The 288,358-nt window shown below is 44.0% G+C and overlaps 1 protein-coding gene and 1 pseudogene across 1 annotated transcript; one reads left to right on the top strand and one right to left on the bottom strand.

Annotated features, from left to right (window-relative positions):
* Positions 1-41,022: 41,022 nt before the first annotated feature.
* On the bottom strand, positions 41,023-41,141 carry LOC148512100 (5S ribosomal RNA; annotated as a pseudogene).
* Positions 41,142-99,585: 58,444 nt separating this feature from the next.
* On the top strand, positions 99,586-272,008 carry MMP17 (matrix metallopeptidase 17). The gene is made up of 10 exons (XM_088482089.1): positions 99,586-100,071; positions 210,125-210,257; positions 218,729-218,858; positions 224,062-224,345; positions 227,052-227,228; positions 237,356-237,455; positions 243,927-244,009; positions 263,003-263,155; positions 266,025-266,282; positions 270,310-272,008. Exons 1-10 carry the CDS (start codon positions 99,946-99,948, stop codon positions 270,624-270,626), a joined length of 1,761 nt encoding a protein of 586 aa, XP_088338215.1. The 5' UTR covers positions 99,586-99,945; the 3' UTR covers positions 270,627-272,008.
* Positions 272,009-288,358: the final 16,350 nt, after the last annotated feature.

Here is a 288,358-nt window from a genome sequence, read left to right as displayed (position 1 = left end):
CAAACTCTTCAGCATGGACTCCAAGCCGCACCATCGGCTCTCAAAGCCAAATCAATTGTCAAACTCTTCAGCATCGGCTCCAAGCCGCACGAACGGGTCTGAAAGCCAACTCAAATATCTTCAGTACGAACTTCAGGCTGCCTTTTCTACTCTTATAACCATCCCACATTTACTACCAACAGCATCTTGAACCAGCATCTTGCCGCATCGATAGTGTACCACCTCCTGTTCTGGATCTATAATCATATCTACTATCCACAATTTAGTCTCCATTCCCACTGTTGCTCTCACCATTGAATCCTTTTGCTCTTCCATGTAAATTACTACTACCTCAAGCTATAAGTCCAGGCGGCTGCCTAAGGGTCTGATTCAGAGCCGGACGCTATTTGCGCTCGCTCGTTCAGAAAAAAGGGATGGCTATTCAAATGAACCGTTCGCTCGTTGCGGTCTGTTCACGCCTCTAGGTCTGAACGAGCGAACCAAACATGCGGTCGTTTTTTAGCAAGCTACGCCCCCTGGCCGCTCGCATCCTACGTCATGTCCGCTATTTATTAGGGATGTGCAGGCTCGGATAGGTTCGAGTTTGCACGTTGAGTTCGGATTTTTCCCTCCAAAAACATGGAACTCAGAAAGAGGCAAAACGTCATCTTACATGGACGAACATCATCATTCCTGGATTTTTGGCCGCACTGACTGGTTCGCGCATGTGTATTACGATCCGTACGCATGCACAGTTGTGCAAACATCGCTCGGAACGAACGAGCGGCCACTTACGAGCGGCTCTGAATCAGGCCCTAAGTACCGATGAACGTATCCCAGTTCTAAGGGAACAACGGGTGGTTGTTATTGGTAGAAGATCTCGCTAGCTTGGTTATAGACTTTTTCACATGGAGTAGGCATTGGATATCATAACAAAGATATTATAAAAGGTACGGTATTATTATTTTATCACACACATTCTTCCATTCTGTACTATTTAGGGCTGGCTTTACTATTAGACAGCTTCAGGCAGATGTCTAGGGCGCCAGGATCCGGAGTCCATCTATCACTAAAATTAAGGATGTCGCTGCAGGTGGAAACTGTGGAACTTATAAGATGTTGCCGCTTTGTTTTACCTGAGGAGCTGGGAAATGGGTATTTGTGGTGGCAGTGGGACAGAATGCTGAAGCTTTGCCATAGGCGCACGAGTAACATTGCACCGTCCCTGGCACTAGCATGCCTGTTGTAACTTGGTTATTACTATGTGATTATTATACACATACGTAGCAGTCCCTGTTAATTACCGACTGTATTGCAGGGAAGAAGACTGAGTGACGTGTGTGTTGATCTCCACAGATAAGTACCACTTACCCCACTCCACAGATGGATAAGCGACTACACTAAAGAAAGACTATACCTTTTACTCTTCTCTATAGCATATGCGATATTAGTAAAGCTCTGATTATCCTCATTGAAATTATATATTTTTCACTGAAACACTGAATGTCTGACAGCTGCCAGGCTAATATATCTGTTTCACTTAAACTTGCCAATCTTGTGGGTATCACAAAAGAAAGATATATAAAGAAAGTATTGTAATATTTATTGTTCCCAGTACTTGCTAAAGTTGAATTATGTCATTCACACCTACACTTATTACACTGCAGGTATGCTTTGAGTCTGCAAAAATGTTTTGGATACATAACAACAGCTGTACTGCGACGCTGCAATACACAATAAAAAACAATGATTATTTTAAAATGCATAGGAAGACAATATAATATGTGTACGATAAGGATACAATAATAAACATGGATGAGCAGGGGTGAATTTAACATTTATTCTGCACCAGGCAAATTATGTCAGATGTGTGCAAATACAACAATATTACACTGGCATCATTGTCCCCATATTAAACTAAAAACAAAATAGCAGCACTTGGAGATAATCAATAAAAACACTTGAGCCTTGCATATATAACCATATAGATCACAAAATGTATTAAAACTCTGGTCCTAATGTGTAAAAGCACTCATAATATATATTGATAATAATGCGTCTACACGGGATATAAAAATATGTCTACAAAACTCAATAGAAAGACAATGATGTTACAATATAATTATAACTTAGCAAAAGTCAGTAGAAAACTTCTCTGTATAGCTACCTACACACTATACAATTATTGGGCCGATTTGCAAATAATCGGGTGATCGGCCTGATTTATTGTATAATGTGTATGAACGATCATTTCAGCGTTTCACCGATAAAACGGTTAGAAAACACCCACAAACGCATTCCTTCCATTATCTGATCTGTCACTCAAGAATGAAAATCTCGGCCTCAGTCTCCCGATATTGAGCAGTGTCTGCGCATTCTCAGTAATCTGCCCATATTTCCTATGGTCCCCTGTCACTATATCACCATCCTTGTGGGTGGACATATGCAAAATCAGTGTGGTGTGGTGGAAAATCGCTAGCTTCTATGGATAATGTGCAGCCAGTGCTGGTGCTAGGGTATTCCACGCCCCCCTGCAAACTATACAAATTAAGCCCCCTCTCCAAGCCATCAGCGTGCACTACAAAAAAGGCGTGTGGTCTCACAAGGAAGGGGCGTAGCAACACAATAGCACCCCCAATTCAAGTTACTCCACACAGTACCACAATCTTATTCACAATACACTACACTGTCATTTCATGTACTGCCTTTTCATGGGCGTGCATAAATTAGCCACTGCTATGGTATACGCAGCTTGAGTACAGGGTTTTAGAAAAGATTGACACAGTTCATTGCTGATTACTTGCAACCAACTTTATGCATCTAGTCCGCTGTCACAGTGCCGTTCATACCAGCTGTTACTCATTGCCACTTTGTACACCATCCAGCCACCCAGAGGGAAGGTGCTGGACTGATTTCACATATGAGACCTTCACGTGTGTTTCATTGCTGGCACCAAGCTTTCAGCCCGGCTTTTCATTGCCGCACTTTCCCCACACTGAAGGACAAAGACGGGACTGTGTTCTGCTGCCAGTGCCGAGTTCGACAGCCTGATATTTCTCTGCCGCAGGCTTTTCCCGCAGAGGGACGAGGACAGAGGTTGCACCCCATTATCGGCGCCGAGTCATCCAGTCCGGTGCTCACCTGGTATATGCTCTCCTATAGAGGGTTAAGGACGAGGATCGAGCACAGTACCCCGATAGCACACTAACTCGGCGGTACCTTCACCAGGCTAACGGAGGCTGGATTTACCGGGTACTTTATTTTACTCAGTACCACATTTCACTTACTGTAGCAGTTAACAACTGGTGTTTATAGAAAGACCAACACCCCCATTAAGACACTGCAGTCCAGCAGTTTCAATTGGCAAGTACCACAAACAACTTTATATCAGTATATGTTGGATTACTGTATCTATTTTAAGCAACAAAGCTACTCTGTGGGTTTACTCTGTAACTTTTACACAGAAGAACGGATCACTGTTTTCATTCTTAAGTGCATATAATATAACACTAAGGGCACAATTTACTAAGAGGCGGGTTCTAAACCCCAGCGGTTTGGTGGCGGTTTGACGGTGGGTTCTAAACCCCGGGGATTTGTTGGCGGTTTTGCAGTGGTTTCTAAATTACAGCCCTGTTCTATTCTATTCTAAAATGTCTTTAGACAGCAGATTTGCGGCGGTTTTGCAGTGGATTTGGCCTTAGTAAATCTGCGGAGAGCAAAACCACAGCCAAACCGCCACCAAAGCGCCGTGGTTTAGAACCTGCCATTTAGTAAATTTTGCCCAAAATATCAGATTCTTAATGGTGTTATCTTGATTGACAGGGTGTGATTGATTATATTATTTGTCTGGCTGCTGGAACAACAATCGAGTAACATCTTATATCTCAGCATTTTATTTTATACAGTCGCTGAGGACATTTTCTATAGGAAGGACAGAATGGGAAGAATAGGAGGAGTAGCAATGTATGTCAAGGAAAGCATAAATACTACATTAATACACAGTATTGAAGAAAAAAACGAGCCCCTTTGAGTGACTATAGAAACAGGGGAGAAAGTGATTCATCGTATTGGGGTGATCTACAGACCACCAGGGCAGGAAGAGGAACTGGACAATAAACTATTGCAGGACATCACTAAAATGGCATTAAAAGGAGAGGTTATAATCATGGGAGATTTTAATCTACCTGATATAAACTGGGAGGTGTCTGTGGCAAGTTCCACTATAAGTAGGGATATCCTGAATTCATTGCAGGCAGCCTCCCTCCAGCAATTGGTGAGGGAGCCCACTCAGAAAGATGCAATATTAGACTTAATACTTACAAATGGAGACAGAATATCTGATGCAAAAGTGGGTGAAAACCTGGGATCCAGTGATCATCAAGCAGTATGGTTCAGAATAAAGACAGATACTGACTCACCCCTTACAAAAACAAAGGTGTTAGATTTTAGGAAGGCTGATTTTGATGGGATGGGAAGATGTGTAAGCGAATCTTTGGCAGCGTGGAGGAACTTGAAAGGAGTGCAGGAGAGGTGGGAAAATTTAAAAAGTGCAACATTAAAGGCACCAGACCTTTGTATCAAAAGGGTTAGAGAAAACACATGGAAAAGGAAGCCAGTGTGGTTTGGGAAAGAGGTAGCAATTATTATACTTTTATACTTATGGACATATTTCCAGGTCATTTATGATTCTTACTTTTTATATCCTCACCAGTGCTGTTCAGTGAATGCAAAAAAGATGGCCTTTAGGAAATACAAGCAGACGCAAAGTAATGAAGACAAAGAGGAGTATCTTGTAAAACAGAAGGAGGCTAAGAAAGTAATCAGATGTGCAAAGGCAAAAACTGAGGAGAAAATGGCACAGTCGGTGGGTAAAGGGGGCAAAACTTTTTTAAGTATATAAGCGAAAGGAGAAAAACAAAAGGTGGAATAAAAAGACTAAAGACAGAAAGAGGGAGTCTTGTTGAGGGAGACAATGTAATAGCTGATCATCTTAATAATTATTTTTGTTCAGTATTCACTACTCTGAGAGAGGGAAAGGGGCCATAGTTAAGTTGCAGGTGTGATCAGAAAAATGAGGTAGGAACAAACACATTTACAGATGAGAAGATCCTAACAGAACTCTCAAAACTGAAAGTGGATAAATCAATGGGGCCTGATGGGATACATCCAAGGATACTAAATGAGCTTAAAGGGGTGCTGGTAACACCATTAACAGAATTATTCTACCAGTCACTAGCTACTGGAGGAATTCCAGAGGACTGGAAAAAAGCAAACGTCCCACTGCACAAAAGTGGAAGCAAGGAAGAGGCAAGCAACTACCGACCAGTGAGCCTTACATCAGTAGTAGGGAAATTGATGGAAACACTCTTAAAAGAAAGAATCGTAGATTATCTCAAATCCATCCAGATTTCAGGATCCTAAACAGCACGGATTTACTGGGGGGAGATCATGTCAAACAAATCTTATTGACTTTTTTGACTGGGTGACTAAGGAAATAGATAAAGGGGGGCCATAGATATGGCTTATCTAGACTTTAGTAAGACTTTTGACACTGTTCCACATTGCAGACTGTTAAATAAACTGGAAAGCATGGGATTGGATACAAAGATAGTTGAATGGATAAGATGATGGCTGCAGGATAGGAAACAGAGAGTTGTAGTAAATGGAGTGCAGTTTCAAGAGGGAAATGTTACCAGTGGAGTACCTCAGGGATCTGTACTTGGACTAGGAGTGTGCACTGGCCACTTTTCGTGTTTTGGTTTTGGATCTGGATCTTTCTTCGTGTTTTGGATCTGGATTGGTTTTGCCAAAACCACCCTTCCGTGTTTTGGGTTCTGGGTTTTGTGTTTTGGATCTGTATTTTTTGGAAAAAAGCATAAAAACAGCTATACTCACAGAACTTGTGGGTTGTTCTGTTCCAATGCTATTATTAACCTCAATAACATTAATTTTCATTCATTTCCAGTCTATTCTGAACACCTCAATATTGTTTTTAGGTCAAAAGGTTGCACCGAGGTAGCTGGATGACTATGCTAAGCGACACAAGTGGGCGTCACAAACACGTGGCCCATCTAGGAGTAAAACTGCAGTGGCAGACAGGATGGCGGTTTGAATACCTAGGCCCCAAACAGTACATAATGCAAAGAAAATAAAGAGGTGCAAGATGGAATTGTCCTTGGGCCCTCCCACCCTCCCTTATGTTGTATAAACAGGACATGCACACTTTAACAAACCAATCATTTCAGTGCCAGGGTCTGCCACATGACTGTGACTGAAATGATTGGTTCGTTTGGGCCCCCACAAAACAAGCTGGCAATTAATCTGTCTCTGCGCAAACTGGCTCTACGGAGGCAAGATGTCATCCTCATCTTCCTCATCCACCGATTCCTCACCCTCTTCAGTGTTGTGTACATCCTCATCCTCACAGAGTATTAATTCGTCCCGCTGGAATCCACCACCACAGGTCCCTCTGTATTTTCTGGAGGCTGGTCTCCCTTGAAGAATTGATAATTAATTTTGATGAACATCATCTTCTCCACATTTTGTGGAAGCAATCTTCTACGCCATTCGCTGACAAGGTTCCCGGCTGCACAAAACACTCTTTCAGAGTACACACTGGAGGGGGGGCAACTTAGGTAAAATAGAGCCAGTTTGTACAGGGGCCTCCAACATGCCTCTTTCTCCTGCCAGTACAGGTACAGACTGTCTGACATGCCTACTTGGATGCTGTCACTGATGTAATCCTCCACCATTCTGTCAATGGCGACAGTATCATATGCAGTGACAGTAGACATGTCAGAAATTGTTGCCAGGTCCTTCAGTCCGGACCAGATGTCCAAACTTGGTCCTGTCTGCCCTGCATCACCACCAGCGGTTGCTTAGGATACCTAAGTTTTTTCCTGGCAGCCCCAGTTGCAGGAGAAAATGAAGAAGGAGCTGCTGACGTGTCACGTTCCACTTCAGCTGACAGTGTTTTCACCAGCAGGTCTTTGCACCTCTGCAGGCTTGTGTCAGCCGGAAAGAGACACCACATAGGCTTTAAACCTAGGATCGAGCATGGTGGCCAAAATGTAGTGGTCTGATTTCAACAGATTGACCACCCTCGAATCCTGGCAAACCGAATGAAGGGCTTCATCCACAAGTCGCACATACCGAGCGGAGTCGCTCCTCCTTCACTTTCTCCAGCTGCTTCTGCAAAAGCCTGATGAGGGGAATGACCTAACTCAAGCTGGCAGTGTCTGAACTGACATCATGTGTGGCAAGTTTGAAAGGCTGGAGAACCTTGCACAACACGGAAATCATTCTCCACTGCACTTGAGTCAAGTGCATACCCCCTCCTTTGCCTATGTCATAGGTGGATGTATAGGTTTGAATGGCGTTTTGCTGCTCCTCCATCCTCTGAAGCATATAGAGGGTTGAGTTCCACCGCGTCACAACCTCTTGCTTCAGGTGATGGCAGGGAGGTTCAAGACTGTTTGCTGGTGCTCCAGTCTTTGGCAAGCAGTCGCTGAATGGCGATAGTGGGCAGAAATTTTTTGGGCCACCCAAAGCGTCTCCTGCACGCCCCTGTCATTTTTCAGAAAATTCTGCACCACCAAATTTATTGTGTGAGCAAAACATGGGACGTGCTGGAATTTGCCTAGATGTAATGCCTGCACACTATTGGTGGCGATGTCAGATATCCCAAAGCCCCAGGAGAGTCTAAGTGGGGTAAGCCATTTTCCTCAGTTTCTCTAAGAGGTTTTTGGCGGTGTGCCTCTTATTGAAACCAGTGATACACAGTGTAGCCTGCCTTGGAACAAGCTGGCATTTCTGATATGCTGCTACTGGTGATGCTGCTATTGTTGCTGCAAATGGTGGAAGGAGCCACCTCTTCCCGTCCAGTGTTGGGAAGGTCAGGCATCGCAACCGTCACCACAATTGGACTCTCCATGGGGATTTGTGATATCTTCTTAGAATTAGAAAGCACAGTTCTTTGCTGTGCTTTTGCCAGCTTAACTCATTTGATTTTTGTAGCAGGAGGAGGGCTTCCATCATCATGTGAAGCTGAACCACTAGTCATGAACATAGGGGAGGACATTAGCCGTTCCATGCCACTCTGTGTCGTAAATGGCATATTGGCAAGTTTACGTTTTTCCTCAGATGATTTAAATTAATTTTTTAAGGTCATTTTCCTGAACTTTGCCATTTGGGATTTTATATGCCCTCTACTATGACATTGGGCATCGGCCTTGGCAGACGTTGATGGCATTTCATCATCTATGTCATGACTAGTGGCAGCAGCTTCAGCACTAGGAGGAAGTGGTTCTTGAGCTTTCCCTATTTTATTTTTATCGGACAAATTGTTGTCCTCCATTTATGCACGTGCGGCTGAGGTGCACACAAACACAGAAAAAGATTTTTTATTTTTTTTCCGGCACTTTGGGGGTTATACCACCCTTCAACAGATGAGCCAGCCGGCCCTTTACTTATGACACAGGCGCACGCTTGGCGCTACTTTGTTGATGCACGTGCGGCTTCAGCGCACACAAGTCACAAACACAGAAAAAGATTTTTTTATTTTTTTTTGGAGCGCACTTTGGGGGTTACACCACTCTTCAACAGATGAGCCAGCCGGCCCTTTACTTATGACACAGGTGCACGCTTGGCGCAACTTTGTTGATGCACGTGCGGCTACAGCGCACACAAGTCACAAACACAGAAAAATATTGTTTTCTTTTTTTTCAGGCACTTTGGGGTTACACCACCCTTCAACAGACGAGCCAGTCGGCCCTTGACTTATGACACAGGCGCACGCTTGGCGCTGCTACTTTGTTGACGCACGTGCGGCTACAGTGCACACAAGTTACAAACAGAAAAGGATTTTTTGATTTTTTTTGGAGCGCACTTTGGGGGTTACACCACTCTTCAACAGATGAGCCAGCCGGCCCTTTACTTATGTCACAGGCACACGCTTGGCGCAACTTTGCAGATGCACGTGCGGCTACAGCGCATACAAACAGAAAAATATTTTTTTTGCACTTGGGGGGAGCACCCCTGATGGAAAGAGCACCCACTGGACAACACTACAGCACCCCTTTAGGACTACAGCCTTTATGGGACACTTCACAACACAGCCCAGCCAGCCCCTATGGACTTTGGAGTGGACACAGCCCCTATGGACAACAGACTGCACAACACAACCCAGCCAGTCCATATGGACTTTGGAGTGGACACAGCCCCTATGGACGACAACAGCAGCACAACTCCCACCCTCCTGTTTCACTGTCCACAGCCGGAGTGAAAAATGGCACCGATTTATTGAATCCAAAACCCTCGAGAATCCGACAGCGGGATGATGATGTTTTTCCTCGATTTCAGATCTGAGTCAGGCGGGAAAACTCGAAGCTGACTCGGATCCAGCTCGGATCGGGGGGGGGCTCGGATTTCAGAAATCCGAACCCGCTCATCCCTAACTTGGACCAATGCTTTTTAATATCTTTATTTGTGACATTGCAAATGGCATTGAAAGGAAACTATGCCTTTTTGCAGATAACACAAAAGTATGCAACAGGGTAGACCCACCAGGAGGGGTAAAACAAATGATTGATGATCTAGGTAGACTAGAGGAATGGTCAAGAATGTGGCAACTACAGTTTAATGCCAAAAAATGCAAGATCATGCACTTGGGTCTCAAAAATCCAAAGGCTAAATACAGTATTAATGGCAATATACTGGAAACTACTGAAGAGGAAAGGGATCTAGGAGTCACTATTTCAGGTGACTTAACCACTTGCCTGGCATGGTCGTATCAAATACAACCATACCAGACTGGGCTTTCCCTGACATGGTCGTATCTGATACGATCAGTTAGGAAAGCTCTGTGGGCGGCTGCTGGAAACTAATTTTCTATCAGCTGCCAATCACAGAGGGACCTCCTGGTCCCTCCGCACACTGTCCCTCCCCATGGGCCGGCCGATCACTGCTAGCAGCGATCGGACAGGCCAGCGCCGACGCACCCATCCCCGACAGCAGCCCGGCGGCTGCTGACAGGGCAGAGAAGACAGCACTGATAGCGCTGTCCTTCTCTCCCTCCACCTCCGGAGATCACCCGCTGACAGGGCAGTGAAGGCAGCGCTGATATCGCTGTCCTTCTCTCCCTCCTCAGGAGCTAGCAGCAGCCCGGCGGCTGATGGCAGAGCAGAGCAGCCGCCGGGCTGAGAAGGACAGCGCTATCATCGCTGTCCTTCTCTTTCTCTACACCCCCACTAGCAACAGCCTGGTGGCTGCAAACTAGACAGAGCAGCCGCCGGGTAAATAGAAGGTAGCGCTATCAGTGATGACCTTTTCTCTGCCCCCCCAATGCCCTGTTAACGGCTCCCCAGTGGTTGCAAATAGTAGAGGGAGCAGCCGCTGGCCAAAGAGCCAACCCCTCCTCTCCCTCCTCCATTTTTGCAAGCCCCACCCCATATATAAACAGCAAAGCCTTATATGTATTAGGGGTGTGCACCGGCCACTTTTCGTGTTTTGTGTTTTGGTTTTGGATCTGGATCTTTCTTCGTGTTTTGGATCTGGATTGGTTTTGCCAAAACCACCCTTCCGTGTTTTGGGTTCTGGGTTTTGTGTTTTGGATCTGTATTTTTTTGAAAAAAAGCATAAAAACAGCTAAAATCACAGAATTTGTAGGTTTTTCTGCTCCTATGCTATTATTAACCTCAATAACCTTAATTTCCACTCATTTCCAGTCTATTCTGAATACCTCACACCTCACAATAGTGTTTTTATGTCCAAAAGGTTGCACCGAGGTAGCTGGATGACTATGCTAAGCGACACGAGTGGGCGGCACAAACACGTGACCCATCTAGGCGTGAAACTGCAGTGGCAGACAGGATGGCATTGAAAAACTAGGCCCCAAACTGTACATAATGCAAAGAAAAAAAAGAGGTGCAAGATGGAATTGTCCTTGGGCCCTCCCACCCACCCTTATGTTGTATAAACAGGACATGCACACTTTAACAAACCAATCATTTCAGCGCCAGGGTCTGCCACACAACTGTGGCTGAAATGATTGGTTCGTTTGGGCCCCCACAAAACAAGCTGGCAATTAATCTGTCCCTGCACAAACTGGCTCTACGGAGGCAAGAAGTCGTCCTCATCCTCCTCATCCACAGATTCCTCACCCTCTTCAGTGTTATGTACATCCTCATCCTCACAGAGTATTAATTCATCCCTGCTGGAACCACAGGTCCCTCTGTACGTTCTGGAGGCTGGTCTCCCTGGAAGAGTTGATCATTCATTTTATGAACATCATCTTCTCCACATTTTGTGGAAGCAACCTCCTACGCCTTTCGCTAACAAGGTTCCCGGCTGCACTAAACACTCTTTCGGAGTACACACTGGAGGGGGGTCAACTCAGGTAAAATAGAGCCAGTTTGTACAGGGACCTCCAAATTGCTTCTTTTTCCTGCCAGTACAGGTACGGACTGTCTGACATGCCTACTTGGATGCTGTCACCGATGTAATCCTTTAACAGACAGACGCACGCTTGTCGCTGCTGCATTGAGGATTCAAGTGCGGCTACAGCCCACACAATTCACAAAGACAGAAAAAAAAAAAGAATATTTTTATTGTTTGTGGAGCACACTTTGAGGGTTACACCACCCTCTAACAGACAGACGCACGCTTGTCGCTGCTGCTTTGAGGATGCAAGTGCGGCTACAGCCCACACAATTCACAAAGACAGAAAAAAGAAGAAGAATATTTTTATTCTTTGTGTAGCACACTTTGAGGGTGTCACCACCCTTTAACAGACAGACGCACGCTTGTCGCTGCTGCTTTAAGGATGCAGGTGCGGCTACAGCCCACACATTTCACAAAGACAGAAAAAAAAGAACAATATTTTAATTGTTTGTGTAGCACACTTTGAGGGTGTCACCACCCTTTAACAGACAGATGCACGCTTGTCGCTGCTGCTTTAAGGATGCAGGTGCGGCTACAGCCCACACAATTCACAAAGACAGAAAAAAGAAGAATATTTTTATTGTTTGTGTAGCACACTTTGAGGGTGTCACCACCCTTTAACAGACAGACGCACGCTTGTCGCTGCTGCTTTGAGGATGCAAGTGCGGCTACATCGCACACAAGTCACAAACACATTAAAAAAATAGTTTTTTATTTTTTGGAGCACTTCGTGAGTTACACCACCCTTTAACAGACAGACGCACGCTTGTCGCTGCTGCTTTAAGGATGCAGGTGCGGCTACAGCCCACACAATTCACAAAGACAGAAAAAAGAAGAAGAATATTTTTATTGTTTGTGGAGCACACTTTGAGGGTGTCACCACCCTTTAACAGACAGACGCACGCTTGTCGCTGCTGCTTTGAGGATGCAAGTGTGGCTACATCGCACACAAGTCACAAACACATTAAAAAAAAAGTTTTTATTTTTTGGAGCACTTTAAGAGTTACACCACCCTTTAACAGACAGACGCACGCTTGTCGCTGCTGCTTTAAGGATGCAGGTGCGGCTACAGCCCACACATTTCACAAAGACCGAAAAAAAAAGAAGAATATTTTTATTGTTTGTGTAGCACACTTTGAGGGTGTCACCACCCTTTAACAGACAGACGCACGCTTGTCGCTGCTGCTTTGAGGATGCAGGTGGAATCTAGACGGGATTTGGAACCGAGGACACACTACCTCCATCAATTGTCTAAATCCCACTGCACTAATGTCGGATACCGGACGCACGTCTAACACCAACATAGCAGTCAAGGCCTCAGTTATACGTTTTGCTTCAGGATGACTGCTGTCGTACTTCATCCTCATCGCTAGGGACTGTTGGAGGGTCAATTGTTTAGTAAAAGTAGTGGTGTTCCTACTTCCTCTCTGGGATGATGAACAACTCCCAGCAGCAGCAACAGCACTAGTAGGAAGTGGTTCTTGATCTTTCCCTATTTTATTTTTATCAGAGAAAGTTTGGTCCTCCATTTATGTTATATTGATATATATACGTGCGGCTAAAGCGCACACAAACACAGAAAATATTTTTTTATTTTTGCTGGAGAGTAGTGCACTTTGTGGGTTACACCACCCTTTAAGAAATGAGCCAGCCGGCTCTTTACTTATGGGACACAGGCGCACGCTTGGCGCTGCTCCTTTGTTGATGCACGTGCAGCCACAGTGCACACAAGTCACAAACACAGAAAATATATTTTTTTTGGGTTTGGAGTGTACTTTGGGGGTTACAGAACCCTTTAACGGTCAAGCCAGCCGGCCCTTTACTTATGACACAGGCGCACGCTTGGCACTACTTTGTTGATGCACGTGCGGCTACTGCGCACACAATTCACAAACACAGAAAATAATTTTTTTTTTGGTTTGGACTGGAGTGTACTTTCGGGGGTTACAGCACCCTTTAACGGTCAAGCCAGCCGGCCCTTTACTTATGACACAGGCGCACACTTGGCACTACTTTGTTGATGCACGTGCGGCTACTGCGCACACAATTCACAAACACAGAAAATAATTTTTTTTCGGTTTGGACTGGAGTGTACTTTGGGGGTTACAGCACCCTTTAACGGTCAAGCCAGCCGGCCCTTTACTTATGACACAGGCGCACGCTTGGCACTACTTTGTTGATGCACGTGCGGCTACTGCGCACACAATTCACAAACACAGAAAATAATTTTTTTTTTTGGTTTGGACTGGAGTGTACTTTCGGGGGTTACAGCACCCTTTAACGGTCAAGCCAGCCGGCCCTTTACTTATGACACAGGCGCACGCTTGGCACTACTTTGTTGATGCACGTGCGGCTACTGCGCACACAATTCACAAACACAGAAAATAATTTTTTTTTTGGTTTGGACTGGAGTGTACTTTCGGGGGTTACAGCACCCTTTAACGGTCAAGCCAGCCGGCCCTTTACTTATGACACAGGCGCACGCTTGGCACTACTTTGTTGATGCACATGCCGCTACTGCGCACACAATTCACAAACACAGAAAATAATTTTTTTTTTGGTTTGGACTGGAGTGTACTTTGGGGGTTACAGCACCCTTTAACGGTCAAGCCAGCCGGCCCTTTACTTATGACACAGGCGCACGCTTGGCACTACTTTGTTGATGCACGTGCGGCTACTGCGCACACAATTCACAAACACAGAAAATAATTTTTTTTTTGGTTTGGACTGGAGTGTACTTTCGGGGGTTACAGCACCCTTAACGGTCAAGCCAGCTGGCCCTTTACTTATGACACAGGCGCACGCTTGGCACTACTTTGTTGATGCACGTGCGGCTACTGCGCACACAATTCACAAACACAGAAAATAATTTTTTTTTTGGTTTGGACTGGAGTGTACTTTCGGGGGTTACAGCACCCTTTAACGGTCAAGCCAGCCGGCCCTTTACTTATGACACAGGCGCACGCTTGGCACTACTTTGTTGATGCACATGCCGCTACTGCGCACACAATTCACAAACACAGAAAATAATTTTTTTTTTGGTTTGGACTGGAGTGTACTTTGGGGGTTACAGCACCCTTTAACGGTCAAGCCAGCCGGCCCTTTACTTATGACACAGGCGCACGCTTGGCACTACTTTGTTGATGCACGTGCGGCTACTGCGCACACAATTCACAAACACAGAAAATAATTTTTTTTTTGGTTTGGACTGGAGTGTACTTTCGGGGGTTACAGCACCCTTAACGGTCAAGCCAGCCGGCCCTTTACTTATGACACAGGCGCACGCTTGGCACTACTTTGTTGATGCACGTGCGGCTACTGCGCACACAATTCACAAACACAGAAAATAATTTTTTTTTTGGTTTGGACTGGAGTGTACTTTCGGGGGTTACAGCACCCTTAACGGTCAAGCCAGCCGGCCCTTTACTTATGACACAGGCGCACGCTTGGCACTACTTTGTTGATGCACGTGCGGCTACTGCGCACACAATTCACAAACACAGAAAATAATTTTTTTTTTGGTTTGGACTGGAGTGTACTTTCGGGGGTTACAGCACCCTTAACGGTCAAGCCAGCCGGCCCTTTACTTATGACACAGGCGCACGCTTGGCACTACTTTGTTGATGCACGTGCGGCTACTGCGCACACAATTCACAAACACAGAAAATAATTTTTTTTTGGTTTGGACTGGAGTGTACTTTCGGGGGTTACAGCACCCTTTAACGGTCAAGCCAGCCGGCCCTTTACTTATGACACAGGCGCACGCTTGGCACTACTTTGTTGATGCACGTGCGGCTACTGCGCACACAATTCACAAACACAGAAAATATATTATTTTTTTAGCACTTGGGGGGAGCACCCCTGATGGACAGAGCACCCCCTGGACAACACTACAGCACCTCTTTAGGACTGGGACACTGCACAGGACTTTGGAGTGGACACAGCCCCTATGGAGAACTGACTGCACAACACAGTCCAGCCAGCCCCTATGGACTTTGAAGTAGTGGACACAGCCCCTATTAACAACAGCAGCACAGCACAACACAGCCAGCCCCTATGGACTTTGAAGTAGTGGACAACAGCAGCACTACACTACACTACACTACACTACACAGCCCTAACTCCCACCCTCCCTCTTCACTGTCCACAGCCGAGTGAGAAAATGGCGCTGACGTGGGTACCTTATATAGGATCCAAAACCCGCGAGACTCGGAAGGCGGGATGATGACGTTTTGCCTCGATTTCAGATCCGAGTCAGGCGGGAAAAGTCGAGCTTGATTCGGATCGGACTCGGATCGGGGGGGCTCGGGGGGGTTCGGATTTCAGAAATCCGAACCCGCTCACCCCTAATATGTATATGTGTATATTTGTATATATATATACACTGCATATATATATATATATATTAGGGATGTGCAGGCTCGGTTCTACTCGGTTCCGTTCGGTTCTTTTATATATATATATATACACACACTATATATATATAGTCTCGCGCATGCACGACAGAGGTGTGGGAAACATCGACCTGCTTGCGAGCTTACTGCCGCTTGTGAGCGGGTCTGAATGACCCCCTTAGTACGAAAGCAGATTGCAGCACGGTTTAGCTTCGGTGGAGTTAATTTTAAAGTAAAGGTGACTGCTAGATAATGCAGATAGTGTTCTAGTGACCCCCAGGTAATGCAGAGAGCGTTGCAGTGACCACCAGATAATGCAGATAGTTAATGCAGTTAACGCCAGATAATGTAGGGAACATCGAAGTGACCTCCAGATAATGCAGAGAGCGTCGCAGTGACCGCCAGATAATGTAGGGAACATCACAGTGACCATCAGATAATGCAGAGCATTGCAATGACCAGCCAGATAATGCAGAGCGCGTCGCAGTGACCGCCAGATAATGCAGAGAGCATCGCAATGAACGCCAGATAATGCAGGGAACATCGCAGTGACCACCAGATAATGCAGGGAACATTGCAGTGACCGCCAGATAATGAAGAGCGTTGCAGTGACCACCAGACAAAGAGAGTTGTAGTGACCGTCAGATATTGCAGAGAGTGCCGCAGTGACCACCAGATAATACAAAGACCATCATTGACCCACATATAACACGTAATATGAATACACCTCTCACACAGACACAATAATAAAACCCATGCACACATACACCAGCCCCAGCATAGACAGTATTAACCCCCCAAGTAAAACACAAATACACCCCTCCCCATTACATAAGTATACCACCCCCTATATAACATTTAAACATTTTCACCCCTCCATTAACACTTACTGTACCTGTTCTGGAGGAGGAAGTGTCTGGTACAGGCTCCAGGGTACAGGAAAATAATTCAGAGACAGAATAGACTGGGAAAGGGGGCGGTGTAGATTAGAAAAGTCAGAGAGGATATATGAGTGGGCGGGGTATCGGGTAAGGGGCGTGTTATTGGGTGGTGTACGGGGGTCTTAGCCAGGAGGGAGTAGATTAGAATAGTCACACAGGGTAGAAGAGGGGGCGGAGACTCTGTGTGAAAGGCCGGGTCTTGGCTAGGGACAGGAGTTGAGTAGATTACGTGGAATAGAGTCAGAGTAGTGACAGTCAGGTGGGGGCAGAGACTTGCGGTTACTGTGGGGACAGTCAGGGACAGTAACAGGAGATTCAATAAGATATAATACAGTCAGGGTAGAAGATAGGAGGGGGTGGAGACCTCTCAGGCAGGAGGGAGGGATCCCTGGGGCATCCACACTGAGCAGGCACAGGCAGCCGTACAGAGGACTCCCAATCAGCAAGGAGTGGGACTGTGTTAAGAGCCACTCAGGCTCCGCCGCGCTTCTCTGTAGCAGGCTGCCACTGCCTGTCATACAGTTTGACAGGAGCAGTGGCAGCTGCTAGCAGCAACAACTGACTCAGCAGCAGCTGCAGGGAGAGCGCCTCCCTGCAGTGCAGGATAAGCTGAGTGGGTTGCGCCGGCCTTGTGTGTAGTACAGATATTGAGGCTTTCAATTTTCCGAAACATTGTCCCGTTGCTCGTCCTGATAAAAAAAAAAAAAATAACAGCTAGTGCTGCCACCCAATACCAAAAGTTCCAAAATACAAGACAGCACAGGTCATGTGATACCCCCCTTTCATGTCACCACTACCAACTGTAATAAAGTGCCGAATATCTTGTTGCACCCAACTCCTGCTGACACCCTTTTTAAAAGTGTTGCTAGTGGCTATTACTGGTTGTAGGTTACATGAAAGAGGCAAGAGGTGCTGACACGCTGCCAGGTACATGAGCAAATGTTTCTTCACCTAGAACACTACAGTGAGCTAGAACTTATTTTAAGACAAGTAGCCACATGATATTACCAGTAATAGCGCCTCTGACTCCTGCCATAGCAGTCATAGAACAGGGTGACTCTTCTAAGACTCCTCTCTTTACTCTGTGATGTTAGAATCGCTGGGAAACATGTGACCCTTACACATGCAGACTAGTACATGTGTCCCACTATCAGAATCATACTGCTTGCCATCAGAAAAGGGGGAAGTGGGACAAAATATAGGGACAAAAGATAATAAATTGAAAAAAAAATAAAATAATTGCAGTGTGCTGCCCGCCAGCAGCAGCCATAGACACATGTTTCCATTTGTCTATAGCGACTACTGCCCTTTATATGACTGGCAGTCTATGTGACTGGTCATAGTGGGCCCTTCACAGATCTGTACAGAATTACAAAACAGAAAACATTTTTAAACATTGGATAATGATGATGAGAATATTGTAAATGGCAGAAATTCTGCTAGATAAACATCTGGACTAGAGAAGAATTTACATTCAGTAATTTGCCATCTGTCTGTATGCTTTGTTTTCCTCTGGATTTTCTTGCAAAGATTAGTGATTTTTTTTTGCCTTCTGTTTGTTCTAGCTGTATTGAATGATTTAATTCACACACATTTCATAGCTAAAAGGCACATACTTTTTCAGAGGTACTGCTACATGGTAAAATGATAGGAGCCGATCCCCACCTTATGAACTGGATGCTTGGAACAAATTCTAATAGATCAGTGAGCAATTAGATCATCATGTTAGGGAGGGAGAGGTTGTTTGCACTTTTTGGTGAAATGCTGCCCTACATACATTACAATGGGAGCGATCATTGTATCCTGGATCATTGGACCTCATTCAGAGTTGGTCGTAAGCGGCCGCTCGGTCGTACACATCCGATGTTTCCAAACCACGCATGCGCACGGTTAGTTGTGCGCATGTGCGTAATGCGTATGAGACCTTACGATCCAAAATGCTGTCGAGCGTACGTCTTACGAACAGGAAGTGGCTTCCGAGAGTTGATTGACATGAAAGGCCGTTTGTGGGTGTTGACGGGGGTGGTGGTCTTAAAACGCAGGCGTTCTTCACCGTTTTAGGGGCGTACATAAATAACCTGCTACGACCGACATAGAAGGCCGGAAGTAGTAAAACGTCACTCTGCGAGCAGGTTAGAGGCCTGGCTGATCGTACAGCTTGAAGTTGGGCATGTGCTCTCTCAAGCCCCAGAGTACAATCGATACTATTGAATGTTACTGATGTTAGGAGTCATGTTTCTATTTTGAGCCACACAATGCAAGCAGCTAATAATCGTTTGTTGTAGCTAATAACACTGCTAATTGGCATGTAATTGATTCAGCTGCGTTTGCATTAGCAAAGCATAAGAATAAATATAATTCATGGGGATGGCTTATTCTATGCGGTTTTTGTTAATTTTTGGTTGTAATTTGCACACAACACAAGCGGCCGCAACCATCAGAAGAAAATTAACATACAGCGACTGACAATGACTGACAACGATTGACTCGATCGCTAGCTGCTATCACTCGCTAGCTAGAGGAGGTGCATTGTTCATGTATTGTTTTTTTTTTCTGATTCTCAATCGTTAGACGTACGACCGAGCGGCCGCTTACGACCGACTCTGAATGAGGTCCATTGTTCTAAGCAAACAAATCTCATCCAGGCTCGGATTCTGATTGTGCATAGAGCAATAAAAATTACAATGTGAGGGTCAGTTATGAAGCACAAATGTCTGCTTCACACAAGAGCACATAGTCATATGGCTTTACAGAACAATATGTACAGGTGTAGGGGAGGAGGTGGAGAGAATGAGGGCATCCTAGTTGGTGTACTGTGCCCATAGATTTATAAAGCAGTGTTGAATAAATTGATGATGCATGTTGTAAATCCCCTCTGATGAGGACAGTATATTTTCTATACAACACTTTACCAGAAATTGAGGATGTCTCTCACTAGGGTCTGAGCACATTTCTGTTGTTTTTGTTATCTTACACATCTGTGTCTATCCTGTTCTGAGGTGGGTAATGATAAGATAACCTTTAACCACTCACCTAAAAGCTCAAAACAGCACAGAATATTTCAGATGAGTATATTGATTATGTAGAACAGGGTTTCCCAAACTCAGGGCCTGATTCAGCAGCGACTACAACTATGTAGGCAGATGGAGCGATTGTTTGCCATTGCGCATGCCAATAAGCCGGACTGCACATGCGCTGTGATCACGCACGCACAGATGAATCCATCGCAGAGCGAGTGACAGGCCGTGAGCGTTTGGGGGTGGTAACGGGGGAGTGGTCAGAGAAATGCAGGCGTGTCTTGTCCTTTTGAACGCCGTTGCAGGGGCGTGCATAAATTAGCCACTGCGATTGCATATGCAGCTTGAGTACTCATTGCATGCAACAAGACTTGCAGTGTCTGCGGCTGGTCACACCTGCTGTAAATGTGGGTGACGGGCTGATGGTACCGATGTTTACGCAGGAGTGCGAGGTTGGACGGATATGAGAAAGCAGCAGTGGGCGTCTCTATGCCGGCAGAGCTATGGCAGACAGTAGCATATTTTCACTGCTGCGTTACGTGTGATTTCATGGCTGTGATCGCAATTTCGATCTGTACTGAATCATGCCCTCAGGGGGTCATTCAGTACGCTCGCAAGCGGGTCGATGTTCCCCCACTGCGCATGCGCACGACGGAGGGAGCTCCGTCGTGCGCATGCGCGAGACCCGGCGAGCGACGGGCTCTCCATCACTCCGGGTCTCGCACCAAAGGGGGCGTGCTGTCGATGTTGATTGACAGCACGCCCCCTTTGGTGGGCGTGCCTGCCAGATGGAGGCGTTCCCATGGGAACGCCTACCGTCTCAAGCCGGCCCCACTGACATCACTAGTGATGTCAGTGGGAGTGATTTTGGCTCTGATAGAGCCAAAATCACTCCAGGGCTTGCGGCAGCGAGACCCTACCGCAGGGTCTCCGTCGCAAGCCCGATGGTCGCGATGGTCAAGACCATCGCGACCATCATCATGGACGCTCCAAAAAAAAGTAGGAGGGCCCTGATTCAGAGCGAGCGCTCTGGTCAGAGCGTTCAGCTCTGTATCAGGCCCTCAGTCCTTAAGGCATCCAAACAGTCCAGGTTTTAAGGTACTACATGCTTGAACACAGATGGTTATATCAAATTGACTGAAGTACTAATTAAAACACCTGAGCTCAAACATGGATACCTTGAGAATCTTGACTGTTATGCAACACTTGTACATCTACAGTATGTGCAAATAAGTCTCAGGGGTCTATTTACTAAACAGTGTTAGGAGACAGAGTGAAAAGTGATAAGGTGCCAGCCAATCAGCTCCTAACTGTCATTTTTCAAACACAGCCTGTGAGATGACAGTTGGGAGCTGATTGGCTGGCACCTTATCACTTTTCACTCTGTCTCCTAACACTGCTTAGTAAATAAACCCCTCAATCTGTATACGAAGTGCTACAATGCAGCGGCCACTGCTTTTTTCATGCCAAGATCTGTCGTGCTTCATCTGCAACACATTTTGTACATATTTACATCTAATCCTGTGTGTTAAAGTCACAGCCCAGCATCTCTGGTACAATTGAGTGGTGTCTGCTGTGCAAATAAGGAGCAAATTTATAGAAAAAGCCCCTACGCTGCTCTGCTAGGTGCAGCTCACTCGCGCCGCATGTCTCACTCCGCATGGTGTATTGAGGGTAGGTGTATGATGACACATCTGTATACTGCATACCTCCCAACATGACCCTCTCCAGGAGGGACACAATTCTCTGGTAAGAGGCGGGGCTACAGCGCAGTTCAAAACTCAAATAGGGGAACTTCACCAACTGTCATTTCACACACTGCCATACATCACTGGCTGGGACTCACTGGCAGTTGGTGTGACTCCCCTGTTTGAATTTTGGACTGTACTGCAGCCCCGCCCCTGGAGCCGCCACCAATCATAAATTACCAGGGAAGTCCAGGATCAGAGCATCGTGTCCCTCCTGGAGAGGGTCATATTGGGAGGTATGATACTGTATCACAACCGCTATTTTAGAGGGGTTATCACGCTGTACAATTCCGCTACTGTACTCCGCTAATACTCAGAACTCCATCAATGTGCCGCTACTCCAGAGTTTCTTCAACCGCTGTCTGGCTCCTGCCATCCGCTATCTTTCTCCTCCCTTTAACGTGCCTCAGGAGGTTTTTACAGTCAGCAATAATCTCTGCCAGTCTCTAAAGGCATTTCTCCAGGTACGACATGTTGTCCTTCTGCGTGCTTCCACACTCTCTGCCTCCCTGTTGAGTCATCCAACCTGAAAACATCCTTGTATTTTTTAGAAAGACAGTGGCCCTCATTCAGAGCCACTCGCTAGCGGCAGTACGCTCGTTCCGAGCGATGTTCGCACTTCTGCACATGCGTACGGATCGTTATACGCATGCGCGAACCAGTCAGTGCGGCCGAAATTCATGTGCTCGCAATATAGCGAATGCCTGCTATTTTGAGTGACAGAATGAGGCATATGTGGGTGGTAACGGGGGAAGGTGCTTGAAAATGGGGAGTGGAGATCCGAACGCAGGCGTGCTTAAAGGTCAAAACGGGCGTTTTATGGGTGTGCATAATTAATACAGCAGCGTCATTGACCACGTCACTGGGTTATTTTATAGCCAGAACTGCTCGCAAGATTGTGGTAGCAAAAACCAACCACAAGAATAGCGAGCAGTTCATACGCTGGTCGATGTACTCGATTAATCTAATAAATAGCGGACATGACGTATGGTGCGAGCGGCCAGGGGGCGTTTTTAACAAATAAACGAGCGTATGTTTTGCTCGCTCATTCAGACTTAGAGGTGTGAACAGACTGCAATTTGCGAACGGATCATTTGAATAGCCACCCCTTGTTTTTGAACGAACGACCGCAAATAGCGAACGGCTCTGAATCAGGCCCCGTGTTTCTCAAAATGGAGGAGTCTCTTTTCCATAGTGACCGCTGAATGAATGTAATAAGCTCTGCTCCAAAGATACCCTGCAAGAGTGGGGTATCACACATACATCATAAGTGTATAAAACTGGAAGAGAGCAGGATGGCTTAACATCATTAGAAAAGGGATAGGCGTATTAGGGCCTGATTCAGAGCCGTTCGCTATTTGCGGTCGTTCGTTCAAAAACAAGGGGTGATCCGTACGCATGCGCAGAAGTGCGAACATCGCTCGGAACGAGCGTACTGCCGCTAGCGAGTGGCTCTGAATGAGGGCCTTAGTCTTTATTTATTGGGTGTCACAAGGGGTCCGCAGGACACTATGAAGTGCATACAAAAGTACTGTAAAATACACACATAATAGGACGTAGATACAGTAGTACAGTATAAACATAACATGACAAATACAATAATTACATGGCAATCACTGGAAAATCAGTGCTGGCTGAACCATCAGTAAGTAAAGGAAGAGTATATCAGGGGAAGGGCCGCATAGGCATAGATGTATACATAAGTCAGTTTGACTGTCTTGCAGATCTGTGCTAGTGTTGCCAGCAGCTCCACAGTGTAACGGAGAGCAAAGCTGGGTGCACATCTATACAATCATCAGGCTATTCTTTTCATTCCTGACCTGTTCCTGCGATATCTTACGAGCATGAATGCATCTTCGGTCATGTTTTCTCGAAAAAGAAAACTGGTGACATCGAAAGATCAGGTTTTATGTGCAGTTTAATTTTCATCCGATTCGATGGTACAATATCGGACTAGGGGTGTGCACCGGCCACTTTTCGTGTTTTGTGTTTTGGTTTTGGATCTGGATCTTTCTTCGTGTTTTGGATCTGGATTGGTTTTGCCAAAACCACCCTTCCGTGTTTTGGGTTCTGGGTTTTGTGTTTTGGATCTGTATTTTTTTGAAAAAAAGCATAAAAACAGCTAAAATCACAGAATTTGTAGGTTTTTCTGCTCCTATGCTATTATTAACCTCAATAACCTTAATTTCCACTCATTTCCAGTCTATTCTGAACACCTCACACCTCACAATAGTGTTTTTATGTCCAAAAGGTTGCACCGAGGTAGCTGGATGACTATGCTAAGCGACACGAGTGGGCGGCACAAACACGTGACCCATCTAGGAGTGACACTGCAGTGGCAGACAGGATGGCAGTTAGAAAAACTAGGCCCCAAACTGTACATAACGCAAAGAAAAAAAAGAGGTGCAAGATGGAATTGTCCTTGGACCCTCCCACCCACCCTTATGTTGTATAAACAGGACATGCACACTTTAACAAATCAATCATTTCAGTGCCAGGGTCTGCCACACAACTGTGGCTGAAATGATTGGTTCGTTTGGGCCCCCACAAAACAAGCTGGCAATTAATGTGTCCCTGCACAAACTGGCTCTACGGAGGCAAGATGTCGTCCTCATCCTCCTCATCCACCGATTCCTCACCCTCTTCAGTGTGTACATCCTCATCCTCACAAAGTATTAACTCGTCCCCACTTGAATCCACCACCACAGGTCCCTCTGTACCTTCTGGAGGCTGGTCTCCCTGGAAGAGTTGATAATTCATTTTATGAACATCATCTTCTCCACATTCTGTGGAAGCAACCTCCTACGCCTTTCGCTGACAAGGTTCCCGGCTGCACTAAACACTCTTTCGGAGTACACACTGGAGGGGGGGCAACTCAGGTAAAATAGAGCCAGTTTGTACAGGGGCCTCCAAATTGCCTCTTTTTCCTGCCAGTACAGGTATGGACTGTCTGACATGCCTACTTGGATGCTGTCACCGATGTAATCCTCCACCATTCTGTCAATGGTGACAGTATCATATGCAGTGACAGTAGACATGTCAGAAATTGTTGCCAGGTCCTTCAGTCCGGACCAGATGTCCAAACTTGGTCCTGCCTGCCCTGCATCACCGCCAGCGGGTTGCTTAGGATACCTAAGTTTCTTCCTAGCAGCCCCAGTTGCGGGAGAAAATGAAGAAGGAGCCGTTGACGTGTCACGTTCCGCTTCAGCTGACAGTGTGTTCACCAGCAGGTCTTTGCACCTCTGCAGGCTTGTGTCGGCCGGAAAGAGAGACACCACATAGGCTTTAAACCTAGGATCGAGCACGGTGGCCAAAATGTAGTGGTCTGATTTCAACAGATTGACCACCCTGGAATCCTGGCAAAGCGAATGAAGGGCTTCATCCACAAGTCCCACATGCCGAGCGGAATCGCTCCGTCTTAGCTCCTCCTTCACTTTCTCCAGCTGCTTCTGCAAAAGCCTGATGAGGGGAATGACCTGACTCAAGCTGGCAGTGTCTGAACTGACTTCACGTGTGGCAAGTTCGAAGGGCTGGAGAACCTTGCACAACACGGAAATCATTCTCCACTGCGCTTGAGTCAGGTGCATACCCCCTCCTTTGCCTATGTCATAGGTGGATGTATAGGCTTGTATGGCCTTTTGTTGCTCCTCCATCCTCTGAAGCATATAGAGGGTTGAGTTCCACTGCGTCACAACCTCTTGCTTCAGGTGATGGCGGGGCAGGTTCAAGAGTGTTTGCTGGTGCTCCAGTCTTCGGCACGCAGTCGCTGAATGGCGAAAGTGGCCAGAAATTTTTTGGGCCACCCAAAGCGTCTCCTGCACGCCCCTGTCGCTTTTCAGAAAATTCTGCACCACCAAGTTTATTGTGTGAGCAAAACATGGGACGTGCTGGAATTTGCCCAGATGTAATGCCCGCACAATATTGGTGGCGTTGTCAGATATCACAAATCCCCAGGAGAGTCTAAGTGGGGTAAGCCACTGGGCGATGATTTCCCTCAGTTTCTCTAAGAGGTTGTCGGCGGTGTGCCTCTTACTGAAACCGGTGATACACAGCGTAGCCTGCCTTGTAACGAGCTGGCGTTTCTGAGATGCTGCTACTGGTGACGCTGCTGCTGTTGCTGCGTAAGGTGATACATCTACCCAGTGGGCTGTCACAGTCATATAGTCCTTAGTCTGCCCTGTTCCACTTGTCCACATGTCCGTGGTTAAGTGGACATTGTGTACAACGGCATTTTTCAGGACACTGAGGACACTTTTTCTGACGTTTCTGTACAGTCTCGGTATCGCCTGCCTAGTGAAGTGGAATCTAGACGGGATTTGGAACCGGGGACACACTACCTCCATCAATTGTCTAAATCCCACTGCACTAATGGCAGATACCGGACGCACGTCTAACACCAACATAGCAGTCAAGGCCTCAGTTATACATTTTGCTTCAGGATGACTGCTGTCGTACTTCATCCTCCTCGCTAAGGACTGTTGGAGGGTCAATTGTTTAGTAAAAGTAGTGGTGTTCCTACTTCCTCTCTGGGATGATGAACGACTCTCAGCAGCAGCAACAGCAGCAGCGGCAGCAGTAGGCGTAGCAATGCAGGATCCTCCGGAGGAATCCCGGATAGGAGAGTCAGTCATGCCAGTGACATGGCCTGCAGAACTACTTCCGATCCTGACTAAGGAGGAAATTGACGAGGAGGGAGTTGACGGTGTGGTTTGCAGGCGCTTGGATACAACAGGACAACGGGATTTAGGTGTCCCTGGACTGCTTACGGTCTTAGCCAAAGTTTCTGAACTTGACAGTAACTTTTTATGAACGCGCTGCAGGTGCCGTATAAGGGAGGATGTTCCTAGGTGGTTGACGTCCCTACCCCTACTTATTTCACCTTTACATATGGTACATATGGCAAGACAGTTGTTGTCCGGATTTGGATAGAAATATTGCCAGACCAAAGAGGTGGAATGTTTGGTCTTCTGCCCAGGCATGACCGTGATGGGCTTTTTCATCCCACGGACAACAACTGTCTCCCCCGGAGCCTGATTTAAACAAACCACATCATCATCAGAATCCTCCTCACCAACTTCCTCCTCAGCGCCAGCTACACCAGTATCCTCATCCTGTTGTACTTCAACAGTGACATCTTCAATTTGCATATCAGCAAGTGGACTGTGGGTGCTCCTTTCAGCACTTGCAGGGGGCGTGCAAATGGTGGAAAGAGCCACCTCTTCCCGTCCAGTGCTGGGAAGGTCAGGCATCGCAACCACCACCACACTTGGACTCTCCTTGGGGATTTGTGATATCTTCTTAGAAAGCACAGTTCTTCGCTGTGCTTTTGCCAGCTTAACTCTTTTGATTTTTTTAGTGGGAGGAGGGCTTCCATCGTCATGTGAAGCTGAACCACTAGTCATGAACATACTAGGGATTGACCTTAGCCGTTCCTTGCCACTCCGTGTCGTAAATGGCATATTGGCAAGTTTACGTTTCTCTTCAGCTGATTTAAATGTCTTTTTCAAGGTCATTTTCCTGAACTTTGCCATTTGGGATTGTATGTGCCCTCTACTATGACATTGGGCATCGGCCTTGGCAGACGACGTTGATGGCATGTTATTGTCTATGTCATGACTAGTGGCAGCAGCTTCAGCACTAGGAGGAAGTGGTTCTTGATCTTTCTCTATTTTATTTTTATCGGAGAAAGTTTGGTCCTCCATTTATGTTATATCAATTTGAAATATACGTGCGGCTAAACACAGAAAATAAAAAAAATTTTTGGTTTGGACTGGAGTGTACTTTCGGGGGTTACAGCACCCTTAACGGTCAAGCCAGCCGGCCCTTTACTTATGACACAGGCGCACGCTTGGCACTACTTTGTTGATGCACGTGCGGCTACTGCGCATACAATTCACAAACACAGAAAATAATTTTTTTTTTGGTTTGGACTGGAGTGTACTTTTGGGGGTTACAGCACCCTTTAACGGTCAAGCCAGCCGGCCCTTTACTTATGACACAGGCGCAGGCTTGGCACTACTTTGTTGATGCACGTGCGGCTACTGCGCACACAATTCACAAACACAGAAAATAATTTTTTTTTTGGTTTGGACTGGAGTGTACTTTGGGGGTTACAGCACCCTTTAACGGTCAAGCCAGCCGGCCCTTTACGTATGACACAGGTGCACGCTTGGCACTACTTTGTTGATGCTCGTGCGGCTAATGCACACACAATTCACAAACACAGAAAATAATTTTTTTTTTGGTTTGGACTGGAGTGTACTTTCGGGGGTTACAGCACCCTTTAACGGTCAAGCCAGCCGGCCCTTTACTTATGACACAGGCGCACGCTTGGCACTACTTTGTTGATGCACGTGCGGCTACAGCGCACACAATTCACAAACACAGAAAATAATTTTTTTTTTGGTTTGGACTGGAGTGTACTTTGGGGGTTACAGCACCCTTTAACGGTCAAGCCAGCCAGCCCTTTACTTATGACACAGGCGCACGCTTGGCACTACTTTGTTGATGCACGTGCGGCTACTGCGCACACAATTCACAAACACAGAAAATTATTTTTTTTTTGGTTTGGACTGGAGTGTACTTTCGGGGGTTACAGCACCCTTAACGGTCAAGCCAGCCGGCCCTTTACTTATGACACAGGCGCACGCTTGGCACTACTTTGTTGATGCACGTGCGGCTACTGCGCACACAATTCACAAACACAGAAAATAATTTTTTTTTTGGTTTGGACTGGAGTGTACTTTCGGGGGTTACAGCACCCTTAACGGTCAAGCCAGCCGGCCCTTTACTTATGACACAGGCGCACGCTTGGCACTACTTTGTTGATGCACGTGCGGCTACTGCGCACACAATTCACAAACACAGAAAATTATTTTTTTTTTGGTTTGGACTGGAGTGTACTTTAGGGGGTTACAGCACCCTTTAACGGTCAAGCCAGCCGGCCCTTTACTTATGACACAGGCGCACGCTTGGCACTACTTGGTTGATGCACGTGCGGCTACTGCGCACACAATTCACAAACACAGAAAATAATTATTTTTTTGGTTTGGACTGGAGTGTACTTTGGGGGTTACAGCACCCTTTAACGGTCAAGCCAGCCGGCCCTTTACTTATGACACAGGCGCACGCTTGTCACTACTTTGTTGATGCACGTGCGGCTACTGCGCACACAATTCACAAACACAGAAAATATATTATTTTTTTAGCACTTGGGGGGAGCACCCCTGATGGACAGTGCACCCCCTGGACAACACTACAGCACCCCTTTAGGACTGGGACACTGCACAGGACTTTGGAGTGGACACAGCCCCTATGGACAACTGACTGCACAACACAGTCCAGCCAGCCCCTATGGACTTTGAAGTAGTGGACACAGCCCCTATTAACAACAGCAGCACAGCACAACACAGCCAGCCCCTATGGACTTTGAAGTAGTGGACAACAGCAGCACTACACTACACTACACAGCCCTAACTCCCACCCTCCCTCTTCACTGTCCACAGCCGAGTGAGAAAATGGCGCCGACGCGGGTACCTTATATAGGATCCAAAACCCGCGAGACTCGGAAGGCGGGATGATGACGTTTTGCCTCGATTTCAGATCCGAGTCAGGCGGGAAAAGTCGAGCCTGACTCGGATCGGACTCGGATCGGGGGGGCTCAGGGGGGTTCGGATTTCAGAAATCCGAACCCGCTCACCCCTATATCGGACACCAAGAAAGGTGTGAACGCACTTTTGCCGATTATGTCTGCTGTTTGGGCCCTTACTCCTCCAAAAGCTGCTCCGACTTTTTGTCTCTTCAGCAGATATTTTAGATAGATGAGTTTCCTGTATGGCAAGTTAGATTGTAGAGGGCTGTACACATGATTCAGCACTTTGAACGAGACTTCCAAACATAAGTGTAATCAAAAGTAACATTGCGTCGAAAGTATAATTGTAAAAGTGTGTACATAGCTTAAGCTCAATTTCATGGATTTAGGTGTTCTAAACTAGGAGGTGAAATAACCAGACACTTTTATATTGTAGAGCAAGGATCCCGTAATTTGGCATAAAGTCCATTAAAGCCACCGTATAATTTTGCTTGGATGCCAAGTATAGTACAACATCAATGGAAGCCTGTGATCTTTGAAACAGAAAAAATGAGTGTGTGAAATATTGATCTTGGAATCACTATACGTGGGTCTTGTTTCTGTAGAGTAGGGACAAAGGGAGTTATTTTCAAGGCTCTGATGATCAAAAGGAGTTCATTTCTAACTGTGAACAATCTTGTTGCTTAATCAGAGGGAGTCCAATTCCAAACCACTTACTGGTGAGACACACAGTTATTGTTTATGAGTGTATAAAAAACCAATTCTGATAAACACTTTGTTACTCAAGAGGCTCAAAGCTTTTTACACTGGAAAGAACTTAGGATATTCTGTAACGGAACATATGAGTTGCTGTCTATCATCACATACTGTACAATGGGACTGCTGGACATACACTTGTTTACATAACATAAAATATGATTGTATATATATATATATATATATATATATATATTGTGACACAGTTAAGTTAGGGGGTCCCTCTCCTGGGTAGAGGACTCCTTCCTTACACACACACACAGCAGCAGGGAAGCAGCACACCAGTCTGGATGCAAGTATAAGCTGGTCGGCGCCAGTCTTTATTGTACAATCACAGAAATATAAAGAAAACATAAATATAATTCCTAGCCCTGTCGGGGCACTAACTTCACAGGTAGTTCCCTCACTACCAGAACCTGGCAGGGCCTAATGCCCTCGCCAGCAACAAAGCACAGCACAGTACTCACAAATAGGTTTTTCAAGTGTCTCTGAGCAAACTCCCTGCCTGCTCTCCCACGTGAGACAATCAGCCCTCAACACACTAGGCTTATATTGGCCACTCTCAGGTGGAAAACTAACAAGCCTGTTACCAGGCTGCGAGAACCAAAACCTGGAGTGGCCGTGGGTGGAGCCCTCCCTCTCCTCTCACCCACAACCCCCAGGTCCCAAACCGGCTTTTCAAAAAGCCGAAACTCAAGCCTGCTACACTGCAGACTTTCTCCTGGGGGTTTAAAACACAAAAGACAGGAATCTGGGACAATTGTACCTGCCACAGACCACTTTACCAGTGATCCTATCACATATCCCCCCCCTTTGTTTCGACCTGTGGGGCGGAACAACTGAAGCCCCCAAACAATGAACGCGTGACAACGCGTCAGCATTGGCCAGCTGGCTTCCTGGCCTGTGTTCCACTGAAAATTGAAAAGTTTGTAACGCCAAGAACCATCTTGTAATTCTCACATTACTGTCCTTATTTTCAGACATCCACTTCAGAGGGGCATGGTCAGTGATCAATTTGAACTTTCTTCCGACCAAGTAGTACCTGAGAGCCTCTAATGCCCACTTTATGGCCAACGCCTCCTTCTCCACTGTGGCATAGTTTCTCTCATGTACATTCAACTTTCTGCTAAGATAGAAAATAGGGTGTTCCTCACCCTCCTTGTTCTGGGACAGGACCGCTCCTATACCTACTTCTGATGCATCGGTTTGTACTATGAATTCCCTTTCCAAATTAGGAGTCATCAGGACTGGTTGGGAACACAACGCTACTTTCAACTCCTGAAAAGCTTTCTCTGCCTCAGGACTCCATTCTACCATGACTTTTTGTTTGCCTTTGGTCAGGTCAGTCAGTGGGACTGCCATGGTGGCAAAGTTGGGTATAAACCTCCTGTAGTACCCCGTAATTCCCAAGAAGGCTCTCACCTGCTTCTTATTCAGAGGCCGTGGCCAGTTTTGTATGGCATCAACTTTATTGAGCTGAGGCTTTATCTGGCCTCTGCCAATGGTGTATCCCAGATATTTTACTTCCTCCATGCCTAGACAACACTTTTTTGGGTTGGCTGTCAAACCTGCCTTATAGATGGAGTCCAACACTGCTTGTACCCTGGGTAAGTGAGACTGCCAATCAGGACAATGAACGACCACGTCATCCAGATAAGCAGCCGCATACTGTCTATGGGGCCTTAGAATCCTGTCCATCATTCTTTGGAAGGTAGCAGGTGCCCCATGTAGCCCGAAGGGCAACATCTTGTACTGAAACAAGCCCTCTGGCGCTGAAAAAGCTGTCTTTTGTTTGGCGCTCTCGGTTAACGGTACTTGCCAATACCCTTTGGTTAGGTCAAGAGTGGTTAAATACCTTGCCGTCCCTAGTCTCTCAATCAGTTCATCCACTCTTGGCATCGGGTAGGCATCGAATTTTGAAACACTGTTCAACTTTCGGAAGTCATTGCAGAAACGCACACTCCCATCGGGCTTTGGAATCAACACAATGGGACTTGACCATTCACTATGTGATTCTTCAATAACCCCTAACTCTAGCATATTTTTTATTTCTTTCGACACCGATTCTCTTTGTGCTTCTGGTAACCTATAGGGCTTTAGATTAACTTTAACCCCTGGGTCAGTGATGATGTCATGTTTAATGACCGAGGTTTTCCCAGGTACGTCAGAGAACAGCACCCTATTTCTAATCAGAAACTCCTTGACCTCTTGTTGTTGAATTGCCGACAGGGTTTTTGCCACTGTCACTTCGGGAACTAAGGGCACTGGACTTACTGGAGGGTCTCGGATGGCCGACAGTACCGTTCTATCTTTCCAGGGCTTTAACAGATTTATATGGTATATCTGTTCCGGCTTTCTTTTCCCTGGCTGGTAAACTTTGTAATTGACCTGCCCCACTCTTTCTAAGATTTCAAAGGGCCCTTGCCATTTAGCCAAAAGTTTATTTTCCACAGTGGGAACCAATACTAACACTCTGTCCCCAGGAGCAAAGCTGCATAATCGAGCATTGCGGTTGTATACCCTCTGCTGTGCCTGTTGAGCCTGTTCCAGGTGCTCTCTCACTATCGGCACTACCGCAGCAATTCTCTCCTGCATTTGAGAAACATACTCAATCACCGTTTTGTAAGGACTAGACTGCCCCTCCCATGTCTCTTTGGCAATGTCTAGTAACCCCCTTGGGTGTCTCCCATACAACAAGTCGAAGGGTGAAAACCCGGTGGAGGACTGGGGAACTTCTCTTATGGCCAACAATAAATACGGCAATAAGTAGTCCCAATCCCTACCATCCTTGTCGACCACTTTTCCTAAGCATGTGTTTTAACGTCTTGTTAAACCTCTCGACCAGCCCATCGGTTTGGGGGTGATAAACCGAAGTTCTTAACTGTTCGATTTTGAACAGGCGGCATAACTCTTTCATGACTTTGGACATAAACGGTGTACCCTGGTCAGTTAGTATCTCCTTAGGTATACCCAGCCTGCTAAAGATATGAACTAGCTCTCTGGCAATGGTCTTGGTTGACGTATTGCGCAACGGGATCGCTTCCGGGTACCTGGTAGCGTAATCCATTATGACCAGAATATACTGGTGTCCCCTGGCAGACTTCATTAAGGGTCCAACCAAATCCATCGCTATTCTTTCAAACGGCACCTCTATGATAGGCAATGGAACTAGTGGACCCTTAAAATGTGGCCTGGGAGCATGATACTGACACTCAGGGCAGGATGCGCAAAAGTCAGATACCTCTTTATGAAGCCCGGGCCAGAAAAACCTCTGCATTATTCGCTCAGTGGTTTTCTCTACCCCTAGATGGCCTGCCATTATATGACCATGGGCCAGATCCAACACTGTTCTTCTGTAGGCTTTGGGAACTATTAGTTGTTCCACAACATCTTCCCCCTTCTTAGTCACCTGATATAACAAATCCTGACACATTGCCATGTGGGGATAGGACAAAGGACTATCAGGATCTCCAGGTTTACCATCAACTACTTTTACATTCTCCCTGGCTTTTACCAAAGTAGGGTCATTCAACTGCTCCATGGCAAAGACCTCTCTTCTGACCTCTAAAGCAGGCAGACGATCACCTGGCCCAACAACACTTCCCACCTCAATGGGAGGAACATCAGTTGGCGGGCCACCGTCACATTCCGCATTCTCTAGTTCGCCAACCATAGTAGAAAAAGGAAATAACTCTGACTCAGTGATGGGAAGAGAAGAGTATGGACAAGGAAAGGAACTGCTCATGATCCAAAACATACCACAAAACATATGCCCAGGGGCCTCATGATTTGATATTCAATTTGTCACAAACTCCCCTGACACCAGATGAACTGCAGGTGTTAAGTAGAGGATTGAATTTTGTTCCAACGACGGCACATGAGTTTCAATGGAAATTAGATAATTACAAATTATAGAGAAAACTTCGTTTATGTGAATACTTTGGTAAAAATTAGTCACAAAAAGGGTACTTTCATTGATAAAGCATTACCAGCACAGGTGAAAAAATTGGGTCCACCTTCGACATTTGATCCGCAGTCTACTATTTCTTCTAGTAGGACATTTTCCAGGATTGTGGAACAATCAAATAAGGAATGCACCCCGTTGAAATATCATAATTTATCTAGGAATGAGCATTTAGCTCTTAAAGATCTTGGCTCCCGGAAAGACATTATCATCAGAGGGGCTGATAAAGGGGGTGCTATTGTAGTTGTTGATCTTGATGATTATAAGAAGGAATGTGAAAGGCTATAATCTGATGTGACGACATACTCAATGTTAAGTAAAGATCCCACTATGGGTTTTCAGCATGAGCTTGCATGTATTCTTGATAAGGCAGTGGGGGAAGATATTATTGATAATGAGATCAGGGGCGTGTTGTTTAGAGAATGCCCTGTGGTCCCAATTTTTTACACAATTCCCAAGATACACAAGGACACACAGAACCCCCCTGGTAGGCCAATTATCTCGGCCAGGGGGTCTCTGTGTGAGCCGATTGCTGCCTACCTTGATGCTTTTTTAAAGCCATGCATTCAAGGCACATTCACTCATTTCAAGGATACATCATCTTTAATAAGGGCATGTGAAACGTGGCATGAGATTCCTGATGATGTGTCCTTAGCAAGCATTGATGTCACCAGCCTCTATATGTGCATTCCGCACGATAGGGGTTTGGTGGCAATCAAGAGGCTCATTATGGGTAATCCAAAATATGCTGGCCCTGATACTGAATTCTTTATGAAGTTGTTAGAATTCACGCTTACTCGTAATTACTTCAGTTATGATGGTCGCTTTTGGATCCAATTAGCTGTTTGTGCTATGGGATCACATGTAGCTCCATCCTATGCAAATGCGTACATGCATATAGTAGAGCAGGATTTATTTTTTTCTGAATCCAAAGTCAACAGTTGTGTGTTTAAATATTTTAGATCCATAGATGATATCTTGCTGTTAAGGCGGGGGTCAGAGTCTGAGTTACATCAGTTGATTATGAGGCATAATGCCTCTGAATGTCCAGCTAAATTAGTGATGGTGGTAAACAAATCTGTGATTAACTTCTAAGATGTGCAGATCTCGATCAGAGCAGGTAAAATATATACTAAAATGTTCTCTAAATTGACAGACCGGAACACAGTTCTTAAATTTGATAGCATTCATCCCAGAGCGGCAATAGATAGCTTGTCTTATTCGCAATTTATTCGAGTGTGCAGAATAACGAGTGATCCAAAGGATAGATACAGTTACAGGTGATGTTGGAGAAATTTATTGCAAGAGGGTATCCTATGAAAACACTAGTTGAGGCCAAGAAGAAGGCCCTAGCAAAAGAACGTAGTGAGCTTTTATGTGAGGGTTGCCCTAAGCTGGATAGGGATTTGATACCCTGGGTCCAGCAGTTCGATAACAAGAGTTATGCGACTTGCAAAAAAGCTAAATGCTTATGGCCGTTTGTTACCTCCGACCCAGAGTTGGGTTGTCTTACGAATAGTAAATTGATGCTTAGCTACACCAGGGGTCCTAATATTAAGGACCTCGTGATGAAGACTGATATCACTGATTGGAGTGGGGATCGGAGAGTGGCCAAGAAACAGGGTGGTCGCTATAGATGCACAGGTTGTGCGACCTGTTCATACTTGGTGCCATGTAAAAAATGTTCTCATCTGTATTCGGGCAAGTTGTTCTCTATCAGATTTCCATTGACCTGCACCACAAAATTTGTGGTTTACCTTCTGTCTTGCCCATGTGGGTTACACTACGTGGGCAAGACAGATAGGCAGTTCAAGGAGCGAATGGCGCAGCACAGGTCAGAGATCCATGCAGCACTGATGTCTGGTATTAGTGAACAGACAGTGGCCAGGCATTTTTCTGAGGCCAGGCACAATATGGTCATGCTGCGCTACCGTATTATTGATCATGTACCACCGATGCTGCGCAGAGGGGATAGGTCATGTAAACTGCTCCAGTTGGAATGTAAATGAATTTTCTGGTTAGACACAGTTAGTCCTAAGGGTTTAAATGAGGCATTAAATTTGGGCTGTTTTCTGTAAGGTCATCCAATTTTTTTTTATTTTTTTACGTGTTTTAGTGGTTAGGTGGGTGTTATCCATTGGATGTAGAGATGCATTAAATGGACATATGCCACTTTAAATAATTAAGTAGTAGGGGTATATATTTTTGCCTGTAGTATTTAATTAGTTTTTACTGCAGTACTGTTGAGATAATTTGGTATATATCTAGTCTGCAGATTATTGTTGCACTCTTTGGATCAGAGTGGTCCAGGAGTGTTTTTTTGAGTATATGGTAAATCCATCGTAGTTTTTGCGATTGTTAAATTTATGGTATTTGCCTAATCAAATTTTTTGGATGAGGGGTATATGATTAGGGGTCACTCATGTGTATTTGCATGTATATATTTTTATTAATTATTTTTGTCACTAGTGAGGTTTTTTTTTTTATATATATATATATATATTCTGTTGTCCTGAGGAAGGGGCGGAAGACCCCGAAACGTCGACCTATTAAAGTCCCTCTGCCGAGGGGGTGACATTGTTTACCAGTCTCCGAGTGCCGCCTATGTTTTTTGGTGCAGTGTGCGTTGGGGGTGCTGTCCTCCTAAGGAGGGCACCGGAGCAAGAATTGACTACGTGTCTGGAGACACAGTGTGGAGGAGTGCCGGAGGATTGTTTTCTTTTTATATATATATATATATATATATATATATATATATATGTTTCAGATCGATGTATGACATAGCTGATCACAAACATTGTTCATGTGATGATTATTTAGTTTGATTGTATACTAGATTTGTGGGCATTGTATGTCCTTTTTATGATTATGTGCACTCCAGCCTTATTTAATATACACTGTTGTTTTAATGATATGAATACTGTTTTTGGTTTCATATGTTTTTAGAAGTGTGAATAGATAAGGAGGGTTTTTTATAGTATCCACATTCAGGAGCTGGCAGTGTGGTCATGTGACTGGTTTCCTAGGTTACGTGTACACACGTCGTGCTCTGTGCTGTGGCTATCCTCTTCCGTTCTCTCGTCTGAGGCTTAGGTGGATGTTACTTCCTGTGTGAGGTCAGCACTGAGACCGGATGTGAGGCGCAGGATGCCACTGATCAGCGGGAGACAGGACAGGTGAGTTTTGTAAAATGGGTATTTAAGTTTGCACTGAGTTGTATTCACTGTGTGTGTCCTGATGAAGGGGTGCTGGACCCCGAAACGTTGCAATAAAGCACCATTTTTTTTCACAAGGATACAAGTCTTGGAGTGCCACCTTATTCCTGGTATATATATATATATATATATATATATATATATAATGTGATAGAAGCACTGGATAAATCTGGGATGGCATATATGTGTTGCATCTGCAAGTGGTTCATATAGCTGTGTTAAGGTTTTGGTTGAGTGTCTTACATACCCTGGGAGAACAGACACTGAGGTTTGTTCAGAGACACTGTGAAATTTGAAAGTGCTGTGTTTGTGGTAAGGCGGTAGGCCTTGCCACTTGTAGAGAGGGAATAACCAGTTTAGTTAGAGCCCAGACAGGCTAGGATTTATTTTTATGTTTTGTTTATTTTGTTGTTTATATTGCACAATAAAACTGGTTCCGACCAGCTTGCACTAAAACCCTGGACTGGTGTGCTGTTTCCTGGCTGCTGTGTATAAGGAGGTGTCCATCTATCCCAGGAGAGGGTCCCCCTACCCCGACTATATCACAAGTGGTGGAGAATGCGGGCAGCCACACGGAAAACTGCAGCAAGAGGAAACGTTTTGCATTGAAAATTTAAAGAGACAGACACCAATTTGTTGTTTGGATGTCAACCTGTGTTGTATGGAATCCATGAAGGTGGCATCAGTAGATGCTTAGAGAAGCCAGATTCTGCTTCCAATCTACACCTAAAGACAACATGGAGGACATTGTTAAGGCCTTGCTCCAAGCTAACAAAACTCTGCAGGAAACTAACAAAATTCAGCAAGAAGCTACCAGGGCTCAGCAGGAAGCTACCAGAACTAAGCAAGTCGCCATAGAGGAAACCTGACAGGCCTTAAGAAAGGTACTACAACAGCTAGTAGTCCGATCAGGAGATGCTTCCCCTGCTCTTCCAACTAACACTCACACCATACGGGTCAGTCACGGGTCTAAAGATGATCCAGAATGATGATGTGGAAGCCTATCTTATGGCCTTTGAAAGAACCGCAGAAAGAGAGAATTGGCCTAAAGAGCAGTGGGCAAGTCTTGTGGCACCCTTCCTGTCTGGAGAACCACAGAAAGCCTAATATGACTTGTGCCTGACTGATGCGAAAGACTATGTTAAATTGAAACAGGAAATCTTAACTCGATTGGGAGTCACAGTATTTGTTCGCGCCCAACGAGTCCACCGCTGAGAGTTCCAAACAGAAAAGCTTCCACGCTCGTAAATGCATGACCTCGTCGATCTTACCACAAAATGGCTGCAGTCGGAGACTCTAACAGGAGCCCAGATCGTGGAAAGGGTCATTATGGATTGATATCTGTGGTCTCTACCTGCAACTCTGCGCACGTGGGTGAGCCATGCAGACCCTAAAACAGCAGACCAATTGGTTGAACTGGTGGAGAGGTATGTGGCTGCTGAGGAACTTTTGAGTGTGCCACACCGAGCCATGATTCCGCAACGGCGATCTCCCATGATCACTGGTAAGATTGTTCCAGGGGAGAAGGGTGCTGGGCAATGGAATGTACTTAAGACTGTGGGTTTGAAACCTGCAGATAGGCCAGCCAGGCCAGGAAGGTTCCTACCCTGTAATAAACTTGATAATAGTAGGATTCAATGTTTCCGATGTGGTGGTTTGGGCCATATTGCTGCTAATTGTTCACTCACCTCTGAACCTATGCAATGTGATACTGCTTATGTCAATCGCAGAATGTCTTTCTTTGCACAGCCAGCCTGTACTGCTGACCGACAGGCTGAAACATATAAGCAAATATGTATAGTTACTGTAGAAGGCAACCGAGTAGAGGCTCTGTTAGATTCTGGTAGCCTGGTTACACTTGTGAAAGCTGAACTGGTGAACCCCTTGAAGCGTAAGGGAAAAACTGTTGGTGTGACCTGCATACATGGGGATACTTGCTATTGTTACTGCAGAGGTGAACATATAAACACAATGTGGTTCCGCGATAGTCTCTGTGGGTTTGGTGCATGGCTTGATGTATGATGCAATATTGGGGAGAGACTTTGCTCACTTCTGGAAGTTGTGGGAAAGCCAATTTGTTATAGAAGTAAATAACCCCAACCCATTTGAGGAGGTTACTGATGCAGTAGCAGAGGGAGTTTCTTCAGAGTGTGAGGTGTTCCCCTTTTCTAGCATGATTGGTGAACCAGAGAATGCTCAGAATGATGGTGGCTCACCAAGTGATGTGCCTCCTACTGAGATGGGAAGTGTTATGGAGCCAGTTGATCGTCTGCCTGATCTTGAAGTCAGAAAAGAGATCTTTGCTGTGGAGCAGTTAAATGACCCTACTCTGGTAAAAGCCAGGGAAAATTTAAAAGTGATTGATCGTAAATCCGTAGACCCTGATAGTCCGTTGTCATATCCTCACATGGCAGTACACCAGGACTTTTTGTATCAGGTGACTAAGAAAGGGGAAGATATTGTGAAACAATTAATAGTTCCAAAGGCATATAGAAGACCCGTGTTAGACCTGGCTCATGGTCACATAACTGCAGGTCACCTAGGGGTAGAAAAAACCACTGAGCAAATTTTACAGAGGTTTTTCTGGCCTGGCATCCATAAAGAGGTTTCTGACTACTGTGCATTCTGCCCTGAATGTCAATATCATGCTCCAAGGCCGCATTTTAAAAGTCCACTTGTCCTATTACCCATTATTGAGGTTCCATTTGAAAGAATAGCTATGGATTTGGTTGGACCATTAATGAAGTCTGCCCGGGGCCATCAATATATTCTGGTGATAATGGATTACGCTACCAGGTACCCGGAAGCGATACCATTGCACAATACATCAACAAAGACCATTGCTAGAGAATTAGTCCATGTCTTTAGCAGGTTGGGAATACCTAATGAAATCCTGACTGACCAAGGTACCCCATTTATGTCAAAAATCATGAAAGAGTTATAACCTGTCTAGTTAGTGCCCAGACAGGCTAGGATTTATTTTTATGTTTTGTTTATTTTGTTGTTTATATTGGACAACCAGCTTGCACGAAAATCCTGGACTGGTGTGCTGTTTCCTGGCTTCTGTGTGTAAGGAGGTGTCCATCTACCCCAGGAGAGGGACCCCCTACCACGACTATATCACAATATATATATATATATATATATATATAGAAATGAGATACAGCGGCACTCACGGGACCTCCTAAAAAGATTCATAACAAAGCAGTGGAAGTTGATTCGACGTTTCACTCGGTGAAGACTTTTATCAAGAACACAGAGGTAATCAAGTGTACATACCTTTATAGGACTACATCGGAATAGTGATGTGCTGTGACCACCCCTCCTGCCTGTCTCCGGGTGGAAGACATCAGCATGCAGCCAGAGCATCACTGTGCATGTCATGACGCCCGGCGCGTGACGTTGTCTCCATGACGCACGCTTTCCAGTGTCAGCCGCAGGGTAGTGGCCGGTGGTGTGTGGTGGGTAACCTAGGTAAAGGTGCATGACATAGGTTCGTGTATTCCATATCGTGGATTGAATATGGCTGTGAACAGAAAGTGTGTAACAAAGTGTATTACATCAAAGCAATGCAAGTAACAATGATGCTGATAGTTAATAATCAGTATAGAAAAAACATGTTAGTGCTGAACAAACAACAATAAAAAAAGACATATAACACAGATCTAAAATCAGGGTACTTGATGATGGTAGTGAGACTATCCTCAGTGCCTAGTCAGGTATCTAGTGAAAAAAATTAGTCTATATATTTCTATGTTTATAAGTAAGAGTAGCAAACGTAGCAACTGTATATGGACAAAACCCAACCAGGGACAGTTGCGTTGAGGATGGGAAGGTATAAATAAAAGGCAAGGGCAGTGCAATAAGGAAACAAGTTGAATAACGATGAGCAAAGGATCAATCCTACATCTGATGTAGATCATGGTGGCTCCGTGAGTTCAAATGTGATGGTAGATCGTAAGTGTCCGATAAGGAATTATCTTACAACACCTGGTATTCCTAGGGGTCTCCCACCCCAGTACTAACCAGGCCAAACACTGATTAGCTTTCAAGATCGGACAAGATCGGGCTTATCCAGTGTATGTATGGTTGTAAAAAACTTTTTATAGAAAGGAGTTACAGGAATCTCTTCCAACACTCTGAACTTCTCCGGCAAGTACCAGATCACTACCAGGTAGTGGAAGTTAGTCAAAAGACCAAGAGGTATCAAATAGAATAGTCCCTTACCCATGTCAGGAAATAGACTGGAGGGGTGAGAGGCAATCTGATGGTCCAACACAAGTGCGGTGGAAGACAAACTAGACAACATGTAGTGCAGTCATATAGAATCATAAAGAAAAAGTTCAAATAAGGGCATGAATCACATAAGCCAAGTAAAGAAAGAACACATACTACAAGGAGAAAAATGGGGTTGAGTGAGAGGAACAGAGTTCATATGCTCCTGAAACCTGCCTGTTAGTTCTCACCTGTGCTCTTGCTGGATCCCAGCTTCCAAGCAGCCTGCATCACCCTGCCTGCTCCCAGTCTCCTGCTGGAATGATCCTGCACCTTCTATCTACCCTTTCCCTGCCAAAGGACCCGAGTGTGCAGTTAACCCTGTACCTACACTGCCTCCATTTACCTAGCTCTCTGTTGGCTCATATCACAGCTGATCCTGTTTCTACACTAACCCTCAGAGTACAACTTTCCACTTAACTCATTAGCTGCTACTAATCAAATTACTCCATAACCTCTCTGAATTTCATCTCACCAGTATCAATCAGTAAACTGTTATCCTGTCTGAAGCCTAGCAGTGACCATTTGGATTAGTTCTGCCACTACTTGGACATTACCCATCCATACTTCACTACACTTTCTAGTCATCACTTCCCTCTCTATATTTTGGACTTCATATTATCCGTGTACATGTCTACAAGTTCACCCATTAAAAAACCCACTTTTCAGTTTAATAGGGGTATTCAATATGGGAGCGAAAACATCGTTTTTGCGTTAATATCGCACTTTTGACGTCATTATCGCAGGTTTGACTTTTACACCGTATTCAATTTCAAAGACTTATCGCAGTTTTGAAAAGTCTTTGATAAAAAACGGGGATAACTTTTCACCATTGAATAGGTGTCGAAAAAAAGTGCAGAATTGGGGTTTAGGGGTGCAGGCTTAAAAAAAATAACCTGCACCCCTGGGAATGACATTTAAAAAAGAACTGTGTCAAAAAAAGTTTTAAAAAAAAATAGGGACAGCCCAAAAAATTAATTTAAAAATTGGGGTGAAAAAAAAAATGGGAAAAAATTGTTTAAAAATAGGGAAATAGGTTCAGGGCTATTCTGCAAGTATGCGGCAGGTGTTTTCTAGAATAGATTTATAGCAGCAGAATTTTTAAAAACTTACTTTAGGGACATCAAAATATGCTAGTACCCATTTTCATGTACCCCAAATTTGATGGGACCACTTAAAAAAATGAAAAAAAAAACCTAAGTGCTCTTCTACATCACTTCTTCAGTGTCGGGAAAAAACACCTGCTGCGGCTATTTAAATCCCCGACTTTCATTTAAAGGCTAAAACGGGGGTACCCATAGTGAACCCCCATGTTTTTAAATCTTTAGGGGGGGTCTTACAATTTTTTAAGGAAAAATTCGTAACTTTACGCAACTCCAACTTCGGAGGCTCCCGTTTTCGTTAATTTTATATTGAATACGGGGATAAGCGGGCGCGCGCCCGATACTTTAACGCAGGTAAAAACTCCGATATGAAACATTAACTTCGACAGTGAAGTTAATGTTTCATATTGAATACCCCTCTATGTCTGTTCAAGTGTCTGCTCCTATTTCCACCCCGGGTCCACAACAAACCCAGATCCTAACAGTTTGCACTGGCCCAATGGACTCGGCCATGGGACAGGAGTCCAGAATTGATTTAATTCAGAGCAAAGCAACCCATTTGGAAAACCTGGAAACTATGCAGCACCAAATGGTCCAGTTTTTTCAAGAAATGGTAAAACGTCAAGATATCATGCAAACTACTTTGACTACTTCAAATGTAACAGTGGTTACACCTGCTCCTCCCCCGGTTGCACCTAACTATGCCAAGCAAATTTGACGGCAGTCCCAAGCTATGCCGTGGATTTCTTAATCAGTGTGATGTGCGTTTTACTTTGCAACCAGATAATTTTCCTTCTGTCAAAACTAAAGTGGTCTATATCGTGTCCTTATTGACCGGTTCAGCTTTGGATTGGTCTTCTCCACTCTGGGAGCATTGAGACCCCTTCTGGACAATTATACTGAATTCCTAACATCATTCAGGAGGATTTTTGATGAGCTAGGAAGAACCATTTCGGCCTCATCCAGTATTATGACTCTAAAACAGGGAACCCGTCCTATCAGTCAGTACGTTGTACAGTTTCAGATTTTGGCATCAGAGCTCAAGTGGAATGAGGAAGCCCTTAGCTCAGCTTTTTGGCATGGACTTTCTGATCGGTTAAAGGATGATCTGGTCACCCTCAAGCTTCCAACTAATCTTAATTATATGATTTCTCTCTGCAATAAAATAGACCTACGCTTTAGAGAACGCCAGGCTGAGAAGCATAGAACTGACCGTTACAAGCCACCCCCACTACCCACTCCTACCCGCCTACCTTCTTCTCCTACAGATGAAGAGCCCATGCAGGTGAATCACACCCGTCTCTCTAAAGAGGAACAACAGAGACGAATATTAAAAAACCTCTGCCTATATTGTGAAGATTCAGGGCATCTGGTGGCCTCCTGTTCCCATAAGCCGGGAAATGCCCATTTCTAACTGATCCTGGGGACATCAAGTTAGGAGTAATAAGTCCATCCCCAAAATCTAAAGATTCTGTCTTGACCTTAGCCTTAGACCTTAAGTCTAAACCAGTTTTTGTCACTGCTCTGTTTGATTCTGGAGCAGCAGGAAACTTTGTGATCTCTAGTTTTGTAAACAAGTTACAAATTCCTTGTACAACTCTTGATCACTCTATCTACCTGACGTCTGTAGATGGACAACCTCTTTTAAATGGAACTGTCTCTAAGGAGACTCAGCCAGTCTTGGTTCATTTTGGAGCACTCCATTCTGAGCATATTAGGTTCCTAGTTATACCCAAAGCTCCCCATGAAGTTATTCTAGGATTTCCATGGTTACGTCAGCATAACCCCAGGATTGGCTGGTTCACTATGCAGATTCTCTTGTGGAGTACAAGTTGTCAGGAATCTTGTCTCCCCAAAGTACGACCTGTGAGGGAAATAGCATTCAGCAATACCTAAAGAATATCAATCCTTTGCTGATGTCTTTTCTGAAAAACAAGCTAATGTCTTACCTCCTCACAGATAATGGGGTTGCCCAGTCGATCTATTGCCTGACAAGATACCTCCTCGTGGTCATACTTATCTTTTGTCCCTACCAGAGACCAAAGCCATGATAGAGTATATCCAGGAAAATCTGGAGAGAGGCTTCATTTGACCTTCCACTTCTCCTGCTGGAGCAGGTGTCTTTTTTGTTGCAAAGAAGGATGGTGGGCTAAGACCAAGTATAGACTACAGAGGCCTTAATGAAATTGTGGTTAAGAACAGATATCCACTCCCATTGATTACATAATTATTTGATAGAGTCAGAGGATCTACCATAATATATATATATATATATATATATATATATATAATTAACATACTAACTCGAGGGGAGTGCCTGGAGCAAATCATCATTACTCTCCATCTGATACAGATACAGATTATTGTTCAGCGATGTAGTTGTTTGGACACATGACGAGTAGGTGGGGGAGTAGTAGGGAAACATGACAGGTAGGAGTAGGGACAAATGATAAGTGGGATGGGGTAGCAGCAATAGAAAGTACACAGGTCAGGCGGATGGTAGTAGCAGGGATACAGGTGACAGCTGGATGTTAGTAATAGGGACACAGATGACAGCTGTGGGTTAGTAATAGGGACACAGATGACAGCTGTGGGTTAGTAATAGGGACACAGATGACAGCTGGGGATTAGTAATAGGGACACAGATGACAGCTGGAGGTTAGTAATAGGGACACAGATGACACCTGGGGGTTAGTAATAGGGACACAGATAACACCTGGGGGTTAGTAATAGGGACACAGATGACACCTGGGGGTTAGTAATAGGGACACAGATGATGCTGGGTGTAGTAGTAGCAGGGACAGAGATAACAGCTGGGGTGGTGGAAGTAGTAGTAGGGACTGTATTGGGATAATTGGAACACATGACAAGTGGAAATAGTAGTAGGGGCTTGGTGAGGGTAGTAAAAGTAGTAGGGACACACAGGGTGACAGGGGAATGTATTGGGGGCAGTCAGTACCTGCAGGTCTCCTGTAGCAGGGATACGCTGGTAGGTTAGATAATCTCAGAGCAGAAGTGTGAGGACATATGCAGGGGGTGAGTCTGGTCCTGACAGCCTCCCAGGACCCCTCTGCAGTTTCTCACCTTGAACATGCTGCGGGGTTTCAATGGAGTCTGGTGCTGCAGTCAGTCCAACTCCCGGGTAACCCAACCCCCGTGTCCCAGTGCCGGGTGCCTATTTTGAGAGGACAGAACAATGTCTGTCACTCTCTGAGTCCCCACCCTTTAGCACAGCAGGCTCCACTTCCTCCAGGCTATGGGAGCCTATAGACTCATTTTTAACTAGTCTTCAGGAAGCATCTAATGACACGCCGCACAGGCTGCTCATAGACAGCTGAGCTGGCCCTAAATAACACACAGTGATCCGGCCGCCTATTTCCCCTGCCACCTGGCCCAATCTGACCCTGACCACAGCACTGATATAGTGCTGCCCAGCTGCTGCCCGCACACAGAGCATAGAAACTGCCGCCCTCCACACGTGACGTACCTACACAGTAAAATCTTACCGCTGGTGACCAGCGCTAGGCCACGCCCGCCCATTTTAGTGGGCGTGGTTTTGAAGCAGTGGGGCCCACCGGGGAAACCCCGAATCCCTGGCGGCCCAGTCCAAGCCTGCTGTCCAGCATTTTTTATGCACATAGAATATTTTTTTAATAATTTTATTTAACTATGCACTTTTTACACTTTAAACTAGGTGCACTGATTTTTAGGTCTATCTGACCCCTATATTTATTTTTATAACACTTTTGCCATACCTCCCAACTTTCCCACATTCAGCGGGACAGTCCCTTTTTTTATGGGACTGTTCCGGCGTCCCGCGGTGGGGGGGGAAGTTGGGGGGAAGCATACACTGCTGCTCTGCATAGCAGAGCAGCGTGTATGCAGAGCAAGAATAGATGCTGTGCGCATGTGCACAGCATCTATTCACAGCACGGGGGGGCAAACGGGGCATGCCGCTAGGCCATGCCCCCTTTACGTATAGGCCACGCCCCTTTTCTGGAGCGTGCGCGCGGATATCCCGAATTTATATTAGCAAATGTTGGGAGGTATGCTTTTGCACACTTTTTGTATAGGTTAACTGATTAGCCTTCCATCCCTCCGGCATTAGCTATACATCACTGCTGCAGACCCCGTGGAATACTTTTGTTGCAGTATTTTAGCTGTCTCTTTACTCTTACTATGCAGGGTTACTTTGTTTACTTGGCAACCACCCCACAATGCATTGCAATCCTAGGACACACACACCCATGATGTCATCTTCTGGCGACTCCCTGCAGGGATGGTGGCTTTCAGCCTTAATCAGCCTCTGTATTGGACACTCTCTCTTATTTAGGTAAGCACTTGTTTCTTACTCTGTTTTAATTGTACAGGTTGAGACTCCCATATCGAAAATGCTTGGGACCAGGAGTATGTTGGATAACGGAATATTCCGTATTTTGGAATAATTGCATATCATAATGAAATATCTTGGGAATGGGACCCCAATATACACACAGAATGCATTTATGTGTTACATACACTTTATACACACAGCCTGCAGGTAATTTTATACACCATTTTCAATAATTCTGTGGCTCAAGCAAAGTTTGTGTACAGAAATGAAATTCATTTGTGTTTCATAAACACCTTATACACACAGCCTGAATTTAATTTTATACAATATTTTAAAATAATTTGTGCCTTAGACATAGTTTGTGTACATTGAACCATCAAAATTCAAAGGTTTCATTATCTCAGTCATGCCAAAATAATGTCGTATTTCGGAATATTCCGTATTTCTGAATATTTGGATATGGGAGACTCAACCTGTATATTGCATCAGAGCCGTAACTATACTTTTTGGTGCCCTGTCCTAGAGAGAGCATTGGCATGCCCCTATTTTTCAAATAGGGTCATAAATAGTGCATCTGAAACAAGGGCCATGGCTTCATAGGGAAGGGCAAGGGAAGAGATAGGGCAGGCCAGGAGATGCTGGGGATAAAAGATGAAGAAGCTACAAGCGAGAATGATAATAAACAGGAAAATTTAAAGGCCCAAACAGCGCCCCCTGTCCTGCGGTGCCTAGTTACGGCCCTGTATTGCACATCCTGATGAAAGTATAGCTGGGGTCTTGAAACATTGATGCCTTTGGATTAAATATTGCACGTTAACTTAAGACCAGTGATTTTTTTTAGCAAGACCTTTGAAGTTGTTTGGAATTAGCTGGACTGGAATATCTGTATTTGCTCCTCAAAACTTATTTGAAGGCAAACAATCTCCATATCTTTTGCATCCCTGTCCCTGCCACTAAAATATTCTGCAGCATATAGAGCTATTCCACTTTTTCCCTAGAACATTCATGGAGCTTCTCTGTTAGACGATATCTCTCGAAGTCACACTTGTGTGGACACAATTAAAGAGTTTTTTTTATGTGAACACCAGAGCTAGATCTGCCACTTGTTCTTATGTGCACATTGTGCCAGTGGTGTGACTTAAGTTGATGTCACCCAATGCGCTACTGTGAGCGCCAAAGGGACATGGCCTTGTATCCATGATGATACACCTCCTGGTGTATGATGTCTTGGGGGCACAATTCTCAACATGATGGGGGTTTGTCCAGTGCTCCTGTCCTGTCCCGACTCCTGGCACATGTACGCGTAATCCATCATCGCTTCTCCGTGGCACCATCCATGGGTGTGACATAAAAATAGCAGAGCAGCTCTGCTATTTTGGTGTCACCCACTCAGATGGTGTCACCTGGTGTGGTCCGCATACCCTTAGTGATGCCACTGCGATGCATCACTCTAGGATATGCCCTTACATATTCTTTTAATGCTTCCACTTCCTGCTGAACTACCACACACTTTTGGAGCAATTCATCAATGTCTTGCTCTTTCTCTGCCAGAAGCACATCATTTCCATTCTCTTTTTCAGTATAGATTCTTTCAACATTTCAGCCTCCTCAAGGGGTTTAGACAAAACTGCTAATTTGAGGACTGTTCCTTTAAAAACTTTAATTCCCAGCTCTCTTTTTTTCTTCCTCTTGTCAAAATGATAGTTTTAAAGAGGATAATTCATTCTAACTTTTCAACAATTTGCTCATGCAACAGTTTCTCTTCAGTAGGCTTTTTATTAATCTATTTAAGTATCTTATCTGCTCCACAAGATACAAAAGTCTTTCATGCAAAACTTAATTCATATGGTCAAGTTCTTCCATGCTGACATAGGAGCTCATTTAGACCCGGTCGCTAAGTTGCGCTCGCTCTGAGCGATTTTCGCCCGTCTGCGCATGTGTATAATTCGCAGTGTGCATGCGCAAGCCAGTCAGGTCGCTATTTTTAGTGACAGATAGTGCCGTTTGTGGGTGGTAACAGGGGAAGGTGCTTGTAAACAGGGGAGTGGTGTTTCGGACGCAGGCGTGTCATGCCGACAAAACGCTGTTTGAAGGGCATGCATAACTAGCAAAGTAGCATCATTGTACACGTCACCTGAATGTATTTCAGCCAGCACTGATCGCAGTGTTTACGGCGGGGTAGGGCTACCTCAAGGGCTGTGAGCAGCTCCGATGGCTCTCGATGTTACAGATTAATCCAACAATTCCAGGATATGAAGTGTGCTGCGAGGGGAAAGGGGGCATCTTTATACACTAGCGAGCGCTCAGTGCCGTAGCTCACTGACATAGAGGGCATCTTTACGGCATGCAGTGCGAGCGTAGAATTTGAATAACCGGCCCCTTTTGGCAGCAAGCAGGTCTGAATGAGCACCATAGTCCTCTCCTAGTAGACCTGGCACCATACACTGACCAAGCACATTGTTAGTTTTACTCTGCTTTTACATTTTAGAGGACTTTTTCTCTAGAAAATCACTTTGCAACACAGCATCTCAAAAAGAGTTCTTCTCCATCATATAACAGAGGAGTTCAAAAAAACTTTAAATAACCTCCTTCCAACATATTTATTTTACTTCCAGACTGTATGCTCCAGTCCTGGATTTTCAAGTCTCCAGCTTGAGAATGAACACCTGCTGCAGAAAACATGCCTTTTCTAGGAGCATGCTTTTATTTTATTCCCCATATTTATTTGCATAGTGTATATACAGGAACTACTTTTCTTGGTTTACTGTATCACACTTCAAAAGTATTCTCAACACAGCAAACCGCTTTACTTGACACTGCAGGTGTTGCGCCACAACTACCATCATGTATCACAGTGAATTTCCCTTTAAATGTCTTTGCAAAGGTATCTTGCTCTGCACCACACTCAACTCTGATGAGGTAGATTAAAACATTTGTTTTCTTCAGGAGAAATACACTTGTATTTTCTTTTATTAACCACTTTGCTGATTGCACACTGCTGCATCACTTCACAAACACTTACTTTTATTTGCAGCAATAGCTTTGTAGACACCTTTTATTTTTATTTCTCTCCAAAGAAAAAAATGTAGATTTAACATTTGTGATTTAACACACTTGCTTTCTAGCAAATGTTGCATCACTGTTTTGCATCTTCACATATGCAGACAAATTTTTGTTTTAAACAACACTTCACATCAGACATTTTGTCACTCACCACCTCCCTTGGCTTCATGTAGGTGAGTCCTGTTATCTCTTTTTTTTTTTAATTGAGTATATTTTATTGGAATTTACATAATACCAACTGTCACAAACTCACGGGTGGATAGTGGATGCTACCTGTATTCGGGGAATTGGCTAGACCTATTCCTGAGGCGTGGAGTCTAATGTGCCAGCGGTTTTCACCAAGGACCCTCGCAAGAGATATGGACTTGGCTGCGTCCGACACACAGGTCGCGGCCCTCAGTTTAGTTTTCCCTTTACAGGTGCTGGCACTTGGTTGATATACAGGAGACTTTGAGTGTAGTCGACTTAGCCAGGTCAGAACCAAATGGACGAAGCGGTACCAGGGAGCAGACCTAAAGGGGTCACAGGGAATAGCCGAGGTCAGAACCAGATATCAACGTAGAACCAGGGGTCAGGCAGAATCAGAGTCACAAAACATGCCAAGGGTCAGAACCAATAATCAGGATATGCACAGGAATGCTGGAGAATGGTAATGGAGCCTATACTCTGGCCGTGGAGTGCTCCCAGGAACTTCCTTTTATAGGTCAGGGTTCAAACTAGCCCCAATCAGCGCTTCCATTTACAGGTGCTTGTCCCTTTAAATGTTAAACAGACCGGCGTGCATGCTTCTAAGGAAGCCACGGCCGCCTGCACACAGTCACCGGGGGAGAAGAGGAGCAGCTGACAGCGGGTGCCGGGGATCTCCAGCCCGCTGTCACACACCAGCCCGGACTCCAGCGTCGTCCTACCAGGTAAGGGCAACCTGGATTCAGCGGCGCTGTAACACCAACACTCAGTACAAACAATAACAATAATAATTGCATGATACAATATAAAACATACAAATCATCATGTCAAGTAAGGGGATAGTTGCAAAATAATGTGGGACAGAGTTATCCAGTGTTTAAATATCCTTAACATATCTTAAAAATTATGAACATCATCTCAACTTTGTAAAAGTGTTGCATATATTACAAACATATCCATTTGGTGCAACTCAGTCCTAAACACAGAATATTCTGATAATATATCCCAATTAGGACATCTATTCCACCATATTGTTAAACATATCCTACAATAAACAAAACCTTCTTTTATTATTAAATAACGATACCTTATATATATAAAAAGGAAAAAAGAAAAGAAAAAAAAACAAAAGGAAAAATAAAAGAGAAGAGGAGCTTCTCCCATGCCTGCCTGCACTTAAACCATACAATCATTTAAACAACAATTATACATTACACTTCAGGGAGAGTATAACTGGACCAACTACCCCAAATGTGGTCATATTTAAACTCAGCCTTTTGAGTTAAATAAAGGCATTTCTCTTGTCTGGCAGTGGTACGAACCAGTGCAAGCCAAGCACGGAAGTCCGGACCCTGAGAGGCCAACCAGTTACGAGCAATACTGACCTTAGCCAAAGTACACATATTAATAACAAACTGCCTATTGTACTTATCTAGAGTGGTAGCCTCCAGGACACCCAAACAGCATACTTTCGGGGTGAGAAGAGGGGCTTGAATCCCAGTATTGGAAAGAACCTGTATAACCTTGCACCAAAATGTCTGAACTGTGGGGCAATCCCAAAGTAAGTGCCAGAAAGTACCAACAGCCATCCGACACCTCGGGCATACATTAGAGGCAAGCCCCCCAAATTTCACCAGCCTAATTGGGGTTAAATAGACTCTATGCAAAATATATAGCTGGATTTGCTGGAATCTCACATAGGCAGGGGAGATGCAGGGAATGCTCAGAGCCATATCCCAGTCACTATCATCTATTAACCCCACATCTGCCTCCCATTTTCCTATAAGATCAAGTAACCTGGATTCATGTTGAAAAGACAAAAGGTATGAATAAATAAAGGACAAAGACCTACGGGGACCCAGTGAGAGAAGTACTGTCTTGATAGAAAAAGGCTGAATGTCAGGTGGGCTGAGCACCAAGCTGAGCACTGAGGGCATGCCTCAGTTGCAGATATCTGTAAAAATGAGCTCTAGGTAAGGAAAACTCCTCCTGCAATTGAGTAAAGGATTCAAGTGTAGAGCCGTCATATAACTGACCCTAAGAGTTAATACCTTTGGTGCCCCACACTTGTCTAACCTCAAGTGAACTCAATTCAGATAATGTCCTAGAGTTCCATAAGGGTATATCAGGATCCAGACCAGAAGAGTGCGTGATATTAATGGTAGCCCGCCAGATTTTAACAGCCTGTATTAGTATTTGGGGAAGAGGTTTGTAAACCCTGTCGCTCAACAAGACCTGTAGGGGCGTGTGACCAGGGGAAGCCTGAGACACCAACATTGAGTGTAATGCATTGGGGAGTTATCCTGAAGCCATTCTCTCAGATACGTTAGTTGTGCCGCGTAGTAGTATAGTCGAAAATTAAGGAGCGCTAACCCTCCGGCAGATTTAGGTCTCATCAATATTTTAAGTCTGACTCAAGGTTGCCTATTCACCCATATCAAGGAAGATAGCATGTTGTCCAGTTTACGGAATACTGAGGCAGCGATAAACACTGGGGACTGTTGAAGTATTAATAACGAGTCCTGTTATCTCTATTAAAAAATCTCCATATTTCTGCAAGTCAGTTCTCCACCATAATGTGACATTCTGGGGTATTTTTGTCAGTAGAGTTGTCCATGGTGCAGTATTTGGGTGCTCAAATAAGGGTCACCATACAGCTTGTCTGGGTTAAAACAAACAGAATGATGTTTTAATATTGTCAGCATACAGTAACAGAAAATAAGAAACAACCTAGCCCCCATTCAGGGCACTACCACACTTCCTCAGCTCTAATTATCAAGGGCAGCTAGTCTGCATTTAACTTCACACAAAGTCTCAGTTCTGCCTGCTTCTCCAAGATATGGCCACTAGCCTCCTGGCCTCCACTGGCTTGCTGGCCTGGCTTGGCTGCCACATCTTCTGGGCAGCAGATAGGTGTGGTCCAGTGGCATATCAAGGGTAGGGCAAGCAGAGAACATGCTCTGGGCACCAGGGATGCGGTGGTGCTGGGGGATTTTTTTGCAAATAACAAATAAAATTACCCAGCGCACTGCAGATTGGGGGCTGTCTGACATTGATTGTTTGCTTCAGAGTGGCTGGCCCCTCCTCAGGGACTAGCCACCCTATCACTGTGCTCTGTGTGGGCTGCACATATCAGCCCTCCTCTTATTGCTTCTCGTCTGGGTCACTGTCTGACCACCCACCACACATTCCCAGCTTCCTGCTCTTTCACAGACTCTGGCAGAATGAAGAAGGAAGAAAGCCGGCCAGTGGGGATCAGGTAATTTGCTCCATCCAAATCAGTAGGAGGGTAGATATCCATCTATGGCTGTCAGCCAGCTGCATTTTACTCCATGCAACGCAATGGATCTGGTCTGAACTTGCAACTCATCAGGTGCCTTCTTGGTGGGCTACATGCCCATTTAGTCTGTGGAGGGTGTGAAGGAAGGGGGGGCAATTACCTCCCAAAATTAGGAGAGCGGGATCTGTATCTGAAAAGGGGTGCGACCTTGTTGTTGGAAAAGGTATGGCCTTGTATCAAGTCTCCATTATCCGCTATACAGAGCTGCAGGTGAGAGGGAGGATCCGTGCACAAAAAGTGGGTTTGTCCCACCAAAGTCAGGATGGTTGGGGGACTGATTTCACTAAGATCCACATGTCATCAGCTCTGCATTTTCCAGATAATGATCTAACAGCTCAGCCTTTTGAGTTTCATTTTACATATAAATGTGCACTGTTTGGGAAACTCAGGACCTCATTCAGAGCCGGACGCTATCAGCCGTTCGCTCGTACGCATTCGATTGTTTTAAACCACGCATGCGTCCGGTTCTCATTGCGCATGTGTGGCAGGATCATTGCAGTCATTTTTCATTCGCTCGTATATACAGCGAACAGGAAGTGACCTATGTCATTTGATTGACAGAATGTTCCGTTTATGGATGGTAACGGGGGTGGAGATGAGAAAACGCAGGCGTGGCAAGGCGTGGGCGTACATGTATTATCTTGTGCGAACGTCCAATGTGGACGCTATTTTGTACACGTCACTGTGTGATCCACTTTCCATTAAGACTATTCGCTCAGCTTGTGGTTTGGTATAGTCTACCGCAGTGATGATGGTCTCTTCGTACTTCCCTGGACTCATCGATGGTGTTGCGATTAATCAAGTGAGGCAACAAAAACAATTAACTTTTAATTGCTAAACAGCTTCTAAGGTGTTTAGCAAATAGACCTTTTTTAGTAGCTAAAAACCGAACGCAGGTGAACTACTCAGCTGCTAATTTCTGGGGCATACAATCAATTAGCTATCAAATGTTTGTGTTTTTTGTGTGCTTTTTACATATTTGTAAGTGTTTATTTTTTAGGCAAACAATATTGTACGCATGTTTGGTTTTTAGCATTTTTATTTTTTGACAGAGAAACCAATCGTCCTTTTGTTTTTGGATAATTGTTAATTAAAACTCATAAATTGTTTTTAACCCTTGTTTTTTTAACAAAATATTAAATGTTTCTATTTCCGTTGTATTGTTTGTAAGTTTGTTAGAGGGATTACCTTTTAACCAGTTTGTGAATAAATCAACAATAGAATTTTGCAAATTTGGTTCCAAAGTTTACTTATTTTTTTTTTTTTAAGTTTTTTTTAAAGTAAACATTTTTTTTCAGGGAACAAAATGTAGAAATCATTTTGGCCAACACCAACAAAATAAGTGGCATTTGAACACAAATAAAACAAATAAAAACAATTCACAAGAAAGGAGAGGGAGGTTTTTGGCATGCAGGAATATGGGGCAAACACAGAGATGGATTGTGGGGAAATTAGCCAGTGCTGTCATCGCCTTTTAGGCCGTTTGGCCGGGGGTTGGAGGGAGCCTGAATGGGTCTGGGAAGTCCTTTGGCTGGCCTGGCCAGAGGCAGATGTTGTGGCCTCTGGACTAGGGCTAGGCACATTTGGAGGGATGGCTGTTGTTGTGCCAGAGGTGGGGGGTCCTGATGTTCCGGCAGGAAGGGAGGCCAGCTCCAACATGTGCTGGCGAACGAGCTGCTCCAGGGCATTTGCTATTCGCACATTGGCCCCAGTATTTTCCACCAGGGCCTTAGCAATGGTCACGTTGGCCGCAGCACTTTGCTCCAGGGCGTCCTCCACCCGTAGCAGATTGGCGTCCATCCTCAGTAGAATCTCGGTGTGCTGATCCGATTTAAAATTGAGATCAGTGAGGAGGGCCACTGCCTGCGAGGGGGAATGCCCTGGACTGTCTGCCACAGGGTCCCCAGCTGGATCTACTGCTTCCTCCCCCGCAGAGCCAGAAGAAATTCTGCCGCCAAAGCTCACCTCTGGAGCAGACTCATCCACCTGTGTCTCTGTGAGAAAAAAGAGAAAAGAGTAAAATTATAATCTAGATATTTTACTAAACACATTTCTGAGTTGTTAACATTACAACATTTACCTGGGGCAACATGAGGAGCCGCAAAGTCTGGCATGTCGGTATCCATGTTCGACACGCCAAACACCTCCTCATCCTGCACACACCCCTGGGCCAGCTCCTCCAAATCTGTGAGCTCAAGTGACACAGGGGTGGGACCCCCACCTGTTCCCCCTGCATGCCTAGCCCTATCAGCCATTTTTTGTTTTAGCCGATATTTGAAGTCGCTCCATCTGTTGGTTAAAAAGTAGGCATTATTACTGCAGTATTTGGACGTGTAACCATTTTTTAATCAAATGTAGTTTTGACGTACCGGCGTTTGACCTCCCGGGTTGAACGTTCATACTCACACCATTGACAGCACTGGCTATGTCATCCCACAGTTTCCATCTCTGGGTTGCACCCATATTCCTTGGTGCCTGTGCCAGGTTGTCATTGCACATTTGGACGAAAACCTCCATCTCCTTCCTTGTGAATTGTGGCTGTCTTTTCTTTTTGGCCCTAGTTCGCCTACTAGGCCCAGCAGCCTCTTCCATGGCATCCTCCACACCTTTTTTTAAAATGGCAGAAAATATTAAAAAGTTAAATGTTTCCAAATGTAATGTTAAACATAGGCATTTTCACATAATTTTGTAAATACTTACATGGCGCCTCTTGGCTAGTACTTTGCTGCTCTGTACTCATTGTGTTTTCGCAATGTAGCAGACCGATTTAGGTCGTCAGTGACGTTTTTAGACATGCGTCAGCATTATTCGGCCGCTTCATTCCTTGTGCGCTCCTATTGTCCGTCCTTAATTTGAGCGGGAAAATAAAGCCTATTTATGGCTTGGTGTGACTCCATTCGAGGTGGCATTTTTGGATTGTTGGAGGTTTTTCGGTGTAGTGGTTTGTTAGTACTTTGCTGGTTTCTGGAAGGAGTAGTTTGTATTTTTTTGACGTTTGTTTTTTTTCTTACTTTGTTTCTTTACGTTAGCATTTTTGTGGGGTTTTTTTACTCTTTTTAGTTATATTTTTGAGTATTTCCACAATTCCCCTAAAAATGTAATAAGAAATAGTTTACATTTCATTTTTTAAATGTTTTTTTTTTCAGTTATTTTGGCAGTGACCAAGTGACCTTTTCTAACTTTGGGATATTTGTCTGTTTTTGGTAAGTGTTTTTGGTTTTAAGAATTAACAAATTCGATGTGTTGGTCTTAGCATATGTTTCATTAAGTAATGTGTGTTCTTTTCAGTGTAAAATCATGTCTTAACTTTATATGTAAAGTACTATTTTGCGAACTAATGTGTGTTCTTTTCAGTGTAAAATCATGTCTTAACTCTATATGTAGCGTACTATTTTGCGAACTAATGTGTGTTCCCTTCTCTAAATTTTCCACAACTAGATTTGGCTTAATTCCTATTTTTTTAAATGAATCTAAAAAATATTTTCGTGTTTGTAATGTAGGTTTCTTATCACATGACACGACCCAGGCCTGTAAGAATCTTTGGTTTGCTTTGAAAAGATAAGTATATTTTTCTGAACACATTTGTCTAAAACAATAACTACCTGGCTTAACATTTCAGGTTGATGTTGGTCGTATTATATTGGCCATGGTTCCAGAACCCGAGCAACCTCAACTTCGTCCCAGGCATAGGCCTCGTAGGCGTGCAAGGCCCCAGATATATAGAACACGTGTCACCCTTTTTGGAATGCCAGATGATGAGGTGTTAAGGCGATACCGTCTTCCACCACAAATCATCATAGACACTCTCTCATTAATAGAGAGTGATCTTGGGCGGCAAATTGACAGTCCTACAGCAATACCACCGCTTACGCAATTAATGTCGGTGTTACATTTTTGTGCCTCAGGATCCTTTCAAACCACCGTCGGAATAGTGGCAGGAATATCCCAATCCTCCTTTTCAAGGATCCTGAGGGCAGTGATGGAGGCACTTTTTAAACACCTCCATCATTTTATTAAACTGCCATTGGATATGGGTACCCTTAATGTGGCGAAGGTGAATTTTTACCAAATAGCTGGCTTCCCACACATCATAGGGGTTGTGGATGGCTATATTTAGGACCCGAAAGCACTTTCACTCGATGAATCTAATGGTGGTATGTGATGCCTCCCTCCAGATCCTGTCCCTGAATGCCAAATTCCCAGGCAGTGCACATGATTCCTTCGTCATCCGGCAATCAGGGATTTGGCACAAATTAAACAACCTACAAGCTGGTGATGCGTGGCTTCTGGGTAAGTTGACACCTTCTGTTGAAACCAATGCAAAGCTTGGTACACAATGGTCCTGATGTTTTTATATATTTTTTCACAGGAGACAGTGGTTACACTTACACGCCCTGGATGCTCACTCCTTATTTGGTTCCCACACCAGGGCCACAAAGTCAGTATAATTCCGCACTTACAGCCACCAGGCAGGTGGTGGAGCGCTGTATCGGCCTTTTAAAAGGCCGATTCAGATGCCTCCACCGTTCTGGTGGTGACCTCATGTATTTGCCGGCTATGGTTTCCAAAATTGTGGTCCTTTGTGGGATTTTTCACAACATCACCATAAGGAGTGGTGTCCCAATGCAGCCAGAGGATGCCTTGCCTGAGGACGGCCCCCCTGAGGTTGGACAGAGGTCAGTATGTGGGGGGGCCATACGCGATCAAGTTTTTGCAAGATTTTTTAGGTAATTATTGCAACAAATTTATTTAATTTACACAATGTAGTAATATTTTAATGTACACTTTTAACTTGTTTTTTTTGTTGTTTGTTTTATTCCCTAAAATGACCATACAAATCCATGCATACTACCTGATCCACAAAAATTACTTTATGTGGACACATTGGATATAACTTCGGGAACACTGATTTCTTCTCCTCATTTGTGGATTCATGTTGGCATGCTACTTCTTCAAACAGTTCCTGATTTATTTATTTTTTGTGGTTTTGGGTGATTTTTGGACTTTTGTGTGTGTGTTTGCAATGTTTGAATTTATTGTATCAATTCACTTGGTGTTTATTATTTGCGTGCATTAAAAAATTTTTTAACGTTACCCAACCATTTCCATCGTCAATTACAACCAAGTGTAACCTGTTTCAAAAAATGCAAAGTTGCTTAATGCCTAATACTGTAATTTCTTAATTTGTAATCTTTAGTACCCTGCTTTGTTGCTCAAAACAAACCCCAAAGGTATTATGCTGAATCAGTATGTTGTACATTCTAGGCCTAAGCAGGTAGCTTTAATTTTTACATTACCCACCCCAAAAAATAATCTCTTTTGAAGGTTAATTCTACAAATCTATTGGTATTGTTATGTGTTTAATGTGCAAGCTTACAAACTTACTTGAGCTTTCTTCAAACAAATGTACATTACTTAAAAACTCAGGGACAAATAGTAGACTTATGTAAGGTTCAACAATCTAAGATTTACAGACAAGGAATGAGGGGCCTATTCATCAACACTAAAATAACGTTTTTAAGGACATTTTCCTTAAATAACGTTATTTTGGTACTCATGTAGCCACTTAGCACAGGAGATATCACAGATATCTCCTTGCTAAGGGCCTGATTCAGACCCACTCGCGAGCGGCTGTCCGCTCACAAGTGGGTCGATGTTCTGGACTGAGCATGCGCACGACGGAGGGAGCTCCGTCGTGCGCATGCGCCAGACGCGACGAGCGAAGGAAAGTCCTTCGCTCGTTGTGTCTGATCAAAGGGGGCGTGCTGTCGATGTTGTTTGACAGCACGCCCCCTTTGGTAGGCGTGCCAGGGGCGTGCCACCCTGATGGGGGCGTTCCCACGGGAACGCCTCCCGTCAGAAGCCGGCCCACTGACATCACTAGTGATGTCAGTGGGAGTGATTTTGGCTCTGATAGAGCCAAAATCACTCCGGAGCTTGCGGTTGAAAACCTCAACCGCAGGCTCCGGCTCGCAGTTTCGATGGTCGCGATGGTCACAACCATCGCGGCCATCAAATTGCACGCTCGTATAGCCTGTGGGTGGTGACCCACAGCTATACGAGCATCCAGGAGGACGCTCCATTTTCATGGAGGCCGGCCCTCATTCAGAGCGTGCGCTCTGCTCAGGTCGGACATGTGTGCTCCCCAGCAGAGCACAAGAAAGTTTAGAAAAAGAAAAAAAAAATTTATTTTTTTTTCTAATCTGTCATGTGATCTGCTGGGAAACTACATGACAGACCAGCAGGACGGAGGGGGTCGGGGTGGGTCGGGGGGGGGTACACAACTTAACGCATCTGTAGGCAGTGCTGCGCATGCGCTGGTTTTACAGATATAACAGCGCATGCGCAGCACTGTTTCCAGATGCGATAAGGTAGTGTAGGCAGGGAAAAGTATCTATTTCCCGAAAAGCTGTCATCGCAAAAATGACAGCTTTTCGGAATAGATACTTATGGAGAGGTGGAATGATGAATTCCACCTATAATTAGCTAGAACTCCATGAGAGTTCTAAAGCTAATTATCTCCAGAGAATTTTTAGGTTTAATGAATAGGCCCCTGAGACTTAAATAAATCAAAATAAACTTTATTTTTAGGGGGTTTTTTGGGTAAAGTGAAAAAAATTTGTGGCGCAGGATGGCCAAAAGATGGTCCATTGCCATCAGCATGGCAATGACATGTCCCCGTATCTCGATTAATCCTGCAGCAATGGCCTCGTTTCACCTCTGTTCCTCTGTGGGTTTAAAAAATGTGCGGATTACTAAAATGACACCTTCATTTAGATTATAACAACCTACCAAAATTTCAGACTATACCAAAAAAATAAAACAGTTACCAAAACATGTCCAAAACAAAATAAATGCAAAAAGAAAAGCTTTAAAACAAATAAGGTCCCAAAAAGACTAAAGAAAATCATAAAAAAATGAAAAAAAAAAAAAAAAGACATTTGTTGGTAGCGTAAACAAGATCAAGAAATACACAAGTGTGAGTGTTTGGACATGTGTCATATGTGTAAGGGGAAAACATCCTTGACATTGTTTCACAAAGATATATTTATAAAACTTTGGAACTACTTTACTATTTTGAACTGCACAGGCAAAAGGACAACATCAACCAAAATAACAGAAACATAACCAAAAAACATAGTTTAAAAGGGAAACATACCGGGAACATTGCTGACTGGGCCTGGAGCCCCGAATTCCGCCTAATCAGAGTGGCTGAGGGAAGGAGGAGGGGTAATGTGGGATAAAGTGGAGGGTGAGGAAAATAGAGGGGGGGTTGGAGTGGAGGGGGAAGTTGGAGGGATGTTAATGTGAGGAGAGGGAGGGGACTGACAGGCGGCAAGGTCTGGGGTGGAGGGGGAATTTGGGGCAGAGTGGGCAGAGGATGTTTGGGTGGGAGTGGGGGATAGGGGTCGAGACACACGTCTGCGCCGTGTGAGTCTCCGCTCTGCCTCTAAATGATGGCGAAAAACATGAGTAATTACAATTTGCCTTTTAGTCTTTTTATTTTAACCCAAAAATTTGTACACAAACAGGGCTATACTGTAAACAAGCACACGCAAGTATGTCCAAATAAAACAAACAGGGCTATACTGTAAACATGCACACGCAAGTATGAGAATCCAAAAACAAACAGGGCTATGCTGTAAACATGCACACGCAAGTATGAGAATCCAAAAACAAACACGGCTATACTGTAAACAGGCACACGCAGGTATGAGAATACAAAACAAACAGGGTTATACTGTAAACATGCACACGCAGGTATGAGAATACAAAAACAAACAGGGCTATACTGTAAACATGCACATGCAAGTATGAGAATCCAAAAACAAACAGGGCTATACTGTAAACATGCACACGCAAGTATGAGAATCCAAAAACAAACAGGGCTATACTGTAAACATGCACACGCAGGTATGAGAATACAAAAACACAAATAAAAAAAGAACCATAACAGAAACACTTACTATGAACTATTTGGAGATGCAAACGGGCCAGCAGGCGTGGGGATCTGCGCCTCAGATCGGACCACCTTCTTTCAAGTTGGCCGATTTTTCTGTGGTAGCCGATCGAACGCAGGCGGCGCCGCACCTCCGCTTGTGGAGGTTAGTGATGGGGCGCGTGTAATTTGTGATTCTCTGGTCCATCACTTCAGTGAGGACCAGGAGTTCACGGCGACAAAAAGCGGCGGCTCTCATGATGGCAATGATTTTTTTTACACAAACCAGTTTTAATAAAGGTCCTAGAAAAAATTTGATTGGCTAATGTACTTTGTAAATTAACAGGAACTTTAACAGAATTTTATTGGTTATTGTATAAGTCATGTGACCTACACCCTCACAAATATAATGTGAGTTATGATAGGCTTGATGCAGTGACATGCGTAAGCTAATTTAAATATCAAACTTAAAGTATTTAAATATGCCTATAAAAAAAAAACGCAAAACAATACCAGCATTCTAACAAACTATTAATTTCAAAAAACCATCCCCTTGGTCAAACCGTATGTATTCTGCGGAAGAAATTACACACACTAACAAGAATAAAGTTTATTGACAGTGAAAAAAAAAACACGATTGCAAACATGTGAATAACAATTAAGGTAATTAATATAGTGATTGCCAGTAATCGATTCAAGTATGTTTGCAGAATGAAATAGCAGGCAATCGAAAACTGACAGGGCCACTTCCGGAATTGACTTGTGTGAGCGCTCAATGCAACCAAAGAGGAGACGGACGTTTGCTATTTTGAACGCTCGCTAGCTAGAGGAGGGGTTGGGAGAATATGGGGCGGAAGATTAGCTACGAGCGAACATACGAGCGAGCGCTTAAATTTAAATTTTTTCGCTCGTACGGCGGACGAGCGAATGGCCACTTGCATCCGGGTCTGAATCAGGCCATCAGTGTTCTATTTGTAAAGTCTTACTTTGAACAAAATCTTTTCAGCTAGTAACCATATACTTTTACTCCATATGTATTCTGTTGCCATTATTATTAGTAGTTTCTATTACATAATGGGCTATTGTGTCCGTCATGCGCAGTGAGAGCCAGAGGAAGGTGCACAATCCCACTCCCTTCTTCTTCCTGACTCTTACTGGTGGCAGTCACATTACCTCCCCCATATATAACTGTAGCACCAAACTAAGGGCCTGATTCATTAAGGACCGCTATTGCTATTGCAGCTCCATAATCACACTCAGATCTGCTGCAAAAATATGCTAATGAATGCAATCGCAATGCCTTTACACTGCCAGCATAAAGATGCTCACTGCCTCCCACTACCACTATCTCACATCCGTAATACCTTGCAGACTTCCATAAACATCGGTACCATCGCCCCCTCATGCAGAATTACAGCAGCCTTGACCTTACTTAGAAATTGCTAACCTCGTTGCACGCAATGAACCCTCAAGCTGCGTATGCAATTGAAGTGGCTAATTTATGCACGCCCAGGCAACTGCGTTCAAACGAACAGACACACCTGCGTTTCTCCATCCACATCCCCATCACCACCCCCAAATGCTTGCTGCCTATCAAACACTCTGCGATGGCTCTGCGTGGTCTGCTTGATCGCAGTGCGATCACAGTGTAGCCTTCGTGCACTGTGATGCATGCGCAGTACGCAACAATTGGCCAACTGTGAGCGATGTTACAGTTGTGATACTTAATGAATCAGGCCCTAAGTCCTCATCTGTAGAAACCTCTGTCCAAAAGCTTTTATCTGTACACATTGCCGAATGAGCCTGTGTGGTTGTGGAACATATCCCTAATTACATAAATGCACATCACCATTGCACACAATGGTTGGACACATGGGGGAATAGCTAACCAAGAGAGGAGGACGGGGCGAGTGGACACAGACTAGGTGAAGTGAGAGTGGCGGCCTGTGACTGGTACAGTGTTGTTTCTAGTTTTGGCTTCTGATCTTTGATATTATGGACTGTATTTCAGTAGGATTCTCAATATTATATGGCATTCACTGTAAAGTTTTCTGTATAATATGGCGGTCACTAGTATGCCTTTTGTATTATATGACAGTCACTAGAATGCTCTCTGTATTATATGGCGGTCACTAGGATGCTCTCTGTATAAAATAGTGGTCACTGGTATGTCTTTTGGATTATATTAAATGAAAAATATATAAGAATGCGCTGGTGATTGAAATAGCTAGACTGCAAAATCCATAAATCATTATTTATTTGATAAAATATTAAGCACCAACAATATATAAACAACACTTATAGTATATAAAAATGTATTTAAAAAAAGCATTTGACACATATCTTAGAATGCTGATATCTGTTGATTGAACCTAGGTTACCAAAAGCTCTGAATATTTATAATTAAAACTGCTACAATGTTCTAAAAAAATTTAGTAGCAAAGCAAAACTTGTTGGATGTAGCAATATATTTAAATGGTTTTGAATCCGGTCTACCAGCGAGTGAATATGGTGTTGAAACTGTGACAAGCTGTCTTAATGTTGGAGATGACGTGATTCCACAACCAGTTTTGTGATAATTAAAATAGTTGACACTCACAAACAAGTGCTAAGTAGTAAAATATAATCACAGATAATGGCTCAAACAAAAACGGGTATTTCCAACGCTTAAACAAATGGTGTAAGCGCATCCACTTCAGTATCTGATATTAGAAATGTGTTAAACAAACTCCATGTATCAGCAATATTGGCTTAATAGTAGTGGCAGCACCAATAATGCTGTCGGCTCTGATCAATATCACAGGACTACAGCCGGCAGCGTTTACAAGAGTTCACAACAAGATCCTGGCAACAGGGTGCAGTGGGTAATCCTAGCAGTATTGTGTCACTAACAGCATATATATCCATGTTGTAACTCAGGTCCTGATTCAGCAAGGAACGCAACTGTAAATGCAATAGCGATTACACACGCAGTTCAATTGCGATCGCTATGCTGCATACATAAGGACGCGCACATCCGTAATGTTTAGCAAGACTGCGAAACCATCGGTACAATCGAGTACCATCGCAGCCTCACACACACTTGCACAAGTCCTGACCTTACACAGAAATTGCTAACTTCCATGCTCGCTATCAGGCCTGAGGCTGCGTAGTGCATCGCAGTGGATAATTTATGCAAGCCCCTGCTACGGCGTTGAAACGCACTGGCACACCTGCTTCACCCGACCACCACCCTGTCACCACCCACAAACGGCACTTCCTGTCAATCACTCTGTGATTGATCTGCGTAGTCATTGAGAACACAGTCCCGATCGCAATGGCTGGTTCGCACATGCGCACTGCAATTCATATGCAGTACGCAACAATCGTCCGATTGTGTGCATATTAGCAACTGCGTTCCTCGCCCTTAGTTACTAATAGCAGTACCTGTTGTCAAATACCGCACCAATATGACATCCCTCTCTCCTAACTGATCAGAGCTCGGAGGGTGTGTGCTGCCGCCGACTCCTGTGTCCAGCACAATAACGGGTCTGAGATGTGCAGTGGTTTTAGGTTCCTGCTAGCATTGTCATTACCATTTTTAACTTGTTTTGGAGGATCCAACCATCACAGCACATATTCAATGGCTCACCAATGCCATCTAGCTTCATTCTAAAACAATATGCATACAATTACCTGTTTAGTGAACACATTTTACATCTGCACTTATTTATGCAAATGCCTTCATAATCCATATGAGCTCCACTGTGTCAAATTTCTAGGACGCCTAACACTTTCCATGTAATAATGCTTAACAATTAAGTTCAGGTCCGGGTAAGTTCCCGCCCCCCCACCCCCCTCCTCTCGGTGCCCCTGATGGTTAATGCAATTAATTCAGGAGAGGCAGCTGCACAAGACGTGTAAACGAAGAGTGAATCCCACCAGTCTACTTGTCAGGATGAAAGTCCTCTGTAAATATTCCACCAACGACCGACAGACCCTTTAACAACAGTTGAAAAAGAATAACTGGGTTCACTCCATCCACTCAACATGTTCTTAGCAGCACAGGACTGCAGTTGCTAAGTAGAAATGAAACTTGGATGTCATGGCTTTGCTAATACAGGAGTGGCAGACATCTAAGGTTAACCTTGTCATTATCTAGAGTCCAAATTCAATGAGTGCATATTTAATTTTTATGTTTAGGTGGAGAACCTCTTTAACTTTTTAATTCTATAACATTAACAGCAGTGAGCAACAGTACAACATAGGTCAAATTTTACGATTGCCTGTCTTTCCGTATAGGTGGCTTATATCCAGAGGCGATTTTCAATGGACTCATGTATGGTTGATAACCCTCCTTTTAGCCCTGTTCATGACTTATATGTTATCAAGTGGGAATGCCCTTGCAATAGGGCATATAATATGTCATAGAAAAGTGCAACTGAAAGCTATAAAAAAAGAAAACATTTTTGTGTGGCAGAGGCCCTATATGCTGATTAATCTTGATATATTGCATCAGAGCATCTCGGTCTGAAAGTGCTGCATTCAGAATTAAATATTCGAGTGAACAGGGGCGCTTTCAGAGAGGAGGTGGTTGGTGTGCAACCTCTGTTTGGGCCCCCTCCTCTCTGGCAGCGCAGTAAATTCTGGCTTAATGCCTGAATCTACTGCGTATGCGCAGGTCTCCGGGAAAATGGCGTCAGCGCCTTATCCCCAGGGACAACTTTTCTGCTCATGCACGAGTCACCGGTAAAATGGCCGCCGCCATTTTCCCTGTGATTTTTGCTGCCCTGCCGTACCGGCCCGGCGCTGCAGAACAGCACTTTGAAGACTGTGGATAGGTAAGTATAACTATATATGGGTACAGGGAGTGCTGTGCTGGACCCAGGGGCCCGTGTGCACCGCACACCCTGCACCTATTATAAATACGACCCTGGGAGTGGATGAAGGTGTTATGTAACAATTTTCTGATTTTTTTTTAAATGAATGAAGGTGTTGTAACTTGGGGATCACAGTAACAATGTTATTTTACATTTTGTCTATTTACTGATATCTTTTGATACTACGTCCAATTCTTAACTTTTAGTCTAATAATTTTCTGTCAGTTTTTTCTAAATGTAACATAACACCTTCATTCGCTCGCTTTTTCAATTGTGCTCAGTACAATAATACAGAATTACTGTTTTTTAGAGACAATATATAAGTAATATATTTTTGTATCAATATAACTGTAGCATATAATTAATTGATCCATTGGTTTTTGTCAGCAGATAAGTGGGTGTGTTAACATTAACAACTTCCTGACCACCAAATAACAGCAGCTTAGGCATTAAATGAAAAGGATAGAGAATATTTCGAAGCACACAGTGAAAACGAAATGTAGAGAAAAATAATTTATTCTCTAATAGTACAGTACTACGCTAAAATATCAGGCTTCTATCAGTCTCAATGCAATAGGTTATTTAAATATAGATGGAGTACTTAGAAAATCATTAAATATGGATTAAAAAGGCTAAAGTAATTACCTATGGGTTTCCTTCATCTAGTTATAGTTGTTCAGTGATCGCTCTGAGCGAAAAAAATTGAGGGTCCCAGGGACCTCTCACTTTGAAAAATTGGGGTCCTACTCCACTGTTTTTGGGTCCAATCACATATTATGGGGGTGAGGGCAGGAAGCAGTTGGGACAGTGCTGGGAGCAGATAGAAGTTGGGGTACAGGGGGTTAAGGACAGACAGCAGTTGGGATAGAGCTGGGGCAAGAGGGGAGTTAGGGCAGGCAGAACTGGGGGTAGGGAGGGGTAAGTACAACCAGCAGTTGCGACAGTGATGGGGGCAAGGAGGGGGCTAGGGTCAGGTAGTGCTGGGGTTAGGAAGGGGTAAAGGGTGGATAGCAGCTGGGGCAGTACTGGGGGCAAAGAAGAGGTTAGGGGCAGGCAATACTAAGGGTAGAGAGGGGACAAGAGTAGGAGTTAGGGACAGGCAGTGCTGGGGGTAAGGTGTTTATGCTGTGGAACTGCAAAGTAATTTTCAGTATCAGTCCTGACAGCTGCACACTACCACTAAGGTAGTTTACAGTAAGGTAAATCCAGTATCCCTGCCTATAGTGATGTGTATTTATTATGGAAATAAACACAGTATGGGGGTAACCTATGATCTGTGGGGCGATTTAAAAGATTGTCTGGGGTTTTGATTAGTATTAGATGGTCACTATGGACCAGGACAGCTGTGTAGTGAGCACTGACTAAGGACACTAAATTCTGTGGCAGCTGGAGAATGGAGTGCTAGCTCTGTAGCTCACAGCTGGTATAGGTGTCTCAGAGGAATGATAGCATCATATTTATTGCTCTGAAAAAAATGCTTTATATGAATAATATAGATGCCCTATGGTGGGATTATTACCCTGTGATAAATATATCCCATATAATCTTTAATATTCTTCCCAGAATAAGTGCCAAGGGCACGGGACTAATGCCCCCTACTGCAGTAACCAGAAAGAACCCCCAGGGGTCAGCACTGCACACACTCAGCAATCACTGAGCGCTGTCCCCTACATACACACGTGGGGGGGGAGAGAACACGGGTTGTAACCCCCTCCATCTTACCCACCCTGCCCGGAGCCCCTATCACCCCTCTTCCATACCCTCAGGGGCACCAGTGCATGATCCCCCCGCAATGTACAGACTCACTTCCTGCACACAGATACACAGGACATGTACATACTGTGCAGACACTGATCACAAGAGCTGGAAATCTACCTCTCTTTGACAGGGAGGTAGATTGCCAGCTCTTGTGATCAGTGGCGTAACTAGAGTATTTGGAACCAAGGGCAAATTTAAAAATGGAGGCCCCCCCTTTGTGCAGCGCCGAAGGCGCATGGTGAAAAATGGGCGTGGTCACGTAAAATTGGGCGTGTCAACATGACACACACCCCTTTATCGTCACTCGGAACATTCCTATCCATATGCACCTTAACCCCAGTAGTGCCCCTTATACAGTACCCCCAGTATGCAATGTCCCCAGTTGTGGTCCCTCTTATGCAGGCCCATAGTAGTGGTCCCCCTTATACAGCCCCCCATTAGTTCCTCTTATTCAGCATCCCTTATGCAGTGCCCCTTATATAGTGCCCCCAGTAGCAGTCCCCACAATGCAGTGACCCCAGTAGTAGTCCCCCCTATGCAGTGCCCCCAGTAGTGGTCCCCCTTATGCAGGCCCCCAGTAGTGATCCCCCCTATCCAGTGCCCCCTGTAGTGGTTCTCCCTATTTAGAGCCCCCAGTAGTGGTCCCCCCAGTGCAGTGCCCCTAGCAGTAAGCCCCTTATATATTGGTGCCCCCAGCAGTAGTCCCCCACCATGCAGTGCCCCCAGTAGTGGTCCCCCTTATGCAGACCCACAGTAGTGATCCCCCCTATCCAGTGCCCCTTATACAGTGCCCCACTGTAGTGGTCCTTCCTATTATTGCCCCCAGTAGTGGTCCCCCCCAGTGCAGTGTCCCTATTAGTAAGCCCCTTATATAAAGCCCCCAGTAGTAGTCCTCAGTAGAGGTTCCCCCTCCCGATGAAGTGCCCCAGTAGTAGCCCCCCCAGTAGTAGACACCAGTAGTGCCCCACCCCCAGTAGAGGTCCCCCCCAGTAATGGTTCCCCCAGTAGTAGCCACCCTCTCCCCCCTTGTGCCCCCAGTAGTGCAGACACATTTTTTTTAAAAGATACACTTACCTGAATCCACACTCCGGCTCCGGACACCGCTCCCGCAGCCGCCGCACGTCAGTCCTCCCGGGCTGGCGCGCGCAGCATTATGGGAGAGACATCATGACGTCTCTCCCATTACCAACTGCATGAGCCAGAAGGCGGAGCTCATGAGTGAGCTCCAGCCCAGATCTTGCAGTGGGCGCTGCAGCAGTCAATGAGAGTTTGTCTGACTCTCATTGGTTGCTGATTCACACACACATCGTTGCCGCTCGGCGGTGATTTGTGTGCAGCAGCAGCAGCCAATGAGAGTCTGTCTGACTATCATTGACTGCTGTTAAACACACACATCGCTGCCGCGCTGGCGGCGATATGTGTGTGAGTCCACTTCCCACCCTCCTCCTGGCGCTATTGGGCAAGCGCTCAGGGGGAGGGAAGGGGCTCGGCTGTGCAGCACAGGACCGGCGCAGGGAAGCCTAGCGTCGGTCCTGTGTAAATGTGTAATGCTGACCACACAAACTGCGGTTGGCGCTACAGTGCCTAACTAGGGCGGGCCGGACCGTGGCCGGTGGCGCCCCCCCGCGCCACCTGTCGTGAGGCGCCCAGAGGATGTACCCACTCATCCTGCCCTAGTTACACCACTGCTGAACAGGATGTACGTGTCCTGTCCCCTAGCTCTCCTCACATGCGCAGCAGCACTTTACTACCAGCATACATGCTGTTACACATGTAACACAATGCATCATTACTCACCTGCACCTACAGGATGTGCTGCCAGTCTGCAAGAGGTGGTAGCCCACGGGGAGGAGGGGGAGCCACGATGCAGAGGTGGGAGGTTCAATAGAGAAGAGGCACAGGGAGAGGCCGAGGGAGCGGGGAGTGGCTCCTGCAGAAGGCGCCGGCAGACGAGGGGATTCTGGGAGCTGTAGTTATCACATCTCCAGCCAGCCGGTCTGTGTCCAGCGGGGGAGGAGATGCTAACAGTAGCAATAGGCTGATGAGAATCTGCTGGCGGCGATTGGTTGAGACGCCGCCGGCTGGTGATTGGCTGCTGCGGTACTGTACACTGCACACACAGCGCGTCCTACAGGACCCACTGAGTTTTAAAAATTGGGTCCCCAATTTCCTGTAGCGCGTAAAATGCGCTATAGCGCGTATTTAGCTAACCCTGGTTGTTTACCTTATTTTTTCTTTTAAGCATATTTTTATTGATTCCGAAGCATATACAAATCAAAATAATAATATTAAGTAGATTAAAAGAGTATCAATCTTATTTTATATATCTCATATGGTTCATATAGTAATGCAGATTTGTGTGATGGTGGAATGGGGCACTCTACAGTATTCAGGTTACAGTAAGGGCATTCTAGCGCAACTGTGACCAGATGCAGAGAGGGAGATAGATGCGGGTGTGCCAGCGAAAGCAGTATTACTGTTAGGGGAAGCTGTAAATAGCACAAGATGATGATAGTTTCTCTTTAATGCAAGAGATTGGGAGTTATTTCTGCTGTATAGAAGTTTTATCAGTCTTACTGATATCTAATATTGAATGCGTTTCTTGCAAATAAAAAAAATGATTAAAAACATGGGACATTACTGTATGTAAGGTACGTCTGACTTAAACCTGATGCATATATGCAGCAGCTATCGTAAGATAGCTGCTGCATATTCTGTACACTCAATTACAGCTTTTTCATAGAACGTAAATTGCACCTGCAATTCGGGTGCAGTTGTAGCCAATTCTGCATTAGGCCCTATGGCCCTCATTCAGAGCCGCTCATTAACAGCAGTACGCTCGTTGCGTTCTGATGTTGGGAAACCGCGCATGCGTCGGTGTAACACTGCGCATGTGCATACGGCAGATTGCGAGCTTTTTTTGTCTCGTTCGTCAAATTGCGAAGAGGAAGTGACATGTCAAATGTGATTGACAGAACAGGCCATTTTTGGGCGTTGACGGGGGTGGAGATGGAAAAACGCAGGCGTGGCGAGGTGTTTTTGGGGCGTACATACATTATCTGATGTGAACGTGAAATGTGTTCGTTCCAAGTCATACGTACTGGATGATCCTCTTTCCGTTCAAACTGCTCGCACAGCTTGGGGTCTGGATTACTCGACCTCATTGGCAATGGCCTTCTCCTCCGTCCCGGGCCTCCACGATGTTTCATCGATTAATCATGGCTTGTCAGAAAAACAATCAATTTTGAATTGAAAACCAGCTTGTAATGTGTTTTGAAAAGGGTTTTTTTGGTTAGCACAAAACCGTACGCAGGTGGAAATCATAGCTGCTAATTTCAGGATTACACAATCAATTAGCGTACATTTGTAGGTATGTTTTTTTTGGATGTTATTTTGTATTTGTTCTATTGTAACAATAATGTCATCATGTTTGTGTGTATTTTACCATTTTGCTTTGGTCAGGAGAATTTGCATCCTTATGTAATTTTTAAAGTGTTCCTTAAAGAGCCGTTTATTTTTCAATTTTGTTTTGTTTTTTTGTGAGGTCGTTTTTGCCTTGTGGGCCAGGATTAACTGTAAACCATTTATAAAATAATGTCAGAATACAATGACGATCATTTTTTCAAAATTTATTAGAAAATCAAAACATTTTCTGGCCCATTTTTGTCCCAAACTTTTTTGCCAGTGTTATTCCAAAAAAATATATAATTTTGCCAAACATAAAAGGTATGGAAACAAAACAAAAATTTAAAAACAATTCAAGAAAGGAGAGGGAAGTTTTGGCCAGAAAGGAATATGGGGCAAGCACAGAAGGAGTGTGGGAAAAGTAGCCAGTGCTGTCATCGTTTTTTCCCCCGTTTGGCTGGGGGAGGGTGGGCGCCAGACCGGCTCCGGGATGTCATCGGGCTGGCCTGTTCAGAGGCAGATGTTGTGGCCTCTGGACTAGGCACAGGGCTAGGCACATTTGGAGGATTGGCTGATGTTGTGCCAGAGGTGGAGGATCCTGATGTTCCGGCAGGAAGGGAGGTCGGCTCCACCATGTGCTGGCGAACGAGCTGCTCCAGGGCATTGGCGATGCGGATGTTGGCCCTGGTATTTTCCGCCAGGGCCTGACCAATGGTCACGTTGGCCGCAGCATTTTGCTCCAGGGCCTCAGCCACCCGTAGCAGACTGGCGTCCATCCTCTGCAGAATCTCCGTATGGAAATCCGATTTAAAATTGAGTTCTGTGAGGAGTGCCACTGCCTGCGAGGGGGATTGCCCTGGACTGGCTTCTGCAGGGTCCTCAGCCGGATGTACTGGTTCCTCCCCTGCAGAGACAGCAGAAATTCTGCGGCCAAGGCTCCCCTCTGGAGCAGACTCATCCGCCTGTGTCTCTGTGTGAAAAATGAGAAAAGAGTCACATTAGAATCTACATATTGGCACAATAACATTTCAGAGTTGTTTACATCACAATATTTACCTGGGACAACATGAGGAGCCGCAAAGTCTGGCATGTCCGTATCCATGTTGGACACGCCAAACACCTCCACAGCCTGCACACACCCCTGTGCCAGCTCTTCCAAATCATTCAACTCCAATGACACAGGTGTGGGACCCCCACCTGTCCCCCTTGAATGCCTAGCCCTGTCCGCCATTTTTTGTTTCAAGCGATATTTGAAGTCTTGCCATCTGTGGGTGAATAAGTAACCATTATTCCGGTTGTTGTTGTTTTTTTTGTTTTAGGGGGGTCAAGTTTTTACTTACAGCCGTTTGACATCCCGGGCTAGACGGACATAATCACCCACCCTATTGACAGCACTGGCTATCTCCTCCCACATTCTCCACTTCTGGCTTGCACCCATATTCCTGTCTGCCTGTGGCAGGATGTCCACACACTTCTGAACCAAAACCTCCATCTCCTTTCTTGTGAATTGTGGCTGCCTTTTCTTTTACCCTGCTTTGGCCGGAATACTGGGCCCAGCAGCCTCTTCCATGTCATCCTCCTCACCTATTTGTTTAAACGTTGAGAAATTTAAGCTTGCAAACTTTCACTATATTATGTTTCAAAATAATCCTTGTTTGGAAATGCATGAAAAACTTACCGGCACACTCTTGGCCATTGTTTCCCTGGTCTGTAGCCATTTCTTACCTCCAAACAAGAAATACACCAGAACGTTTTTTTTGGGTCGTGATGTATTTATACATGCGTCCTTATTTTTCTTCCGCATCATTGATTGTGCGTTCCTATGATCCCTCCTTAATTTGTGCTGGAAAATAAACACTATTTATGGCTTGGGGCGTCTCGAGTCAAGGTGGCGGGTGTTGGTTGTTGGAGGTTACGTTGGTCGGAGTGGATTGTTGGCGGGATTTGTATTTGGCGTTGTTTGGAGTTGTTTTTGGTTTGTCTTTTTGGAGTTTTTATTTCCGTTCGCTTTTTTTGGTGCGGTTGTTTTATTTGTCGTGTCATTTTTTGGTAAGTTTTTGGCTGTCTTACTTTTGTTCACTTTGTGTCTCCTTCTTTGTGTAAAATTTGGAGCGTTAAATTTTAACAAATTCTCCTTTGGTAGGTTTCTTTTGGCTCTGCCCCAACGACCTTTTTATCCGGTGACTTATATATCCTCTATTGGTAAGTTTTTATTTTCACTTGTTTATTAAATGTTCATGTTTTGTTTAACGCAACTTTGTTTGACCTTACACTTTTAACCTTTGGTTTTGTGATTCCTAAATGTATGAACTAATTAGCGCATTTTTATTTGCTTATTTTTTTACTTGTATTTGCAAACTAATTAGCGCATTTTTATCTGCTTATTTTTTGACTTGTATTTGCGAACTAATTAGCGCATTTTTATCTGCTTATTTTTTGTCTTGTATTTGCAAACTAATTAGCGCATTTTTATCTGCTTATTTTTTTACTTGTATTTGCGAACTAATTAGCGCATTTTTATCTGCTTATTTTTTTACTTGTATTTGCGAACTAATTAGCGCATTTTTATCTGCTTATTTTTTTACTTGTATTTGCGAACTAATTAGCGCATTTTTATCTGCTTATTTTTTTACTTGTATTTGCGAACTAATTGGCGCATTTTTATCTGCTTATTTTTTGTCTTGTATTTGCGAACTAATTAGCGCATTTTTATCTGCTTATTTTTTTACTTGTATTTGCGAACTAATTAGCGCATTTTTATCTGCTTATTTTTTTACTTGAAATTGGTTGTGATTTCCCGTTAGCAATTTTTTTATAATTTGGGGCCCAAATTGTGGTAGTCTGCGCACTGTCGTTTTGCTCTTTGCCCAAATGTGTGTTTATCCCCTTTTATGTTTTGACTTGCACCCAATTTAGATTCCTAAATGGCCACCCTAAATTGTTGCATTGTTTGTTTGTTTTTATTTTTAGGTTGAGAAAATCATGACAATACCTCGGCATGTAAGCATCATTGGATTGTATCGTCAAGCTAAGTAATTTTTCAATTTTTGAGGGGCAAAAAAACAATACATTCAATTCTTGCCATTTCAGGTTGATCTTGGTCGGATTGTTCTGGCCATGCTCCCGGAAGCCGACCAACCTCAATCTCGTCCCAGGCATAGGCATCGTAGGCGTGCAAGGCCCCAGATATATCGAACATGTGTCACCCTTTTTGGAATGCCCGATGATGAGGTGTTAAGACGCTACCGTCTTTCGCCCCAAATCATCATAGACACTCTCTCATTAATAGAGAGTGATCTTGAGCGGCAAATTGACAGTCCTACAGCAATAACACCACTTACGCAATTTATGGCGGTGTTACATTTCTGTGCCTCAGGATCGTTTCAAACAACGGTGGGAATAGTGGCGGGAATCTCCCAATCCTCCTTTTCCCGGATCCTGAGGGCAGTGATGGAGGCCCTTTTCAAGCACCTCCATCATTTTATTCAAATGCCTTTGGATATGGGTGCCCTTAGTGTGACCAAGGCAAATTTTTACCAAATAGCTGGCTTCCCACACATCATAGGGGTTGTGGATGGTACTCACATACCACTTCAGCCTCCAGCACGGCTGGAGGCCATATTTCACAACCGCAAACACTATCACTCCCTGAATGTAATGGTGGTATGTGATGCCTCCCTCCAGATCCTGTCCCTGAATGCAAAATTACCCGGAAGTGCACATGACTCATTCGTCATCTGGCAATCAGTGATATGGCACAAATTAAACAACCTACAAGCTGGTGATGCGTGGCTTCTGGGTAAGTGGAGACCTTTAGTACATAACAATGTTAAGCTTGATACACAGTGATCCTGATGTTGTCACTTCTTTTTCACAGGAGACAATGGCTACCCTTGCACGCCCTGGCTGCTCACTCCTTATTTGGCTCCCACACCAGGGCCACAAAGTAATTTTAATTCCGCACTTACAGCCACCAGGCAAGTGGTGGAGCGCTGTATCGGCCTTTTAAAAGGCCGATTCAGATGCCTCCACCGCTCTGGAGGCGAGCTCATGTATTTGCCGGATATGGTTTTGAAAATTGTGGTCCTGTGTGGGATATTTCACAACATCACCATAAGGAGTGGTGTCCCAATGCAGCCAGAGGATGCCTTGCCAAGGTTGGTCGGAGGTCAGTATGTGGGGGGGCCATACGCAATGATGTGGTGGCCAGATATTTTAGGTAATTTTTTGCACAAAAGAAGTTCTTTGACACAATGTGGTAAGGATTTTTGTAGACCATCTAATTAATTTGTTTATTTTTTCCCATCTTCTGTTTGATTTCATAATCTTTGGGACTGAAACGATGACTACTTCCTGCTACCCAAAACAAACCTTCATGTGGACACATTGGATATATATTCTGGACCCAATATTGCAACGCAACATTTGTGGAATCATGTTGGCATGCTCATTCGTCAACCAGTTCTTGATTTTTCTTTACTTTTTTCATATGGTGTTTGATGGGTTGTATTTTTTATTATCACTGTGTGTATTGTTTGTGAGCCAACACTTTGGTTTTTTAGTTGTTTTGAATAAATTTTTTGAGAGTGTAATTTTGCACATTTTCTTGAACATTGCAAGCAAGTGTAACCAGGTTCACCCACGTTAAAATTGCTTAAGGGTTAATCCTGTAATGTCGCAATTTGATCAAAAATTAAATATGCTTTCTGGGTCAAAACAACACCAAAAGGTATTATGTACAATCAGTAGGCTTTGGAATCTCGGGCTAAGCAGGTTGCCCCCCAAATTGGAACATGTAAAATGTACTAATATAAAAATTGTAACACACAAAAAAAACCCAAACAGATTGTTACTGTTAGCTGTTTCATGTGCCTGTTTTCTAAAAATCTACAACACACAATCTTAGTGACATTAATTGCAAATACTTGCTGGAAGAGTCTACTTATGTCAGTGTAAACAATCTAAGATTTGGAGACAAGGAATGAGACTGAACTCTAACTTTTAAATTTTTATTAGGAAAAATATTTTTTTTGGAAAATAAAAAATTATGGACGCAGGATCCCAGCCATACGGTCAAGGACCACCAGCAGGCCGATCACGTGGCCCCGCATGACTTGGTCGCACCCGGCTAGGTCCGCCAAACGCCTCTGGTCCTCTGTGGGTTAGAAAAGTGTGGGGCTTAATACATAATTAATGAAACCCCCAGAAAAAACAAGCAAAACAAAGCTATCCAAAAATGACAATATTGTGACCAAAAGCACATTTAACCCAAAAAACCAAAGGACACAAAAATGGACACCCCAAAAATTAAAAAAAAACAAAACACAGTTTTGCCATGTGGGATATGTGTATGGGGAAATCAGCAGTAAAAGGTAAAGACAAACAGACTTGGGAGAAACCAAAAAAAGGAAAAGGCACAGACACAGGATTAGATCCAAACATTTTAAAACACAAAAAAGGATAAAAGGGAAACATACCGTTCAAAATGACGCCTGGCCCAGAAACAACTCCCTCGTCCTCCTCGGAGGTGGCAACATTCCCCAACGAGGTGGGAGGGGTGATTATGGATTCAGGGGAGGGGGTAGTCAAGAGAGGGGTGGTTGGAGGGGAGGGGGAATTGGGATGGAGGGGAAGTAGCACAGACGGATGTGTGACAGGGTCTGTGCAGGCTGGGGAGGAGGGGGAATTTCGGGTATTTTGGGGTGAGGATGTTTGGCTGGGGGTTGGGGAGAGGGGCCGAGAGCGCCGTCTTTGACGGCGATGATGCCGTAGTCTTCGCTCTGCCCCTAAATGATGGAAAACAAATTGAGGTTAGTTTAGAACATCACCTTGTTAAACGCTAATTGTTAAACCCCAAAAAATGTAAACATGCCCATGCAGATATGAGTACAAATAATAAATAGGCCATACATGAAAACATGCACATGCAGATATGAGTACAAATAATAAATAGGCCATACATGAAAACATGCACATGCAGATATGAGTACAAATAATAAATAGGCCATACATGAAAACATGCACATGCAGATATGAGTACAAATAATAAATAGGCCATACATGAAAACATGCACATGCAGTTAGGGCCACAAAGATAAACATGAAAACCACAGACAAAAAAAACTTACTTTCCGCTATCTGCATGCGAAAGCATGCCAGCAAGCGGGGCGTCCGCCGTTGCAGGTCGGACCACCTGCACTGCAGCTGGCCGATCTGGCGGCGTGAGCCGAAGGAACGCATGCGGCCACGTACCTCCGCATATGCGGAACGCTTTTCCCTATTGGTGATGGGGGGAGGCTGGCTGGTGATCCGCCTGTCCATCACCTCGGTTAAGACCATCAGCTCGCGCCTGGTGAATGCCGAGGCTCTCATGATGGCAATGGTGTATTTTAAATAAAACAATTTTAAAAATTTGATTGGCTAATGTATTTGGGTAATTAACAGGACAAATTCTATTGGTTAGTGTATGAGTCATGTGTTGGGCCACAAATCTATTGAGAGTTATGATTGATGCTTGATGCAGTGACATGCGTAAGCTAATTTAAATAAAGAAATGAACCCAGTAAAATATGCGTGGGTAAAAACAAAGAAAACAAATGGATAATTGCCTCAAACATGTATTTTGACAAATAAAAGCGAATGTTTAAGCCGTACGTATTCTGCGGGTAAACACAAACACGGACAAGGGTAAAGTTTATTGCATTTCACAAAAAAAATAATAATAATTGACGAGCAATTAAGATAATTGATATATTGATTGGCATGATACGATTGAGGGAGGTAGGCAGAATAAATGAGCAGGTAATCGGAATCTGACAGGCCCACTTCCGGGTTGGACTTGTGCGTGCGTTCCCTGCAAGCCACATTGGGGATGTACGCTCGCTATTTGGCACGCTCGTTAGTTAAAGGGGTCGGTAGAGTTTGGGGAGGAAGTTTAGCTGCGTTCGAAATTACGAGCGAGCGTTTAAATTAACATATTTCTGTACGTACGCCGAACGTACGAACGGCCACTTGCGTCTGGGTCTGAATGAGGGCCTATGTCTTTTATTTTTAAGTATCCTTATCAGTATTGACAGTACTTTCCATATGCTATATAACTATTAAACCGGGGAGAAGTCTGATTTTCTATATAATAATATTATGATCTGCTATTTGTTTTAATTGATTATTCTGTGATCCTTACATTAAATTAGGGATGTGCAGGCTCGGATAGGTTCGAGTTTGCACGTGGAGTTCGGATTTTTCCCTCCAAAAAAACGGAACTCAGAACGAGGCAAAACGTCATCTTACATGGACGAACATCATCATTCCTGGTCTTTTGTCCAGGAATGATGATGTTCGTCCATGTAAGATGACGTTTTGCCTCGTTCTGAGTTCCGTTTTTTTGGAGGGAAAAATCCGAACTCCACGTGCAAACTCGAACCTATCCGAGCCTGCACATCCCTACATTAAATTGAAGATAATCTTTATTAAATTACATTTTGTTTATTAAGATCTATTCTCAAACGGAAAATGTAAATACTGTAGAATTATGTACAGTATATGCAGTGTATAAAAACAAATGTCCTGACTGACTCACTGACTCATCAACACCCAGCCCAAACCCCCTGACCTAGAATCATGTAATTTGTGGAGTATATGACTTCCATGATGTAGGCACTCACTAAGCAGGGATTTTTCCAAATTTGACTCCTAAGGGGGTGAAAAGGGCTAAAATGTATCCTTCCCCGTGCAATGTCCTGACTGTCTCATTGTGGCTGCAGCACATTTCAAAATTCAAATTGGGGAGCCACACCAACCGTCACCCCAACTGCTGCCAAACATCACTGGCAATTGGTATGGCTCCCCTATTTCAATATTGGACTGTGCCCACCTCTGGACCCGCCACTAGCCGTATGATCCTGATGTGGCATATGAGGGAGACCGTACTGCAAGGGGGTAAAATGTGTTTTCACAAATTCCTCAATAGCTCTTAGGCCACAGGTGAGGGAGGGTAATATGTTAGTACAGTGTGAGGGAAGGAATTTGTTACTATAGAGGTGAGAGAGCAAAATGTGTTACTTACACAGGTGAGGGAGGAAAATGTGTTACAACAGCAGTGAGGGAGGGGAATGTGTTACTACACAGATGAGGGAGGGGAATCTGTTACTATGGAGTTGAAGGAAGGGAATGTGTTACTACATATGTATGGGAGGGGAATATGTTATTACACAGGTGTGGGAGGGGAATATGTTACTACACAGGTGAGGGAGGAAAATGTCTTACTATAGCAGTGAGGGAGGGGAATGTGTTACTACACAGATGAGGGAGGGGAATGTGTTACTATGGAGTTGAAGGAAGGGAATGTATTACTACACAGGTGAGGGAGGGGAATATTTAAACTTATTACACAGGTATGGGAGGGGAATATATTACTACACAGCTATGGGAGGGTAATATGTTACTGGAGTGGTGAGATGGAAATGGAAACTCTAAATATCTATGGTCTACCCGGGTGAAACCGGGTACATTCGCTAGTTAAGAATATGATCTTTTCATTACTGAGCAGTTACAATGTTAGTGAAACCATATGCATACCTGTTTGTTAGTTATCAGTAAACAAAATATGTTAATTTCAAAGACTAGGAAATCAATGCAAATCTGCCAGTAACTGCTGGACAGTTATTGGTGCTTTACTATTGGCTAGCTAAACCCATATGCGCTTTTGACATCTCATGAGCCTTATAAAAACGTAGCCACTTTCTCATTTACTTAGCAAGAGTAGTGACGTGGCTTGCTAGTAGTGGGGGGCGTTTTCTGGAGAGTTTATAGTCTTTTTGAAACTTGTATTGTTTTATTATGTTTTTGGTCCATTTCAGTTTCAGTCTGGTGTGTTTTTATTTCAGTCTTGTGTGTGATTATTTGTGTGTGAACATGGTGTGCTTGGGCTTAGTGTTAAGTTGGGTACACACCTAACAGGTGGTTGTTCATACACACTGAACAACCATAATCTGTCTTCCGGCCGCGGGTCCCACTGGCCAGGGGTGCATCATGCCCCCCTTCCCACGGCCTCTGCTGCAAGTGTACAGGTGGTCGTCTGACCGCCCGTACACACAGCACGATGGGTGGTCATATTGGGCATTGGCTGTGCAGCACAGCCGACGCAATATGTCTGTGAACGGTGTCGTTCACAGACATATCGTCTGTATAAACTGGCCGGCAAGCACAAGATATATATTGGCCGAACAACTGATCGGCCAATATATCTGCCAGTGTGTACCCAGCATTAGAGTAGGTTGTATGTTTGTTTGTTGTTCTGTTTGTTTTTTTCTGTGTTTCATTTGTGAAATTTGTAGAGAGAAAGAAGAGCCAGTGTTGTGGGAGGACAGAAAGCAGGAAGGGGCAGAGGAGGCTGTGCCGTTATTCTCCTCTGTAGTATCATGCTATGAATTCATTTTGGGGGCCAGATGGCCAAAAATTCTGTAAATCATAAAGACAAATTATAATCCACTAATGAAGACTTGGTAAATGCAGATGGGCCATTAAAAAGATCTGAAGCCCACTGTCGAAAACAGTTCTCAGATATAAAAAGAAGTTTTAAAGAGAAGATAGTGGAGGAGAGATAGTCTGCAGGACCACATGTGATTTCCCCCTATTAGGGTAGAATACAGGGGGTCATTCAGACCCGCTCGTGAGCGCAGGACGCTCGCAAGCGGGTCGATGTTACCCCAATGCGCATGCGCACGACGGAGGGAGCCAAGCTGTCGCTCCGGGTCTCGCACCAAAGGGGGCATGCTGTCGATGGTGACTGACAGCACGCCCCCTTTGGTGGGCGTGCCAGGGGCGTGGCTGCCAGACGGAGGCGTTCCCATGGGAACGCCTACCGTCTGGGTCCGGCCCCACTGACATCACTAGTGATGTCAGTGGGAGTGATTTTGGCTCTGATAGAGCCAAAATAACTCCAGGGCTTGCGGTCACCGAGACCCTACTGCAGGGTCTCGTCACAAGCCCGATGGTCGCGATGGTCTTGACCATCGCGACCATCTTTTTGGCCGCTCGCATATGCTGTGGGTGGTCACCCACAGCTATGCGAGCGGCCAGGAGGCCGCTCCAATTTTAGGTAGGAGGGCACTGATTCAGAGTGAGCGCTCTGGTCAGAGCGTCCGGCTCTGAATCAGGCCCACAGTTCCTATGAAGAGGAAGTGCAACAGATTATGCCCCCTGAAATTGTTGAAATTATAAATGCGCACAATTAAGATTCCCCAGGATGGGTATGGCACACGGGATCCCAGCGGTCATAATACCGATGCTGACATCCCGACCAGGTTACAATCCCGAAGCCTCAAGGTAAGTAAGCCTAACCAAACCCCTAACCCTCACTCCCCGCAGCAAAAACCTAACCTCCACTCTAGTGCCTAAACCTAACCCTCTCTGCCCCGCAGCCTAAACCTAACCTCCCTCCCCGCAGCCTAAACCTAACCCTCCAACTAGTGCCTAACCCTTCCCTCACCCCAGTAACTTCGGGATCCTGACGGTTGGGATGTCGGTGCCGGTATTATGATAAGTGTTGGGATTCCGGCAATGGAATTCTTAATGCCGGAAATCCCAGTGGTCGGGATACCTCACCTCCACATCCTCAGGCTGGTGAGTTTTCATTTTATTGCTTGTGTGTTTATATATATTTTTAAATAATGTTTGTTTTTTAAAGAGACCTGAAAGTATTAATGATACCTTATCTGATACGGTATGTAGTCATCAAGGTCGGCATTTCGACCGCCGGCTTCCCGACTGTGAAATCCCGGCATGGGACTAATGATAGGCGTCTAAATACCAACGCCCGGCATACCGAACGTAGGTAAGCTGGGAATTGGGACCTGTTAGCCGCAGGGGGGTTAGGTTTAGGGACTCCTGGGGGGGATTTAGGGTTAGGCACCCCCGGGGGTTCTAGGATTAGGCTAGGGGAAGGGGGTGTTAGGATCAGGCACCCCTAGGGGGATGGTTAGGGTTAGGCACCCCCCCTGGGAGGGTTCAGTTTAGGATGTGGAGAGGGGGGTAGGTTTAGGCACCCCAGGGGGGAGGTTAGGGTTAGGCACAAGGGGGAGGTTAGGGTTAGGCACCCATAAGAGAGGGTTAAGGGGGGAGAGGGGAGGGTTAGGATACTTACCAGGCACCATCGGGATCTTCATCTGGCGGACTTCGAGCGTCGGTATTTCATCTTAGGTCCGGCAGTATGTCATACCGATTCCATCTGATACATGTGGAAAAAGAGCTGGTGAGTGCAATCAATACATGTGCTGCAGACACAGGAATCACATGTTATCGAGTTAAAATAAATATACCTTCTAATTATAATTTTATCTGAATTGTGTATCTTATTCACAAATGGTGCAAATTTCTTATTATCAAAACTCTGTCATTTGCTTTTTTTTCCAGATTAGTGAGTCGCACACATAACACATGAATTCCAGAGTCAATGAAAATGACACTACACCTCTCAGAGTGCCTTAGTTGCTCTGGGTATCTTGCGCCATATGACTCAATTCATTTTTGTTTTACATTAATATTAATGTAGCACAATCAGCATATGTATTGGCCAGATGGCCACATTAAGAGCACACTAAACTGACACAAAACACTGTGCATATACCGAAGAAAAAATGAATTGAATTATAAAAAAATAATTACACCAAAAGTAGTTAACAAGTTTCTGCCTAGTCTGCCTCCCCCCTCTGTACTGTACAACTCACCAGATGGTAAAAAGATCCATTACAGGTTAATTGTCTACTACTAAATCTAATCTAATGGGCAGTGTGATCTGCGGTAGTACAGTACACACTAAAACAAACACGCCGCCGCCGGGTAGATCTTTCACTGACAGTGAGTGTACTACTCGGAGGTGTTGTGTTTGTTTTAGCAGCCAATAAGAGTCAGATAGACTCTTATTGGCTGATGCACCCAGGCCCGACACCAGACTGGAGCTCACTCCTCAGCTCCACCTTCCGGCTCCTGCAGTGGGTGAAGGAAGAGACGTTTATTCCCAGATTCAAGGTGGGATATACTAATGCAAAAATGCGGTCAAAACTGCAGTTTTCGGAGGTTTGATTGCATTTCCGATATGTACAAAGCTCTGGAAAGCAAAACTTTACAAAGCTTGTACCCGATAGGCAATGCCATCTTTAGCGTTGCCTAATAGAAGCTTATAGGCTTCTTACTGCAGACTTCACCGAGAGGGATCCAATCCCTGTCCCTGTCATTAACCTGGAAGAGCTGTCTTCTGTGATTTTTAATCGCAACTGTACACAGGGAAGTGTCGACTTCACAATGTGATGCGTGACACATCCCGCCCTCAGTATACTTTATTTATTACAGGATTGAATATATGTCATTTAACATATATGTTGTGTGTAACATGTGTGCCAGGGGCAAATGCATGATTTTTAGGGGGAGGGCTTTCCATATATATATTTATGTCCAGTATATATACACACGAACACATATATATCAGCTCCAGATGGGTCAGCCCCACCCCCAAACCAGTCCCAGCCAGCCCTTGCCCCAGACAGACAGCCCCTGCACCAGATAGCCACCACAGCCAGCCAGCCCCAGATAGCCAGCCCCAACCCGATTGCCAGCCCTTGCCCCAGACAGCTAGCCCCAACCCACACTTACCTGATGCTTGTAGCTCCTCAGTCAAATGCCGCAGCTCCGAGACCTCTGCTCTCAGTGGTGCGGCCATGCGCGTGGGCCGCCGTGTCTCACTCTCTCTCCAAATGTAAAAAAAAGATCTTGCAGACTTTGCACTGCGGCATAGCGGGCACGGGCAGCGTGGTCGGCGGCAGCAGTGCCGGGTGAGCGGGCCCCCATCTCAGTCCAGGCCTCCAGTCTAGTCCCTGATGGCCTCCTGTCCAGTCCCTGGTGGCGGCCCTGGTGATCGCTCTGTGCTGCCCGGCCACTGACAGAAGCGCTGACAGCTGAACAGGCAGCGGCTGGGCAGTTCCAAGGGTGGGCCGCTGATTGTGCAGAGTTGGAGACAAGGCTGTCTGTCTCTGAAAAAAAAAATTAGTTGGTCAGGGTGGTTCTGGGTACTCAGAAACCCCCCCTGCGTGCGCTAGTGTGTGCAGTCACGTATGTCATAAATTTAAATACTTAAACATTTACAAATAACCTTGCAGCATAGTCTTAAGAATTTCAGAGAGTATCACAAATGTTTGGTTATTAGATTGTAGTTGTAAAATATTTATAGTAACATAGTTCTGGCTCAAATTATAACTTTTGCTCTTACAGGTTATTATTCACAAACAATCATCAGCCATAACTTTAAACCACAATCCTAATATTGTGTAGGTCCCCCTTTTGCGGCAAAACAGCTCTGACCCATCGAGACATGGACTTCACAAAGCCTCTGAGCAGTGGCGTTTTAAGAGAGGAGGGGTCCCGTGTTGCGCCTCCGCTTGGGCTCCCTCCTCTCTGACTGCAGCTCAGCGGCAGGGAGCGCTGTAGATTCTGGCTTCATGCCAGAATCTACAGTGCATGCACGGGTCTCCGGGAAATTGGCGTCCGCGCCTACTTTCCTGGAGACATCTTTTCTGCGCATGCGCAGATCACTGGGAAAATGTCCGCCACTATTTTCCCAGTGAGTGTTTGTTGCTCTGCAGTGCTGATCCGGCGCTGCGGAGCAGCACTTCGGGAATCGGCGGAGAAGTAAGTATAATTACCTTTGGGTACAGGGTGTGCGATGTGGGCCCCCTGGACCCGGGGGCTCATGTGCCCCACACACCCTGCAACCATTATAGATACACCCCTGCCTCTGAAGGTGTCTTGTGGTATCTGGCACCAAAACATTAGCATACACAGAAACACACATAGGTGTGACAAGTGCTTCTAAAGTGGGGCACACACAACATCACAGCATATTACATGGTCTATAACATTACATTTTATTAAGTAATTGTTTTGACCTACAGTACACTTATAATAACACAAACATAGAGAAGAAAGGACAAAGTCCTAGGTGGTTATCACACTGAGTAACATCAATTAATCTAGATATTGACAGTAATCTCATAACCCTGGGCTGGTTTCCCTATTAGTAAAATCTTAAAACTAAATACCAGAGAAATCTGACAATATGAGAGATGTAATCAGAAAGAAGAGACAAGTATTCGTAAAAAGAGGCACTCGTGGATTGATATAAAGATATTTTAAAATCAAAAGATTACCTCCACTAATTCTAAAACATAACTTTTATTAAACTATATATTAAAACCAACTATTGTTTATAAATGTTATATTTTTATAAAATTGTGTAATAGTGATTTAAAACCTGTGTTCTCTCGCAAATATGATATAGAATATTATAAATGTCACATCTATTGCTTAATTTATGAATCCTGTGTGATAAAGTCAGAATGTCTAATTATCTCTTTATTTACAGTGAGCCCATTCGAAATTATCTGTCCTTTTATCAGAATCAGATTTGTCCTATTGTGATCTATATACATATGTATAATTTTATAGTATTCCTAATTACCAGTAATATATACATGCAAAAAAATAGTTTTATCACCAAGAAGTAGTAGGATATTAAATATTCATTACTGGATCCCTAATGGATTAAATCCATAATATTATCTTATCATTAAAATAGTAAATCCTGTACCTAGCCATAGATTGATACAATTGAAACTAAGGGCTCTATTTATTAACCTTATTTTAACTAAAATAAAGTGAAAAAGGGTGTTTTCGCACCCTTTTCACATTAGTTAGTTTCACCTAAAGTTACTAATGGGCAATTGGAGTAGAATTCGTAAAATTCTACTCCAAGCCCTATTTATCACTTATTTTTAGTAAGCAGATCGCATTTCCCATAATTGTAATGGGAAATGTGATCTGGCCAAAGTTACTAAAAATAAATTGGGAAGAAATATCGGGGAAATCCCTGTGATAATAACGCCACCTGGAGGTGGCATTATCCAGGTTCTCCCCCAGTTACCGGACTCCTGCTCTGCTCTAACGGGCAGAGCAGAGCCCGGAGCCGTCCCCAGTGATCAGCTGTATGGTCTAATCAGACCACACGCTGATCACTGCCAAAAAAAAATAAAAAAAATTAGTAAAAAAACTTACCTGAGTCCAGGGACCAATGATCGGGGCTCCGGTGATGTCCTGTCTCTGGTCAGCTGGTCTCCTATCTTGCACTGGGGCCCGGTCATCACCTGGCCGGGTCCCAGTATAGGATGGGATGTCAGCTGACCAGAGCCATGGAGGGCATCACCGGAGCACTGATCACTGCAGGTAAGTGTAATTAAGAGAGGGGGGGTCATGGGTGGTAGGGGGTTTGCGGGGGCGGGGCTTAGTGGCAGGGCTTAGCGACTGCCGGTCGGCACATGTACGGGCACTTGTCATGGTATTTTTTGCGAAAATACCACATCAAGGTGTGCGGAGGGGATTTGCAGGGACAGAGCTTTATTGCAAGCTCTGTCCCTGCAAGGGATTTTTAATAAATCCCTGTGATATTGGCTGAATCGCAATGCGAATTCAGTCGGTAATATCACACTACAATCTGCATTCCCTATGCGGATTGTAGTAAATAGCACCCTAAATGTGTTCTTGTATTAGTTACAATTTTTAAATGTAACACATTAGTAAGTTTAATATATTATACTGGTAGATGCAGTTATCACTGAAGTACGGCTTTAATACCATAGCTCTCTGTTGCCGTTCATCAGAATAAGCAGTCATGTGTATTGTGTCTTTTATAGATTAGTTTAATTACACTGCTAAACTGCAGTTCAAGCTGGTAATACGTACGGCTTGTAACAAAGACTGTACATCAATTCCTGAAGGTGGGGGACCCAGTGGTAACAACATTCTATATGTTACCTAAGATTCATAAGAATGAGGTCCTACCACCGGGATGCCCCATAGTATCGGGCATTAAGAGCTTGACTGAACAAGCAAGCAAGTTTCTTGATACTCATCTTAGGAAATTTGTGACAAATTTTCCCTCTTATACTCAGGACACCTTGGACGTGTTAAGAAACCTAGATGAAGTCCATATTGAAAAAGGTGTACTACTGGTGACATGCGAAGTAGAGTCACTGTATACAAGTGTTCAACATCAAAGGGGCATTCAATCAGTTCAGTATTTCTTAGAGAAAGAAGGAAAATCAGAATTTGGTCGCTTCTTGGTAACATTACTAACTTTTGTATTGACAAGAAACTTCTTTGTCTTAAATGACAGATCTCTATTTGCAGGTGAGGGGCATGGCTATGAGGGCAGCTTGTGCCCCTACCTACGCTAATATCTACTTAGGCTGGTTGGAGGAGACAGTGGTTTTTAATTAAGAACATGAAGATTATACCAAACATGTACTCATATGGATGAGATACATTGACGATTTGTTAATACTATGGGACGGTCCTCTAGAAATGTTTGTGAAATTCATCAACCTTCTCAATGAAAACGGTATGAATTTGAAGCTTACGTATGAGGTTAGAGACTCTAAGTCACATTCCTGGATTTAAAAATTAGTAGAATGGATGATGGTTGGATATCAACGGACCTACATAGGAAACACACTGCAACTAACAGTGTGTTACATAGGTCAAGTGCACACTTCCCATCAGTTGTAAGAGGAATTCCCAAAAGTGAATTCTTGCGCTTGAGAAGAAATTGCTCTGACCCCGCACAATTTGTGAAGAACTGTCTGAACGCCTACTGAAAAGAGGGTATAGCAAGAGAGCTATAAAGAGGGCATGATACGAGGCTAGCCAGACAGACATAAATTCACTCCTCTATTCTAACAAAACTAAAACTAAGAAGTCAGAAACTATAAGATTTATAGGAGATTTCTGTTCGGAATGGCAACATATACAGAGTACAATACAAAAACACTGGTCGGTATTGACATTAGATGAAGATCTGGCTAAGATCTTAGGATCAAGGGCCTCAATCACATGGAGACGTTAAACTAATTTGAAGGACAGACTGGTTCATAGCCACTTCACGAATAATAGAAAACGACAACCTGTAGTGAAGGGATCATTTAAGTATGGAGGTTGTAAGGCCTGTAATTATATGGTGCGCACTACAGAGTTCCAGGATAAATATAACAATAAATGTGAGAAACGTGATTACATCAGTGGTAACACATCTGGTGTAATCTACTGTATCATATGTCCATGTGAACAGAGATACATCGGCATGACGACACGACCTCTCAAACAAAGGGTGTTAGAAGAGTATAATCTTTTGATTTAAAAATATCTTTATATCAATCCACGAGTGCCTCTTTTTGGGAATACTTGTCTCTTCTTTCTGATTATATGTATATGTATATTCCCGGGAGCACCTCCTCTGTATAATAACATTTAATTACAATGTTGAATAATTGGGGAAGGATGATGGCTATTTAAGCTCTGTGCGGACTTTCCTTTGCTCTATATAACATGAGAGATGTGAAAGACAGTGAAAATATATGTGAAGGAAATAAGAAGATAAAGAAAGTCTAATGCCACATACACACTAGAATATTTTTATGAACAATATTGTTCAGTTTGTATGCAGTGAACGACCAATGATGAGCACTCCCGAGCGTTGTTAACAATGTCTTTTGTCGTCCGTACATGCGGACCAATCTGACGACATCGTCAGAGATGTGGCAGGATGACTTCACTGAAAGATATCTTCAAAGATATCTTTCTGTGTGTACTCCCAATATCGTTTGTCCTGCACTACAGAAAGTTCAAGGGAAATCGTTCACCATTATCGTTCATACAGCGTCTAGTGTGTATGAGCCTTTTGGACACTCAAAGTAAAAACGCCTACTCACGATAATTGAACAATATATATATCAAAATGATCAAATGATCTGTCTCTCAAGGTCAATGACTGTGCAATAAAATTAAAAATTAATGATACTTGTCTAATTCTATCCCTAAGCCTAATGCTTACCCTAATATATGTCTTATACATATATGTATTAGGGTATATATCTTACCCTTAGACATATGTATTAGGGTATATATTAGACCTTATTCACTATGGGGCCTATTCATCATACCTAAAAACATCGATATAGGTAATTAGGATTAGAACTCGCATGGAGTTCTATCTAATTACCGGAGGAATTCATAATTCCTCCTCTCCATAAGTATCTATTTCGAAAAGCTGTCATTTTTGCGGTGACAGCTTCTCAGGAAATAGATAGTTTTCCCTCTCTACACTAACTTACCGCAGCTGGAATCCATGCTGCGCATGCGCCGTTACATCTGTAAAACCAGCACATGCGCAGCACTGCCTACAAATGCGGTAATTTTGTATGCCCCTCACCCCCCCCTCTCCCCCCTCCACATACCTCCCCCCCTGTCCCGCACTTACCTGCACGCTGCAGCCGCCTCCTGCTTTGGTGGCTTCTCTGACACGTGTTCTCCCAGCAGACCACAGTACAGTTTAGAAAAAAAAGAAACTTTTTCTTTTTTCTAAACTTTATTGTGTTCTGCTGTTAGAACACGTGTCAGAGCAGCCACAGGAGCCAGAGCGCCGAAGGGAGACGCCGGTGGACCTGCACACGCTGACACAGGTAAGTGTCACCTGTTATTCGCCACCTCACAGTGGCGGATAGTAACTTCATCAAATTCCGAAAATACATAATTTTCTGAATTTGATGAATAGCATAATTTCTATATCCCCATACTAATGTATGGGGAGTGTGGAAGTTAACGCAGGGGGACTTAACCAGGAGATATCAGTAATATCTCCTGTGTTAAGTCTCTTCATGAATACTAAAATAACGTTAATTAAGGAAAATGTCCTTAAAAACATTATTTTAGTGTTGATGAATAAGCATATCATATTCCATCTTGTGAATCATAAGAGAATCACATGAAACCAGATGTTACAGATAGAGCATGTATTCAGTTTATCCCAGGTTTAATTATACCAAAGCACAGCCTGTAATGAGGGTCTATTTCTAAAGAGAGGGCTTATTAGGTGCTAGTGAACCACATGTATACAAATAAAGTATTTGATTAATACAGTATATCCCAGGTTTGTGCATACCATAATTAATTTGTGAGTCACAGGTAAATCACAAACATATAGTCAGTATCTCCCAGCTATGAGCATGACATTTAGGGCCTGATTCAGCAAGGATCGCAGTAGCAAAGACGCACGCAATCGGTCGATTAATTCGCATTGCGCATGCGTATGCATCGCAGTGGACGTGCGCGATCTAGCAATTGCAATTGGAAATGCGTTTGCAGAGGCTATGCAGACCCCGAACACAGTGATTGACAGGAAGTGCCATTTGTGGGTGGTGACGGGGGTGGTCGGACGAACGCAGACGTGCCAGTGAGTTGCAACGCCATTGCAGGGGAGTGCATAAATTATCCACTGAAATACCATGTGCAGCCTGAGGTCTCAGAGCGTGTGCTGAAGTTAGCAATTCCTGAGTGAGGTCTGACCTGCCTTAACTGTGCGTATGGGTCCGATGTACGTGCAGCACTCAGCTCCTAGAACAGTAAGGGAGCCAGCACTTCACACATGCTAGTAACCGGGGGCAGCCTGCACCTCTGGCACCCTCAGGGTTACAAAAAAATGGGGGTTCAGGCCGCGAGGCCAATCCCCACCCATGAGGCCATGCCCCCTTATTTGCCAGCGCACAGCTGGGCCGCGCTCAGTACAGACTCCCTTCATCGGGTGAAGACAGAGGTAGAGACACTACTGCATAACTACCATAGGTGCAGGGGGTGCGGCTGCTATGGGGCCAGGACTGACCCTGCGCCCGGCTCTCTCCCTGCACCTACAGTGCCAGGCTTCGGTCTGCACCCCCCTCTCTGCACTCCCACCCCCCCTCCCCCCCGCACCCGCCTCACTCCCCTCTCCTCGTCTTTCCTGCTGCGTGGTCGCATCCTCCTGGTTAGCTCCATCTCCAGCTCTCCTCATTGACTGTTATTGGGAGGAGGCGTGGCAGCCTCTTCCCAGCATGAGTCAGTGAGGAGGAGAGATTGAGTTGACCGGGAGAGGAGCTGTGCCTGCCCCAGAGCCATAACTAGACTTTTTGGTGCACTGTGCCAGAGAGAGCATCGGCACCCCCCCATTTTTTAAATAGGGATATAGGTGCACCTGAAAAATGTCCATAGCCTCATGGGGAAGGGCCAGAGAAGAGATAGGGGAGCCAGGAGATGCTGAGGATAAAATAAGAGGAAGCTACAAGTGAGAATGATATGTGGTGCCCTGTGCCAAGGCACTGGTCGCACTACTCTAGGTACAGCCCTGGCCTGCCCTGTGCAACACGACTACGGAGCAGGTAAGTCGAGAAGAGGGGAGTTTGGAGGGGGGGGAGTGTGAAAGTGGGCCGTGGACCGAGGCCTGGCACCATTGGTGCACGGGTAGACCTGGGCCCCGGGTTGGTCCAGGTCCTATAGCAGCCGCATCCCCTGCACCTACAGTAGTTACGCCACTGCAGGAGCAGATGCAAATGGAGGGGGGGCCTGTGAAAATTTAGCTCCCCTAGGTCTAGTTAACCCCCTGGGCACATGTACAGTTGGTGTAAGTGCAAGTTGCATATCTTTCTACTGCACCTGCACAACAAGAATTTCCATGTTTTGCACCTGCGTTGCAAATGCGTCCAAATGAGCATGATCCTCAAAATGAGCCTGACACTTGTTTACCCAGCTGTTTTACAAAATAGAACACTGTGAACATATGATAAATATTTCCATGTATCCCAATTGTTCAGTGATAGCTGCTCAGCTGTTTGCATACTATTCTGATCTGCCCTTTTGTTAACCAGTTATTACTCAGTTCAAGTTCTGGACTTTATTGTAATAGCAGTCAGTACCTTGTCTATTATGAACATTGTATGAGTGGTGTATTATAGGTTACACTGAGCACTAGATCAATTCATAGAACCAGATGTATATTGGTCTTCATCTACAGTATATTAAGCCACCTTTCCCACAGAAGTTTTAATGCTCACCTGTACTTAAATGCTCTGAGGACTTCATACTCAGAGTAATAGGGATTCATTTAAATGCCAGCTACCAAAAGGTATAGCAGATGGCTAATAAGTGCAACACAGGAAACATAGGCAGGGATCAGGACAGGCAGCAGACATCAGATATCCAGTAACTTGGCCAAGGTCAGGAAATGCAGCAGACCGAAAATTTTCCAATAATTTAGCCAGGTCAAGACAGGCAAGAGACAGAATTACAGTAATGCACTAGGATCAATTCAGGCCACATCCAATTATTTCCAATAAAGTAACTGGGGTCAGAACAAGCAGCAGACACAGCAAATGTATTTAAGTAGGGCACCTAGAAGGCTATCACTAGTAGGGAGTCTATGTCTTCAAATGTGGATGCACCAATCACAATGTTTCTATGAAGTGAGTACCCAGATATTGCAAGACATCTGTCATCATGTACAGAAAAACACAGTAGTTACACTGCAGGAGTGCTGAAATGGGTATAATAATGACAAATAAACAGATAAAATAAAAGCAGCTGTATAGGAAGAGGGTAGTCAGTCCTCAAAGGTATTAAACAAAAATAGAGAAAACAACAGCGCTCAACTAGAATGAGTACATTTAATCATTTAATAAGGCATACAAAATACCAATATGCATATAATCTAAAATGTGCAAAAAAAGAGCATAAAAACAGTCCAATCCACCAGTCACATTGGCCTCATATAGATGCTAGGAGGCTTAGATGATAATCCAATAATGATTGATCCAATGGTACTGAGCATGTGCAGTTCTAAAAGTCAGTCCAGACTTATAATTACCAAATCCAGTGTCCGCTTGAATTTAGGGGTCCTAATTAGCAGTGCTGTCAGGCTTCCGCAAGAAATGGTCCCCCGGGCAGAGGTTTCGGCAGTCCGTTTGTGTGGCTTTGACCATGTGTCGGCACTCCTGTAGTGGATGGATGATATGAAGAAGCAGCAAATACTGACGCGTTTCGCTATGTTGTACCCACAGCTTTTTCAAAGGTGGTGACATGGCTGCTGAAGGGGCTTTTTATATAGTATATCCAAGATGGCTCCAAATTGCCATCTGTTGTTAATTAACAAGCAATTTATAAAAGGAGACCTTCCTGTAATCAAGCATTCACATAAATAATGTAATAAAAAGGAGACAGACTTACCTAAATCATACAATCTCTATGTGAAATCAGACAAGCGGTCCGATCATAGCTGGTAGTGCCGCTTGTCTCTCCCGTTCTCCTTCCGCCGCGTGGTGTAAACAAACCTCACGTGGAGGATGGGGGAGTAACTAAGGTAACCCATAAACATAGCTGGTAATAGGTCCAATAGCGCTCACGTGACACAACTGTCATCTGTCATCATGTGACTAACAGTGATCCAGTAAGTTGTGCCACATGCAATCGGGATGAAGTGGTAGAAGATTGTGGCAGTTCCCAACATGAGAGGAGCCTTCAAATTGTGTTGTAGGTATCAACATTAACTAACCATTAAGGAGAGGCTCATAATCTCTAGAACTTCGTTTAACCAGAAATTGCTTATGGAAAGTACTCCTCAATTTGTCAGCATGAAGATTCTTGCTGGAATCCAGGATCTCTCCTATGGTCCATAGCCTTTCCATTGGACTAAAACAATGGTTCTCAAACTCGGTCCTCAGGACCCCACACAGGTCACGTTTTCCAGGTTACCCAGCAGGTCTACAGGTGTGTTCATTGCTCACTGACACATTTTAAAAGAGCCACAGGTGGAGCTAATTATTTCACTTGTGATTCTGAGAGGAGACCTGCAAAACATGCACTGTTTGGGGTCCTGAGGACCGAGTTTGAGAACCTGTGGACGAAATAATGTGTCCGTAATTAGACCTCTTTGAAGTCCAAAATCAAATCCACCGCAAACTCCTGAAACCCATCACTGAATCCTGGAAAAGCTATATTAGCAGACCAGAGCCGTAACTGGAGTATTTGCTGCCCTGTGCCAGAAAGAGCATTGGCGCCCCCCTCATTTTTCAAAGGGACATAATGCACCCAAAAAAGGGGAATGGCCTCATGGGGAAGGGCCAGGGAAGAGATAGGGGAGGCCAGGAGATGCTGGGGATGAAATAAGGGGAAGCTACAAGTGAGAATGATTAACAAATGGCCCAAACAGTGCCCCCTGATCTGTGGTGCCCTGTGCGATGGCACCGGCCGCACTATCCTAGCTACGGCCCTGTAGCAGACCAAGGCTCACATTTTCAAGAAGCAAAGACTGGCTTAAATAAAAAAACAATGGAAAGTTCTAGTAATTCTCGATTTAGGTAAATCTTTACTCAAAGATAACAGGATTCTCTCTCTCGATAATCTTGAATGGGTCAATGAATTTAGGTCTAAATTTATGTGAAGGCTGTAGGAGTCGGAAGTTATGTATGACTAACCCGACACTGGGGCTGAATCTGAGTCAGATGGATCTTTGTTCATGGATGCAAACAGCAAGTTTTTGTAAATGTGAATTTATGCATTTTGCATATCTCTGCCCTATTCTGAGTCTAACGAAACTTGGACGGATCTGTCTTTCATGAAATTGGGTGTTACAGGGTGGCATCAATGCGAACACATAGAGCTGTTCTGAATTGTGGAAGTGTCATGGAGGTGTATCAAGAGCTCTGTGCGATTCTAGACTGTGCATAGGGAAAACTGTTTCAGTTGGGTCTCTTGCACTTAGCATAGGGCTGGTGTATTAGCCCTACAGAGTCTTACATTAGCATAAGGTAGTAAGTCAGGTATAGATCAATCACATAGAAGAATGGAGAAGTATTCAAGAAAGAATAACAAGAGTTATTGTAGACAAATTGCTAGGCAACATGTAACCAGAATGAGGTGGAAGAAGATAGTAGTGATTCCATTAATGAGAGCAGCAGCTGAACAGAACTGCAAGTATTAGCACAAAGTATTAATTCAAATCATTCAATGATTTAATTCAATATTCAAACATATACCAGTAGGCTAGCAGTATGTATTTCAATATTCAAATGCATTATTATAAAGAAACATTTTCTAGTTGTCAAATGTTGATTGTAACTTTTACTCTTATAATTAATGACCACATACACTGCCCCATTGAGAGCAACTAAGCTTGCACACAGGAAATACTGAAAAGATTTCTGGACTGCACAACCTGACTATATATGTAATGGGAGGTGCTACCTGATGAGACTAATTGCAGGCACAGAAACAGGCTGCACTACATAAGTACCTCAGAAGCATTGATCATCTCACACCTCCTTGAAGAAGGCACCTGTGCCGAACGCGTTGGAGAGCCCCAGACACCTACTCATCTTGAACCCACCTGCATCTACATCCACCCCAATCTGGGTACTTGAACGGCAGCAGCGGCGCTTAACCGGACACTGGTCCCCACTCACACCAGCCCCAGCCTCTGCCAAACGACAGCGCTGCACGCGCTCATCACACCACCGCACGCAGCACAGGTTTCACCTGCACTGCATCCACGGACGTGAGCCACTGAAAAAGTGCACGTCCCCCACCGCGGCATCATACTGGACTTTGAGAAGAACTGATCCCACATCAACGGATCTGGGCACCTACCGGTAGGTCAGCACCCATTCTCCTCACCAGTGCGGGACGCCGCAAAGTGGGAGCACCCCCAATCACCTCCAACAGAGCATCCCAGTTCAGAAGTCTGTCGACCATAGGTCCAGCAGGGAAGCATGCAGTAGTCAGGACCGCATGTCAAGGAGCCCCCTGAAAGGGTTGACCCTACTCCCCACACTGTGGATACGCCCTGTCACCCCAAATCACCAACAACTGGGTAGTGTGTGCTGCCACGAACCATCTAAGAGACATTTATCTTACAGGAGCACTGTGCCTCCTACTGAGCAACTACCACCCTCTATGTGCACACACAGATACAAATAAACGTATTTGTTTCTTCCACCACCCATCCAGCCTCCAGCATTTCTGTTCTACAACAACACATCCACCACAACACACAGCCATCTGCTCCCCCCAACCTCCCCCCGTTTTTTCCCTCCTCCCTCTCCCCACCAATACACACACACAACCAAGGAGCGCACGTACCCTCCAATCTTACCATATATATCCAATAGTAGGATGAGGTACCCCTACTGTACGGTGCAGCACATCCACACCTGGACCCCCCCCTCTCTCTCTCTCTCCCCCCCTCCCTTTTTTTGTCCTCACACCTTCCCCCCTCCATCATCCAACCCCCGTATATCCCACAACACCACCACCACCCCAAAGCGCATCCCAAACCCAGTATTACCGACTTAGTTATTCATGTAACAGACTAAAAGTAACACAGTCTAAAGGCCCCTATCCACTAGATGATTTAAATGAACGATAACGATATCGTTATCGTTCACAAATCATTTGCAAAAATGTATAAAACTACCAGCGATGCGCGTGCCCGCTGGTCATTTAGACATCTATCATCGTGCAAACATGCTGGTCAACCTGACGATAACGTCAGGTTGAGCATGTTTGCAGATGATGGATGAGCCTGTACTGAACGACTACTCGTTCAGTACAGGCTCATCACAGACTGACAAAACGACTGCACGATTACAATGTCGTAATCGTGCAGTCGTTTTTATGTCTGCTAGTGGATAGGCCCCTTAACTGTAGTGTTACCACCACATATGTCAATTGCAAAGAGATGACTGCTCAGCTCTCTTTCTGTTATTGTGATCTCGACCCTTATCTATTATTTCTTGCTCTTGTCAAATTACTAACTTTTGTCATAATAATGTATAACAGGAATAGATACATCTTGTTCTTGTTTTATATATGATTATAGTAGCATCCAGTATAGTGGTAGCAGTGGCGTAACTTGATTTTTCGGAGCCTAGGGCAAGATGAAGATTGGCGCCCCCCCTACACACACACACACACAAACACACACACACAACAAACTACTTGTGCATGGGAAAAAAATAACGTGGCAACAAAACCAGAAGGGGCATGGTCACTGGAAATGCGGCGTGCCAACATGACACACCACCTTTTTTTTCTGGGATCACTCCTTTCCACATACACCTTACCTTATGGTGATTTCTCACAATGTGGAACCTCTGAAGAAATGTATCCTCCCTGGGAAAACGGCGTCTTCAGTCAGTATTCACTATTTATGATAGTCACCTCTTCCGAAAGATGCCTGTTTGTGTAGGAATATTAACAAGGTCATCATCATACAACAGCGGTTCAACCAGACTCCTACCCTTTGTGTAACTTCCTGCTCCCTGCATCTCTCAGCCACACCATCATCTCCCCCCTGCATCTCTCAGCCACACCATCATTTCCCCCTGCATCTCTCAGCCACACCATCTCCCCCTGCATCTCTCAGCCACACCATCATTTCCCCCCTGCATCTCTCAGCCACATCATCACCTCCCCCCTGCATCTCTCAGCCACACCATCTCCCCCCTGCTTCTCTCAGCCACACCATAATTTCCCCACTGCATCTCTCAGCCACACCATCATTTCCCCCCTGCATCTCTCAGCCACACCATCTCCCCCCTGCATCTCTCTGCCACATGATCATTTCCCCCCTGCATCTCTCAGCCACACCATATCCCCCCTGCCACTTTCAGTCACACCATCTCCACCCTGCATCTCTCAGCCACACTATCATCCAAAGGTGAAGCTTGGATCATTAACGAATGCAGCTGGCATAACGCCTTCTGCTGCATTACGATAATAGTAAGGACAGAATGTGTGTGAGGCTTTGCAATTCTGCCCTTTTCTGAATCAGGCCCAGAGTGTATGTACAAAGGTGCTGTTGTGATTAGGTCACATGGTATCAGAAATTTTGTGAAAAAGTTATGGGCGTTCATGTGCGGTGACTAGGAGGTGGCTAGTAGTGCATGCAAAAATGGTCCATTCAGTGAGCATGTTATGGGAGTGTCACATGCATGTCAATGCAAGCAGCTACGTTCCCAGATGCACAGCCACAGGCATAGGAGGCTATAGTCAGATGGAGAAACCACATCTGCCTAGAGCTGGTGCAAGTTTTGATGGTGTGACAACATAAAGCAGCTTCAGCGCTCCTCCCCAGAGAAGAAAATTGCTCAACTGCTCTATTGTGAACACATGGCAATATGGTCTGCATTCCACCCTGTTATGCAAGTAGGAGGTTTTAACTAAACAATGCGTACCATGACATTACTGCACTGGACATTTGATAGGTGATACAGGCAATAAAGCAATGCCTAACAATTAATGGCACTGTGGAATCACAATATAGCAGATACAAGGGGCATTACTACTGGGGGCACTACTACAAAGAGCATTACTATTGGGGCACGACTATTTTTCAACGCGCCTAAGCTGTCCTTTTATTGAAAAAGCGCAGAGGGGGGGTAAGTTCCACCACTTCTCTAGGACCACTTTATGCACTGCACAGTGCCGGGCACATGTCCCGCTCGACCCCCCTTGGTTACGCCACTGAGTGGTAGGAACCTTTTTATCATATTGAATAAAATGTTTAGATTTAAATAACTTTCTCACAGGGAGATGTATCAAGACTTGGAGGTCTACTCATAAAGATTGTGAAGTGAGTCACGATAACTTTCAAGACAGATTGCATCAAATTGATGCAATATATCTTGAAGTTACCAAGTGATACACTAATACTTCCCCACCTTTCGATGTCCCACGATGTTCAGTCTCCTCAGCGAAGCATCTGAAAGCTAGAATCACTCCCCCCCATCCTCAGCGCTATCTGAATAATGGGACAGCATGTGCCACTAAAAGGGCGTGATCTCAAAAGAAAGGGGCGTGGTCACACAATAGTATCCCCAATTCAAGTTACGCCCCACAGTAGCACAATCTGTCCCACTGATTGTAGCAAAGACCAATTTTTGCTATAAACGTATGTGCATAATTTAATTTTCAGACTAGATTTTGACAATAAATATATACAGTGTATATATATAATATAGGCATCTAGTTGAAGCTCCTTAACTTGCTATTACACTTCTAACTGTACTTTTTCACTTAGAAATCAGTGCTAACATCTCCCAGTGCCTAGGGGACCTTACCTCGCTCTGTCTTATTTTTAAGGGAGAATTTCTCCTGCAGGGCTCAACTCAGCCCTCTATCGTTCAGTTAGATTGTAGCTGCTTATCTGCTTCTTGCTTGTATTGAATCCACACAAAATATTAATTAGATCCCCTCCCTTTCGACAAGCCTCTCCCATCATCACTTATAGGTTGCTGAGATTCCGATCCTATAGCCAGCTCCTCCCTCATCAACCCCAACTCTCCGCTCTCACAGCAGCACAGATTCGTTTCCAAGGTACACAGCACGGGCGCTTCTGAGTATACTGCCTTTAATACACAGCTACAGCCCCTCGGGTGACTGTGGAAGCCAGGCAGGCTGTGTCTTCACGCTGCACCGTTCTGTTCCTAGCTCAGCTATTCACCACGTGTCTGGAACTGTCCCGGGTGCTGATATCCATCCTCCTGACCTGTTGGGTTAATCTTGGAAACTTCCCTGGATATGGCCAGGGGTGGGCATGGCTGTGTGATGGCATACACCGATGTACCCCGCGCAGAGCCTGGGATGTGCATGTGAGCTGCCCATGGTGCAGTGGAGATGTGAAGAGGGTGCACATATGAACGTCTCCTGCACTCACTCAGGGCTGAGGAGGAAGAGAAGGAATGCTGTGGATTTCCTCCAGAAAGACTTGTGGGCCCCGGGAGATGCTTCTCATCGCTCTTTTGGTTGCTTTGCGGGAAACCATGGCAGCACCAACCCCTACAGCTGAGGATATAAACCGTGGAGTTGTAAGTGACAAGCTGGCATCTGCTCTGTAATGTAACTGGCATATGGCACGGTGTGTATGGGCTATCTGGAATATTAGGAGTAACGGGAATGTGAGTGGAACCAGTTTCATATGCAATGTGTTTGTACAATGTCTGTGGTCATATGCGACCTGGGTACATTTTCAGTCTTTGCTGGAGGCTAACATACTTGAGCGCAAAGGTAGGTGAAAAGAATACAAGCCAAACATAAGTTTCTTCTCATGGAGATGGGCACATAGATAACTAGTTAGGCTGTGACTGCTGGACAGCAAGACTGTGGTACTTGTCGTGACTAGATCATTCTGCATTGGGTGGATATAAGCTAGGAAATGGAGGCTGATGGACAGGGGTTAAGTCTAACCAATTCACTAAAGGAAGCTGTCAGATACAAGTGGGGGTGAGACTTCAAGCACAACATTGCTCCTTATATTGCCAAGAATGATCCAGATTTCAGAATAACAGAATTGTACACAATAGCAGCAGTATTATATGTGACCAGTTTACAATATAGAACTTAGCAAATGTGGTTGAGTTTAAACTGTAAGTTCTCTTACAAAATAAGTGTCCCATAATTAGACTCGATGAAGCTTGTATAATCATGTCGGAATGGATTCATACATACAAAGTGAACTCTGTTTTGTGAGTTACAGAATGTCTGACCAGTTGCTCTTCTCATGCATGTATCTTGTATGATAGATACAGCATGTATTACATAACATGTTCCCCCAATACACACATATACCGGTTACCTATAGATACCCATGAGTTGTGCAAAGTGTTTATACATAGGTGGATGAATGCGGTGGAGAAAGTTAACAGTTTAACCTACTCACTGTTATGCTTGTCGTTCCATTGCTGTTAGGTTAATGTCATGTGGAGATCTTCCTCTCCCACCAGTCTACGTGATTTTATAAAGCATTTGAAGGCAGAATAATATATTTATTGCTCTGGATTGACAAACAGCATATGGCTGCAAATCTATTGGTGGTGCATTGGATAATCTATCAGCCTCAATTGGGTTCTGAATAGGTCAGGAAGCCACCATACAAACACCATATATTGATTAGGAGTACTGTAGAATGACCCCTTTGTTCTCACTAATTGAATCCCAGCATTGCTTGCAAAGCCCTAATTGTTTTTATATAAATAGTTAAAACTAGGGGGCACTTTGATTTAAAAAAGTGGGTGCTTTGCTTAAACGCCAACATGCCATGAGTTACTACTGTGTGATTAATCCCACGCACTTCATAGAAACATTTCCATCCACTAAAGGTGGGACTACAAAAGGTCAGAGATAAGATCAGGCAATCTGGGCTGCTGCCTTCAGGGCTTTCACAAAGCAGAATATGGGTTTAACCAAAAACTCATTGACCACCAGCACTTAAATATCAGAAGCATTAACTTTTTATTCCCTGACATTTTATTTCTTCACTTCACTATGAGCTCAATCTCTTCTGCTTCAAAATGGATAAATAAAACCTGTCTGTCCCTCCGCAGAACACCCAAACGTCTAATAAAGTTATTGCCTATGTCTCTCGCTCCAAAGGCAGCTACTTACAATATTGATCTAGGTTATAGTTACACTATACTTTATAAAAGTACATAAATAATTACAATCACGTTCGATTCATTCTTCATGTTTTTTTGTAAATCATCAAGTAACTCTATATCACTGTGTGGGGTATGTACATACTTTGGAATATTGATATTGTTATTATTGTTTATGGTTCCTTAGATTAAATGCAAGATGTATATCCATTTGCATGGTAAAAGGTTAAAATTTATTTAAGATTAGTGCCAGTGCAGTAAGGTTATCCTTAGCTCTAATTGATTATTCTTCCATGTAGTTCGTCCAGAACTGTGTAATGTAGGTCACAACAAATGTCACTTACACTGTGGACATATTCAGAATCCTGGTGTTCATTAATCATTTATCGCCTGAGGGACCTATGACATACAGTGCTTTAGTGCAGGCTTCGGCAAACAGTGGTTGTCCAGCTGTTGTGGAACTACAAATCACTACATGCTCTGCCAGTCTTTGGGCATGCTGTTACCTATAGTTCTACCGCAACCAAAGGGCTACAACTCATCTACCTCTGCTATAGATGGTTAAATTGTAATTTGTATTGTCTGCCGGCATGTAAATAATATAATTGTGGCTCAGATGTTCTATGATAAATGTAGCCACCATTGATGTGTGTGCATTTTAGAATGGATACACTGTTGCTCAACTTGGTGACTGATTATACAATCTGTCTTACTCAAGATATAATCACAATTCAGATGATAATGCATATAGCAGATGTTTGCCTTTAAAGCTATATGACACTCTTTACATAATCGTCATAAGCCATGACTGTTTTGTATGTGGCCATTTGGCAGAAACAACAAAAAGCCTACAGTCAGAACACATTGGACTATTTCCAGAGAGAGCCCAGTGACAGAGGGAGTGGCACATCATCATCTCAAATTATACTCTGATTTAAGGATAAAGCCAATATATTTTTTCCTGAATTTTCAGTATTTCCCTTGAAGAAAATGGGCAAGTTTATGTGGCACCAAATCAGTGCCTCAATAAATAGGACACTGACAAATTGTTGTGGCAGGTTTTTGCGACCACACACAGCTACAGGCACCTGCCCCGGTCTGCCTTCTGCCAACCATTAAAAAGGACAGCGGGACAAACATATTCTGCTTGTATTGTGCAGCAATGTTTCCTATGGAGCCTCTGTATTAAGCTGACTCTATCAATGTCATGCAGTGATTCCATGATTTGCTGTTCAGTAACAGATGGAAGCTCATTTTGACACTGATCTGAGGCAGACTAGACCTTTTGGGTTATTTGATTAAGTGTGAACCAAAGAAAAGTACAACTAAGCATTTGAAGCTAGCTCCCAAAATAAAATGTGACCCCTGGCTGGCAAGCATCCTGTTAACTCCTAAAGGGTGACATGGATCAGCTGTACTGGCTCCAGTCACAGTCAGACACAGCTGTAGTGTTGCTCACACCTTTGATAATAATAAACATAAACAAGTGCACAGACAAGATAAAGGTGTTGGGAGCTGTAGGTTAATGCAGAAGTAATCACACTGACATCTCAGTAGCTGGGGTATGTGTTACTGCCTGTGCTCCTCTCTCCAGCACTGGTCTAAGAAATGGAGCTGAAAACTCTGCCAGTCATTTTCTCAGATGCTGCTTTTTTCCCCACAGCAAATTGTGTCCTTCAGCCATTTCAGAATCTGCCTGTTTTATATTGTGACACATATTATGATCTGGCAAAACCAACTGCTCCCATTCACCTTCAGATAGCACTGGATTAACCGATTCCGATTAAGATTTCGTAGAGATCTAGGCAGAAGTATAATATTTGGCAATGATGGGTAGGTGTCTTTAGCTTTCTTTGCAGAGACATTTTATGAAATTGAAGATAATATATAGCTTTACACAACTCTTCTCTAATCAGTAGCCCATCATGTCCCTGCTTAAAGCCTCACAGCAGTCCTTCAGTTGTGTCTAGCTTTTTCAGATATCAATCACAGTTCATTAAACTCCACTGAAGCCCAAGGGAACAGCAACATATTGGTATCTATTGAAATGATGACCGTTCCAGTTGCAAAAGGGTTAAATCATTATTATCCTGCAGCTGGAATAATGAAAAAGAACTCACCCACGCAGCCCAGTCTTTAACACGTAATAAGGCAATAATGAAAAATTCCAAGTTTCAGCCATTTTCTAAAAAGCATGAAGAATTGGCACAAAAATGAAATACTAGTAATAAAATATGTGTATTCATTAGTAGAACTGTACATACAAAGACCAAATTCACTGTATGTATATTTGTACAAGTAGAGCATGAGCATTAACTTGGCATATTAATCCAAATTAGATGTTGCATGTGGAGAGATTAAATTATCGCAGAAGAATGGCATGTTCTGTGCTGGATGGTAATTGCAAGATCAGAGTTCTGTAGCAGAGAGCTCTTCAAGACTGAATGGGGTAGGCTCGTATGTAGTCATTTATTGAAAAGATCAGACGTCTGATTCTACAGTCTCTGCACAGAATAGAGGTTATGATATTTTTGAATTAAGCCCATTACATAGCAATCGGCGATTCACAATACTGAGCCCTTGGTCTACCTGGAAATTACTGGGGATAGTTAAGTTAAAATACTCCAGATAATGCATTTTAGTGATGGCTGAAAGTCAATGAGTTAATCTGTGAAGATGGAAACCTTCCAACTCTGCTACCAAAAGGTTCTGTGTGCTAGGCTAAACGCAGCATTCCCCAGCTATATCATGCTTACAATTCTACTTACTAAAAAGCAACATGTGTTTGCTCTGACACAGCTACTTTAGTGCTGTGAATAAGGGTTAGAATTGTATGCTTCTGTAATAAAAGTGATATGATCAAAAACCTTATAGAAATACTGGTTCAGTAACTATGTGAAGATTACTTCTCCTCCATTCAATCCCTTATTCAGTAGGGTATAATGTGACAGACAGTCCGTGGAGCTGGAAACATTACAAGCATTGTTAGTTGGCATTATGTGGATGAGAGCGGAATATTATACAGAACATAAAAATAAGGTGACATTCAAAGACAGACATTATGTTTTAAGGAGGAATAACATGTACTTTTGTAACCAGTCTCATCTTTAGTTGTAAGATAATGAAAGAACAAACAGGCTGTTCTGATCCAGCACCATTATTGTTATGTAGTGTCAAATGCAAAATTTTATCTGTAATTGCAGAAAACGTATAAATGTGGCCTGGGTCTGCTCTGATCTCTATTCCACTTTACGTTAATCTCCAAGGGGCTTATGTTATAGAGTGCGACTTGCAGCCGCTGCGAGAACTCCTGCGAGTCTTCATGTAGTTTTAAAACGGCAATCATTTTAAAGGCTAATCCAGCATTGTTTTGCCTTTAAAATGACTCGCAGGAGTTTCCACATGGGCTGCAAGTAGCACACTATTACATAAGCCCCAAAATCTGTTATTATTATTGTGCTTTATTTAGATGGCGCCACAAAGGTTCTGCAGCGTCTTATGGTGCATACACACGGTACGATATCTATGAACGATATGAACAATAACGATATAGTTCAACGATATATCGTTCATATCGTTCATTTTTATGCAATGAATGAGCAACGATGCGCGTTCCTGCATGAACGATAACGATATCTATGATCGTCCGTACATGCAGGGCAACTTGCACGATATCGTCAACTTTGCCTGTTCAGAGATGTGGCAGGATGACTTCACTGAAAGATGTCTTTGAAAGATATCTTTGAACGATATCTGTCAAAGATATCTTTCAAGTCATTGGTGGTACAGATCGTACCATGTGTATGCAGCTTTACAAATACATAAACAAATGAGCACACAAGAAAAACAGTTATTAACAGTACCAACAATGCAGGACAAGGACATGGTTTATAAGCATTGCTGCATAACACTGAAATAAGCAGCAGGGCATCAGCACATAAGTGTTAGGTGCCGTTTGGGGAGTTAGGAGTGAGTAATAGTATAAGTAGGGGATGGAGAAGCACGTTAGGGAAGAGGGCCCTGCTCGTGAGAGCTTATATTCTAAAGGGGAGGGGCAGACAGGGGCAACACAGATGGGATAGATAGTGAGGAAGGAGCATGGAGCAGTGGGTTAGGATATATGCTGCGGACTATCCGAGTTTAGTCCCTAATTATCTATCATGAGTTTATAAAAAAAAAACATTGGGGAATCAGTGGTGGATTAAGAATGAGCATTTGGGATTTAGGTTTGTAGCAGGGCAAGAAGATAGTCCCTGCAATCCTGCAATAGATAAAGGGCCTGATTCAGAGGTGGACGCTATTGCAGAGGCATCTGCAGCAAGACCGTCTTTATGCTGATGCCGCAGCCGATAGGATTTGTACAGAGATGCCCACCGACTGCGGTTATAATCTGCCGCTGTGCACCAGCCCTATGGTGGTGCTGAATCTTTGTTGAGCAAGGCTGCCGAAAAATCAGCGCACCTGTGGTAAAAGCCACAGTCGCTGACCGCGACACACCAGCGTCTGACTAGCAACCTCTCCTGTTCCCACCCAGAAATTCCCGCTGAAATTGCCTTTCTCTGCGTCCAAATTAGTTGTACTGCTTTTGGCAGGTAACCATCAGGAAACATGCGCAGTGCGACTCAGACACACGCGCAGACTTAAAACATTGTCCGCTTGCATGCGACATCAACACTGAATCAGGCCCAAAATGTACTTAGGAACCAGAACAGGTAATCACATGAGGCCTATTAATCAGATCACATTTTAGTGCAGTTTACAGATACTACACATACAGGTGATCATCTGCTGCTGTTCCAGTCAGTCCCAAAATGTTTTTAGCCAGGATTGCTTAGGTTGTTTTGGAGTTACAGTAGTGGAGATTTGGGGTAATTTTGGTCTCCATTGGCCAAATGTACCCATCTGTGTGGTCAGTATAAAATGGATTATGAAATTAATTTAATAACATTGGTATGGTTTAGATTTTTTTCCTATGTGTAATCTACAGAATATTGCCCAAATGTAATTGCATAATTTAAAAAGCAAAACCAGATTGGCTTTGCCTTTTAAATTAATGCCACTTTAACTCTACAAGTTAGATCGCTGAAATTGCGCCAATGCCCGAAGCTCACAGGCTATTACATTTGGGCCTATATCTCTGTACGATGTGTGTTTATGTGACACAAACGGCGTCATCCACTATAATATAGGCATTATAGTGGATGACCAAGCTCAGACCACAATAATAGGTACAGATGTGTCCACATACATCTAGCCTCCTTGCGCATTAAATAGCCCTTTTATTTGCGCCATGCCGTGGCGTGACTCAGTAGAGATGAACGTCTTTTGGTACAACTTTTTGCCTTCACATGCATATTATTTGCACAGCACAAATAAGATGCATCATCTGAAGGTAAAATGTTGCACGAAAAGACACTCGGCCTACTCACACGTTATGTATAACACGACTTGTAGTGCACGGAGGATAGATGTATGTGGATACATCTGTAGGAGCCATTGGACTATCAATCATGGTGTGCAATGCAGTCCACTAGACTTGTGGATCTGTGTGGCACAGCAGACAGACATAAAATCAGTATCAGCTTGACTTTGCCAGCCCCATACCATCTTGTCATTGGTTGGACATTTTTATTATTATTACCTGTTATTTATATAGCGCACACATATTCTGCAGCGCTTTACAGAGACTATTTAGCCATTCACATGTCCCTGCCCCAGTGGAGCTTACAGTCTATATTCCCTACCACATGCTCGCACACACATACACATTAGGGATCATTTTTGGGGGGAGCCAATTAACCTACCAGTATATATTTTTGGAGTGTGGGAGGAAACCGGAGTACCCAGAGGAAACCCACTCAAGCACAGGGAGAATATACAAACTCCACACAGTTAGTGCTTGAGAAACAATTCCACGACCTCAGTGTTGTGAGGCAGTAATGCTAACTATTACACCCTGACAGTGAAGGTTGGCTATTTACCCTGCTGGTCAATTAAATCTATTTATTTTCATCAATAAACACAGTTTAGAGCCCGACAAAGGGGATTTTTGAAGTCTCCCAACACATGAATAGTAAAATGATAAATTATAATATGAAAGGTAGAAAAATCTCAATATTTCTGGAACCATTATAGGATATTGTCTAAACATTGTATCATGATGGGACAAGCAGCAATTGAATGGGATCATTAGGGCAGATGTAGCTGTTGCATTCCCTCTGTAGTAGCCATGCTCCTATTGAATTGATCTTCATGGTAGCTATCCAGGAATCAGGACTTCAGAACTACAGAAGGGAATTGATTTTAATGAAGGCGACAGCACACAGAATGATGATTGTGACCTTTGCCATGTGATGACCAGTTGCTTAGCGCTATTGATTGAATAATGAAGACATGGACCAGATTAAATATAGAGTTCTTCTGTGTCTTATATGCGTGGAAGATGCATTAGTTTGTCATTTAACAAATACAAAAGGACATCTCCCTGTGGTACATCCGTCAGCCTTTAAGTAACACTCATTCCTGACCTATGTTATCTATCGCAAGCACATTCATTTATTATGCAGTCATGCTTGCTTTGCTAAACTTCCATTGTCCATCTGGGAGAAGATGCTCTTTCCAAACAGGTGCCAGATGTATTGGCTTGCTCTTTGTGTAATTAAATTCATCTGTCAGGCGTTAGTGATGTCTCCTACAGGAGCCACTTCCAATGCAGAAAACAGAGGCTACAAATTTCATTGTCTTTCACAGCCAAGGTTGATTGCACTCTTGTTGGCACCATGCCCCCAGCATGAGGTAAGGGCAGGACCCAAAGTGTGGTGGGTTTTACCAGCCTGCTGCTTGCCAAAACTTGTGATCTGTTTTATTCAGAAGGTGCTTGTTAAAAAACTGTTAATGGAGAACCAGAAAACATTAGCCTGTTCTGACAGCAATTTGTTGGCACGGACAGAACCCTGTCCAGTCAGCTCTTCTGCACAGTCCAAGACTGCAAGGAAATAAGCTTCTAAATAATTACCAGCAGTACCAGTAAATACAGACCCTCAGGTTCATAGGCTCTCCTGTGTGGTTGTGTTGTTCCTGTACTGTACCATCTGAACAAGTGAAACATATCCAGGCCATGTCTGAGTTACTGTATGAAGTCATTTATTTTGAGAAAGAAAAATCACTGCAATGCTAGCTGGAATAGCAGATGGCTGAACACCTATGACATGTCAGCTATGCCATTGACTTATTTTACCCTGAATATTCTTGTTACCTATGGCGTAAGGTTTCAGAAAATACGTTTTTCAGTTACTTTGCTGTAGCTATATTATATTGGCAGCAAAAGTATACTGTAATGGCATTGTCTGTGTGCAGATAAATACAGCAAGTGTGAAAGTTTATGTGTATGCAGAAATATGCAATCAACTTTAGTTACTGCATTAGGCAACATCATTATAGGCTATAGGATAGGAGGCAGCTAGTATTGTATCAGTAGGCTCATCTTCATTCCCAGAGGGTCCTGAATTCATGTGGTGAATAGACTATCACCGGGAACCTGAGTGTGTGTTTCTGCAAAAGATGGTTGGGACTAAGATAGTGGGGTTCCTGTGCTCTTATGTGTTCTTGGGAAATGTACACAATATTGCAAAACATGTTGATAGTCAAAAAAGTATGTAGAACAGTAGTCAACTGTGATTTCCCGCTGCTACATATAGGTCATGTTATGATGTACCAAATTTAATAGCTTAAAATAAACAAGTAAAGCTACTCTTTGACATTAATAAATAAAATACTTGTCCTCTTTCACCATTTTGTGGTAGATTGTTCTGTAAGGGAAGAGTTGCTTTTCTACCTATACCATCTACTGATGGGAATGTCGTTCATTTTGGTGATTAGTTCATTTTGATCTAGTTCACTCAAAAGAAAAGTTCAAAAGATTAGTTTATGTAGTTCATTTAGGTCACTACATCACTGGCTCTGAAGCACAGCTGAGAGAAGTGACTGGAAACAGAACTAGTCTGTTACACATACAGTAGGGATTTCTACTACTACTAGCTCATTAGATGAGATGTTTAATATGTCTAATCCAGTTGTTCCCAAACTTTTTGGAATCATGGCGACCTAGAGTATCAGCTTTGTTTTCACGGCACGACTAAACCAAATATTTGTTATTGAGAAATTCAGAAAATAATGTAGTAAAGTAAATTGTGCTTACCTGTCATCTTTAGTTTCAGTTATGTGGTGGTGGACAGGTTTGTGCTTCTGTTTGTCCACTTATTTACATTACATTGGCCATAAATAATTTGATTTTGTGCTAGACCGCCAACCTGAGGCACCCCTGCAAGTGTCCCGAGGCACCCCAGGGTGCCTAGGCACATAGTTTGGGAACCACTGGTCTAATCTTTTAATATTTTAAAACAGAAATCACTTATAGAACAAACTAGTAGTGACATGTTAGCTCTGCAATTTTAATTATTTTTGAGAAATGTCCAAATTCAGAATATTGTGACATGTCACTTTTTTTGCTTTTAAAACACAGTAATTGGAAAAAAAACCCTTACCTTTACCCAATTCTTATTTTGTTTAATTGCACCCATTAATGTCACTGAATGCACACCAGGGCTAGATTAAGAATGGAATGGATAGGACTACAGCTCCAGTCCTCCACATAAAAATAGGCCTATCACACACCTCCCAACTTTTGTAGCCTGTGAAGAGGGTGTGGCTTCCATTAAAGGGGTGGGGCATCTAGAAAACAGGTCGAAGCCTCACTGCAACCCCCGTTTATGTCACTATAGGGGGCGTGCCCAGCAAGAGATGCTGGGCAGCCGCCAGGCTCTCCGAACACTGGTGAACAGATGCAATACGCACGGCATCTGTTCACCTTCTGCACACACCAACTTCCCCCCCACCATGGGACACTGTGGCCCACGGGTGGGACAGTGGAACAGTCCCAGAAAAACGGGACTGTCCCGCTGAATGCGGGACAGTTGGGAGGTATGCCATCATCATTACAGCATTATGATACCCAGCTACCTAGCTTGCACACAGTCTGCTATACATCATAAGTATTATAATTGCATTTCTGTTTTCCTCTCAAAAATATAATTTTTTTCTATTTTTAGGTATTTAGGGAGATAATGGGTCTGATGGTTGTGCATGCCATCTTCTGTCATTTATCTAGCACAGTCTCTAAAATGACAGAAGCTGATTGGTTGCTAAGGGCAACTTTTCTACTTGATCTATTTTGAAGAATTGAAACTTATCACCGTATGTATTGTGGAATAAACAGAACTACAGCATATTGCATGCAGCACTGTGTCTTGAGCTGATGGAGAATGTACCATGTGACTTTTGAACTACATGATCCACTGGCCTAAACAAGCTACTGAACTATATGCCAGGAGAATGACTCATGAGCCATCAGCTCCATAGAGTCCTCATAATGTCTGAGCACAGCAGTGCCACCTGTGGTCATTTAGCTGTACTGACTCATGATGAATGTATGAGAGAGCTGATGGGGAATGTATCATGTGACTTTTGAACTACATGATACACTGGCCTAAATGAACTATTGAACTATATGCCAGGTGAATAACTCATGAGTCATCATGACAATCTAGTTCAATCAGTTCCATAGAATCCTCACAATGTCCGAGCACAGCAAAGCCACCTGTTGTCGTTTAGCAGTACTGACTCATACCTAATGGAGCTGCTGTGCTCTCTCTCCTCCTACTTGTTTTAGTTCCTGATGAACTAATCTTTGCCAGAGTTGTGGCACCACCACCTACGTACTTCTCACCTACCTACTTCCCACCCTCCCAGCTGTTCTGAGAGAGTAGGCAAGTATGCTGGGTCACCACCTATTAACTAGAGATTAGCTGTAAAATGAAACCATCCATCACTACTCCTAACTGCCCGCTGCCAATTGAAATGATGCAATATATAGTGAAAAGTAACAATTCCATAACTCAAAATGTTATGAATAGACCCCTAAATCACAATAATAAGTTTCAATACCAACCCTTTTTCCGTCTCCTCTCATCCAGTGCCGGGTGCACAAGCCCCGCCAGTTTCCCCCCTCCACCCCCTACCTACTTCCCAGCCACTCGGGCATGCTGGGCAAGCCCAATGACCTGCCAGGCCTCCCAACATGCTTCCCCACTATGGGAGGCCCTGCCTCAATGATGCTGTCTGTATCCCTGTCTGTCTATAATGATTTCTTTGTACCATGGTATGAATGAAGCTGATTGACATATGTAGTCATGACAAATAAATAGTAAACTGCTTGGCAATGATTTTGTTTTGTATTGATAATTAGTCATAAATGCCCAGTATCAAGAAAGAAGCATTGTGACTGTGTTTCTGATGGGTGTATTTTGGTTCTACGTGACTGTGAATCACCAGCAGAGCAGAGGCAAACATCCTTGCAGTGAATGCAGAATGTTACTGGGACCTCCCACATCCCACTAATTCCTCTGGCTGACCTCATTATCTCATTCTTCCTGAACTCTTTGCAGGGTTTGAACAGCTGTATCCAGAGAAACACACAATGGGGAATGTGATTGTATGAATGGAAATGCGAGAGACCTAGACAGTGGGTCACATTTTGGCTTGGCCACGCTCACTGAAACTCTATTTTTAGTCCTATTTATAAACTGTTCAGAAAATCTCTCTAGAAGCTCAGCACATACATTTAACATCAATTCTTTCAAACATGATGTTTATTTAATCTGGGAATGGAAATCATTATGCCTCATCCATTTCCCTAATGTTTTACCAGGGTGGGTTATTCAATATTCAGATAAATATACAAGAGGTGGTTGTACACATCATTTCTGTTCTCGCCGTTCCTGGCACATCTCTCCATTGATTAGTATTCTGCAAAACTTCACTGTTAAGCTTTTACTTACTAGAAACATATTGTAATTATGTAGAATAATATCCTTGCCCATATGTAGCAATTTTTGTAGCACTAATGTTAGGTACCAGAAGGACATTTGAATTTTGATTTGCCTAAAGGGGAGCTAACAATTGCCTATTATTTGAAGTGACAGTACCAGTTGTGCCAGGAATTCTTTTGTCTGTGGTAATGATTCCTGGGTATTCTACGTAACAACGGCATAAAATTATATTTCTTGTTCATGTTGGAGTCAAATCTCTGCTTCTGTTTATATCTGTCTGATTTATTCATTAAAATTTAATAAAGAAGAATGTTTAAAACACATTCTTGATCATGTCATGCTGTGAAATGTACTATCTTATGTCTTTAAACGGTGCACTGACAGCCCAGGAGTAAATTGTCCTTAAAATTGTTGGGGTTTTTTTTATGTTACAGTTCTAAAAATGAAAAGTGAAAGTTCTACAATCAGCCCTCTTTGTAGTAGATCTTGCCAATGTCATATCATCCTTTCAACAGCTCACACTTAAAAAAAAGTGTATTACAAGACTGCATCGGATGCAGATTAATGCTGCAGCTTGAACTGGCTCCAAATCAGTCATGCAGTTGTATTAAACTGAAGTTTCCTGTGCAGACATGCTGAGTAGGATTGAACTGGTTGCCAATGTAGTCATCAAATAAGCCTGTGAACTGAAGACATGTAGTACAGTATGTCTGTGTGCTGAACTGGTTTTAAAAAAGCTATATCGTAAATACCTTTGTGTTAAGGAGAAAAAATCTATTTACTATACCTTTAAAGGCACATTAACCTTTCATTGTATAAGACTAATAAAAGTATTTAAATATGGATTTATAATATAAATATAATTTTCATAAAGATTTCATTCATTTTGTAGAATTTAGCATTGAACTGAGGGCCTGATTCTGCAAGGATCGTAAATGCATAGCTGCACGCAGGTTAGAAATATGATGTATGCACGCAGGCTATAGATATATGATATATGCATGCAGGCTATAGATATATAATGTATGCATGCAGGCTATAGATATATGATGCATGCATGCAGGCTATAGATATATGATGTATGCACGCAGGCTATAGATATATGATATATGCATGCAGGCTATAGATATATGATATATGCATGCATGCTATAGATATGATATATGCACGCAGGCTATAGATATATGATGTATGCACGCAGGCTATAGATATATGATGTATGCACGCAGGCTATAGATATATGATATATGCATGCAGGCTATAGATATATGATGTATGCACGCAGGCTATAGATATATGATATATGCTCGCAGGCTATAGATATATGATATATGCATGCATGCTATAGATATATGATATATGCATGCATGCTATAGATATATGATATATGCATGCAGGCTATAGATATATGATGTATGCACACAGGCTATAGCTATATGATGTATGCATGCAGGCTATAGATATATGATATATGCACGCAGGCTATAGATATATGATGTATGCACGCAGGCAGTTTTGCAATTGCGATCCTTGCAGATATGGTAATGCAGCAGGAGGCATCATGCCTCCTGTGCATTACTTATCCGAGCTGTGTTGTCCAACGTAGCATCAAATAATCTTTGTAACATCGGCCGGCTGTGGTGACCCATGGGTTTCCGCAGCCGGCCACCGCTGTTTAGAGGAAGAGGCCAGGAAATCTCTGTCAGCCGACGGAGATCCCAGCTTCTTCCCTTCCCCGCAAAGGTGGTGACACGCCTCCATTTTGGGAAATGGAGGCCATTGCCGCCCCCTCCCCGCCCACAAACGGCAGCAGACTGTCAATCACTGACAGAGACTGCTGCCAGTCTGTGAGCGAGTTTGCAGGACCCATTCTGCACACTCGCAGAATGGGTCCTGTGCCTGCGCAGATTCTCAAACATCGGGAATCTGCATTCAGCAGTGCAGTAGCGTACATTGCTGAGTCATGCCCTGAGTGTCATTGTTTTTATCTTTGTTCCAGTTTTATTTATATGTGATGCTACTCAGTACATCTGTTTGGGGTGTGGCATAATGTCAGGGGTGTGGCAAAGTGGAGAACATTTGCATATCCCACTACTAAGCACAAACACCAGAGGAGAATTTGAAGTTGGAGACCTGTAAATATATTTCATAATATTTTTCTGTAACAGAGGTCAAAAGTCTGCAAAAAATGTCAGCTAGATTGGACAGAGGGAATTTATGGCAACCTGTAAAATAAGTTACTTCACTCGTCCAAGAGGGTCCTATTAATCCCCATTCCAGCTTCTGCTGCTTATTTATTTCCTGTAATCACGGTTAATATTTCAATAGTCATAGTCAATTTTTTAGGGATACCTGTGTCATGGGAGCCATGGTGTCCCTGACAGCGGCCTTTCAACATTCTTCTGATTGGTTGAAATAATCTAGTTCATTCAGCATAAAGCAGATATTATAAAGTTGAACAGTCCCCAAGGCCTGGGGTAAACTTAAATATTTATCTTATATCTGGAACTAATGTTCAGTATTTGAATGTTTATTAGTATTTAAGAAAACTGTTCTGCATGTTACTATGAAAAGAAATTTACCCATAGCAACAGAAGCTAATTGGTTGCTATGGGCAAGTCCTCCTTTTATATACAGCTACCTGTAAAACAGTTTTCATAGATGTCCTCCATAATGCATGCCCATCTAATGCTTGCCACACAGATTGGCATACTTGCCTACTTTCTAATTTTTCTCTCTGGGACAAGCCCGGAGAGGAAATGCAGGTTGGCGGCGATGGGGGGACGGGACCAGACTATTGGCATCATTAAGCCCCAGGCCCTCACTCTAAAATGCCACGAATCCATACCTCCCAACTGTCCCGCTTCCAGCGGGACAGTCCCGTTTTTCTGGGACTGTCCCGCCTGCGGGCCGCAGTGTCCCGCGGTGGGGAGGAAGTTGGGGAGAGCACAAACTGCTGTTCTGCATAGAGCAGCGGATGTGCAGGAGGAGAACAGACACCGTGCGCATGCGCACGGCATCTGTTATCCAGTGTAGGGAGAGCCTGGGGGCTGCCCAGCGTCTCGGAGAGTGCTGGGCATGCCCCCAAAGTGCCTTACACGGGGGAAGCCGCGAGGCTCTGCTCCGTTTTCCATAGACTCCACACCTTTTACTCAAGCCACACCCCCTTTCGGCCGGCGCGTGACCTGTCCCTCTTTAACAAGTTTAAATGTTGGGAGGTATGCGAAACCCACATATGTAAATAGGGGAAATAATGCAATTCTCATAGAATCGTGTCATTAGGCTCATCCCCCTAATCGCGGACCGCCAATTCCCGGGAAAATTCTCCACATTCTGCCCACTTCACTAGAAAGTGTGTGGGATGCAGGAGAAATGTCTACTCCTCTGGGGGTGCAGGGGGTTACCTGAATAATAGGGTGCCTCCGGTAGGTTCCAGGAGAGTAGGCAAGTATGAGATTGATTGATTTTGAGCAAACTGACCCAATTTATTTGACTAGTGAGAACTTTGGCCAGTGGCGGAACTATGGTGTTTCAAGTGCCCAGTTATATAGTTAAAAAAGGCAAACATTCCACTTTTAATTTATAACAATCACACTTATCCCACCTCAAATGTATACGTAGGTATATGTGTGACTGTAGGAAAGAGCCAGGTATTAGTCTAACATAGGGAAGAACAACAGCACCACTTAAGAATTTATTTGGAATGGAGAGGTTGGAGGAAGTGAGTAATTTACATAGGGTTGTATCGTAAGTCAGCGAAAGGAGGAGTGCTAGTAAGGGTGAGGGGCTGAGAAGATGTAGGGATGAATGTTCTGGAAGAAAAGAAAGGTTTGGAAGTGCTTGGCTTTGCTTTGGGAATAAAGAGAAGATTGAATATTTTTGTGACATCATGATGGTGGCGTCTGCCATGTGCCCTATATAGTTCTGTGTTGGAATATTGTCAACTTTTAAAGAACAGTTTTACACTGATACCATTTTTTATTTGCTCTGGACGCCATCAACTGTTTTTACACCGTTGACACTGACTTATTTGTGGTCAACAGACAATCAAAATAAATATGCCTTTAGAACACTGTATTTGGCTCTAAACTGAATTACAGATCTGTTTGCTACACACTTCCCAATATTGCAGGTGGCACAATTAGGTCAATATTGCCACGCTTATAATCTGTCAGATCACATGCCAGAACTATGAGTAGCACCCACAGTTTTCAGAGGCCATACCCCAACATTGCTAGACCCCCTACCTCTTTGAGCACCAGAAATATGGGCTACTAGGGGTTTGCTGTTTAGTAATCAAGTTGAACACCTGGGTCTGCCTGTGCGTGTGGCAATCACAAGATGACTAGAGGAATATATAAATACCAGCCTGGATTTTCTGTATTAAAATCAAATGGTTATATTTATTTTAAATTGATTTCAAAATAACCATATGTAAATTTCTACTACTGTTAGTTTGCCAACATCCACATGTTTTTTCTATTAATGCTGGCTACCCAGTGGCATTGCACGTGCTGTTAGGTCAGAAAAAAAACGTGCTATTACCCCAGTTCAGGTCAAATGCAAGTGGGCACCAGGTCATTGAAACCAGTGGGTTCCGTTTGTATACAAGTTTTCATGCAGTTTCTAGTTTTACGAAAATGTTGTTATTTCTATCCAAGTAAATATAATATTTATTACATACAAATGTTAAGCTCTCTGCTCATTTTACTCTTCCAGTACTAGGCGTGCAGTTTTAAATGTTTCTTCAAATTTTATTTAATCAAAACTGGTTATTTGCAGGTTAATTTTGTTTTCTATGCATAAAAGTGTACGTGTATTGTGATGGGATTAGGCACGCAAGCAATCATTAAAGATGTAAGTTGTTTTAATTTAGAATTCTAAATACCAGCAGCATTTTCATACTTTTCTTGCCATTTAGAATTACACCTGCAGTTTGCCCTTGTTTTACATGAGTGTTTTATTCTTTAACATTTATTTTTTTATTATTTTTGATCCAACGATTTGTGACCTGCCTTGATTAAATAATAGAATTATTTTGTTTTACAGTTTAATATATATTACCAGAGCTCCCTCTAGTGGATTTAAAATGAATATATCATTAAAGTCTTTCTCGGGCATCAACCTGTTCTATTTTAGATTATATTCCCAACACATCAGCCTTGAAGCCAAGATCTTTTATTTTTGTCTCTTGAGTTGCCACTGTTACTTAGGTTGTTAAGCTGAGGAAGCTCTTTGTATAATGAGTGCTTAGCCTTTTGTTCACTGAATTTCAACTAGGTTTTTTTTTAACTCCATACAGTATGTAATCAAGGAAAATGGTATTCATATGTGCACTATTTGTATCATGCTACCCTATGACTAGAAATGGGGAAGGTATACTGATATTGTTCAACTTTGTGGTATAACACCTAAAGCAGCATTTGCAGAGTAACTAAAGGAAAACCTTCACTTGATTCTACGTAAGTGAATAAATGTAATCATTATTCACTTGAGATAAAAAAGAACAATGGTTTAAATTTCAATTACATTAAATTAAAAAAAATGTTTGCATTGCTTTATCTGGGTAAGTTATCTAGTTTATTTTGAGTCAGTGGCTATGGGGTCTAGTTACTAAGCAGTGTTATGAGACAGAGTGAAAAGTGATAAGTCTGTGATAAGGTGCCAGCCAATCAGCTCCCAACTGTCATCTCACAGGCTGTGTTTGAAAAATGACAGTTGGGAGCTGATTGGCTGGTACCTTATCACTTTCTTATCACTTTTCACTCTGTCTCTTAACACTGCTTAGTAACTAGACCCCTTTATAGGAAACTGCCACCTATGGAATGCATAGTTGTCACACATAACCAAGTAGGATGTTTACCTTCCATTATGTTCCATACATGTTTTTTTTATTTTTTTTTTAAGCAGCACATGTACTTGGTGCAAAAAAGTCTGAACAAGTTTGTTTAAAGCAATATAAGTAGGACAGACATTCTCCAAGACATTGAGCAAATTCATACTAATATGCCAAGGAAATAGCTGTCCACCGATTGAAAAGAAAAACAGTGCCCTATCTTCTAGTTTTATCACTTTTAAACTATATATTGTATTGTTTTTTAATTCTATTTCCTACATATTCATCAAGATATTCTGCTGTATAATGTATGTGTTATAATTATAAATGACATCTGAGATTTGATTGTAGTCTCAGTGGAACTAGAGTTTCCAGTACATTGAGTGAACCAGCTGCCTGAGTATTACCTACTCCCCTGGGTACTTCACCAAGGCTTTTAGATGCCTTGAACAGTAGACACAGCCAACCTATTTAGAGCTTGGCAGTAACACAGACTATAATTCAGATTCCCAGTAGGAGAAATCTTCCCAACTGTGGTGCTATAGCTCCACTGCCCCTGCTACAGCAACAGACTGCGCAGTGAGCCTATTAGGCAAAAAATTGAAGAGCATGGATCTATCTACAGGATCATTTATTCAGTGGGAACATTTTGTCATCAAATTATTGTGCCTTGTACTGAATCTCAATTCATATTATTTAAATGTTTTCATTTTTGGAAATGAATATGAAAGAAAGAAACATAGGTAATTCTTAAATAACCCAACAAATCAGGGTTAATGTATATTGATTAGCTGGCTCAGTTACTTTACCAGACTTGGTTGTACTGAGAGCTTTTTGTTTTGTAGCTGTCAACTAATTCTTGGAGCAACTTAGATCAATTTGGTGCCATTCAGCAGAGGTCAGCCCATATGTGCAGTATGTATGATGTCCCATTGGATCTTTGTTTGGCTCCTTACGTTACACAGTTTTTTATATGACCAGGGCACAGTTTTAAATTACATGGGCAGCCACATAAAAGTAACTGGTACTTTATTTAGAAGTCCCAAGTTAAGTTCATATCAACAGGTTATTGAAACATTCAAAATCAATACCTGCAGAGAGGAGACCTACTTCCAAGATCCTTAAAATAATATATAGTTTCACCTTTGATCACAATGACATAAATTCCTTCCATGCAGGGAATGAGATAAGTGGAAGCAATGTGTTACTGCACCTCAGCAATATTAATTATTGGCTGTATTGTACAGAAATGTGCACATGGGACCCTACTGTATTATAATGCCCCTGATAGCACTATCATATTTTAGACCACTATTATGTGTGTTGTGATGCTGCATATTGCCCTGTCTGCTACAGTAAACTACTATATTAGACTGGACATTCATTAAGAGTGGCTGATTATTGGCTGATGATAATGAACGTTAGTTATGCCACTGTGCCATGATATTTTTAAATGCTTAGTTATAATTTTCATATTTGCAAAATCTGTGCTAAATCTGTGGGTTTATAAATGATTAAAGATGCATTATTATACCTATAGAATTTATCTGTTTCCCATCTCTGTGTTCAGAGCCCTATGACCTGCCACGAGCACTGTTGAATTCTGTTGATTCTGTAATTTAGAACTGGCAACTCACTTAAGTTCACCAATTTAAATGGCGTTGGAGGGGGATGTGAACAGGAGCTGAAAATCACAAGCTAAAATCCTCTTGATTGCGGCTTGCAGTTGGTCCTCTTTTCCAATCACCCGTATTTTGTCTGTGGCTATAGGATGAACAGAGACGAATACAGATGTCTTATCATTTAGTTTTACTCAAATCATGCCAAATAGCTGTCCTTCGAACAATGCAAAACTTGCAACAAAACCATCTCACACCATGCAGTACACAACTCAACCCTGAAGGGGAGATGCAGCAGGTTGCTTGGCATAATTAGGCTCCATCCCCTCGCAGGTCTATGGAGAGGAGGCAGACTAAAATGGTGCTATAAATGCACCATATTGGAATCTCCCCCTCTACATAGACCTGCAAATTGCACTCATTTTGTGTCATCTCTTCTAGGCATAACCTATTCCACCCAGGGTAATCCTACGTAGTGCGCCCAAGATGGCTGCCTCATCTGGTACCTATTGTTGGTACCTTTTGTTGGTGAAATATATAACCCGTGGAAGTTCTTACGCAAAATGTCTGCACCAACCCTGCTATATGTTTATTGTACTCTTTAGGTTCTGGTTGTTTTTAATTATCTCGGTGTGGTTTTCTATTTTCTGCAATACCTAATCCTTGTTCAATGTACCATATTTTATGATGTCTGTAAAGCGACAATTATTATTATTATGTTGCGAGGGGATGGGGTGCTGACTGCTGGTCCGTGGCCATTGTAGAGATGGATACAAAGCTATCTCTGTCTCAGAAAACAATTTGGTCTGTCAGGAGGGTTTCTGGGTACTAAGAGACCCCCCCTGTATACACCACTATACATAATCTAAACAACAGTACAATAATAGGCTATACATGCCAGTTTGAAAATGCACCTCTTATAACTTTGGAATTGATGTAATAAATTTTATTTACTAGCATTGAGAAACATAGACTGTCACATAATTGTTAGTACAGTAAACAGATGTTACATGTTAACCGGTGCATCAATTTTATATTCATTATTTTTTTTAATTTAACTATTATTTTTTATAAAGATGTATGTGTGTCGCAATGCAACCTGTGACGCACACAAGGCACTTTGGTCCTCATTCAAAGCGTACTTTTTCAAGTGCGGCCTCCTGGTCGCTAGCTAAGCTGTGGGTTACCACTCACAGCTTTAGCGACCAACCAGGTTGATGGTCGCGATGGTCAAGACCATCGCCACCATCGGGGCTTGCGACGAGACCCTAAGGTTGGGTCTCGACAACCGCAAGCCCAAGGGAGCTTCTTGCTCTGATCGAGCAGGAAGCTCCCCACTGACATCACTGCTGATGTCAGTGCGGCCGCCCACAAAACGGCACGGAACGCCTCCATTTGTGTAGCCACCCCCTCGCCCCGCCTACAAAACAGGGCGAGCTGTCGATCACCATCGACAGCCGCCCCTTTTGTAGTGAGCTCCGGAGCGAGAGAATTTCTCTCTCACTCCGGGGCTTGCGCACGCCCAGTGCGGCCGCTGCACGTGTGCAGGGCCTAAACATCAACCCGGTTGCGAGCGCTCAGCGCTTGCGACCAGGTCTGTATGAGACCCTTTATGTTGCATTCCATACAGTCTTAGTTCAATATACAAAATACAGGGGTATTAAAAATTTGTCGCAATTCAATGGGCTTTAGGTATACTTGCCGACATACTTGCCTTCCGGGAGGGAGCTGATTGTCAGCTAACAGCGGGGGGGGGCGTGCCCAGCCATGATGTCACATTTGGGGGCGGGCCGCGTGATCGCATCATCTTGGCCCCGCTCCCTCTTCATAATGTCATTATTTTCAGCATTGTGAAGCAGGGGACGGGGCCACGATGACGCGATTCAGCGCGAATCGCGTCACCGCACCCCCCCCGCTGCAGGGTTCTTTAGTTTATTCTGAGGGGGAGGCCAGGAGGGTAGCTGGCTGCCGGGAGGCTTGCCTGCCTTTCCGTGGGGATGGGAGCGGCATCCGAAAATCAGGAGGCGCCCGGCCAAATCGGTAGGGTAGGCGTGCCTGGCATCAGGCTCAAAACAAGTTTGCCATTTGTATTATTCTGAAGGGCTTCCAAGTACAGTATTGTACCACTGACACTCCATCCATCCCCCATTAACTGTAGAACTTACATTGTACAGTTAGGGGCATATGTATCAAAGCTTGATGTGAGATAAAATTGTGAGATGTATATCACCAACCAATCAGCTTCTAACTTACATTTTGCAGGCTGTATTTAAGTAATGATAGTTTGGAGCTGATTGGTTGGTGATATATATTTCACAATTTTATCTCACATCAAGGTTTGATACATATGCCCCTTAAAGTACAGAATTTTCACTTCAACTAGAGATTTGGTGGTGAGGGGGATGGATGCTTCAAGGGAGGTAACTGCTGAGCCACAGCTACTATACTGTATGTGGGGGTGGGTGCAGGGCCATCTCTTCCATTGGGCTTGTTGGGCAGTTGCCCAAAGGCCCGAGGCTTGTAGGGGCCCACCAACCTGCCCCCCTGCAGCTGCGGCCAGTAGGTAAATTTGTGATATTTTTATAAGATGGCCACCGGTGCACTGTATTCCGATCTAACCTCCCCCCTCAGTCCCAGTTTCACCTCATCCGCCGGCTTCAGACCAGTCAGACAGAGACTCTCTGCATGTGTGGGAGGTCTGATGGGCATGCAGGAGGGTTTAATTTTATTGACCATTTACATGTTTTTCCCGTGAATGGGTGGGTAGGGGCCCCAGTGCATTGCTTTGCCCAGCTGTTTGCTTAACTGCTGTTAAGACAACCCTGGGTGGGTGACACAATCTTCAAAAAGCCTTCATAGATGGGGATCATCGTGGCTGCCTGGGAGAGCGAGATATAGTGGAGGGAGTCAGGGCTGTATTGATCCCAGGTTTGGGGCTGATCCTTTGAAGATGGGAACAGGAGCCATTGTGCATGTTGGGTGGGGGGAGCAGAGGGGTAGGACGGCAGAGTGTGCAGAGCACAGCAGCTGACAGAAAATCAATTTCCACCATGGCCGTGTCATTAAGCAAAGTGTGAAGATCTCCATGACATAAGTTACTGGGCTGCAGATTGTGGCTGATAGTCCACTGTGTATTGTTGTACACTGTTTGCAAGTATTGTTAATTGGTCACAGCACTGTAGCCGAAAGCCTTTTTTTGTGGGTGGGCTTAGATGTCAATTGTTTAACAATAGTTGTTTAAGGCAGACACAGTACAGTTTCAGAAATATGCCACCTGCCAATTAAAATCTGGTATTACACTGTGTGGTGAGTTAATATATCAAATCACTTCTGGGCACGCCATAGCACACGTATGTGGTGGGAAAACGATAGGTAAAATAGGACACATCTGTAATAACTGTATGGGAATCACAACTTCATGATTCCCATCCAGTAGCGGAGGGACAACTTAGTAAAATCTTTTACTTGTTGGCACTGCAGATTTAAGATCATGCTGTTCCGGAGTAAGCACCCAATTAAACTGTAGCTGAGCATGAAATATTTCATATGTATGATTGCCAGTACATTCATTCTCCTATTTCTAGTACATTCTCCCGTAATATAAAAGGAAATAATTATGTCTTGGAACATGTACAATATGTATATTGTGATGAAAGTATATCTCGCTGTGAGTCTAACAAGACTACATAGAGAACTTGCAGCGTAATTAGCTACACCGGTTCCGTGGGGTTACGTTGTTTAGCTGCTCTTAATCTCGTGTGGCACTGTGACTGATGTGAAAAAAAATGGATTGTGTTTATCTAACATATATGGGTTAGTCATCATCCTGCATTACAGAACAGAACACATATTAACACATGTCTAAGAAAGTCATCTTGCGATGTATCACCACAATCCCCTATGCAATTCACCATCGATCTCCACGTTTGTTACATATGAACACCACCTTCAGAAAAATGATCTAATCTAAACAAATATTGAAGCTGATTTATTTTTAATGCCCTTAGATATAACACCTGATCTGCTGTATAGATACAATGAGCTTATGAGATTATCTGTTGTAGTATCCAAGGGTAATGGCAATTAAACAGATCTACCAGGACAGTAGAATTCTATGAAGGTATAATTCAAATCTTCTTAATGCTTGCTGCTCCCACAGGTACAAGCTTCTCATATGAGCTATTGTGTGACGTAAGATTTTATCTGGTCTATCCACCAAGTCATCTAAAAAGCACATTCAGAATTAGATGGTTTGTCATGTACTTATTATGTTAAAGTCCGATGTACAGAAAGACAGGACCCTTTTTCTCATAATGCTTGTTACCGGTACTACAGATTGAATTGGTGAAAGCACATGCAAAATGCACTAAAGACCCATCACTAAAATGTACACTAATTATCATGTGTTAATACATATTTTACTATTACAACTGTGTCACAAGCTTGATATAACTTCCCTACGGCATTAACTGTAGCTTAGCTGTGAGCCTTGAACTGTTTATGACAAAGTCAAAGCAGAGAGCATCACATCTGGTAAAAAGTTTCATCTGACTGATAGAGAAGAAAAGGACATGAGATTAAGTTGCATTTTAGTCCTGTGATTGGGCGCAGTCAGGCGAATATTACATGAGCATGTGTCATGCGCTGTCTCAAGGCTTATATGGAATTAATAACAAGGCTTTACCGTTGTGTGTGCTGGCAGCACATCAGTGAAACTCGTTTCCTCTTATGCTCAGTCCTGTTTTATGTCTACTAAGTGAAAGCAAGAATCTGTCATGGTACATAGGGCCTGATTCAGTGGTGGATTTCAGATGCAGCGAACTTGCACAAATATGCTAATGATCATCTCAGATCCGCCGCTTATGTACAAAAGATGCAGCATTGGGAACATCAATCGAACCATCAAACTTCTGAGTTACCCTATGGTGTCTCTGAATGTCCATCTCAACTAAGACGCCAGGTTCAGTCCAACTGTGAACGAATTTGCAGTGGCTGACAAGGGCATGTCCAGAATTGGTGGCGACACTCCTGCGTTTTTGTAGCCACCCCCCCATTACCTTCCCTAAACAGTCACTACCTGTTACTCACCTTGCAAATAAATCCTCACCTCATACGGCTTCCCTAATAAACCACCATGCGCACGCAGTGGCAAAAAATCTATATACTGTGTCTGACATCAACATTGCATGCATCGCTAAATCAGGCCCATTGTTATGTAAAATCTATTATAACTCAATAAAAAAAATATGTACAGTAGTTGTGATAACTGATGTATTTCTAACACAAAAGGGCTCACTATACACATACACTGGTCAGCGGCTGCTACCATGGGAATAGGCCGCTGATTGGCTGTGAGTGACTGTCAATCAGCTGCCAGCCTGCCGTTTGGCTATGAGACCAAACCGGTGCTGGTTCTAAAAATATGGGAATTTTCCCCCATATTTTTAGGACCAGGGCTGATCTACAATATATATATATATATATATATATATATATATATATACAGATATGCATACACAGAGAGAGAGAGAAATATGACCTGGTGTTGATTCATTCCCTTAAAGTCCTCGAGTGCCGCTCGTTTTGTTGTTATACTACGGTGGGAGCATTGGTCTGCTGGGGAAGGCAACGGGGCAAGATGGAATAAGGTATTTGTTTGGAGTGCTGGTCTACATGCATATATATATATATATATATATATACACCCCTTGATGAAGTCCGATTGATGACGAAACGCGCTGGAACTGGCCTCTAGGACGTAGAAGTTGTGATGTCAAACGTTGTCTTTCCAGCACCCGAGACTGTGTTCCGGCGTGACTATTTGGTGCAGGCACGGATGTGTGTCCAGTGATGGGAGACGGACCGTTTCACTATCCGGAAGTATCAGAACGGATCCCCGGGATTGATCAACCTTACCTGCTGTCACTTTTTTTGATGTAAGTGAGCTACACGTTGTTTTATTAAAACTTTGTATATATACTCACCAGTGCGCCCTCCTGCTTTTTTCTTTTTTATATGATCCCGATACACCTGTGGTAAGGTGTCAATTGGAGGGGCTGCAATACATCTTTGTCTGTTGGAAAAGACTGCTATATCTGAACTTTTAAGGACTGTGGCACATTCTGATGTATGTATCATATATATATATATATATATATATATATATATATATAGTCCACTGGAAAAAACGCACTCCCGAGCCTCAAACTTCAGCAGCTGCTGGGGTGCCAAATCTCAGGAAGTCCAATTCATTTGGGCTCCCAACTATATTGTAGATACATGGGAGAGCACTCACCAGACTTCACAAATTTCACCAGAAGCATATCCCCCAAAAATTCCAATTTTAATCCATAGACATAGTCCCGTCGACGTTTCGACTCCCACAGAGCCTTTGTCAAGACTGACCAGACAAAATATCCCCCATCATACTGATTGTGCTTATTAACTGATCTCCCTTGGTGTGGTCCTGTCTCTTTAAGCCAGGACCCATATTCATGTTTAAAATGTATGCAAGCTTGAGCCAAAGGTGGCAGGCCATGATCATTATCTGAGAATCAGTGTAGGGACTGGCCAGATGGGAATGACCGTGAAGTGATGATCAGCTTAACAGGTTATTGCAATGTTTTGGAACCAACATTCCTTGTATTCAAGTTGCAGTTTGAAAAGCATGTGAGTGCATAGTTTGTATGATATTTATATATATATATATATATATATATATATATAAGCAGATCCAAGGGAGTGGCACTTCGGCACTCACAGGACTTTGTACAGCATCAAAAACGTGGTGTGATGACACCTAACACACAACAGGTACCTCCATGTACTATTTAAAGCATTGAGTGACAGCATATCTCTATTGGTTATATATGTATATACTATATATATATATATATATACATATATATACATATATACATACATATATATACACACAGGGTCTTATATACAAGATAATACAATACATTAAGCATCCTAGTGTTAACCATGCAACACAGAAAGGAGTGTACAATACAAACTGTATCCTATTGACATCCGTAGGACACATCCTGGTGACGAAGAGCATTTCAGTTTCCAATATAAAATACACAAAGCATCCAAGTGAAGGCCATAGAAAGATCATCTAAGTGATATATATTGTATACAGATAGCAATTTAGTGATATATATTTAATCATATAGCATCCTAGTTACCACCATAAAATACAGAGTACCCCAGTGATCACCATATAATCCAAAAAGAATCCTAGTGATGACCATACAACACAGAGAGCCACCATTTGACAGCCATACAATACAGAGAGCATCCAAGCTCACGCCATGAAATATAGAGAGTAATCTTGTGACCAGGATAAACTGCAGAGTATATTTGTTACTGCCATAGAATTCAGAAATCATCCTAGTTATCAATATATTACACAGAGATTATCCTAGTGAACATATAACAGAGAGCATCCTAGGAAGTGCTGTACAAGATGCAGAACATTGAAGTGATGAGCATATAAAGCAGACTGATTGCGAAAAACAGTATATTATCCCAACCCATTTGATGATGATGGTATGCTAGGTTTACCAAGGGGTATCCAGCTCAGGTAGCAGTACAATTCCCAACACATCAAGCTTCCAGGATGTGGATTTGTAGTCCCCCCACAGGTGGACAGACACAGGTAACCTTCTAGTTAAACATGAGACCCCTCAATTTACATTATAGGATTGTAGTTCCCCAGCCAGCTCACCTCTGGATGGGGAGCTCTGGAGGCATGGATGTACCATAAGCTCCCTGGACCCCGACAGAGACACCCGGTAGAGGCAGGAGTGCTAGAGTGTGCAGCCCACTGCCCTCAGTGATACCCTCCCTAATTCAACTACCGGAGGCCGCATCAGATCGGGAGGGAAAGTGAGGTGGAGAAAGGGGAGGGATGAATTGGTCCAGGATTTGTAGTTGTACACTGTGCAAATGTAATAAGGTTGCTGACCCTTGGTTAGACCAAGGGTCAGCAACCCTTGGCAGGTGGGGAGTTTGACTGGGGCGGTACATCTGTCAAACCGTAACGCAGGTGTCCTAAGGCGAGCTCAGGGAGGACAGAAACCTCCCATCGAGCAGAAGGGCAAACCGTAAACATAAAGCAGGTGTCCTAAGGTAAGCTCAGGGAGGACAGAAACCTCCCGTCGTGCAGAAGGGCATATGTTTCTCATCATAATTAAAATACTAGACATCAAGACTTAAAAATTTTTTATGCAAAAAATGAAAGTTTTAAAAATATAAATATAGATCTTCATTAGAAAACATGGGTAGAAATCAAATCAAATAAAAGATTTTTTTTTTGTTTTATTTAAACTTCAAGTTTCCCATGAGCCACTGGCCTACTGGGAAAATTATGACCAATAACTTGCTGCCTGTAATAAAGTCAGATGACTCTCGCTCTCATGATTTATTGAAGTCATAAATAAGACCACACCAAGCAATAGAGAAGTAGAATTTATGACAGGGGAGGTTCTAAAGTAGAAGGATGCTGTACATTTGCACAAAGCATCTGCTTAATATTTTTCATCAGCTTCTTAATTTGGGAGGACTGTAAGCGATGTCAACCAAAGGATTGTGCATCCAGTGAGTTTTGAGATCTAATGAGTTAACATTCTCGGACTGTAAAATTATGTTGATGCTATATAAAATTATAAATAATGTTCATCAGGAATAATAAGGATGCGTGGTGCACAAATTAGAAATATTTCTTTTACTATATAATTTTGTATGCTACATCCTTTTCTTTTGTCATATTGTCCTATTTAACTTAGCACGGCCTTGGCTCCTGTCTTTTCTTTGTATATTTAAAGCTCTCATTCTGTGTTCTTTCCTTGTCAATGTCTTTTCTCTTCCTTTTACCAATCACTTCTCATCAGTCACTGTGTCTTCCCTTTTGTATAGTCATAATGAGCTTTATTCTGGTTTCTCTGTGTCACTTTCCTTCCCTCCTCTCCTTTCTCCCATAATCCTGTTTTTGTGCTTAGTATTCACCATCAATCCTTTGCAATCTCTGCAATCTACTATTCCTTCCCACTTTACTTCCGCCCCGTCCCTTGTTGCTCAATCTCTCCGGACATCATTCAGAAACACTTACCATACTTGCTGCTGGACTCTATGTCATTTGACTTGATCAAAGACATAAAACAATGCTTGGAATCAAGGAAACGGATTTAATACTAGCTAGTCAGTAATCCTCCTTTCTGTATATGGCAGACTGTATTATGTGCAGATATTTATATCCAGATCATACTTCAGTTTCCTAACTGGTATGGATTATCTAGATCTGACAGCAATGCTAAAGATCAAAATTGGAAAGGGTAAGCTTGAGTGAGACTCGGCTACTAAATCATCCTCTCACAGCCGGACACCAGCTGCTTTCATCTTGCTCACTGATCTCTCAGTATTAGACTCTTTTGTTCTTATTATTTCAAAGTTCAGTAGTATTTCTAACTCCTTGTCTACTATTCGGATGTCAGTAGCTATTGCAGTAAGTGGCACTAGGATATGGAAAGAGGGGTGTAAGGGAGCTGTCCAGAGAATACATTTAATAAGGAGGGATATGGTTTAAATTAAATTAAGCAAATATCCAGCAATCATATCTTAATTTTTCTAATAAACCGGTAGATCCTGACAGTTGTTTAAATTACTTCTAACTATCCACATATATAGATTGGGGATGTAGTCAAAAGGTTGTAGTAAAATGTTGATACTTATGATGTCTACATTAGCATTTTATGTCATATTAATAAAATTACAGAAGGGAAATAATAATAATAATAATAAAAAAAATCTTTTTATTCTAACTGATAACTGAAATTTGTCCAAATATCCTCAATTTAGAAGAAAAACAAACAAAAACAAGAAAAAAAAACTTCTGGAGATCCCTTCTCTGGTGGGTTTCATAGGATGACAATGTAGTTACAGAAACACAGGATGTCTGACACGGCTTACATTGTATTGCCACAGTTTCTATAAGCTAGGCTAGGTTACCTACAGATAAGTAGTAAAGTGTTGCATTTGTTATTGGCAACAGTTATAACTGCATTTTATAACAATATCCAAAGGTTTTTCCAGAATTTCTGATACTCATGATTTTTTTCATTATTGTTATATTTAAAAATGCCTTTTCGGCAGTGTGCTATTATATCTACCATATATGTACCTATGCCACTAGTAGAAAGAAAAGACACATAAGAGATGTTTGTGATGCTAACATGGTGCCCCGTATGTTTTTGATATAGCAATATTTTTTACAGTTTTATATTTTGTTACTGACCAATTTGTATGCGCTGATAACATAGTAATGTCCTATAACCATCTTCCCTACAGAGCTTTGCCCACCTGCGTTCCCAGAACATGAAGTGTAGCTGTCACTCATACACCTCCTGCCTTAGGGTTGTTCTCCGTTCCCTTTGTAACCAACACAGCATTGCCTGGAGCCAATGGCTTTAAAAAGGATCTAGAGTCCATTATTGTAACGCTTGCTGACAGAGGTGGGCAAGCAAGGTTAAAAGCTTCTCATCTTCCCACTGTTTCCATCCACTGTTCAGATGGATGCCGTTTGATCCCGGAGTTTAAACTTTTAAACAAATCAGCAATATTTGCACCACATGGAAGATTTGGGTCTGCTGTCACTGCTATGATATTGCACACATGTATATATTTAATAAATGTACATTATATTAAAATATATATTACATATGGACTATTTAAACCTACTAGTGATTCATTTTGGGAAGAAATGCGATTAGTGCTTCTGTTCCACCCTATTAGCCATTTTACATTGCCTTCCAAGCCAGATACATTTTATTTAATTAAGAGGCAGATCACACAGCATTGTCCATTGCAGCATGATCCTTCTACAATCATAACTCTAACCGCTTGGGTTTCAAACAGGAACACCATTGGAAATACAATGTATTAAATGTTGAACTCTTATATGCAATTTTATTTAGCTTAATCATATTGTGTAACTCAATACAACCAAATATGAATGCAAATTCATAGGTGCATTTCACTATAGATATTCTGGTGTAAGTATGGCATATTCAAGTCTTACCTTTCTATTTCATAGGAAATCAATAATAAATATTTTCAATTCCGAAAACAAGTCATATACTCAGGACCAGCTTTACAACACTGCAGCCATTATATCTGATGCACGGAATATACTGGATAGAGAGGTGCTCTGACCCCCCGTGTTTTGGTTTTGGATCTGGATTCAGCTTCGTGTTTTGGTTTTGCAAAACCACCCTCATGTGTTTTGTAAAATAGTTTTTAAAAACAGCTAAAATCATGGAATTTGTGCAATCCAAAACCCGAAATTCAGATTAAAAAGCCAAATTCCAGACCACGAAAAGATCAGAACCGCAATTCGGAAATTTTTTTACACTTCCACACTGCGCAGGGAAAAAAATGTTTTGCGGCCCCTAAGCTCAGGCAGGTATTGGATGCACCATTTTTATGAAAGGATTGTGGAGAATTGCACTGTGAAGGCATTACAAAACTTACCTTACTTATAGTGTGAAGCATATTTGAAAGCATCGGATTTTGTAAAGTGTACTGTAATTATTAGAAACATACAGTGCAATGCATATATGCTGTTGAGAAGTAGCAGACATTGGCCAGGATGCACTATCAGAGCCGTAACTAGACTTTTTGGAGCCCTGTGCCAGAGAGAGCATTGCCCCCCCTCCCCCCTACAATTTTTCAAATATGGACTTTAGATGCGCACCCACAAAAGGGCTATAGCCTCATGGAGAAGGGCCAGTGAAGAGATAGGGGAGGTCAGGAGATGCTGGGGATAAAAGAAGAGGAAGCTTCAAGTGAGAATGATAAACAGAAAATTGACCTGTCCAAACAGTGCCCTCTGCCCTGTGGTGCCCTGTGCCATGGCACTGGTCGCACTACCCTAGTTACGGCCCTGTGCACTATGCATATCAGAAAATACTTTTGCAGGTTTGGCCACAATCACTGTATGCACCAATCTCCGAAAATCAAAACTTTCCGAAGATTGGACACGATAGGCAATGTCATTTATAGATGGTGTTACCTAATATAAACCTATGGGCTTCTTTTCTGAGACTTAACCAAGAGGAATCCAATAGGATCCCTCCCAGGGTCTCCCTTAGCTCCCGCATGCGATGGCCGTGCAAGTGGAGACAGACTCCACGGTCATAAACTTGGTAGTCCACACACCGCAAAGGACAGCTCTTATCAGGAGATTACTTTGCCTGATAGATCCATTAACACTGATGTAATAGTATTTTCAGGAAAGACCTGAAATATTTCTCTCCTGTGCTGTCCTGGGGAATGTCCTATATACAACAGTACTGGCAGCACAAGGCTTTAATTGCAGACACATCTGACATTGGCCTGTTTCAGAGATGTACGCTATTGCAATTGCAGCAACGATTTTGCACAGAACCCAGCTGCAAAAATATGCTGAGGCCTTACAAAGCTTACCCGGGCATAGGGGCACCCACTGCTGCCTTCTCATATCTGCACAACGAGGCTTGTGCAACAATGTTGTAATCGTACTGTCGCGCCACCGTCGCCTAGTGGATGTGCGGCTTTAGACTGACTATAAATTATTTGATTTGGTCCTGGACCACCAAACCGTGGCACCCTTGCAAGTTCCCCAAGGCACCCAGTTTGGGAACCACTAAGCTAACCTATGCACAAGCCTCCAACTCACAATAGTGCTTAATGGGTAAAACAATAAAAATAAACAAACAACTCCTCCTATCTTTTCCTTTGAAAAAGGTCGGTAGTAGTGGATCTACTGTAGATAAATTAATAATGATAAATTCCTAAAAGCTTTATTGCAGCAACAAGAACATGTAGAAAGATTTCTTCCCAGATCAGAGGAGATGTACATACAGCCAGTCTCATTCCAGTGAAGTACAAGATATAGCTCTACTAGCTAATAATATGACAGACAAGGGCAAAAGAGTCTGTCTTAGCAATAACCTGTCTCTTCAAGGCCCATATATAATCTCACGCATTTTAAATACTAATGGGATATCATAATAACTACTAAATCTGGAAAGGGAAAATTGTCACTTGAATTTAAGTAACATCATTCTCTTGCCAGGAAACAGGCACCGATAAGAGCCCATCCCAGCGAAAAGCTGGGCTCCGGATTCGGCGTCAGTTTGAGATATCTGTTGTGGTCCCACCTTCTTAAATGCTGGGGATCCTTAATATTTGCAGGCAGTGGCGGCTCCAGAGGTGCGGCTGCACCGCAGTCCAAAATTCAAATAGGGAGCCCACCTCTGGAGATGTCACTGTTTGCAGGGTTTTCGGGAATATCACTTAAATATTCTTAAATAATTATTCCCTTAATGTCCAAAAAGTAAAGCACTGACTGAAAAGTCTGTAATGCGAATGGCGTTTCCCATAAATCTGTTCTCCTGAATTGGAACAGCTTATTTACATATTTTCTATTAAAAAAACAAGACTACTTCCATCTACCATTTTTTGTAATTGAGGTTTGCAGCTGTAGTAAACATTTTCAGTGACAGAAAGTTATCCTAAATGTCTGTGTGTTCTCTGATTTACATTATGACCAAATGAAATGTACGTGAGGGGTAATTGTATTTTGATGCCCAGGATTGCTCAGTTAAGTGTCGCTTTCCCTTCAAAACAGTCTAATACCGGCAACATGAAAAAGAGCAAGAAGACTCTATGGGGAAAAACAGTGTAACATAAATTCCTAAACACTGTTGAGTGGAAACAGTTTATGTTCTTATAGAAAACATGTGTAATGGCCTGCTGTGTAAGTGAGCTAATCAGGTATAAACTGACTTGCTAATGATTACAGTCTTTTAGAAGCTCTGTCAGTAATCTGTAGTACTGAAAGATAGGGAACCGTTTTACTTTGTAAACCGTTCATGTAAACCGTTCATACACGTTGTAAACCATTGGCAATTTATGTGACAGGTAAATATAGCCATGTTACATTTTTGCACATCTGTCAATGGAATATAATATAATATAATCATTACTATGTAGGTTTTTAGAGCTGCGCCCATGTTAAAGTAGTAGGATTTTACACCATTCTGCATTTAAAACAAGCACATATGTTTTTAAATCTGCAATCTATCAACCTACTCACAAATACTTGATGTGTATGTATAAAATACAGATTTAGGCTAAAGCCACAATTTGCAGGCATGTGTGAAAGAGCTGAGATATGTAATTCCATAATTTTGTAACAAAAATATCATGATTGATAAATAGATTAATTTTGTGCTTTATATGTACCTTTATTTAAATGTTCAATTCCTTTGTGTGTTCTATGCCCACTTAACAAACCCCTCTCCTCATGTAACAAGGGTGATTTCCAGAGCTACAGATAACATTAGCTCTCTGGGTTACAACAAAAACTATCTTTTCTCTGTTACACTGTACTTCTAATAAAATCCATCCGCTTACTTTAGTAGCTGCCCTCATAATCAACGCACATTTGGTGCAAGGGCTCCGTCTGACATGTGACTGATCTCTGCTTACGCTCAACTCAGCATAGTCCACAATTCCACCTGCACACCTACGATGCCCTTACCCTATCAGGGAATGCCACTTTACATCCTTTTTGTACCCATCAATATATCATAGAGATGCAACTGACTTGCATGTGATTCCGAATAGTCCATAATTGCTCATAGCTGCGTCAGCTACCAAGGCTGCACAGTGCTAAATGAGATTGTTCACTACTCTGAATCAGGACCCCCATGTCAGACATAAAGGGAGATATATGAAGCCTTGGATATTGATAAAGTGGAGTAAGATAAAGTACCAAACAATCAGCTTCTGTAATTTTTTAAGTGTATCTTGTAAAACGACAGCTAGAAGCTGATTGGCTGGTAGTTTATCTCTCACCACTTTATCTCTCTCCAAGGCTTGATACATCTCCCCTATAGACTGGTTATGTATTAAAATGAGATTAGAGTCTTAATAGGGGTGCAACATATGTGAACAGATGAACCATTTAAAGGTCTGTTTTTAAAAGCCAGTAACACTTAAGTCCTGTGAAAACATAAGGAATAAAGCAACAATTATTGCCACTGCTACCTAGAAACATTAACCAGGGGCAGCTCAAGGGGTGGGCTGGCTGGGCTATTGCCCGGGGTACTACGGCCTATGGTTGCAGCCGCAGTCATCCCACTAGTGCCGCTGCCACCCCGCCATGCTGCCGCCATCTCAACTACTACCACCAAACAGTCGGCAGGCACTAGGACCCAGCGGATGTCAACAGAGGTGTGTCTGAACAAGCACCTTCTCATGGCTCACTGCCGCGCCTTTTTTTCTCCATGCTGCGTCGCTGAGGAAGAAGAGCATGCAGGCTGGCCACCAGGAAGGTCAGTTGAAGAAGCAGGGGAGATGGATGGAGTGACAGTGGGAAGGAGTTTGAAATGACAGGGGGCACGACACTGGGATGATAAAGCATGGATTGACGGGGCAAGACACTGGGGTGACATAGGTCAGGAGGCTGAAGTGATGGGGCAGAAGGATGGAGAGACACAAGGAGCATAGGCGTACACAGAACCCGGCACAGGGTGTGCTGCTTCAGCACTTCTTCCTCTGCCAAGTCATGGACTACTCATTCCCCCCTCCCTCCTGGACATACACTACTCACCTGTAATTACCTGGCTGTCTAGGCGAGTAGTGTTTGTCCCGGCGGGAGGGGAGGCGGGGTAGTCCATGACCCAACAGAGGGGGAAGTGAAGAAGCGGCGTCCCCTGTGCCGGCTTCTGCGCACGCCTATGACAGACGGCGGGAGGCTGGAGGGGACACGGCACAGGTTTGTTGCTCATTATTTGATGTGAGGTTTGTCCAGGGGAGGGCCAGGTTATGGCTGAAATGTTGACTCCACTATAACGTTATACCAATTTTGAAGAATAAAGTCTGTTTTTTTTTTTAAATGGAGTATTTTTTATTGAAAATGTTTTCCAATTGAACAATACAATATAACAATAAAACAAACAAACCAAAAAAAACAATTATCACACATCAAAATCGAAAAACATATCCATCACGAATATAGAACACCTAATATAAATAACACATAGTATTCGCAAACTGCAGAGCATAACAGAGGAAAATAACAAAGCTTACAGCATATATAAACATATTATATAAGTATATGAAAATAAAAGAGAATAAGACTCAGTGCAGAATAGTATCAAAATGATCCAGTACAGAATATACAATATATTTTACGCTAGAGCATTAACACTTAAATGTTAGGGCACATAATGTATAAACCTCATTATGCATTAGATAATCATATATAAAAGGGACGTTTCACCCTGGGACCTACTTGGTCCTGGTTCTTCCTTCTGGAGACATATCCAGTCTCTTAAGTCCACTCTCCAGCTCACAGATGTCTGGTGCCCAGTGGTGTATCCAGGGGAGGGTCAAGCAGGGCACGTGCCCTGGGCGCCATCGGACCGGCTGTGAGGGGAGGCTCCGCCAGCCGCGGTCCAGGACACTGGTGTCAAGTCAGTGTAGTACGGTCTGCACTACACAGTAACAAACACGGGCGCCGGGTAGTACACTTGTACTACTGGGGGCACGGCATAGGGGGGAACTCTACTGGGGGCATGGCATAGGGGGAACTACTACTGGGGGCATTGTATAAGGGCCACTGCATAGGGGGGCCACTACTGGGGGCACTGTATAAGGGGCACTACTGGGAGCGCTGTATAAGGGGGACCACTACTGGGGGAACTGTATAAGGGGCACTGCATAGGGGGGACTACTAGTGGGGGCACTATATAGGGGGGACCACTACTGGGGGCACTGCATATGTGGACTACTACTGGGGGCAGTATATAAGGGGCACTACTGGGGGCACTGCAAAGGGAGGACTACTACTGGGGGCACTGCATAGGGGGGACCACTACTGGGGGCACTGTATAGGGGGACCACTACTGGGGGCACTGCATAGGGGGGATCACTAATGGGGCACTGTATATAAGGGGGACCACTGCTGGGGGGCACTGCATAGGGGGGACCACTACTGGGGGCACTGTATAGGGGGACCACTACTGGGGGCATTGTATAAGGCTGCATTACTGGGGGTACAAATAATAAATGATAATGATCCGCGCTGGGTATCTAAATAGAAATTGTATGATATCTAACATATATTATAGAGCCATATTAGGTGGTCACACATATTTAATATCCAAAATTACTTAAACAGTAAAATATACAGTGTTATCCGTAATCTAAAACATCTTGGATTGATTTCTATTTCTTTTTTAGCTTTCAATTTGCTACAGTTTTTTTACTTTAGAAGGCCTTCTAAGTCTTTTTATTTTACTGTTCATATATATGTATCATTTATGGTTTTCTTCTAACCTTCTTTCCTTTCATACCATTTTATTCTATAAGTTTTAGATTACGGATAACACTGTGTATTTTACTGTTTAAGTAATTTTGGATATTAAATATGTGTGACCTCCTAATATGGCTCTATACTATATGCTAGATATCATAGAATTTCTACATAGATACCCAGCGCGGATCATTATAATTTATTATTTGTACCTTTAAACCTGCACAGGAGGTTTTTCGGATCTGCTGCAGGGTCTCTTGGACCTGACAGGTGCTTAGATTGCTCCTTGGGAAGCGCCTTGGATTTCATTTATCTAGTTGCATTACTGAGGGCACTGTATAAGGGGGACTACTACTGGGGGCAAGGCACAGGGGGCACTGCTACTGGGGGCACTGTATAGGGGGGCAACTACTGGGGGCACTGTATAAGGGGCACTACTGGGAGCACTGTATAGGGGGGACCACTACTGGGGGCACTGTATAAGGGGGATCACTACTGGGGGCACTGTATAAGGGGGACTACTACTGGGGGCAAGGCACAGGGGGCACTGCTACTGGGGGCACTGTATAGGGGGGCAACTACTGGGGGCACTGTATAAGGGGCACTACTGGGAGCATTGTATAGGGGGGACCACTACTGGGGGCACTGTATAAGGGGGATCACTACTGGGGGCACTGTATAAGGGGGACCACTACTGGGGGCACTGTATAAGGGGGACCACTACTGGGGGCACTGTATATGGGGGACTGCATAGGGGGGACCACTACTGGGGGCACTGCATAGGTGGGACTACTACTGGGGACACTGCATAGGGTGGACTACTACTGGGGGCAGTATATAAGGGGCATTACTGGGGGCACTGCATAGGGGGGACCACTACTGTGGTGAACTGTATAGGGGGGACCACTAATGGGGGCACTGTATAAGGGTGGCCACTACTGGGGGCACTGTATAAGGGGGGGCACTACTGGATGCACTGTATAAGGGGGACTACTACTGGGGGCACTATATAGGGGGGACCACTACGGGGTCACTGCATAGGTGGGACTACTACTGGGGGCACTGCATAGGGTGGACTACTACTGCGGGCAGTATATAAGGGGCACTACTGGGGGCACTGCAAAGGGAGGACTACTACTGGGGCACTGCATAGGGGGGACCACTACTGGGGGCACTGTATTAGGGGCACTACTGGGAGCACTGCATAGGGAGGACCACTACTGTGGGGAACTGTATAGGGGGGCCACTAATGGGGGCACTGTATAAGGGGGACCACTACTAAGGGCACTGTATAAGGGGCACTGCATAAGGGGGACCACTACTCGGGGCACTGTATAGGGGGGACAACTAATGGGGGCACTGTATAAGGAAAACCACTACGGGGGGGCACTGTATAAGGGGCACTGCATAGGGGGACCACTACTAGCGGCACTGTATAAGGGGCATTACTGAGGGCACTATATAAGGGGCACTACTGGGGGCACTGTATAGGGGGGACCACCACTGGGGGTACTGCATAAGGGGCACTATTGGGGGCATTGTATAAGGCTGCATTACTGGGGGCACTGTATAAGGGTGCTCTACTGGGGGCACTGTATAAGTGGGATTACTTCTGGGGGCAAGTCATAGGGAGACCACTACTGGGGGCACGGCATAGGGGGGACTACTACTGGGGGCATTGTATAAGGGGCGCTGCACAGGGGGGCCACTATTGAGGGCACTACTGGGAGCACTACATTGGGGAAACCACTACTATTGGCACTGTATGAAGGGGACCACTGCTGGGGGCACTGTATAAGGAGGACCACTACTGGGGGCACTGTATAAGGGGCACTGCATAGGGGGGACCACTACTGGGGGCACTGTATAAGTGGCACTACTGGGGGCACTGTATAAGGGGCACTACTGGGAGCACTGTATAAGGGTGCATTACTGGGGGCACTGTATAAGGGACACTACTGGGGGCACTGTATAAGGGGCACTGCTGCTGGGGACATTATCAGGGCTGTCATCATTTTATGGAAGTTACCTTTCCCTGGAGAAGCCCAGCACCTACTCATAGTACAGACAGCATGGCACTTGATGAAAGACACCACATGGTCCACAATAATTTCAGGGGACTCCTAGGGGTGCAAAATTAGTCAGACCAGGGACAGACACAGTTAAAAGACAGCTCAGGCAATCATCACCATAGTACACAGTGCGGATGATGTATCAAGCAGTAAAAAGAGTGGAGAAGTGGGGCACTGTATACTGTAAGTTGCACTATTGGCACTGTACAAGTGGCACTACTGGGGTCGCTGCATAAGGGGCACTACTGGGGGCACTGTATAAAGGTGCACTACTGTGGGCACTGTATAATGGTGCATTACTGGGGGCACTGTATAAGGATGAACTACTGGGAGCACTGCTACTGGGGACAATGCATAAGGGGCACTACTACAGTGGGCATTGCAGGAGGGGCACTACTACTGGGGACATTAAGGTGCATATGGAAAGGAATGTTCCCAGAGTGACCAGAAACGGTGTTCTGTAATGTTGACACGCCCCCATTTTCCAGTGACCACGTCCCTTGTGGCATGTGACCACGCCTACTTTGATAGGGGGCTCTGTTTTTAACTTGCCCTGGGCTCCAAATACCCTAGTTATGCCACTGCTGGTGCCTCCTGAATCCTACAGATAAGACCTTAATTTTATTTTCTGGGTTCCACCACAAATAGATGCCATACTGTGACTGGCTCCTTGGTTACCCAGGTCCAACATACAGATAGTCATAATATTTTAATCTCGAACTATGCCCCGTTATCTCTGTTACTTGCCTGATAGGTACAATCTAGGAGCTTTCCAAGTCATCTGTATGAGTCTGGAGAGGTCCATCAGTTCCTCACTGATAAATGGTTGAATTACCTTGATGACAGTCTGGACTCCTGACAAAGACTTACATTGTTCTGGGGTGCATCGAAACCTGTTCTGAGGCCATATCATTTACTTTGTCTCTAGACAAAATAAAAGTCAGGAGCACAGTTTAAATCTTTGCATACCTCATTGTCTAGAACATTACAGGCCCACTTTGTATGTCTGAGGAGTCATTACAACAATGTGTACAAGCCAAACAACTCTTTAATAATTTCCTGTTAAACTAAAGCTAAACGTGACTTAGTTTTTTCCATATATAAATATTTTTCATGGGGGAATAAAACTGCCCGTCTATTGGCAACCATGGCTAAAATGTGGAAGTCCTAACAGTTTATCACTGCAGTTAATAACCTGCAGACGGGGACTCTTACTGTGACCTCCCCTGATATCTTGAAGCACTTTAAGTCTTATTATGCTGCTAACCTATACTCTGCTCTTCCTTTTGATCAAGCTAAACATGATGAATTAATGCGGGAAGCGGACTTACCCCTTCTTAACTTGACCCAGTCAGAAGAGCTTAGTGTAGACATTACACTTACTGAAATAATGACACTCATATCTAAACTCCGCTTGCATAAAACCAGATGGCCTATCTAATGAATATTCTGCAACCCCATATCGCCCCTACCCTAATGGATTTATTTAATGATATCTTGAACAATCATACCCTTTTCCCATATTTCAATTCAGCTCGTACAATCTTACTTCCCAAACCCCAAAGTGACCCCCAACTGCTTAAGTCTTACTGGCTGATAACATTGCTTAATGCAGATATCAAGCTACTGGCCAAAATCATGGCTGATAGACTCCAGGCCATTCTTCCCCAGATTCTCATTAGCCACCAACTCGGGTTTTGTGCATGACCGGCAATCTGTTAGAGGGGTACAGGCAGCAGTTTTGGCATACTCTCGTGACTCCCATACACATAATGCTTTTATAAGCATGGATACCATTCAATACTGTTCACTGGCCGCACTTGTGCTCCATTTTGCAGTATTAAAACTTTCATTCTCTCTGCATTGATTTAATCAGTTATTTATACACCTCTCCAACTACCTCTCTTTTACTTTATGGGTCCTGTGGTGAGTCTTTGAATATGTCTCGTGGTACACGCCAAGGCTGTCCCTTCTACTCCCTCTTAATTAATTAGGCCATAAACCATCTGTTGCGTTTATTACAAAACGATGGCCAATTTCGGGGAAGTAATATCGGCTGCAAAGAAATAAAATTATCCACTTTTGCGGATATTTTATTGTATGTTTCTGCCCCTTAGCTCACATAATCGCCACTTTACAGTCATTTGGAAATGTTTCAGGCTTTACTGTGAGTTGGACTAAGTCAGTTGTAATTCATCTGCAGGGCCGCAACTAGGGGGGGGCTGAGGGGTCATGTGCACCGGGCGCCATCCTCCAGCGGCACCGGCCACAAACTTCTCTGTGCCGGAGGTCTGCAGATAGAGACCTCTAGCAGTGGTGCGCGCCGGACAGTGAATATCGGCGGAAGATGCCGCCTTCCCTCCTCTCATCGGAAGTTAGGGTAAGCGCTCAGGGGGGAGGAGGGAGGCGGAGAGGGAGTGAGGGGGCGGCAGTGCTGCACAGGGCGCACTGCCGTCTAGCTACGGCACTGTTATCTGGGTCCTGGTGGATCGCGTGACATTGGAGTGGGTGCTGTTCCGCTATCCTGGATATCTGACTTTTTCATGTATTTAGGGGTTAAAACTCAACGAAACCTGGAACTGCTATACAATCTTAATTTTACCCACCTGTTGCGTGGGTTATCTGCTGAGCTGGAGAGTTGGAAATCCCTCCCCAAATCCTACATTGATGGGGTGAATCTCATTGAAATTATAATATCCCCTAGCCTTCTGTATCTTTTTCAAGTTTTACCCCTCACCCGTAAGGATGTCCAATATGCTAATTTCCTATTTCTGCGTTTTATTTGGCTGGGGAAATTACTGCGTATTGGTCTATTCAAACTCCAACAACCCAAAGCAAATGGGGGTATTACATTTCCCTAATGTACACTGGTATTCTCTATCAGCCCTCTTACGTTACGTTAAAGATTGGTTGCAAGACAAGGTTTATGCTAATACATCCCTGGAAAGGGAATTCCTGGAGAGAGGGAGACCTGAACTCCATTCTGCACCTCCATGACCAAGAGATCCCGAACCACATTAAAGAGAACCCACTGCTTTGGTTTCCCAGAAAACTATGGCACACCATGTGTCATAATCAGGGTTTAAATGCACATGAATCTTTCTTTCTTCATTTTATGTACAACCCAGACTTCCAAGAAAGTTGGGCGGTTTATCCCTTTAGCCAGTGGAGGATAGGACGAGCTGACTAATGTAGGTTGTTTGCTTAATGCATTAGCCAAATGGCCTCTCATGTTCCAGTAGGCAATTGAACAATTCCCTGTATTGACTGCATACCCCATAGCATATCTTTTGGCCCAACACCATGTTAGCCTGGTCATTCATCATTTCACTCTGGCTGATTGGCAGAATCCTGTTGCAGGCTTATATTAGATCTTTTCAGTTGCTCTCCTCTACTATGTATATGGAGATGTTCACTAATGTATTGCAAAGATCTTACTTGTCCCTGCATAGGAGGTTTCTCATTGGGCTATCGGCAACTGATGCCTGATTTAAATGTTGTTTGTATGCAGTCGGGAAACCGGCTACCTTAATACCAACAGCCGGCTTCCCGGCTGCTTTATCCCGGCGTGGGATAAATGACCGGCGTCTATATCTAGACGCCTGTCATTTACCCATCTCCGGGAGACCGGCGCCCGGCATCCCGATCGAAGGGATGCCGGGCGCCGCGAGTGGACATCTGCAGGGGGGGGAGGGTTAGGTTTAGGGCACCCGGGGGGGACTTAGGGTTAGGCACCCCTCCAGGAGGGTTAGAGTCAGGCTAGGGGAAGGGGGGGTTAGGGTTAGGCACCCCTCCTGAGGGGACTTAGGTTTAGGCATCGGAGAAGGGGGGGTTAGGCACTTAGAGGGGGGATTAGGGTTAGGCACTTGGGGGGGAGGTTAGGGTTAGGCACCCCTAAGGAGGGTTAGGGGGTTAGGTTAGTTTATACTTACCTTTGGGACGATCGGGATTTCCAGCGCTGTCGAGCTTCCGCTGCCGGGCTCTGCTGATCTGTCGGGCTGCCGCTGCCGGGAATCGAACTGCCGGCCATACGGCAGCCGGGAATCCATACCGATTCCGACCTACTTTATCATCTTTAGTCCTGTCCACTAATTAGTAGATTTTGATTACAGGTGCATAATTATTCTCAGGAACATTTGGTAAACTACTTGCCCTTAACTCCAGAGTGGGTACTATCTGGCATTCTCCCACAAGTTCTCAGGGTCTTGTGCTCAGTGCAGCGGCTCGTAAGTCAATCTTAGAGGTGTGGGTACACCCCGAACCTCCAGCTATGTCCCTTTTCAAGGCAATATTGTTTTACCTTTTCCACATGGAGTGGATGGCGGTCACCCTGCAGAAGGAGGCCAGGACTGAGCGATTCTCCAAGGTGTGGGAAAGTCTCATAGTGACCCTGTCAGCTGCCATACAATCCAAGACTCAAAATTCTTTGCGCAATATCTCCTGGTATCTTTCGCACATGGTGGAGGGCAATCCTCCTATTGTTCTGTGATCCTGAGGGATGGGGGGGAGCATGCCTAGCTATTGTTTATTGTTTTTATGTATGTGTTTTCTTATATATTATCTTGTCAATTGTTGGGACCTGCATTGCTATTCTCCTGAAACATACTGGCATTTTACATTTTTTTTATTCTCATGTTGCTCTCTAGGACTTTTGGATCACTACAGCATGTACTTTGTGGGTTCACATGTTGGTATAATCTCCCAACTCGTCCATCAGAAACTGATGCAAGTTGTATTCAATTGCAATCAGACTGTTCCCGATACCTGTACTTGTTTGCTGATGGTCTCGTCCAATCTGCTGGGCCCTAATGAAAATGTTTGTTTTGTTTTCTCTCTCTAGGGTCTATTCATCATCAGAGGCCGTATGGCCTCCGATGATTAAATAATCATCTCGCTGCGAGGGATACTTAAGGTTCCAACTAGTAGCAGGAGAAACGTGACACCGGAGCAATTCATCTTTGCGCCTGTACGGGGACAGCTGCTCCGAAAAGCAGCTGTCCCCTTGGTTAGTATCGTAGCTACAAATGTAGCTGCGTTACTTATCTTCTCCCCATCATCCCGCGGGTCACGCATATGCACAGCCACCGGAGAGGTAGTGAGGAGGCGGCAGAGGGATCCGCTCAGATCCCTCTTCGCATCCCCGCAACTCCTTCCCATAGGAAGGAGCGGGGATCCGAGAACAAGCGCCATCTGAAGATGGCATTTGTTCTTGGAATCAAATTAAAAAAACTTTCAGTTTTCGGAGTTTGCTGAATATCAGGGGGTCCTTTTCGGACCCCTGAAGATGAATGGCCCGGTAACTAAAATATGCGGAAACTAGAGTTTCCACAAGGTTAAAGGCCATTTAGATTCGATTAATAGGCCCCTCTGAGTGGAATATGCAATGCTTAATTTATGTCATTTGATGTATTACTCATTACTTCAATAAAAATATAAAACTAGATAAATAAATTGTACAGTATTGGCATTGGAAGTAATATATTTATTAAAAGTTACTCACCTCCCCTTTTTCAAATAGTATACAGAGTTATTGTCTGGAGAACACACTGATTACTAGCTCGTCCTTAGCCCTTTTAAAGGTATAACTTCCCGTATGGGACAAGTAAGCATTGTTTTCCCCATTTGGATCCCTTCAGTCCTGAGGACAAGTCCTTCTCATCCTAAACTCTTGGGGTGGGGGGAGAGAGTCAAGACCCAGTAAATGCCAAAATTCCAAGTTACAGATTATGTACCGTGAAGGTAAAATACATTGTTCAGAGTTAACCTTTATCCTGGAACCCTGTTAAAAGTACCACATCACTTCCTTACAGCCGTAGGCAAATGTTTTAGCACAGTCTTCTAATAGGATCTGATACTGTAAAAATTGCTGAGAATGCAGTCATTTCAGAGATATAAAGACATCACTGGTTCTGCCATTCTAAAGGTGCCCATCCACTAGAAGACAGGCAAAAGACAGCACAATTACGACATTATAATCGTGCAGTTGTTTGTCAGTCTGTGATGTGCCTACACTGAATGAGCTGTTGTTCAGTGTAGGCACAATCAATCATCTGCAAACATGCTGAACCTGATGTTATCGCCATTTTGACCAGCATGTTTGCCCGATAGAGTCTAAAAGACCAATTTTTTAAACAATCTGCAAACGATTTTCAAACGATTATCGAACGATCAAACGGTATCGTTATCGTTCAATCGCTCATTTTAATCGTCTAGTGGATAGGCACCACTATCCCACCCAGTTAAGGAAAGTCTGCAAGGTTGCTAGTCACTGTCTGCCTGAGTAGCAAGAGCAGCAACACCTAACGCTGGACCATGTTGCAGAGGAGAAAAATAAAGCATGGTGGAAAGATTTATCTATGTATAAATAAACCCATCATTTATATCAGTTGCAGTATATTTTAAAGCCAAGTCATGCACAGCCTTTGACACAGTATATATTAATATAAAATACTAACTTTAGTTGCTCTTAAACATAATACAGGTACAAACAGTGGGCCTGATTCAGAGACGGACACTAATGCAATCGCATCTGCAATTTCATACTCAACGCAGCAGCGAAAATATGCTAATGTTAGCAAAGATCGCCCGAGCATAAAGACGCCCACTGATGCCATCTCGCCTGCATGCGACGACGCATACCACGGAAATATCGGTAACATCGACGGACACCGGCGACCATCTTACCCTTGGGAGCTCTTCTGACACGCAGAGCTGTGTATGCAATCGCAGTGGCTAATTTATGCATGCCCATGTAACAAGGTTTATACGGACAGGCACGCCTGCGTGTTTCTGACCACTCCCCGTTACCACCCCCAAACGCTGACAACCTGTCAGTCACTGGTGGGATCCTCTGTGCGTCCGTAATCGCAATGCAATCACTCTATCTGCATGAAAATTGTATTAGCGTCCATCTCTGAATCAGGCCTAGTGTTCTATTATTTAAAATATAAAAATAAGACGTATGTTTTGAATCTATTTGAGTGTTTAGCGTATTTGTAGAAGCCAAGCTGTGCCTTACTCTTCATTCCGTGTGGAAAATAAACATTGACATGTGGAGTTTGGATGAAGCTGGAGATTAGGTTCTTTAATAATCAATTCTAATTTGTAAACATTATGATATCCTCATCTCATATGTCTGCGGATCTCGCTTCCTACGCCACGGAGATGTGCCAAAACATTCACAGCCCTGAGTCTACACACAATATTCCCAGTGGACCAATCTATTAGTTAAAACCATAAAATCCAATATATAATTCCATAGTTATGCTTTTATTTATAGCAAACAAAAACAGATGATTCCTAGGTTTGGCTGACAAGATCACAGTGGTATAAAAAAGTCATTTGACAACTATTATTTATTCTGGCTAGGAAGAAATAATGAACCATGGTAGCGAGTGTCTGCAGGGAATGACAGTTATGTTATTCTGGGGTCTATTTACTAAGCTTTGTTAGGAGATAAAGCGAACGGAAATAAAGTACCAGCCAGTCAGCTCCTAACTGTCATTTTTCAAACACAGCCTGTGACATGGCAGTTAGGAGCTGATTGGCTGGTACCTTACCTCCGTTCACTTTATCTCTTAACAAAGCTTAGTAAATAGACCCCTACATGTCTTGTAATATGGTACTTAGACCATGGCATTTTAAGGCATGTGCAAATGTTCGGGTCCCCTACCCCTGAAAATATTGCACATGCGCAGAAGATATGGCGCATGGCCAAAAGGTAACAAGTACTCTGGAACATCCTTAGCATACTTGCTGGAGAGAAGACGCAGCTGGTCACTACAGAGGGGTCGGGGGCGAGCTCCCATGTCATTAGGCCACGTCCATGGCCCGGCAAACTGTCGGCGGGCCCATGAGGAGGGAGTGGAGCTAAATGATAAACTTTCTCGTCATTTAGCCCCCCCCCTCCAAACGGAGCCGTGATTCCCTGCAATTATCTCCCCATCCTGCCCATTTCACTAGGAAGTGGGTAGGGTGCGGGCGATCCAGACACTTTTCCGGGGGTGCGGGGGGCTACCCAAAACTTTGGGACCCTACCGCAACTTCCGGAAGAGTAGGTAAGTATGCATCTTAGTTTCCTGGGATTTCTTTGGAAATATGGCACCAACACCATATCTCCAAATCACTGGAAACATGGTGCGGGTGGACAGTGAATGAAACATTGCAGTGTGGGCAGGGTGGGCCCCCGCTGGCTGAGTGGCCCAGTGTTCACTACACAACAGCACCCCTTGTAGATATACCACTGAATTAGACTGCAATGCTTAATAACATAAAATTGGATCGTCAAAAAGCGCATAAAACTAAATATAGCACAGCGAGCAGGCATAAAGAAGGGTCACCTTAATTCTCAAATAGTAAGAAACTTGTTAATAGTATTACACTCTGTTTGTCTTTATGCTCTATCTTTTTACATGTTGAAACTGGTCCCTAGTGAGAAAACCTATCATCAGGAAAAATGCCACTGTAGATCATACATCATCGCTCTCTATTAGACTGCAATGCTTCTCAGTATCCATTAAAAATTTTCAATTTTCAGATCTCTACCATTATACATGCAGTACATTCATAAAGGAACTGGGGTGGAGGACGCTGTTCCTAAATTATCCCAGGTATTCACTCTGGATCAAATAAACTTTCTAGGACTTTGATTTAATCATACATGTGAATTGTATTTTTGACCAGCTATAGAACAAATATTAAAACTAGAACATGACGTGTTCTCTCTGTCTCCCTTATGCATTTATTTCATATACTGGTAATCACTGCAGTCATGAAAAGCATCTCAGGGTTTGTTTACAGTACCTACAGTGTCTTCAGGGCTATCTATTATTATGTATAGCAGCCGCACTTTGCACAGCTAAATTATGATTAAGATGTTAATGTGAATAATACAGCTTTGTGTCTGAAGGCAGATAAATGTAGCAAATATTCCAGCAGGCCTAATATCCCTGTAGTTTCATTGAAAAAGATTATATTGTTTTCTGAACAACCTGTTGGGACCAATGTAGCTTCAGAATGCTGTCTTCATTGCAATGAATGGGATGGGTACAAGGCAGTTATCATATTTAGTGTGTTTCTGTCGGGCTATAAAATTGATTAGATACAGAGCTCTATGTCTGATGATGTAACAGCGCTACAAGCAAGCCGTACATCCTCAGACCAATCAATATGCTGGATCTGTCATGCTGGGTTTGCTTAAAGCCTCCAAGTGCCAGGATGAAATACTCATTTCATAAATAATAATGGTGGATTCCCAAGAGAGGTCCCACACTGCTTACTGCCATTCCAAGATCATGATGTGGTCATAAAAAACAGAAGTTTCCATTGTCTTTCTTCCTATCTATCTATCTTACCATAAGTTATTGTTCATGGTGGCACAGCTGGGGTTAAGATATCATTGTTGGTGTGTTATTTGAAATCCTTCTATTCAGCGTTGCCTGTGTAGATACACTTGGATTCTGTCTTATAGCCTTTGGCTGGTGTCTTTGGATCGAGTTGCCATGTGATCAGCCTGGGGATTCAACAGCAACTTATGTTATAAAAGATTACAGATGAAGTATTGCTTGTATTACATCTTAGATAGGCAAAGATAGCAATAACATGAAGATCTATTGCAGCCATTCCATGGCTGACAATTGCTTCATATTTTTGTAAAGGACCCATTGACGATTCCATAGTAGTAGTAAGATGTACTGCTTGTTAAAGAGACAATGACGACACATGTGGGCATTAATATGTCAAACCCCACACACCACAACTACTCAATAGGTTATGTGACATCTGAGGATGTTGTGTGACAATTTCTAGTACTACAGATCCCCATTTACTAAGGTTTATTTATATTGCTGTTTGACATATAATATATTTATTTGCGGTGTGAATGTCAAATTTGTAGATTAGAACTTTGAAAAAAGAAAAATAACTAAAATATGAAAAGAAAATATTTTTGAAAGGTGAATATACAACCTCCCCTGTGGATGCCCCTACCCAAGCTTAATGGCATAACTAAAGTAAGTGGCCTGCCAACATGATGTATTATTCACATACTGTACATGTAAATACTGCACAGTAAGGCTGTGTACACACTAGAACGACATCGGCACGATATGTAGTTTCCAGGCAAATCAGAAAGACATATCATGCATGACGTTCAGTGTGTACCCTCAATTGCGCACTCCCGCAGGTTGTACACAATAGCTTTTGGTTGGCTGTGCTGCAGTCAATCAGAAGATATCGTGTATGATGCCATGCTGCTAAATGCAGCATGGCATGGTACATCGTGCCGTCTTACCACTGCATGGTGCAGTGTGTACGCACGGTGCACTATGTCAACCCGTCAGCAGGCTAGATTGGCCGGGAACACATCATTCTGATGTGTACCCGGCCTAAGTAACATGCATTTTTTTAATTGGTGTGTCCATTTGCCCTGGGCAATTCCTCTAACAAAGTACCCCACTAGACCGAAAGCTTAACACTGCTCGTCCCATTATAACGTGAGCTATCTGCATATTATTGGGTGCATTCAAAATACTTTATGTATTGTGGTTGTATTGTGGGATCTTACCTTGGTAAATGTCTGTTGTCAGATGCAGAACAAATATGCATTATTCATTATTTCATTTGGTTGAAAAAATGAAATCCTGCTGACAGATCCACTTTAACTAAATGTATCCTGCAATCTGTCTGCTCTGTTTTTCTGTATACACATAAAGGGGTAAGGAGGGTGGAGCTTGTCTGTTTTGCATCACTCTATAAAATAATACCTTCTGACTGTAATGTTATACTGTAGGCATGCATACAGTTGCACAGCCACATTCCAATTTTTGGGGCTGCCCACTAGGATCACCCTGTTAATTACATTACACATCTGCATTTTTCTCCTGCTTATTCCTGACTCATTTATGTCTTAAATGAAACATGAAAGTGTAACACTCACCAATGAGTATGATGGCCTTTACACATTAACAACTTTACATATATATCCAATCAGTGTCAGACTAAGGCATGAAGGGCCCACCAGGGGAAATGCAGTGGTAGAAGCCTATGCTTAACGGATCTGGCTGGCTGCCACAGAGGGTGTTGCCAAACATTACAAACAGGACAAACCAAGCGCCCATGTTCTTTAATGTTCCTGCTCTACCAGGTAACTGACCCTCTAATTGAGTAATACAGTATAATTCAAGTGCACGGTCTGCAACCTGACATTAGAGGAGGGGGTGGAGCTCTCAAGCAGTGGAGCCTACCAGGGATTTCCCCTGTACCCCTGTAGGCCAGTCCAACCCTCCATCCAATGACATTTACAGTACCCTAAGCTTTAAACATTCTCTAACCAGGTACCTTAGGATCAATATTTTATAAATATACAATAACAGCATGTTTTTTGGGTATTCAATACAGTTTAAACAGCTTAACCGCAGCAGTGAATACTTCTATTTTAACATTAGCAACTAGCTGTCCAATAACCAGATATCACCAGACAATAATTTCTCTGGAACTTATATTGTAAATACTAATTTTTAGAACTTTAAGAGACGTATCCTGCTACGCATACAGATACAGTTACAACATTATGTTATAACTCTGTTTGGCCAATTAAACGGTGGTGCACTTTACCTGGGATTTGTTTACTTTGGCCATAGAGCTCACTCACTACTGGAAATATTTAAATCTGCTACAAATAGAGAAGATAACCTCTCTCCTATTTATAGCAAGTGTTAAATATTTGGTGGTTGGTGACCCACCTTTTGACTACCTCTACTGCAGCCCCTGGAGTGCGCAGGAGTCCTCTATAAATTTTTAATCTCACGTAAATATGTAAATATTTGTTGTGCTCGTTCTTATGAATAGCAGATTTTAATTATGGTGGATTACAGAAGGTACTTTAAAAGTCTGTATTCTGCAGTAACTCTACTTATTTAATAACTTTACGAGGGGTTGGAGACGGTCATCAATAGATCCTGCAATCACCTATTTTAGAAAATAAGGATTATTTAGTTATTATGAATCCAATCTCTCTCTCCCTATCCTTATCTGGATATGTGTCTTTTTAAGTACTCCTTCTTTCACTCATTATATTAGCCTGGGCACATGAATTGTCACTATTCCTAGGTTATCCATAATACTCCTTAGCTGCAAACCTCAGGCTTATTTTTAGTCTCACATCAAAACAACTACAAGTCCTCCCACTACAGCGCTGTGGGTACTGAAAATTAAAATATAAATCTATGTAATTATTATCCCTCTGCGGAATACTGTTTAGGTTTTTCTCTGGTGAACTCTGCTGCCTAGCTTTCCAAATGACACTGCTGCCTTGTTAGATGTGGATGTATGTAGAGAAAGGTAAAGATAATCATTCCAGTGTCCCTTACCATCGGAGACTCTGGGCCTGATTCACTACGGATCGCAATATTGCGTACGCACGCAGTTCAACTGTGATAGCAAGCTAATCCATTGCGATTGCAATGCAAACTCAGCACAACATAAGGACGCCCACTTTACCTTACACACATCTGTAATGCTTAGCACAATAGCGAAACCATCGGTACAATCGAGAACCATCGCAGCCTCACACACACTTGCACAACCTTATTTAAAAATTGCTAACCTCCACGCACACTATGAATCCTCACACTGCGCATGGCATCGCAGTGGATAATTTAAGCATGCCCCTGCAACCGTTTGCGAACGCACTGGCATACCTGCGTTTCCCTCAACCACCCCCCGTCACCACCCACAAACGGTGCTTACTGTTAATCACTCTGCGAGGGGTCTGCGTAGCCTCTGCGATCAAAGCTGAATAGCGATCCAAGTTGAGTCAGGCCCTCTGTGTGGCAGTGTGTTTAATTTACAGACCTTGGGGTCAATCCAATTAGGTGCAAGTTGGCTTGTACGAGCCGTTTTCTCGGCAAACTAGTACTGCGAAGTACAGTTGCAAACCAATTCAAATACACTTTTTGTTTTCTTGCAGAAAATCAAATTTCTTTGTGCGGACCCCCCTGAGGGTGTGAGATGCTAGGGAAAATTTTTATTTGAAGGTAAAAATGTCGGGACACAGTGAAGAACTTCTTGAACAGCCCCCCTAATGACTAATTAGGCATTTAGAAAGGTTCAGTTAGCTTAATTGGCCTAATAATTACATGTCATTTTTGGGTGCTTACATGTCATTTTACTTGTCATTATATGTAATTTTCAGATGTTTTTTTAAAAAAAATGGCCTCAAATTACCCTGAAATCAACCTTTAATTATTATTTTTTTAGAGATATTTCTTGAAATAAATATAAGTATAGGAATTATTTGAAATGGGATATAACTGTGCAAGTGATTACCAATAAAGTGCTAGGGAAATGAGAGTGCACATCAAATATAAACATTGATATTTAATTTAATTACAGTAATTACAATAAAAAAAAAATTAAATAAAAATAAATAGCTTTTTACCATATTTTTACCTTTTAAAAAAAAAAAGTTAAAAGGGCCTCAAATTAACACAAAATCACATTTTTGTTATTACTTTTTTTGCATTTTTCGTTTCATTTGTTTGAGATTATATGAAAAAAGTTTGCTTTAAACAGTAGTGGGCAGCCAAGTCGGCACAGTGGGGGTGTGGCAGTGGCAGTGGTGGATGGTGTGGGTGCGAGGCGGCGCAATCGTGTCATCGCGGCCCCACCCCCCTGCTTTACAATGGTGAGATTGCTAGCTTGTAAAAAAAAGGGGCGGAGATACAATTATGCTATTCAGCGCAAGTCGCATCATCGCCCCCACCCCCTGGACCGGCCCTGTTAAGTGGGCAGGTGTGGGGGCGTTTTGGGGGGTGGGTGCACAGGTGGGGAGCCTCCCGCCCAGGGGTTAAAGTGGGCAGTCTCAGGGTGGAACTGAGTTCCGTCACCTCTAATGGTAGGTGGAACTGGTTCCCCCTCCACCACGTCCCAGCAGAGAGGTCCTACAGACAGCGGACTACTCTGTCTGGCGGCGGCCGCCTCCCCATCCTCGGTTTCCAGCTCCGTGTTCCTCCTCCTCCACCTGCGGCCTGCCCCTCCTGTCACTCACTTTGTGGTCCTTCGGTTCCTTTTGCAGCACAGCTTATGTGACGTCATGCCATCACCACGGCTACATAGTGCACTGAGGAGCCGTTAAGAGGAGCAAGGGCCCGGGCAGGCGCAAAAGGTGATCAGCTGCTAAAAGGACATGGGGGATAAGCTGCTGGTGGGAGAGGAGACACAGAGGCAGGAAGCTGCTGCTAGAGGGACATGGGGGGGTGAACTCCTTGTGGGAGAGGAGACACAGGGGCAGAGAGCTACTGGTGGGGGACATAGGGGCAGGGAGCTGATGGTGAGGGACACGAGTCAGGGAAAGGGGAGGGGGTGTGGGGGGGGTGGAACCATGCTTAAAGCCATCTCCAGCTGGTCTCGTTATAGCAGGGCTCCCATCCGGTATTTTTTCACAATTCCCCTGCAGACCATATTTCCCATTACAAGCCCTTTAATACATTTCAGTGAAACATAAATAATGTGAAAAAAACATAAATAATGTGAAAATAATGTGAAACATAGATAATGTGAAAAAAAAGATTGATAAATAGAGCCCTTACTATGATTATCTTACCTAACAGAGGCTAACTAATACCCCTTTTCCACTAGCTCCAATAACCCGGGTTTTTGCTGTGTGAAAAGGCAGGGTTGAAATAAGCCGGGTCGAGTGACCCAGCATTTCAACCCTGGTCATGAGAAGGGTTGAACGTGTGTTCAACCCTGCTTGTGATGCAGTGTGAACGGGTATCCCGAGGTGATGCAACCCGGGTCCCTTTCTCAGCATAGGAGGAGCCAGCGCTTGGAGATGAGATCATCTCCAAGCGCCGGCTCATCACATGACACCGATGGTCGGGCCACCTGTCTGATAAGGGTCTCAGCTGGATCGCGCCTGTGATGGGTTCGTGAACATAATCCCGGGTGCGATCCGGCAATCTAGTGGAAAAGGGTTATCAGTTGTAAAGATCAGAATTGTAGCAGCAAAACCTTGCTAGTTGAACCACTCCCTATGAGTAGAATGAGATGCTCCCTAAATAAAAATAGTTCTTTGAATTATTCATATAGCACAATGTGGTGGGGAGCTTCCAGTAATGAAGGGGTTACGACGGAGACGCAGAGAATGTTGAAATTCCAAACACCAGACATGCTACATTTGCTAATGATTTTATTCACTGATTCATTTGTCCTCATGAAGGTAATAAGAGGAGAGGAGATTGCCGCTAATATTGAAACTAATGCCTGCAATTTACTCACTGTTCAACAAACATTTATTTCTAAATGACTGAAACCCACTAAAAATTAATGTTACATCTGGCTCAAACGTGACAGGCATCCACTTTTGTTATGTGAATGGTGCCAAATATTCAGGTGAGCATTTTCCAGTGCAGTAAATAGTCTCTCAGTGACTTGCCATAATGGTGAGGAAGGATTGGATGAGAGACACGGAATCACTCGGGGAAAGAGTGACTAGCTGGTGAGCTGCCTGCAAGGTTCAGCTCCATTTCCTGGCTAACGAATCATCTAAATATGGATCAGTAGTCACAGTATGTAGATATGTGATCTTCAACCTGTCTCTTTGTTAATAGTCCATTGAGCTTAGTAATCAGCAATACGCACTGATATGCTGGCTTTAGGTATTTCTCTGAAATGTGCTGTCTGTGAAGCACATTTCAGTAGGGTGTGCACCCAGGTAATCTAGATATGTCTATTCAGTGCAGAGGGGAGTGTCTAGCACTATTTGCACACCATCCATCCCCATCTCACCAGCTAGTCCTCAATGTCTCCCCCATATTAGGTTTGCCATATCATCCCTTTAACTCAGGACACATGTGAATTACACAGGTTCTGTGGCTGATAAAACCAGGTAAAATGGACACTTAATCTCCGCCAGCCACAGAATCTGTGTAATTCATATGTGTCCTGAGTTAAAGGGATGAAATGGCAAGCCTGTATATCATGTCCCATACAGTCTCTCCCTGTATTATACTTTCTCCCTTTAATCCCTCAATTTAGTCACCTCAATTACCTATGACAGTATGAACTGTATGGTGTATTTTATTTATTACATGCACAAATCACTGCACTGCTTCATCCCTAGGGGTGGAGATAATTAGGGTGTGAAGAGAGTATTTCAATGAGAACAAATAAAAATATTCAATAGGATTATCAAAAGTATGCATATCTCTGTGTACATTTGGCATTGGGATTGGTGGTGGTAATTATGGTAATGGAATTGGGTTCTGGCTCCGTCTCAGCCATATTATTGGCAGGTAAATGTAATACCACTTTTACACTTAATTCCCAGGTCTGACCTGGTATTTGGAACACGGTTCCGAACTTGGTCAGAACCTTCAACAGCTGCCCTTTAGACCGCGGTGCCGATCCGGGTTATTCCCGGGTTGGCGCCATTCACACTGCACACGGGTGCAGTGAAAATGGTCTGCCGGCGCTTGGAGATTACATCATTTCCAAGCGCCGGAAAATCTGGAAATCACCATCCTGTAAACAGGACATGGGTTGGGGTTACCCATTTACACTGCAGCAACCCTGGTCCATTTTACATCTAGCAGTTACCCACCCACGTTAATCCGGCAATAACCCAGGTTTTAGCTGTGGTGTAAAAGGGGTATTACTGTGGTTTCTATTGATCACACCCCTCAAGGTTACATACACAGCACCAGCTATTGCACATATTGTGGGACTCTCAAACCCTAGATTGCTATCTGCCGTTCAGCAATTGAAGAACTATAAGAAGAGAAGAACTACATTAATAAGTAGAAGTAAATAACAAGAGCTCCCAATCAAACTAGAATGAAACAATAAGTAGTATACTTTGCATAGAGAGCCAAGAGACAAACTTGGCAGTGTTCCTGTCCTTAAAATAGGCATAGGTTGACCACCATTAAATACTAATTGGAAGTGAATCTAGACCAAAAGAATGTAGATTCCTCTTCGCTTACCAAGAGGAAGTGACTATAGGGAATTATTAAAGTGAAAATGTTGAACTTTACCACTCCTGGACTGGACCTAGTAGAGTGACAATTATAAATGAATTTGCTAAAAGGTAATGCGGACTTCCTTCCTAGTTACAGTAGAGTCCTGAGGTTGACAGGATTATCTCCGATTGAATTAGACTAAAAGCTATCAATCTCACTTCTCTTAGTATGATCATACTGTGATGAATGTAATGCAAAATAAATAAGCACCAGCCATTTTAGAAGTTTCCAACCTCTGTACATAACTTTGGTGTAGAATGGTTGAGGAATGGGCTTTACTTTTCCTTTTGTGCTTTTTATGGTGATAGATCATTCCACTAACCGAGCTTTTAGCAATCCCAGCATGCACTCTACTGACATTACTCTTACCAGTGGGGAACACAGCCCCTCTTCATTTGCTGTAACAATGCCAATGACATGCCAGGTGGTGTTTTCAGCCATCCATATTGTCAGAGTCCTCAACACAGCTAGAGCTTTCTGGCTAGAGAACATAAAATACTTTAAAGCACAGCAGAAATTCAGGATCAACAATAGCTTGCCTTTTAGAAGGCTACAGTAAATGACTTTTTCTGTCACTCACTCAGCCAGTTAATCATATGTACTAAAGACCTGGCAAACTTATTTAGTTTATTACACTAGTGTTCCATTATGGAATGTACACGTCAGTGAAGACAAGATATGCCTGGAAAAGGAGAACAAATTTCTTGTACTGTATATTTGAATTATGGTCCACTCTTTTTGAGCTGAATATGTATTTCCGAGGTTAGCTTATTCTAAATGCAGTAATATCACAAAGTTCACAATTACATATGAAATATATACATGAGAATATGTTATTAATAAGTACATTATATGACAGTGGTTCCCCCAAACTGGGATGCCACAGGTTGGTGGTCCAGGACCAATTCAAATTATTTGTAGTCAATATAATAGGCAAAACCAGTGTTGGGGGCTGCCAATCATAAAATATGTGAATAAACATAATTGCGCCCATGTCCAAAACCATAGAACTGACCCTAAGGATGGCATATAAGCACAATTTACTTCGGAGTGTTCTAATAAACATGCTGATACTGTAGGGAGCTGTGATTCTAGAAAGTTTGGGAACCACTGTTACTGTAGTTTTGAACAGCAAAATTACTTAGCACATCTGTGTGCATAGCACATATATGCTCGTACTCTTAGGAGTAATACATTGTATGGATAGTGGTTAGTTACAGAAGTAGCTGTGTTACTTACCTCCTCCCCGGCGTCCCGGCTACGCATGCGTGACCTGAGGTCACACATGCACACAGCCGCCAGGGAGGTAGTGAGGAGGAGGCGGAGGGATCCGCTGGGATCTCTCTTTGCATCCCCGGAACTTCTTCCCATAGGAAGGAGCGGGGATCCGAGAACAAACGCTGTCTGAAGATGGCGCTTGTTCTCGGCAGCAAACACCGAAAACTTTCCTCGCTGAATACCAAGGGGATCCTATCAAATCCCTGATGATGAATGGCATGGTAACTTAAATATGCGGAAACTAGCGTTTCCGTATGGTTACCGGGCCATTTATCGTTTCATGAATAGGCCCATTAGAGAGGTGGCGCTTTGTATGTGGCATTTACAAGTTGGCACATTGCACCTGTTGAGATCTGTCCACATTGATGCACCCATAGGCACACTTCTAGTTTGTAAAGCCATCTCCTGAGAGTGGAGAGTAGACACGCAGTTGGACCATATATGTGCGGTGGTGCAATACAGAATTGTTTCCATTGTGCATCATAAATAACCTCATAGCCTTCCATGCCTTTTCTTGCTGGACATGTACCTTTATTCAGTTGATAAATTATCCTGCATGACAGATATTGCATTTTGCATTCTCAGTAAATAATTGTAACTGTTCCCTTATGCTAACAAATTACAATTTGCTGAAACTGTACAGAATGTGTAACTACACCCTATTTATAAAAACATTGCTAGAGCTAAACAGGGAACTGTACACATCTCGCTTTGTTTCCATTCTGCAAAATTAAAATGATTTGCTAAACTCATTTCCAGGCTAATAACTTTTACAGCTAATTGCACATCATTGGTAATTAGGACACTCTTTCATGGGTTGATTTCAATTGATATGATTATTGAAACAGAATTTCTCAGCTGCCTTTGTGTGTGTTCACTAATTTATTACTGCAGCTTAAAGTGTTTCTTTACTTCCTGTAGTTGAACTCATTGAAGACCGTACAGTGTATTGTGTAGTAAAAGCTTTCAGCCAAGTTCATTCATCTCTAATGAGGTTAACCCAATGGCTTACTGCCTATTCAAACTAGATCCTTACATCATTGTTGTGTATAGTAAACGAGCAGAAATGTTGTTCTGGAATTAAAAACGACTTCACTTCTGAGGAAGGCCATTTTGTACATAGTGCTGAGTACATTATGTGTGTGGAGAAAAAAATGTTTTTTTCTGCTCATTCCACTCAAGAGAAAGCATAGAAATGCAATACTGGACATTCTGTAGATGCAGATAGTTAGTTGGCTTGGTAGTCATTCTGCATATTGCTCTATCCGCATGATGCACACACCATTTCAGCAGGCATGTGTTGACGACTTGGGCTGTGCGTCCCTAGCCTGCCTGTGGATTCTGCATTTAGCCGGCATATCAATTGGAAGCTACTATTTAGTAGTACCAACATGGTGACATTGTTTTTTCGTACCATACAGATAATGTTGTGACATTTTGACAGTTGTCTACTGTTGTCTTGTGATGGGAAATTAAATGTCCTGAGGAAGGTCCATAATAGGACCGAAACGTTGACGCACCATTTGATGACACTTTTTGCTTATGTCTACTAAGGACGGCAACTTAACATCCTATTAAAGCATTATCTGTTTTAAAGAAAACTTTGGAGAGTGCCATTGTACACAAATACTGTGACTTTTCTTGTATGATTTGGATTTCAGGAATCCTAGTGGCACCCCTATGGCGACAATTTAAAGTTGGTGTGAGTGCAAGATTTATTAAATATATATATATACACACACAAAAGAACACTGCAGGTGGCACTCCCTTATAATACATGTATGATCCAGGTGCCCGCCATAGAAGCACCTAAGCAGGGCTCCAATATATATTACAGAATAGCGGCATCTGTAATAACCACTCGACAGCAGGATCAGCAATCAACGTTTTGATGTTTACTTCTACATCGTCATCAGGATATAACATGTAATACAAAAACACACTTACTTTTATACCATCACCATCCCCGTGCACACTCCCACAACTTCCGCGTCCTGTCCGGCGGGCGCCCGACAATGACGTCACTGGCGCGCCCTTGTTGTCATGGTAACTATACATTACAGGTGAAGCAATAATTAAAGGGTCCCAACATTACAAAGTATGTTAAACATAATACACATTTTAGATCAAACACCATTCATTGATACGATCCACTAAAAACAACACAGAACAACACTATCCACTTAATCCAAGTCGTATATGCTGCAAATAACACTGAATACTTTCGCTATCAGATAGGTACAGATGAAAACCCTCTCTAATCACACCATGTAAAATGATGCCATAACAGACTCGATACATAATGTGCCAAAATGTTTAGAAAATCTAAAAATCAGCCATATCTGTTGCTCAAACCCCGCAACTAGAATACTAAGGGGAATAACTCCGATTTCAGCCGATTCCATGATCATATGTTACATAGTGAATATAAAGACTTAAAAAGTCATAGCTGCTAGATCATATGCACATACATCAGTTGTTATCTACAAAAAACAATGGAGACCCAAGTTGTCATTTAAGCCCCTAGGAGTTAGGGTGCCTAGTCTGTGAATCCACCATGACTCGCACTGAAGGAGTCTTAATGATCTGTCCACCCCTCCAATCGTGGGACGGACATGATCAATCAAAATGTATCGTAACGTTGACAGGCTATGGCCAGCTTGGACAAAATGTCTAGCCACAGGCTGGCCACTCGAGCCAGAGCTAATGGCAGCCCTTATGGCTGACTGATGCAGGGCCATTCTGTCCCTTAGGGTCCTATCAGTTTTGCCCACATAACTGAGTCCGCAAAGACATATAAATAGATATATGACAAACTTGGTGGTACAACTTAATCTGTGTCTAATGAAGAGACGTCTACCACTATGTGGATTGGTAAAGCTATCTCCAGTCGTAAGATACTGTATCTGCAGGTCAGAGAGTTCAAGCACTCTCAAGTATTGAAATGATTCACCCATGGTAGGCGTTTCCTATCACTTTGTTTGTTCCTATACTTAAGTAACTCCTCACGAGGGATCCTCATGGCCCTATCCTTTGCTTTTAATAGGGCTCCTTTATCATATCCCCTCTCCATAAATTTGATGCCCATTTCATCCATCTTGATACCCGCATCCTCAATACTGCTGAAAATACGCTTCGCCTGAATGAATTGAGAGTAGGCAATCCATATTTAGAGGATTTGGGATGGAAGCTATTTGCATGCAGCAGTGTGTTGCGGTCCATGGGTTTGTTATATAATGATGTGCTAATGATGCCATCACTGACAATTACTTGAACATCAAGGAAATGGACCATTTTGTTATCCACGTTATAGGTAAATTTAATCGGACTAGAGGTGATGTTATGAGCTTCAATACATTTCACTAATGCCTGTTTAGTTCCACTCCAAATGATAAAGGTGTCGTCTATTTATCTAGTATAGAAACATATAGACCCAGAAATCAGTATAGATGAAAAGAATATCTCCTCCTCTTCAACAAACATGTACGCATTGGCGTCCAATGTGGCCCCATCATATACCAATGTGTACATGTTTGTTGAAGAGGAAGATATATTCTTTTCATCTATACTGATTTCTGGGTCTATATGTTTCTATACTCGATATATAGTCGACACCTTTATCATTTGGAGTGGAACTAAACAGGCATTAGTGAAATGTATTGAAGCTCATAACATCACCTCTAGTCCGATTACATTTACCTATAACATGGATAACAAAATGGTCCATTTCCTTGTTGTTTAAGTAATTGTCAGTGATGGCATCATTAGCACATCATTATATAACAAACCCATGGACCGCAACACACTGCTGCATGCAAATAGCTTCCATCCCAAATCCTCTATATATGGATTGTCCTACTCACAATTCATCAGGCGAAGCGTATTTGCAGCAGTATTGAGGATGTGGGTATCAAGATGGACGAAATGGGCATCAAATTTATGGAGAGGGGATATGATAAAGGAGCCCTATTAAAAGCAAAGGATACGGCCATGAGGATCCCTCTTGAGGAGTTACTTAAGTATAGGAACAAACAAAGTGATAGGAAACGCCTACCATGGGTGAATCATTTCAATACTTCTAGTCCTATGATTAATGCAGTAACAAAGAGGCACCGGCCTATAATACAAAATGATTCTGAATTAAATCTTGGTGATACCAATCTTATGCCCTGTTATACACGAGGGAAGAATATCCGTAGTTGGGTTGTAAAAATGGATATTAGTAAAATTGAGAAGAGAAAGGGGGTACACTTTCTAACACAGAAAAATGGTTGTTTTAAGTGCTTGAACTCTCTGACCTGCAGATACAGTATCTTACGACTGGAGATAGCTTTACCAATCCACATAGTAGTAGACGTCTCTTCATTAGACATAGATTAAGTTGTACCACCATGTTTGTCATATATCTAATTACATGAACTTACGGACTCAGTTATGTGGGCAAAACTGATAGGACCCTAAGGGACAGAATGGCCCTGCATCAGTGAGCCATAAGGGCTGCCATTAGCTCTGGCTCGAGTGGCCAGCCTGTGGCTAGACATTTTGTCCAAGCTGGCCATAGCCTGTCAACATTACGGTACATTTTGATTGATCATGTCCATCCCACGATTGGAGGGGTGGACAGATCATTAAGACTCCTTCAGTGCGAGTCATGGTGGATTCACAGACTAGGCACCCTAACTCCTAGGGGCTTAAATGACAACTTGGGTCTCCATTGTTTTTTGTAGATAACAACTGATGTATGTGCATATGATCTAGCAGCTATGATTTTTTAAGTCTTTATATTCACTATGTAACATATGATCATGGAATCGTCTGGAATTGGAGTTATTCAACTTAGTATTCTAGTTGCGGGGTTTGAGCAACAGATATGGCTGATTTTTAGATTTTCTAAACATTTTGGCACATTATGTATCGAGTCTGTTATGGCATCATTTTACATGGTGTGATTAGAGAGGGTTTTCATCTGTACCTATTTGATAGCAAAAGTATTCAGTGTTATTTGCAGCATATACGACTTGGATTAAGTGGATAGTGTTGTTCTGTGTTGTTTTTATTGGATCGTATCTATGAATGGTGTATTATCTAAAACGTGTATTACATGTACAGATCCTGCTGTCGAGTGGTTTTTACAGATGCCGCTATTCTGGAATATATATATATATATATATATATATATATATATATAAACTAATGGTCATTTTGATTACAAGAAAGTACTGTTGAAAAAATTTATAATAAGTTTTGTAACAAATTCATGATACAACAATGATACATAAGGGTCTCATTAATGTACAATAGAAAAAAATATTTTGAAAAAAAAAAAAGAAAGAAAAATCAAAGTTTAACGAAAAACACACTGAAATTTATAGTGATAGACTTTTTCTTTCATTCCCATGATATTTATAGTGAAAATTAGACGAAAATAATTCTTATCGTTTTTTGTTTTTTTTTAAATCTCTTTGATTTGACATCAGGCCTATAATCAGATTACAATATATTCCTACCAGGTCAGAATATCCTTACAGTTATCAAGTATTTTGAAAGTGCTTTCATATATTGGTCCCCGATGTAAAACTAGCAGTGCTCTGCTATTCCATGAAAGTTCTTCTTTTAAGTACTTTCATGTAATAAAGATGGTTACAGTTCTTTAGATTGTTATCCCAGTCACACACACCAGTACTAATCAGACTATGCAAACCACTCAACAGGAGTTCCATCCACAGCTTTTCTATGCCCTTGATATGAAAAGCACTTTTAAGTTCTGTTCTTCCAGCTACTTATGTTATTGCGTATAGACTCAGAAGATTGTTACATTAAAGGTTACATTTGTGCACATGGCACCATGTTTTTACATCTTGTCATTAGACAGGTTTAATTAACATTTTTGTTAAATACATAGCTGAGAAACTAAGTTCAGTTGTTATAATACCCTTGTGGTGGATCCCTCTTCCCCCAATATGCTGCAGGATATGTTTTACATAATAAAAATGTGTGCCCGGTGTTATTTATGTTGCAGGTGCAGCAAACCTTGTATATAGCTATGGAAAAATATATTCAAGTTAAAAGACAAAGGGCTCTATTTATTAACATTATTTTTACTAAAATAGAGTGAAAAAGGGTGTTTTCACACCCTTTTCACATTATTTTAGTTTCACCTACAGTTACTATAGGGCAATTGGAGTAGAATTCATAAAATTCTACTCCAACCCCTAAGTATCACTTATTTTTAGTAAGCAGATCGCATTTCCCATAATTGTAATGGGAAATGTGATCCAACCAGAGTTACTAAAAATAAATTGTGAAAAAATACTGGGGAAAGCCCTGTGATAATAACGCCACCTGGAGGTGGCGTTATCCAGGGTCTCCCCCGGTTACTGGACTCCTGCCCGGCTCTAACGGGGAGAGCAGGGCCGGGAGTCGGCCCCAGTAATCAGCTGTGTGGTTTAAACAGACCGCACACTGATACACTGTAAAAAAAATAAAACATTTTTACTTGCCTTACTCCAGGGACCGGTGGTCGGGGCCCCGGGTGATGTCCTCCCTCCGGTCAGCTGGTCTTCCATGGGTCCCAGTGCAGTATGGGATATCACCTGACCGGAGGACATGGAAGACATCACCGGAGTCCGGATCATGCAGGTAAGTGTAATTAAGGGAGAGGGGGGGTTGCGGGGGGGTCCGTGATTATGGGGGCGGGGCTTAACGATGGGGGACAGGGCTTAGCGCCGGCGGGGTAGCAGCGACAGTCGGTCAGCACATTCGCGGGGCACTAGTCACGGTATTTTTTTGCGAAAATACCGTGACTAGTGTGCGGAGGGGATTCGCAGGGACAGAGCTTTCTCGCAAGCTCTGTCCCTGCAAGGGATTTGTAGTAAATCCCTGTGATATTGCCTGAATTCGCAATGCGAATTCAGTCAGTAATATCACAATGGAATCTGCATTACCAATGCGGATTGTAGTAAATAGACCCCAAAGGGGCCTATTCGTCATGACATAATTATCACTAGTGATAATTATGTTTTAAACTTGCTGCGAGTTTAAAAGATGTTTTGGAGGCAATCATCATGCCTCACTAACAAAAGTATCACTTCCGAAAAGCTTCCCTTTTTGCGGAGTCAGCTTTCAGAAAGTGATACTTTTCCCCATGCAGCTGAGGTATCCACAAGGATTTCCTCACTGCTGTATGGCTCCCCCCCCTCTAATTCCCACGCTGGCTCACCTCCTCCACACTGCAGCGCCTCCGGTGTCTGTTTTCCGGCCTCCCTCCCACCCACCTGGGTGTTCGTTGCACACCCCCCCTCCCGCGGTTGCCCGATGCCCCCTCTGCGGGTGTCCGATGCCCCCCGTGGGTGTCCGGTGTCCCCCCACGTATGTTCGATGCCTGCCCACTCCGCTGGTATTCCAGTGTCCCCCCTCCCTCGCCGCATCCCCTCTCACCTTTTCCATTGCGTCGGTGTCTGCTGTGCCCCGGAGTAAGAGCTCCAGGGCTCGGCAGTGCAGACACAGCAGGCAGGGATCTGAACAGATCCCTCTGCTGTGGCTGCCTTCTAAATCTTCACAGGCTACTGTGTAAACAGCAGTCTGTGAAGGTTATCGGGTGCTGAACGTCATCTCAAAGTGGCGTTCAGTAACACCATCAAGTTCCGAAAAAAAATGCTTTTTCGGAACTTGATGAATAGCCCTGACACTTATTTTTCACAAAAGTATGTGAAATTTTAATTTCACATTCTTTTGTGAAAAATAAGTGATGATGAATAGGCCCCAAAGACTAATGGTGATTTTGTACAGTGGCCGGAGGTTCCCTGTTCTAGAATGACCTGGTGGAGGAGTCCTGGCAACAGCCCCAGGAAGACCCTGCAGCAACTGCTAAATGGTTACACCAGAGGGGCTTCCAGCTGCCCCAGAGAGATTCCATTGACACTGTCTAAAGCCGGGGTGGCCAACCAGTCAAAAATATCTGTAGTAAAGTTAAAGAGCCGATAGCATGCTCGAGCCAAAGGTGTACACGCAAAAATGGGGCATGGCCTAGATGTCACAAGGCCACACCCCATTTCTGTGAGCACGCCTTTGGTATGACATTTACAGGAGCATGACCTTGTGTCACACCCCATTGTTAGTCATGCTGGGGGCGAGCCCATCACATTGAAAATACACAATTTACATAATCTTCCCACTATGATTTATTGTTTACCTTTTTTTACCTTTTACGTTGCTGTAATTTTTTATTAGTGGGACTTCCTTGTTTTCAATCATTTTTGAATGCCCCTTATGCAATGCCCCTTGTAGTAGTGCCCATTATGTAAAGCCCCCTGTAGTAGTGCCCATTATGCAGTGCTCCCTGTAGTTGTGCCCCATATGCAGTGCCCCCTGTTGCTGTGCACCTTGTGCAGTGCCCCTGTAATTGTGCCCCATATGCAGTGCCCCCTAAAGTAGTGCCCCCAGTACTTACATCGGATTGCTGGCTTCACGCTTACAGGACTCCCGCTCTCGCTGCCTGGATCTAACTAGATCCAGCAGGCACGCAGGCTTCTCATATCACTGGTGATGTAATTATGTCACCCGCACACTGCATCACTGTGAACGCTGGCCTCTGAATAGGTCAGAGGCTTCTTTAGCCTCTGATCACTTCAGAGGCCAGCGTCACAGTTGCAGTGCTAGACGCATCACATCAATAAAAGAGCCGCATGCGGCTTGAGAGCCTCAGGTTGGCCACCGCTGGTCTAGCCAGGGCCGCAACTAGGGGGGGGGGGGGCTGGTGGTGCCCATAGCCCCTGCATACGTCAGCGCCTCTGCACCCGGTGTTGCAGGAAGGCTCCATTTGCCAAACGCCCGCTGGGATTTTATTACCAGCGGGTGCCCGGCTGCTTCCCTGCAGCGCTGCTGTAGCCATAAGCTGGAGTTCTCTCCTGAATTACGGGCTTCCAGCTCCCCCCACGGGCACTATGGGAGAGACGTTATGACGTCCCAAACCGATTCCCACAATCCAAGTAGGGGCCCATATCCAGGAATAAAATAAACATTCAGCTCAGATAGGCTGGGCTGAGCTGAATGTTATTCAGCCTAATGACTGTGATCACTGTCCCTGTTTATGTCTGAGGTATTACATACACTGCACTTTTCGTTAGACAGACTATAGCTTGTTAAGTGGTAATTATGTTCTCGTCATGAGCTAGCCGCATATAGGGCTCTATTTACTACAATCCACATTTTGAATGCAGATTGTAGTGTGATATTACCAACCGAATTCGCATTGCAAATTCAGGCAATATCACTAAAAATCCCTTGCAGGGACAGAGCTTGCGATAAAGCTCTGTCCTTGCGAATCCCTTCCGCAAACTTATCATGGTATTTTCGCAAAAAATACCATGACAAGTGGCCGTGCATTCGCCGCCCAGCCACCATTAAGCCCCGCCCCATCACTAAGCCCCGTCCCCTGCAATTGCGACGGGCCCCCCCGCAACCCACCCTCACTTAATTGCACTTACCTGCAGTGATCGGGGCTCCGGTGATGTCCTCTGTGGCTCCGGTCAGCTGACATCCCATCCTGCACTGGGACCCAGTCACCTGATGACCGGGTCCCAGTGCAGGCTGGGAGACCAGCTGACTGGAGAGAGGACATCAGCGGAGACACGATCTCCGGTCCCTGGACTCGGATAAGTTATTTTTTTTACTTTACTATTTTCATATATTTTTTTTTTTAGCAGAGATCAGCGTATGGTCTGTTTAGACCACACAGCTGAACACTGGGGCCGGCTCCGGGCTCTGCTCTGCCTGTTAGAGCAGAGCAGGAGCCCGGTAACCAGGGGAGACCCTGGATAACGCCACCTCCAGGTGGTGTTATTATCACAGGGCTTTCCCCGGTATTTTTTTCACAAATTATTTTTAGTAACTACCAGACAGACCACATTTCTCATTACAATTATGGGAAATGTGATCTGATTACTAAACATAAGTGATACTTAGGGGTTGGAGTAGAATTCTACGAATTCTACTCCAATTGCCCTTTAGTAACTTTACCTTTTTCACTTCATTTTAGTAAAAATAATGATAATAAATAGAGCCCATAGAAACCTCCCTCTCAAAATCTAGCGTTTGTCTGTTTTATGTATGCACAATTTTGTATAAGTGATAATGCCAGACACATATGCAGTGACTTGCAATAGTATTCAAATTTGTAAAAGTAAATAGATTTTTCTGTATTAAAAATGACAGATTGTTCTAGACAGTATAATGAAAGTGAATTAGCAGACTCTTAAAAAAATTATTCTAAATATGAAAATTTACCTTATCTGTAGTTTTTTTTTTTTTTTAATAAAAACTGATAAATGCTGCAGACTAGTATTAGGTAGAACTACCTTCACTGTAATAATAGCTTCAAGTCTGATTGGGTAGTTCCAGGTTGGTTGAATGACGCTTTTGCAATTTTCAAATAGTGCCACATATTCTCAACTGGATAGAGATCTGGGGTATTTACTAAAGTGAAGAAAAAAGAGGGGCGACAAATCACTGTCTTGCCCCGGGTGACAAAAATCCTAGTTTCGGCCCTGGTCTAGGGCATTGCTTCTTGGGTGCCAAATTAGGCAAAACTGTACAGTGATGCTGCCCGAGGGCTTCAGCAGTAGTGTCAGGAAAATTGTTGTTCCTGTGCTTGACTACCAGCTCCCTGGAGGTTGGTTTGTGTGTTTTAGCTCTTTTAAGAACTCTATCTGAGCATTGGAGCAAGTCTGAGAGCCTTGGGGAGCGGCAGATATACATAGCTCTGGCACGGGACATATATTTACATATTGGTCTCCTTATACACTGGACAGTGTATGTAATACAGTATTAATAATTAACACTGTACATGGTCTACAGAATAGGTTGTAGGAGAGAGTCTAAAAAAAAACATACTTCTTGTATTAAACATAGTTATATCATATAAATTAAAGTTGTCAGGAAAAGGGAAAACATCCCAATATATATATATATATATATATATATATATATATATATACTTTAGTATTACTTCTTTTTATACTATTTCCCACAAACTTTTATTTCTTTTAATATTCACATTGGAAAATTAACTACTAGAATGATATTTAAGTGACTTTTATGTATACACAATTTTTGGAAAAGTGTTAGCACCAGTTACTTATATATATTATTCTGTTGTTTAATACAAATGAATCTGCCAGAATATTGCCTCCACCAGTATCTCAGCCTGACTGGTTAATTATTTTCCATATTTCCATAACTGTTTTATTACACAGTATGAATGTGTCTTGCTGGCCAAACACATATCTTCTTACCACTTTGTATATAAGGCCTGATTCAGAGTTTTACACTATTCTCATCGTTGATGCGTCTTTGGACACAGCAACAATGAAAAAATATTGTAATGCTGCAGGAGGATTCTGAGTACAAAAGACGCCCCATGACAGCATTGCAGATACGAGTGTCCGAAGACGCAGCATCGGATCACCATTGCGAACATCGGTCATGATGGCTGCAGTCATCGCCCATCTGATTAAGCTTGCTCAGTTTAAGCTTGCAACATGCCTACATTTTCAGGATTGCAGGCTGGGCCTGCCTCTATCAATCATGCTGCGGCTTAGGGGTACTGCGAGTGTACTCATATATAGAAATCTGCACATGCCTAGTGTAGATACTGTGCAGATCTCTAACAATCAGTGGGGCTGCAGCGCAGCCCAAAATACAAATAGGGGAGCCGCATCAACAGCCCTTCCAAACGCTGCTAAACATTGCCGTCCGGAATTCACTGGCAAATGGAGTAGCTTCCCTATTTTAATTTTGGACTGCGCTGCAGCTGGACCTTTGGAGCCGCCACTGCCCCATAGTAATTCCCTATAGTTCATTTTATACCCCGTAGCAGTGCCCTAGTTCACATCACTCCATATAGTGCTCCCAGATCATATTATGACATATAATACTGCCTCTAGCTCACTATGGGCTCTATTTATCAACATTATTTTTACTAAAATAATGTGAAAAAGGGTGTTTTCACACCCTTTTCACATTATTTTAGTATCACCTATAGTTATTACAGGGCAATTGGAGTAGAAGTCGTAAAATTCTACTCCAACCCCTAAGTATCACTTATTTTTAGTAAAGCAGATCGCATTTCCCATAATTGTAATGGGAAATGTGATCTGACCATAGTTACTAAAAATAAATGTGAAAAAAATACCGGGGAAACCCTGTGATAATAACGCCACCTGGAGGTGGCGTTATCCAGGGTCTCCCCCAGTTACCGGCCTCCTGCCCTGCTTTAACGGGGAGAGCAGAGCCGGGAGTCGGTCCCTGTAATCAGCTGTGTGGTCTAAACAGACCGCAATCTGATTACTGTAAAAAAAAAGAAAAAAAAAATAGTAAAAAAAAAAATTACTTACCTGACTCCAGGGACCGGTGATCGGGCCTCTGGTGATGTCTCCCCTCCGGTCAGCTGGTCTCCCACAGTGCACTGCTGCCCAGTCATCAGGTGATCGGGCCCCAGTGCAGTATGGGAGATCACCTGACCGGAGGAATGGAAGACATCACCGGAGGCCTGGAGCATGCAGGTAAGTGCTATTAGGGGAGGGGTCGCGGGGGGTCAGCGATCGCGGGGGCGGGGCTTAGCGTCGGGGCGGGGCTTAGCGCCGGAGGGGGGCTAGCTGCGGCGAATGGTCGGCGCATGCACGGGCACTTAATCACGGTATTTTTTGCAAAAATACCGTGATAAGGCTCCAAAGGGGATTAGCAGGGACAGAGCTTTATCGTAAGCTCTGTCCCTGCAAGGAATTTGTAGTCCCTGTGATATTGCCTATGCGAATTCACTCGGTAATATCACACTACAATCTGCATTACCAATGCGGATAGTAGTAAATAGAGCCCAATATGCCACATTGTAGCCAGTACACCTTATGGGACAAAAGGCCTGATTCAGACTTGGGAATAGAGAGAGATATCTCTCTCAACTGATCATCTTGGTGAAATCATGCTGCACTACAGGTGGGGCAGATTTAAAATGTTCAGAGAAATTTAGATTTGGGAGGGAGGTGTCCAAACTGACATCTAAATTGTAGATTAATAATAAAGCAGTGCAATATTTGTGGGCTACATGCAAAAGCAGCCCGTATGTACCCACATGTAAAAAAATTTATGTATTTACACCCCTTGCATTGGAATATAGTTTGTTCAGGTTCACATTTGAGAGAGATATCTCACTCTGGGCCTGATTCAGACCGGCTCGCGAGCGCTGTGCGCTCGCAAGCGGGTCGATGGTGGCCCAGGGTGCATGCACACGACGGAGCCTGCTCCGTCATGTGCATGCGCGAGACCCGGATAGCGACGGGCAATCCGTCGCTCCGGGTCTCGTACCAAAGGGGGCGTGCTGTCGATGTTGAGTGACAGCACGCCCCCTTTGGTGGGCGGGCCGGGGGCATGGCTGCCCAGACGGAGGCGTTCCCATGCCTACCGTCTGGGGCCGGCCCCACTGACATCACAAGTGATGTCAGTGGGAGTGCTTTCGGCTCTGTTAGAGCCAAAAGCACTCTAGGTCTCGTCGCAAGCCCGATGGTCTTGACCATCGCAACCATCTTCCTGGCCGCTCGTTATAGTTGTGGGTGGTCACCCACAGCTATGCGAGCGGCCAGGAGGCTCTGAATCAGGGCCTCTATTCCCAAGTCTGAATCAGGCCCACAGTGCCCGCAGTTCACATTATACTACAATGTCATCAGTACATATTATGCCAAATTGTAGTGCTCCAGTTTATATTATGCCACATTATAGTTCCCCAGTTTGTATTATGCCACATTACAATGCCCCAGCTCAGATTATGCCACATTTCACTGCCCCCAGTGTATCATAATTTGCACTACGCATAGCCCATTTACCAGTGTAGCATCCTCTACAAACACCACCCTTACCATTAAAAGATTCATTACAGACACCCACAAAGAAGTCTGGTAAGAGATTTTGAGGTCTATTTGCTAAGTCTTGGAGAGAGATAAAGTGGACGGAGGTATGCTGTATATCCACTAGGCGATTAAAATGAGCGATTGAACAATAACGACATCGTTATCGTTCAATCGCTCTTTAATCATTCACAAATCGGTCATTAAAATGTCGAAAACGACCAGCGATTCTCGCTCCCTGGTCATTTTCAACATCAATCATCGCCTGAACATGCCAGTCAATCTGCTGATAACGACAGATTGGGCATGTTCAGGGATGATGGATGGTGCCCACACTAAATGACTAATCGTTCAGTGTAGACACTACAAGAAATGAGGAACTACTGTACGATTACAATGTTGTAATCGTACTGTCGTTCCACTATCTGCTAGTGGATATGCACCTGTAAAGTACCCACCAATCAGCTCCTAAATGTAATTTTCAAATACAGCCTGTAAAATGACAGTTAGGAGATTTGTTGGTACTATTATATCTCCATCCACTTTATCTCTCTCCAAGGCTTAGCACATAGACCCCTATATCCCATTGACCTCTTACCTTATCTCACTTTATTTGCTGAAAGTGATACTTTGGTGCCCCAATACTATTGTCATCCTTTGAATCTTACACAGTGGTCCCACATCTGCAGGGCCTTCAGGACTGAGAAGATTGCAGTTTACAGTGAGTCCAAAGACAGGGAGGAGGGCACAGGGACAGTGGGCCTGATTCAGACCCGGTCGCAAGCGCTAAGCGCTCTCAACCGGGTCGATGGTGGCCCAGAGCGCATGCGCACGATGGAGCCGGCTCCGTCGTGCTCATGCGCGAGACCCGGATAGCGACGGGGAATCCGTCGCTCTGGGTCTCGCACCAAAGGGGGCGTGCTGTCGATGTTGAGTGACAGCACGCCCCCTTTGGTGGGCGGGCCGGGGGGTTGGCTGCCCAGACGGAGGCGTTCCCTGTTCTCCTGTTTGAGCCGAAAGCTCTCTGGGGCTTGCGGCCACGAGACCCTACCACAAGGGTCTCGTCATCGCGACCATCATCCTGGCCGCTCGCATTAGCTGTGGGTAGCAACCCACAACAATGCGAGCAGCCAGGAGGCCACTCCATAAAAAAGAAAAAAGACGCCCTGATTCAGAGCGAGCGCTCTGCCAGAGCATCCGGCTCTGAATCAGGGCCAGAGAACACCTTCCACATGAGTGCTGATTAGTTAACCTTTTCAAGCTGGATCCAATTGTTTAGCGGACAAGTCCAGGAACTTTGTAGACAAGGACAGGAATTCAGTTAGCTGCAGGATATGCATCATAGCTAATTAGGGCAGCACAGACGGTGTCATGGTTAGCGTTGCTGCCTCACAGCACTGAGGTTGTGGGTTTGATTCCCACCGCGGCCCTAACTGTGTGGAGTTTGTATATTCTCCCTGTGCTTGCGTGGGTTTCCTCCGGGTGCTCCGGTTTCCTCCCACACTCCAAAAATATACTGGTAGGTTAATTGGCTCCAAAACATAAAATTAACCCTAGTGTGTATGTGTGAGCATGTGATAGGGAACAAAGGCCCTCATTCAGAGCCGTATGCTCTGAGCAGAGCGCACGCTCTGCATGAGGGCCGGGCTCCTTTTTCATGGAGCGTCCTCCTGGACGCTCGTATAGCTGTGGGTCACCACCCACAGGCTATACGAGCGTGCATTTTGATGGCCGCGATGGTCGTGACCATCGCGACCATCGAAATTGCGAGCCGGAGCCTGCGGTTGAGGTTTTCAACCGCAAGCTCCGGAGTGATTTTGGCTCTATCAGAGCCAAAATCACTCCCACTGACATCACTAGTGATGTCAGTGGGCCGGCTTCTGACGGGAGGCGTTCCCGTGGGAACGCCCCCGTCAGGGAGGCACGCCCCCGGCACGCCCACCAAAGGGGGCGTGCTGTCAATCAACATTGACAGCACGCCCCCTTTGATCGGACACAACGAGCGAAGGAAAGTCCTTCGCTCGTCGTGTCTGGCGCATGCGCACGACGGAGCTCCCTCCGTCGTGCGCATGCTCAGTGCAGACCATCGACCCACTTGCGAGCGTACAGCCGCTCGCGAGTGGGTCTGAATCAGGCCCAAAGATTGTAAGCTCCACTGGGGCTGGGACTGATGTGAATGGCCAAATATTCTCTGTAAAGCGCTGCGGAATATGTGTGCGCTATATAAATAACTGGTAATAAATAAATAATAAATAAATAATTGATCGCTCAGCGTGGGAAATACCGTAGCTATTAACTGAAATAGGCTTTTCCCAGCACGGTGAACCAGGGGTTAATGCTCACTTAACCCATTGATTCCCTGTAAAGTGTAAATCCTGCCTCTGGTAATTAGCAGCTAATCGAATTGGGCGATTAATTAACTGTGGGGTAAACCCATAAGATAATTGAATTCCCCCCCCATGACCTACATGCAGAGGAGGAACCCCCCTAAGTTTAATATTAATTGCTAATATGTACACAATTGGCCGATTGTTGCTTACTACGCATGCATCGAAGTGCGGGTGTGCGAACCGGCAACTGCGATCGCAGTGACTATGCAGACCCATCGCAGCGTGGTTGACAGGAAGTGCCGTTTGTGGGTGGTGACGGGGGGGCGGTCCGGGAAATGGAGGCACACCGGTGCGTTTGAACACCGTTACATGGGCGTGCATAAATAATCCACTGCGATGCCTTACTCAGCCTGAGGCCTTATAGCATGTGATGAAGTTAGCTTGTGCAAGTATGCATGAGGCTGCGATGGTACTCTATTGTACCGATGGTTTTGCAGTCTTGCTAAACATTACGGATGTGTGTAAGGCATACTTGCGTTCCGGGATAGAGCAGCCAGATCGGCATGACTGGGGGGGAGTGTGGCCAGCAAACGGGGGCGGGGCCGGCAGGCAACGAGTGTTTGCGGGCGGGGGGTGGAGTCACGCAATCTCATCATTTTGGCCCCACCCCCGCTACACACTGCCGATATTACAGGTAGTGTGAAGCAGGGGGCAGGGCCAAAATGACGCGATTCCACGTCAATCGCGGCACCGCCGTCCCCCGCTGCGGTGGCTTTACATGTAATTGTGGGGGGATAGGAGGGGTCGCCGGCAGCCGGGAGGCTTGCCTGTCTTCCCGGGAGGTCGGGAGCGGCACCCGATTTTTGAGAGGCTCCCGACCAAATCGGGAGGATAGGCAAGTATGGTGTAAGGTAAAGTGGGTGTTCTTATGTACTGCTGCTGCGGCATAGCGTTCGCAATGAATTAGCACACTATCATACTATATATATCAATTGAACTGCGTACGTAAGTGCAGCTGCGATCACAATAGCGATCCTTGCTGAGTCAGGCCCTCTATGCACAGTACACCGCAGAATGGGCGCAGCTGTCAGTAACTCGCTGCCACTGCAATCCAGAGGATGTTAAAACAACCAGATGAAAATGGACCTATATAGACTTTCAGCTATGACATGCAAATGCTTCAATTAAAGACACCCTTTCTCCATTCTATTTTGACCACTTTTAGGACCTGATTCTGAGGTCAAAAGCAAACCTACAGTATCTCGCGGACATCTGTAAATTGTGCATGCAAGCATTGGCTCTAAGGAAGGGGGATTACTGATAACCCGGGCCCAGGCTTGATGGAGGGGCTGGATCAGCTGCTGAGGGGGTTTCCGGAGGGGGTGTGGCCACCTATCAGCTCTCTGCATCCCTGCATGGGCTGCAGAAAGCAAGCACAAACTGCGCCTGAACCACAACATGCATGTGCACATGAGATCAGGGTAGTAACTAGGGTGGTGTGTCGTGTGCCACGGCACAGGGCACCGCAGGACAGGGGGCACTGTTTGGGCCTGTCCATTTTCTGTTTACCATCATTCTCATTTGTAGCTTCCTCTTCTTTTATCCCTGGCGGCATCTCCTGGCCGCCCCTATCTACTTCCTGGCCAACTCCCCCTCCATCTGGTCACCTCCTCAAGCACCTTCAGTCACATCATTTTTCATTCATTCCTTTCATACACGGGCCTCAAACCTATCCACTCTCATATGGCAGTCAGACACATTACACATTGAGCTATCTGCCCCACAATTTCTGATGGCAGTCCTGAGCACAGCCAGCGATTCCCAACCCAGGTGTTACCAGCACACCTCAGTTACCCTTGTTGGTAAGTTCAGCTGCCGGCGCAGTGTACATACACAGATCTCCCTGCCGCTGATATTTGCTGCATATACAATACAAGCAGCACCCTTTCTATACCTTCAATCAGTGATCTACACTGCCTGCTTCAGGCTTGTGCACATTTGATGGACAAATCCTGCTTCAGGTACAGCTTCACCAGTGCTCTCCTACATTTAGAGCTTTGGAGCTTTATTACATAATTATTTTGTACCATCACTGTAGCCATTGGATTCACAGCCATTTGGCAGTGACACCTGGATAACAGTGGTAGAAAGGGATCGGTACCCTCCCCTTCATCATCGTATGAGACAAATCAGATTTGTCATGCCTCATCCCCATGAGGCCAGCCCCTTTTTCTGGTGCTCGTCTTATGTATCTATTTGTAAAATGGGGGGGGAGGGCGACAATGCTCTTTCTGGCCCAGTGTCTAGTCTAGTTACGACTCTGATGGAGATTGAAAGTGTTGATGGATTGATCCATCCATTGACGGATCTCTCTTTGCGTGAAATGGGCATTTCTGGGCAGCAACTGGGGGGGCTACCATGCAGATGCACGGAACAGATCATATTGTGGAAGTTTCGTGGGCATGTAGTCTGACTTCCGTGTTCATTTGGGATGTGCAGACATCATCAGTATCAGGATTTTTGACACTGTTCCACATCGCAGACTGTTAAATAAACTGGAAAGCATGGGATAAGATACAAAGATAGTTTAATGGATAAGATCATGGCTGCAGGATAGGAAACAGAGAGTTGTAGTAAACGGAGTGCAGTCTCAAGAGGGAAATGTTACCAGTGGAGTACCTCAGGGATCTGTACTTGGACCAGTGCTTTTTAATATCTTTATTTGTGACATTGTAAATGGTATTGAAGGGAAACTATGCCTTTTTGCAGATGACACAAAGGTATGCAACAGGGTAGACCCACCAGGAGGGGTAAAACAAATGATTGATGATGTAGGTAGACTAGGGGAATGGTCAAGAACGTGACAACTACAGTTTAATGCCAAAAAATGCAAGAACATGCACTTGGGTCTCAAAAATCCAAAGGCTAAATGTAGTATTAATGGATTATATTGTACTGAAGAGGAAAGGGATCTAGAAGTCACTATTTCAGGTGACTTAAAGGTAAGCAAACATTGTAACAAAACAATGAGGAAGGCAAGTCAGATGCTTGGTTGCATAGGGAGAGGAATCAGTAGCAGAATACCACTGTACAGGTCATTGGTACGTCCTCATCTTGAATACTGTGTTCAATTTTGGAGGCCATATCTCCAGAAGGATATTAATACATTAGAGACTGTACAAAGAAGGGCAACTAAAATAGTGCAAGGTCTACACCACAAAACGTACCAGGAAAGACTAAAAGATCGTAATATGTATAGTTTGGAGCAGAGAAGGGAAAGGGGGGACATGATAGAAACGTTCAAATATATAAAGGGTTTTAAGAAGGTAAAAGAAGGAGACATTCTTCAAAGAAAGAGAAGCATTAGAACAAGAGGACATGTTCTAAAACTGGAGGGTGGTAGGTTCAGGGGAAATTTGAGGAAAAATTACTTCACAGAAAGGGTAGTGGACAAGTGGAATAGCCTCCCATCAGAGGTGGTAGAGGCTAAGACAGTAGAGCAATTTAAACATGCATGGGATAGACATAAGGATATCCTTCAGAAGAAGTAAGGATCAATAAGGGTTGATGTAATAATATGTTTAAAAATGGGCAGACTAGATGGGCCAAGTGGTTCTTATCTGTCGTCAAATTCTATGTTTCTATGATGTGAGTCCCGATACAATTAACGGTGGCTGCGGGCAGAAAAATAATGGCCAGCACTATAGTGGCCTGCCTCAAGACGAACGATAATGGGCATAGATGGTCAGATACTCACAATAGCATAAGGTAGTAAGCAGATGAGCACTTTATTGTCACAAAGTATAGAAACTATATAAGCATGTATTCTTCTATAAAGAATAAGGGCCTGATTCAGCTTCATACGGAATAGCTAAGCTGCTCGCAAGCAGGATGCATCACGTCTACTGCTGCATTACGTAGATGAGCTGTGTTGGCTGTGTTGGCCAACACAGCATTGGATACTCTGTGGGCCATCGGCCGGCTAAGGTGACCCATGGGATCACGCAGCCAGCCGCCGCAGTTGCGAGGAAGAGGCCAGGAAATCTCCGTCAGCCGAAGGAGATCCTGGCCTCTTCCTCCCCGCCCAACGCTAGCGACACACCTCCGTTTCAGGAAACGGAGGCCATCTCCACCCCCTCCCAACCCTCAAATGGCAGCAGACTGTCAATCACTGACAGTCTGCTGACAGTTTACGTGCGGGCTCGCAAACCCGTTCTGCACGTGTACAGAACAGGTCTGGCGTCTGCACAGATTACCGGCAATCTGCATTCAGCAGTGCACTGCTGAATTAGGCCCTAAGTACAGATGAGACTAAGAATCTTGCTCTAAGCATTGTACTATATAGTCAGGGCCGGCTCGAGTCGTAACTAGACTTTTTGGTGCACTGGGCCAGAGAGAGCATTGTCGCCCCCCCCTCATTTTTCAAATAGATGCGGTCAATCAGAGGCACCACCCCATAGAGGACACATCGCACCCAACCATTCTGATTTTCATCGGGACAGTCCTGTTTTTCAGGCACTGCCCCGTTGTTCCACCCGCGGGCCGAAGTGATCCGCCAGTGGTCGGGAGGTTGGGCACCCCCCACCGCCGCAGCTGTGCAGCGGTGCCTGCCCCGGAGAAGAGGAATGGCGCGCAGCATCCATTCAGTGCAGTGAGAGGGCTGCGGGCAGCCCAGCTACTGAAGGAGTGCTGGGCTCGCCCCCAGCCTAACGTTGAATGGGTGGCATGCCGTATGGACCCCCCCCAATTAGCGCCAATTAGAGGGTGTGACCTATGGTAATGAGGCCACACACCCTTTTCAGATGCGTGCTGCTTCGCCGTGCACAGGGTAAGGGCCGTCGGAGGCAACACCTGGAGCCGGCCCTGTATATAGTATTTCACTTCTGGCCACTGACCTTTATGTATGGGACGTACTGTGGCCAGACGTGGCCTTTACACTAACCCATTGTTTTGAGTCACCTCTGATATTTTTGCTCCTGTTTTGTGATCCTATCATCCTGACAGCAGTAAACAAAAAGCAGAATATGATTGTGTCAAATAAGGGAATTAATTATATGATTGCTATCGCTCTGTTCTCTGAGATTGTGTAGCCCTAGGAAACCAATGTACCATGGTGCTGTGAGCATTTAGCAGCATGTGACACGAAGCATAAGAAATGAAGGAAATGGCCAACTGAGCTTGGAAATACTGTAGATAGAGAGCCCTGTCACAGATCATTTTTTTCTTTTAAATCAGCTTTGAATTGTTGCAGAAATGTTTTAATTATGTAAAATAAACAAATGGGACACAGCAGGGGTTTATACAGTACAGGGAAGACCTATAGCCACACAGCATGCTTGAGTAGAGAGACCATGCTGCATCCTCTACATTTCTGTGCTTTTCTAAATTTATGAATATATGTTTTTCTGATGAGTGGTTTAGTAATATTCTTATGTTAATGCATTGTAGAGTGTCAGTCTCCATAACATTTGCTTATGCTATTAGAAGGCCCGGATAATCAAGAGGCCTGATAGAACCTCAGCATTGGGGCCATCTATCAGATAGGGAGATATTTAATTAGCTCTGGGGTTCTATTGGAACTTCACAGCTTGCGTGCTTTCGTGCCACGACCACTAAACACGGTTTTGCAGCTGAAATCAGCAAAGGCGGCACTATTGTATTTGCAGGTTAGAGCGAGCCCACATCGTGCAAGGCTCTTATGTAGCCTTATAAGCTAATTGAATTCCCCCAATAAACCCATCTTGGAAACAAAGCAACATCATTTATGTTAACTTGTGACATAGGGTAGGGGAGAGGCATGAAAGGACTGCACCCATTATTAGATATAGTTAGCAGGAAAGAAAATGATTAATATCAAGTATACTGGATGTTTCTTGGGCAATTTATTCTCTTACTGTTTTTTTTGTTGAAATTAATCTATTGTTTAAAAGCTAGACCAATCAGAGACAATCCTTAGACTCTGTCCTTCCTAGTTTTCAGCTTCAGGTCCCTGAGCCCAACTAGTGGCACAAACTGACTAAGGAGTCTATTTACTAAGCCTTGGATAGAGATAAAGTGAACGGAGATAAGGTACCGAACAAACAGCTTCTGTCATCTTTCAAACACTGTGACATGACAGATAGGAGCGGATTGGCTTTTACTTTATCGCCGATCACTTTATCTCCATCCAAGACTTAGTAAATAGACCACTCAATGTGGCTTCACTGAACTTCTTGACACTTTACCACAAGAAATACCCAGTTTCAGTTATTTATTAAACCCTTATGCGAAACCATGCTGTAAGGAATTCTTGTATAATAGTAAAAGTGTCCAACCACATATTACACCAACTAGGGTGAGGAAGACGGGGAGGGGGGCGAGGGGTGCATATAAATCCTGGTAGTAGAATTGTGTTTGTTCTGTGCTGGAGGAAGCACCTATATATGTCATAATACATGTCGTATGCTGTGATCCTGCTATGCTATAATACTACTGTTCTTATAGGCATGTGTAGGTTAAGGGCAATGACTTGTACTAACAACCTCCCCTCCAGGACACAGACTAACCACCACCTCCCTAGTACAAACATACACTAGTTGCCTCCAACTTCAGGACAATACATATGTTTAATAATCCTCCTCGGGACCTATACTGCCCAATCACTCTAGTCGAATACAGAAATTTCACATTGGCCATCTTGGATTCACAAAGAGGCTGCCTCTTCCCTGGGAGCCAGGTGAGATTCAGAGTGGAGATGCTGTGGGCTACCTAAGGGGTGCACCCTGCATATGCCTATGGCTATACTGTGAGACTACTGTTACTGCTATGTTATACTGCTATGCAGCAATATTATTATGCTGTGATACTACAATGCTGCAATATTGTTATGCTGTGATACTACTATGCTGCAATATTGTTATGCTGTGATACTACTATGCTGCAACAATGCTATGCTGGGCTACCCGCCATGGTGGCCAGCATGGTATCACTCAAAGAGCTCCCAAGTTAAAAGTCTGCAGTTGTGGAGAAGCTGAGGAGCTGTGGGATAACTTGGCAAGCTGGCAATAGATGGCTCAAGTTAAAAAAAAACTGTACCTTGGGGGTTGTTTGGGGTTGTGTACCTCAGGACGGAAGGTAGGGCTTGAAGCTGGCTGGATTAAAGGAGAAGGGAGCTGTTGGGGCATGAAGAGAGCTGAGGCATCTGGCATGAGTGGAAGACCCTGCTCCTAGTCGCCAGTGAGGCATTGCCATCCATCTGAGGGGAAGGCACAAGGGAGAAGGAGGATGCTAATTAGAGGCAGAGCTTCAAGAGAGATGGACCTTGTGAAAAGATTGACATCTATGATGCTGTCCCTGTGAATCCAGTGTCCCACACAGAGAGGCACAGAGGGCAATGTATTGTGATAGTAATAGAATAGTCAGTGTGCTGTCAGATGGTTCAAGCAGCTTAATTGTCACATACTCATGGATAGATAGTGTGGATGCTACTTTTGGATTGACTAATACCCAGACCAGAGGGGCAGAGTCTACCATGTTGGGGGGTTTACCAGGGATCCCCACAAGGAAGTTTGAGCTTTGCGGTACCCGACATGCAGGTCGCAGTCCTCTGTCTGGATTCGCTGTATGGAGCTGGTAGGCACTGGTAGGAGGAATAACGAAACTGGAGATGTACAGGAGTGAAGCATTAATAGCACAATATCATCAAACTGATGCAGGAATGATAAGGTCAGGAACAGGTCAATAGGATAAGCAAAACAACTTAGGAAGCAGGAATGCTGGAGCTAGGAATGAGACCTAATAATCTGGCACTTGTCTGAGTCCCCCTTTAATAGGGAGATTTAAATTTGCCGCCGATGTCAAGCTCGGCGTGCATTTCCAATTTAAATTTAAAACAGGTCAGCATGCGTGCTCCTATGGTCGCCTACACTACACTGGGGGGGGGAACCAGCCATCTGCATGTAACCACAGCTTGCGCAACCGGAGACCCAGCAGCAGCGGGGACATGCCAGCACAGGGAGACCAGCGGTGTCGGACCCGGTAAGTGAGCTTCGGACTCCGGACAACATTAATAAACCCTAAGGAAGCATCCTTAATTACTAAATTGAGAATTGGAAGATAGTATTCATTCCTACTGGCCAGCAAAACTACTTCATAGGAGCCTCATATTAATTAATTGATAATAAAAATTGTGTTGACAGTGAAGACCAGGGCCATAACTAGGGTGGTGCAGCACAGGATGCTGTGGGGGCGGAACTGAATGCAACTGCAATCTCCATTTGCCGGACGCCCACTCTGCTGTTGTTACTAATGGTGCTCCCGGTTCTCTCTCGCCCTCTTCTATGGGCAGGGACAAAACGTGAGCATCACCCCTCTTCATATTTATTCATAGGCAGAGACTTAATGTGTCCGGACCTGCCCTATTACATGCTGGCACCCTGACAGTGAGTGGCTTGTTTCCTTGGGCTGGCCCCTCTTTATGGACCAGTTTCCTGCTTACATTGCTACAGATCCATCCCTCTCCTTCCTGTTACTCTTCTTTCCTCCCCTCTCCACCATCGGTTTCCCTTTCCTGCTTCCCCCACAGCTCAAAACTCCCCCACCATCTGCAGCACCCCCAACATACCTATTCCTCTCTCCTGGTCCCTCTCCCCTCACACAGCTGCAAACTCCCAATTGTGGCACCCCAGGCCCCCTCCTACTCTCTCACAGGTTCCCCTTTCCTGCTTTCTCTCCCCTCACAAAGCTCCAAACTCCTCCCCTCCATTTGCATCAGCCCCGACCTGCCTCCTTTCCCCCACACAAGTTCCCTTTTCCTGCTCTCTCTGCCCTCACACAGCTCCAAACTCCCCCTCCCATCTGCAGCACCCTGTCTCATACTGCCTAGAGTGTGGAGGAGCAATTGGACATCCGGCACAGCAGGGCGACTTCTGATTTTGCAGGAGGGATGGCAGACGACCAGAACCAGCAGTCAGTGAGTGACAGTGAGAGATTGGCGGCTGGATGAATGCTGTTACTGTGACTCACCCTATGAAAGGGGACACTACTGTGTGGCATAATGTGAATAAGTGTCACTACTGTGCGGTGTAATGTGAATAAGGTTGTACTACTGTATTGCATCATTTGAATTGGGGGTACTATCGTGGGTCCACGCCTCTTCCCTACAAGATCCCATTTTTTGGCGTGCACTGTCCCTATTTAAAATATGGGGAGGAAAATGGCATCAAAATGTCTAGTTACGGCTCTAGTGAAGACTGAATTTTACACAGGGAGATCAAAAAAGTCCCTGCGCAGTGACTGTGTGCCAAGTGTGTGACAGACAGTGGCAGCTCCAGAGGTGGGGCATAAATGCAGTCCAAAATTCAAATAAGGGAGCCACACCAACTGCCACCCCAAACGCTGTCAAACATCACTGGCTGGGACTCACTGGCAGTTGGTGTGGCTCCCCTGTTTCAATTTTGGACTGTTACACACTTAGCACACAGTCACTACGGAGGGACTTTCCGAAAGCCCTGTATTTTATAGCCATGATTCAACGCCAAGATATACTGTAGGATTCCTTAAATATGCCAGAAAATCCATGTACTGGCCAGTTACTCTGTGGAGTAGTACATAAAATATACCACCGTGATGTATCTACAGTACTGTGTAGCGCCTGAACCACTTCGAATGTGATAGTTATTCATCAAAATTCCAGTAATGGTTCACTTTTTGCATGCATGCATGGTAAAAGGGCCAAAATCTGCACACAGAGTTTCTCTTACAGTACCTAATAGAGGATCTCCGGCAGTCTTCTGGGTCTGGTCAAGTGATGGTAACTTCAGGCTGTAACGCAGTGCTTCTGGTGGTGACTAACACTAACCCTGATCCTTACCCCTAACCCTCCTTGTCTGCAGCCTAATCCTAACCCTCCCCTTAGTGTCTAACCCTTCCTTCTCACAGCCTAACCCTCTCCTTATTGCCTTGCCAGAGCCGCAACTAGGGGAGAGCTAAGGGGGCACGTGACCCAGGTGCCGGACTTGAGGGGGTGCCGGGGAGAGGCTCCTGGGAGGCTAGGTTGCTGCTCTTGTGGATTTGGAGCAGCATCCCGGCGTTGAGAGGCACAGAGACACCGTCAGTCTAATGTGGTGCTGGTTGCAAGCTAATCAGTGCTCACGGACCGGCAGCCAATCAGCAGAGGCTGCTGGTCTGTGAGCACCAATTGGTTCACGAGCCGCGTCACATTACAATTACAGCAGTACTGACAGTTTCCCAGCATGTGACAGCCCCGTCCCGCGCCACCCCGAGCTCCCAAACCGCTCGGCCAAGGCAGGTAAGAGAAGAGAGATGGGGCCTCACTGTGGCTTAATGTAAAAGAGGCCTTACTGTGGCATAATGTGTAAGGAGCCTTACTGTGGCATAATGTGTAAGGGGACTTACTGTGGCATAATGTAAAGGAGGCCTTACTGTGGCATAATGTGTAAGGGGCCTTACTGTGGCATAATGTAAAAGGGGTCTTACTGTGGCATAATGTGTAAGGGGCACTACTGTGGAATAATGTATATGGGGCATTACTGTGGCATAAATGTTTAAGGGGCATTACTGTGGCATAATGTTTAAGGGGCATTACTGTGGCTTATTGAATAAAGAGCATTACTTTCTCTTAAAGATTAAGGGGCATTACTGTGGCATAATGTGTTGTAAGGGGCATTACTGTGTCAGAATGTGTTGTAAGGGGTATTACTGTGTGCCATAAGTGTTGTAAGGGGCATTACTGTGGAATAATATGTTATAAGGGTGATTAATGTGTGGCATAATGTGTTTTAAGGGGCATTACTGTTGCATAATGTGTTGTAAGGGACATTACTGTGGCATAATGTATTATAAGGGACATTACTGTTTGCCATAATGTGTTGTAAGGGACATTACGCTGGCATAATGTGTTATAAGGGACATTAATGTGTGGCATAATGTGTTATAAGGGGCATTACTGTGTCACAAAACCAGACACCCTTTTCGTCCTCTATGTTGTATTTTTTTTTGGAAGGCGCCAAATTATGGCCTTGCCCCGGGTGCCAAAAATCCTAGTTTCGGCCATGGCCTAGCCCTAACCCTGCCATCCCGCAGTAACCCCAAACCTGCAGCCTAACCTTATTCCCCGCTCCCTGCAAAATGTCAACATTTCGTGTCGACAATGTCAACATTTCAACAATGAAGAACAGCAAAGTACTGGTTCTGAACCACCATTCAAAAGATATATAAATATATTTTTAATAGAATCAGACCATATAAAAGAAAGAAAAAACATCCACATATATAATCAAAAAATCAGCAAATAATTACATAAAATGTATTACTTAAATGTACATCAGCCAGCCATAAATAGGGTTATGGCGGTATCCAATTAGCCCCGAACATTATTCAGCACTAATGGATCCCCCGGGGTTATCCAGTTAGCCCTGAAACCGGCCCGAGGCTGGCACTTATTGTGGATTTTTTTGGGAACTGATGTTTCCCGATAAATAATCCGCTAAGTGCAGTGTTTTCGCTGCTTTGATGGCGAAAACACATAGGTCCGTGAACTTATCACAGATCCTATGTTTTTTCTGCTGAAAAATCTTAATTGTTTGGGCGAACAAATAGGATATTGGGATAGAAAAAAATTGGTGAAATACGAGGATTATCAGCGAAAAATCACAGTTTTTCGCCCTCCCGAAAACATATCAGGGCTAATTGGATACCCCCCTCAGTGTGTGTTTATTTAATAGAGCAGTAGAATAGGGCTGTATATGGTCCATAAGGAAATAGTTAGATTCCTTCAATTAAGCATGCAGTCGATGTCACTAGTTGTTAGTTAATTAGTCAATTTAAAATAGCAAGAAAAGTAATATTACCAGTAAGAGGGTGGCCGCCCTATGCACAGAACTTACAATGAAATCCTGAATGTTCCAATATGCAGCACCTGCAGCTGGATGAATTGTAGCTATAGCTCATCTAATGGAGCCTGGGAAGTTAGGCCAGCTGTAATGCCGTTGATGAGGAAATGTGTTTTATATTTTACTCCGCCTGCTGGCTTGGGACGGCTGCCGAGGCTGTAAGCTAAAAGATGTCGTGAGCGGTGCTTGACAAACAGCGTTAATCTTAGATTACCGCTGATTGTTAAATCCTGAAACCTGGCATAACCCCTTTAGCGAATGTTCATTGATAAATGGGGGCCATGGTCTGTAGGGTGCCATGGCACACAGTGTTAGGGTGAGCATTAATTTCCCACTGCTCCATCCCTGTCTATGCCACTGGCATAATCGCTTCTCTTCCTCACCATCAGTTGCACCTGTTCTGCCACCCCATTCACTTTTTGATTCTCACACCTGCTGCTCCGTGGTAGTGTGCTCCTCACTGCTCCCCCGCCTCCTGACACATTTTCTCTCTCTCCTCTTTTCACCTGGCAGCTGGTTTTTGTAGTCTTCAACTCAGCTGCGGTTGTACAGAGTTGTAAAAATCACCAGAAATACTGGCACCTGGAGAGCCTCACAGCGGTTACATTTAATTGACCAGCCACCCACCAAGCCATGCCCCTGTGCCAGCTCCTCCCACACAGTAGTGCCCAGAGTACGTGCCCTGCACACCTCACCCTCATTACACCACAGGCCGTAATACTCCAGAAGGTAAAAAATTGTGCATTAATACATTTGTTTCCTGGCACTGCAAACGTGACACTACTAACCCAGTTTACATTGTTTATTAGATTTGTCCATCTCCATTACCATGGAAACTGTTGGAGACATGCCTACAGTGGAATATTACTGAAACTGTTCAGATACGGTTGCAGAAACAGTAGGCACACTGTATAAATACCATCTTGGAGGGGCAAAACAATTGTAATCTGAAACCAAGAAACATAATAAAAGCATTAGGGATAATTAAAACTCTAACACTGGGATACAGAAGCATGAATTCAACGGAAGAATTCTACTTAAGAAACACAAGAAGGGACATGATGCATTTGTCCGACTCCAACATTTTTCGTTCACACAATAAGCAATTGCTATTCTGTGAAATTAGAAAATAGCAGGAGAAAATTAAATGCATTAAACAAAACACTTTTGTTGATTGGAGGGAGAAATTAAACAGAAGTTCAAATAAACAGGAAGAAAAGGAAAATTCAGTTGTAAAAATCTGAAGATATAGGGGTGAAGTATCCATTTTGAAGTCTATTACTATTTTTTAAGCATGAAATACTCTTTGTCATAGGAACCAAAATTCCAAAATGATTAGAGGTGCTCAAATTAACACCATGTCCAGAATGTAATGACATCAAGGCTTACCAACCCAAGAATTACTGCACCTGCATGACATTCCCGGCTTATTGTAGTTTATTATAGCTGCTGGCATCCCTATATGGCAGGATAAGGCACACTTGGTACTAGTTGACTTTCATTCTGGCTGGTTTGAGATCACTCAGTTGCGTGACCTCAACAGTACACTGAACATGTCTCTGTGCATGTCACACCAAGACAGCTTGTCACAGATAATATCATGTAATTTGTGAGCAGTAAGTTTATAGAGTTTGCCAATGCTTGGCCAGTAAACCTTTCTACCTACAGTCCAGTGGCCTAGCTGAAAGGGCAGTATGCTCACCCAAACATTTACTGGAAAAAAGTTTCTATGATGGCACTGATATTTCTGCAGCATTACTCAATGTAAGAAACATGCCCAGAGATAGTTTACAATCAGCGGTTGCTGTCAGCATCAGCTATAACAGAGGGTTGTAACACAAGTACAAGATGAAAAACTATGTGTGTGGCATAGAATAAGAAACCCGAACAAGCTCACCAGGCAAATCACAGAAATGACTTGGTTTCATAAATAAATAAAATATAAAGTGTAAAATAAATAAAAAGTAGAAAAAAAAATAAAAAAATAAATATATATATATATATATATATATATATATATATACACATATACACAGTATATATATATATATAATATATATAATTTTTTTTAAATAAAATAAAAAATATACACAATAAAATAAAAAAATAAGATGACTTTTTTTAAAGGAATACCCCCAGTTCTATATCTATATTAAGACCATGGGTTTGTAGTGTTTTTAGTAGGTAGATCCACCTAGTTCTGTTCTTTTTTAAGGCTATTACTTGAGATCCACCTCTCCAATCTGGTTCTACTTTTTGTATTCCTATGAAACTTAGTTCCTTAGGGTCCTTATTGTGCACATCTGCAAAATGTTTGGACACACTGTGTGTGCTTAATCCTCTTTTAATGTTATAGATATGTTCTGCCACTCTTATTTTTACTTTCCCTTTTGTTTGGCCAAAATATTGGATTCCACATGGACATTGCAGAACACACACCACTCCTTGACTGTCGCACGTTATTCTGTCTCAAATTTTGTATTCTTGGTGTGTCTTGGTGTGTTTGATTGCTTGTAATTGTCTTTTTTGGTTTAGTTGAACCATTTTGATGTTTGCATCCCTTGCATTTCAGGCAGTAATAGTGTCCTTTATTTCTTTCTTCACCTTCTGTTTTTCTTTCACTGGAAAAATAGCTTTTAGTTAATTCTTGTTTTAGGTTTTTAGCTTTTTTATAGATAACTTGGTACTGGTGGCAATATTTTCTTAATTTCCTCGTCTAGTTGAAGTATATTCCAATGTTTCTTTAAGGTGTGTTCAATCGTCTTATAGTTACTATTATATTGAGTAATAAAAGGTATTTGTGGTTGTTTTTCTGTTCTGGATATTGTATTGTAGTTGATGAGTTCTTGTCTGTTTATTTTTGAGACTGTTTGTTTATTTGTTCTTTGAAGAATTCTTCTTTGCATCCTTTTTGTATAAATTTGTTTTTCATCTCTTCTCTTTGAGTTAAATTGAGCTTTAATCTACGGAATTGGCCTCCTGGGATGTTTTTAATCCACTTTTGGTGGTGATTACTGTGAAACGGGTGCATATAATTGCCATTGACACTTTTTATGTGTCTTCTTGTTCATCATGTATTGTTTTTTATGAATATTTCTAGATCTAGTAAGATAACTTGGGTCTTACTGTAAATTGTAGTGAATTCTAGGTTAAGATTATTATGATTTATGTGTTTGATGAAGTTTTTTAAGTTTGATTTGGTGCCCTTCCAGATAAAGAAAATATCATCGATATAGCGATGCCAGCAAACTATATAATTCAGATGGGTGTTGTGGGACCATATGTTTTCATCCTCCCACCGAGCAAAGGTTTGCATAGCTCGGTGCAAAGTATGTGCCCATTGCTGTCCCCCTTTTCTGCAATAGAAGTCATTATTATGCCAGAAATAGGCCCTGATTCAGACCTGTTCGATAAGGAGCGATCGCTCGTTGCCGGGCGATTGTTGTTCGGGTGCGCATACGGATAATTCGCAGTGCACGTGCGCAAGCTAGTCTCAGTGTTGGGGAATCGTGCCCTCATAGCACACAGACTACCCGCTACTTTGAGTGACAGATAGTGCCATTTGTGGGTGGTAACAGGGCAAGGTACTTGTAAATGGGGGAGTGGTGTTGCGGATGCAGGTGTGTCAGGCCAACAAAATGCCGTTTAAAGAGCGTGCATAATTAGCAAAGTAGCGTCGTTGTGCACGTCACCTTCATGTATTTGAGCCAGCACTGATCGCAGTGCTTGCGGCGGGGGTAAGGCTACCTCAAGGGCTGCGAGCAGCTCCGATGTCTCTCGATGTTACCGATTAATCAAACAATTCCAGGAGATGTCATGTGTTGAGAGGGGAAAGGGGGCGTCTTTATACACTAACGAATGCTCAGTGACATTGCTCGCTAAGACATAGAGGGCGTCCTTACGCCACGCAGTGCAGGCATGTAATTTGAATATCCAGCCCCTTTTTGCCAGTGAGTGACCGCATCTTGTGAGCAGGTCTGAATGAGCTCCATAGTTATGATGAAGAATGAATTCGATATTGGTCATGATGAAGTTAATTTGTTAATTTTTCATGTCTGTATTACTTGATAGGTAATGGCGAGTGGCTTTGCATCGATCATCATGATTTATAAAAGTGTAGAGTGATTTTATATCACTTGTGCAGAGGGTGTATAAATTGTCCCACTTAATTTTTTCAATTAGTTGTAGTATATTCATAGTGTTCTTTAAATAACTTTTTTGTTGATTGACGATCGGTTGTAAGCAGTAGTCAAGGTATTTTGAGAGATTTGAAGTAATGGAACCAATTCCCAAAATAATGGGGCGTCCTGGTGGGTTTGTGAGATCCTTATGTATTTTTGGTAGGTAATAAAAAGTCGGTATTTTAGGGTTTTCCATTATGATGTAATCATATTCTTTTTTTCTTGATGATTTCCATTTCTAATCCTTCTTCTATTCTGTGATAATTTTTTTCTGAAAAGTGAGGGTGGGGTCTGCATTAAATTTTTCATAGGTGTCTGTATCAGATAGTAACATCTTTCTCCTAGCTTTCTTTGTCTAGGATAACGATGGCTCCGCCCTTGTCGGCTGGTTTTATGATTATGCTTTCATCGTTTTTCAACCTTTTCAATCCTTTTCTTTCGTCTACTGTAAAGTTGTATATTGTTGAATTTTTTTCCATTAGTTTAGAGATTTCCTCTTCAACAAGTTTTTGGAAAGTTTCTATATGGGGTCCTTTGATGTGGGTCGGGTTAAATTTTGATGGAGGTTTCAGTGTTGTATGTTGATATCTTGTGGAGTGATTCGTTCTCTTTCTGATGAGGGGATCTTTTAGAAAATATTTTTTGATGCAGAGTTTCCTCACAAATTTCTGAGTGTCCATAAATAGATCAAACCCACTGTAGAGTGGGTAGCAAATTTTAGACCTTTCTTCAACACAGATGATTCCTCTTTTTTTAGTTCTCTCACTAAGATTGAAGATCGTTTTGTTCTCTGTGGATAAATCCTCTTTGATTTCTTCTTCCTTAGTCCTCCTCTTGTTCCTCTCTTTCTAAGGAGGTATTGTTCCTTCTTTTTTTTTCTGGGCTGACTTTCTGTAGTCTGGGGGATACCCTGATCCCCAGATAATCTCTAAAAAATCTTGATTGCCCACTTCATCTGAGTTTTCTTCTAAGTAGTTTAATTTTTGAGTTATTTTTACATGTGTCTCCTTTTTTTGATCTATATTATTCATGAGTGATCTGTAGTTTTGGATAGGTTCTCTCTCTGCTGCTTCTCTTCCTTGTTGAAAAGATCTTCGTACCAATTTGTATGGGTTATGTTGAGTATATGTGAAGTTTTGCTGATTGTACGGTTTATAGTTTCTTTGTTGTCCTGAATATGTTGGGTATTCTTTTATGAGAGGTTCTTTTCTGGTCTGCCACCTGTTAAGGGGTTTACTTTGTTTAATGTCTTTCTGTTGGTTATCTTTGAATCTCTGGTTTATTTGTTTTTGTGGTTTCCTTTGTTCATTTTGTTGTAGATATTTCTTTATATCTTGGTCTCTTATAAATTTCTGTTTTTTTATATATTCCTTCTTCCATTTTTTTGATTTGTCATATCCATGAGGTTTTTGTAATCTTCCAACTCTTGTAATGGTTCAAACTTTTTTTGTGTTGTATTGTTTCATGTATTGTTTGTAATGATTTTCTTCGGTTTTCAATGATTAAGGCCATGAGTTTTCTTGAACAGTTATCTAAAATGTTATTCCACCTAGTGTTAAAATCTGCACTTAGTGGTTCAAATTTTGGTGTTTTTTGTATTCTTAACCCTGTAAGGTTTAGATGCTGTTCTAAGTATTTGGTTAAGGTGGTTATTTCCCTCACTGTTTTGTTTCGGATATATAGTTTTTTTCCAACTTTAGGAACTGGCTACAAAACCTATCATCTTCTATTGGTGTTTCTGGTGGTGCTTCAGTTGTGGTGAAGATGTTTTCCCAGTTCTCTTTTCTATATTTAGGAGTGATGTGTTTGGAATTGTATGTTGAATGCATATTATTTTTAGCTGCAGTTAACTTTAAGATTAGGTACTACTTAAAATGAAAAAGGATATTTGCGCTCAGTCAGTATTAGGGAGCTGCTCAACAAATGATAATTAACTGGAGGGGATAGACTGAGCGCTAGTATGTGCTTATGTTGTTTATGATGTATAAAGAATGAAGGTGAGTGGGAGGGAGAAAAAAATAAGAGAAGTAAAAATATAAAATAACATATAATGATAAAACCAAATCAAACCAAGTAAAACCATAAAAATAGAAAAAATGAATGAAATAATATAAAATAAATGAAATAAAAACTCCAGCACCAATATTAGCTCCCTAATACTGACTGAGTGCAAATAACCCTTTTAATTTTAACCTGTTTCTACCCAGTTTACTTGTTAATTTTATCCTAGTTCAATGTCATTTGGAGTGATATAGATGTACCGGATCTTCCAGGAACTGACATTGATGGGAGGAAATGGGGAGTTGGGTTAGTACCATTGCTGTTTGCATCTGATGTCTAATAAAGCATGTCTGTTCACTATTTCAACACATTGGTATTCAGACTTTTGTTAACACCATTCAAGAATACACACTATTAAATTGTCAAATGCCATATACACTGGAGCTCATACTACAGAAGAGTGTGACCGCCATACAATACACAGAGTATTTTTAATCGCCTGACAATATAATTCCTTAATTGATTAATCTCTCCTCAAAATCATTAACTACTACAGATTCAAATTAACAATCCCATTTAACATAATGTATATATTTAACCCCTTATCCTTCATAATCCCTATTTTTTAATTAGCCAAAACATAATATAATAATTATATTTATGTACATTAAATCCGTAATTGCATCCATTAGTCTCATTAAAATCCTAATTAACCCAATTAAATCAACAACCGCTTATTATTTTTATTTTATAAATATTTTTATTGAAGCATAATGCATCGCAACATCACATAAAATACAACACTTGTGTACAAAGGACCTGATTCAGACCTGCTCGCTAGGATGCGATCGTTCGTAGCTGGCCGATATTTGCATTCTGTGCATGCGTACACATCACAATGTGCGTGCGCGAACCACTGCGACAGATTGGGAAGCGCTCGCTCGCCCAGCATAGACAGCCCAGTTGAACGAGTGACAGAAGAGGCCGTTTGTGGGTGGTAAAAGGGGCAGGCCATTAGGCACGGGGGAGTGGAGGTACGAATGCAGGCGTGCCTGTGTGTTTCAACGCCGTTTCATAGGTGTGCATAATTAACAGGCAGAGTCATTGTACACGTCACCTGGTTGTATTTCACACTGAAGTGATCGCAGTGCTTGCGACCAGGTGTAGTCAACCTCAAGCGCTGCAAGCACATCCGATGGTGCTTGATGAACCAATGTTTTCATGCTCTTCCAGGAGATGAAGTGCGCAAGTGGGCATCTTATGAATGGCTGGTGGGTGTCTGCATACACAAAGTGATCGCTCGCCAAGACATAGTGGGTGTGCTAATGCCCTGCTGTGCAATCACCTGCTTTGCTGGATGTGCGCTGGATTTGCATACGCTGGGAGCAAGCAACCGCATCTAGCGAGCGGCTCTGAATCAGGCCCAAAGTCAGTAAAAGAAGTAAGAAATAAGCAGTGATCAGTGAGTAAATAACCTCATGAATATACAGTCAGGTGCATAAATATTGGGACATTGACAGAATATTCATATTTTGGCCTCTATTCACCCCCACAATGGTTTTCAAATGAAACAAACAAGATGTGCTTTAACTGCAGACTTTCAGATTTAATTTGAGGGTAATTACATCCAAATCAGGTGAACGGTGTAGGAATTACAACGGTTTCTATATGTGCCTCCCACTTTTTAAGGGGCCAAAAGTAATGGGACAAACTACACAATCCTAAATCTAACTTTCACTTTTTAATACTTTGTTGCAAATCCTTTGCAGGCAATTACAGCCTGAAGTCTGGAACGCATAGACATCACCAGACGCTGGGTTTCATCCCTGATGATGCTCTGCCAGGCCTCTACTGCAAATGTCTTCAGTTCCTGCTTGTTCTTGGGGAATTTTCCCTTTAGTTTTGTCTTCATCAAGTGAAATGCATGCTCATTCGGATTCTGGTCAGGGGATTGACTTGGCCATTGCATAACAATCCACTTTTTAGCCTTAAAAAACTCTTTGGTTGCTTTTGCAGTATGCTTCGGGTCATTGTCCATCTGCACTGTGAAGCGCCGTCCAATAAGTTCTGAAGCATTTGATTGAATATGAACATATAATATTGCCCGAAACACTTCAGAATTCATTCTGCTGCTTTTGTCAGCAGTCACATCATCAATAAATACAAGGGAACCAGTTCCATTGGCAGCCATACATGCCCACGCCATGACACTACCAACACCATGCTTCACTGATGAGGTGGTATGTTTTGGATCATGAGCAGTTCCTTTCCTTCTCCATACTCTTCTCTTCCCATCACTCTGGTACAAGTTGATCTTTGTCTCATCTGTCCATAGGATGTTGTTCCAGAACTGTAATGGCTTTTTTAGATGTTATTTGGCAAACTCTAATCTGGTCTTACTGTTTTTGTGGCTCACCAATGGTTTACATCTTGTGGTGAACCCTCTATATTCACTCTTGTGAAGTCTTCTCTTGATTGTTGACGTTGACACATATACACCTACCTCCTGGAGAGTGTTCTTGATTTGGCCAACTGTTGTGAAGGGGTTTTTCTTCACCAGGGAAAAAATTCTTCTGTCATCCACCACAGTTGTTTTCTGTGGTCTTCCGGGTCTTTTGGTGTTGCTGAGCTCTCTACGGTGCGTTCTTTCTTTTTAAGAATGTTCCAAACAGTTGATTTGCTATCTCTCTGATGGGTTTGTTTTGATTTTTCAGCCTAATGATGGCTTGCTTCACTGCTAGTGACAGCTCTTTGGATCTCATATTGAGAGTCGACAGTAACTGATTCCAAATGCAATTGTCACAGCTAGAATCAACTCCACACCTTTTACCTGCTTAATTGATAATGAAATAACGAGGGAATAGCTCACACCTGTCCATGAAATAGCTTTTGAGTTGATAGTCCCATTACTTTTGGCCCCTTAAAAAGTGGGAGGCACATATAGAAACCGTTGTAATTCCTACACTGTTCACCTGATTTGGATGTAATTACCCTCAAATTAAATCTGAAAGTCTGCAGTTAAAGCACATCTTGTTTGTTTCATTTCAAAGCCATTGTGGTGGTGAATAGAGGCCAAAATATGAAAATTCTGTCAATGTCCCAATATTTATGCACCTGACTGTATGTTGGATTGGCAGAGAAAAATATGGGGTACACAAATAAGCAGAAAAGCCACCACCAAGGTAATAATATATAGGCAACAAAAGATGTTCAATATATGTGTGTACCCAGGGGGATACATATTGGTGGCAGAGAACGTGGAGCGATCATTAGAGCTCAGTTAAAGTTAACTAGAGAGATTGGGGGATTATTATCAAATATTCAGAGCTCATACCAAGAGGTATTTTATAATCTTTTGTGGATCTGAAATCTAGTGGCATTAGGAAGTGTATCAATGTAGCTCTCCCAAACTTCAAATAAGAAACCTGTACATTGATCCTTTTTGCACAATATCTCAATCCAAGCCATCCTAAACACATGTCCCAACTTCTTCTTGAAAAGAGCAAAAGAGGAGGGCTCTCTTTGAATCCAGTTTGGAGAATGTTTTTTGGAGCACTGTTTGCTAATAGCAGTTTCTCACTGCCCCTACTTAATCTCAAAGTATCGGAGAAAAGCCCCACTACGGTCCACTCAGGGTCAAAAGGAACATAGTTCACTTCAACAACCCCTTATTATTATTGGTATTATCTACCATCAACTATACCCAACCACCTCTGCAGTGTATGGTGGTCACTAGGTTGTTTTCTGCATTGTATGGCAGTCATAGGATGTTCGCAGTATTGCATAGTGGTCACTAGGATGTTCTTGATATTGTATAGTGGTCAGTAGGATGTTCATTGTATTGTATAACAGTCACTAGGGTGCTCTCTGTATTCTATGGTGTTCACTAGAATGCTCTATGTCATGGACTAGGGTGCTCTCTGTATTGCTTGGTAGTTATTAGGATACTCTTTACAACACTGATACTGCCCTCCTCGTCCCAACAAGGTGAGAAGTGAGGAAAGGATTGAGTTCTCGGTCTAGAAAAGTTTGTTTGAGTATCTGTCAGATAGTACTGATAGGTGTTATGGCATTGATATAACAATTTTCAGTTATTTAATTGGGTATATAAAAACATGCTCATGATTTTTGCCTTGTCTGGTTTTTTTTTATATCATGTAGGTTGCAGAGTCTGGACCACTTGTTTGTGTTTAAAGTGGTTAAATTCGAAGAGTACTATTAAGAGAGGGTCAGTGTCAGATCTGTGATAGCAAGTATCTAACACAGTCGCTGCGTGACCCCCAACACTCAGAAACTTTGATTAACATGTAACTTACACTTGCAACCCTCCATGTGTTATAAGTACAGTATATTGATTTGTGTTTTGGTTTTTATCTTAAGACAGAGTTTTTTTAGACACGGTTCCTATTCCAGCACCCTATACCTCAAGCAGTGGATTGGGGCATGGAAAATTGCATCATTCTTGAAATCATACCTATAGTGACCAGCACCCAATGTTATGTAAAAAGAAAATGTATGACCTGTCATCATATGAGGCCATTGGGATTTGGCTTGTTTATTGAAATTAAAATAATACTATACCAGCAGCTAAGGCTGGGCACGCACTAGACAATGTGTACCCAGCCCGACATCCGCAGCGACAGGATCCGGCGGGGGAACTGGCATTGGCAAGTACATACACACTTGCGATGTTGGCAGCGACGGCAGGAGCCATGCTGCATTCGGCAGCATGGCCCTTACTAACGACATCCCCCGTCGGCTCTGCATGTAGGACCGCGGGAGCACACATCTAGAGGATGTGCCTGATATGTCGGTCCGAACCGCCGGCTCGGATGACATATTATCGTCTAGTGTGTACCCAGCATAAGATAGCTCATGTGGGGGGAAAAAATAAAAAAAAAAGATTACTGCATCAAGGCAAATTCCAAAAATGAAATGGTTTGATAAACCCAACAGTTGATTCCAAGGATGTGCCCGATATGTCGGTCCGAACCGCCGGCTCAGATGACATATTATCGTCTAGTGTGTACCTAGCATAAGATAGCTCATGTGGGGGGGAAAAAATAAAAAAAAAAGATTACTGCATCAAGGCAAATTCCAAAAATGAAATGGTTTGATAAACCCAACAGTTGATCTACTTTACAATAGAAATCTATAAAAATGTCAGACATACAGACAGAGCTAAAGCAGCATAAGAGTGCTCGTGTGAAAAGAATAAGAAACCCCAACAAGCTCACCAGGCAAATCACAGAAATGACATGGTTTCACAAAGCCAATACTTGTCTTTCATTAACAAAGGTTCTTCAGTGCAGGTCATGGAGCATCCAGCTTATCAGGCACCTCTTGTCACATTCAAAGGAATATTTTGTCAGTACGTGATTCCCCCCACCTGACCTCTTCCCACAGAGAACTATCTGTAGGAAGGGCCAGGGAATGATACAACCCATTCTACATCCTATGATGTTACATTTTATGTATAGTTCTACTGTATATTTTATATTTATAATTATCTATATGTGATACATTTGGTTTTGTTATGTATATATTATAATACAAGTTTTAAATATTCTACTGTATATATGTTATGTTCATAATTCAATAGTATTACTGTACTGTATACAGTATATGTTATGTTTATTACTTAATTATAAATACCTGACTGCTATTACTGCAGGTGAGGTCCATTGACTGTAAATTACTGTTAATGAAAGAAGTACTAATGTAGGGACGAAAATAGCTCAAAAGTGCAAAATTTAAACTGTGTTTGACCATTTTAATGAAATCCATATCCAAACCAAAGCAAAACATATGAGGATTTTTTTTTTGCAAGAATAAAACCAAAACATTAAGATGGTTTTGAACCAAAACCAAAATAGTGTGATAAAGTAGTACTGCATGTATTAAAGATGTGTTAATGGCTAATATGGGAATTTAGATAAATGCTTCAATAACATAATATTATAGTGAACACGGATGGGTTTTAGATCTCAAAGCATCTGACAAAAATAGGCAGCCTAGACGAGTCATTAGATTCTTATCTGCCATCAGACACAGTGTTGCTGTGATATAGTTTTTACAATTGGCTGTCCTTTTGAATCAAACTTACTATGTAAATGTGGAAATCACTGTGATATATCATCCTTAACATGCGGCTTATCCCAAGAGACAGCTGCAAAGAGTCTTACAATGATAAAAAAAACTTGTCTCAATATTTTTCTTCTAACCCCATGTGGATTCTATTTACCAGACATAACAACCCATAAATGCATTACAGGGATATCTGGTGCATTTTATGCTCTACCCATTCTGATCAGAGAGAATGGAATGTTACAAATTTAAGCATTTTCAAAACTATTCTGAAAATGTTTTTTGTTCCTCATTTGGCCATGAAATACTGCGAGTTGTACAGTGGAATTTCATACCTCCCAATACTGGATGTGGTCACACCCTCTGCCTAATTCTGCTCATTATCTGCCTATCATCGTTTAGCTGCCACTCACTGTAGAGCAGAGAATGGACAAACCGACCCTAACTGCCCATGCAATACAATCCTGTACATGACAATAGGACAGAGCCCTCAAATAAGGGACTGTTCCAATTAAATCAGTTATTCCAGATCTTTCCTGACCACAGCACATGGCAAACGATAAAATCTTATCACAATTCTGTGTTTGCTTCCAATTAAATATACATATTCTACTATACAGCTTACTTTTGGAATCCCCCTGGTTCTCAGAATTCCTGCATTTCCCCCTGGTTAGGTTTGCACTCATGCTTCTGAGATACAATATATAGTATATGTGACATCTGAATTTAACTGGCTGACAAGCCAAGAAACAGCACATAGACCCAATCCGAGGGTGGCAGGGTGGTACTCATTGTTGTTATGTCTTTCAGCGATTTATATAATATATATAACTCTTTAAAATATATAGCTATTCGCTGTCAAAATAAGCCCCACCAAAGATCGGTTAAAACCGCGCCCCCAATGCACAGAAACCCCAATCACACACAATAATGCCCCGTTTTGTTAACCATGCCCACTTTCTGGTGAAGCTCAGTCCATTTCCCTGTAAGCCAGACCCCTCCCTAGGACAACTAATCTTGACTCCTGCTAAACTCATGACAGTTGGGAGGAATGGAGGACAGACCAAATTGCCTCCATGCTGCATTTATTTTATGAAAATCATTTGCATTGTTGATTGAAATCATAGCAAACTGAGATAGCAAGGAGAGAAGCAGGATTGGGGTGGCACAAAATGGTCACCCCAGGGTGGGAAAAGAATGTATATATAGACCTACCTGCTCTTTGTTTTCTGCGTCACAATGCGTTTCCTTGTCAGCTTGGAGTTCTACCAGTACTTCACTTTGTCTCCTCTAGAAAATAACAGGTAATTTACTGACACCCCTAGAAGAGAGGCCGGATCTCCTGCATCCCGCCCACTTCCTAGTGAAGTGGGCAGGATGGGGAGATAATTGATGGGAATCGCAGGTTCGTAGGAAGGGGTTTAAATGCTGTGAATCGCGTCACTTTAGCTCCGCAACTCTCCTCGCAGACCCATGATGGGGACAGGGCCTAATGATATGAGAGTCCGGGTCGCCCCTAAAATGGTTAGCTGTGTCTCTCTAGGGATGGCCATCAGTGGGCTGCCCATCGATGGTCACCATTGATGGTTCTGTTGGTAATTACCGTCAATGGCACAAGACCGTCTACTGTGAACCAATGCTGGTTTGTAACATTCAATTGCCACCGCTGCTGGGGGGCATGGTGGTCACGGGTCAAACAAAATCTGGAGAGTGGTTTAGTGGGCTGCCAAGGGGTAGGGCTAAGATCTGCGCCGTCAGGAAGAAGAAAACAATATCAGTTCCCAGTCTGACATCTTTGGTAGAGAGTCTGACATCGATGGTGGAGAACCATTGTATCTCTGTCATCGAAGGAGAAACCATCGACCATCCGTAGTCTACCATCGATGGTTCTTAACTCTTGATGGTTGATGGCCATCCCGACTCTGGGCTTCTCACAGAGAGGAGAAACCAAAAGCAGGCAAGTATGATTTAACTGTATTTGTGATGCCATAATCCGTATGTTGAAAACTGATTATATGCAATTAATGCTGGGTCAAATAATTAAACATATTTTGCACTAAAAGGAGCCTACAAAAGTCTTACTGAATTTAATGTATATAGGGGAGATTCATTTAATAAACTGTGTACTCTATAAGCTATATACTGCAGGAGCCACTGGTACCATATGCACTGATTAAATCTATGGAATCAAAACAGGCTGCAGTTATATCTATGCGATTAAAATAAAATGTAATTTAAATGTAAATAGGGTAAATGAGGAGTAATTTGAATGTCCCCATCAAAAGAGAGGAGGAGAGGGAATTACATTGTCCACTCTCTGATCTTTGGAATACTATTGCTTGTTAAAAACAAGATGTGAGTCTGCAAATGCTTTATTCTCTGTATATTAAATGCACATTCTGCTGTACTCTTCCATGAATCGTAGTCAGTGCATCCAGTGATAGCATATTTTAGTTTGGCAGTGTTAGCTCTGTAATATGATCAGATGCAATTCTCTTGCATATAATTTAGTCTTATTAAAATTATATACCCGTTTAACATAATATTAGTATTATTATTAATAAGCAATATAAATAGTGATTGCAGAAATAATTCTAAATAAATCATTTTAGATTAGAAGGACCCTTATGTACTGTTGGCAGAAGGACAGCCTCAAATGAAAAGCAAATAGGATATTTTATGTGAGATGAAAGCTTATTCAAAAGCTTTCTGTAATACAAATTTATGGTGAATTTATTATAGAAAGAGCAGAATCAAAGAACCTCGGGGGACTACAGTATCTTCCATGTCAACTGTACTAAAAATAAAACTAAGATTTGCAGTTGAACTGCGATGACATCAAATCTTCTCCACTCGGTATCAGTAAATATGTAGCTGCAACAAGCTGGTATTATAATTTAGGGATCTGCAGTGTCTCTTGTGTACATCTCATTTGCATTAATGAGAATGAATAATTAACAATACAGCTATCTCACACATCCCCTGACAGTGGTCTAAACTCATAACCTGTCATCTGTGTGACCCCTACTGCTGTCCACCTTCTCTCATCATCCACATTTCTGTTTCACTGTTCTCTTGAAGCTAATAGTTACAGTATGTTCATTCATATTACTGAGACCGGATAATCCTCCATTCTCCAACATACTGTCAGTGTCCTCCCTTTATTCTTTCCAATCACCTCCCCCTCTATTTCTTATTATCCACTCTTGCGCCTATAGTAATACTTTTTATTCCATTTTATGTTTACACCTTAACTCTATGTCATACTTGTCTACTTTTTTATATGTTCTGTCCACACTGGAAGATGCTGGAGATTCTGGAGGGGACGTCGAGGTAGGATTCACAGCATTATGCTCAGTGTCGGACTGGGGCATGAGGGGCCCATTGGGAGAATCAGTGGTAGGGGCCCATGCTTAAGGGGTATGGTCATCCACCAGAGGGGGTGTGGCCAGCCACCACAGATGCTTGACTAACCATTAGGCAAATCTTGGTGTAGATTCTATAGAAGGGAACCAAGCCCCCATGTTGATCAGTGGTCCTGCTCCACCAGATGACAGACTGTCTAATAGAGTAACAATTTATAATTTGAGGTCTGAAACCTGACACCTAGAGGAGGGGGGTGGGCCCCTGTACCCTTGTGGGCCAGTCCAACCCTGATTGTGCTGCAAAGAGCGGTGCCATGATAATGCGATTCACCAAACAGCCCACTCTGGGACATAGAGGGGTATTCAATATGAAACGTTAACTTCACTATCGAAGTTAATGTTTCATATCGGAGTTTTTACCTGCGTTAAAGTATCGGGCGCGCTCCCGCTTATACCCGTATTCAATATAAAATTAACGAAAACGGGAAACTCCGAAGTTGGATTTGCGTAAAGTTACGAATTTTTCCTTAAAAAAATTGTAAGACCCCCCCTAAAGTAGTAAAAACATGGGGGAACACTATGGGTACCCCCGTTTTAGCCTTTAATTGAAAGTCGGGGATTTAAATAGCCCGCAGCAGGTGTTTTTTTCCGACATTGAAGAAGTGATGCAGAAGAGCACTTAGGTTATTTTTTTCGTTTTTTTTAAGTGGTCCCATCAAATTTGGGGTACATGAAAATGGGTACTAGCATATTTTGATGTCCCTAAAGTAAGTTTTTAATAATTCTGCATTTGTGCACCTACCGCTATAATTCTATTCTAGAAAACATCTGCCGTATACTTGCAGAATAGCCCTGAACCTATTTCCCTATTGTTAAACAATTTTTGCCCATTTTTTTTTTTCACCCCACTTTTTAAAATAATTTTTTGGGGTGTAGCTACTTTTTAAAAAAAACTTTTTTTGACACAGTTCATTTTTAAATGTCATTCCCAGGGGTGCAGGCTATTTTTTTTAAGCCTGCACCCCTAAACCCCAATTCTGCACTTTTTTTCGACACCTATTCAATGGTGAAAAGTTATCACCATTTTTTATCAAAGACTTTTCAAAACTGCGATAAGTCTTTGAAATTGAATACGGTGGAAAAGTAAAACCTGCGATAATGACGTCATACCTCCGATATTAACGCAAAAACGATGTTTTCGCTCCCATATTGAATACCCCTGATAGTTTTACCCATATATGCAGATTTCAATTTAGTGTGGATCTAAATTTTTTTGTATATTTAGTATGGGATCTAGCATTTCCATATATTTACTGCAGTATGGATCCAGCCTTTCTGTATATTTACTGCAGTATGGATCCAGCATTTCCATATATTTACTACAGTATAGAGCCAGACTTTCTGTATATTTACTGTAGTATGGATCCAGCCTTTCTGTATATTTACTGCAGTATGGATCCAGCCTTTCTGTATATTTACTGTAGTATGGATCCAGCCTTTCTGTATATTTACTGCAGTATGGATCCAGCCTTTCTGTATATTTACTGTAGTATGGATCCAGCCTTTCTGTATATTTACTGCAGTATGGATCCAGCCTTTCTGTATATTTACTGTAGTATGGATCCAGCCTTTCTGTATATATCCTGCAGTATGGATCCAGCCTTTCTGTATATTTACTGTAGTATGGATCCAGCCTTTCTGTATATTTACTGCAGTATGGATCCAGCCTTTCTGTATATTTACTGTAGTATGGATCCAGTCTTTCTGTATATTTACTGCAGTATGGATCCAGCCTTTCTGTATATTTACTGCAGTATGGATCCAGCCTTTCTGTATATTTACTGCAGTATGGATGCAGCCTTTCTATATGTTTATTGTAGTATGGATCCAGCCTTTCTGTATATTTACTGCAGTATAGAGCCAGCCTTTCTTTATATTTCCTGCAGTATGAATCCAGCCTTTCTGTATAATTACTGTAGGTTGGATCCAGCCTTTCTGTATATTTACTGTAGTATGGATCCAGCCGTTCTGTATATTTACTGTAGTATGAATCCAGCCTTTCTGTATATTTACTGTAGTATGTATCCAGCCTTTCTTTATATTTCCTGCAGTATGAATCCAGCCTTTCTGTATATACAGTATACTTTAGTATGGATCTAGCCTATTTGTATATTTACTGCAGTATGGATCCAGCCTTTCTGTATATTTTCTGCACTATGGATCCAGCCTTTCTGTATATATACTGTAGTATGGATCCAGCCTTTCTGTATATTTACTGTAGTATGGATCCAGCCTTTCTGTATATTTACTGCAGTATGGATCCAGCCTTTCTGTATATATACTGTAGTATGGATCCAGCCTTTCTGTATATTTACTGTAGTATGGATCCAGCCTTTCTGTATATTTACTGCAGTATGGATCCAGCCTTTCTCTATATTTACTGTAGTAGATCCAGCCTTTCTGTATATTTCCTGCAGTATGGATCCAGCCTTTCTGTATATTTACTGGAGTATGGATCTAGCCTTTTTGTATATTTCCTGCAGTATGGATCCAGCCTTTCTGTATATTTCCTGCAGTATGGATCCAGCCTTTCTGTATATTTACTGCAGTATGTGTCCATCCTTTCTGTATATTTCCTGCAGTATGGATCCAGCCTTTCTGTATATTTCCTGCAGTATGGATCCAGCCTTTCTGTATATTTACTGCAGTATGTGTCCATCCTTTCTGTATATTTCCTGCAGTATGGGTCCAGCCTTTCTGTATATTTACTGCAGTATGTGTCCATCCTTTCTGTATATTTCCTGCAGCATTTATGGGTCCAGCCTTTCTACATGTTTATTGTAGTATGGATCCAGCCTTTACTGTATATTTACTGTAGTATGGATCCAGTCTTTCTGTATATTTCCTGCAGCATGGATCCAGCCTTTCTGTATATTTCCTGCAGTATGGGTCCAGCCTTTCTATATGTTTATTGTAGTATGGATCCAGCCTTTCTGTATATTTACTGTAGTATGGATCCAGCCTTTCTGTATATTTCCTGCAGTATGGATCCAGCATTTTTTTCTGTATATTTAGCAAGGAGTCGGCCTGTTCTATATATTTCTGAGCATTTTACCAAAGTGGATGTAACATGGAGGAACTCCATTTCCGATTATAAAAGCAGCTAATGCTTCGGCAGCTCTCCCTCGCCACCCTGATGCATGAGCCAGCCAACAGGCACACATGCACAGTAAGCAGTGGCATCATGAGGCGCTGCCGGGGGTGCGGGCTATACCCGGGTTTCACCCTCAAGAGTCGGTCACACCAAAATGCCGGCTGCTCTGCAGTGACAGGAGCCGGGTGCTGCAGTGAGGCTCCTGCCATAGAAGAGGAGCTGACAGTGCAGACTGTCCAGTCTCCGGGGGCAACCCAACATCTCCGGTGATGCTGGGCTGCTCCCAGAGTGATGTTATCAGGATCCCCCACGAAGCCACGCTCCCTTTATTTAGGTCATGCTAATTTGTCTGCTGAGTGTGCACCAGGTGTCACCAGACCCAGTGACGCCCCTGACAGTAAGCGTGCAAGGTCTGAACCTGGAAGCAAAGTAATAACAATAAACATTGGGGTAACTAGGGCAGGCCCACCGGGGCCCGTGCCCTGGGCGCCGTGGGACCGGTGACGAGGGGGGGACGTGCTGCCGGCCATGGTATAGGTCCGCCCTAGTCAGTCAGTGTAGTGCGGACTGCAATGAGTGTGGTCTGCACAACACAGTTACACACATCACTGCCGGCACTGGGTAGTACACTCATACTACCCGGCAGCGATGTGTGTGTTTCAGCAGCCAATGAGAGTCAGACAGACTCTCATTGACTGCTGAGCCTACTGCCAGAGCCAGGCTGGAGCTCACTCATGAGCTCCGCCTTCTGGCTCCTGCAGTGGGTGATGGGAGAGATGTCCTGACGTCCCACCCATACTACCGAGTGGGACCGAGCGGAAGATGGAGGAGCAGACAGCGGCGGGCGCGGCAAGAGCGGTGATTCAGGTAAGTCAGTGTTTTGTGTATGTATGTCTGTGTGTGTGTGAGTGTGTGTGTTATGCACTCCTGGCCGGGGGCACAGTATCACTACTGGGGGCACTGAATAGGGAGGACCACTACGAGGGTCACTGTATAAGGGGCACTGCATAGGGAGGATCACTAACGGGGGCACTGTATAAGGGGCACTACTGGGGGCCTGCATAAGGGGGACTACTACTGGGGGCACTGTATAAGGGGCACTACTGGGGGCCTGCATAAGGGGGACCACTTCTGGGGGTACTGTATGAGGGGCACTACTGGGGGCCTGCATAAGAGGGACCACTACTGGGGGCACTGCATACTTGGGGTACTGTATTAGGGGCACTACTGGGGGCCTGCATAAGAGGGACCCCTACTGGGTGCACTGTATAAGGGGGACTGTAAAAGGGGCACTGCATAGGGGGGTACTGTATAAGCTTGCACTACTGGAGGCACTCTATAAAGGGCACTACTGGGGGAACAGTACAAAGGTGCGCTACTGGGGGCACTGTATAAAGGGCACTACTACATGGGGAACTGCTACTGGGGACATTACAGTGGGCATTGCAAGAGGGGCACTACTACTTGGGGCATTAAGGTACATATGAAATGGAAAGGAATGTTCCCAGAGTGACAAGAAAGGGGTGTTTCATGTTGACACGGACCATTTTTCAGTGGCCACACCCCTTGTGGTATGTGACCACACCCATTTTTCGGCACACACACACATAGGGGGGGCTCCATTTTTTATCTTGCCCTGGGCTTGAAATACCCTAGTTACGCCACTGACAGTAACTATCACTCGCTTACAGTCCTTTGCTGGGACAGGTCTTTTTCGAAAGTGCAGTCCCGGCGCCCCAACTTTAATAAATGCATTTGGTAATTGTCAAGAATGCATTGCGAGTTGAAGCGTAATTATTATGTTCCAACTGCATTACAAAAAGCGGTTGGTGATAAATACACCCCTTAGTGTGCATATTACTTTTTCTGTACGTTTTCTTTCTATCCAGCTTTTATCTTCCTAGTTGTACTGTAATTTTCCGAATGTTACTGCTTAGGGCAAATGCATGAATAATTAGGCTGAGTCTGATGTCTTAAAACTGTTTTAAATTGTGACCAGATTATTTAATAAAGATGCTAAATTGTTGACTACAAATTGCTGCTGAGTTCCTGCAAGCTATGTTGTTTTGGGTATTTATTCTGGCAGGTTACCTGACTAATTTACTAAATTGTTGTATGTGAAGCATCTAACAAGCATTTAACAAAATCTTTTTATTGCATATTTATAAACAAAACTTGCTACCTGCAAGCATTAAGGAGCATAGTTATCAATTATCAGGTTCTACAGCCGGAAATTGTCATTTCTTATCGCCACTATTTGCGACAATAAGAAATTAACATTCACCTGAATGTATATAAAAAAAAATACACATGCAGGGACAAGGGCTCTGCATTTGCGGTAACCCTGTTGGGACCCCACTGTGTGTGGCGTACTGACCACACATGCTCTGTGGCCATTGCCCATAGGTTAAATGCTCTATAGCCATTGCCCATAGGCTACAGCAGCTAACGCCATCTTCAGATGGTGTTAGTGCCTGGACCAAACTCCGGAATTCTTTGCCAAACTCTAGAATGCTTTGCTTCACGGGGGCTGCGGCTGGTATTGTAACTGGAGATATCTGGAGAGACCACGGCAGACATGGAGAGATTTGCTGCGGTCCCTCCTTGATACATTGATTTGATACTTAATATATACAGGTATCCTCCAAAATGGGTGTTTTCGGGGGGGGGGGATATGCTGCAAATATGAAATGATGAATAGGCCCCTAAGTATCCCCAGGAGATATCCCCCATTTTGATTGCAAATCTAGCCCCAATTTTTCTTTGGGCTTTGAGAAAATGACAAATTTACCAAGCTCCAGAATGTGACATTATTATAAACTATGAGCTACACTGTACAAAGTTATACAGGGAGGAATCCTAAGTATCCATCTCCCGGAACACATTGTGGTACTCTGCACTCACACAAGCGCAGCGACCTGAAAGTACACTGATCATATTACCGATCATTGTACTCCTAATAGATCGCTGCGGCAGGCTGCTTTTAGAGCCCCTGTCCCTGCATGTGATTTTTGTTAAATGCCGACTAAGGGCCTGATTCAGAGCCACTCGTAAGTGGCAGCTCGTTCGCTCCGAGCGATGTTTGGCCAACTGCGCATGCGTACGGATCGTTATACGCATGCGCTAGCCAGTCAGTGCGGTCGAAATTCATGTGCTCGCAAAATAGCGAATGCCTGATAATTTGAGTGACAGAATGAGGCGTATGTGGGTGGTAACAGGGGAAGGTGCTTGAAAACGGGGAGTGGAAATCAGAACGCAGGCGTGCTTAAAGGTCAAAACGGGCGTTTTATGGGTGTGCATAATTAAAACAGCAGCGTCATTGACCACGTCACTGAGTTATTTTATAGCCAGAACTGTTCGCAAAATTGTGGTAGCAAAAACCGACCACAAGAACAGCGAGCAGTTCATACCCTGGTCGATGTACTCGATTAATCTAATAAATAGCGGACATGACGTAGGATGCGAGCGGCCAGGGGGCGTAGTTTCCCAAAAAACGACCGCAAGTTTTGTTCGCTCGTTCAGACCTAGAGGCGTGAACAGACCGCAAACAGCGAACGGTTCATTTGAAAAGCCACCCCAATTTTCAGGACGAGCGAGCGCTAATTGCATCCGGCTCTGAATGAGGGCCTAAGTCCCGATAATTGATAAATATGCCCCTAACTGTTGTTGATGTTGCTCACTTCTTAAACTGAACATGAAAAATATAATTTGATCTCTTTTATTGTCAGGTGGGACTGTGATTATACAGTATGTAGCAAGTTATTTATCCAGATCAGTCTGGATTGTATGACATTTAAATCAATTTGGATCTGCTTTAATCATTGGCCAGTTTGCTGGTACTTGTGGTCCTGTGGTTAGGGTTAGGCACTAGGGGGAGGGCTAGGGTTAGGCTGCAGGAGGGAAGGATTAAGGTTAGGCTGTGGGACGGGAGGGTTAGGGTTAGGTTGCTGGAGGGGTAGGTTAGGGGGAGGGTTAGAGTTAGGCTGCGGGAGGGAGGGATAGGGCTATTCTGCAGGATTGGAGTCTTAGGGTTAGGCTGTGGGAGGGGTGGGTTAGGGTTAGGAGGCAGGTTAGGGTAAGGGTTATAATACTTGTAGAAATCTGTTGGGATTCTGACTGTTGGCATCCTGACCATCTGGATCATGTACCCGTTGAAAAACATCAACCATTTGCATGAATATCGTCAAAACGACCGACTCGGAATCAGGTCCTTAATCTTATTTAGCAATGTCACACTGAAAACTAATATTTTGTTTTTACACTGCTCTGCACAATGTAGTGCTTTTACTTAGCAAGGGCCCATCACTCTTATCCTTCACCTGCCTCTTCACAGACCAATGTACTTTGACGTAATTCTATGGCTATGCACAAGTGCAAATCACCAGACAGGATTTTGTGCTTTGTAAATTAAGCCATCTGCATTCATCAGTATCCAACACACCCCTCCAGTGCCAAATCCATTCTGATTAAATTACTAACACATGATGTACAGTCAGTAACCCATAGCAACCAAACATACATTAACATTAATTTTTCACTTGTGCTGTATTAATAAAAGCTAATTGCTTATTAGTTATTATGGGTGACCGCACTTCTGCACCATGATAGTAAATCACCCCCATTGTTACAATTAGTGCCCAGAATGTCATATCAGCAAATGCTGAGATGAGCCAGGCTGCGGCAATGTCTGTGTGGAAGTGTTGGCCAGTGACAGCAGCAGACAGTATCTTTGTAATGCATTTGCTGGGCACACAGAATGATTGATAAGCTATAGGCGGCTGGGACTCGGTGTGGGGACACATTAGATCCCTCTGCTGAGATCAAACCACTCTAAACTGTATTGGCCAGCAATGTATGAACAGAGCTGCCAACACTTCAAAGCCGTTTTCAGGGACACAGTGCTGCTGAGTTGGTGCATCCTTCCCACTGGATCAGTTGGAATGCTAACTGAAATTCATTTTACATGTTAAATGTTCTAGTTCAAGAAATATTAACATTTAAAGCCTAGATAATTAGTCTGGATTGTAAAAATTGTAGCTGACATACAGAAAAAGAGAAATGTTATTACTCACTTAATCAATACTGAAAAATAGGCAAGTTCGCAACTTTGCATCAGAACAAGATGAGAACTAACAGAGTGTTCAAAATAAAATATACTCCTGTTTTATTTAATATCTTACATACTGTATAAATACAGCTTATTTTTACTTTACCATACCAAATTTGTTGTCCCTGCATCTCAGATACTGTAGGTTCACATGGAGATTATTGAGCAAGCCACAATTTATACAACCGTCCCCAGAACATGGTTCCATTCAGAGTCAGGTTGCGACGGTTGGAAATCTAATAGCTTTTTTAGCCTTCAATATTGTTACTGTTCTCCACTTATGTACAGCTATGAAAGTGTAGTACTGCAGAATCGTGTATTGTTGCAGACATTACTCATGTCTATGTTTATCACTGGATAATCTCCTTTTGTTATTTGTTCTTGTTTTGACAGGATTGGCTGACTAGATTTGGCTACCTGCCTCCACCTGATCCTGTTACAGGACAGTTGCAGACACAAGAGGAGCTGTCCAAAGCAATTAAGGCAATGCAAGAGTTTGGAGGGCTGAAAGCTACTGGGATCTTAGGTAAGTCACAGGCCGATGGCAACAAATAAGAGTTGTGTGGAGACCTACAAAAAGTTTTCAGAAAGGGGATGAAATTCCAAAACACTCAGATCTTCAGCATAATGGTTTCTTCTGTATCTTTGGTCATTGTCCTCTGTTACTATATTCGAATGTGGATCCCAAATGATAGATAGAAATAAAATACAATAATATGCAGCATTTAAAATTGTAATACTATGCTCATGCAGGGAACTGCACTCACCTTTTGTGAGTAATAGTTATGCCTTTATGAGTAATAGCACACTGTTGTCTGCCGGTGGTTGTTAGAACAACGGTTTAGTTTGTCATGGGCGGTGGATGCCCCAGGAGAAAAGGAACAAAATAACAATGCACACTGGCAGAGCTGAATCTTTGTAGACAGTAGAACATCACAGGTTTTTCAGTGCACCTCTCGGGGCTGCAAAGGAAAATCTGTGATGTTTGTGGCTGCGAGTTGCTGGGGAAACCGTCCAAACTCCAGCACCTTACAGCCATCGCTTTAAATTCAATTGCCCCCTTTAAAGTCACATTATACTGATAAATAACCCCTTTCTCTTTTTTATAAGCCAGTTTTAATACCTTGTTTAAAGGGATAACCACAGTGCTTTAATCATACAGCATTGTTCTAATACAGCATTGCGCGTGTATTGTCCAAGTTTATTGAGGCGACCGCAGGAGCAGTTTCTATGCCTAGAAAGTATATAGCTTTTAACACCAAGTTCCAACATTAGACAGAAGTAAAATAATATTAAACTGTTTCTCTAGTGCTTCCATTGACAGTGCTGGTGAGGACGTGTCTCCAATCTCAGCGTGCCTTTCTGAAGTTAAGGTTCCAGAGCAAATGCCTATTTGCCATACTCTAAAGAAGCCTTGCATATTTACAATTTGTTATAAATAAGAAGGTTTAATCTTATTTTTGTAATTATAATAAATGAACAGAAACAATTGTGAACCCAGCAATGTAAATACCTGAATACGTATTTCCTTTTCTTGAATACTGGAGTAGGATTAAGCAACAGCTGCTGCATAGAGTTCCCTTTCTGCACAATTCCTTTGAGACGGAATCTCTGTTAAATATTAATTACACAGTTAGATTTGTGCAGTTGTTCCTCTTTGATGTCTTCTGGAAAATACAGCAGATGTCTGACTTCCATTGCCATCTTTAAACAAATTCCGCTTGTGAGGGTAAGGAGGACCCAATATTATATCTTCCGGTTTCCTACTATTTATCTACATCTTGCTCCCTTTTTGATAATTCATTAATTTAAGACTGAAAGAGAAATTAAATTAAACCCACACTGGGTTTTATTTACAAAGTGCAATACAAAACACCCTGGTCTTACACTGGTGGACCTGTCCAAGATAGTCCGCTCAGTACATATCCCCCCTTTTCATTAAATTCCATTTTACTAATGGTCTACTGCTCAGGTTAAAATCTAACATGAGAGTGAGGGGACATCTACACTGTCTTTATAACATGCAGCATTTAATTTGATTACTTTATGCAAAATGCACCTATAAATGTGGTTATTTGACCAAGTATGTTCAGAAAGGTGTTCCATTAAAGTACCTGTGCCTTTAACAGCAACAAGGCCCATGTTCCTTCTAGGCCTTACATCTGGCCCCAGCTCAAGTTCCACACTACTTAGGTCTTTGCTCTAAACACGGCATTTGTCTCCAACAGTAACATTTTTCTAGGACCTACTGGCTACGTGTAGCATCAACCTAACTGAGATCTTCCTGCTCTACACATGTACCGCTACTACTATTCGGTTATATGGCCTTTCCCCATCCAGGTCTCCCCATCACTATGGCTTCTACACCTGCTAGACCTCTGAGTAAGGTTGGGCATTGACGGAGATATATGGTCGATATTTCCTTCCCATTGTGAGATGTCAATGTTTTCCTGCCATCAGTGTTTTCTAGTAAGCACCAAGAAAGTAGGACAGTGTTGTCACTGGTGCACCACAACATGACAACACTGTGCTTCATTCTTGGTGCTTACTTGATATATTTAGTTGCCCATGGTAGCACTTCTAGCATTATTAATGACTATATATAGTACATATGATTAAAACTAAATAACACAATTATTATAGCAGAGGTTGTACAAAATTCAAATTATTTGATTATATTAATTCCTGATATAAAACCAGTGCAGTGGGATCACCCACTCATCTATTCATTTAAGTTTAGTATCCGATGGGTTTTCCAATTTGTAGATGGTAATATTGATGATTACCTTCTAGGTGAGCAAAGCCCAGTCTCCATATAGGCATCCCCACCACCATGGCCTGTACACCTCTTTGTCTATGCGCCACACTTACTCTACTTAGGCTTCACACTAACTCTACTTGTACCACTCTGGCTATCATTCATCATCACTTAATTTCTACAAAAGCAGGTGAAAATTAAGGATCGGGGCTATTTATTATAAAGGTAATGCTGGAGATATCACTGATATCTCTGCATACCTTTGAGCAACGATCTGTCTTGCAGTCCTCATACTCTAGTATGGGGACCTCAATTCATCAAGCACCGAAAATATATTTTTGGAGCTTGACCGCGGGAGCATTCGCCATATTCAGATGGCATTTGCTCCCGCACCCCTCTCCTACCCTATAGGAAGGAATGCTGGGGTGTGAAGAGGGATCTTTTCTGGTCTTCCATCAGATACCGGGGCTTTGTGTGCCTGTGCGAAGCTGTATGAAGTTCAATTCACGTTGGCACACTAGTACTGCCAAGTCAGGAACGGAATTGTTAACTTTTAGTGAAGAGGGACGCAGAGACAGATGTTGTTTGGATCAGCTGTCTCCGCGCCAGAGCAAGTTTGAATTGCTCCGGCAATCTTGTATCCACCACTGCCACTCACAGCGAGTTGAATACTTAATTATCAGGGGCCACCCAGCCCTCAATAATTAACATAATGAATGAACCCCTCTAACCCTTGTTGACACCTAAGCCTCCACAATAGAGGGTGAATGTACAGTGCTACAGTTTGTCAAAGCTGACGATCATCCTCTGCTTTGACAAATGCATTTAAAACAAGTCTGGCTTAGCATTTATTCTGTTGCTGTATGAAAACTATCAGTCAAAACTGACGATGATCAGTAGCTTCGACAAACCGTGGCATCTTATATATAAAATTCATTGGTCTGTTTGTTTATTTGTGTGTTTGTTTGTCCGGATATGTATTCGGACACCCCTGCACCGATTGGGATGAAACCAATGTGAGGTTGTTCAGTTGGATCTTGGCCAGGTTTTAGGGGGGTTAGGGTCCCGGTCGGACCTCCTGTTGGTGTATGCTGGGCAGAACTTTGACCCGGGGAGCCTGTTCTGAACCTTCCACTGGATGGATTTGGATGAAAACTTCACAGAGTGGTAATACTGGATCCCAGAAGACATACTAGGGGGTTGAGGTCCCGGTCAGACCTCCTGTTGGTGTGCACTTGGCAGAACATTGACCCGGGGACTCCAGGGAGCCTGTTCTGGTCCTTCCACTGGATGGATTTGGATAAAAATTCACAGATTGGTCCTGGATGCCTAATGGAGTCATTGGAGTCCTGGTTGGACCTCACGGCTGAGTGCACCATGCAGAACTTTGACCTAGGAAGCCTGTTCTGGGCCTTCTACTGGATGGATTAGGATGACATCACATAATTTGGACGAAAACGTTACAGAGTGGTAACATTGGGCCCCAGAAGACATACTAGGACATTGAGGTGCTGGTCGGACTTTCTGTTGGTGTATGCTGGGCAGAACTTTGACCTGGGGAGCCTGTTCTGGGCCTTCCACTGGATGGATTTGGACGAAAACTTCACAGAGTGGTAATACTGGATCCCAGAAGACATACTAGGGGGTTGAGGTCCCGGTCAGACCTCCTGTTGGTGTGCACATGGCAGAACATTGACCCAGGGACGCTGGGCAGAACTTTGATCCAGGGAGCCTGTTCTGGTCCTTCCACTGGATGGATTTGGATAAAAATTCACAGATTGGTCCAGGATGCCTAATGGAGTCATTGGAGTCCTGGTTGGACCTCACGGCTGAGTGTACCGTGCAGAACGTTGACCTAGGAATCCTGTTCTGGGCCTTCGACTGGATGGATTAGGATGACATCACATAATTTGGACGAAAATGTTACAGAGTGGTAACATTGGGTCCCAGAAGACATACTAGGACATTGAGGTGCCGGTTGTATCTCCCGTTGTTGTACGCTGGGCAGAACTTTGACCCGGGGAGCCTGTTCTGGGTCTTCCAATGGATGGTTTTGTATGAAAACTTCACAGAGAGGTGGCAAATGGCCTGGGATGCCTAATGAAGTGGGTGGTGTCTCGGTTGGACCTCACGATGAAGTGTGCCAAACAGAACTTTGACCCAGGGAGTCTGTTCTGGATGGATTTGGACGACATCACATAATAAAACGTAATAACTTGAATATTTAAACCCAAGCAACACTGGGTACTTCAGCTCATTGTAAATATACCCCTAGAACTGTACCTTGGACCTCTGTTATGGCTAATTCCTTATGTTTGATATGCCTCTAATTTGTTATATTCTGAAACACCATGTTTACATCACACTTTTATTAATTGCTTATCCTGCACACTGTATCCTATGTAGCTACCTCGCCAGGCCTCTCATGGGTAGAATGTTCAATCCATGAATTATTTGTCTTAGTGGGTACCTTTTATTTTGGATCTCACCCTCTATAGTCCCCATTTTCTACCCTTTATGCAGCTATTGTTTATCCCACCCAGTGTATCCTATGTAGTTTGAAAATGATGGCTGATTCTCCTAGGTCCTTCTTGGGCACGATGAACAATCCATGGAACTGTTAATTCAGTAGGTATGTTGTTTTTTGTATACCATCATTTGGCATCCTTTGCCATATACATATAATTGATGAGCTATGTATTTGATGTCATCTAGTTTCTGTATTTTAACCACTGTGTATCATGTTTTACATACCGCTTATCGAGGGACTTGAACCACATAGTGCACACAAAAGATGGCTACCTCACTGTTTGTGTATAGGATGCATGATGCGCGCAATAAATAATAAATGAGTGTCTAGTATGACTGTCTTGCATATGTTGTATCCTGCATATGTTTAATTTTCCTCACTGTAACTATTTTAAAACATATGCATCTACAGAAAAGCCATCAACTTGCTTTATAAACCTGTGTGCTTTGGTGTCATTCTATGCACATTAGTACAAATCAACTTTGTGCTTCATAAACAGCCATCACCAAATGGCTATTTTATTATGTGAATTTAAATAGAAATAATTAGCTTCCTTATTTTTCAATAGAACAAACTGAATTTGACAGATCATGGGCTCAGTATGGTAACATAGGAATTGTAGCTCAGGTTGCTGGTTGTGGATGTCTACCCCGTTCAGTTTGATCACTGATGCCCAATTTAATTAAGATCTGGTGACTAGGAAAGCCACACCATTACGATTAATTCACTAGCAAGATGCGGCCTTTGGGCGTGTAGCAGCCTTGGCAGGCTGTGGCCTGTGGGCCGTAGAACAAGATGCGGCCTTTGGGCCGTCTAGCAGCCTTGGCAGGCTGTGGTGGTCTGAAAAGGGACCTGTGCCGCCGAGTTGACACAGGCGGTGATACGCAGAATTGAGTACTTTGGACGCTGGATTGCGGCCTGAGCCGCCAGGTTGACACAAGCGGTGGTATGCTGGATTGCGTACTTAGAACGCTGGATTGCAACCTGTGCCGCCGGGTTGACACAAGCAGCTGGACGCTGGAGTGCGGCCTGTGCCGCCGAGTTGACACAAGCAGTGGGACGCTGGAGTGCGGCCTGTGCCGCCGAGTTGACACAAGCAGTGGGACGCTGGAGTGCGGCCTGTGCCGCCAGGTTGACACAAGCTGCTGGACGCAGAACTGCACACTCTGGACACTGAGTGCTGTCTGTGTCACCTGGATGACACAAACGGCAGAGCGTGGATATGCAGACCGTGCCTCCTAGATGACACCAACGGCAGGTAGTGTATATGCGGACCATGCTGCCTAGATAACACAAATGGCAGGTAACAATAGCAGGCAGGAGGACTGGGTACTCGACTGGATAACAGGAGACAACACCAAACTGGAAACACATAAAACGCTATCACCGGCACCGTTCGCACCAGAAGGAAATAGCTGTAGGATCCAATCTAGAACAGAGCAGGGATGATGGACAGTTGATGGGAGGAGTTCAGCGAACGGTCCCCCGGCGTTTGCCAGAGCGGCTTGTGACAGAAATATGGTCATGCCACTTCCTGCCGGCATTGCAGATCCGAGTACATCGCAGGTCTGATGCCACCCCCTCCCTGTCCCCAAACTGATTGGGAGGCTGGAGCTTTAGGGGATACTGCGTGTGGAGACACGGGACCTGTTCTGTTCATGCGCAGGCCATCTACCATCATAGTTGTACGCAGGCCATCGGGTTTGCATACAACTATGAACCAATCCCTGTAACATTGGACACACATACATTATATTTTTGTCAGAAGCCAATTAACATACTTGAATGTTTTTTTGGCTTGTAGAGGTAAAACAGAGTATCCAGGGGTGAACAAACAAACTCCAAACATATAGTACTTCAGTGCTGCAAGGCAGCAAGCTAATCATTGTGCAACTAGCCTGTATTGTAGCTACCCATGATGACAGATTCATTGTTTAATGCTGTTTTCCTTACTATAGACCTCTCATCAGCGGGAAGGAACAGGAAATTGTGTTTCTTAGATAAGGCAACATTTTACAAAGATTAATTTTCCAGGGAATGAGCATCAGCCCAAAGCAATTGCACTTTCTTTTATTTCTGTGAAGGGCTTGTCACCTGCCATACCTTATAAGTACAAGGTACAACGAGGCATACTCTTTCAGCATCGCTATTAGATAACTAATTAGTCCATCTGTTCTCTGCATAAGCCATGGCAGCCCTGCAGTCTCCTTAATTGGTGGTCTGACTTCAACCACAGATCTCCCATTCACTGGATATATAATTGTGTGATGGCTCATTGTCCTTACATCCTTGACACTGTTGTACATGAAACTCCAGTAGATTGCTGTTAATGATGGCATTTTATCCATACAGTACCGTGTTATCTTCAATGTTTTGCCTTGCTTAATCTTCCCATGAATTGTACACACATGATTGATTTGCACCTGTCTTCACGTTTTAAATAGCATTGCAGGCACTAATAATACAGTTATTGACCGTGCAGTTTCCTAAAAAGTACAGGCGTACCTAAAAAACTGGCTACTAACTTCAACAAATGCACAAATATACAGTGAAATTAGGTTCTTTTTAATGAACATACATATGTGTACATTTATACTGTATTGAAATGTATACAAAATATTGTGCTAACATAAAATAAACTCTTTTTAGAACTACCTAATATTTCCCTTTAAAGGTTACACAAAGTATTCTGAATTGTCCTAATGATTAGTGTTATTTACTGTTATTATTGACCATATTTATCTCACAGCCAGGACTCATTGACTTGTGTATAATTTTTGATTTTCCTTTGATTGACTTTGCACCCAGATTTATTGTTATCACTCGTTACTAATCTTAAATGGCGCTCCATCCCAATCAGCTCCTAAAGGTGCCAACACACTAGGCAATGTACTCACGATGCAATATCGTGTACGATTTCCCTTGAACTCACCCCGGCAGCTCCCCGGCAGTCCTGGACACGATATGGTGCTAAAAAGTGTTTCATCTGACTTTGAGATCAGTGGTGGCTCCAGAGGTGGGGCTGCAGTACAGTCCAAAATTCAAACAGGGGAGCCACACCAACTGCCAGTGAGCCACAGCCATCTATATTTGGCAGCGTTTGAAATGGCAATTGGTGTGGTTCCCTTATTTGAATTTTGCACTGCGCTGCGGCCTCACCCCTGGAGCCCCCATTGCTTAAGATCTATCGTGCACAAAATCTATCTAATGTACCACATCGTGTCCGAGATTGGCAGATCTTACCTGCAGCAGGCAAGATCTGGAGATGCGATGTACGACCAGCGGGTATACGCATCGGCATCATGATCGTGAGTGGACACTCATGATTTGGACATATTTTACACGATTTGTCGTTCCGATACGTCAAAATCGGGCGAATTGTGTAAATACCGCCGAGTGTGTAGGTACCTTTGTTGTCAGGTGTTTGAAAAATTATAGATAGGAGCTGATTGGTTGGAGCACCATTTAAGATTAGTAACGAGTGATAACAATCACTTGTTGATAAATCTGGGCCTTTATTCGGTGTATAAGGAAAAACCTATATGAGACCAGCTCCTTCTATATCTACAGTCACTCTCAGCAAGAATTACCACTTTAATCTGGAGCTCTAAACTTATGTGTGGAATCAAAATCTATCTAATAGGAATGGCTTATTAAAAAGCTCTCTGTCTGAGGTTACTTCGTGAAAGAAAACTTTGTACCCTTACAGATGAGGCCACCTTGGAGCTAATGAAAACCCCTCGCTGTTCCCTGCCTGACCTGTTCTATTCAGAGGCCAGAAGGAAGAAGCGAAGTGTCCAGCTGGTGACAAAGTGGAATAAGAGGAACCTATCCTGGAGGTGAGCATCACACTCATTGATATTGTGTCCCATCATAAACTTGTAGTATATAAAGGGATGATTCAGCCTCAGACGGAGTTGTTATCGCATGAGCTGTGATAGCTGTAATATCGTAATACAACAGGAGGAATCATGCCTCCTGCATGTATTACTGATCCGAGCTGCGTTCTTGGACACAGCATCGGATAATCTGCATGTCCATTGGCCGGCTGAGTGACCGGTGATCGCAGATGCTCAAAAGAGGCCAGGAACTCTCGGTCAGCCAACGGAGATCTTGACCTTTCCACTCCTCCCCAACAGTGGCGACACCCCCTCCCCGCCCCGGAACAGTAGCTAACTGTCAATCACTGACAGTCAGCTGCTGAACTCCTTGCGTTATCGCAGACCTGTACTGCACACAGTGGCGTATCTATAATGGGTGCAGTGTGTGCGGGGCATACGGGCCCCCAGGTCCAGGGGGGCCCCGCACCACACACACTGCACCCATATATTTTTTAAACTTACCTGTCCGAGGTCCCGCGTCAGGTGTCACTGCTGCTCAGAACACCGGAAAAATGGCCGCCACGGCCATTTTCCGGTGTTCTGCGCATGCGCAGTAGACTCCGGGCACTACAGTATGCCCGGAGTCTACTGTGCATGCACAGAATGCCGGAAAATGGCCACTACAGCTATTTTTCCGGCGCTCTGCGCATGCGCAGTAGACTCCGGGCACACTCTAGTGCCCGGAGTCTACTAATGCTCAGGTGGCTGGCCAGCCGCGTCAGTCGGCTGCCAGCCACCAGGGAGAGAGGAGGGGGCCCCGCACGAGGAGTGCACACGGGCCCCCTCCTCTCTTGAAATGCCCCTGACTACACATGTGCAGTATGGGGCAGGCGCGTGCTCAGATTCCCGACCATCGAGAATCTGTGTTCAGCACTGTTAAATTAGGCCCATAGTCCTTTATAGTTTCTAAAGTCAGCTATAATTAGGGACTCGGACTGATTCAGCACAGGATGGAATTTACAATTATGGTAATGCAGAAGGAGGAATCACACCTCCTGCATGCATCACTTATCTGAGCTGCGTCCAAGGACGCAGCATTGGATAATCTCCGGCTAAGTGACCCATGGGGTCACGCAAGCCAGCCGTTGCAGTAACAACAAAGATTTTAGGAAATCTCCATCAGCTGAACAGAGATCCTAGCCTCTTTCCTCCCTCCAACGCTTCCGTTTTTGGAAACGGAGGCCGTCGCCACCCTCTCCCACCCACAATCACTGACAATCTGCTGCTCTGCATGAGATCACGCAGGACCTGTCCTCTACATGCGCAGTACGGGTCCGGTGCCTCCGCAGAGTTCCGACCATCGGGAATCTGCGTTCAGCAGTGCACAGCTGAATCAGGCTCTCAGTGCAAAATAAACCTCGTCAACTGTCCTAGTTTTAATTTAATGATGTTTAATAAAATTAGAGTTGTATCCTGAATACCACTTTGGAAAGCTAACTGCATTCTTAATTACTGTCTCTGTATTAAAGACTGCACTACTGTGCACCAGCACCGTGTCCAGAAAGCTTGCATATGAGTTAAACTCTTCATGTGTATCTGTTTCACAGTTCTAGTGTAGTTCCAAGGGCAGGCCCCCTGCGGTTTGGGAGAAGCCCACCCCCAGCAGGAGACTGTAATAGTTTTATTTCAAGGAATCAAAGTCTGGAACATTTTGAATGCAAACTGAGCTCTGCTTGGTGAAAACTGAGCTTCTCCTTTCTGGGAACCTGGCAGAGAGCATATTGCATTGAAAAGCTCCAGGCTATCATACCTGGAGATGCATTCAGCATTCACATGTGCCAGCTGGTGTTAGTTATTGTCTAAGGCATGAGACCCCCATGGTCCAGTTATGTATGATGAGACAGTAATGTCTGCCATGAGTTGCTTTATAAATATATTCTATAATGTATCCCTCACACCAATACGGGTGATCATGCTGCAGGTAGTACTATAGGAGAATGCTCCCGAGGTTGTAGATTTAGATTACACCTTTTTCGTTTACATATACCTGATTATTACAATAGTTTTAGCAACATCAATTATAATTGGATCTTTGTTGAGAGATTATAGGTCCTGCGCAAGTGGTGTAGATGGTACTACTTGTTACAGGTATGCTGCTGCACTGGGGGATGCCTGACCTCATCCAGTGGGTAAATACAGAGAAACGTGGGGACCAGATGCTGCGCACAACCTATTTCCTGAACTATGTATATTCTAAATGTATCTAAATATATTCTAAAGTAGTAGAACCCAAAATGATGAGAGGGTACCAACTAAGAATCAAATGTTGCTTTTACTGATAAAAGTTTCACAATAATAATCGCTACAATTGCAATATAATATTGTGCCTGTAAACCATTGGTTATGTACCAACAGAATAAACAAACAAATAAACACAATGGACGATGCTGCAGTGTGTCAAACCTGTCAAAAGGAAAAATAAGCAAATAGAGACAAAATGTAGACAAATGTAGACAAAATATAAATAGCAAATGTGCCGATCTATTTGTGAATAGGCACTGGTAATGGTCTCAACCTTAGATGCCGCCAACTGAATAGTCAATTTGATAGAGATGGTTAAAGTATAGTGTTTAGTCAGGGAGATCTAGCGGCGTCCCGCTATCTCCAAAAAGGTACCTTGGTGGTATGCTGTAAGTCCTTTGGATATCTGTACGTTGCCCGGGTTATTCTCTGTGTAGTGTGGGGGAGGCTGGCTGTGGCGAGCGCCGGGGATCACTCTGCGTCGCGGGCGCCCTGAGTGCCGAGATCACGGACACTGTCCCTGTTGCCAGGGGCAGGTCCGTGCGCGTGCACCAGGTGCCGGACAGGGGAGAGGGGTGCCTACGGTCCTGGCTTGTGCAAGCCGGGGGCCGCGGACGACTCTGCACCAGAGGATACTTACCCGGATGCCAAGCTGCCGGTCCCGTCGGTCTTCTTTGTTGGCGGTGATGGCGCGCTTCTGTTGCTCGCTGGTAAATTCCGGTAGTGGTAAGCTGGAACAGTTTTGCGGCAAATGTGGTACTGGAGACACTGTTAGATAGGGATTGCTGTGTTCCCCCAACGCGTTTCGACCAGTCAGAAGAAGACCTGACAGGTCGAAACGCGTTGGGGGAACACAGCAATCTCTATCTAACAATGTCTCCAGTACCACATTTGCCGCCCAACTGTTCCAGCTTACCACTACCGGAATTTACCAACGAGCAACAGAAGCGCGCCATCACCGCCAACGAAGAAGACCGCCGGGACCGGCAGCTTGGCATCCGGGTAAGTATCCTCTGGTGCAGAGTCGTCCGCGGCCCCCGGCTTGCACAAGCCAGGACCGTAGGCACCCCTCTCCCCTGTCCGGCACCTGCCCCTGGCAACAGGGACAGTGTCCGTGATCTCGGCACTCAGGGCGCCCGCAATGCAGAGTGATCCCCGGTGCTCGCCACAGCCAGCCTCCCCCACACTACACGGAGAATAACCCGGGCAACGTACAGACATCCACAGGACTTACAGCATACCACCGAGGTACCTTTTTGGAGATAGCGGGACGCCGCTAGATCTCCCTGACTAAACACTATACTTTAACCATCTCTATCAAATTGACTATTCAGTTGGCGGCATCTAAGGTTGAGACCATTACCAGTGCTTATTCACAAATAGATCGGCACATTTGCTATTTATATTTTATCTACATTTGTCTACATTTTGTCTCTATTTGCTTATTTTTCCTTTTGACAGGTTTGACACACTGCAGCATCATCCATTGTGTTTATTTGTTTGTTTATTCTGTTGGTACACAACCAATGGTTTACAGGCACCATATTATATTGCAATTGTAGCGATTATTATTGTGAAACTTTTATCAGTAAAAGCAACATTTGATTCTTATTTGGTACCCTCACATCATTTTGGGTTCTACTACTTTAGAATATATTTAGATACATTTAGAATATACATAGTTCAGGAAATAGGTTGTGCGCAGCATCTGGTCCCCACGTTTCTCAACATCAATTATAACCCCATTAAGAAATCAAGAACCTAAAAAAATAATAATATTTTAATTAGATGTCATATGATGTGTCTGGTAATCTTATTGCTCGTCTCATTGTAGCATTTCCTGTACTTCACCCAAACTTGCAAAAGCTTTATTACAAGCTTAGTGTAGGCTTGTAAAACATTCATGTACCCTGCATTACTGCAATTAACAGCCTTAACATTATTGTCCTCTGGAATGCAACATAAATCACTTCACAGAGTCTTAATTTTTTATTTGTAAAGAATGTAGATGTGTGCCATGGCATGCAAGCCTTTCATATCTATACTGTAGGAGGAGAGTGTGGAAAATGTTTCCTCTAGGCATTCATAAGGCAAGAGTGCCCTCTAGGCACATTTACCTAGTACTGCACTTAGTATCAGGCGTCTAACTTCTACTAAGAGAAATACAAGGCATTTGCAGAAATACACTTTTACCAACACTGCTGTAAGAGAGCTCTGATTCCTAAATCTAACAGTTATGGGATATGAGAACTGATTGAAGAGAGACCAAATTAGGTGATCATTTTATAAATGCCTAATTCTGTTAGTACTGTACCACCACCTCTGGTGAAGCAGAGTTCTGTGGATCCAAATGTCAATATGTCCCATAACACCCATGATACAGTATAGTTAATCTCGGTGCAGTGCATGGCCGCCACCCAGGAACGCCTAATACATTTCCAATACGTCTCAGTTGCTACTGTGACTGACCAAATGTGGTTTTAGGGATTTTCACACATGCGCAGTAGCAAAATATCTCTCAACTCGGTGAACATTGGCATTGCATGCAAACCAGAATCAGGCCATATTTGTGTTTAATTGAGAATGGAGTGATCAGTGGAACCTACAACAGACAAGGATGGAAAATTAGTGATCGCTGTTAAAGACAAATATTGTACACATTGAAGGCTTTCAAATGCTGCTGCCAGGTGCTAACGTTCAAATAAAAATAGCTTTTTAAACATATAAAACATTTTTTTGTTAACTAAACTGAAAGGCGTTTACCAGAAACTACTGTGCGCAAGAAATGTACGTCTGCGTGAATGAGCCCTGACCTTTTAGAAACTAGAAACTAGGGTATATTGGCTTTATTATGATATATATGGCTAATATTGCATGCAACAAATCTTGGTCATAATTATTTTCTCCTTGTCAATTACAGAGTTAAAACATTCCCTAAAGAGTCATCACTGGGCCATGACACTGTGAGGGCACTTATGTACTATGCCCTCAAGGTGTGGAGTGACATCACCCCACTGAACTTCCATGAAGTAGCTGGGAATAATGCAGATATTCAAATTGACTTCTCCAGGGCTGACCACAATGATGGCTATCCATTTGATGGACCAGGGGGTACTGTAGCTCATGCCTTTTTTCCTGGTGAACATCACACCTCTGGTGACACTCACTTTGATGATGAAGAGTCATGGACATTCCGATCATCAGGTATGTCAGGGTAAGAGAATATACAAGTTGAGTTTTGTTCTGCAGGTTCTTAAGCATACCTAATAACAAATGAAGAACTATTTTTTATCTGCGTGGCGGGTGTGGCTGCGGAAGGCCTGGGCATTACTGCATCATAGAGACATTGCCATGATTACAGTTGATGTGGCTACAGTGCCCTGGACCACCATTTTATTGCTACATGCAAGGGAAGCAGCTGCCTCCCCTGCTTGTGGAAGATGAATACTCCCCCCACCCCCAAATCAGGATAAATGTGCCGATCACAGGACAGTGATACAGTCCCCTCAATTTGGGATGGTTCTGCCAATGAATCTGCCAAATTCAGGATGGTTGGAAGGTAAGCTATAACTATCCCTTACCTATAGAGGTCAGTATAGAGTAGAGAGACACTGGGGCTGATGCAGAGTTTCATGCAAGCCTGTTTTGCAGCCAATCACATGCATCTGATGGTGAGTCGTATGGAAGCCAATTGCATCTCCACTTGTGGCTGAAGAAGCGTAATTGTGTACCAACAGGGTGTTCACACATAAGCTAAGTTGACTGTTTGCGTGTTGTCAGAATTGGGTCCCAGGCAGAATTGTGCGTGTGCAGAAATCCATCTGTTTTCAGACAGTTCTCTTGTACCAGGGATAGGGCTGTTTCAAGTGTGCCCTGATAATGATGACAGCTATTTAGCCAAGAACGTGAATAGGGACATTACAGTTGCATATATGCGTACAACTCGTTATGCCGGCATTTAGGGTCTGATTCTGAATTGGGAGCAAAGCAAAAAAACAAAAACAAGTAACTTTGCACTTTGAACAAACCATTTTGCACTGCAAGTGGGGCAGATGTAAAATGTGCAAATAAGTTTATATTTGAGAGCGTCGTGTACAAACTCAATTCTAGATAGCAGTGTAAAAATAAAGCTGTTTAGTATTTGTGGGCTATATGCAGCCAGTATTTACCTTGCATGCAATCAATGAATATACACTGATCAGCCAAAATATTAAAACCACCTGCCTAATATTGTGTAGGTGCTGCCAAAACAGCTCTGACGTCCAGGCATGAACTCCACAAAACCTCGGAAGGTGTCCGGTGGTATCTGGCACCAAGACATTAGCAGCAGATCCTTAAGTTGCTAGGTGGAGCCTCCATGGCTCAGACTTGTTTTTCCAACACATCCCACAGATGCTCGATCAGACTGAGATATGGGGAATTTGGAGGCCAAGTCAACCCTTGAACTCTTTGTCACGTTCCTCAAATCATTCCTGAACAAATTTTGCAGTGTGCCTTATCCTGCTGCCATTAGGGAATACTGTTGCAATTAAGGGGTATATTTCTCAGCAACAATGTTTAGGTAGGTGGTATGTGTCACAGTAACATCTACATGAATGGCAGGACCTAAGGCTTCCCAGCAGAGCATTGCCCAGAACATCACACTGCCTCCACCGGCTTGTCTTATTTCCATAGTGCATCCTTGTGCCATCTCTTCCCCAGGTAAATGATGCACATGCAGCCGGCTGTCCACATGATGTTAATGACAACGTGATTCATCAGTACAGACCACTTTCTTGCATTGCTCCACGATCCAGTTCTGACACTTATGTGCCCATTGTAGACACTTTCAGCGGTAGACAGGGGTCAGCATGGGCATGACCAGCCTGTGGCTATGCAGCCTCATACACAGCAAGCTGCTATGCACTCTGTGTCCGGACACCTTTCTATCATAGTCAACATTTACTTTTTTAGCAATGTGTTCTATAGTAGCTCTTCTGTGGGAGAGCTAGCCTTCGTTCTCCATGAGCATCAGTGAGTCTGTGGCACCCATCACCTTGTCACAGGTTCATCATTGTCCTTCCTTTGACCACTTTTGGGAGGTACTAACCACTGAATACCAGGAACACCCCACAAGACCTGTCATTTTGGAGATGCCCTAACCCAGTCATGTAGCCATCACCATTTGGCCCTAGTCATAGTCGCTCAGATTATTACGCTTGCCCATTTTTCCTGCATCTAAATCATCAACTGCAAGAACTGAGTGTTCACTTTCTGTCTGATTTATCCCACCCATTTACAGGTGCCATTGTAATGAAATAATCAATGTTACTTACTTCACCAGTCAGTGGTTTTAATGTTACGGCTGATCGGTGTATTTGCATCCCTTGCATTGCTACATGGTTTGTTCCAGGTGCAGTTACTTGTTCTTTTCCCTTTGCCCCTAACTCAGCATCAGTCCCGTTGTTCTATGCATGAGATGCAAGTGCATACAGTATATGGCATGTAACGCTGAATTGCCCTCTCTATTATTTGATAATTAGCAGCATGTGATAGTCCAATTCTTCAAGAACAATGCAATATATTGGGATATATATGTCTTATTTGTGCTATGTATGTATGTTTTTGCCTGCTCATTTTTGTAGCTAATTATTTTATTCAGTAATTAAAACAATTCCTACAAGTATTTTTTGTTCCCCTTTTTTTTAACCTGTAAAGCTATTTCAAAGGTTATGTCTAGTATGACTCTTACAAATAACATACTGTGTACAGCACTGCAACATAACAATTATAAAAAATTTCACATAGAATGAATATGTCTCTTTGACTTCGTTAGAAAAAAAAATCTAAGACCAGGAATATTACCATTGCATCATATATTATTATGTTAATTTCAGCTTCCCAATCATCCTCTTGCAATTCTCATTTCAGATGTACATGGTATGGATCTGTTTGCCGTCGCTGTACATGAGTTTGGCCATGCGATTGGGCTGACTCACATTTCTGATATGGACTCAATAATGAGACCTTATTACCAAGGGCCAGTGGGGGACCCCCTGAAGTATAACCTTCCTTATGATGACAAAGTTCGGATATGGCAGCTCTATGGTGAGTTTGGGTATTTGCTTGCAGTGGTGGATAGCAGTGATATCATTAAGTCATTTCAAATTTAACGTTCAGCACCTCTTGCCATAATCATTTCTAGACAGAGGAGTAAGTAGACTATTTTCTTAAATTATATAACAGAGCATATAACACTGTTTTGTGTTAGCTATACACATTGTAAATTACATATTTGAAAGCATTGACAAGTGAGAAATCTATATTTAACAGGTGCATTTACAATCTGCTGATTAGTACGAGCCTGCATAATAGACTTTTCTTATCAAGTTCAGTTTTGTATCCAGAATTCTTCATACTCTTTCCCACAACGTCCCTGACATTGGTCCCCTCAATAAATTGTTTAATAGTGCCCATCATAATGACTTTAACAAAAAACTAATTTGCTGCATTTACCAACTCCAATAAGTTTAATGTTTCAACTAGGGGTGTGCACCGGCCACTTTTCGTGTTTTGTGTTTTGGTTTTGGATCTGGATCTTTCTTCGTGTTTTGGATCTGGATTGGTTTTGCCAAAACCACCCTTCCGTGTTTTGGGTTCTGGGTTTTGTGTTTTGGATCTGTATTTTTTTGAAAAAAAGCATAAAAACAGCTAAAATCACAGAATTTGTAGGTTTTTCTGCTCCTATGCTATTATTAACCTCAATAACCTTAATTTCCACTCATTTCCAGTCTATTCTGAACACCTCACACCTCACAATAGTGTTTTTATGTCCAAAAGGTTGCACCGAGGTAGCTGGATGACTATGCTAAGAGATACGAGTGGGCGGCACAAACACGTGGTCCATCTAGGAGTGGCACTGCAGTGGCAGACAGGATGGCAGTTTGAAAAACTAGGCCCCAAACTATACATAATGCAAAGAAAAAAAAGAGGTGCAAGATGGAATTGTCCTTGGGCCCTCCCACCCACCCTTATGTTGTATAAACAGGACATGCACACTTTAACAAACCAAACATTTCAGCGCCAGGGTCTGCCACACGACTGTGGCTGAAATGATTGGTTCGTTTGGGCCCCCACAAAACAAGCTGGCAATTAATCTGTCCCTGCACAAACTGGCTCTACGGAGGCAAGATGTCGTCCTCATCCTCCTCATCCACCGATTCCTCACCCTCTTCAGTGTTGTGTACATCCTCATCCTCACAGAGTATTAATTCGTCCCCGCTGGAAGCCACAACCACAGGTCCCTCTGTACGTTGTGGAGGCTGGTCTCCCTGGAAGAGTTGATAATTAATTTTATGAACATCATCTTCTCCACATTTTGTGGAAGCAACCTCCTACGACTTTCGCTGACAAGGTTCCCGGCTGCACTAAACACTCTTTCGGAGTACACACTGGAGGGGGGGCAACTCAGGTAAAATAGAGCCAGTTTGTACAGGGACCTCCAAATTGCTTCTTTTTCCTGCCAGTACAGGTACGGACTGTCTGACATGCCTACTTGGATGCTGTCACCGATGTAATCCTTTAACAGACAGATGCACGCTTGTCGCTGCTGCTTTGAGGATGCAAGTGCGGCTACAGCCCACACAATTCACAAAGACAGAAAAAAGAAGAAGAATATTTTTATTGGTTGTGTAGCACACTTTGAGGGTGTCACCACCCTTTAACAGACAGATGCACGCTTGTCGCTGCGGCTTTGAGGATGCAAGTGCAGCTACAGCCCACACAATTCACAAAGACAGAAAAAAAAAGAAGAATATTTTTATTGTTTGTGTAGCACACTTTGAGGGTGTCACCACCCTTTAACAGACAGACGCACGCTTGTCGCTGCTGCTTTGAGGATGCAAGTGCGGCTACAGCCCACACAATTCACAAAGACAGAAAAAAGAAGAATATTTTTATTGTTTGTGTAGCACACTTTGAGGGTGTCACCACCCTTTAACAGACAGACGCACGCTTGTCGCTGCTGCTTTGAGGATGCAAGTGCGGCTACAGCCCACACAATTCACAAAGACAGAAAAAAGAAGAATATTTTTATTGTTTGTGTAGCACACTTTGAGGGTGTCACCACCCTTTAACAGACAGACGCACGCTTGTCGCTGCTGCTTTGAGGATGCAAGTGCGGCTACATCGCACAGAAGTCACAAACACATTAAAAAAAATAGTTTTTTATTTTTTGGAGCACTTTGAGAGTTACACCACCCTTTAACAGACAGACGCACGCTTGTCGCTGCTGCTTTGAGAGTGCAAGTGCAGCTACATCGCACACAAGTCACAAACACATTAAAAAAATAGTTTTTTATTTTTTGGAGCACTTTGAGAGTTACACCACCCTTTAACAGACAGACGCACGCTTGTCGCTGCTGCTTTGAGGATGCAAGTGCGGCTACAGCCCACACAATTCACAAAGACAGAAAGAAAAAGAACAATATTTTTATTGTTTGTGTAGCACACTTTGAGGGTGTCACCACCCTTTAACAGACAGACGCACGCTTGTCGCTGCTGCTTTGAGGATGCAAGTGCGGCTACAGCCCACACAATTCACAAAGACAGAAAAAAGAAGAATATTTTTATTGTTTGTGTAGCACACTTTGAGGGTGTCACCACCCTTTAACAGACAGACGCACGCTTGTCGCTGCTGCTTTGAGGATGCAAGTGCGGCTACAGCCCACACAATTCACAAAGACAGAAAAAAGAATATTTTTATTGGTTGTGTAGCACACTTTGAGGGTGTCACCACCCTTTAACAGACAGACGCACGCTTGTCGCTGCTGCTTTAAGGATGCAGGTGCGGCTACAGCCCACGCATTTCACAAAGACAGAAAAAAAAGAACAATATTTTTATTGTTTGTGTAGCACACTTTGAGGGTGTCACCACCCTTTAACAGACAGATGCACGCTTGTCACTGCTGCTTTAAGGATGCAGGTGCGGCTACAGCCCACACATTTCACAAAGACAGAAAAAAGAAGAAGAATATTTTTATTGTTTGTGGAGCGCACTTTGAGGGTTACACCATCCTTTAACAGACAGACGCACGCTTGTCGCTGCTGTTTGAGGATGCAGGTGGAATCTAGACGGGATTTGGAACCGGGGACACACTACCTCCATCAATTGTCTAAATCCCACTGCACTAATGGCGGATACCGGACACACGTCTAACACCAACATAGCGGTCAAGGCCTCAGTTATACGTTTTGCTTCAGGATGACTGCTGTCGTACTTCATCCTCATCGCTAGGGACTGTTGGAGGGTCAATTGTTTAGTAAAAGTAGTGATGTTCCTTCTTCCTCTCTGGGATGATGAACAACTCCCAGCAGCAGCAACAGCATTAGGAGGAAGTGGTTCTTGATCTTTCCCTATTTTATTTTTATCGGAGAAAGTTTGGTCCTCCATTTATGTTATATTGATATATACGTGCGGCTAAAGCGCACACAAACACAGAAAATATTTTTTTATTTTTGCTGGAGAGTAGTGCACAGGCGCATGCTTGGCGCTGCTCCTTTGTTGATGCACGTGCAGCCACAGTGCACACAAGTCACAAACACAGAAAATATTTTTTTTTTTGGTTTGGACTGGAGTGTACTGTGGGGGTTACAGCACCCTTTAACGGTCAAGCCAGCCGGCCCTTTACTTATGACACAGGCGCACGCTTGGCACTACTTTGTTGATGCACGTGCGGCTACTGCGCACACAATTCACAAACACAGAAAATAATTATTTTTTTGGTTTGGACTGGAGTGTACTTTGGGGGTTACAGCACCCTTTAACGGTCAAGCCAGCCGGCCCTTTACTTATGACACAGGTGCAAGCTTGGCACTACTTTGTTGATGCACGTGCGGCTACTGCGCACACAATTCACAAACACAGAAAATATTATTTTTTTGGTTTGGAGTGTACTTTGGGGGTTACAGCACCCTTTAACGGTCAAGCCAGCCGGCCCTTTACTTATGACACAGGCGCACGCTTGGCACTACTTTGTTGATGCACGTGCGGCTACTGCGCACACAATTCACAAACACAGAAAATAATTTTTTTTTTGGTTTGGACTGGAGTGTACTTTGGGGGTTACAGCACCCTTTAACGGTCAACCCAGCCGGCCCTTTACTTATGACACAGGCGCACGCTTGGCACTACTTTGTTGATGCACGTGCGGCTACTGCGCACACAATTCACAAACACAGAAAATAATTTTTTTTTTGGTTTGGACTGGAGTGTACTTTCGGGGGTTACAGCACCCTTTAACGGTCAAGCTAGCCGGCCCTTTACTTATGACACAGGCGCACGCTTGGCACTACTTTGTTGATGCACGTGCGGCTACTGCGCACACAATTCACAAACACAGAAAATAATTTTTTTTTGGTTTGGACTGGAGTGTACTTTCGGGGGTTACAGCACCCTTTAACGGTCAAGCCAGCCGGCCCTTTACTTATGACACAGGCGCACGCTTGGCACTACTTTGTTGATGCACGTGCGGCTACTGCGCACACAATTCACAAACACAGAAAATTTTTTTTTTTTTGGTTTGGACTGGAGTGTACTTTCGGGGGTTACAGCACCCTTTAACGGTCAAGCCAGCCGGCCCTTTACTTATGACACAGGCGCACGCTTGGCACTACTTTGTTGATGCACGTGCGGCTACTGCGCACACAATTCACAAACACAGAAAATAATTATTTTTTTGGTTTGGACTGGAGTGTACTTTGGGGGTTACAGCACCCTTTAACGGTCAAGCCAGCCGGCCCTTTACTTATGACACAGGCGCACGCTTGGCACTACTTTGTTGATGCACGTGCGGCTACTGCGCACACAATTCACAAACACAGAAAATAATTTTTTTTTTGGTTTGGACTGGAGTGCACTTTCGGGGGTTACAGCACCCTTTAACGGTCAAGCCAGCCGGCCCTTTACTTATGACACAGGCGCACGCTTGGCACTACTTTGTTGATGCACGTGCGGCTACTGCGCACACAATTCACAAACACAGAAAATAATTATTTTTTTGGTTTGGACTGGAGAGTACTTTGGGGGTTACAGCACCCTTTAACGGTCAAGCCAGCCGGCCCTTTACTTATGACACAGGTGCAAGCTTGGCACTACTTTGTTGATGCACGTGCGGCTACTGCGCACACAATTCACAAACACAGAAAATAATTTTTTTTTTGGTTTGGACTGGAGTGTACTTTCGGGGGTTACAGCACCCTTTAACGGTCAAGCCAGCCGGCCCTTTACTTATGACACAGGCGCACGCTTGGCACTACTTTGTTGATGCACGTGCGGCTACTGCGCACACAATTTACAAACACAGAAAATATTTTTTTTTTTGGTTTGGACTGGAGTGTACTTTGGGGGTTACAGCACCCTTTAACGGTCAAGCCAGCCGGCCCTTTACTTATGACACAGGTGCAAGCTTGGCACTACTTTGTTGATGCACGTGCGGCTACTGCGCACACAATTCACAAACACAGAAAATAATTATATTTTGGGTTTGGACTGGAGTGTACTTTGGGGGTTACAGCACCCTTTAACGGTCAAGCCAGCCGGCCCTTTACTTATGACACAGGTGCAAGCTTGGCACTACTTTGTTGATGCACGTGCGGCTACTGCGCACACAATTCACAAACACAGAAAATAATTATTTTTTTGGTTTGGACTGGAGTGTACTTTGGGGGTTACAGCACCCTTTAACGGTCAAGCCAGCCGGCCCTTTACTTATGACACAGGCGCACGCTTGGCACTACTTTGTTGATGCACGTGCGGCTACTGCGCACACAATTCACAAACACAGAAAATAATTTTTTTTTTGGTTTGGACTGGAGTGCACTTTCGGGGGTTACAGCACCCTTTAACGGTCAAGCCAGCCGGCCCTTTACTTATGACACAGGCGCACGCTTGGCACTACTTTGTTGATGCACGTGCGGCTACTGCGCACACAATTCACAAACACAGAAAATAATTATTTTTTTGGTTTGGACTGGAGAGTACTTTGGGGGTTACAGCACCCTTTAACGGTCAAGCCAGCCGGCCCTTTACTTATGACACAGGTGCAAGCTTGGCACTACTTTGTTGATGCACGTGCGGCTACTGCGCACACAATTCACAAACACAGAAAATAATTTTTTTTTTGGTTTGGACTGGAGTGTACTTTCGGGGGTTACAGCACCCTTTAACGGTCAAGCCAGCCGGCCCTTTACTTATGACACAGGCGCACGCTTGGCACTACTTTGTTGATGCACGTGCGGCTACTGCGCACACAATTTACAAACACAGAAAATATTTTTTTTTTTGGTTTGGACTGGAGTGTACTTTGGGGGTTACAGCACCCTTTAACGGTCAAGCCAGCCGGCCCTTTACTTATGACACAGGTGCAAGCTTGGCACTACTTTGTTGATGCACGTGCGGCTACTGCGCACACAATTCACAAACACAGAAAATAATTATATTTTGGGTTTGGACTGGAGTGTACTTTGGGGGTTACAGCACCCTTTAACGGTCAAGCCAGCCGGCCCTTTACTTATGACACAGGTGCAAGCTTGGCACTACTTTGTTGATGCACGTGCGGCTACTGCGCACACAATTCACAAACACAGAAAATATTATTTTTTTGGTTTGGAGTGTACTTTGGGGGTTACAGCACCCTTTAACGGTCAAGCCAGCCGGCCCTTTACTTATGACACAGGCGCACGCTTGGCACTACTTTGTTGATGCACGTGCGGCTACTGCGCACACAATTCACAAACACAGAAAATAATTTTTTTTTGGTTTGGACTGGAGTGTACTTTCGGGGGTTACAGCACCCTTTAACGGTCAAGCCAGCCGGCCCTTTACTTATGACACAGGCGCACTCTTGGCACTACTTTGTTGATGCACGTGCTGCTACTGCGCACACAATTCACAAACACAGAAAATATTTTTTTTTTTGGTTTGGACTGGAGTGTACTTTCGGGGGTTACAGCACCCTTTAACGGTCAAGCCAGCCGGCCCTTTACTTATGACACAGGCGCACGCTTGGCACTACTTTGTTGATGCACGTGCGGCTACTGCGCACACAATTCACAAACACAGAAAATATTTTTTTTTTTGGTTTGGACTGGAGTGTACTTTGGGGGTTACAGCACCCTTTAACGGTCAAGCCAGCTGGCCCTTTACTTATGACACTGGCGCACGCTTGGCACTACTTTGTTGATGCACGTGCGGCTACTGCGCACACAATTCACAAACACAGAAAATAATTTTTTTTTTGGTTTGGACTGGAGTGTACTTTCGGGGGTTACAGCACCCTTTAACGGTCAAGCCAGCCGGCCCTTTACTTATGACACAGGCGCACGCTTGGCACTACTTTGTTGATGCACGTGCGGCTACTGCGCACACAATTCACAAACACAGAAAATAATTTTTTTTTTGGTTTGGACTGGAGTGTACTTTGGGGGTTACAGCACCCTTTAACGGTCAAGCCAGCCGGCCCTTTACTAATGACACAGGCGCACGCTTGGCACTACTTTGTTGATGCACGTGCGGCTACTGCGCACACAATTCACAAACACAGAAAATAATTTTTTTTTTGGTTTGGACTGGAGTGTACTTTCGGGGGTTACAGCACCCTTTAACGGTCAAGCCAGCCGGCCCTTTACTTATGACACAGGCGCACGCTTGGCACTACTTTGTTGATGCACGTGCGGCTACTGCGCACACAATTCACAAACACAGAAAATTATTTTTTTTTTGGTTTGGACTGGAGTGTACTTTGGGGGTTACAGCACCCTTTAACGGTCAAGCCAGCCGGCCCTTTACTTATGACACAGGCGCACGCTTGGCACTACTTTGTTGATGCACGTGCGGCTACTGCGCACACAATTCACAAACACAGAAAATTATTTTTTTTTTGGTTTGGACTGGAGTGTACTTTCAGGGGTTACAGCACCCTTTAACGGTCAAGCCAGCCGGCCCTTTACTTATGACACAGGCGCACGCTTGGCACTACTTTGTTGATGCACGTGCGGCTACTGCGCACACAATTCACAAACACAGAAAATATATTATTTTTTTAGCCCTTGGGGGGAGCACCCCTGATGGACAGAGCACCCCCTGGACAACACTACAGCACCCCTTTAGGACTGGGACACTGCACAGGACTTTGGAGTGGACACAGCCCCTATGGAGAACTGACTGCACAACACAGTCCAGCCAGCCCCTATGGACTTTGAAGTAGTGGAAACAGCCCATATTAACAACAGCAGCACAGCACAACACAGCCAGCCCCTATGGACTTTGAAGTAGTGGACAACAGCTGCACTACACTACACTACACTACACAGTCCTAACTCCCACCCTCCCTCTTCACTGTCCACAGCCGAGTGTGAAAATGGCGCCGACGCGGGTACCTTATATAGGATCCAGAACCCGCGAGACTCGGAAGGCGGGATGATGACGTTTTGCCTCGATTTCAGATCCGAGTCAGGCGGGAAAAGTCGAGCCTGACTCGGATCGGACTCGGATCGGGGGGGCTCGGGGGGGTTCGGATTTCAGAAATCCGAACCCACTCACCCCTAGTTTCAACACAACACATTGGCCCTGATTTAGAGCCGGACGTACTGACAGAGCGCTCGCTCTGAATCAGGGCGGTCCTTCTTCATTTTTAGAGCGGCCTCCTGGCCGCTCGTTTAGCTGTGGGTGACCACCCATAGCTATAGCGAGCTGCCAGGAAGATGGTCGCGATGGTCAAGACCATCGCGACCATCGGGCTTGCGACGAGACCCTTGTGGTAGGGTCTCATTGCCGAAAGCCCTGGGGTGCTTTCGGCTCTATCAGAGCTGAGAGCACTCCCACTGACATCACTTGTGATGTTAGTGGGGCCGGACCCAGACGGTAGGCGTTCCCATGGGAACGTCACCGTCTGGGCAGCCACGCCCCCGGCACGCCCACCAAAGGGGGCGTGCTGTCACTCACCATCGACAGCACGCCCTTTTGTAGCGAGACCCTTAGCGACGGCTTGCCCGTCGCTATCCGGGTCTCGCGTATGCGCACGACGGAGCTGGGTCCGTCGTGCGCATGCGCACTGGGCCAACATCGACCCGCTTGCGAGCGGGTTTGAATTAGGCCCATAGCCAGAACTCTAGTAAAGAGCCTTGGGTCATCCACTGTTGTAGAGGAATCCCACCTACCTGTTATATAGGTAGGAGTTCTGGATCATTAGCTACGATGCAGGGTCCAAAGGTACAAAAATCCTTCAAGTGAATTCCTTTCTTCCAAGCCATCTGTTTTCCTTTGCTCATTGTTATGAATGCCACAACTACTGCAATCAGGGATTAATATAACTCCACTGATGCAAGGTTTAAAATGAAAACATTCAATGTTACAGATGGAACTGGGCTAAATTCCTCCACTCCATTTGTGAAAGAAACGTAAGTCCACCAGGGAGACTTTATGATGACTTCTCATAAAGTACTGTTCAGATTGTATTGGCCTCTGGCCTCATTGTGCTATCAAAGGTGCCTTGACCTTAGGGCGTTGATGCAGGTCTAGGGGCCCAAAATTGAACCCCTACTTAAAAATATACAACAGTCATCTAGCTGATACCATAGTAAACCTAAAAGCAGAGCTTCACTGATGTAAAACTTAGTCAACGTTTTTTCCAGCATTCCACCTGAGATTGTGAATTATTTTTACGCTGCCATTTTTCCACATTGTACTTGTAACATAAAAATGAGAGAACTGCACATCGCGTCTGCCGGCATCGCACATTTCCATTGAGGTGCGAGGGAAAATTTGCGATGTCAGCACTGCCATTTGCAGTTGGGCATTGGTGCTGCCCTTCCCACTGATTTGAATTCCCCCCAAAGTGTTTTATATTAAAAAAATCAGTATTACAATAATGTATTTTGAAATACATATTTGGTGCAACAGATATAAAAATATATACAGTATTTATAATATGTAATTATTTGTTGTTTCATCTAGTTCCAGAATATTTCCACATTCAAATTATAATCAAAGGCAAATAGAGTCAAACCAATACAGAGACCACAGTTCTAGGAAATCCAATCATTGTGCGGAATTATCAGCATCTTCATGTGATGTCTGGGTGCACTGTTTGTGAAATAATTTTTTGAGGAGATGCTGTGTTTATTTTCTGTTCCAGTGTTCCACATGGCCTCTAATACTTCACCCTCTCTCACCCCAGGAGTCCGCGAGTCTGTGTCCCCGACAGCAAAGCCGGAAGTTTCCGAAGCTGAAGATCATCCGTTTCTGCCTGATCTGCCAGAGAACCGCTCCACCATCCAGTAAGACATCACTAGTTACTGACAGATGGTCATGTACCTTTGTTGTTCTTACAGAGTGTATTCATATCCCACATTTTATGTGTCAGGAGTGCAGTTCTCAGCATTAAGAGAATAATATACATTATTTGTAAGTAGGGTTTATATTCACTTTAATCTATTGGCATGAGACTTTCTGTATGGGGAAATTTATTTCATATACAGTATATAATAATATTCTGGTGGAAAACTATATATATATAGTTATTTTGATCTACATGTACGCTGTACATAAAGTGAATCTGAAAGGCTAGAAGTTTGAGCTCTCAGATTACAACCTAAAGCTGGGTACACACGCGACGACTGGACAACGATCAGATAACGATAGTTATCTGATCGCTCTGCATGTGTTGGATAATCGTTATCGAAAATCCAACACATGAATTACCCGATAACGACCCACGATTAACGATTGCGGGTCCCTATAGGAAACCGGCTAACATGGTCAATATCGACCATGTCTGACGGTTTTTCCGGACGACGGTAAAGTCTCATTAATAACTACAATAGAAGCTGGTAGGCCGCCACAACTTCTGTTTTTACATTTTTGAAACAATGTTGCTGCACTGTTAACCCTTAGAGCTGCAGAAAGTTTGTGTTTTTCAGCCATAAGAAGGCAGTAAAGTAAACAGTGATGGCGAGAGGGTACTAATTAGCCTGGTCCAGGCTTGTTGAAGACAATATCCTGCTCATCCTCTGGATGCTTACAGCAGAACAGAATATTTCAGGAGATACATTTGATGATCTTTTAAGTGTCAGTGACCTGTGTACTGGTGTGATTTAAGCTGGTTACACACTATACGATCCATGTGACGATATATAATTCTGGCGCAGATCGGAATGATATATTGTCCGGGTCGCACAGTGTGTATGCCTGATCGCATGTGCCCGCGGGTCGTTTATCGCATCGTCCCATCTGCTGTGCAGCACAGCAGATGGGACGATGCGATGAGCGACGCCAAGCTGCTAAATGTGGCATGGAACTACACATGGCGCTGTTGTTCACTGCATTGTGCAGTGTGTACGGACTTGGATGTATTCAGAAACAGGGAAAATTGTGTCTTTTTCTGAAAAGTAACATTCCATGTCACAGCAGGTGTTACTGTAAGTAATGTGCAATTCAATAATATATATTTAAGCATAGAATTCTACATTTTATATTACTCTCCAAGGGCAATCTTTTATGCTGGTACATCGAAGCATGTCACAGGCAACCTTTATGGTGGACCAAGTTGGAGCACTATAATTCCCATACTGTGGTAACATGTTTACAGAAAATGATTATAATATGCTTTTTTGTTTGCTATATGTCTAATATGGAAAAGAGACTTTTGATATTGTGCCTTTGGTAAATACTGAAAAATAGGGATATTTCCAGGCTGAAATTTTTAAAACCTCAGAAATCAGGGACAATAGTCAGGTGTGATGAAATATTCTAGTTTTCATATCATCTTTGCATTTTACAGTTATTACAGTTATGCAGAGCGAGAACACAGGCAGTTTGCTCTGCATAAAATCGCCCCAGCACCAATATGCACCTATGCAGGATTGCATGTTCTGGCAGGTACAGTACGACTGCTTATATGTGGAGAGGCAGGGAGAAGGGTTGTTCTAATGTAATCTGAGTACTATAAAGCTGGGTAAACTCCATACTATGGTGCGACGCAGCGATGGTGCGATGCAATGTAACTATACATTGCGCGCGCTGCATACACAGCACGATCCAGTCTACAAAGGCGTGATGTATCGTTACATGCGGCATGTAATTGCACCGTGTCGTTTATTGGATCGCCCATCTGCTGTGTACAGTGTGTACGATATATTGTTCCGATCCGCGTCAGAACAATATATTGTACGATACATTGGATAGTGTGTACTCAGCTTAAGGGTGGGTTCTCATAATTGGCAACACATGCAGACACTGACATATACATGTGTGACCAGTGCCGTTGAAAGTGGAGACAGGCCAGGGTATTAGGAACGTGGCCAAATCAGGGGAGCAGCAGTCTTCTTTCTCACCATGCCTGATGTGCAACTGACCAGGCACCTCCTATATGTCCAGCCCAGCTTTCCGATTACTTATGTGTACACAGTTTAAATCTTTAATCTGCTGAGAGGTTTCTCTGCATATCTAAAATTGCAGCTTTTTTAGTGTATACGTTTATTAGAAAGCCATATTAGGTTAATGCGTCAGACACAATTTTCACTCTGGGACAGTTCCCATAGCAGTTGCAGGGATTGCTATGACTACAGTTACACCCTTGCCTACAGTGGCGTAACTTCATCCAAGGTGCCCGGAGGCAAGATAAATGTTGGTGCCCCCCCCCCCAAATTATAATGTACCACCCCCCCCAGCACCTATGCCAGCCCCAGCTGCCGCCCCCCTATGCAGTTCCCCCAGTAGTGGACCCCTGTGCAGTGCCCTCAGTAGAGGTCCCCCTATGCAGTGCCACCTATGTAGTGCCCCCCAGTAATGGTCCCCCTATGCAGTACCTCCAGTAGTGGTCCCCCTTTGCAGTGCCCCAGTACTAAGGGCCCCTGTAGTGCTCCCAGTAGTAAGCCCCTGTAGTAAACCCCCAGTAGTAAACTCCCTGTAGTGCCCCCAGTAGTAAGCCCCCAGTAATGCCCCCTGTAGAAATCCCCCAGTAATGCCCCCTGTAGTAAGCCCCCATAATGCCCCCTGTAGTAAGCCCCCTGTAGAAAGCCCCCAGTAATGCCCCCTGCAGTAATCCCCCAGTAATGCCCCCTGTATCAAGCCCCCTGTAGAAAGCCCCCAGTAATGCCCCCTGTAGTAAGCCCCCGTAATGCCCCCTGTAGTAAGCCCCCTATAATGCCCCGTGTAGTGAGCCCCCAACAATGCCCCCTGTAGTGAGCCCCCAACAATGCCCCCTGCAGTAAGCCCCCAGTAATGCCCCCTGTATCAAGCCCCCTGTAATGCCCCCTGTAGAAAGCCCCCAGTAATGCCCCCTGTAGTAAGCCCCCGTAATGCCCCCTGTAGTAAGCCCCCTATAATGCCCTGTGTAGTACGCCCCTGTAATGCCCCCTGTAGTAAGCCCCCAGTAATGCCCCCTGTAGTAAGCCCCCGCAATGCCCCGTGTAGTACGCCCCCGTAATGCCCCCTTTAGTAAGCCCCAGTAATGCCCCCTGTAGTGAGCCCCCAGTAATGCCCCCTGTAGTGAGCCCCCAACAATGCCCCCTGTAGTGAACCCCCCCCCCACCCCGCGAGCGCACACACAGTCCTGCTGCCTTCCGTCCCCGGCGCCCGCTCCTCGGAACTATGGGAGTGACGTCATGACATCACTCCCATAGTGCATTGTGGGACCCGGAAGCGGAGCTCACACTGAGCTACGTTCCTCCAGCTACCGCAGGGGGGAACGAAGGTGTCGGGCACCCGCTGGTAATACAATCAGCGGGCGCCCGGCAAATAGGGGGTGCCACTGCACCCCCCTTATTGACGCCGCTGGAGGTGGAGCGCCGATCAGCAGCGCTCCATCTCCATGGCAGTGACCGGAATGGCCCGGGGGACAATAGAGCCAGGTGCCCCCTTAAGGGCTGGAGCCCGGCAGGAAATGACTCCATTGTCTCCGGGAGTTCCGCCACTGCTTGCCTACATGGTTCTTGTCTTGGGTGTGCTAAAGAGAACCAGAAACAAGAAAAACACCTAACAATGACCAGGTTCACTTCACACCATTTTTATGCCAACTCCACCCCTTTAGAGGCCCCTGATTAGGGACATTTGGGAGATACTGTATGACATAGCAGAAATCAGATCAATGTTAATTTAGGATAATTTGCGCTATAAGTATTAGTATCATGAAGTCTGATATGTGAAATAAAGAATACTGGTATAGTACACAACAAATGTTTTATTTTCTAACACATGAAAGAGTATATAAATTCACATTCAATACAATCTAAAAAATAGATACAACCGGTTGTATTCATAAAACCATGGTATATATCTCTATGCACACAATTATGTTAATCCTAAAAAAGATATATAAACCTGAGCTGATTGTAAAGAATAATATCACTCTTAATAGCTGAATTCCTCTTTGTAGCTTTATAAAGATATTATCCTCTTTGTCTCAATTATATGTTAATTTTCACCTGGTCTCTCACTTTTCACCTGTCATTCTACTGAAGATAAAAGATGTAATGTGTGGACAGGATAAATGGTTGCTTTCAATGAATGACATATAATGATCTTCCGTTATAATATTAAATTCTCCATTTATATGGGGTGCTCAATCCCTGATAAGTGGCATGGAATGAATGTCCGGATGCTTAAAGATGGTGATTCAAAGGGAGCCATATTCGCATGTCATGTTGCACGGATCTCCCCAAAAGTCCACAAATATATGGAGTTTGTAAATGTTTGTGCACAACAATGAAGCCGCGGCTTTGCTCTCACCTGCCGTCCAGCAATGTAACTCCGCACCTCAATCGCGTCCGACCGTCTCTATTAGCCCTCAAAGACCGGTGCCCGGCTGCAGCTCCCGGAGCACTTAATTAATCCACACGTAGGCTTGTACGCGTCCAGCAGCTGACCCCTGTCTCAATGCTCTCTGCAGGGCAGCTGATATCCCCATTATGCAACAAAAAGGGGGAGATAGCCTCAGCAGCAAATATTCCACTATGGGTATATACCCCAAACGATATCAAGTCCACTTGGTGGCAAAGCAGGTAAGTCCTCTAACTAGTTTTGTTCCAACCTAGGAACTTTATTAAAGAGTATTGAATGTGAATTTATATGCTCTTTATGTTTTAGAAAATAAAATAACATTTGTTGTGTCCTTTACAAGTATTCTTTATTTCACATATCAGACTTCATGATACTAATACTTATAGCAAAAATTATCCTAAATTAATACATGCTGACCATTTAGGTCAGGGTGTAAGAATACATTATTCTGTATGTTCACAAACATATAGAGGGTTTTTTTGCTGCTGGTCATTATTAACATCTACAGTGTGTGTTACATCTACTATATAAAAGCAACATTTTTCCTTCTGTTTTTCTATACAAATCCACAGTTTACAAGCCACGATCGTGAAATTTTACATACGAGTGTATTAAAACACGGCAGAGGCAACTAAAAAAATTAAAATCGAATTTAATTACTGTTAATTTTTAATTCATGAAAAACTACAATTTTTGCATAGCTTTCGCCCTCTACAGGTCAGGTACAGAATTACAAAAGTATTTAGCTTATCTACTATTTTTTCTTTTCTATCTTCTCTACTAAATCAAAATTAATTACTGTTACTTTTTAATTAATTAAAAAACACAATTTTTGCATAGCATTCGCCCTCTACAGGTCAGGTACGGAATTACAAAAAGATTTAGCATATCTACTATTTTTTCTTTTCTATCTTCTCTACTATATCAAAGTGAAAATTTGTCCTAGTGTACGTCTATCTTTCTATACAAATCTACAGTTTACAAGCGAAGATCGTGACATATTAAATACGAGCGTATTAAAACACGGCGGAGGCAAAAAAAAATTTTTTGATCGAAATGAATTACTGTTAATTTTTAATTAATTTAAAACCACAATTTTTGCTGGACACTGATTGTGGGGCCTCACGGCATATGGGTAGGGCCTCGGAGCAAGCGTTTTGTGTTGTCATGTTTTGTCATGATCTTAATGTTTATTAGCAGGCTTTGCCAGCATTCTCAGCTCTCTGACTATACCAAATTACACAACATTTACTTCTTTCTTCCAACTGTGTCCAAATGATGGCTTTGCAAGGATCCTGCTGTACTGTGAGCTGCCAAAATATTACACATGGAATGCTTCTCCCAAAGTTTTTATGCGCAGAAAACAGGGAGTCGCTGTAGATGGTCATCCTGGTATCAGAGCAACAGAAGCTCTTGGCCGTGTTTACACTGTACATCTTACAAATTTTGAATGCTTCTATCTCCGAAGTTTGCTTTACACCATTACAGGTCCTACTTCCTTCGAAGACCTTAGGACTGTTGATGGGGAAGTTTGTCACACTTTTCATGAGGCCTGCCTAAGGAGAGGTTGGTTGGAGGATGATGTGTAAACAAACATTCTTAAAATCCCGGGCAACGCCGGGTACTCCGGCTAGTAACCAATAAAAAATTTGCGCTTGAACATACTTATTTTGTTTCTTTTAAACAAATAGCAGAAATCAGGCATGAAACTAAAGATTGTGTATTACAATTACATCCTACTCTATCAAGTGTGCTGATATTTTCATGCTGGATTTGAAAAGTATGGATGATGCTTCACTTACCTGAGATAATCTGGCCTCCCGGTAACTGAAATGACAGAGGTCACACAATGCCAGCACATGAAAATAAAGATTCTGCATTGTACCTCGCCTATACAGCAACAAGCAGGGTGCTTTATATTTATATATACCAATCATTCTCTCCTCTTTCTACACTCTATCTTTCTTCAGGCTAAGAAAGGATGAACCAGACAGATGCAACACACATTTTGATGCAGTAGCTCAGATAAGAGGAGAAGCATTTTTCTTTAAAGGTAAGGAATGTCCTCTGTTTGTACGGTAATAACAAATCCAGTGACATTTTGCCATTATGAGAATGATCAGATATCTTTCTATGTATCTTCTATTCAACCTATTCCTTTATGACATTGCTTTCCACAGGGGTCAGTACTGGTTCCCATTCTGTTTCTGTTCACATTTTTGTAATGTAATAAGTAGGGGTGAGCGGGTTCGGATTTCTGAAATCCGAACCCCCCCGAGCCCCCCCGATCCGAGTCCGATCCGAGTCAGGCTCGACTTTTCCCGCCTGACTCGGATCTGAAATCGAGGCAAAACGTCATCATCCCGCCTTCCGAGTCTCGCGGGTTTTGGATCCTATATAAGGTACCCGCGTCGGCGCCATTTTCTCACTCGGCTGTGGACAGTGAAGAGGGAGGGTGGGAGTTAGGGCTGTGTAGTGTAGTGTAGTGTAGTGTAGTGTAGTGCTGCTGTTGTCCACTACTTCAAAGTCCATAGGGGCTGGCTGTGTTGTGCTGTGCTGCTGTTGTTAATAGGGGCTGTGTCCACTACTTCAAAGTCCATAGGGGCTGGCTGGACTGTGTTGTGCAGTCAGTTCTCCATAGGGGCTGTGTCCACTCCAAAGTCCTGTGCAGTGTCCCAGTCCTAAAGGAGGGCTGTAGTGTTGTCCAGGGGGTGCTCTGTCCATCAGGGGTGCTCCCCCCAAGTGCTAAAAAAATAATATATTTTCTGTGTTTGTGAATTGTGTGCGCAGTAGCCGCACGTGCATCAACAAAGTAGTGCCAAGCGTGCGCCTGTGTCATAAGTAAAGGGCCGGCTGGCTTGACCGTTAAAGGGTGCTGTAACCCCCGAAAGTACACTCCAGTCCAAACCAAAAAAAAATTATTTTCTGTGTTTGTGAATTGTGTGCGCAGTAGCCGCACGTGCATCAACAAAGTAGTGCCAAGCGTGCGCCTGTGTCATAAGTAAAGGGCCGGCTGGCTTGACCGTTAAGGGTGCTGTAACCCCCGAAAGTACACTCCAGTCCAAACCAAAAAAAAAATTATTTTCTGTGTTTGTGAATTGTGTGCGCAGTAGCCGCACGTGCATCAACAAAGTAGTGCCAAGCGTGCGCCTGTGTCATAAGTAAAGGGCCGACTGGCTTGACCGTTAAGGGTGCTGTAACCCCCGAAAGTACACTCCAGTCCAAACCAAAAAAAAAATTATTTTCTGTGTTTGTGAATTGTGTGCGCAGTAGCCGCACGTGCATCAACAAAGTAGTGCCAAGCGTGCACCTGTGTCATAAGTAAAGGGCCGGCTGGCTTGACCGTTAAGGGTGCTGTAACCCCCGAAAGTACACTCCAGTCCAAACCAAAAAAAAAATTATTTTCTGTGTTTGTGAATTGTGTGCGCAGTAGCCGCACGTGCATCAACAAAGTAGTGCCAAGCGTGCGCCTGTGTCATAAGTAAAGGGCCGGCTGGCTTGACCATTAAGGGTGCTGTAACCCCCGAAAGTACACTCCAGTCCAAACCAAAAAAAAATTATTTTCTGTGTTTGTGAATTGTGTGCGCAGTAGCCGCACGTGCATCAACAAAGTAGTGCCAAGCGTGCGCCTGTGTCATAAGTAAAGGGCCGGCTGGCTTGACCGTTAAGGGTGCTGTAACCCCCGAAAGTACACTCCAGTCCAAACCAAAAAAAAAATTATTTTCTGTGTTTGTGAATTGTGTGCGCAGTAGCCGCACATGCATCAACAAAGTAGTGCCAAGCGTGCACCTGTGTCATAAGTAAAGGGCCGGCTGGCTTGACCGTTAAGGGTGCTGTAACCCCCGAAAGTACACTCCAGTCCAAACCAAAAAAAAAATTATTTTCTGTGTTTGTGAATTGTGTGCGCAGTAGCCGCACGTGCATCAACAAAGTAGTGCCAAGCGTGCGCCTGTGTCATAAGTAAAGGGCCGGCTGGCTTGACCGTTAAAGGGTGCTGTAACCCCCAAAGTACACTCCAGTCCAAACCAAAAAAAAAATTATTTTCTGTGTTTGTGAATTGTGTGCGCAGTAGCCGCACGTGCATCAACAAAGTAGTGCCAAGCGTGCGCCTGTGTCATAAGTAAAGGGCCGGCTGGCTTGACCGTTAAAGGGTGCTGTAACCCCCGAAAGTACACTCCAGTCCAAACCAAAAAAAAATTATTTTCTGTGTTTGTGAATTGTGTGCGCAGTAGCCGCACGTGCATCAACAAAGTAGTACCAAGCGTGCGCCTGTGTCATAAGTAAAGGGCCGGCTGGCTTGACCGTTAAGGGTGCTGTAACCCCCGAAAGTACACTCCAGTCCAAACCAAAAAAAAAATTATTTTCTGTGTTTGTGAATTGTGTGCGCAGTAGCCGCACGTGCATCAACAAAGTAGTGCCAAGCGTGCGCCTGTGTCATAAGTAAAGGGCCGGCTGGCTTGACCGTTAAAGGGTGCTGTAACCCCCGAAAGTACACTCCAGTCCAAACCAAAAAAAAAATTATTTTCTGTGTTTGTGAATTGTGTGCGCAGTAGCCGCACGTGCATCAACAAAGTAGTGCCAAGCGTGCGCCTGTGTCATAAGTAAAGGGCCGGCTGGCTTGACCGTTAAGGGTGCTGTAACCCCCGAAAGTACACTCCAGTCCAAACCAAAAAAAAAATTATTTTCTGTGTTTGTGAATTGTGTGCGCAGTAGCCGCACGTGCATCAACAAAGTAGTGCCAAGCGTGCACCTGTGTCATAAGTAAAGGGCCGGCTGGCTTGACCGTTAAGGGTGCTGTAACCCCCAAAAGTACACTCCAGTCCAAACCAAAAAAAAAATTATTTTCTGTGTTTGTGAATTGTGTGCGCAGTAGCCGCACGTGCATCAACAAAGTAGTGCCAAGCGTGCGCCTGTGTCATAAGTAAAGGGCCAGCTGGCTTGACCGTTAAAGGGTGCTGTAACCCCCAAAGTACACTCCAGTCCAAACCAAAAAAAAAATTATTTTCTGTGTTTGTGAATTGTGTGCGCAGTAGCCGCACGTGCATCAACAAAGTAGTGCCAAGCGTGCGCCTGTGTCATAAGTAAAGGGCCGGCTGGCTTGACCGTTAAGGGTGCTGTAACCCCCGAAAGTACACTCCAGTCCAAACCAAAAAAAAAATTATTTTCTGTGTTTGTGAATTGTGTGCGCAGTAGCCGCACGTGCATCAACAAAGTAGTGCCAAGCGTGCGCCTGTGTCATAAGTAAAGGGCCGACTGGCTTGACCGTTAAGGGTGCTGTAACCCCCGAAAGTACACTCCAGTCCAAACCAAAAAAAAAATTATTTTCTGTGTTTGTGAATTGTGTGCGCAGTAGCCGCACGTGCATCAACAAAGTAGTGCCAAGCGTGCACCTGTGTCATAAGTAAAGGGCCGGCTGGCTTGACCGTTAAGGGTGCTGTAACCCCCGAAAGTACACTCCAGTCCAAACCAAAAAAAAAATTATTTTCTGTGTTTGTGAATTGTGTGCGCAGTAGCCGCACGTGCATCAACAAAGTAGTGCCAAGCGTGCGCCTGTGTCATAAGTAAAGGGCCGGCTGGCTTGACCGTTAAGGGTGCTGTAACCCCCGAAAATACACTCCAGTCCAAACCAAAAAAAAATTATTTTCTGTGTTTGTGAATTGTGTGCGCAGTAGCCGCACGTGCATCAACAAAGTAGTGCCAAGCGTGCGCCTGTGTCATAAGTAAAGGGCCGGCTGGCTTGACCGTTAAGGGTGCTGTAACCCCCGAAAGTACACTCCAGTCCAAACCAAAAAAAAAATAATTTCCTGTGTTTGTGAATTGTGTGCGCAGTAGCCGCACATGCATCAACAAAGTAGTGCCAAGCGTGCACCTGTGTCATAAGTAAAGGGCCGGCTGGCTTGACCGTTAAGGGTGCTGTAACCCCCGAAAGTACACTCCAGTCCAAACCAAAAAAAAAATTATTTTCTGTGTTTGTGAATTGTGTGCGCAGTAGCCGCACGTGCATCAACAAAGTAGTGCCAAGCGTGCGCCTGTGTCATAAGTAAAGGGCCGGCTGGCTTGACCGTTAAAGGGTGCTGTAACCCCCAAAGCACACTCCAGTCCAAACCAAAAAAAAAATTATTTTCTGTGTTTGTGAATTGTGTGCGCAGTAGCCGCACGTGCATCAACAAAGTAGTGCCAAGCGTGCGCCTGTGTCATAAGTAAAGGGCCGGCTGGCTTGACCGTTAAAGGGTGCTGTAACCCCCGAAAGTACACTCCAGTCCAAACCAAAAAAAAATTATTTTCTGTGTTTGTGAATTGTGTGCGCAGTAGCCGCACGTGCATCAACAAAGTAGTACCAAGCGTGCGCCTGTGTCATAAGTAAAGGGCCGGCTGGCTTGACCGTTAAGGGTGCTGTAACCCCCGAAAGTACACTCCAGTCCAAACCAAAAAAAAAATTATTTTCTGTGTTTGTGAATTGTGTGCGCAGTAGCCGCACGTGCATCAACAAAGTAGTGCCAAGCGTGCGCCTGTGTCATAAGTAAAGGGCCGGCTGGCTTGACCGTTAAAGGGTGCTGTATCCCCCGAAAGTACACTCCAGTCCAAACCAAAAAAAAATTATTTTCTGTGTTTGTGAATTGTGTGCGCAGTAGCCGCACGTGCATCAACAAAGTAGTGCCAAGCGTGCGCCTGTGTCATAAGTAAAGGGCCGGCTGGCTTGACCGTTAAGGGTGCTGTAACCCCCGAAAGTACACTCCAGTCCAAACCAAAAAAAAAATTATTTTCTGTGTTTGTGAATTGTGTGCGCAGTAGCCGCACGTGCATCAACAAAGTAGTGCCAAGCGTGCACCTGTGTCATAAGTAAAGGGCCGGCTGGCTTGACCGTTAAGGGTGCTGTAACCCCCGAAAGTACACTCCAGTCCAAACCAAAAAAAAAATTATTTTCTGTGTTTGTGAATTGTGTGCGCAGTAGCCGCACGTGCATCAACAAAGTAGTGCCAAGCGTGCGCCTGTGTCATAAGTAAAGGGCCGGCTGGCTTGACCGTTAAAGGGTGCTGTAACCCCCAAAGTACACTCCAGTCCAAACCAAAAAAAAAATTATTTTCTGTGTTTGTGAATTGTGTGCGCAGTAGCCGCACGTGCATCAACAAAGTAGTGCCAAGCGTGCGCCTGTGTCATAAGTAAAGGGCCGGCTGGCTTGACCGTTAAAGGGTGCTGTAACCCCCGAAAGTACACTCCAGTCCAAACCAAAAAAAAATTATTTTCTGTGTTTGTGAATTGTGTGCGCAGTAGCCGCACGTGCATCAACAAAGTAGTGCCAAGCGTGCGCCTGTGTCATAAGTAAAGGGCCGGCTGGCTTGACCATTAAGGGTGCTGTAACCCCCGAAAGTACACTCCAGTCCAAACCAAAAAAAAAATTATTTTCTGTGTTTGTGAATTGTGTGCGCAGTAGCCGCACGTGCATCAACAAAGTAGTGCCAAGCGTGCGCCTGTGTCATAAGTAAAGGGCCCGCTGGCTTGACCGTTAAAGGGTGCTGTAACCCCCGAAAGTACACTCCAGTCCAAACCAAAAAAAAATTATTTTCTGTGTTTGTGAATTGTGTGCGCAGTAGCCGCACGTGCATCAACAAAGTAGTGCCAAGCGTGCGCCTGTGTCATAAGTAAAGGGCCGGCTGGCTTGACCGTTAAAGGGTGCTGTAACCCCCAAAGTACACTCCAGTCCAAACCAAAAAAAAAATTATTTTCTGTGTTTGTGAATTGTGTGCGCAGTAGCCGCACGTGCATCAACAAAGTAGTGCCAAGCGTGCGCCTGTGTCATAAGTAAAGGGCCGGCTGGCTTGACCGTTAAAGGGTGCTGTAACCCCCGAAAGTACACTCCAGTCCAAACAAAAAAAAAATTATTTTCTGTGTTTGTGAATTGTGTGCGCAGTAGCCGCACGTGCATCAACAAAGTAGTGCCAAGCGTGCGCCTGTGTCATAAGTAAAGGGCCGGCTGGCTTGACCGTTAAGGGTGCTGTAACCCCCGAAAGTACACTCCAGTCCAAACCAAAAAAAAAATTATTTTCTGTGTTTGTGAATTGTGTGCGCAGTAGCCGCACGTGCATCAACAAAGTAGTGCCAAGCGTGCGCCTGTGTCATAAGTAAAGGGCCGGCTGGCTTGACCGTTAAAGGGTGCTGTAACCCCCGAAAGTACACTCCAGTCCAAACCAAAAAAAAATTATTTTCTGTGTTTGTGAATTGTGTGCGCAGTAGCCGCACGTGCATCAACAAAGTAGTGCCAAGCGTGCGCCTGTGTCATAAGTAAAGGGCCGGCTGGCTTGACCATTAAAGGGTGCTGTAACCCACAAAGTACACTCCAGTCCAAACCCAAAAAAAAATTATTTTCTGTGTTTAGCCGCACGTATATATCAAATCGATATAACATAAATGGAGGACCAAACTTTCTCCGATAAAAATAAAATAGAGAAAGATCAAGAACCACTTCCTCCTAGTGCTGAAGCTGCTGCCACTAGTCATGACATAGACGATAACATGCCATCAACGTCGTCTGCCAAGGCCGATGCCCAATGTCATAGTAGAGGGCACATACAATCCCAAATGGCAAAGTTCAGGAAAATGACCTTGAAAAAGACATTTAAATCAGCTGAAGAGAAACGTAAACTTGCCAATATGCCATTTACGACACGGAGTGGCAAGGAACGGCTAAGGTCGATCCCTAGTATGTTCATGACTAGTGGTTCAGCTTCACATGACGATGGAAGCCCTCCTCCCACTAAAAAAATCAAAAGAGTTAAGCTGGCAAAAGCACAGCGAAGAACTGTGCTTTCTAAGAAGATATCACAAATCCCCAAGGAGAGTCCAAGTGTGGTGGTGGTTGCGATGCCTGACCTTCCCAGCACTGGACGGGAAGAGGTGGCTCTTTCCACCATTTGCACGCCCCCTGCAAGTGCTGAAAGGAGCACCCACAGTCCACTTGCTGATATGCAAATTGAAGATGTCACTGTTGAAGTACAACAGGATGAGGATACTGGTGTAGCTGGCGCTGAGGAGGAAGTTGGCGAGGAGGATTCTGATGGTGATGTGGTTTGTTTAAATCAGGCTCCGGGGGAGACAGTTGTTGTCCGTGGGATGAAAAAGCCCATCACGGTCATGCCTGGGCAGAAGACCAAACATTCCACCTCTTTGGTCTGGCAATATTTCTATCCAAATCCGGACAACAACTGTCTTGCCATATGTACCATATGTAAAGGTGAAATAAGTAGGGGTAGGGACGTCAACCACCTAGGAACATCCTCCCTTATACGGCACCTGCAGCGCGTTCATAAAAAGTTACTGTCAAGTTCAGAAACTTTGGCTAAGACCGTAAGCAGTCCAGGGACACCTAAATCCCGTTGTCCTGTTGTATCCAAGCGCCTGCAAACCACACCGTCAACTCCCTCCTCGTCAATTTCCTCCTTAGTTAGGATCGGAAGTAGTCCTGCAGGCCATGTCACTGGCATGACTGACTCTCCTATCCGGGATTCCTCCGGAGGATCCTGCATTGCTACGCCTACTGCTGCCGCTGCTGCTGTTGCTGCTGCTGGGAGTCGTTCATCATCCCAGAGAGGAAGTAGGAACACCACTACTTTTACTAAACAATTGACCCTCCAACAGTCCTTAGCGAGGAGGATGAAGTACGACAGCAGTCATCCTGAAGCAAAACGTATAACTGAGGCCTTGACTGCTATGTTGGTGTTAGACGTGCGTCCGGTATCCGCCATTAGTGCAGTGGGATTTAGACAATTGATGGAGGTAGTGTGTCCCCGGTTCCAAATCCCGTCTAGATTCCACTTCACTAGGCAGGCGATACCGAGACTGTACAGAAACGTCAGAAAAAGTGTCCTCAGTGTCCTGAAAAATGCCGTTGTACACAATGTCCACTTAACCACGGACATGTGGACAAGTGGAACAGGGCAGACTAAGGACTATATGACTGTGACAGCCCACTGGGTAGATGTATCACCTTACGCAGCAACAGCAGCAGCGTCACCAGTAGCAGCATCTCAGAAATGCCAGCTCGTTACAAGGCAGGCTACGCTGTGTATCACCGGTTTCAGTAAGAGGCACACCGCCGACAACCTCTTAGAGAAACTGAGGGAAATCATCGCCCAGTGGCTTACCCCACTTAGACTCTCCTGGGGATTTGTGATATCTGACAACGCCACCAATATTGTGCGGGCATTACATCTGGGCAAATTCCAGCACGTCCCATGTTTTGCTCACACAATAAACTTGGTGGTGCAGAATTTTCTGAAAAGCGACAGGGGCGTGCAGGAGACGCTTTGGGTGGCCCGAAAAATTTCTGGCCACTTTCGCCATTCAGCGACTGCGTGCCTAAGACTGGAGCGCCAGCAAACACTCTTGAACCTGCCCCGCCATCACCTGAAGCAAGAGGTTGTGACGCGGTGGAACTCAACCCTCTATATGCTTCAGAGGATGGAGGAGCAGCAAAAGGCCATACAAGCCTATACATCCACCTATGACATAGGCAAAGGAGGGGGTATGCACCTGACTCAAGCGCAGTGGAGAATGATTTCCGTGTTGTGCAAGGTTCTCCAGCCCTTCGAACTTGCCACACGTGAAGTCAGTTCAGACACTGCCAGCTTGAGTCAGGTCATTCCCCTCATCAGGCTTTTGCAGAAGCAGCTGGAGAAAGTGAAGGAGGAGCTAAGACGGAGCGATTCTGCTCGGCATGTGGGACTTGTGGATGAAGCCCTTCATTCGCTTTGCCAGGATTCCAGGGTGGTCAATCTGTTGAAATCAGACCACTACGTTTTGGCCACCGTGCTCGATCCTAGGTTTAAAGCCTATGTGGTGTCTCTCTTTCCGGCCGACACAAGCCTGCAGAGGTGCAAAGACCTGCTGGTGAACACACTGTCAGCTGAAGCGGAACGTGACACGTCAACGGCTCCTTCTTCATTTTCTCCTGCAACTGGGGCTGCCAGGAAAAAACTTAGGTATCCTAAGCAACCCGCTGGCGGTGATGCAGGGCAGGCAGGACCAAGTTTGGACATCTGGTCCGGACTGAAGGACCTGGCAACAATTTCTGACATGTCTACTGTCACTGCATATGATACTGTCACCATTGACAGAATGGTGGAGGATTACATCGGTGACAGCATCCAAGTAGGCATGGCAGACAGTCCATACCTGTACTGGCAGGAAAAAGAGGCAATTTGGAGGCCCCTGTACAAACTGGCTCTATTTTACCTGAGTTGCCCCGAAAGAGTGTTTAGTGCAGCCGGGAACCTTGTCAGCGAAAGGCGTAGGAGGTTGCTTCCACAGAATGTGGAGAAGATGATGTTCATCAAAATGAATTATCAGCTCTTCCAGGGAGACCAGCCTCCAGAAGGTACAGAGGGACCTGTGGTGGTGGATTCAAGTGGGGACGAGTTAATACTTTGTGAGGATGAGGATGTACACACTGAAGAGGGTGAGGAATCGGTGGATGAGGAGGATGAGGATGACATCTTGCCTCCATAGAGCCAGTTTGTGCAGGGACACATTAATTGCCAGCTTGTTTTGTGGGGGCCCAAACGAACCAATCATTTCAGCCACAGTTGTGTGGCAGACCCTGGCGCTGAAATGATTGGTTTGTTAAAGTGTGCATGTCCTGTTTATACAACATAAGGGTGGGTGGGAGGGCCCAAGGACAATTCCATCTTGCACCTCTTTTTTTTCTTTGCATTATGTACAGTTTGGGGCCTAGTTTTTCAAACTGCCATCCTGTCTGCCACTGCAGTTTCACGCCTAGATGGGTCACGTGTTTGTGCCGCCCACTCGTGTCGCTTAGCATAGTCATCCAGCTACCTCGGTGCAACGTTTTGGACATAAAAACACTATTGTGAGGTGTGAGGTGTTCAGAATAGACTGGAAATGAGTGGAAATTAAGGTTATTGAGGTTAATAATAGCATAGGAGCAGAAAAACCTACAAATTCTGTGATTTTAGCTGTTTTTATGCTTTTTTAAAAAAAAATACAGATCCAAAACACAAAACCCAGAACCCAAAACACGGAAGGGTGGTTTTGGCAAAACCAATCCAGATCCAAAACACGAAGAAAGATCCAGATCCAAAACCAAAACACAAAACACGAAAAGTGGCCGGTGCACACCCCTAGTAATAAGTAGCTTTGGTTTTCAGTATTGTCATAATGCTGATGAAATCCAACATACCCTCCTGCCGATTGTCCCTCTTACTTCTGACTGACACCACTGATTGTGTCTCCATGGTGTGTTAGCAATGTCTTGTCTTCTCGCCTTCCATTACAGTAACTCCCATACCACAAGCTTTTTGTTCAGATCTTTATATTGTCTTAGTGCTGCACTGTGTACTGTACACTCATGTACACGCATGCCCAGGGTTGGACTGGCACACAGGGGTACAGGGGAAATCCCAGGTGGGCCCCACAGCCTGTGGGCCCACCTCCCCTCCTCTAAGTGTCAGGTTGTAGACCTCAAATTATAGGTTGTTACTTTATTAGACAGTCAGTTACCTGGTTGAGAAGGACCACTGATCAACATGGGAGCTTGGTTCCCCTCTATAGAAACTACACCAAGATTTGCCTAATGGTTAGCCAAGCGTCTGTGATAGCTGGCTGCACGCCCTCTGGTGGATGACCACACCCTTACCACTGATTCCCCCGGTGGGCCTCTCATTGCCCAGTCCAACACTTCGCATGCCCTTCAGCAAACTTATATCATATCCACCTTAAAAACAACAATACTCCCATTGATTTTTTAGTTATTTATTAATTTACATGTATTTATATGCCAACAGCATACTCCACAGTACATTACAGTTGGGAACAAACACAGTAATAAAACAAGATTATGGGCTCTATTTATTAACATTATTTTGACTGTTTTCATACCCTTTTCACATTATTTTAGTATCACCTATAGTTATTACAGGGCAATTGGAGTAGAATTCGTAAAATTCTACTCCAACCCCTAAGTATCACTTATTTTTTGTAAAGCAGATCGCATTTCCTATAATGGTAATGGCAAATGTGATCCAACCAGAGTTACTAAAAATAAAATGCGAAAAAATATCGGGGAAAGCCCTGTGATAATAACGCCACCTGGAGGTGGCATTATCCAGAGTCTCCCCCAGTTACCGGCCTCCTGCCCTGCTCTAACGGGAAGAGCAGAGCCGGGAGTGGATACCAATAATCAGCTGTGTGGCCTAAACAGACCGCAAGCTGATTACTGTAAAAAAAAGAAAAAAAAAATAGTAAAAAAAAAATTTACTTACCTGACTCCAGGGACTGGTGATCGGGCCTCCGGTGATGACTCCACTCCGGTCAGCTGGTCTCCCATAGTGCACTGCTGCCTGGTCATCAGGTGATCGGGCCCCAGTGCCGTATGGGAGATCACCTGACAGGAGGAATGGAGAACATCACCGGAGGCCCGGAACATGCAGGTAAGTGTAATTAAGGAAGAGGGGGGACTCGGGGGGGAGGGGGGGTCGCGGGGGGTGGTCCGTGATTGCGGGGGTGGGGCTTAGTGCTGGGGGCGGGGCTTAGTGCCGTGGGGGTAGCAGCGGCGACCGGTCGGCGCATGCGCGGGCACTTAATCACGGTATTTTTTGCGAAAATACCGTGATAAGGCTCCGAAGGGGATTTGCAGGGACAGAGCTTTATCACAAGCTCTGTCCCTGTAAGGGATTTGTAGTAAATCCCTGTGATATTGCCTGAATTCGCAATTCATATCGGTAATATCACAATACAATCTGCATTCAATATGCGGATTGTAGTAAATAGAGCCCTGTGTATTAAAAGACAGACAAAGTTACATGCTTGCAATAAGACAACACATAGTTATAACCCACATAATGCATATTGGGACAGACTGATTGCAATGAGAAAAGCTGCTTAGCGAGGAAATGCATGGGCATAAATAGGGGTATGTGAGTGGTACCGCCTCCGAGGGTATTTGGCTTGCAGGGTGCCTAGAATGGCACCCTGCAGAGTGTAGGACTGCTGCAGAGACGACTGTAGTGCCCTTAGGATGCTCCAACGATGTACCCTGCAGCCTGTAGTGCTGCTCGGTGTGTCCTTGGGATGCTCCAGGCACACCTCCTTTCCCTGTCCATAACATTACATGTTCAGGGAGTGAGGCCGACACAGGGCACAAAATCGCACTTTTACAGCACTGGGTTATGACCCAGTCACCCAGCAATGTTGTAATGTTTGGAAGCTGGGAGAAACTCTTGTTGTTTGGGCAATTGAATTCCACAGAGTTGTTCAGCACCAAAAATATTTGGAGAAAGGGAAGGAATGACACAAGGCTTCCAGGTGCCCTAGGCAAAGATTCACCCTACTGCCCATGCTCACCCCAATACCATTTTCACAGCTGATTAAAATGGTATCACGAACTTGGCAGAGATAAGAGGTCAAGGGGGAACTGATAGAGTAGAGCATCAATGGACCAATATTTTGGAGTCTAGCCTCTGTGCACAAAATATATTGTAGTTGTAAAAGTCTGATAAGGGCAGATCAGAAAAAAAATATTGCAAGATGGAATTCAGGAGACAAACATGTATTTTGTGTGAGATAAGTGTGTATTCTAGTAGTGTTTCTAAAGCTGCATACACACGGTACGATCTGTACCAACAATGACTTGAAATATATCTTTCAAAGACATCTTTCAGTGAAGTCATCCTGCCACATCTCTGAACAGGCAAAGTTGACAATAACGTGCAAGTTGGCCTTCATGTACAGATGATCATAGATATTGTTATCGTTGGTCGTTCCCTGCATAAAAATGAATGATATGAATGATATATCATTGAGCGATATCGTTATCATTCATATCGTTCATAGATATCATACCGTGTATAAGCACCTTTAGATGTATGTAACTGGTTTTCAGTTTATTGTCTTGTTATAAACAGAAATAGAGATGTCTGGTTAGTAGAATATCTTAGTTGTTGGGTGTATTGGGCTTGATTCAGAGGTAGACGTAAAGTTGATGTTGGACATAAGTGGAGCATTTTGTTTGTTTCTGCACACGAGCCAAAGCCGCACTGTGCACGCGTGGCTTTGGATTAGCTACAGTGCACACAGTGAGTGACAGGAAGTCAGCGTTTGGGGAAGGTGACGGGGAGTTAGGGCTAAGGATGGGTTTAGGTCTAGGACTAGAGTTAGGGTGAGGGTTAGGGCTATGGTTAAGTCTAGGGTTGGAGTTAGAGTTAGTGCTAGATGCAGGTGGGCCGGGACCGCTTTCTGGGCCTGCCCAGGTGAGCCTCTGAGAATTCGTACGCAGCTTGAGAGGCCCCAGTGTCTTAGTTGAGAAGGACATTCTGAGACGGCATAGGTTTGGATGTAGTATACAGGTTTGCTCAGATGTTCGATGTGGGATTGATGTTTCATCTTTTGTAAGAAAGTTGCGGATGTAAGACACCAGAGGTGGTTAGTCATTATCATATTTTTGCAAGTCCGCTGTGTCTGAAATCACAATGGCGAATGCAACGTTGACCACCTCTGAATAAGGCCCATCCGCTCAGTTTTAGAAAATTGTACAGGTCCACTTGACCATTCACTGGTTGGCGCCTGCCGTTCTGCAGATCATTTCTTACTGCTCTCATCTCTGCAGTTTTAGTGGAGGACACACCCTATGCAAATGCATTATTTATTACTCCCTTGCGTGCTACTACACTGCCTCTCTTTGGGCTCTATTTATTAACATTATTTTTACTAAAATAAAGTGAAAAAGGGTGTTTTCATACCCTTTTCACATTATTTTAGTTTCACCTAAAGTTACTATGGGCTCTATATTCTACAATCCGATAATATACCACCGGTTGGTTTCATATCCTATTTTTAATTTTTAAATTAGATTTTTTATTTTAATTTTATGCATTATGTGTCAAATTAATTGTATGTTACATATTATATTATTGGTCTATCAGAGCAATCTATATTTTGCTTACTTCTGCTCTTTCATAGATTCTAGAGCTTATACCTATCTTTGATAGCAGCTATAGATTAAGTTATTCATTATTAATTGTCCTCATATTAGGAATTGAGCGCTGGATCTCTTCTTTTGCTTTTTATTTACTACAAATCCCTTGCAAGGAGAGGGCTTGCGATAAAGCTGTGCCCCTGCGAATCCTCTCCGCACAATTGTCACGGTATTTTTTGCGAAAATACCGTTATAAGTGCCAACGCATGCACCGACCGGCCGTTGCTAAGCCCCGCCCCCATCACTAAGCCCTGCCCCCAGGATCTCAACCACCACCACCCCCCCGCGACCCCCCTTCCCTTCCCCCATGACACCCCCTCCCTTAATTACACTTGCCTCCGGTGATCGGTGCTCCTGTGATGTCCTCCGTGGCTCCGGTCAGCTGACATCCCATCCTGCACTGGGACCCGGTCAGGTGACAACCGGGCCCCAGTGCAAGATGGGAGACAAGCTGACCAAAGGGAGGACATCACCGGAGCACCGATCACCGGTCCCTGGACTCAGGTAAGTTTTTTTTTTTTTACTATTTTTTTTTTCTTTTTTATTTACAGTGTATCAGCGTGTGGTCTGTTTAGACCACACAGCTGATCACTGGGGCCGGCTCCGGGCTCTGCTCTGCCCGTTAGAGTGAAGCAAGGATCCTGTAACCGGGGGAGACCCTGGATAATGCCACCTCCAGGGTCTCCAGGGCTTTCCCAGGTATGTATGCGCAACCGATCGATATTTTCAGATTGGTCACCCGCGTCCACTGTACAATTATCTGGCCAATAATTGTATAATGTATGCCCAGCATTACTTAGAAAGTTATCTCCAATGCTTGGTCGGCTTACATCTGCTCTCTTTTCCCACTGTAGCCCAATCAGGTTTACTTTAATTTAATACATTAATGGGCACATGCTAAAGGTCACTTCAGTCGACTGCTAACCCTTTTGCAGGATATGATGGGTAATAAATTACTTTATTTAGACAAGACCATTTTTACACACTTTGGTTCTGTGTGTTACTATATATATAAAATTTGGTCTGGAAAAATCTGAGATATATTATTATTACCAGTTATTTATATAGCGCACACTTATTCCGCAGCACTTTACAGAGCATATCTGGCCATTCACATCCGTCCCTGCCCCAGTGGAGCTTACAATCTATATTCCCTACCACATGCTCACACACATACACACTAGGGTTAATTTTGTAAGAAGCCAATTAACCTACCAGTATATTTTTGGAGTGTGGGAGGAAACCGGAGCACCCGGAGGAAACCCACGCAAGCACAGGGAGAATATACAAACTCCACACAGTTAGGGCCGTAGTGGGAACCCATGACCTCAGTGCTGTGAGGCAGTAATGCTAACCATTACACCGTCTGTGTAGTTTATGGCTAGATAACTGCCCCCAGCAGTGGTGTCCCTTATACAATGGCCCCAGTAGTGGTGCCCCCTATGCAGTCCCCTTAGTAGTAGGGCCCCCTATGCAGTGCCCCCAGTAGTAGTATGCCCACCATTAACATGCCCCCAGTAGTATGCCCCCCAGTAGTATGCCCCCCAGTAGCAGGCCCCCAGTAGTAGTGCCCCCATTAGCAGGTCCCCAGTAGTAGTGCCCCCATTAGCATGCCCCCCAGTAGCAGTGCCCCCAGTAGCAGTGCCCCCAGTAGTAGTGCCCCCATTAACATGCCCCCAGTAGTAGTGCCCCCTTTAACATGCCTCCAGTAGTAGTGCCCCCATTAACATGCCCCCAGTAGTGGTATGCCCCCCATTAGCAGGTCCCCTGTAGTAGTATGCCCCCCCTTAGCAGGCCCCCAGTAGTAGTATACCCCCCCTTAGCAGGCCCCAAGTAGTATGCCCTCCCTTAGCAGGCCCCCAGTAATAGTATGCCCCCCTTAGCAGGCCCCCAGTAGTAGTATGCCCCCCATTAGCAGGCCCCCAGTAGTAGTATGCCCCCCCCTTAGCAGGCACCCAGTAGTAGAAGTGCCCCCAATTAGCAGGACCCCCGTAGTAGTAACCCCTCCCAGTAATGCCCCCTTACACACACACATCCGAGTCAGGCAAGGAACACCCGAACAGCGTTCGGGTGGACTCGGATCCCCAATGTTCGGATTCCACAGAATCCGAACCGCTCATCTCTAAAATTTACTAATGTTAAACTCGGGAGAGATCTCCTTTGCTACGGGAAAATACTGGAGAGTTAGCAAACTCTCTTCAATTCACCATCGGCTAAACTCCAGAACCTTTTCACTAGTGAAGATAGGATTCGGGAATTGACCAAGCAGAGAGCTTCTAAACTCTCATGAGATGGGACAATTCTCCTGTAAAAATGTGGGAAATAAATTCACCTGCCTGTGATCTGCTAGTTTGGCAGAAACTTACACATGTATGTTTCTGCCTGTAAATATAAAAAAAAGGGTTAATTGTGTAAAAAAAATTACGTGTGGTCCCCCGCCCCCCAAAAGCCTAACCAGCCCGAACTTGTCAGCCTGTCCTAGTACCTAAAATTATGGGGTACAAAACGAGTAGTGTTTCCACCATAATTTAGGTACCAGCACCAGGCTGCAGGGCCAGTCCTGGTTTTAATTATAGGGGGAAAAAATATCCATAGGGGGTCCCCCTATAATTAAAACCGGCACCGGACCCTAAACGATCGGGGTGTAATGCCACAGCCCGGAGACCCTATTACCGGGTCTCCAGGGCCAAAGCACTCTCACCCCAAGTTGCTCAGGCCAAGCTGGGGATTTCAGGAGTGGTGGGGACCCCCATAAAAGGGCTCCTCCCTCTCTCGAAACCCCAGGCCTGGTCTGAAGCCCGGGGCTCTTTCCCGCACCCGTGGGCTGTATTTATGGATGTAATAAAGTGTTAAATTGAAAGAAAACTATTGTATTTTACAGTGGAACTACAGGTGCCAGCATGCCTGCCCTTTGGCACTTGTGGAACTACAAGTGCCAGCAGGCGGCTGGTACCCGTACCTCCACTGTAAAATAAATAGTTAAATAAAGACACAACACACACACCTTTGACAGTACACATACACATACATCAATCACACATACTTACCTGTACCAGCCGGTCTGCCCACTTCTTAAGTAGATATCTGTGTGGAATGACCTGCAAAAAAGATTGTATACTCACCTCCATCCTCGCGCTGTTCTCTGTAGCATCCAGGAGGTCTTTGCAAAAAAACAAACAGAGTACCCGATCCATATACTTACCATTAGCGGTGTATGTGTGTGACCACATACACCGCTGACCGGCTCCCGACTGAACAGTGAGAACAGTCAGGAGCCGCGAGCCAATCAGCGGCCGCTAACTGTAGAGCATAGAGTATAGTTGGGGATGTTTAAGAAAACTGAAGCAAAATAAAAAATATGGTGATAAACAGAGAATCAAGATTCTTACTGCCACAGAAGGTGTTTTTAACTAGTGTCTATGGACCTCATTCAGAGGCGGTCGCTCGGGAGCGATCGGTAGCACCCAAAGTGATCGAGAATACGCGCTCGGTCGCAACGCACATCGTAAGTGCGGAAACACCCACAACAATGAAAGCACACCTCCTATCTCTGCGGTCTAATTCAGAGTCGGTCGCAGGTGGCAACCTACGTCAGCACGATTAACACCTGTTACAGTGTTAATTGCCTACAAACATCGGTTGCACTCACAATGCTAAAGGTAGACCCTGGGCTACCTTTAGCACTACGAGCAGTAGCATCGTTATTGCAACGAGATGACGTGTGTGATGATTCGCTCAGTAATATATGCACGCCCTTAAAACGCCCTTTTTAAGGTCAACCACGCCTGCGTCCGCACCACCACACCCCCGTTCACAAGCACCTTCCCCTGTAACCACCCACAAACGGCACGAAATGTCAATCTCAGCTACGACCTCATAGTGACTAACGAGCAAAAGGATTGCGGTCGGAAAGACAGACTTGTGCACGCGCACTGCCATGTACACGCATGCGCAATTGGAAAAAACATCGCTCGCTACAACCAATCGCTCCGTGCGACCGCCTCTGTATGAGGTCCAATGTTCCTTACTGTTTTCAGTCTTATCTCCTGCACTTCTATTATGTACACAACTCTTTTTACATCACACTAGGGGCAAAATTTACTAAGCTCGGTTTGACTACGGTTTCTATTCTATTCTAAACCCCGGCGGTTTGGTGGCGGTTTCTATTCTATTCTAAACCCCGGGGGTTTGGTGGTGGTTTTGCAACAGTTTCTAAATGACAGCCCTGTTCTATTCTATTCTAAAATGTGTTTTGACTGTGGTTTGCTTTCTGCAGATTTACTAAGGCCAAAACCGTTGCAAAACTGCCATCAAAACACATTTTAGAATAGAATAATACAGGGCTGTCATTTAGAAACCACTGCAAAGCCGCCACCAAACCCCCGGGGTTTAGAATAGAATAGAAACCGCCACCAAACCGCCACTTAGTAAATTTTGCCCTTACTGTCATTTCAAAAACTGAGCTAGATAACTGACAAGAGCTGATTGGTTGCTTTGGGCAACTTCTTCACTTTCTCTCCCTAAGGCTTGATACATCTCTCCCTCTTTATCTTTCTGTAGCCTTCACCCATCTGGCTTTGTACATTGCTGGTCCACTGTACAAGACACCACATTTTTTATTTAGATGCAACAGTCCCTTAAGATTGGAAGCAGCATTGGGCAGGACCCCTGCCTTCTGTCTGTGTCTTCTGCGTAAATGTTACTAAACTATAACTATTATATGAATATCATTTGTTTGAAAAGTAGAGTTTTGAGTGCCATAAAACCAGTCTAAACTACTGAATCAGAAATAATGTTTTCTGCTCTCTAAAACTCCCCAATGAGGAAATCACTTTTCTACCATCTGTTCCTTATTTATATAATCTTCCAAATGTAAGAGCCTTGTAAACTTTCAGCAAGTCTATTATACATAGTTGTTTTTTGCCATCAACAAGAAGCTTCTACTAAGCTTGGCCAATTCAACATGTTTGACCTTTAAGTATAGGCCCTGCCTAATTTTGTTAATCGCATTATGTGGACATTTTGCCATGCATAGCTGTCAAATTCTTTTTTGCTTTCTAGGCAAATATTTCTGGAGACTTACTCGCAATAAGCATTTGGTTTCCCTCCAGCCTGCTCAGATCCATCGATTCTGGAAAGGGCTTTCACTAAACATGGACAGTGTGGATGCAGTCTATGAGAGGACCACAGACCATAAAATTGTCTTCTTTAAGGGTAAGTGGCAGTGGCGTCACAAGGTGGGTGCGGGGGGTGCGGCCCGCACCTAAGTGTCACCCGCCGAGGGGTGACACCAAGGTGTAGGTTCCCCCTCAGTGACAGGGGCCGGGTGCTGCACTATAGCATTAAGTGCAGCACTCGGCTCCTGTCAGTGAGGAAGCCGGCACTGCCCATGCCCGCACCTTCTGCACCCCCCACCGGCACCACCCCATTGATTCATAATGCATACATTTTGTTTACCACGGCCACGGGCCGGGTTCGCGCCGCGAGGCCACGTCTCTCCTGAAGGTCCTGCCTGCAATGCCACGCCCCCGACACACCCCTCCAGAAGGCCACGCCCCCCATTTGGGCGGGTGTCGCGCACATGTCGTCCCTCCCCACACCGGGTGTCACCGCGGTGAGGGACGCCACTGGTAAGTGTATATACAAAGCAAAGGCTCTATGGCTCTGACATTGCAAATACTCCTGTAGTCATAACGATAAATTCAAACTGCAATAAGAAAAATAAATACATTCGAATCTGGATAAGTGGGATCGCAAAGGAACGGCACGTTTAGTCTCACTTAAAGAGGTAGCTCACTTATCCAGTTTCTCACTTATCCAGGTTCAAGAAGTGTTTGTCTTACTTATAGAGGTTTTCACCCCTGTAAGTCCAGGTACAGACATAGAGACTTGTCAAAACCTGTACTAATCCCAGTTATAGAGGTTCTAAAGGCGGTAATCTCATTTATAGAAGTTAATAAACTGCACTAATCTCACTTAAAGAGGTCCTAACAGCAATTGTCTCAGTTATAGAGGTGATTATTCCTAATGTGGTGAGAGGGGTTATCGCTCACCTGAATTGCCCACATTCTGGTGGAATCAGCTCCCTCCAAGGGAGGCTGGATTGAAACGTGTGTTCTGCATTAGCAGTGGAGGTGTGGAGGTTCACATTTACACAGACCCAGCTGGAATAATCACTGAAGCACAGGAAGGGTTTAAAACTCCCACACACCTGATGCTCCTGGCTCCTGATGCTCGATAAGCTAGGCAGGGGTTAGGCTGGGGGTGGTGGTTAGCATTAGGGTGCCAGGACCTGGAGGGTCCACATACATTAGCACAAGGAGTGCTGAGACATTTACTTTTATGTTGGTTGCTTATTTTCTGTTATGTGCCTGTGTGTGTCCAGGCCTAACCTTACATATGCTAAGGTACATTGTCTGCTACCATTAAAAAGACTCAGCTTTACCAAGTACCTGCCTGTCTGGAGTCCTCATTTCAATACCCCGTGTTACACTAATAATAGAGAAATATCAGTCTCGGTTAAAGAGGTTTGACAGTCTCACTAATAGAGGTTTTTTGGTGCAAACATGCTGGGACCTCACAATTAGTCCCTGTAATAGAGGATCCCCATTTATCCAAGTCCCACTTATCCAGGTTCGACTGTATAACATATCTCCCAATACAATAAATGTGTAAATTGGGAAAGTTGGTATGTGCCACCAATGGACAGGGGCATAGATGTGCTATTCTGGGGACATATCTAGATCACATATCTAGAGCATCTGATGCACTAGACCATCTACAGACCCACTTCACTACCCTAAAGGCACTTCTCAGCTGCGACACCAACTAGGAGTGTGATCAGAATATATCTCAAATGTCTCGCCAGTCACTCAGGTCCCTTTGAAATGGCATACTTCTGTCTAAATCAGGACTGTTGGGATGTATGAATACATTAATATAAAGAAACAAACATCTGTCCATGCTCAGGTCAGTTCCATTAAAGTTAATTAGATCTGTACAATGCCTAATGTTTATTGGTGAAATGTCAATTTATAGGAACAATATCAAATGAATACCAAATATTCAGCAATACATTGAAACATCATAATTGTTCAAAATTCAGAATCCTTTGTCGGCACCGTGAGAATGATTTTTGAAGAAATGTTTGACATTAGTTATTCATTTGTATAGAAAACACTTGTTGGAATCCTGTTTTATCGTAAAATAAATTTATGCCAGATATTATTTTTTGTTTGTCGCAGCACAGTTAACAAGCTGTAGAGAATTTATGAAGCAGCAATATTTTTGCCATGAATTTGGGTAGTTTTATAGTCGCCCAATTTATTAACACTTACTGCTGAAAAAATCACTAGAAAATGGTAATTTTCTAATGCAACTCGCTGCAAATCAACATCCCCAATATTTTTATGTTACCTAAACCACAGGTTAACCCACCGATAAAAAGTCCCAAAAAGAGGTTGTTTTGACAGGCAAGATAGCTAAATACAAAACTATCTTCACTACAAGACAGCCCTTAATAAATTCCCACCATTGTTTTATTGATGTTTACAAACAAGTAAACCACCTGCCTAATTTTGGCCACAAAATATCAGAAGATTGCAAGTAATGCTGGGTACACACTGGCCGACATAATGCGTGCATCGGCCAGTTTGTACAGACAATATGTCGGTGAACGACGTTGTTCACTGACATATCACGTCGACTGTGTAGCACAGCTGATGACAGATATATCTGCACATCGTGCTGTGTGTACAGTGCGGTCAGCCGACTGCCCATACACTTGCTGCACAGGCCGCTAGGGGTCTCTTCACGCCCCCTGGTAAGCAGGACCCCTGGCCAGATGGTAGTGATGGTTGTTCAGTGTGTATGAACAACCATCATCTGCAGATATATTAATAGTAAAATTGGCAGACGAGGTGGGCCAATTGTTTTTTCTATAGTTATTGACTCCACTGTTCAGACACACACACCAGCCTGTGAGAAGTACATATTAATACTTCTTGTAACTTTCTTGTACATTGTGGCAATATCCTCATTGCAATTATCCAAATTTCCCACCTCCTCTTCCCAACTCTTTTAGGAGATCGTTACTGGGTTTTCAAAGATAATAACGTGGAAGAAGGATATCCCCGGGCAATCACAGACTTTGGATTACCCCTGGGGGGTGTGGATGCTGCCTTCACATGGTCCCACAATGATAAGACATATTTCTTTAAGGACAACCTTTTGTGGTGTTACAATGAGCGTGAGCACAGGATGGACGATGGCTACCCTATGGAGACTGCTCTTTGGAAGGGGATACCCGCTGTTCTGGATGATGCTATGGGGTGGTCAGATGGTAAGTGTCAACAACAATAATAATTTAGCATAATAGTTCTTGCAGTATATCATTATTATTATTATTACTATTATTATTAATATAATAATAATAACAACAACTTTTATTTAGAAGCCTCCACAAGGTATTCACAGAGCTGCCATACAGTGTAACAAAAAAACTGTTTACAATGAGAGTATGAGTGCATAAGTACAATACACAATGGCTGACCTTAGCATTAGTAGATAACATAAGTGCCAAACATTACAATAGAGAAGAAGAAGTAACAGGGGCAAGGGTAGGACAACTTTCAATAAAATCTTCTATAGGTGCAGATCTGAGTACTTCTGCTTCACCTGAGGTTTCTGTCATTCCTAAATTCGCCTTAGGACAGCTGTGTTACAGTTTGATAGGTGTAATGCCCCAGCCAAACTGGGTCCTAATAAGCAAAGAATAGCACTTTTGCTGACCACTTGTGTTATTATGGGGCCTATTCATCATCGGGGGCCGTATGGCCCCCGATGATGAAGTATTCACCTCAGTGCAGGGGATACTTTAGTATCCCACTCGCCCGCTTATCACTGGAGCAATTCATCATTTGCTCCGGTGCGGGAACAGCTGCTCCGAAAAGTATTTAATATTGACCTTAGAATATGCTCTAAAGTAGTGCAAGTAGGGGGGGTGGGGATTTCTGAGTTCACAGTAACCCCCATGATCATTACTTGCTGGCAGACACTATATCTACAGCTCCGACCAGAGGATGGCTCTTTTGAGCCGGCCGGCCGCAGAAAAGAGAGCTGCTGTTTGTGTCACTTTTGAGTGCAGTACTGCAAGGTGCCACTAGATGCTCCCATCTCGATTTGTGCTGTCCCATCTGCCAGCAGTCGGCCCTGGAGTGCTGACCACAAACTGAAAACTGAGACTATGGGATGGCATACAGCCCAGAGGTAGGGATGGACATCGGAAGCCCACCATAAAATGATGGCTGGGCTTCCACCATTGAAACTTTCGATGTGATGATAACTGTCACATCAAAAGAATTCGATGCCAAAAACTATTTAAATGACTGGTGGCAGGGGGCGGAATCCACTGTGTATGGGGGCGGAGCCTCGCGGCTCACCTGCCTACGTCACTGTGGGGGCTTGCCCAGCATTCCCCGAGATGCTGGGCTTCCCCCAGGCTCCCTCTACACATGCGCACGGCATCTATTCTCCCACTGCTCACCCTCTGCTCTGCTATGCAGAGCAGTAGTGTGTGCCTTACCACCGCAGTCAGCCATCAAATAGGCATTGGCCATCTGCATCCGATGACTGCCAACCACCGAATTTCTGTTATTCGATGGAAAAAATACTTCCATCGAATCGGAAACATTGATGGTTGCTAACCATCGGTTTCCGATGTCCCTCCCTACTCAGAGGTGGGAGCACGCAGCGTGGGGGAGATACTTGACTCAGGGGGATTCCAGAGATCCCACACAGGAGGCTCAGTAGCTGGGATCCTACAGTGGAATTGAGTAAGTTTTGATTTTGTATGTTATCTATTTATAGTCTTTCGCTCTCTGGGGGCTTCTACATCTATTTATCTATCTATCTACAGTCCCTCACTCTTGGGACTCAAGGTCCTTGCAAGGGCAACAAGGCCCTTTGGACCTTGTTGGATGTTGCCCTATTGTTGCTGGTTACAAAGGGGCACCTATAACAGTTCAAGCTTCAGGGCCCCAAAAATGTAGATCCGCCACTGCGTGGAGGTACTAACCAGCCAGAAGTACCAGGAGTGCTACTTTACATTGGACCGGGCATACTGATGTGCAGGGGCCTGAATATTTGTTCAGACCTATCCTGTTCCCCGTCGTAACATGACCGATGCTAATTAGCATGACCCATTAATTTTGAAACTGATGAATATTACCTCCAATTTCAGTTATGACCCTCCAGACTGCTGGAGATGCAGCAGTTTCAGAACAAAAACATCCCACTGTTTGATACTTTTTCCCTACATTGTTTGCTACTGAGCACTCTAAGGGGTATATTTATTAAAAGTCGATTTTAACCATTGTTGATCCATTTTGAATCAGATTTAGTAGATATACCCATAAGAGTTGCATCTTATTTATTATTATTATAATTACCAGTTATTTATATAGCGCACACATATTCTGCAGCGCTTTACAGAGAATAGTTGGCCATTCACATCAGTCCCTGCCCCAGTGGAGCTTACAATCTATATTCCCTAACACACGCTCACACACTATGCTGGGATCCAATTAACCCACCAGTATATTTTTGGAGTGTGGGAGGAAACCGGAGTACCCGGAGGAAACCCACGCACGCAAGCACAGGGAGAATATACAAACTCTGCACAGTTAGGGCCGTGGTGGGAATTGAACCCATGACCTCAGTGCTGTAAGGCAGTAACGCTAACCATTACACCATCTGTGCTGCATCTTGCACTGATGCCAAAATTTAGAACACATTGAATTATTTAAATTCAAATATTTAAGGTATAGTAATCATTGTAATTATTTCCGGGAATATTTACATATACCAGTCTAAGTAAAACTATTTTTTTTTCTTGCCCATTTGTTTGTTGTTTGCAGTCCTTCCCTTAGTGACCAAAAGGGGGTACTCTTACTACAGAAATTGTTTGATTCTAGATCTATTAATAATTGTAGATTTTATATTTATTGTGGGTAATTGAAAGCTAAATGATGGCCTAACATATCATTTCAATAATAATGAATATGATCTCATGCATTATATTTTATATTGTGTTAACTCCTCTAGCATCCAGTCTTTTGGAAGTATAATAAATGGGAACATTTGACACACATTTTAAACACAAAATAGTCTTTAGTTATCCATTTGAATAAATCCATGAAGAGCAAAATGTAATAAAGCATAGAAATTACTCAATTTTGTTATATAAATTCTCAACTTCCTCCTTCTAAATCTTACTGATACGCCATTAAAGCACCTTTTATATTACTTGCTAACATAACTTGATAAAACTACCAATTGAAATGGATATTGCTTTCAGTTATAATGTACGTGTGACTTGATATTGAACTATGGGCCTGATTCAGACCCACTCGCGAGCGGCTGTCCGCTCGCAAGTGGGTCGATGGTCTGCACTGAGCATGCGCACGACGGAGGGAGCTCCGTCGTGCGCATGCGCCAGACACGACGAGCGAAGGACTTTCCTTCGCTCGTTGTGTCCGATCAAAGGGGGCGTGCTGTCAATGTTGATTGACAGCACGCCCCCTTTGGTGGGCGTGCCGGGGGCGTGCCTCCCTGATGGGGGCGTTCCCACGGGAACGCCTCCCGTCAGAAGCCGGCCCACTGACATCACTCGTGATGTCAGTGGGAGTGATTTTGGCTCTGATAGAGCCAAAATCACTCCGGAGCATGCGGTTGAAAACCTCAACCGCAGGCTCCGGCTCGCAATCTCGATGGTCGCGATGGTCACGACCATCGCGGCCATCAAAATGCACGCTCGTATAGTCTGTGGGTGGTGACCCACAGCTATACGAGCGTCCAGGAGGACGCTCCATGGAAATGGAGCCCGGCCCTCATTCAGAGCGTGCGCTCTGCTCAGAGCGTACGGCTCTGAATGAGGGCCTATGTTAGTGAGTAATTCTTTAGGCTGTATAAATATAATTAAAACCAACAGCTGAACTATACAACAAGAATGCGCTTAAAGATGTTTAATATTATTAATATTATTACTATTATTACTATTATTATTATCCTTTATATGGTGCCACAAGGGGTCCGCAGCGTCTTACAAGGTACATAGATAGAAACAGTATGAACAAAACAAGAACAAAGTCACTAAGTACAGAACATAGCAGGACATGGTCATGGTCTATAACAATTGACACATCAGCAGTCATAATACCTTGGGGAAAGGGGCCGTTGTAGGCAGTGGGGAGGACATGATGGCATAAGTGAGGGGAGAGGGCCTACACTGCATTTGCATTGCATATTACATACTATGTCTTTGTTCCATGTGCTAGAACAGGTTTAGCTAATGTCTTTTTTTTCTGTAGGTGCAACATATTTCTTCAGGGGAAAAGAATACTGGAAAGTGCTTGACAATAAAATGGAGGTTGAGCAAGGCTACCCACAATCCACTGCCCGGGACTGGCTGGTATGCAGGAACATGCAATCTGATAGACCAAACTCAGAAAGCAGTCGGACTGGTGCTCATTCCAGGCAGGGTCAGCAGGATGAGAGCCGGTCAGAGAACGGCTACGAGGTCTGCTCCTGTACATCTTCGGCAGAGTCTTTCTGTAGGACCCTATCTACTGACGTTTCGTTGGCCCTGGTACAGATATTCACAGCAGCCTTGGTCTCATTCTTATGATGCGCCTACCTGGACGTACCATTACACACAGAACTTGGGGGCCAACCGTGGGTTCATGACAGTGCTGCACCGCACTGTAGGACAAACATTCCGAGACGCTTGGAAGTGAAAGATACCAAATTCTCCATGAGAAGTGAAGTTTTTATGATAACGTTCTGTAGAGGGGCACTCATATTATTTGAAAAATGAAAAGCATGAGATGGAAAACAGATGAGTGAATTTTAGAGATGAGCGTATATACTTATTTTGGTGTCATCCACATTTTAAGAGTAACTGACAGATCAGTCTCTATCAGAGCGTATAAGTTCTTCAAATTCTGCCAAAGTCTATAAGAAATATTTCTAAGAGTCTCCCAGCATCAAGTTAGTACAAATAGATAATTATCCGCAGTAAATAATGGAAAGAAAGAGCAATCGCGGTGCTGTTTTTATTACAGTCTTGCATCAATTTTGCTGACAAACGACTTAAAGGGGAATTATGATCAATATATATATATTTTAATATGTTATTTTAATAATAAAATAACTTAGCAATTTGTTGTTTTGCTCTAGGTCACTAATCTCCTGTATTTTGGGTTGTGATATTTTTTTTGACTGCAAACATCATGGCTGCTACCGCTGAATACATTTGTTTGCCAAACAAAAAAGAGTTCTGTGTTGATCACAAATGCAACATATATCTGATATCTGGTGATTTCAACCCGTATGAATGTACCACAGTCCTTCACGTAAAGTATTTACAAACATGTACATACCTTTTGAATGATATTCACTCAGCAGTAGGATTATACTAAGATGTGTATGATAATCAACAAATGATAGTTTCCCCTTTAAGTTTTTCACAAGTATGGGGAATCACTTTTGCACTTCTAGCGGCTGTGATACAGCCACGGTGGTCAGTGAACAGGCTTCGCCTTTCTGAAATGACCTAGTAAGTAATTGGAGCACTGCCACAAGTGAATTCTGTAATCCTGCTTCTTTGGATTCTGACAAACCGTTGTATAATAAAGAGGCACATCTTGTTTACACCATGAACGAGATCAGATTCATTGTCTTTTGTTAAAGCAACATTTATACGGTGTTGGATGGGGTTGAGCTACATCGGCATTACAATCTTTTACAAACCAAACACAATTTTTAATTGCAGGTTGTGTCAGTTGCATTGGAATTCCTCAGTACGACCCAGGAATAACTTTATTACATTTAAAAATAAAAGTCAAATTATTACACTTATAGAGATTTCCCAATAGCAGACTATTCGTACTTCTGTAACAAATAGCATAGGTAACCCAACATACAATTATTCAATTTAATTTAGATAAACATTTCCATTTCATACGTTCTTAATAGTATATACTCTAATTGTAGCATTTTGATTGGATTTTATTACATGAGTCACACACACTGAAAGACTTTTGTACAATTTCAATTAAGATCAATCAAAGTATACAAACATAATGTAATATTTGTCGGTACTTTTAAACCCTACAGTATCTGCAATTTGGATTGAATCCCTTTTGGTATTGGAAAAATTGTTCTAATATATGACTTGCCCTTCAAATCTTGCCTGTAACAAATAATAAGGCTTTGGTTCTAAAAATGTAATGGAGACTTGATACAGTAACTCGGTTTCCCTGTACTTCTTGTTCATCTGAGTCTCAAATGTAATACAAAACAAAGGCAAGGAGGCTCTATAGTAAGGGAAAAAAAAACACAACCCTTTGTATGGGATTTATGAACTAAAAAACACAAAAACACTAAAAGGCAAAAACAATCTTTTTAAAGAGGTAAACAATGGATGTGGGTTTATATGTAATTACATTTTATAACAGTTTATGTACATGACACTTCATTACATTATTATATTGTGTACAAATAGGTTAATGTGACTTTAACATTTACTATTAACACTGTCAAGCTACAGCTAAATACTGTCGTTTGGCATTAGTATACTATTTTATAGTTAAACTCAACTTGAGATATATCCAGCTCAACACAAAGAAGTACTTTTTTGCCTACGTCTTTTTCTACTTAAGTTTCCTGCGCAAATGCATCTGACTGTAACTGAGGGCCATTGTGGGGGTTATGTAAAAGGTCCCGAGGTGCAGGAAGTGGCTTGATTTTGGCAAGTTTGCAGCTAAATTTACACTGGCAATCAGTTATAAGTTGGGAACTTATTACATAACCCCACCATATCTTAATGACAGTTACTTTCTAATTAGGTGAGTGTAACAATATGGATATGTTTTTCAGGGCCTTAATTAGGGGTGTGCGACTTGTGCTGTTGCACAGGGTGCAGGACCCTGGAGATGGCACCGTCGCTGCCCCACAGCACCTTAATGTGGCTTGCAGGGTGCCTAGAGCAGCCAGTAGCGCTACTGCAGGAGCCACCCAGTGCGTCCAAGAGATGCTCCGGGCAAGCACCCTGCAGCCTGTTGAGCTACCCGGACAAGGCCGGCGCTACCATTAGGCAACTGCCTAGGGCGCTGACCCCTGGTAGGTGCCGCTGAGTGCCGTAACAAAAACATGGTGCAGGTGGCGGCCATGGCACACAGCTGTTAGCATCACCAGTCTGCCTCTGGAGCCCACCTCCCCTGCACCCAGGAAGTTTCAGAGGGATGAACAGGGCTCCTAGCAATCTCCATCTCCTACTCTGCCCCCGCAATCACTCTGCCCCTCCACTTTCCCTGAACATTTCAAAGCACCAGCTGGGGACACACCAGTGGAGTTAACCAACTGAACCCAGACTGAGTCAATCTGAAAATGCATCCTATCATGTCACACTGTGTGTAGGTTTTGGTCATATCAGAACCTTCTCTCTGGAACCTGGATGTGGATCGAAAGATCTACAGTAAAAAGGTAGACAATGTCTAGATAGACACCAAATGTTAGACAGTCAATAGGTCAACAGGGACAAAAGGTTGACACACTAAAGGTCAACATGTAAGAAGGTCGACAGGTTCAAAAGGTTGACATGTAAATGGTCGACACAAAAATGATCGACATGTTTTTTGTTTTTTTTCTAACCCTAATCTACACCCAAACCCTCCCCTTGGTGCCTAACCCTAACCCTCCCTCCTGGTGCCTAACCCTAACTGTTGGGGTAGGTGCCTGACCCTAACCATCCCTTCTAGTGCCTGACCCTAACCCTCCGGTAAGTGCTTAACCCTCCCTCCTGGTGCCTAACCCTAATCATCGGGGTAAGTGCCTAACCCTAAACATTGGGGTAAGTGCCTAACTCTAACCCTCCGGTAAGTGCCTAACCCTATCCCTAAAAAAAAAAAAATCATGCGTCAACCATTTTGTGTTGACCATTTTCATGTCAACCTTTTGACCCTGTCGACCATTTGTAACTGTTGGCCTTCTTACATGTGGACCTTTAGTGTGTCGACCTTTTGTCCCTGTTGATCTATTGACTGTCTACCATCTGGTGTCTATCTAGACATTGTCTACCTTTGTACTGTAGATCTTTACACTGGAACCTGTCTTCAATCATAATAGCCAGGGGACCGATACAAGAGGAGGACCAGTGCTCATCCTATATCGGCCATTGCAGAGTAGCTTAGCCACGGGGAATATTACAGAAAGTAATGTAAGTCTATCTCTAGAAACAGGCTAGAGGTTATTGCAGGTGCTGTGGCTGTATATCACTGTGTCCAGTGTGCATATGAGAGTCACTGTCCTGTACAGTGCATCCGTGTATGTAGTGCTGTTTCATGCCTATGTATATCTGTCACTGTATTACATATATCATTGTATACTTTGCTGTGTCTTGTATATTTATATGTATGTATTGCTTTGTTATATATATATATATATATATATATACATATATGTGTCACGTATATTAGTGTGTGTTGCTGTCATATATACATGTGTATAACTCATAACTCATGTATATCATGAGTGTGTCTGTCATGTCAACATATTTATGTCACTGTGTTATGTATATCAGTATGTGTGTATCGCTTACATACAGGTATCTGTGCCATGTATAATCACAGTGTTATGTTTACATACATGTAACTGTGCAGTAGCAGAGGGAGATGCATATGGTCAAAAGAATATTAAGACAACACGACTATGGGTAACACTGGCAGGGCTGGCTATACCATTAGCAGCGTCAAGATCTGATGAGGGGGATCTGCCCATAACATAATTAAGGATGTCTCTCAAGAAACATCCTTGTTGTACTCAATGTAGGCAGACTACTGGGGAACTTATAGTATAAGATGCACCTTACTGGCTGGGAAGTGGGTGCTTGGTTTGTGTGTGTGTGTGTGTGGGGGGGGGGGAGATGGGGGGGCAGTAGGCCGATGTTTTTCCTAGGATGCCAGGAAACCTTTCACCGCCCTGAACTCGGAGCCAGGGCTACCTTAATGTATGGGCACACTAGGCAGCTGCCCAGGGCACCATGATTCTAGGGTCCTTTGAGCAGGTGCGGGCTGTACCGGGGTGCATCTACATGGAATGTGCGGCCACTCGCTCCATGCATAGGGCAGCCGGCTGAGAGGCATTCAGAACAAGATGCTCCCCGACAGCTCTGATTGGGAATTACACATCAGAGCGGCCAGCCAGCATTTTCTACCCCCCTCCCAGCCTGCAGCCCAAGATTAAGGAGGGGGTGCAGGGGGCACGTCCCCCCTCTCTCTGGAGCCCCCCATACTTTATTCACAGCTGCAGTGTGGAGCAGGAACTGCAGATCGAGCTGGAGAATAGAAGAGGGTGGTGGAGTCCGAGCAGGGGCTGGGGCTACAAGCCACTGTGCCAGCAGCAGCATGGGAGAGAGGAGGTGGAGGAGCTACTGCAGACCCAGTTAGAAGGGTGATAAAGACTATTCAGCAGCCAGTCTATAAGGTAAGAGGGACTCAGGGAGGGGGCACTGTCTATATGTATATATGTATGTGTGTGACTGTGTGTGTGACTACAGTATGTATGTGCATATGTGTGTGACTATATATGTATGTATATAGGTGTATGACTGTATGTGTTTGACTATGTGTGTGTGACTGTATGTGCATATACTGTATGTGTGACTGTATATATGTACGTGTATAGGTGTATGACTGTATGTGTGCAAGCGGTGTGGGTAGCACCATCGCTGCCCCACGGTCTCTGCATCTTTCTAGCAGGGTGAAATGGCTCGCTTCAGCCTGAATCGCTGCTTTGGTGTCGTCTGTAGTATCCACTGGACGCTTCAGACATGGACACCGCGGCCTAAACAGACCACCGAAGCATCCTGAGAATGCCTTGGTCATTGGTGTTCACCTCAGTATGACATCATGATATGATGTCATACCGCTCAGGGGCATAGCCGGCACAGCGTGCGCAACACAGGGTTATGGCGCTGTGTGTGGCTGTGTATAAGTATGTAACTGTACATTTGTATGTGTGTGACTTGTATGTATGTGTGTGACTATGTTTATAAGTGACTATATATGTGTACATGTGTAGGCTGCAGATATCATTTATATGTTGAAATTAAGTGTTTTTCAAGGCTTATAATGTTCAAAAGTTCCTGTTGATTATTCCTCGCTTTACAACATGCTTTTTTATGTTTAAACATTGATTTTGTTGAAAGTACCAATAAATCTAAAGGTTTAATTTTATTGCCCGTTTACATTTTTATTCCCGTGAATGGATAGGTGCATTGCTTTGCCCAGGGCCTACATTGCTGTTAAGACAGCCTTGCTTGGAACATCCTTAGGACATCTGGGCATTGCACTACTTCCCAGAGCCGGTGACCCTGCCCCTTAAGCAGGGGTGTATCTAGGGATCCGAGCGCCCCTCGCAAGGTAATGGACTGACGCCCCCCTCCCCCCATAATTTCAGGAAGTGCCCCCAGTAGTAGACCCCTCTATGCAGTGCCCCCAGCAGTAGTCCCCTATATGCAGTGCCCCCAGCAGTAGTCCCCTCTATGCAGTGCCCCCAGCAGTAGTCCATCCTATGCAGTGCCCCAGTAGTAGTCCCGCTTATGCATTGCTCCCGGTAGCAGGCTCCCTCTATACAGTGCCCCCAGTAGCGGCCCCCCTATACAGTGCCCCCTAGTAGTCACACTCCCTCCCTTGCTGTGCCAGAAAAAAAAACACACACACACAGAAAAAAAAATAGCAACTTACCTGATCCCCGCTCCTGCCGACATCTTCCACTGTCCACTCCTCTGGGCCCGCTCTCGCTCCGCACTATGGGATGGGAGAGACGTCATGACATCTCTCCCATTACCCGCTGCAGGGGGAGTCAGAAGGCGGAGCTCATGAGTGAGCTCCAGACTGCTCCCTCCGTGGACGCAGCAGCCAATGAGAGCCTGCCTGACTCTTATTGGCTGGTTGCTATAACAAACACACCGCCGCCGCTGGCAGCTGTGTGTGTTTGTTACTGTGTAGGGCAGACCGCTCTCACTTCGGTCTGCCCTACACTTATGGGGCCCGGGGGACTAGCGGGGCTAGTTCAAGCCCCTGGGGTAGTCCACCCATTGGCTGCTGGTGGCACTGCCGGACGGCGCCCCCCTTTGGCCAGCGCCCCTGGCGAGTGCCATCCTGGCCAGTGGGTAGATACGCCCCTGCCACTCCTATGTGCCATGGACCTAATATAATATAAATATCCCGCTCAGCGTGCCACTCAGTGTAACACTTTCCACACAGATTTTTTTAAAACAACATTTTTTGCTTAGTACATGTTCTATACTGCCAAACACCCCCATTCCGGAATACAGAGAGAGCGTGTGGGGGTTATACACAAGTCTGAGCCTGAGTGCTTGGTTTGGAGTCTACTTTAAGTGACATCAATAAATGACCAAGCTTAACTGACATGCTATGCTTTGCTATTAGAGCTCTTTTCCCAATATCAGTGACCCTTCAGTCTAGGGGGTCTATTTACTAAGCAGTGTTAGGAGACAGAGTGAAAAGTGATAAGCAAAGGTGCATACACACACAACGATTTTTTGAACGATTATCGATAACGATATCGTTTATCGTTCAATTGTTGAAAAAATCGTTCACTTTCTGAGTTAAAACGATGAACGATAATCGTTCATGCACATTCACGTTTGTAGTTTGTAGTTCAGTCAGACTGACCAACTCAACGATTTTCAGTAAGGGAATATGCAAAAATTGTTTGTAGTTCAAAAAATAGTTCATTACATTTAGTAAATGAACGATTTTAGTAAACCATTTTCGTTCATTTTTCCCTTGAAAAATGAATGAAAATAGTTTACTAAAATCGCTCATTTACTAAATCGTTGTGTGTGTATGCAGCTTAAGTGATAAGGTGCCAGCCAATCAGCTTCCAACTGTAATTTTTCAAACACAGCCTGTGAGATGACAGTTGGGAGCTGATTGGCTGGCACCTTATCACTTTCTTATCACTTTTCACTCTGTCTCCTAACAATTCTTAGTAAATAGACCCCTAAGGCATTTTACATGGGACCAGCCCAGGGAAGCAAATGTGGTGGAATTTTCTATTGCTGATGTTTGGAGACCTCATTATGAAGCATAGTGATACAATGGGACAATATAGCAAGATACGTAACTGACGCAAAGCTCATTGGGTGGGCTGCAGAGCCATAACACCTGGAGCAAGTGCATGTTACAGTGCCCCATCCCCCATACTGTGTTGGGATGGGCCAGGCCGGCACATGTAGGCAAGTTCAAATGGTAAATAAAGAAAGCAATATCAGGGCCAGTGTGGAGCTGGGGCATGAAGGGCCCACTGGGAAAATACAATGGTTGAGGCCCATGAGTAGCACAGCTGATGAGATGTGGGTACATTCACACAGCACATACTGTATGAGCAGCACCCATCTATTATGGTGCATTCAGGTACCATGGATGGTGACATTGTCCTTGTAACCTATGGCTCTCCAGCTTGGCCTCTGGCAGAACATGCTGTGCTTTGTAGTTCCCCAACACTAAAGAACTAGATACAGTGATAAAGTAGTGTCATCGGCTGAAAGCCAGCTACCTTGCAGCGTGTATTCTATCTGTAGTGTCTCTAAGGCGTTGCAGGACAGCAGAGCCCATCCACGTGGAAGCTGCCATCGCTATAGAAAGGACATGAGAAATTTAATCAGTCTGATATTTTGTTCTCCTACTATAATAAAGACACCCTGCAAAAAATATTTATATATATATATATATATATATATATATATATATATATATATATATATATATTAGGGGTGTGTACCGGCCACTTTTCGTGTTTTGGTTTTGGATCTGGATCTTTCTTCGTGTTTTGGATCTGGATTGGTTTTGCCAAAACCACCCTTCCGTGTTTTGGGTTCTGGGTTTTGTGTTTTGGATCTGTATTTTTTTTTAAAAAAGCATAAAAACAGCTAAAATCACAGAATTTGTAGGTTTTTCTGCTCCTATGCTATTATTAACCTCAATAACCTTAATTTCCACTCATTTCCAGTCTATTCTGAACACCTCACACCTCACAATAGTGTTTTTATGTCCAAAAGGTTGCACCGAGGTAGCTGGATGACTATGCTAAGCGACACGAGTGGGCGGCACAAACACGTGACCCATCTAGGCGTGATACTGCAGTGGCAGACAGGATGGCAGTTTGAAAAACTAGGCCCCAAACTGTACATAGTGCAAAGAAAAAAAAGAGGTGCAAGATGGAATTGTCCTTGGGCCCTCCCACCCACCCTTATGTTGTATAAACAGGACATGCACACTTTAACAAACCAATCATTTCAGCGCCAGGGTCTGCCACACAACTGTGGCTGAAATGATTGGTTCGTTTGGGCCCCCACAAAACAAGCTGGCAATTAATGTGTCCCTGCACAAACTGGCCCTACGGAGGCAAGATGTCATCCTCATCCTCCTCATCCACCGATTCCTCACCCTCTTCAGTGTGTACATCCTCATCCTCACAAAGTATTAACTCGTCCCCACTTGAATCCACCACCACAGGTCCCTCTGTACGTTCTGGAGGCTGGTCTCCCTGGAAGAGCTGATAATTCATTTTGATGAACATCATCTTCTCCACATTCTGTGGAAGCAACCACCTACGCCTTTCGCTGACAAGGTTCCCGGCTGCACTAAACTCTCTTTCGGAGTACACACTGGAGGGGGGGCAACTCAGGTAAAATAGAGCCAGTTTGTACAGGGGCCTCCAAATTGCCTCTTTTTCCTGCCAGTACAGGTATGGACTGTCTGCCATGCCTACTTGGATGCTGTCACCGATGTAATCCTCCACCATTCTGTCAATGGTGACAGTATCATATGCAGTGACAGTAGACATGTCAGAAATTGTTGCCAGGTCCTTCAGTCCGGACCAGATGTCCAAACTTGGTCCTGCCTGCCCTGCATCACTGCCAGCGGGTTGCTTAGGATACCTAAGTTTTTTCCTGGCAGCCCCAGTTGCAGGAGAAAATGAAGAAGGAGCCGTTGACGTGTCACGTTCCGCTTCAGCTGACAGTGTGTTCACCAGCAGGTCTTTGCACCTCTGCAGGCTTGTGTCGGCCGGAAAGAGAGACACCACATAGGCTTTAAACCTAGGATCAAGCACGGTGGCCAAAATGTAGTGGTCTGATTTCAACAGATTGACCACCCTGGAATCCTGGCAAAGTGAATGAAGGGCTTCATCCACAAGTCCCACATGCCGAGCGGAATCGCTCCGTCTTAGCTCCTCCTTCACTTTCTCCAGCTGCTTCTGCAAAAGCCTGATGAGGGGAATGACCTGACTCAAGCTGGCAGTGTCTGAACTGACTTCACGTGTGGCAAGTTCGATGGGCTGGAGAACCTTGCACAACACGGAAATCATTCTCCACTGCGCTTGAGTCAGGTGCATTTTTCAGGACACTGAGGACACTTTTTCTGACGTTTCTGTACAGTCTCGGTATCGCCTGCCTAGTGAAGTGGAATCTAGACGGGATTTGGAACCGGGGACACACTACCTCCATCAATTGTCTAAATCCCACTGCACTAATGGCGGATACCGGACGCACGTCTAACACCAACATAGCAGTCAAGGCCTCAGTTATACGTTTTGCTTCAGGATGACTGCTGTCGTACTTCATCCTCCTCGCTAAGGACTGTTGGAGGGTCAATTGTTTAGTAAAAGTAGTGGTGTTCCTACTTCCTCTCTGGGATGATGAACGACTCCCAGCAGCAGCAACAGCAGCAGCGGCAGCAGTAGGCGTAGCAATGCAGGATCCTCCGGAGGAATCCCGGATAGGAGAGTCAGTCATGCCAGTGACATGGCCTGCAGGACTACTTCCGATCCTGACTAAGGAGGAAATTAACGAGGAGGGAGTTGACGGTGTGGTTTGCAGGCGCTTGGATACAACAGGACACCAGGATTTAGGTGTCCCTGGACTGCTTACGGTCTTAGCCAAAGTTTCTGAACTTGACAGTAACCTTTTATGAACGCGCTGCAGGTGCCGTATAAGGGAGGATGTTCCTAGGTGGTTGACGTCCCTACCCCTACTTATTTCACCTTTACATATGGTACATATGGCAAGACAGTTGTTGTCCGGATTTGGATAGAAATATTGCCAGACCAAAGAGGTGGAATGTTTGGTCTTCTGCCCAGGCATGACCGTGATGGGCTTTTTCATCCCACGGACAACAACTGTCTCCCCCGGAGCCTGATTTAAACAAACCACATCACCATCAGAATCCTCCTCGCCAACTTCCTCCTCAGCGCCAGCTACACCAGTATCCTCATCCTGTTGTACTTCAACAGTGACATCTTCAATTTGCATATCAGCAAGTGGACTGTGGGTGCTCCTTTCAGCACTTGCAGAGGGCGTGCAAATGGTGGAAAGAGCCACCTCTTCCCGTCCAGTGCTGGGAAGGTCAGGCATCGCAACCACCACCACACTTGGACTCTCCTTGGGGATTTGTGATATCTTCTTAGAAAGCACAGTTCTTCGCTGTGCTTTTGCCAGCTTAACTCTTTTGATTTTTTTAGTGGGAGGAGGGCTTCCATCGTCATGTGAAGCTGAACCACTAGTCATGAACATACTAGGGATCGACCTTAGCCGTTCCTTGCCACTCCATGTCGTAAATGGCATATTGGCAAGTTTACGTTTCTCTTCAGCTGATTTAAATGTTTTTTTCAAGGTCATTTTCCTGAACTTTGTCATTTGGGATTGTATGTGCCCTCTATTATGACATTGGGCATCGGCCTTGGCAGACGACGTTGATGGCATGTTATCGTCTATGTCATGACTAGTGGCAGCAGCTTCAGCACTAGGAGGAAGTGGTTCTTGATCTTTCTCTATTTTATTTTTATCGGAGAAAGTTTGGTCCTCCATTTATGTTATATCGATTTGATATATACGTGCGGCTAAACACAGAAAATATTTCTTTACTTTTGCTGGAGAGTAGTGCACTTTGTGGGTTACACCAGCCTTTAAGAAATGAGCCAGCCGGCTCTTTACTTATGGGACACAGGCGCACGCTTGGCGCTGCTCCTTTGTTGATGCACGTGCGGATACTGCGCACACAATTCACAAACACAGAAAATAATTTTTTTGGTTTGGACTGGAGTGTACTTTGGGGGTAACAGCACCCTTTAACGGTCAAGCCAGCCGGCCCTTTACTTATGACACAGGCGCACGCTTGGCACTACTTTGTTGATGCACGTGCGGCTACTGCACACACAATTCACAAACACACAAAAAATATTATTTTTTTGGTTTGAACTGGAGTGTACTTTGGGGGATACAGCACCCTTTAACGGTCAAGCCAGCCGGCCCTTTACTTATGACACAGGCGCATGCTTGGCACTACTTTGTTGATGCACGTGCGGCTACTGCGCACACAATTCACAAACACAGAAAATTATTTTTTTTTTGGTTTGGACTGGAGTGTACTTTCGGGGGTTACAGCACCCTTTAATGGTCAAGCCAGCCGGCCCTTTACTTATGACACAGGCGCACGCTTGGCACTACTTTGTTGATGCACGTGCGGCTACTGCGCACACAATTCACAAACACAGAAAATAATTTTTTTTTTGGTTTGGACTGGAGTGTACTTTGGGGGTTACAGCACCCTTTAACGGTCAATCCAGCCGGCCCTTTACTTATGACACAGGCGCACGCTTGGCACTACTTTGTTGATGCACGTGCGGCTACTGCGCACACAATTCACAAACACAGAAAATATTTTTTTTTTTGGTTTGGACTGGAGTGTACTTTTCGGGGGGTTACAGCACCCTTTAACGGTCAAGCTAGCCGGCCCTTTACTTATGACACAGGCGCACGCTTGGCACTACTTTGTTGATGCACGTGCGGCTACTGCGCACACAATTCACAAACACAGAAAATAATTTTTTTTTGGGTTTGGACTGGAGTGTACTTTCGGGGGTTACAGCACCCTTTAACGGTCAAGCCAGCCAGCCCTTTACTTATGACACAGGCGCACGCTTGGCACTACTTTGTTGATTTGTTGATGCACGTGCGGCTACTGCGCACACAATTCACAAACACAGAAAATTATTTTTTTTGGGGTTTGGACTGGAGTGTACTTTGGGGGTTACAGCACCCTTTAACGGTCAAGCTAGCCGGCCCTTTACTTATGACACAGGCGCACGCTTGGCACTACTTTGTTGATGCACGTGCGGCTACTGCGCACACAATTCACAAACACAGAAAATAATTTTTTTTTTGGTTTGGACTGGAGTGTACTTTGGGGGTTACAGCACCCTTTAACGGTCAAGCCAGCCGGCCCTTTACTTATGACACAGGCGCACGCTTGGCACTACTTTGTTGATGCACGTGCGGCTACTGCGCACACAATTCACAAACACAGAAAATAATTTTTTTTTTGGTTTGAACTGGAGTGTACTTTCGGGGGTTACAGCACCCTTTAACGGTCAAGCCAGCCGGCCCTTTACTTATGACACAGGCGCACGCTTGGCACTACTTTGTTGAAGCACGTGCGGCTACTGCGCACACAATTCACAAACACAGAAAATAATTTTTTTTTTGGTTTGGACTGGAGTGTACTTTCGGGGGTTACAGCACCCTTTAACGGTCAAGCCAGCCGGCCCTTTACTTATGACACAGGCGCACGCTTGGCACTACTTTTTTGATTTGTTGATTCACGTGCGGCTACTGCGCACACAATTCACAAACAAAGAAAATAATTTTTTTGGGGGTTTGGACTGGAGTGTACTTTGGGGGTTACAGCACCCTTTAACAGTCAAGCCAGCCGGCCCTTTACTTATTACACAGGCGCACGCTTGGCACTACTTTGTTGATGCACGTGCGGCTACTGCGCACACAATTCACAAACACAGAAAATAATTTTTTTTTCGGTTTGGACTGGAGTGTACTTTCGGGGGTTACAGCACCCTTTAACGGTCAAGCCAGCCGGCCCTTTACTTATGACACAGGCGCACGCTTGGCACTACTTTGTTGATGCACGTGCGGCTACTGCGCACACAATTCACAAACACAGAAAATAATTTTTTTTTTGGTTTGGACTGGAGTGTACTTTCGGTGGTTACAGCACCCTTTAACGGTCAAGCCAGCCGGCCCTTTACTTATGACACAGGCGCACGCTTGGCACTACTTTGTTGATGCACGTGCGGCTACTGCGCACACAATTCACAAACACAGAAAATAATTTTTTTTTTGGTTTGGACTGGAGTGTACTTTCGGGGGTTACAGCACCCTTTAACGGTCAAGCCAGCCGGCCCTTTACTTATGACACAGGCGCACGCTTGGCACTACTTTGTTGATGCACGTGCGGCTACTGCGCACACAATTCACAAACACAGAAAATAATTTTTTTTTTGGTTTGGACTGGAGTGTACTTTGGGGATTACAGCACCCTTTAACGGTCAAGCCAGCCGGCCCTTTACTTATGACACAGGCGCACACTTGGCACTACTTTGTTGATGCACGTGCGGCTACTGCGCACACAATTCACAAACACAGAAAATATATTATTTTTTTAACACTTGGGGGGAGCACCCCTGATGGACAGAGCACCCCCTGGACAACACTACCGCACCCCTTTAGGACTGGGACACTGCACAGGAATTTGGAGTGGACACAGCCCCTATGGAGAACTGACTGCACAACACAGTCCAGCCAGCCCCTATGGACTTTGAAGTAGTGGACACAGCCCCTATTAACAACAGCAGCACAGCACAACACAGCCAGCCTCTATGGACTTTGAAGTAGTGGACAACAGCAGCACTACACTACACTACACTACACAGCCCTAACTCCCACCCTCCCTCTTCACTGTCCACAGCCGAGTGAGAAAATGGCGCCGACGCGGGTACCTTATATAGGATCCAAAACCCGCGAGACTCGGAAGGCGGGATGATGACGTTTTGCCTCGATTTCAGATCCGAGTCAGGCGGGAAAAGTCGAGCCTGACTCGGATCGGACTCGGATCGGGGGGGCTCGGGGGGGTTCGGATTTCAGAAATCCGAACCCGCTCACCCCTAATATATATATATATATATATATATATATATATATATATACAGTCAGGTGCACAAATATTGGGACATTGACAGAATTTTCATATTTTTGTCTCTATTCACCACCACAATGGCTTTGAAATGAAACAAACAAGATGTGCTTTAACTGCAGACTTTCAGATTTAATTTGAGGCTAATTACATCCAAATGAGGTGAACGGTGTTGGAATTACAACGGTTTCTATATGTGCCTCCCACTTTTTAAGGGGCCAAAAGTAATGGGACAAACTAAACAATCCTAAATCTAACTTTCACTTTTTAATACTTTGTTGCAAATCCTTTGCAGGCAATTACAGCCTGAAGTCTGGAACGCATAGACATCACCAGACGCTGGATATCATCCCTGGTGATGCTCTGCCAGGCCTCTACTGCAAATGTCTTCAGTTCCTGCTTGTTCTTGGGGCATTTTCCCTTCAGTTTTGTCTTCATCAAGTGAAATGCATGCTCAATCGGATTCAGGTCAGGGGATTGACTTGGCCATTGCATAACATTCCACTTTTTAGCCTTAAAAACTCTTTGGTTGCTTTTGCAGTATGCTTCGGGTCATTGTCCATCTGCACTGTGAAGCGCCGTCCAATGAGTTCTGAAGCATTTGACTGAATATGAGCACATAATATTGCCTGAAACACTTCAGAATTCATTCTGCTGCTTTTGTCAGCAGTCACATCATCAATAAATACAAGGGAACCAGTTCCATTGACATCCATACATGCCCACGCCATGACACTACCACCACCATACTTCACTGATGAGGTGGTATGTTTTGGATCATGAGCAGTTCCTATCCTTCTCCATACTCTTCTCTTCCCATCACTCTTCCCATCACAAGTTGATCTTTGTCTCATCTGTCCATAGGATGTTGTTCCAGAACTGTAATGGCTTTTTTAGATGTTGTTTGACAAACTCTAATCTGGTCTTCCTGTTTTTGTGGCTCACCAATGGTTTACATCTTGTGGTGAACCCTCTATATTCACTCTTGTGAAGTCTTCTCTTGATTGTTGACTTAGACACATATACACCTACCTCCTGGAGAGTGTTCTTGATTTGGCCAACTGTTATGAAGGGGTTTTTCTTCACCAGGGAAATAATTCTTCTGTCATCCACCACAGTTGTTTTCCGTGGTCTTCCGGGTCTTTTGGTGTTGCTGAGCTCTCCGGTGCGTTCTTTCTTTTTAAGAATGCTCCAAACAGTTGATTTGGCCACACCTACTGTTTTTGCCATCTCTCTGATGGGTTTGTTTTGATTTTTCAGCCTAATGATGGCTTGCTTCACTGATAGTGACAGCTCTTTAGATCTCATATTGAGAGTCGACAGCAATTGATTCCAAATGCAAATGTCACAACTAGAATCAACTCCAGACCTTTTACCTGCTTAATTGATAATGAAATAATGAGGGAATAGCCCACACCTGTCCATGAATTAGCTTTTGAGTTGATAGTCCCATTACTTTTGGCCCCTTAAAAAGTGGGAGGCACATATAGAAACCGTTGTAATTCTGATTTGGATGTATTTACCCTCAAATTAAATGTGAAAGTCTGCAGTTAAAGCACATCTTGTTTGTTTTATTTCAAAGCCATTGTGGTGGTGAATAGAGGCCAAAATATGAAAATTCTGTCAATGTCCCAATATTTATGCACCTGACTGTATATATATATATATATATATATATATATATATAAAGCAGTATAAATAGCACTCAATGGTCTTTACAATAACTGTAAATAAAGGCATTTAGGGCCTGATTCAGCAAGGAATGCAAATGTGCACACATGCACTCGGCCGCTGCGTGTATATGCTAATGAGTGCATACGCACGGCAACCGCAGCACAAGATGCAGACGCCCAGCAATACATAATGCTGCCCACCTCCCTTTACTCACAGCCTGAGTAGTCTGCAAATTAGCGGAAACATCGGTAACATCGCAAACCATCGGACCCATACACAGAATAGTGGTTGACCTGACCCTCCCGCAGACTTTGCTACATCTCCTGCACGAAGTGATAGCTCAGGCTTCGTAGGGTCTCGCAATGGCTAATTTATGCACGCCACTTCAATGGCGTTGAAACGCACTGACACGCCTGCGTTCGCGCGACCATACACCCCTACACCACCCACAAACGGTACTTCCTGTAAATCACTGGGGGATGGGTCTGCGTGCTGTCTGTGCTCGAAATCCCATCCACAGCGCCTAGTTCACGCACACGCGCTGCATCTTATACGCATGTGCAGAGAGCAAACATCGGCCAGCTGCGTGCGTACGCAGCATTGCGTTCCTTGCTGAATCAGGCCCTTAGTCCAAAATTTTCTGCAACATTTCGAGTTTAATTCCTCATTTTCAGACAGTATATACAAAATGTAAGCAACAATAATCTTACCTATATGTAGACACCCCGTGAGTGTTAGACACTGTTCAGCTGCCAGTGTCCTCGGCAGTGTCTGTCGGACTTCCGTCTGGGATCCAGCCCTGTCCCCGCACAGAAATACTCCCGCCATTACCATGGCTTCGTGGCATCAAGATTGCAGTGACATACCCACCACCACACCGTTTCAAATCTGGACAAATTTAAAAAATAATGATGTTAAATACTATAGTCACATCTTAACACATATGGATAAGCATCTTATTAGCTATATTCTAGAGAAATAATTTCTATATCGAGCCTTAAAGTGACTCATTCAAACTTATAGCTATTCACAGTATAGAATCACCCTAATTGTAATTATTATCACAAGACGATATTACAAATCGTAAATATGTTGCAGAGATGTGTTAATACTATTATGCTACCAATTAGCAAATATTCACCAAAGCATCTAGTAAAATACTGTATCTAACTATAAAAACACATTCCAGTTAAGATGGTCATTAAGTTCACACGATTTCATTGTATCTAAGGTATAATTCCACTTAGATTCCAGCTTGAGTATTGCCCCTTCTCATGTCTTCTGGGACGTGGTCTATTATAATGTGTATAACGCTGGAGAGACTATGACAAGACTCAGCGAAATGTCTCACTACAGGCTGTTTTGACATTTTGCCACCCAATGCGGCTCTATTGGCCGATCTATGTAGGGCCATACGTTCCTTAAAGGATAATATCAGTCGATTATCGATGATTTTTGTACAATATTATCGCATCCGTGATAATCGGATAGACTGAAACAGGCGATAAGTTTTCACCATCTCAGAATAAGTAAAAAAAATGCAATATCCCTATTTTTGCCTAAAAATGTGGGGATTTCTTTCAGAACCCTTTGGACACCCCCTCAATGATAA

This window comes from Taudactylus pleione, unplaced genomic scaffold, assembly GCF_031769625.1.
Source record: "Taudactylus pleione unplaced genomic scaffold, aTauple2 ptg000282l, whole genome shotgun sequence".
NCBI lineage: Eukaryota > Metazoa > Chordata > Amphibia > Anura > Myobatrachidae > Taudactylus > Taudactylus pleione.
The sequence above is the reverse complement of the archived record's forward strand: the minus strand, read 5'-3'. Positions and strand labels throughout refer to the sequence as shown.

Coding starts and splice junctions, on each gene's coding strand:
- MMP17 (XM_088482089.1), top strand. CDS start 99,946: ATGCTGTGGATTTCCTCCAGAAAGACTTGTGGGCCCCGGGAGATGCTT. Junction 210,258..218,728: donor GAAAGCTACTGGGATCTTAG/GTAAGTCACAGG, acceptor GTACCCTTACAG/ATGAGGCCACCTTGGAGCTA. Junction 237,456..243,926: donor GAGAACCGCTCCACCATCCA/GTAAGACATCAC, acceptor ATCTTTCTTCAG/GCTAAGAAAGGATGAACCAG.